This window comes from Dendrobates tinctorius, unplaced genomic scaffold (assembly GCF_039654945.1).
Source record: "Dendrobates tinctorius isolate UK_male_01 unplaced genomic scaffold, ASM3965494v1 ptg000054l, whole genome shotgun sequence".
Lineage (NCBI taxonomy): Eukaryota > Metazoa > Chordata > Amphibia > Anura > Dendrobatidae > Dendrobates > Dendrobates tinctorius.
In genome coordinates, this window is record NW_027361722.1 from 18,036,736 (window position 1) to 18,325,093 (window position 288,358).

Here is a 288,358-nt window from a genome sequence, read left to right on the forward strand (position 1 = left end):
TTGTCACCAGGAGAACAAGTCCTCAAGAGGAAAAGAAGACTGCATAAATTGGATGATCAATGGGAAGCTGAACCTTACACCATTCTACCCTCAAACTTTGACAATACCAAGGTGTGCCTTATTAGCAAGGATGGAGGAGAAACCTCAGCAGCAGTATCAAGGGATCATTTGAAATTATGCCCTGAACAGTTAAAGGAAAGAATTGAAGAACAAGATAACATCCAACCCATTGAAGAAGAAGCAAAGGTCAGCACCACACTTGGAGAGTTCCCTGCCAATTGGACTAAAGTAAATGATGCTATAGTGGTGCCAGTGTTGACATTTCCCCAACTGGTAGTACAAGAAGACGTGACTCAAGAGAACTCTGAGAATCAGGAAGTTCAGGTAGCAGATGCCATACCAGCAGTGGACCCAGAGAACCTTCGCCCTGCCAGTGGTGAATCTGTCATACCCATGTTGAGTCTAAGAGTCCGTAGGAGGATACTACCCAGTTTACCCACACCAGAGTTACGCAGATCTACTCGTACTACACAAGGTATACCACCCATTAGATTCCCCATATAACCAAATTAAAGTAATGTAAACCTGTACATGTACATATGTAGCTGTTCAAGTTTTGTGCCTCCAGATAGTCTGTAAGAACTTTCCTTACTTTTACCTTGTTTTCATAGACACTGAGCCACAGGACTGTGTGTGGTTATCAATCTTGTAAATAGTTCACCATTTGCCCAGGAATGGACCATGGACGTTGATGCTTGGACTTATCATCACAGGACTAATTATGGAGCTTTTGGTTTTTGTTATTTTTCCTTTTTCAAATCTTGTAACCTTCATAATTGTTTATTTGTTTATATATCTTTATGTTTTTCATCAGCCCAGGAGTGCTGACTTGCACTAGGGGGAAATGTGGCGCCCCCAGGAGTATGGTCGCCACAATGGCATTGCCTTCCTCCAGGGAGGGTGATGTCATGCTTGGAAGCAATGAAGGGTCGCTCTAGCAGTTGATCATTTACATGCAACACGTTCCCACTCCAGGCCAGCAGAGGGAGCTCTGAACCAGGATTGGGGAGGAGCGCGCCCTGAGGGCCAGGAAGGGAAATAGTTAGTGTGAGGAGGGCAACGTGTGTACTCGCGTGGAGAGAAGCTGGAGGTTGAGCTGAGGACAGAGAGCTCCCTCCCAGTGATAGTGCATGATCTGGAGCCTGGTCTCCACGGTTGTATGGATACTGAAGGTCCTGCAACAGAAACCAGAGGAGTGGGAAGCTGTAAATGCTCTATTCCCACCTAAGACTCGGAGGCACAACAGCGACTGGTGAGCCAAGAGAGATAGAGGGCTACAGCTGTCTGCCATACGAGGTAGTTCTAAGAGAAGATAAGACGGAGGAACTTCAGTGTAACACTGTACTGCATGTACCTCAAGCCAGCGCTAGGAAGGAGACTACACAACCTATCTGATAGAGAGATCCCTGAGTTGCTTCGAGGCTAGCCTGCTCCTGTGCCATCTGTAACCAGGACCCTGGACTGCGTTTGCCAAGTAAAGGTAAAGAAACTGCACCCCGCTGTGTCTTGTCTCCTTCCTACAACATCCTCAGCACTGCTACATCTCTGTGCCAAACACTGCACCCTCTTCCTAACCCTTTATCTACACTGCCCTGGGACTACAGCCCTGCCTGTGGAGGGATACAACATCATAGCTGCACTACACCATCAGTCCCAGAGGATCTGCATGCAGCGTCGGCTTAACATCTCCCTTCCCAACTCAACCCCTTTTACATGGGCACCCAGGGCCACGGACCGGGTCACCGCTGCTGTGACAATCCCCTCTGAAGGACCGGCCCGGTACCGAGTACCCCACAGCCCTGGGAGGGAGGCCCACATGGCTCTGTTCAGATCACTATATTGTGGTCATCACGGGGTTAAACAGCATTTTGGGGGGGGACAAAACTTCAGCTTTTGAGCCAAACCCAGAAATGGATCCGAGATGGAGAAGGGTCCTTTCCTTCTGTCCGTCCATCTGTCCTTCCTTCTCTCCCTCCTTCCTTTTCTAAGTTGGTCAAACGTCATTGTGCAGGGAGGGACGGAAGGTGAGCTGTGACATCACCTATTGTGAATGGTGGATCCTGTGTTTACTGTATATAGAGGTGTTATCAATCTTGTACAGGAGAGGGAGGTGGAGAGCTGTGACATCACCTATTGGATCCTATGGTATCTGCTGTATATAGAGGTGTTATCAGTTATTGTACAGGAGGAGGAGCTGAGCTGTGACATCAGCTATTGTGAATGGTGGATCCTGTGTTATCTACTGTATATAGAGGTGTTATCATTGTACAGGAGGAGGTGAGCTGTGACATCACCTACTGTGAATGGTGAATCCTGTGTTATCTACTGTATATAGAAGTGTTATCAGTCATTGTACAGGAGAGGGAGGTGGAGAGCTGTGACATCACCTATTGGATCCTGTGGTATCTGCTGTATATAGAGGTGTTATCAGTCATTGTACAGGAGGAGGAGGTGAGCTGTGACATCACCTATTGTGAATGGTGGATCCTGTGTTATCTACTGTATATAGAAGTGCTATCAGTCATTGTACAGGAGAGGGAGGTGGAGAGCTGTGACATCACCTATTGGATCCTGTGGTATCTGCTGTATATAGAGGTGTTATCAGTCATTGTACAGGAGGAGGAGGTGAGCTGTGACATCACCTATTGTGAATGGTGGATCCTGTGTTATCTACTGTATATAGAAGTGTTATCAGTCATTGTACAGGAGAAGGAGGTGGAGAGCTGTGACATCACCTATTGGATCCTGTGGTATCTGCTGTATATAGAGGTGTTATCAGTTATTGTACAGGAGGAGGAGCTGAGCTGTGACATCACCTATTGTGAGTGGTGGATCCTGGGTTATTTACTGTATATAGAGGTGTTATCAGTCATTGTACAGTAGGAGGAGGTGAGCTGTGACATCACATATTGTGAATGGTGAGATATCTATACAGGTGTTTCCTGTAATTATAATGATGACTGTGATGATAATGAAACTGGTGAAAAGTCATCTTTACAGAACAGAAAGTATGAGTCTAATATTAAAACCTAGTGATTTTGTGAATTGCAAGATTTATTTTATATATACACATATATATATATATACACTACTGTTCAAAAGTTTAGGGTCATTTTCCTTATTTTTGAAAGAAAAGCACAGTTTTTTCCAATGAAGCCAACGTTAAATGATCCAGATATACACTCCATACATTGTCAATGTGGTAAATGACTATTCTAGCTGCAAACGTCTGGTTTGTAATGCAATATCTTCATAGGTGTATAGAGGTCCGTATTCAACAACCATCACTCCAGTGTTCTTATGGTGCTTTGTGTTTGCTGATTGTAAGAAGGCTAAAGGATGGTTAGAATACCCTTGAAAACCCTTGTGCAAGTATGTTAGCACAGCTGGAAAGAGTTTGGCTGATTAGAGAAGCTATAAACCTGACCTTCCTTTGAGCTAGTTGAGAATCTGGAGCATTACATTTGTTGGTTCCATTAAACTCTCAAAATGGCCAGAAAAAAAGAACTTTCATGTGAAACCCGACAGTCTATCCTTGTTCTTAGAAATGAAGGCTATTCCAGGCGAGAAACTGCCAAGAAACTGAAGATTTCATACAACAGTGTGTATTACTCCATTCAGAGGAGAGCACAAACAGGCTCTAACCAGAGTAGAAAGAGAAGTGGGAGGCCGCGCTGCACGACTGAGCAACAAGACAAGTACTTTAGAGTCTGGAGTTTGAGAAATCGACGCCTCACAGGTTCTCAACTGGCAGCTTCATTAAATAGTACACGCAAAACGCCAGTGTCAACGTCTACAGTGTAGAGACGACTCCGGAATGCTGGCCTTCAGGGCAGAGTGGCAAAGAAAAAGTCATATCTAAGACTGGCTAATAAAGGAAAAGATTAATATGGGCAAAAGAACACAGACATTGGACAGAGGAAGATTGGAAAAAAGTGTTATGGACAGACGAATCCAAGTTTGAGGTGTTTGGATCACACAGAAGAACACTTGTGAGACGCAGAACAACTGAAAAGATGCTGGAAGAGAGCCTGATGCCATCTGTCAAGCATGGTGGAAGTAATGTGATGGTCTGGGGATGCTTTGGTGCTGGTAAAATGGGAATTTGTACAAGGTAAAAGGGATTTTGAATAAGGAAGGCTATCACTCCATTTTGCAATGCCATGCCATACCCTGTGGATAGCGCTTGATTGGAGCCAATTTCATCCTACAACAGGACAATAACCCAAAGCACACCCCAAATTATGCAAGAACTATTTAGGGAAGAAGCAGGCAGCTGGTATTGGGTCGCCCTCCCAGGGCTGTGGGGTACTCGGTACAGGGCCCGATGAGCTTCAGTGGGAGATGTCACGACAGCTGGGACCCGGCCCGTGGCCCTGGGCACCCATTGTAAAAGGGGGTTGTGGCAGTGTGCTTATGGTGATGAAAGTTTATAAATGTTTCGTGACGCCACCTGTGGTGTTCGGCAAGGGAGGTGTAAGCCGACGCTGCAGGCAGATCCTCTGGGACAGATGGTGTGGTGCAGCAATGATGTTATAGCCCTCCACAGGCAGGGCTGTAGTCCCAGGGCAGGATAGGTGAGGTGACACTTGGATGGTGTAGTGTCAGGCGCAAGGGATGTAGCAGTGCTGGGCTGGTTGGTGCAGGAATGAGTGGAGGACACCAGGGCATGTAGTTCCAAAGCTTTACTCACAGTCTGTTGCTCTCTCTCTCTTCCTTTCCTGTGCCAGCAGACCCAGGCCACTGGGATCTGCTGCAGCACTTCCATCCATCTCTCCCTCTCTCCGGGGATCTTCTCTCCAACTCACTAACCAACTGACCTCAAATCCTAAACTCTTCCCGCTCTTTGTAATGTAAACTAACTCCACCCACCACCCAGCACGTTTCGTGTTCCAAGCAGGGAGCCACTGAAGGTGCTTTGCTACACTACTTTGTGGTGTGGGATGCAGGTGTTGGAGCGTGGTCAGGAGTCTCCACCTTACCTGGATGGTGGGATACCACACCTCAGAAGGAGGTGCAGTACCTCTGTGGCGACTGAAGCCTCAGGGGCGCCACAGTATTCTATCTGTAATGGAGTGGCCAGCGCAGTCACCAGATCTCAACCCCATTGAGCTGTTGTGGGAGCAGCTTGACCGTATGGTATGCAAAAAGTGCCCATCAAGCCAAACCAACTTGTGGGAGGGGCTTCTGGAAGCATGGGGTGAAATGTCTCCAGATTACCTCAGCAAATTATCTGCTAGAATGCCAAAGGTCTGCAATGCTGGAATTGCTGCAAAGGAGCATTCTGTGACGAAAGCAAAGTTTGAAGGAGAAAATTATTTAAAAAAAAAAATCTTTTTTTCGACCCTTATCAATGTCTGGACTAGATTTTATATTCATTTGCCAACTCATCTGATTAATAAAAGTATGAGTATTCATGGAAAGCACAAAATTGGGTGACCCCAAACTTTTGAATGGTAGTGTATATATATATACTAGCTATGAACCCGTTCTATGCCTGGGTGGGGAGCATTTTTATTGTTATATGGTCTCCCATCCTGGTATGTGCTGCCCCCTGACTATCCTGTTATGCATGCCCCCCTCATCCCTTTCCTGGTATGTATGGTCCTCTCACCCCCCAATCCTGGTATACATGGTCCTTTCACCCCTCTGTCCTGGTATGCATGGTCCTCTCACCCCCCCAATCCTGGTATGCATGGTACCCCCTTATCTCTACCCTGGTATGCATGGTACCCCTCACCTCCCTATCCTGGTATGCATGGTACCCCTCACCTCCCTATCCTGGTATGCATGGTCCCTCTCACCCCCCCAATCCTGGTATGCATGGAGCCGCTGATCCAGCAGTCATGTAATGTTAGCCCCCTCTACCTCACATCTGGGGGCAGCGCTGCCCGGGAACCACAAAATGCAGGCAGCACAGCGGCGGGCCCTGCCATGTCTCCTGCCTCGCAGTCCGGCCAGACAGTCCCCAGGTCTACTGCTCCCATTGAGGAGGGAGGAGGATTTGGAGCAGCTCCCCTCCCCGGTGTGCAGTGGTGACACAGGCTCTCGCACAGTCTACCTGACAGGCCGCGCGCACTCGTGCTCCGGAGCCTGGCACCGCGCCACCCCCGGCAACTGACAGAAACCCTGACAGGTCAGTGCAGACACTAATGTGCAGGTCTCCGATGCGAGTGCGGCTGGAGCATCGCTTCCGGCACCTGTTAGTGAGGTGTGCGGGTCACTGACGTCATTGGAGAGTTCCCCGTGAACCACACCACCATGATGGCACCAGAGGTGATTCTATAATATAACGCTTGGAGCGTCACTCTGCACTGCGCAGGCGCATCACGCTTGCGCAGTCTATAGAGGCTTCAGATAGAGTGACGCTCCCACCGTTATATCATAGATTCTGTATATATACTTATATATATAAACTATATATAAACTAGCTGAAGAGCTCGGCGCTGCCCGGGCATAGTAACTAACTGTGGTTAGTTATAACAAATTATAATTATCCACCATCCCATAGTCCCGTGCCCATATACCCATCATACATATTCTCCATCCCATAGTCCCATGCCCATATACCCATCATACATATTCTCCATCCCATAGTCCCATGCCCATATACCCATCATATATATTCGACATCCCATAGTCGAGTGCCCATATACCCATCATATATATTCGACATCCCATAGTCGAGTGCCCATATACCCATCACACATCCTTCATCTCATAGTCCCATGCCCATATACCCATCATACATATCCTCCATCCCATAGTCCCATGCCCATATACCCATCATACATATTCGCCATCTCATAGTCCCATGCCCATATACCCATCATACTTATCCTCCATCCCATAGTCCCATGCCCATATACCCATCATACATATCCGCCATCCCATAGTCCCATGCCCATATACCCATCATACATATCCGCCATCCCATAGTCCCGTGCCCATATACCCATCCCACAACCTCCATCCCATAGTCCTGTGCCCATATACCCATCATACATATCCGCCATCCCATAGTCCCATGCCCATATACCCATCATACTTATCCTCCATCCCATAGTCCCATGCCCATATAACCATCATACATATCCGCCATCCCATAGTCCCATGCCCATATACCCATCATACATATCCGCCATCCCATAGTCCCGTGCCCATATACCCATCACACATCCTCCATCCCATAGTCCCGTGCCCATATACCCATCATACATATCCGCCATCCCATAGTCCCATGCCCATATACCCATCATACTTATCCTCCATCCCATAGTCCCATGCCCATATAACCATCATACATATCCGCCATCCCATAGTCCCATGCCCATATACCCATCATACATATCCGCCATCCCATAGTCCCGTGCCCATATACCCATCACACATCCTCCATCCCATAGTCCCATGCCCATATACCCATCACACATATTCTCCATCTTATAGTCCCATGCCCATATACCCATCATACATATCCTCCATCCCATAGTCCAGTGCCCATATACCCATCATACATATTCTCCATCTTATAGTCCCATGCCCATATACCCATCATACATATCCGCCATCCCATAGTCCCATGCCCATATACCCATCATACATATCCGCCATCCCATAGTCCCGTGCCCATATACCCATCCCACATCCTCCATCCCATAGTCCTGTGCCCATATACCCATCATACATATCCGCCATCCCATAGTCCCATGCCCATATACCCATCATACTTATCCTCCATCCCATAGTCCCATGCCCATATAACCATCATACATATCCGCCATCCCATAGTCCCATGCCCATATACCCATCATATATATCCGCCATCCCATAGTCCCGTGCCCATATACCCATCACACATCCTCCATCCCATAGTCCCATGCCCATATACCCATCACACATATTCTCCATCTTATAGTCCCATGCCCATATACCCATCATACATATCCTCCATCCCATAGTCCAGTGCCCATATACCCATCATACATATTCTCCATCTTATAGTCCCGTGCCCATATACCCATCATACATATCCTCCATCCCATAGTCCAGTGCCCATATACCCATCATACATATCCTCCATCCCATAGTCCAGTGCCCATATACCCATCATACATATTCTCCATCTTATAGTCCTGTGCCCATATACCCATCATACATATCCTCCATCCCATAGTCCCATGCCCATATACCCATCATACATATTCTCCATCTTATAGTCCTGTGCCCATATACCCATCATACATATCCTCCATCCCATAGTCCCATGCCCATATACCCATCATACATATCCTCCATCCCATAGTCCAGTGCCCATATACCCATCATACATATTCTCCATCTTATAGTCCCGTGCCCATATACCCATCATACATATCCTCCATCCCATAGTCCAGTGCCCATATACCCATCATACATATTCTCCATCTTATAGTCCCATGCCCATATACCCATCATACATATTCTCCATCTTATAGTCCTGTGCCCATATACCCATCATACATATTCTCCATCTTATAGTCCCGTGCCCATATACCCATCATACATATCCTCCATCCCATAGTCCAGTGCCCATATACCCATCACACATCCTTCATCTCATAGTCCCATGCCCATATACCCATCATACATATTCTCCATCTTATAGTCCTGTGCCCATATACCCATCATACATATCCTCCATCCCATAGTCCCATGCCCATATACCCATCATACATATTCTCCATCTTATAGTCCCATGCCCATATACCCATCATACATATTCTCCATCTTATAGGCCCGTGCCCATATACCCATCACACATCCTCCATCCCATAGTCCCGTGCCCATATACCCATCACACATCCTCCATCCCATAGTCCCGTGCCCATATACCCATCACACATCCTCCATCCCATAGTCCCGTGCCCATATACCCATCACACATCCTCCATCCCATAGTCCCGTGCCCATATACCCATCACACATCCTCCATCCCATAGTCCCGTGCCCATATACCCATCACACATCCTCCATCCCATAGTCCAGTGCCCATATACCCATCATACATATCCTCCATCCCATAGTCCCGTGCCCATATACCCATCACACATCCTCCATCCCATAGTCCAGTGCCCATATACCCATCACACATCCTCCATCCCATAGTCCCATGCCCATATACCCATCATACATATCCTCCATCCCATAGTCCTGTGCCCATATACCCGTCATACATCCTCCATCCCATGGAGCGTGACACGCACACACTTTTACCCCATTATGTAGATAGGGGCAAAATTGTTTGGTGAATTGAAACGCGCGGGGTTAAAATTTCGCCTCACAACATAGCTTAGGACGCTCTCGGGGTCCAGACGTGTGACTGTGCCAAATTTTGTGGCTGTAGCTGCGACGGTGCGGATGCCTATCCCGGACACACACACATACACTTTGAGCTTTATATATTAGATTTGAAAAAAAAAACCCATATTTGGCATAAAACATGGCAAGTCTCATAAATTGTCATCTATACTTCTGTAAAAATTGGAAATAAACCTTCCTGACAGAATTTCTCCTGAAAGATTTCTTACGTGTGTCTCAGGGACGCTCTGCCATCAAACACCCTCATAGGGTCACAAGTGCCATATAATAAAGCTTAGAATGGGTGTCACCTAGGAAAAGGGTCTCTGCTCAGAACCCCCCAGACGCCAGTCCCTGAAAGTTTACAAGTATGGGCTAAATGCGTTTTCACAGATCCCAAAACTTTTTAAGTTGCCAATTAATATTCATAGTATTGGGTAAAGGAGGGTAATTCTGCCTGATACTTCATGCCTCCTGCTGCTGCAGAACCTCTTTTGAAGAGGAAGAGAGTTCTATATGTCAATTACTGATTGACATGAAGGTCCATTACTCTTTTCATGTAGCATCAGGCAGGTTCTAGAGCAACTGTCTAATAATATGCTGTACAGTATATATCCCAGCTGCTGCAGAACATCTTTTATTGGAGAAAGGGCTTCATGTCAATCTTTACAAGACTGATAAGAAAAAAAAGGAAGGAATAGGTGTAGGCATTGTGGAGAAACAGGCAGCCTAGCAGGGTGAAGTGTGGGAAATTGGGCTTGGCTCACCCCAATGGGTGACGGCCGTCCAGTTCCACATGCCTGTATACATGGTGACTTCTGACATCACTACACAACCATTGCATGGGTGTCATGTAGAATATCAGTACTTGCAGAATGATGTAGCCCCTTTAGTGCAGCAAACTGGCTCTGATATTCTAGTTGTGTCAGATGATCACCCTGGACTTGTGGCAATTCCAGGATGGACAGACGTGTTACTGATCTGCAAATGAAGAAAAACTCAAAACATCTCAGATGCTGAGGGTGTTGCTGGCGCTACTGTGTGCAGCCTGTGTGGCCTAAACCTGCTCCTATGGCCGCAGCGTCTCCGGACTTGTCTCCTATCGAGCACATCTGGGACGTGATTGGCCGGTGATTACTCAGGAGCTGCCAGCAGAGGATCTTGATGATCTGACTGAGTGCATTCAGCGGCTGAACCTTCCTCAGACGACCATTAATAACCTCAGTGATAGCAGTCAAGGCGGGACGTGCCGGGATTTCTGCACATGACGCCCATACTCCCAGAATGAAGAAATCCAGAGGTTCTGAAAATTGTTTCCATTTTTTCAGAATTTATAGATCTGTATTTGTCCTGTGATTTCCAGAATTCCATTTTACATGTTCACTGTTGAGAAATACATACAGTACATATATACAGTGGGGAAAAAAGTATTTAGTCAGCCACCAATTGTGCAAGTTCTCCCACTTAAAAAGATGAGAGAGGCCTGTAATTGACATCATAGGTAGACCACAACTATGAGAGTCACAATGAGAAAACAAATGCAGACCTGTAACTTCTTCTTTAAGAGGCTCCTCTGTCCTCCACTCATTATCTGTAGTAATGGCTCCTGTTTGAACTTGTTATCAGTATAAAAGACACCTGTCCACAACCTCAAACAGTCACACTCCAAACACTATGGTGAAGACCAAAGAGCTGTCGAAACAAAATTGTAGCCCTGCACCAGGCTGGGAAGACCGAATCTGCAATAGGCAAGTAGCTTGGTGTGATGAAATCAATTGTGGGAGCAATAATAAGAAAATGGAAGACAGACAAGACCACTGATAATGTCCCTCGATCTGGGACTCCATGCAAGATCTCACCTTGTGGGGTCAAAATGATCACAAAAACGGTGAGCAAAAATCCCAGAACCAGATGGAGGACCTAGTCAATGACCTGCATAGAGCTGGGACCACCGTAACATAGGCTACCATCAGTAACACACTACGCCACCAGGGACTCAAATCCTGCAGTGCCATACGTGTCCCCCTGCTTAAGCCAGTACATGTCCGGGCCCGTCTAAAGTTTGCTAGAGAGCATTTGGATTATCCAGAAGAGTATTGGGAGAATGTCATATGGTCTCTGATGAAACCAAAGTAGAACTGTTTGGTGGAAACAAAACTCGTCGTGTTTGGAGGAGACTGAATGCTGAGTTGCATCCAAAGAACACCATACCTACTGTGAAGCATGGGGGTGGCAACATCATGCTGTGGGGCTGTTTCTCTGTAAAGGGATCAGGACAACTGATCCGTGTACATGAAAGAATGAATGGGGCCATGTATCGTGAGATTTTAAGTGCAAACCTCCTTCCATCAGCAAGGGTATTGAAGATGAAACGTGGTTGTGGTCTACCTATGATGTCAATTACAGGCCTCTCTCATCTTTTTAAGTGGGAGAACTTGCACAATTGGTGGCTGACTAAATACTTTCTTTCCCCACTGTATATATTTATGTGAAAAAAATTATATATATATATATATATATATGAAAAAAATAAGAGCATAAATATATAAAATAAATACATAAATGTATCAAATATAAAGTTAAAACAAATTATCCAAAGTAAATAAGTAAAATACAAAAAAAAATGATAAATATAACATTATATAATAATGTCTAGGTCTCTACGCAAAGAAAAAGAAGTTGCATCTCCCAACGGCAATGATTATGAACCCCAGGGCATAAATGGCGCTTTTACCACCTAAAGACATCTTTTCTCTTATTTCCTGGTGGCGTACATAGAGTTTACATTTCTGAACAATTCTGGAGCTGCCTTTTTTGACTAGATCTTCCTTCTGTTTGCCCCTCCGCACGGCGCTCACAGGCGGTGTACCGGCGACCTCCGGAGGCGGCAGCCTCTACCGTGATGTGTGATACATTCAGCAAAGAATTTCTACAAATATATATTCCGGCAGCAACAAAGACAAGTCGCCCTTTATTCTGCTGAAGATCTTCCTTTTTTGGATACATTTTATTGTCGCAGAGTTTTATAGATTCCTTTATGTCGGCGGATCCCCCGGGATATCATTTGTAGCTTACAGAGGAGATGTGATCACAGAACGAGCTCCAGATAGTAAAATTGGAAAAACTTATATTGGATGACTATAATTCTTAAAGGGGAATGTACGGGGATGTCTTTTTTTTTTCAATTACATTTCTAAACTTTTGCAAGATCTCAGCATGCCACAGGTGAAATAACGAATTCTTTTTTACGCCCAAAGCCTTAAAGGGATAGTGACAGTAAGGTATTTGACATACTGTATATACTTGTCATAGGTGCGAGCCCAACCTTTGGGGCAAATCACTGAAAGAGCAGTGAGCTGTTGATCACCTACAGGAGACAGTCAGCAGGCAGGGAGTATATGGCCGTAATCAGCATTTCAGTGCCAATACACAGATGTCATTAGTTTAGTTTGGGGTAGAAAGCCTAATGACGAGTTCTCTTTAAGATATGTCTTGAAGTCACTGATACCATGCAGCAGTGTACACCTTTAATTTCAATAGTTAGAACTCTGAACCATTTAGACAAATGTGCAGCTCTGATATCATCACTGTACGGTGGTAATAATTAGGCACTGTACGGTGGTGGTAATAATTAATGACTGTATAGAGGTAATTGGGCACTGTGTGATGGTAATTAGGCACTGTATGGTAGTAATAATTAGGCACTGTATGGTGGTAATAATTAGGCACTGTATGGTGGTAATTAGGCACTGTATGGTGGTAATAATTAGGCACTGTATGGTAGTAGTAATAATAGTAATAATTAATCACTGTATAGAGGTAATTGAGCACTTTGTGGTGGTAATTACGCACTGTATGGTGGTAATAATAAGGCACTGTATAGAGTATAGAGGTAATTGGGCACTGTGTGATGGTAATTAGGCACTGTATGGTAGTAATAATTAGGCACTGTATGGTGGTAATAATTAATCACTGTGTAGAGGTAATTGGGCACTGTGTGGTGGTAATTAAACACCGTATGGTGATGATAGGCACTGTATGGTGGTGATAATTAGGCACTGTATGGTGGTAATAATTAATGACTATATAGAGTATAGAGGTAATTGGGCACTGTGTGGTGGTAATTAGGCTCTGTATGGTGATGATAGGCACTGTATGGTGGTGATAATTAGGCACTGTATGGTGGTAATAATTAATCACTGTATAGAGTATAGAGGTAATTGGGCACTGTGTGGTGGTAATTAGGCACTGTATGGTAGTAATAATTGGGCACTGTATGGTGGTAATTAGGCATTGTATGGTGGTAATTAGGCACTGTATGATGGTAATAACTAATCACTGTATAGAGGTAATTGGGCACTGTGTGGTGGTAATTAGGCACTGTATGGTGGTAATTAGGCACTGTATGGTGGTAATTAGGCTCTGTATGGTGATAATAATTAGGCACTGTATGGTGGTGTTAATTAGGCACTGTATGGTGGTGATAATTAGGCACTGTATGGTGGTGGTAATTAGGCACTGTATGGGGGTAATTAGGCACTGTATGGTGGTGACAATTAGGCACTGTATGGTGGTGGTAATTAGGCACTGTATGGGGGTAATTAGGCACTGTATGGTGGTGACAATTAGGCACTGTATGGTGGTGATAATTAGGCACTGTATGCTAGTGGTAATTAGGCACTGTATGGTGGTAATAACTTCACCTGTACAGTGGTTATCATCTATTGGATCCTTAAATTTGGTCACCTCTACTGACAACGAATTGTTAATCATATGAATTACGGTATATCGGCAAAATGCTTTTTATTGTTCTTTAGCACAATGTTTTAAGGCATAAAATACAGTACAAAATGAGATTCCGGGATTACATCCAGAAGTCAAAATGTTTTCTATTGTTATATAAATACGAAATTAATACATACAAAAAAAAAAGATTGCTAAAAAAAATCTCCATAGTAGTTCACACCGCCAGGTCGTCTGACCGAGCCTTGCTACTCGTACGGCTTGTTTTACTCAAGCGGCGTCCACTGTGGCAATACCCGTTGGGCATTTGGTGGGGCGTTGAATGGTTGTTCACTGGAGCACTTTGCGCATAGTTAATGTGGATGAACTGCCCTTGGCAAATGTCGTCTTCATTTTGGACTCTTTCGGTGGCGAAGTTGGCCGTGTTTTGCTGAGATGCCAGACTGTTGTTGAAAGGGTTATTAAACTTACCCTTTGTGTTCAAGCATTGGTTAAAATCTGGCGGTGGGGTGCAATTTTGTGACCGGTGTTCCGGTTCTATGGTGGCCACTCTAGGTGGGCTGGGACCGTTCTCGGACCGAGTAGATAATCTCTGCCTGAGTTTTTTCCACAACAGATAGTACAGCTCCACAAAGCTAAGTAAAAGCGAGAGGGTGGCAACGGCCAACATAAAGACGATGAAGATGTTCTTCTCAGTTGGCCGGGACACATAGCAGTTGACGGGATGGGGGCATGGTTTCCTTTTACATATGTAGAGTGTATCCAAAAAGACCCCGTAGAGCATGTATTGTCCAACAATAAAAGCCACTTCCATCACCGTGCGGATGAGAATGCTGCACACGTAAGTGTTCAGTAGACTTCCTTGAAGCCTAATCTTCCCGCTCACCTCATCCCGATATGGAAGTTCAATTTTTTCGGCGGGATACTCTTTTTGGTGATACGTGGAGTCTTCATTTATCTCCTGTTTGGATTTGGTTTCTTCTTCCCTGAGCTTTTTTTTTTCCTCCATCCGAACGGTGTGCATAGCGTGTCCCATGTAGAGAAGTGACGGAGTGGAGACAAAAATAATCTGTAGAACCCAGAACCGAATGTGAGAAATGGGGAATGCTTTATCATAACAGACATTCTCACAACCGGGTTGGGTGGTGTCACACATAAAGTCAGATTTCTCATCTCCCCATGAAGATTCGGCTGCAGTGCCCAGAACCAACATTCGGAAAATGAAGAGGATGGTTAGCCATACTTTTCCTACCACTGTGGAATGTTTTTGTACTTCCTCTAGGAATTCTCCAAGGAACGTCCAGTCCCCCATGGCTCCTTATGACACTAGATCACTCTGTGGAAGTAAGGAATGAAAACAGTATTAGATTATTAGAGCTTTTTCATCTATGCTGGTATTTTTGCTATATATATATATATATATATATATATATATATATATATATATATTTTTTTTTTTTTATATATATATATTTACATAAAACTAAATTAGATTATCACATAAGACCTAAGAGTAGATGAAGAACCAAATCAAATAAATGTTTAAAAAACATTACACTTTGTCATATTTTTATTGAGGAAAATAATCCAATATCAAATGTCTGTGAGCTGCAAAAGTATGTGAACCTTTAGGATATGCAGATAATTTGAAGGTGCAGTCAGAGTCTGGTGCTTTCAATCAGGATGACAATAAGAGGTGAGTGGGTGACCTGTTTTATTTTTTTTTATAAAGAACAGGGATATATCAAATTTTAATCTTTATAACACAAGATTGGAAGTCTATCATGACACGAACATAGGAGATTTTTGATTTCCTCAGAAGAAGAGTTGTTGATGCTCATCAGTCTTAACCCCTTAGTGACAGAGCCATTTTGCAGCTTAATGACCAGGCCAATTTTTACAATTCTGACCACTGTCACTTTATGAGGTCATAACCCTGGAACGCTTTAATGGATCCTGCTGATTCTGAGACTGTTTTTTCGTGACATATTGTACTTCATGTTAGTGGTAAAATTTCTTCGATAAGTCATGTGTTTATTTATGAAAAAATGGAAATATGGCGAAAATTTTGAAAATTTTGCAATTTTAAAACTTTACATTTTTATGCCCTTAAATCAGAGAGATGTATCACATAAATTTCTTAATAAATAACATTTCCCACATGTCTCCTTTACATCAGCACAATTTTGGAAGCAAAATTTTTTTTTGTTAGGAAGTTATAAGGGTTCAAAGTTAACCAGCGATTTCTCATTTTTACAACAAAATTTACAAAACCATTTTTTTTAGGGACCACATCACATTTAAAGTCATTTTGAGGGGTGTACATGGCAGAAAATACCCAAAAGTGACACCATTCTAAAAACTAGACCCCTCAAGGTGCTCAAAAGCTCATTCAAGAAGTTTATTAACCCTTTATGTGCTTCACAGGAACTAAAGCAATGTGGAAGAAAAAATTAACATTTAACTTTTTTTTGCAAAAAATTTACTTCAGAACCAAATTTTTTATTTTCACAAGAGTTAAAAGAGAAAATCAACCACAAAATTTGTTGTACAATTTCTCTTGAATACACCGATACCCCATATGTGGGGGTAAACCACTTTTTCAGCACACGGCCGAGCAAGCAAGGGATGGAGCGCCGTTTGACTTTTTCAACGCAGAATTGGCTGGAATTGAGATCGGATGCCATGTTGCGTTCGGAGAGCCCTTAATGTGCCTAAACAGTGGAAACCTCCAACAAGTGACCCCATTTTGGAAACTAGACCCATTAAGGAACTTATCTAGATGTGTGGTGAGCACTTTGAACCTTCAAGTGCTTCACAGAAGTTTATAACGTAGAGACGTGAAAATAAAAAATCATTTTCTTTCCAAAAAAATGATCTTTTCGCCCCCAAATTTTTATTTTTACAAGGATAACAGGAGAAATCATACCACCACAGGTGTTGTGCGATTTGTCCTGATTACACTGATACCCCATATGTGGGGGGCAACCACTGTTTGGGTGCATGGGAGAGCTTAGAAGGGAAGGAGTGCCATTTTGGAATGCAGACTTTGATGGAATGGTCTGCGGCGTCATGTTGCATTTGCAGAGCCCCTGATGGGCCTAAACAGTGGAAACCCCCCATAAGTAACCCCATTTTGGAAATTAGACCCCCCCAAGGAACTTATCTAGATGTGTGGTGAGCACTTTGAACCCCCAAGTGTTTCACAGAAGTTTATAAATGCAGAGCTGTGAAAATAAAGTCTTTTTTATTTCCACAAAAGTGATTTTTTAGACCCCCAAAGTTGGTAAATAATGGAAACCCCTCAATTCTTGCTCCAACCCTAACCCCAACACACCCCTAACCCTAATCCCAACCCTAACCCTAATCCCAACCCTAATCCCTAATCATAATTCTAACCCTAATCCTAGTTCGCCCTAACCCTAATTCTAACCCTAACCCTAACCCTAGCCCTAACCCTAGCCCTAGCACTAACCCTAGCTCTAACCCTAGCCCCAACCCTAGCCCTAACCCTGGCCCTAACCCTGGCCCTAACCCTAGCCCTAACCCTAACCCTAATGGAAAACTGAAAAAAAAAATATTTTCTTTATTTCGTTATGTTGGCTGTTGTGAGTTCATTCTCTGGTTCACCAGTTGTGAGTTCTCCTTCCAGACTCCCTCTGGTGGTAACAGGAGGTAGAGAGGCTGATTTGATCGGTGGAGATCTGCCACCTGAGAATGAGGATGACGATTGGATCTCAGGAGTCTCAGATTGGATTTAAGACAGCCGACGCCCTATTCAGTTGCTGGTGATTCCTTCTGGCTTGTCAGCTCTTGGTTTTCAGCTCTGTTCCAGTCATCTAAAGCTACGTTTTTCTGCTAATGTTCACACTTGATTTTGTTGGTCTATTCAGTTTTTTGGTGTGGTCAGTCAGCCCCTGCTGGGGCCTGTGCTGAATTTCCACTCTTATTTATCAGTCTTTTGCCAATTGGCTTTTTGTCCCTTACTAGGTCGGTGTCTTTTTGCTCTGCCTCAGAATATTTCAGAGTGCTGATATAGTGGGAGAAGTCTAGTGACTTCAAGGTTAATTTTGCTATCAGAAGTAACATAGTAACATAGTTATTAAGGTTGAAGGGAGACTTTAAGTCCATCTAGTTCAACCCATATCCTATCCTAACCTGCCCTAACATGTTGGTCATGATTTTTGTAGGGTTTTTTGCAGGTTGCAGACAGTGTCTCTCCTTTCCTTTCCTGTCTAGTTAGTTTGAGCCCCATCATTTGCTCAGCCTATTTTCCTGCCTGTGTTTGTGCCTTCATCTTGTTTCACCGTCAATACATGTGTGCATGTGTGGGGGCTATCTATTCCTTTGGGGTCTGCTCTGGGGCAGTTAGTTTTCCCTTTTCTTGCTTTAGGCTTAATTAGTCCTCAGGCCATGACGAGGCGTCTAGGAAGATCGTAGGCACGCTCCACGGCTACTGCTAGTTGTGTGGTGAGATCAGGGATCTGCAATCTGCATAGTTACCAACCTCTCTGGTTTTCTGTGACTTAGCTTGCTTTGTTTTTTTCTCCTCGGTGACCCATTCATAACAGTTGGCCTAACTAAGGGGGTGATAAACGGGGGGGTTATGTACTATTTTTTTTATTTTGATCACTATGATAGCGCATGTGCCCGCCATTTTCTTCCAGATCTAAGATGGCGGCGCCCACCGGAGGTTTGGGCCTGTTTTGCTGCATCTAGGCCAGGACAGCTGCCATCATTGATAGAACAATGAATTCTGAATTTAAAATGTCAGGATATCTGTTCATGGGCTGAATCTCAAGAGAACATGAGACATGCAGTAAGAGAATGACCCAAAGCACGAAAGTCAATCTACAATGGTTAAAGAAGAAGAAAGTTAAAGTTTTGTAATGGACAAGTCACAATCCTGACCTTAGTCCTATAGAAATGTTGTGGAAGGACCTAAAGCGAAAAGGTCATGGGAGAAACCCACCAACCTGACATAGGGGAAACTGGTTTGTAGGGAGAATTGGGCTCAAATTGATCCATCCGACGTGCAGGACTAATCAATAGTTTCCGGAAATGTTTAGATGCACATTGTGGTCACACCTGACACTGAAAGCAAAGGTTCACATACTTTTGTCACTCACAGACTTGTGAAATTGGATTATTTTCTTCAATAAAAAATGTCTAATATTTTTGACTCGCTTGGTTGATTTAGTTCTCTGTGTATAATTTTAGTATGAATACTCTAGACTAATGGTAGCGATATTTTATACACATCCACATATGTTCCTAGGTATCAGGGGTTACATGTCACACTGGACACGAGCGACTACAGAATACTATGATGATAAGACATTTATTACATTACTCTTATCCCGTGGTTTCATCAGTCACGAGGGAAGATGCCGGTCAGCCGCTCACTAATGGCCAAGACACAAGTCAGTCATTGTTCTCAATGGTCATCTTGTGGTCCGGGCATCGGTGATGAGATCGGCACCTGGATCACCTTAGAATGTAGGCAGTGAACCTGGAAACAAGAGAAGAAAAAGTAATAACACCCTTCAGGTTTTAATAATATCTTGTTATACATGTATAGTTGCAATCAATATTACTCAACCCCCCGATTGCAAATTGGACCATTTGATCCAAATTTACAAATTTTATGCTGTTTGGATAAAATCATTCAGATATGGACAATGACAATAGCGAAAAACAAGTAATGTAACAAGTAATTTCTACAAATTCACCACAAAATGCTACTACTGCGGTCTCAGAATTATTCACGCCCCAAAAACAAGTCTCTTTTAGGAGCACATTGGTCTCTAGCACTGGATGTAATATTCAAGGGCTGCATTACTTCAGGTCTTCTTCATATAAAATACATCAAATACTTGGACGGGCAAGGGGTTAATTGATTGAGATGTTTGATCGGATGTTAGAAGTATGGCCACTTAATAGAGTGGTCCAAAAAGTTACGAGAAGAGATCAATGCTTTGCACAAACAGCAAAAAGGATACAAAGGCTTTGCAGAGATAGAGATACAGATGGAAGTGGAGTTTCTCGGTGACGCCTACAGTGAAACATGGAGGTGGCTTGGTGATGCCTACAGTGAAGAATGGCTGTGGCTCAGTGATGTCTACAGTAAAGCATGGTGGTAGCTCAGTGATGGCTACAGTGAAGAGTAGCGGGGATTTGGTGATATCTACAGTGGAGCATGGAGGAGACTCATTGATGTCTAGAGGAAAGCATGGTGGGGGCTCGGTGATGCCTAAAGTGAAGCATGGTGGTGACTCAGTGATGCCTAAAGTGGTGGTGGCTTGTAATGCAAACAGTGAAGTAATGCAATGGCTGTGTGATGCCTACAGTTAAGTATAGCCGATACCTTCAGTGAAGGACTCAGTGATACTTACAGTGAAGCATGGTGGGGGTTTGGTGTTGTCTACAGTGAAGCATGATGGTGGCTCAGTGATGCCTACAGTGAACCATGGCAGTGGCTCTGGGTTGATACCTCCCGATGATCCACATTTGGTGAAACACGTAGAGGTCACTAAACAACCAACCATAAGTACCCCCTTTATACTGTGATGTGTTTTATGCATCATTGGTATATTCTATAGGACCAATGATCTGGTTAAGGTCTGTTATTATTCCTACACTGCTTCCAGAGAAACTGCTCCTGGGAGATGCAAGTATATATATTTATCCTAGGGACTCCCAGGGTCAGCCGGCGTGGAGCGGGGGTGCCATATTCTCTGAAAAGTAGGGTGCCAACCTCCACTGGCAGGTAGGATTTGATCTAGCAGGGAACAGCCTAGTGAGGTACTGACAAAGATATTATCTACTATCTATAGGCCATTCTATTGGTGTTGAGCAGTTCACATTTCTCTGTCCATATCCTACTTCTGCCAAAGCACCCTGTTGTCCGGGTCCCCTGTGTCTGGAGAGCTTGTTGTTTGCCTGACTCAGCAGCATAGGGACATCTAGAACACTCGAGGTCAGCCATCGAGGAGCGGGGGCGCCATCACTCGCTTATCTGTTTAGGGTGCCAACCTCCGCTGACGGGCAGGTACGGAGTTTAGGGAGTTTATCGCAGATCGTACTTAGAGAGCACGGTTATATGTGCACAGTGCTTGTTGTTTGTCTTTTGTCTTTTAATTAGGTATATTAAAAGTTATTTTTTATCCTTCATATCTACAGTTCCTGGACTTTTCCTAGTTAGTCCTAGTTGTCACTTTTGGAAATTCAGCATTTTTTACGCCAAAAAAACCTCAAAAACTGCTGGAACTAAGTATTATGAACTGTCCAGAACTAGGAAAACACAATTGCTTCCTTCCAATTCACAGCGCCACTTCTGTCTTCAGATTGTGGGTGGTACTGCAGCTCAGCTTAGTGCAATAATAAAGTTACAGCTTTATTATTTTATTTCTGGTGATCAGTGATCAGGTATTCCCTACAGTAATTGTGTGAGGACAGAAATTTCTGTAAGGTCTACACCTAGGGACACCAGCGTACTCCCAGACGAATGTACAAGTAATAAGGCAAGAATGTAAATGTCTCATGTTTATAAGAAATCTCATCAAGTAATTCATGTGCCAAGAGCGAGGAAACCGGAGAGAGACATGTCTGCGAGGAAACGGCAAGAAATCTACCCACCATAATTGATAAGTCATAGAACATAGAATGGTAGAGTTGGAAGGGACCTCCAGGGTCATCATGTCCAACCCCCTGCTCAATGCAGAATTCACTAAACCATCCCAGACAGATAGAATCATAGAATGGTAGAGTTGGAAGGGACCACCTGGGCCATCTGGTCCAACCCCCTGCTCAAAGCAGGATTCGCTAAATCATCCCAGTCAGATGTCTGTCCAGCCTCTGTTTGAAGACTTCCATTGAAGGAGAACTCACCACTTCTCGTGGCAGCTTGTTCCACTCATTGATCACTCTAACTGTCAAAAAGTTTTTTCTAATATCTAATCTGTGTCTCCTCCCATTCAGTTTCATCCCATTGCTTCTAGTCTTTCCTTGTGCAAATGAGAATAAAGTTGATCCTTCTACAATGTGACAGCCCTTTAGATATTTGTAGACAGCTATTAAGTCTCCTCTCAGTCTTCTCTTTTGCAAACTAAACATTCCCAAATCCTGCAACCTTTCCTCATAAGACAGGGTTTGCAGACCGGTCACCATTCTGGTCGCTCTTTTCTGAACTTGCTCCAGTTTGTTGATGTCTTTTTTAAAATGTGGTGCCCAAAACTGGACACAATATTCCAGATGAGGTCTGACCAAAGAGGAGTAGAGGGAAATAATGACTTCACGTGATCTAGACTGTATGCTTCTGTTAATACATCCTAGAATTGCATTTGCCTTTTTTGCTGCTGCGTCACACTGTTGACTCATATTCAGTCTGTGATCTATTAGTATACCCAAGTCTTTTTCACGTGTGCTGTCACTTAGCCCTATTCCTCCCATTCTATATATGCTTTTTTCATTTTTATTGCCCAGATGTAGTACTTTGCATTTCTCCCTGTTAAAAACCATTCTGTTAGTTGCTGCCCAGTTTATTTATATCTCTTTGAATCCTCTCTCTCTCTTCTCTAGTATTAGCTATCCCTCCTAGTTTTGTGTCATCAGCAAATTTAATCAGTTTACCCTCAATTCCTTCATCTAAATCGTTGATAAAGATGTTGAACAATACAGGGCCCAGGACAGAGCCCTGTGGTACCCCACTTGAGACATTCTTCCAACTGGATGTGCAGCCATTTACGACCACTCTTTGGGTCCGATCACTAAGCCAGCTATGAATCCACCTAACAGTTGCCTTGTCCATTCCATACTTAGTCATTTTTTCAATAAGGATTGTATGAGAGACTTTGTCAAATGCTTTGCTGAAGTCAAGATATACTATATCTACAGCATTTCCTTGATCCACCCAATCAGTGATACCGTCATAGAAGGAAATTAAGTTAGTCTGACATGACTTATTAGTTACAAACCCATGCTGATTCTGTTTAATCACTTCATTCTTATCCAGGTATTGACATACATGTTGTTTAATAATTTGTTCAAAGATCTTTCCTGATCAAACAGATGTCTGTCCGGCCTCTGTTTGAAGACTTCCATTGAAGGAGTCATCTATCTATCAATCATCTATCCTATCTATCTATCTATCTATCTATCTATCTATCTATCTATCTATCATCTATCTATCATCTATCTATCATCCATCTATCTACATTTTCTACATATTTTTCTGCTGGAATCCTGTGTCCCTATGAGAACATAATGACCCACCAGCCAGCAGCCTCCAAACTCCTGTCACTTACCTCATACTTTGGACTTACTCAGTGGTCCTCCACAGCCACCCACACAGATGGACATACATTAGACCTCATCTTCACCCGCCTCTGTTCCATATCTAATCTCACAACCTCTCCCTTCCCCCTATCTGACCACCATCTACTCACCTTCTCATCCTTGTCCTTCTCACCTGCCCCCTATGTCCAGCCACTAGCACATCCTCGCAGAAACCTCGCACACCTAGGCACTCACAGACTCTCAGACTCTCTTCTACCTCTGTCCTCCATATCTTCACTCCACAACATGGACAGTGCCACCGCTTTCTACAACGCCACCCTCACATCAGCCATAGACTCAGTTGCTCCTCTCATGCATGGCAAAGTGCGACAAAACAATAGGCAACCCTGGCACAACAACCTCACCAAAAAACTTCGACAAGCATCCAGGGTCGCAGAGCATCGTTGGAAGTAAACACGCCTGCCAGACGACTTCACTGCTTTCAAACAAGCTACACTTGCATTTAAATCAGCCGTCACCTCTGCTAAACAGACCTATTTCACAAACCTTGCATCTTCATTATCCCACAACCCAAAACAACTCCTCCGCCCACCACTGCCACCTCCAACTCCCTTCATCTCTGCTGAGGACTTTGCCACCTACTTCAAAAACAAGATCGACCAAATAAGGCAAACCTTTACAGTTCCATCACCCCAACCGCTCCACATACCAGACCTCTGCCCTTCCCTAATAACCTCCATCTCCAACATCACTGAAGGACAGCTTACTCATCTCCTCTCCAAATCACGCCTCACCACTAGTGTTGAGCATTCCGATACTGCAAATATCGGGTATCGGCCGATATTCCTGGTATCGGAATTCCGATACTGAGTTCCGATACTTTTAGCATATCGAATACCGGAATCGGAAGTTCCCATAATGCTATGAGCCAGTTTGATTTGATTCAGCCAATGAGGAATACTAAGAAGTGTGGGCACATCCTGAAAGGCATGTAGGCATGTTAACTAATGGCTTGGCTGTGATTGGCTGCTGAAATGATGTCACGATGCACTATAAAAGCCGCCGCCGCCATTTTGGGTTCACTCTGCTGTGAACTCAGTTAGGGACAGGACGCTGCTCTTCTGACTCTGGGGGACAGTTAGAGATAGCGATTTGCTATATTGTGCTTTACCCAGGCTACTTTAGCAACCCCTGTGAGAAGCTTTCTTTTGCCTTACAGCGCTGTTCACAGCTGTCTGCAAGGTCTGTGTGAGTGCAGCTCACGGTGTAGTGTGTCGTGCAACCACCTCTGGTTGTAGTCCGCTCAGTGTGCGTCACTGCCTCATACATATTTATTTTTGTTTTATTGCTGCTCATTTTTCATTAATTCTCCTATTAGTGTGCATCCATCTGTATCCATCTACTTTGGTTGCAAACACTATATAGGAGTAGACAGCGGAGCCTTTCTGCAGCCTTTCAGTGCTAGTGCACAGTTCTCTACACTGTTCACGGCTGTCTGTGAGGTCTCTGTGTGTGAGTGCAGCTCACGCTGTAGTGTGTTCTGCAGCCACCTCTGGTTGTTGTCCGCTCAGCGTGCGTCACTGCCTCATACATTGTCCTTTTTTGCTGTAGTGCTGCTTATTTTTCCTGAATTTCTCCTATTAGTGTGCTTCCATCCGTATCCAGCTAGATTGGTTGCAAACACTATATAGGAGTAGATGGAGGAGCCTTTTTGCTGGCTTGTGCCCTGCAGCCGCAGCCAGATTAGTATTAGCCTATTTTTTGGAGCTTCATCTATTGCATTGTAGGTTACCTTCCTGCATTGTAATAGCTCCAAAAAGTTTGTGATACTATCGCTTTCACATCTTTGGTCATATCCTTTTTGTTTTTTTGAAAAAAAACACGTAAATAAAGTTCACCAAACACTCCACTTGACAGTTGTGTAGGCCACATTAGCTCATATTAAAGTGTAGTCCACACACTTTATAAAATTAGTGTTTCTTATACCTGTTAGCAGCTGTTCAGGAATAAGCACACTAAGCCGTTAGTACTTTTCTGCCTATCTTTATCAGTCTACCAAGATGAAGAAGGCAGGGAGTAAGGCACATGGTCGTGGGCGTGGAGTTTCAGCAGGGAGAGGATATGGGGATTCTGTGCCTGCTGCGGGCACCAGTGAGTCAGCATCCCCCAGTTTTAACAGGGAACAGTCCTTTATGCGCAGCTTTGTAGGAGCTCGCCATACCCCACTGCTGCGGGAGGAACAAATTGAAGCCGTTGTCGGATGGATGGCAGCTAATGCATCGACTTCAATTACTTCCACATCCTCTCAGGTCCAGAGCACTGAAGAGCAACCATCTGTCTCTTCACCACCTCCCAAATTGCCCAGGCAGTCAGAGAGCCCTGGACAGGAGCCATCTCATTCTCTACTTCTGTTCTCTGAATCTCTTGGCTTGGAAAGAGGGGGCCAGCCAAGCAGCATTCTAGAATGTGAAGAAGAGGGAGTACGCAGTGATGCGCAACTGCTTTGTCCCTCTGAATCTGAAGAGGCGGGTGGGCCAGTGCCTATGGTCAGCACACCTCAGTACGCATCAGATGATGAGACTCAGGTGCCACTTTCTGGTGCGTACGGTGCTGGCGAGACTACCCAGGAGAAGCAGGTGTTTGAAGAGGGTAGTGTAGATGATGAGGTCTTTGACCCATCATGGCGTGAGGTACAGGAAGGTGGTGGGAGCAGCTCTGTGGAAGAGATTCCCCGAACGGCCAAGACAGGAGGGAGAGGGAGGGGGCAGACTCAGTTGCCTGTAGCCTCCACTTCGGCACCCGTTAGGAGCATTCCTCTTCCAAAACCCAAAACGAGCGCTCCCAGAACTTACAGTGCGTGGTCCTTTTTTGACACAGTTGCAGATGACATTTTCTTTGTCAAGCAAGTGCAAGCTGTGTAATCAGAAAGTGAAAAGAGGGAAAAGTGTCAGCAACCTCAATACCACAAATATGTGGAAACATGTGCGGACCAAGCACGTGGTGGAGTTACAAAGACACACTGAAGACGTAGGCCAACCGACAGCATCACCTACCACCTCTTCAGCTCGTGTTGTAGCCTCTTCCTCCAGCTCACACACAGCTGGTTCGGCTTCCTCACAGGATCGCCATGGAAGAACCTCTGGCACTGTTGTACAGAGACCCAGTGTAATTACACCCACAGCACCACGTTCCCTGTCATCCTCACACTCCCAGGCCACTCTACAGCCATCGGTAGCACAGGCATGGGAGAAAAGGCGGCCAAACTCGGCAAACCACCCCCGAGCACAGGCTCTGAATGCTGGCATTGCAAAACTACTGTCCCTTGAAATGCTCTCATTCAGGCTGGTGGAGACTGACACCTTCCATAACTTCATGGCATTGGCAGTCCCACAATACAATGTGCCCAGCAGCTTTTATTTCAGCAGGCAAGCAGTCCCTGCCCTGCAAAAGCATGTGGAGGGAAAAATTAAACATGCGCTACTAAACGCTGTCAGTAGCAAGGTCCACCTGACCACCGATGCGTGGACCAGTAATTATGGACAGGGACGATACCTTTCCCTCACTGCCCATTGGGTTAATGTTGTAGAGCCGGGTACAGATCTTGCGAGTGGTGCTGTACGTGTTCTGCCAACTCCAAGGATTGCAGGAATCCAGTCTGTACACATTGACTCCTCCTCATACTCCAGTTCCTCAGAATCAGCGCTGCAGTCACGGTCTACCTTCACATGGACCCGTAAACGCTTACCTGTTATGACCGATATTAGCACAGCCGTGGCCAAACGTCAACAGGCCGTACTGAAATTAATTTCTTTGGGGAATCGAAGCCACGCAGCGCAGGAGCTCTGGAATGCCATCAAGCAGGAGAGCGGCGTGTGGTTTGTGCCAGCGAATCTCCAGCCAGGCTTGGTAGTGTGTGACAATGGCCGAAATCTGGTGGCAGCTCTGGGCCTAGGCACCCTCACTCACATCCCATGTCTGGCACATGTGCTCAACTTGGTCGTGCAGAGTTTTTTGAGGGACTATCCGGATCTTGATGCACTGCTGCACAAGGTCTGCATAGAGTGCGCTCACTTGCGGCGTTCCAGCATGGCAAGATCGCGCATTGCAGCTCTGCAGCGCCGATTCAGCCTTCCGGAACATCGCATCATATGTGACCTACCAACCAGGTGGAATTCAACGTTACATATGTTGGAGTGGTTGTGTGAGCAGCAGGCAGCAGTAATGGAGTACCAGCTGCATCAGGCGCAAACAAGTTGCACTGCGCGCCGTTCACACTTCACCACCACTGAGTGGGCCTCTATGAAGGACATCTGCCACGTTTTGCGTGCCTTCGATGATTCCATGCGGATCGCAAGTGCAGATGATGCACTAATCAGCATGACTGTCCCCTTATCTGCCTGCTTCAAAAAACACTGCAAGCACTAAGGGAGGAGGTTTTGGGAGAGGTGGAGGATGAGGAGTCACAAATGCAATCTGCTTCTGGACAGTCTGCGCAACATGGTTCCTCACAAAGGCCTAGGCAGGGGACACTTTGTGAGGAGGATGAGGAGTCAATGGAGGAGGAAGACATTTCTCCAGAGGAGGGAGGTACACAATGCTCTAGTAGTCAGTATGTAGAGCCAGGGTGGGGTGATGCAGAGCAGGCAGAGATGACCCAGAGGACAAACATGAAGACAACCACCAAGATACAGAACAACAAGAGACAGAAGACCAAGAAGCAGAAGAACAAAAAGCAGAAGAACATTAAGCATAAGACTAAAAATCAGAGCAAAAGATATTATCTAAATTATAAGCAGAAGAAGACTAAGCAGTGTATGGGGGTGAGTCTGTTCCTCCTCGTGGTGCCCCTGGAAAATGCCTGCTGCTGCAGGCCAAACTGAACGCAGACAAATCCTGTTGTAAATCTTTTGTGACAGGCAGAACGGAAGGTGTAATTTTCAAACTTTTATAGATAACAACTACAGGAATGCCTGTCACAAATAAGAATATGATGAAGAAGAAGAATAGGAAGAAGATGAAGAAGTAGAATATGAAGAAGAATAATAGTTGAATAAGAAGAATATGAAGAATGTAAAAAAAAAAGAATAATAGGAAGAAGGTGAAGAAGAAGTTGATGAAAAAGATGCTGCTGCTGCTGAGGATCATGAAGGAGAAAGTGTGGGAGAAGTAAAAAAGAAGGTGAAGTGCATGGAAGTAGTGAAACATACATATCTGACAAAATATAGAAAAGGTTAACATAGTCAATATCTTTGTAACTACGAACGTCTTAAAAAAGAAAAAAAACTCCTGCTATTCCATTTGATTGGGCTAAACCTCTATGCCTTTAATGTTTCCTCCACCTCCCCCAATACATTCTACATTATTCTTAGCTGTTTTTCTTCATGTAGAATTAACCTACAAGGAAAGAAAGGGTTTATTTTAATTCCGATATTTCTGTCCCATTGACTTGCATTGGTTTCCTGTATTGGAATCGGCGATATCCGAAATTTTTTGGGTATCGGTCCGATCCAATCCGATCCGATATTTCACGATATCGGAAGGTATCGCTCAACACTACTCACCACCTGTGCACTTGACCCCATCCCTTCCCACCTGCTCCCCAACCTCACTAAAATGATCATTCCAGCCCTAACCCATCTCTTCAACCTATCCCTAACTTCTGGTACCTTCCCCTCTGCCCTCAAACATGCCACCATAACACCCATCCTCAAAAAATCAAACCTTGACCCAACTGCTATGCCCAGCTATCGCCCCATATCACTGCTCCCATTTGCTCCCAAACTCCTTGAACAGCATGTCCCACCTCTCATCTAACTCCCTCCTTGACATCCTGCAATCTGGCTTCCGCCCCCACCACTCCACTGAAACTGCTCTGACCAAAATTATTAATGACTTACAGCCAAAGCTAACAGACAGTTCTCCATCCTCCTCCTTCTTGACCTGTCCTCTGCCTTTGGCACAGTTGACCACTGCCTACTGCTACAGATTCTTTCTTCCCTTGGCATAAAAGACCATGCCCTGTCCTGGATTTCTGACCGCACATTCAGCGTTTCCCACTCCCACACTACCTCCTCATCCCACCCCCTCTCTGTTGGAGTCCCCCAAGGCTCTGTCCTGGGGCCCCTACATTTTCCATCTATACTCTTGGCCTAGGACAACTCATAAAGTCCCATGGCTTCCAGTACCACCTATATGCAGATGACACTCAGATCAACCTCTCTGGCCCAGAGGTCACCTCTTTGCTGTCCAGAATCCCGGAGTGTCTATTAGCCATATCCTCCTTTTTCACCTCTCGCTTCCTAAAACTCAGCGTAGACAAAACTGAACTCATCATCTTTCCTCCATTTCACGTATCTTCCCTACCCGATCTATCTATTATGGTAAACGGCATCACGCTCTCTCCCGCACCTGAAATCCGCTGCCTTGGAGTAACTCTCGACTCTGCCCTGTCCTTCAAACCACACAAAACTCTTGTCACCTGTCGCCTCCAACTCAAAAATATTTCCAGAATCCGTCCCTTCCTCAGTCCTCAATCTACTAAAACTCTTGTACACGCCCTCAACACTCTCCTCTGTGGCCTCCCTGCTAACTCTCTTGCACCACTCCAGTCTGTCCTCAATTCTGCTACCCGACTAATCCACCTCTCTCCTCTCTACTCCCCTGTCTCTCCCCTCTGCAAATCCCTCCATTGGCTCCCAATTCCTCAAAGAATCCAGTTCAAACCACTAACACTGACCTACAAAGCCATCCACAACCTGTCCCCTCCCTATATCTCTGAACTAATCTCCCAATATCTTTCCTCACGTAATCTTCGATCCTCCCAAGACCTCTTACTCTCCTCTACACTTATTCGTTCCTCACACAACCGCCTCCAAGATTTCTCCCGAATATCCCCTATCCTCTGGAATGCCATGCCTCAACACGTCCGATTATCCACCACCCTCGGATCCTTCAAACGGAACCTGAAAACCCATCTTTTCAGGAAAGTTTACAGCCTGCAATAACCATTCTGCTGCCTCACCACCGCCTGAGCTGCCGCCTCATCACCACCAGAGCTGCTGCACCCCCGACCTTCTGTCTCTTCCCCACTATCCCGTAGAATGTAAGTCCGCAAGGACAGGGTCCTCTCCCCTCTGCACCAGTCTGTCATTGTAAATTTGTTTACTGTTAGTGATATCTATAACTTTGTATGTAACTCCCGCTTCTCATGTACAGCACCGTGGAATTAATGGCGCCATATAAATAAATAATAATAATAATGACAAGTTCAGATGAATACGTTTTTACAACTTTTGAATACAGCGATTATTAAAGAATACCTCATTGAGGTCGTGGCGGGGGCCCTGCATGTTATTTAAAGCTGCAGAACAGGACCCCGCCGAGCTGATTACCCTACTGTGCCCATAAACAAGGAGAACAATGTTATTCTATGGGGGCTCAGCAGTCGGGCTGGAAGGTTCATCAGGCTCCATGATGGAGTGTGGACATGTAACATCAGACCATGGGGCCATCTCTGTGGTCACCTCAATCAGCATATTCCACTGCATCATCATACGGGCTCCTTTAGCTTAGACCTTCGTGACCTACCAGACAGGACTCAGTAGACACCCCTTGTGTCCATTATAGTAAGCCCAGCCAGTGGCATACATAAGCTGGATCGTTGCAAATAATGTGAAGCGCACTTACTAAAATTCTAAAATCTCCCTTACCACGCCTGGGAACAACCTCAAACCAAGTGACACCACGCACCTCACTCTTTTTAGCACAAGAAAGACCCAAATTTTTGAGGAATGGTCTTGAAAAATCAGGATCATAAAGACTGTTGGCTATTATGCATGAAGCTTGAATCTTATGGTTTTGGTCCAGTACATGAAGGGCCGGTGCTTTTTAGCCTTACACCCCACTGGCCCATTCTTCTTCCCTTCGCCAGAAGAGATTAGCTAAAATAGTTACCCAACACCCTGTTCCCCCCGAACCGTGAACCCTTTATCTGCTAAATGGACTAGACCCATGGACTCAAAGTGCCGATTTAGAGTTGCCATATATGCCATAACGCTTCCAGGAAAATGGGGGACTTGCAAACTTCAGAAAACCTTGGAAAATCTCTTGGGCACCACAGGAACCTCCTGGAAAGTGGCGCTACGGAAAGGCTTTTATTTGTACGTGGCGCCCCAGGATTCAGAATTTCAAGAGCATGTGGCGTCTTGTGTGAAAGCACAGAAATTATGATCATTCTGGAGGTCGAATTTGGAAACATCTACAGGAAAAGCCTAGAGTGCTGCTTCCATGATTCGGTCATCCGAGCAGCCGCCTGTGCATGGTGCAGCGGATACAGGCTGCATTCTGGGTTTCCGGGGGCCTCTCCGCACTATTACAGGATGGTTTCCTCTGATAAAGGACATTTTTGATTTTAGGACGTTTGTAGGGATTTGCTGCGCTCACTGCAACGAGTTTCCGTGGACTCTATCGTTATTCTTACGGCTTTAGATGGCATCCTGCCCATACGTCGGTGGGACTTTGTGCGCCGCGCACATCTGTGCTCGGGTGTGGGCCTTATGATACCAGAACAAAAAATATGTACAGGATTGGGAATGTCAAAATATTGGCTCCACATGTGATCTCTTACAGAAAGTGTACATGTGAAGCTTGCGTAAGGGTTGTCATGGGGAATATGAACTCCACTGACATGAATCAAATTCTATAAACTCTCCACAGTGAAGAAAAACTCTTCTGTATTATTGTCTGGGGCCCAGCGGTCGGCTGGAGGGTTCATCAGTATCTATGATGATGTAAACAGGCCTGTAAAATTTACTGAGCCCACTTTAATTCAACAGGGGTGTCTCCACCTCTTACAGTGCATGGATAAACACTAAAGGGGTGGCCCATGGCTGGGACCCTCAGTGATCAGCTGTTGCCGGTGAGGAACCTGGCAGCAAGAATTCAATTCCCCTACAGCTCCACCATAGGAAAAATAAAGTATTAAAGCTGATAATCAATGCACTGTACATGAAGCGAGTGGGTGTGCCGGGCCGTCCACAGCGATATATGGATGAGTGAATCCTGTGAAGTGTCCAGCCACTGGTGCCCATTATAAGTGTCCAGCCTCAGCTGCCTCCTCATAACCATCCAGCCACATATGGACCTATTGGGAGGAATAGGGCTAAGTGACAGCACATGTAAAAAAGACTTGGGTATACTAATAGATCACAGACTGAATATGAGTCAACAGTGTGATGCAGCAGCAAAAAAGGCAAATGCAATTCTAGGATGTATTAACAGAAGCATACAGTCTAGATCACGTGAAGTCATTATTTCCCTCTACTCCTCTTTGGTCAGACCTCATCTGGAATATTGTGTCCAGTTTTGGGCACCACATTTTAAAAAAGACATCAACAAACTGGAGCAAGTTCAGAAAAGAGCGACCAGAATGGTGACCGGTCTGCAAACCCTGTCTTATGAGGAAAGGTTGCAGGATTTGGGAATGTTTAGTTTGCAAAAGAGAAGACTGAGAGGAGACTTAATAGCTGTCTACAAATATCTAAAGGGCTGTCACATTGTAGAAGGATCAACTTTATTCTCATTTGCACAAGGAAAGACTAGAAGCAATGGGATGAAACTGAATGGGAGGAGACACAGATTAGATATTAGAAAAAACTTTTTGACAGTTAGAGTGATCAATGAGTGGAACAAGCTGCCACGAGTAGTGGTGAGTTCTCCTTCAATGGAAGCCTTCAAACAGAGGCTGGACAGACATCTGACTGGGATGATTTAGCGAATCCTGCTTTGAGCAGGGGGTTGGACCAGATGGCCCAGGAGGTCCCTTCCAACTCTACGATTCTATGATTCTATGACCCTCATAAGTGTCCAGCCACATATGGACCCTCATAAGTGTCCAGCCACAGATGCCTCCTCATAACCATCCAGCCACAGATGGACCCTCATAAGTGTCCAGCCACAGATGCCCCCTCATAACCGTCCAGCCACAGATGCCCCCTCATAACCGTCCAGCCACAGATGCCCCTTCTTAACCGTCCAGCCACAGATGCCCCCTCATAACCATCAAGCCACAGATGCCCCCTCATAACCGTCCAGCCACAGATGCCCCTTCATAACCGTCCAGTCACAGATGCCCCTTCTTAACCGTCCAGCCACAGATGCCCCCTCATAACCATCAAGCCACAGATGCCCCCTCATAATCGTCCAGCCACAGATGCCCCCTCATAACCGTCCAGTCACAGATGCCCCCTCATAACCGTCCAGCCACAGATATCCCCTCATAACCGTCCAGTCACAGATGCCCCTTCTTAACCGTCCAGCCACAGGTGCCCCCTCATAACCGTCCAGTCACAGATGCCCCTTCTTAACGTCCAGCCACAGATGCCCCCTCATAACCGTCCAGCCACAGATGCCCCCCTCATAACTGTCCAGCTACAGATGCCCCCTCATAACCGTTCAGCCACAGATGCCCCCTCATAACCTTCCAGGCACAGATGCCCCCTCATAACCATCCAGCCACAGATGCCCCCTCATAACCGTCCAGCCACAGATGCCCCCTCATAACCGTCCAGCCACAGATGCCCCCTCATAACCGTCCAGCCACAGATGCCCCCTCATAACCGTCCAGCCACAGATGCCCCTTCTTAACCGTCCAGCCACAGATGCCCCCTCATAACCGTCCAGCCACAGATGCCCCTTCTTAACCGCCCAGCCACAGATGCCCCCTCATAACCTTCCAGGCACAGATGCCCCCTCATAACCATCCAGCCACAGATGCCCCCTCATAACTGTCCAGCCACAGATGCCCCCTCATAACCATCCAGCCACAGATTCCCCCTCATAACCGTCCAGCCACAGATGCCCCCTCATAACCGTCCAGCCACTGATTCCCCCTCATAACCGTCCAGCCACAGATGCCCCCTCATAACTGTCCAGTCATAGATGCCCCTTCTTAACCGTCCAGCCACAGAACCCCCCTCATAACCGTCCAGTCAAAGATGCCCCCTCATAACCATCCAGGCACAGATGCCCCCTCATAACCATCCAGGCACAGATGCCCCCTCATAACCATCCAGGCACAGATGCCCCCTCATAACCATCCAGGCACAGATGCCCCCTCATAACCATCCAGGCACAGATGCCCCCTCATAACCATCCAGACACAGATGCCCCCTCATAACCATCCAGGCACAGATGCCCCCTCATAACCATCCAGCCACAGATGCCCCCTCATAACCGTCCAGCCACAGATGCCCCCTCATACCCGTCCAGCCACTGATTCCCCCTCATAACCGTCCAGCCACAGATGCCCCCTCATAACCGTCCAGTCACAGATGCCCCTTCTTAACCGTCCAGTCAAAGATGCCCCCTCATAACCATCCAGCCACAGATGCCCCCTCATAACCATCCAGGCACAGATGCCCCCTCATAACCATCCAGGCACAGATGCCCCCTCATAACCATCCAGGCACAGATGCCCCCTTATAACCGTCCAGCCACAGATGCCCCCTCATAACCGTCCAGTCACAGATGCCCCCTCATAACCGTCCAGCCACAGATGCCCCCTCATAACAATCCAGTCACAGATGCCCCCTCATAACCATCAAGCCACAGATGCCCCCTCATAACCATCCAGGCACAGATGCCCCCTCATAACCGTCCAGTCACAGATGCCCCCTCATAACCTTCCAGTCACAGATGCCCCCTCATAACCATCCAGCCACAGATGCCCCCTCATAACCATCAAGCCACAGATGCCCCCTCATAACCATCCAGCCACAGATGCCCCCTCATAACCGTCCAGTCACAGATGCCCCCTCATAACCATCCAGCCACAGATGCCCCCTCATAACCATCCAGGCACAGATGCCCCCTCATAACCGTCCAGCCACAGATGCCCCCTCATAACCGTCCAGTCACAGATGCCCCCTCATAACCGTCCAGCCACAGATGCCCCCTCATAACAATCCAGTCACAGATGCCCCCTCATAACCATCAAGCCACAGATGCCCCCTCATAACCATCCAGGCACAGATGCCCCCTCATAACCGTCCAGTCACAGATGCCCCCTCATAACCATCCAGCCACAGATGCCCCCTCATAACCATCCAGCCACAGATGCCCCCTCATAACCGTCCAGTCACAGATGTCCCCTCATAACCATCCAGCCACAGTTGCCCCCTCATAACCATCCAGGCACAGATGCCCCCTCATAACCTTCCAGGCACAGATGCCCCCTCATAACCATCCAGCCACAGATGCCCCCTCATAACCATCCAGGCACAGATGCCCCCTCATAACCATCCAGCCACAGATGCCCCCTCATAACCATCCAGACACAGATGCCCCCTCATAACCGTCCAGCCACAGATGCCCCCTCATAACCGTTCAGCCACAGATGCCCCCTCATAACCGTCCAGTCACAGATGCCCCCTCATAACCATCCAGCCACAGATGCCCCCTCATAACCATCCAGGCACAGATGCCCCCTCATAACCGTCCAGCCACAGATGCCCCCTCATAACCGTCCAGCCACAGATGCCCCCTCATAACCGTCCAGCCACAGATGCCCCCTCATAACCGTCCAGCCACAGATGCCCCCTCATAACCGTCCAGCCACAGATGCCCCCTCATAACAATCCAGCCACAGATTCCCCCTCATAACCGTCCAGCCACAGATGCCCCCTCATAACCGTCCAGCCACAGATGCCCCCTCATAACCGTCCAGCCACAGATGCCCCCTCATAACCGTTCAGCCACAGATGCCCCCTCATAACCGTCCAGTCACAGATGCCCCCTCATAACCATCCAGCCACAGATGCCCCCTCATAACCATCCAGGCACAGATGCCCCCTCATAACCGTCCAGCCACAGATGCCCCCTCATAACCGTCCAGCCACAGATGCCCCCTCATAACCGTCCAGCCACAGATGCCCCCTCATAACCGTCCAGCCACAGATGCCCCCTCATAACCGTCCAGCCACAGATGCCCCCTCATAACAATCCAGCCACAGATTCCCCCTCATAACCGTCCAGCCACAGATGCCCCCTCATAACCGTCCAGCCACAGATGCCCCCTCATAACCATCCAGCCACAGATGCCCCCTCATAACCATCCAGGCACAGATGCCCCCTCATAACCATCCAGCCACAGATGCCCCCTCATAACCGTCCAGCCACAGATGCCCCCTCATAACCGTCCAGCCACAGATGCCCCCTCATAACCGTCCAGCCACAGATGCCCCCTCATAACCGTCCAGCCACAGATGCCCCCTCATAACCGTCCAGTCACAGATGCCCCCTCATAACAATCCAGCCACAGATTCCCCCTCATAACCGTCCAGCCACAGATGCCCCCTCATAACCGTCCAGCCACAGATGCCCCCTCATAACCGTCCAGCCACAGATGCCCCCTCATAACCGTTCAGCCACAGATGCCCCCTCATAACCGTCCAGTCACAGATGCCCCCTCATAACCATCCAGCCACAGATGCCCCCTCATAACCATCCAGGCACAGATGCCCCCTCATAACCGTCCAGCCACAGATGCCCCCTCATAACCGTCCAGCCACAGATGCCCCCTCATAACCGTCCAGCCACAGATGCCCCCTCATAACCGTCCAGCCACAGATGCCCCCTCATAACCGTCCAGCCACAGATGCCCCCTCATAACCATCCAGGCACAGATGCCCCCTCATAACCGTCCAGCCACAGATGCCCCCTCATAACCGTCCAGCCACAGATGCCCCCTCATAACCATCCAGGCACAGATGCCCCCTCATAACCGTCCAGCCACAGATGCCCCCTCATAACCGTCCAGCCACAGATGCCCCCTCATAACCGTCCAGCCACAGATGCCCCCTCATAACCGTCCAGCCACAGATGCCCCCTCATAACCGTCCAGCCACAGATGCCCCCTCATAACAATCCAGCCACAGATTCCCCCTCATAACCGTCCAGCCACAGATGCCCCCTCATAACCATCCAGGCACAGATGCCCCCTCATAACAATCCAGCCACAGATGCCCCCTCATAACCATCCAGGCACAGATGCCCCCTCATAACCGTCCAGCCACAGATGCCCCCTCATAACCATCCAGGCACAGATGCCCCCTCATAACCGTCCAGCCACAGATGCCCCCTCATAACCGTCCAGCCACAGATGCCCCCTCATAACCGTCCAGCCACAGATGCCCCCTCATAACCGTCCAGCCACAGATGCCCCCTCATAACTGTCATATGATTGAGCTGTTAAAGGCAACAGGTTTTCTAGACAAAAAAGAGCAGCAAAAAATGCAGCATTTGCGCTACATGGGAACACGGCATAAGGGTGTGTGCACACGCTGCGGATTGGGGTGCGGATTCATCCGCACGGATTTTGTAAAATCCGCAGGTCAAAATACCTGCGGTTTTACCTGCGGATTGCTCTGCGGTTTTGCCCTGCGGTTTTTCATCTCCACAATAGAGGAGATGGCAAACTGCAGCAGAATCCGCAGAAAGAATTGACATGTCAATTCTTTCTGCGGATTGAAAACCGCAGATAATCCGCACTGAAAATTCCGCACCGTCTGCACTGCGGTTTTTGATTCCCATAGGGAATCATGGTACTGTACACGCAGCAAAATCCGCAGCGTGTGCACACAGCCTAAAGGTTCAGAATGTCCTTGGGGACCTCAATAGGATATTTTCGCCATCATTAGCATTAGTTATCAGCTTTTTTTTTTTCTTTGTTACAGAAGAGTTTTGCTTTCTCCAATATTCTTCCCAGCAAATTATGGGGCCTTAAGAAGGTCTATCAAAACCCATAAGACTTTCCTTAGGCTTGGAGCAAAGTCTTGCGTCCAAATTTTTGTAGGACATCTCAATAATAATTTCCACCTTCGAATTTTTCTCATACAACCTCTTTTATTCTGAAGGAGCAGAAACGACGTTGTAGCCATGGAGCCGCGAGTGTAATAAATCTTTCCCTTCATTTATTTTATAAAACAGGTTCCTGAAGTTTCGGGAGTTCAAGGTCTTGGCAGAGTTTCTCTTCAGACTTAGGAAACCCAAAGGAACAACCTAAAAAGGCCAACTTCAAAAGTGCAGCATAATCTCTGCAGGCAGCGACCCAAAGCTTTGCTACAACTATCTCTTACCTCATCGGACACAGCTTGTGGCTACAACCTATGATATATCACAGACCTAATAGATAAAGAGGAACATCATCCAATAATGAAAAAATGGGTCAAGAACTCCCTCAGAGAAAAAATATCATGTTCCTCTCACGTATCATAAAAATATGGAGTCAACGGCCGTTGATTAGCTGCATTGCCCTTATGGCAAAACAATGTCACGTGAGTGCTGATAGATTCGTCACCGACCGTGCTGCAGGTCGGGAGACCGCCGGCCCAGTGTATTGCAGTCCATACTCGGACCATGTTTAATGGACGTTTGCATTAGACCTAAATCTGAGGAAAAATTCCATGATTGTTTTCCTGAGGTGACTTTGCCGATAGTTTTGCCCTCGTTCTTGCGGCGGAGATTTTCACCTTACACTGTTAAAGAGGTTTTCTAGGGTTTTATTATTTTTACGCATGGGGCTAAGACTCCTGTTCTGCATGGAGTCGATTTCTGCCGGCAAAGTTGGCTTCATTTCACCTCTCGTCAACAGAGTAGCTCTTCCTTTACCTCAACGCGCCATCACTGCAGGCATCAAACTGATTGACTGTTGGTTCCCCGCAGTTAGGAAGTGGGGAGCTGGCAGTCAATCGGTGGAACAGAAGTCGTTGCTCTCAGAAGCCGACGTATCGCTGGCAGGAGTGATCCGTGACTGTTGTGAGCTGGCAGAGATCGGGGCCAGGCAGGTATTCAGCAAATATCTACCTGTAAGTTCCTAGCCCCATGCACAAAAATAGTAAAAGTCCTGGATAAGCCCTTTAAGGCCTCTTTCACACATCAGTTTTTCGCCGTCACGCTTTTTTTTTGTAAAACCGGATCCGGCGAAATGCAATGCCGGGTCCAGTTTTTCCCCATTGACTTGCATTAGCGCCAGATCGCGCCGGATGGCATTGCGTTTCATCCGTTTTTTGCCGGATCCGGCTACTTGTCTCATTCCGGCATCTGGAAAAAACGGCTACTGTAACGCTTTTTGTCTCCGGTGAAAAAGCCGGAAGCGCCGGATCCGACGCTTCTGGCTTTTTGCCACAATGAAAGTCTATGGGCGCCGGAATGCGCCGGATCCAGAAAAAGACGGATCCAGCCACCGTATCCGTTTTTTTAAGTCTGCGCATGCTCAGATCCAATTGGCCAGCCCCCAGGAAACAGATATAACCTGCTAGACGGATCCGGCAGAAAAACTGATCCGTTTCTACAGTTCTCCAAAATTTATGCCGGATCCGTTTTTTCTAAAAATAGCCGGATCCTGCCTGACGGCAAAAAACTGATGTGTGAAAGTAGCCTAAGTCAATGAAGAATTCAGAATTAAGTCAGTTTCTGAACCCTCAAGTGGTTAAAAGACGGGATATTACGGTGCCGTTTTTACGTTGCTCTGTTATGTTCATTTTCTGGGATTTTTTTTGAGATGGATTCTGGGCAGAATCTGCCTGAAAAAGACGTGGTGGGTACATTCCCCAACACGGAAGCTTGTGGCCCTTCACCACATTTTATTTTGTAGTGTCCGTGATCAATTCTGGTGATACCCTAGTGTTGTCTTCTGGAAGAGTGATTACATAAAAACACGAGATAAAAAACCTCGGAGAATGTTTCCTGAGAAAGTCTGAGACAATCCAGCCTGGCCCGGTCACCCCCCGCTGAAACTGCGCCGGATCCTCCGAGAGGACCAGATAGGAAGATCTAGAGCCTTGAGCACACACCGGCATAATAAATAAGGATACGAGTAGTTTAAATGACAAAATTCAGATCTAAGAAGGTGATTGAAAGTTTGTGAATTCTCCATATTGCCACCATAAATTTGACCTTAAACTACATCAGATTCTCACACAAGTCCTAAAAGTAAAGAAAAACAAAGAAACACAGGAGTCGGAAATATTAGATTTTGTCACCAGGCACTAAGAGCAAAGGGTTCACATACTTTTGCCACTCGCAGATGTGTGATTTTAGATCATTTTCATCAATAAAAAATTTACCTAATTCCAATATTTTGGAATAAACTTCTTTGATTTGGTTCTTTATCTACATGTCGGACAATCTGTTGCAGTTTTAGTTTTTAGAGGATGACTCTCTCCCCATGGGGCCTCATTTATCAAAGTGATAAGAAAGACCGACTTTTTTGTTCAATGCGACCAATGAGAGCACAGCTTTCATTTTTTTTAACTCCTTCCTGACACGCGATATACATGTCGAGTGTTGCTGTGTGAAGCGGGCACAGGAGCTGAGCTTCGGTATAACTAAATGCCCCAATCACTGCCATCTTTGTACTCCCATACTCCCTGGGTTTCATAGGAGATCACCATTTCTTCCATATACAGGATTATTGGAAGGAGTATTGCAGCATATATTATATTTAAGTCCTCTAAGGGGTGTGAAAATTATATAACTAATAAATGAAAAAATAAATAAAAATTATATATTGTATACATATAAATATAGTATAAATAATTATAGTATAAATATATATATACTATATATTCAGTATATATAAAAAATTTAATTATCAACTTTTTCCCATATAATAAATAAAGTAATAAAAAAGACAATGTGTTTAAAGGAGAAAAAAGAAAAAAAAAAACAGCACCATTCATAACTCACACGACTTGAAAGGATAGCGGCACACACCTCGCAATTATACAGGAACTCGTAAGACTTCGAAGAGAGGAAAGGCGTCACTTTCTGTCCCATAAAAACATATTTAATTGCAAAATCATTAAACAATGGATGTGAGAGAATGCAGGTGCAAGAGATGGACGACCACCGTTTCGCACACAATGCTGCTTCAGTGGTTCCCGAGTGTTTGAACCCATTGAAGCACCATTGTATGCGAAACGGCCGTCGGTCGTCTCTTGCACCTGCATTCTCCTGCATCCATTTTTTTAATGATTTTGCAATTAAATATGTTATTATGGTACAGAGAGTGACGCCTTTCCTCTCTTCAGATTCCTATTTAAAAAAAGCAAAAAAAAACGCAGTTTGGTATCACCACGCTCAAAAGCGTTCAAACTACTAAAATATCAAATTAATTAACCCATAAGGTTAAATGCTGTAAGGAAAAAAAAATAGCTAGAATTGCCATTTTTTTAATTCAAAAATTCAATAAAAAGAGAGCAGAACGTCGTATGTACCCCAAATAGTATAAATAATAACCACAGCTGAAAAAAAATAATACAAGTTAGGCACTGCCATAATTGCACTGATCTGGAGAAGCGCGTCGTCTTTTTTTTCTGCACAATCAATGCTATGAAAATAAAACCCAAAAAACAATGGTGAACTTACATTTTTTTTCAGCACACTTGGAGGTTTTTTTTTCAATTGCTGTAAAGTATATAGGAGAAAGTAAGTTGGTATACAGAACTATAACTTGTCCCATAAAAATGAACAAAATTACCATATACTGTATACTCAAGTATAAGCCAACCCGATTATAAGCCAAGGCACCTCATTTTACCACAAAAAACTGGGAAAACTTATTGCCTCAAATATAAGACAGGTATGCATGGCCCCCTCATCCCTATCCTGGTATGCATGCCCCTCTCATCCCTATCCTGGTATGCATGGCCCCCTCATCCCTATCCTGGTATGCATGCCACTCTCATCCCTATCCTGGTATGCATGTCACTCTCATCCCTATCCTGGTATGCACGGCCCCCTCATCCCTATCCTGGTATGCATGCCCCTCTCATCCCTATCCTGGTATGCATGCCCCTCTCATCCCTATCCTGGTATGCATGGCCCCCTCATCCCTATCCTGATATGCATGCCCCTCTCATCCCTATCCTGGTATGCATGCCCATCTCATGCCTATCCTGATATGCATGCCCCTCTCATCCCTATCCTGGTATGCATGCCCCTCTCATCCCTATCCTGGTATGCATGGCCTTCTTATCCCTATCCTGGTATGCATGGCCCCCTCATCCCTATCCTGATATGCATGCCCCTCTCATCCCTATCCTGGTATGCATGGCCCCCTCATCCCTATCCTGATATGCATGCCCCTCTCATCCCTATCCTGGTATGCATGCCCATCTCATGCCTATCCTGATATGCATGCCCCTCTCATCCCTATCCTGGTATGCATGCCCCTCTCATCCCTATCCTGGTATGCATGGCCCTCTTATCCCTATCCTGGTATGCATGGCCCCCTCATCCCTATCCTGGTATGCATGCCCCTCTCGTCCCTATCCTGATATGCATGCCCCTCTCATCCCTATCATGTTATGCATGCCCCTCTCATCCCTATCCTGTTATGCATGCCCCTCTCATCCCTATCCTGATATGCATGCCCCTCTCATCCCTATCCTGGTATGCATGGCCCCCTCATCCCTATCCTGGTATGCATGGCCCCCTCATCCCTATCCTTGTATGCATGCCCCTCTCATCCCTATCCTGGTATGCATGGCCCCCTCATCCCTATCCTAATATGCATGCCCCTCTCATCCCTATCCTGGTATGCATGCCCCTCTCATCCCTATCCTGCTATGCATGGCCCTCTCATCCCTATCCTGATATGCATGCCTCTCTCATCCCTATCCTGGTATACATGACCACCTCATCTCCATACTGGTATGCATGGCCCCCTAATCTCCATCCTGGTATGCATGGCCCTCTCATCCCTGTCCTGGTATACATGGCCCCCTTCATCCCTGTCCTGGTATACATGACCCCCTCATCTCCATCCTGGTATGCATGGCCCTCTCATCCCTATCCTGGTATACATGACCCCCTCATCTCCATCCTGGTATGCATGGCCCCCTCATCCCTATCCTGATATGCATGGCCCTCTCATCCCTATCCTGGTATACATGCCTCCCTCATCTCCATCCTGGTATGCACGGCCCCCTCATCCCTATCCTGGTATGCATGACCCCCTCATCTCCATCCTGGTATGCATGGCCCCCTCATCCCTATCCTGATATGCATGGCCCTCTCATCCCTATCCTGGTATACATGCCTCCCTCATCTCCATCCTGGTATGCATGGCCCCCTCATCCCTATCCTGGTATGCATGACCCCCTCATCTCCATCCTGGTATGCATGGCCCCCTCATCCCTATCCTGATATGCATGGCCCTCTCATCCCTATCCTGGTATACATGCCTCCCTCATCTCCATCCTGGTATGCATGGCCCCCTCATCCCTGTCCTGGTATACATGACCCCCTCATCTCCATCCTGGTATGCATGGCCCTCTCATCCCTATCCTGGTATACATGCCTCCCTCATCTCCATCCTGGTATGCATGGCCCCCTCATCCCTATCCTGGTATGCATGACCCCTTCATCTCCATCCTGGTATGCATGGCCCCCTCATCCCTATCCTGATATGCATGGCCCTCTCATCCCTATCCTGGTATACATGCCTCCCTCATCTCCATCCTGGTATGCATGGCCCCCTCATCCCTGTCCTGGTATATATGACCCCCTCATCTCCATCCTGGTATGCATGACCCCCTCATCCCTATCCTGGTATGCATGGCCCCCTCATCTCCATCCTGGTAAGCATGGCACCCATCATAAAAACATTAAAAATAAACCATCCTACTTACTCCCTTGCAGCGTCTTGTTCCGATGCCAGCAGCTGATTTATGCTTGTAAGCAGCGCATGGCAGGGACGCTACGCGGCGCTTACAAGCCGAAGACAGCTGCTGGAATATTAACTGCTCTCCACGCCGGAACTATGTGCATGGAGCGGTGAGTATTCATTAAATTAAGTAGCGGGCACACGTGATCGCCTGGCAGCTGCAGGAAGCCGGTGGCTGCAACTACTGTACCCGCTATTAAGGAGAAATGAATATTGACTGCGAGCGCAGTGAATAGTCATTTCTCTATAGCAGAGGGCACAGGAGTTATCCGCAGCAGCCGGCTCCTGCCTCCTGCTCCCCCTCCATCTTGTGGGACCCTCATTCGAGTATAAGCTGAGGGGGGCTTTTTCAGCATAAAAAAATGTGCTGAAAAACTCAGCTTATGCTCAAGTATATATGGTATCATATGGCTATAGGCATGGAAAATAAAAATGTTATGGCTTTTGGAAGAAGAGGAGGAAAAGATGTATGTTCAAAAATGAAAGATCAATTGGTCAGGATGCGGGTAAACAGCTCTGCTAGATGCAGTCGTATCATTATGTAGATCTGGTTTAGGCCTCTTTCACACATCAGGTTTTCGCCGTTAGGCGCGATCCGGCGCTTTTGACAGAAACCGGATCCGGCGAAATGCAATGCCGGATCCGGTTTCCCCCCCATTGACTTGCATTTGCGCCGGATCGCGCCGGATGGCCATGCGTTTCATCCGATTTTCGCCGGATCCGGCAATGTGACGCGATCCGGCGTCTGGAAAAAACGGAGACTGTAACGTTTTTTGTCTCCGGCGTAAAAGCCGGACACGCCGGATCCGGCGCGTCCGGCTTTTTCACACAATGAAAGCCTACGAGCGCCGCAATGCGCCGGATCCGGTTTTTTGGGTCTGAGCATGCTCAGTAGCTCTGCCCACAAGACATATATAAAAGCAAGACAGTGGGACCCACAGCCGCACCCAACATGCCACCCAAGAAAGCAACCAAGTGCAGCAGGAGAAGGCAGGAGACCACTGCAGCACCATCAGCACCACCACCACCCCAAATGGAGCAGCAAATGGAACATGCTGAGGAGGGGAGGCCAGCAGCAGATGAGAGACGGTAATTATCAAATCCCCCATTCCTCCAAACTAGGGCTATTGAATATCAAGATATTCATTGGCCCTTTGTTTCTCTTTATTCAACAGCCGCCCAATAGATGCAGCAGCAGCAGCAGCAGCAATGGCAGCAGGTGGAACACCACCCACAGGCATGGAGTGTGGCCACCAGGAAGACAGCACATCTTCTGGGAGCCCTCCCTCTCATCGTCAGCGTTTGACGGTAAGTTTTTATTTCCAAAATCCATCATCTCTGTAATATATGTGTATTCATTGCCTTTTATTTCAAAACAGGATTCACAAGATGAAGAGGAGCTCCCAGAAGAAGAAGGAAGGGGTGGACAGACACCTGGAGTGGGCTCACAATTGGTAAGTTTTTTGCATCAAACGCAGAAACACAACATCACACTACACACAACACATAGAAAACAATGTTCTGCAGACCACACACAGCAAACAAATGCCTACATCCAAAGACATAACATTTTTTGTTTTCTTCTCTAGTCTTCCCAATCTGGTGCTCGGCCAAGAGGTCCTCGCAGTGCCTGCCAGGGTCGTCGGCGACAGCAACGCGGCGGTCACCAGCGTGTAAGTATAAATATTTTTGCTTTGTTTTTTTGCACTTTTTATTTCATTTCTTTTGTGGAGGCTAATTATGTTATTTTTGTCTTTTTCTTTAACAGCCTTCACAGCGTGCTCCCGACTCTGACGGTGAGGATGGAGGACTCGATGTGGACCACCTCATCGATCTCGTCAGAGAAAGGGAGCCGCTCTGGAATATGGCTGACCGCCGCCACACTGACCTTATCGTTACCAGACGACTCTGGGAGGAAATCTGTTCGCTCCATGTGGGCCGCTGGGAGGACCTCGATGTTCGGGCCCAGATTAAAGAGCGTAAGTATATACAGTACCGGTTGCTTGATGTAAACCAGTGTTTCCCGAACTCCAGTCCTCGTGGGCCCCACGGATCATGTGTTCAGGATTTCTATTTACTATGGAAATCCTGAAAACATGACCCCTGGGGACCATGAGGACTGGAGTTTGGGAAACACTGATGTTGTATACTAACCACTTTGTCCTTTCTCGTTTCAGGGAACAGAATTGTGAATCGGTGGCGGTCTGTGAGGGATCGTTTCAAGAAGGAGTTCAATAAAGAGATGCGGGCCCCGAGTGGATCTGGAGGACGCAGGAGCAAGTACAAGTACGCAGAAGCCCTGTCGTTCCTCCGGGAAACAATGGTCACTAGAAGGTAAATATTACACACCACATGTGAAAAAAAATGTTAGATGTAAATTTTTTTTTTCAGCCAGGGCCATACCATGTCAGTATTTTAATTGTTTTTTTTTCTCTTTATTCCACAGCACGGTGAGCAGCACTCGGGAGCCTGCACGATTGGACCCTTCTGAGGCGATCCCTGAGGAGACCGGCACCGAGGGACACTTCGACCGCCCCGGTACATCTGCACCTTCCCAGCCTTCCCACACATTCGACCCATCTGTCCCATCCACCAGCACAGGAGCATCGTGGCCGCCTACATTACATGAAGCTGCTGGTGAGGAGATCGCTTTCCCTTTACCCCACCCTTCTGCCCCTGCCACCTCTAGTACACCTGCGGGTACTGGGCGGCAGCGGCAGAGGGGTCAGGAAAAGACTTATGCGCCAGAGTTCTTGCATCTGAATGCATCTTTCCAGAACTGTCTAAAAGTCTTGTCAGAGCAAATCTCCGCAGGCTATCAGCAGATCAACTCCAGCATTCTGGAGGTGAAGACACTTCTGCAAACCATGCATTCAGAAGCAAGATCTTCGCCAAACCACACCTTTTTCAGGTCTGTTGTGGAGCGCATGGAAACGCTCTCTCCTGCCCAGCAGATGCATGTAATGCATTCATGCCACGCTGCTCTCCAGCAAGTTACCTCCCAACCTCCTCCTCCCACCACAGTAGTTCCTCCACCTGCACCCCCTCCAGCCACTTTCCATCCTCCCCCTCCTATTACATCTACACCCCCTCCAGCCACTTTCCATCCTCCCCCTCCTATTACATCTACACCCCCTCCAGCCACTTTCCATCCTCCCCCTCCTATTACATACATCCACCTCCCCAGCACCATCCACCTCCCCAGCACCATCCACCTCCCCAGCACCATCCACCTCCCCAGCACCATCAACCTCCCCAGTACCAGCAACCTCCCCAGTACCAGACATCTCCCCACTTCCAGCAACCTGCCCCGTACCAGACATCTCCCCACTTCCAGCAACCTGCCCCGTACCAGACATCTCCCCACTTCCAGCAACCTGCCCCGTACCAAACTCCTTCCCCATACAACTTGCCATCAACATCATCTGCTCCTACAGTCCCTGCCCAACCCTCCACTCCACCACCCACCACCTCTTCTGCTTCCCACATGTCCACCCATTCTGTAGTTTTTTCCACACCTTCACCTCTAACTGTTCCTTCCCCACCACGATCCCAGTCCTCTCTCCACACTCCCAGTGTCGAAGTGTCCCGCAGCCCATCCAGCAGTATTTCCACCACACACTACACTGATTTATAATGTGTGTATTTAAATAAAAATGACCAGTTTTATGGTTTCAAAGCTTTATTAAACAAGTTTATTAAAATTTTAAAAAAGTTTACTAAAAAAAACATTTTTCAATAAAAGTTAAATTATTTTACACTGGTTGTCTGTCATTTCTTTCTGCGGCGAAAAAGGTTAAATACAGGGTATTTAAAAGGTGAAATGGTATTCAAAACTAGGTATATAACTGTGGGTAAATTTTAGCTTTTTGCCACAGTTGTGTTCCTGGTTGTGTTTGAAGCAAAGTATTTCACCTAAAAAGTTGTGTTTATTGTTGGTGATTTCCTAACAATGTACACAACTTTTGTTAAAAGGTGAAATACTTTGCATAAAACACAACCAGGTACACACCTGTGGCCTAAAGCTAAAAATAGAGACCATGACAAGATAGCCAACTTTGGTTGGCAAAGGTATATACTGTTGGTCCAGAAGGTACACAAGTTTGGTTAGGGCACAAATCTTTCACACTCTGTCATCCTGCCAGTGTACTCTGCCTTGAGGTGACATAAAGTATAGTGCAAAATTGTCCCTCATTACTGAAACCGTCACAGAACTTCTAGTGGTAATGTCATGGTAATCTTGCAAGGTGGTTTCTTCAGAGGTGTCCTCAATGGAAATGGGTTCCTTGCAGATAACAAAATTGTGGAGTACCACGCACGCTTTGATCACCTCGTCCACAGTTTCTGTCTTGAGGTTGATCGCAGTCAATAGGACCCGCCATTTGGCTGTCAGAATACCAAAGGTACATTCAACCATTCTTCTTGCTCTTGTGAGGCGGTAATTAAAAATGCGTTTTGGTCTTGTCAATCCTCTGCTAGAGTACGGTTTCAAAAGGTGTTCTGACAGCTGGAAGGCTTCATCCCCTACACAGACAAATGGCATAGGTGGACCAGATGTTTGCGGCAGCGGTCTAGGTGGTGGGAACTGGAAGGTGTTTCCATACAGTTTACGCCCCATGGCAGACAGTTTGAAAACTTGAGAGTCATTGGAGCGGCCATAGGCCCCAATATCAACCGCAATAAATTTGTATTCCGCGTCAGCGATGGCCATGAGGACAATTGAAAAATATTTCTTGTAATTGAAATATTCCGATCCCGATCCAGCTGGCTTTACAATGCGGATATGTTTCCCGTCCACAGCGCCCAAGCAGTTGGGAAACTGACATATCTGTTGAAACTTGTCAGCAATTTCAATCCACCTCTCTGTTGTGGGCTCTGGTAAAAACTCTTCAGCTAAGGAGTCCCACAGTGCACGGCATGTGTACTTCACAATTCCAGATATGGTGGAAATCCCGAGTCTGTACTGGAAATGCAGTGATGAAAGGGATTCTCCAGTTGCAAGAAATCTGTGGGGAATTAAAAAACAATAAATTAGTTTTAAATCACAGCATTACATACCAAAACTGACCTATAACACTTGGAGATACAAATTACCACCAACAAGATTGCAGTGAAAGTGTGCTCTGATGCGATCACATCCAATAAATGTGGCTTACCTTAAAGTCACCATCAGACGCTCTGCGGGTGAAACAGAGAAGCGGCAATAGGTGTCCGCTTTTCTTATGAGGTGTGCAATGCGCTCCACCAAGTAATCAAAATTCTCCATTTTCATCCTGACATATCCAAAAAATTTATCCGGGTTTCGTCGAAGGTCCATGCAGAGTGTAGAATAGACCCCACGCGTCATTCTCTTGGCTGTGATGGGGTGGATCCACAAACGTCGTCTACGATGCCTGATGCGCTGCTGTCTCGCTCTCTCCTTCTCCAGAACAATCACCCTCAAACGATTCGCCTCCGCTATACAATCCGCCAAATTCTTCAAAATATTTCCAATGACAACATCCATCTTCGCCAGTACTTGCTCTTCTCTCCAACCTGCACTTTCTCCTCTACAACCTGTCAAAGAAGGGCTGTAGGAACATGCTATATATAGTTTTCCAATGCCAATCCCGTTCGGAAGGCCACAAGGGTCAATTTTAAAAACCGGATCCGGCGTAATCCGTCGAAAAACGGATGAACCGGATGAGACGGATCCGGTTTTGTCTGTCAAGAAAAAGACGGATCCGGCAGAAAACCGGATCCGTCACATCCGGTTTTACGAAACATTTGCCGGATCCGGCGTTCCGGCACGACGCCGGATCGCGCCTGACGCCGAAAACCTGATGTGTGAAAGTAGCCTAAGGGTCAGGATTGTTCCATATGACCTGATAGGGTGTACAGTCATCATATCTGGGGGGTCCCCTGCTTGGGCTCCCCACTATTAGTCAGGGAGGGAAAAAAGATCTCTTAAGTGAACTGTGAAAACTGCCCCCATCCCATCATCATGCATCTCATCCTTAGTAACTTCATCACACAAGTGGACAGGTCCACACAAGTCTCTCCTCAATCACTCTGTGCTGCTGTTATCATTTCCATGAACCATCCCAAAGTGAGTACAACAGGCACAACAGTCATTGGATCCCTGATTTAGTTTACGGAGTACGTGTAATCCAGCACCGGACACGTTCCTTAATTTTCCATTGGAGGTGGCAGCTGTAATGTCTGAGAATGTCAGAAATGTATAGATGAGGGAAATAGGACGGGAGAAACATGTAGGATATTTAGATTTCTTTATTTTTGGAGCAAAATGACAGACATCTTACTATTAGTATTTTTGGTTTGGACTTGTCATTTCATTTATCTAAAAATCTTACACCAGATATAAGTCCAAAATGAAAATATCTACACGGATGTTTGGCATAAAGTGGTGACTAGTGATGAGCGACTTTGCCTTTTTTAGGGTCGAGTTGGGTTTCATGAAACCCGACTTTGTCAAAGGTCGAGTCGAACGAAATCGGCCGACTATAGGGAAAAGTCGGGGTCCGACTGAAACACAAACCCAATGCAAGTCAATGGGGAAGCAAAGTCGGCAGGGAGTGGAGGACAGTAAACACACCTACAGTGCCCATTTCAATGCCAACAACATCAATTCTTATCACTGAAGCTTGTCAACCTTAATTTATTTTATAATAATAGTTACGCACTGAAAACTGGGGGTTATTTGGCTAAAGTTGTGAGGGGGTAGGGCTGGCTCCAGGTTTTCATGTGCCCTGGCCAAAGAGCGTCAGTGCGCCCCTTTAACACATACCACAACTCATGATGCTCCGATACGGCAGAGAAATAGCGGTATAGTACAATGACAAATACTTCACTTCTTACATCTCATGACTGATATCCATCTTAAATTCTACAATAGTTCAAAAAACAGACAGTATATTACTCCATTAAAAACACATGTGAAGTGCACAAATGTGAACACGTCGGTCAGACAGTGTTCACACCACCCATTAACTAAGATATAACAAGAGAACATAGAATGGCAGATTTGCAAATATTCTCTGCAGCCAAAAATATGGCAGTAATCAGCAAGTGCTGAACAACAAATACAGGGTATTTAGTCGATATGTTTTTTTGCAAAAAAATGTATACCAAGCTGCCTCACCAACGTCAAGGTAACCCGTGTCGAAGCAGTCCCTATCTAATGTATTTAATACCTGAACATCTGAACAGTGTCTTGACATGAACAGGATTCAGACAGGCTGCTCCACAGTGTGGGCTTATGGTCTGAGACAGCTCTTTTGTAACAAGAGAACATATCGACTAAATACCCTGTATTTGTTGTTCAGCACTTGCTGATTACTGCCATATTTTTGGCTGCAGAGAATTTTTGCAAATTTTTGCAAATCTGCCATTCTATGTTCTCTTGTTATATCTTAGTTAATGGGTGGTGTGAACACTGTCTGACCGACGTGTTCACATTTGTGCACTTCACATGTGTTTTTAATCCATTTTTTCCTTGCTTAGCATGGTTTGGGAGACCCCACCCCTCTCCTGTGTGAGGTGTACAAAAGAGCTGTCTCAGACCATAAGCCCACACTGTGGAGCAGCCTGTCTGAATCCTGTTCATGTCAAGACACTGTTCAGATGTTCAGGTATTAAATACATTAGATAGGGACTGCTTCGACACGGGTTACCTTGACGTTGGTGAGGCAGCTTGGTATACGTTTTTTTGCAAAAAAACATATCGACTAAATACCCTGTATTTGTTGTTCAGCACTTGCTGATTACTGCCATATTTTTGGCTGCAGAGAATTTTTGCAAATTTTTGCAAATCTGCCATTCTATGTTCTCTTGTTATATCTTAGTATATTACTCCATACAGTATTATGGCCACCACATTGTGCGCCATACAGAATAATGAGCCCCATATATTTCTCCATACAGAATAATTGGTCCTATATAATTTTCCATATAGTATATGATGAGCTCCACATAATGCTACAGTATATGTTGGTCCCCATGGATGATACTCCACTCTCTTATGGGCTCAAATAATGCTCCATATATAATGGGCCCCATTTAGAATGCTCTAGTGTATAATAGACCCCATTGATGCTGCTCCAGTGTCTGATCTGCCCCATTTAGAATGCTCCAGTATATGATGGGCCCCATGGATGATGCTCCATTGTCTTATGGGCCCAAATAATGCTCCATATATAATGAGCCCCATTTCTAATGCTCCAGTGTATAATGGGCCCTGTAAATGCTGCTCCAGTGTCTGATGTCCCCCATTTGGAATGCTCCAGTATATGATGGGCTCATGGATGATGCTCCAGTGTCTTATGGGCCCAAATAATGCTCCATATATAATCTGCCCCATTTAGAATGCTCCCGTATATGATGGGCCCCATTTAGAATGAACTCAGGCATGGTATGTGAAAAGAGCTCCATGGAGTGATCTGAAGTGTGGGCTGCCGCATCCTTCACTTTTGGTGTTTTTGGTGAAGGACCCAAGGAAAGGGGTTGATCCTGGCCAGAAACCTGCACTGATGACTCAGTGCTTGCATTTTTTGAAACTTCAGAAGAGGTGAAAGAGCTGGAGGCTGTTTCAGCAATGTAAGCCAAAAGCAGTTCCTTGTCATGATCCAGGCTGGATCTGACAGGTTAAATGTACAAAATAAGTTTTTTTTCCTTTGGCTTGGTGCCAAAGTGGTGTGATTGCCCCCGGTGGCCATTAGAATTATTGGTGTCGTTCATTCTAAGTTGCCCCGGTGGTGGTGAGCGGTAGTGCACCTTAGTTTCTTTGGTTTAATGTGCAGGTAATTATAAATCAGGTGTGTGGCTCTATAAAAGAGAGTCAGGTGTGTTTGATCACTGTTGGTGATATTGTGTGTTCATTTGGCAAGTAAGCCTGGGGTGAGGAAGGAGCTGAACATGAGTCCTGCGCAGCCCAGCCAGAGGGGACGAGTGGCAGCTATGTGGTCTGCAAGAAGGGCTGGCATGACGTGGTGGAGTCACAGTTTATGTTGTCGGCAGGAAGTGCTTGCATGGCTTGGTGAAGTGGCGACTATGGAGAGAGTTGCACTCAGCATGCGGGACTTGGTTGCTGAGAGCTGGACTCAAGCATGCTTGACTTTTTGGGCAGGAGCTGAACTCATCTTTGGGACTCTGTTACTGGACTTCTGCAATTGGTGGTGGACTCTGCTCCAAGGCTGCACTATGGTGAAGGATCCAATTATGGTGATGGATCCGGGTGGAGGAGAAGATGCACGCAGGTGGTGGGCTCTCTTGCTAGGAGCGTACGCAACAGAGCAAAGCTAAGTGGTGTTTCCCCTATTTTGTCATCTTTCCTCATGTGTGTTTTAGTGCAGTGGTGGGATTAGTTTCCACACCGACCAATTCCCTAGTGAGGGTTTAGGTCAGGGCGAGCTAGGGTTTTTAGGTTCCTGTGCGCGCCCGGTGCGGAACCGGCATAGGGAGCGTTAGGAGTGCAGGGACACTGGCTCAGGGGAGCTCAGGAGGTCTCCACTTCCCTATTCCCTATCGCAGGGCCCACCATTGTTAATGTTTCCCAGGTTTCCCTTATTGTTTAAATTCGCCTTACTGGAGGCGGGGTTTCCAGACTTGTATATACGTGTAATGTCTAAATTCGCCAGTTGGAGGCGGTGTATCCAGCTTCACGTGTTTATTATTTAAATTCGCCCCACTGGAGGCGGTGGGTCACGTGTGTCATATGGGTTCGCCTTGCGGTTCTCGCTGCGTCCAGACACACGTGACCGTGACATTCCTGTTGCTCCGGCTTTAAAAGCAGTTTACCTACTCCCAGAAAAGGGAGCCTTACAGGCCTTCCAGAGCCAGACCATGATGCAGGCTCAACACCTCCTGCCTTAGCTGCTATGGTGCTTTTGGCACTACCAGCAGATCCACCACCACCACCATTAGTACCAGGTGGCCCCCCATGCGGCCTCTTCCACCATACTTGCTTATTTTTTGTGAAAATGGACCCAAAATACCAGCAGATATATGGTACTGTATCAGAAGCTTACAGCTCTATACAGTCTAGGGATAATAGTAAATCTCCGTATCGTATATATTTCATGAGTCATACACAGACGCTCACTCAGTATGGATTTGACCATAATACAAAATGTGGAAAAAAAGGTACTGGATAACAAGATAGCAAGTATATATATTAAAGGGTAAAATTTAAATCTCTGTATAGATAGTCCCGTAGTCACTCTCAGACGCTCACTCAGTATGGATTTGACCGTAATACTAAATGTCGAACAAAGGTACTGTATAACCAGATGCAAGCTGTATATAGTTTGGTGTAAAAATTGTTATCTCCGTAGATATAGAAGGAGTAAACCACACACGCTCACTCAGTATGGATGAGACTGTAATAAAAAATTTAGAACAAAGGTACTGTATCAGCAGATAACAGGTGTATCCAGTCTAGGGGTAATTGTAAATTTCCGTCTATAGTTCCAGAGTCAGACACAGACACTCACAGGCTCAGTATGTATTACACCAGAATTTAAAAAGTAGAAAAAGGGAAATGTATTCGAAGCGTACACCAGTATACAGTGTTGTGGTACTTTTAAATCTTCGTATATACTTCAGTCTCAGTAAGCCAGTCCAGACTCTCTGCTACTGGAAACTACATGGATACAAGTACAGACGGAAAGTCGAGTGTTTGCAGAAATTTGGGAATTAGTAATCACAGGAAAACCTCCCGGTAGATTTGGCAGAGGCGATGCTGACCCTCAACAACTTTGTCTGTGGAGACAGCGAAAACGGTTCTTTGTCAAGAAAGGATTGCTGTATCGCAGTAGTGTGGATCCCATCACCATTACTCGTCTCCATCAAATTGTGATCACAGGGAGAGATGTAGACATGGTCCTCACTGCCTATCATGATCTGTCTGGTCACTTTGGAGTGCAAAAGACAGAAGCCACAGGCCGTATGCGATTCTATTGGATTGGCATGAGAGGACACATTGAAAAATTGTGGCAGAAATGTCACACGTCTGTGACTATGAAAACTGTGAAAAGTGATCATAAAGCACCACTGCATCCGATTGTGAGTTGACGTCCATTACAAATGGTAGTCATTGATCATCTGAAGGTAGAGGACAGCAGGACAGGCCATAGCTACATCTTAACCATCATCGATCAGTACACCAAATTTGTAGTGGCCGTCCCTGTGAAGGATTTAACTGCCCAGACTACACAGCGGTGGAGCACGGAGAGTTAAGTATTGCAACTTGCAAGTGCTGTGGCTATGAGCAAGCAGGGGGGGCACACTCGTGGGCGACGGTACTGGCACAGGGCCCCTCATAGTATGCTGGTGTGTTTGATGGCGAGTGGGCCCCCCCACCGTCAGAGACACTGTGTTGTACTATGAGGGGCCCTGTGCCAGTGCAGTCGGCCATCAGTGGGCCCATCCACCTGTTCAGAGCAACGGCACTTGCCCGGGTGCGCCAGGTGTTGACCCCAGCCCTTGGGAGGGGGGGTGGGCAGCCCAGTTAGGGAGGTTTAAAAAATGGCATATGTTGATGTGTAGGTTGGACATTCAGCAGCTGCAAATGGCGGAATTGGGCAAGTCCGAGGAAGAGGAGGACAAAAGCGAGCCAATTTTCTGTCACCCTATGTGTCATCAGGGGAAGGTGGGACAAAATCCTTTGAAACCCATGCATGGTTCATTTTAATGAAGGTTAGATCATCAACATTTTGGGTCGACAGGCGGGTCCATTTTTCTGTCAGGATTGATCCAGCAACACTGAAGACTCTTTCAGATAACACACTAGCAGCAGGGCAAGCGAGCTCCTGTAAGGCATATTGTACCAATTCAGGCCAGGTGTCCAGTTTAGCGGCCCAATAGTCAAAGCGGAATGACCTGTGAGGAAGAACATCGATATGGGTGGAGAAGTAGTTTGTAACCATAGTTGACAACTGCTGTCTCCTGTCACTTGCAATCGATGCAGTATTACCAGTCGTGTGAGCGGTACTTGAGAAATCAGTCCACAACATTGTCATGAAACCCCTGTCTCCAACGCCACTTCGGCTGTGTGCACCACGAACACCTCTTCCATTGTGCCCACTACGGCTCGTAGGAGAACCAGCTCCGCCGCTGTGTGCTGGGAATGCCTCTAACAAACGGTTTACCAGAGTTGCTTGTTTGTTATCCAATGTTATCTCTAGGTTCTCCTGTGGCATGATGTTGTGTAATTTGCCTTTGTAGCGTGGATCGAGGATGCTGGCCAACCAGTAGTCGTCATCCTTTATCATTTTGGCAATGCGGGGGTCCCTTTTTAGGATCCGCAAGGCATAATCACACATGTGGGCCAATGTTCCAGGTGTCAATGATGCACTGGCAGTGGTGGGTGGAGGAGCACTTTCTGGCAAATCCACATACCTACAGTCACGCACAAACCCTGTACCTGACTTCGGCACGCCAACATTTTCTCTTGCTCCCTGAGAAGCATCCTTCTCCCCAAAATAATCATCCCCCTCATCCTCCTCTTCCTCTTCTTCCTCCACCTCGTCCAGGACAGTTTCCTTACCAGACAATGGCTGACTGTCATCAAGGGTTCCCTCCTCCTCCTCCTCCTCCTGTTCCTCCTCCGCTGCAGACGCCTGATCCTTAATGTGTGTCAAACTTTGTGTGACACCCCAAAGTCCGGTTGTCACAGTGACATCGCCTCCCTCTAATGGGTAAAGTCATGCTTGGAGGCAGAAAGGGACCCCCATGTCAGTGAGCATAGATTTAATCACAATTTCCTGCTGCAGGTCAGAAAAGGGAGATGCCTTATAAATTCTGGCCAGCAGGGGGGGTTGGTGAGTCAGCTAGAAATCAGCTGAGGGGGTTGTCATGGAAACAAAACAGCTGTGAGCTGTGAGGAGAAATAATGACAGTTACAACGTGAGGACGTGAGGTAAAGAGATCTTTCTGGAAGATCCTGTGAGATGAAGACAGGGAGCTGATCTGTGAAGAGGGAAAGGACAAGAGCAGAGACAGAGACTCTAAGGAAGCTAAAATACAGCATACAGCAGACCCCTGAGTGAAGCGCTAATAAAGAGAAAAGGGACATCAGAGTCCTAGGCTGACAGGAGCTGTACGCCCTGATAGCCGAATCTGAAAGTACAGGGGATTGTAAATTCCTGTGCACATTGATCATCTGAGGGCATGGCAGCGGATAAGGAGCCCGGGGCCGACGGTGAAGAGAACGGTAACCGTGGAATAGGCTCACGCTGACACCCGTACAGGTTAGTGAAACCATCACGAATAGAGGGTCGCAGCATAGTTATATACAGCGGAGACCCACACAGAAAGCGCAGAAAGGAAAGTCCTAAATCCCCACCTGGCAAGGTGGATCCCCTGAATGCCTCCAGGCGAGCCGGACTCATTCCATCACCTTTACGTGGTACTCCGGACTACAACCTATTACCAGTAAAAGGTAAAGAAACTGCACCTCTCTGTTTCTTTCTCTCATTTATCTGCACCCCAACGTTCACAGCCACTTTTACTATTTATTTAACATCTTTGCCCTGGGACTACAGCCCTACCTGAGGAGGGCTACAACATCATAGCTGCGCCCAACATCCATCCCAGAGAAGCAACACCGCAGCGCTGGTCACCTCTGACTAGAATACCACAGGTGGTGTCACGTATTTCACCATCTAATAACTTTATTTTTATTTTTACCACAAAAATACCACACAACTTTCCCGTTTTATTACTGGATGCCTCTGGGCCATGGACCGGGTTGCCGCCGCCGTGACACCGTCCCGCATGGTAGTCGACGGGCCCGGTACCGAGTACCCCCTGGCCCCGCGGGGCGCTCCAACTGTATGAGCAGACACATAAGTGGGATGTTCATGCTTATGATGGCGTCGTCTGCGCTTACCAGCCGTGTGCATTCCTCAAAACACTGAAGGACTTTACAGATGTCTTTCAGCTTCGACCACTGCACACCAGACAATTCCATGTCTTCCCTCAAACTGCCTGCCCGTGTATCCTCCCACAAATGCATTACAGCCTGCCTCTGTTCGCACAGCCTCTCAACCATGTGCAGGGTGGAGTTCCACCTTGTTGCAACGTCTATGATTAGGCGGTGCTTGGGGAGGTGGAGCAGTCGCTGCAGCTTCCGCATACGACTGGAGTGTACGGGCAAGCGACGGATGTGCGAGCACAGTCTTCGCACCTTATGGAGCAGGGCTGTTAATTCCGGATAATTATTGAGGAAGCACTGCACCACCAGGTTCAAAGTGTGAGCCAGGCAAGGTATGTGTGTGAGTTTTGCAAGGGCTATGACTGCCACAAAATTCCGTCCGTTATCACTGACTACCTTGCCTGGCTCAAGATGTAGACTGCCCAGCCATGACTCAGTTTGTCGCTGCAAGTAGTCAGCCAGTACCTTCGCGGTGTGCAGGTGCGGACTGGGACTGGAATTCAGCCCTGGCATTTAAATTTACACAGGCCCATGTTATTCCCGTCCCCAAGCACCAGATGAAATATATTACTAATATTACCTTGGATGAAGGAAAGCAAGATTTACTACATTACCAATATTATTGATTCCCGTGACCTGCTGGGATAAGTGATGGATTTTTGGTGATTTTGTGCTCTGTCACAATTCATAACAGTATGGGTGTCTTGAGCACACCAATTCTGTTAACACGGTAGCAGCCAAAGACCAGACAGGCCCTTCTGGCACAAATGGCCAGTCCGGCCCTGGCGGTGTGTCTGTTGTCGCCCAAAGACTTCATCTTTAACATAGCCTGCTGATGCTTACCACTAGCTGTTCGATAGTGGGACACCTCATGTGCAACACTAGCAGCTGCGGATGGAGTGCTCGTGCGACTGCGCTCTGTGGACAAGCTTTCGCTTATGGAGAAGGAGGAGGAGGGTCGAACGCCTACAGCCAACTGTTTCCAAACCGTGGGCTAGGCAGCACTGTTCCTCCGCCGCTGTCCCCTGTGGAGCCTGCATCCACCACATTAACCCAGTGCGCAGTGATGGACATGTAACGGCCCTGGCCATGCCTAATGGACCATGCATCTGTTGTGAGGTGCACCTTTCCACTCACTGATTGTTTGAGTGCATGGACAATGCAGTCTTTCACATGCAGGTTGAGGGCAGTGATGGCTTTTCTAGAAAAGAAGTGCCGACTGGGTAGGTCATAGCGTGGGACAGCGTAGGTCATGAGCTCCCGGAAAGCTTCACTTTCAACCAAACGGTAGGGCATCATCTCTAATGAGATCAGTTTGGCAATGTAGGCGTTCAAAGCCAGTGTACGCGGATGAGACGATGAGTGCTTTCTTGCCCTACTCAGAGTGTATGCTAGGGTGAGCTGGACTTGAGAGCTGCATATGGGGGAACTAGCGGTGGATCGGACGGAGTGAGAGGGGGTTGGTGATGGTGATGATATTGGTGGTGATAGCCTAGATTCTGTGTTTAGTTGCAAAACCATTGTGATTCCTTGAGTGATTTGGCCTTGTGACGACACCTCAACATTTATTGCTGGTGTGCTTACCGGTGGCGGTGGTCTTACAGTGGGGGTAGCGATGGAGCGTTGCTGGCTACCTTCAGTTGGAGCAGGTGCACATATGCTACCTGAGGTTTTGTAGTCCGTCCACACTTGCAAGTGCATGGTGGTTAAATGTCTAAGCATGCAACTGGTATTCAAATTTCGGAGATTTTTCCCTCGGCTAAAGGTCCTTCTGCACTTCTTACAGGTAACCTTTGCCTCATCAGTAGGATTTTGGACAAAGAAGTGCCACACTGCACTCTTCCTACTATGGTATACATTTTCTGGGCTTGCACGCTGTGCTAATTTGACCGTCTGGCCAAGCTGTCCTGCAACTCTTTTGGTTTTTGGTCCACGTTTTTGGACAGCTACGGGCCTGACAGATAACCGCTGCTGCGATGTCAATGTCTGCTGCGGATCCTTCTCCTTATCTGAACTATTGCCAGCGGCACCCTCTTCCCCCAATGGATGCCAATCCGGGTCAACAACTGGGTCATCCATCACCTCCTCTTCAATTTCATCTGCACCTTCCTCTGTGTCACCGTGTAAGGTGGTATAGTGTGCGGGAAGGGGCACCTGAGTTTCATCAGGGTCAGATTCTGGCTCAGTAGACTGAGAGGGCAATGTAGTGCTCTGGGTCAATGTACCAGCAGAATCATCTAGCAGTGGCTGTGCATCAGTGCACTCCATGTCAGATTCATCTTGGACTGGGGAATTCAGGATTTGACTGGATAACCCAGGCATGGCATGTGAAAAGAGCTCCATAGAGTAATCTGAAGTGTGGCCTGCCGCATCCTTCACTTTTGGTGGGGGTGAAGGACACAAGGAAAGGTGTTTTTCCTGACCAGAACCCTGCACTGACGACTCCGTGCTCGCAGGTTTGGAACGTTCAGAAGAGGAGGCAATAGAGCTGGTGGCTGTTTCGGCAATGTACGTCAAAACCTGTTCCTAATGCTCCGGCTCAGAGGCGTATCTAGGCTTCCTGGCACCCGGGGCAAGAATTTGGTTCGGCGCCCCCCCCCCCAAGTACATATGCGACTTGCACACAGCCATGTACCCACAAGCTGCTCTCTCTAATGCTCTCAATGTTCAGTAAAAAACTGAAAGCAGGAAGAGAAGCTCGTTGTCAAGTATGAAAATCGCATATGAGTGAAGTGTCCATGTGATGACTACTGGAACCTGCAGAGCTGAATCCTGACATTGCAGCTTCTGAATTCTCACAACGAATGCACTGCACACTTTTAGGATTCTCCCTTGCCGATGTACAGTCATGTCAGCACAAGTATGTGATTTGTATACTTCTGGCCACATTCCGACTAGACGTGCCCGGCCTCGCTCTGTTCATTTTCATTGAGTGAGGCCACACATGTCTAGTCAGCATGTGACCGTATGTATGTAAATTACCGGCACGAGAGAATCCTGACAGCGTTCAGTGAGCACTGTGAGAATTCAGAAGTCTGCAGTCACATAGAATGACTCCAGACTCTCCACAGACCTGGACAACCCCTTTAATGTTCCTAACAAATAAAAACATGAGAATAAGTCAGTAGCACAAATAACATTTACATCCAGGTACCTTATAGATGATGTCGTCTCTGGAGTCGGTCTCCTTTTCTTCTTGTCCAGACCCCATGATGAGTTTTCTCATCCACAGCCGTCTCTGTAGACTTCCATCTTCTCCGGTCTTCTGCAGCAAATCTCCACACGATGCCCTTAAAGATAGAAGTGTCATTATAATGCTCCTGAATAAAAATGTCTGCAATATACTGTCGCCTCACACTATTCCCCTCCCTCCTCTAACATCCCTCTGTTCACCATACTGTCTCATCATATATTTACCCCCTCACTCTCTATACCGTCTGCTCACACATACCCCCGACTCCCCATACTGTGTCTGCACACATCCCATCACCCTCACTACCCATACTGTGTCCACATACATTAACCCGTTCGCTCCCCATACTGTCTGCACCCAACCCCCATACTGTTTCCTCATACATACTCTGTGTCCTGAAATCTCCCCACACACATTAAATCCCCCCATCCCCACTCCAAATCCCTCACACACATTAAATAACCCCCCATCCCCACTCCCAAATCCCCCCCACACATTATGTACCCCCCACTCCAAATCCCCCCACACATTAACCCCATCCCTACTCATTAACCCCCATCCCCACTCATTAACCCCCATCCATACTCCCAAATCCCCCAACACATTATGTACCCCCCACTCCAAATCTCCCACACATTAACCCCCATCCCAACTCATTAACCCTCCACAAATTAATTCCATCCCCACTCATTAACCCTCCACTCAATAACCCCCATCCCCACTCATTAACCCCCCACTCAATAACCCCCATCCCCACTCATTAACCCCCCACACATTAACCCCCATCCCCACATTAACCCCCCACACAGTAACCCCCATCCCCACTCTTTAACCCCCCACACAGTAACCCCCATCCCCACTCTTTAACCCCCCCACACATTAACCCCATCCCCACTCTTTAACCCCCCCACACAGTAACCCCATCACACACATTAACCCCCCCACACAGTAACCCGCATCCCCACTCTTTAACCACCCACTCAATAACCCCCATCCCCACTCATTAACCCCCCACACATTAACCCCCATCCATTAACCCCATCCCCACATTAATCCCCATCCCCACATTAACCTCATCTCCACTCATTAGCCCCCACACGCATTAACCCCATCCCCACTCATTAACCCCATCGCCACACATTAACACCCCCCATCTTCGGTGGTTTCTTCAGCTCCACATTGGAGCACACTTACCACCAGCGCTGCGCATTCACTGAGCACTCTGGGCGCCGGGGAGTGACGTCAGCAGCGTGATCACATGACATGTCACGCTGCTGACGTCGCTCTGGCCCGGTGGTCAGAGCTGCAATTGTACTGGCGTCTATACAGACGCCAGTACAATTGTTCCCTGGGAGCCGGCACGCGCACCTTCTCTGCGCTAGCTGTCAGCTTGACAGCTGACACAGAGAACAGCCGACTCTCAGGCCAGGGGGGGCGGCAGAACGCAGCCGCTAGGGAGGACACTGTGGACCGCTGCATTGCGGCCCGGACTGCGCCCCCTGCCGGCGGTGCCCGGGGCAACTGCCCCGGCTGCCCCCCCCTAGATACGCCCCTGCTCCGGCTTTAAAAGCGGTTTTCCTACTCCAAAAAAAGGGAACCTTACAGGCCTTCTTGTGCCAGATGATGACGCAGGCTCAACACCTCCTGCCTTAGCTGTTATCGTGCTTTTGGCATAACCAGCAGATGCACCACCACCACCATTAGTACCGGATGCCCCCCCACCCATGTTCACGTCCTCTTCCAGCATACTTCCTCATGTTTGTGAAAATGTAACAAAAATACCAGCAGATATAATGTACTGTATGAGGAGCATACAGCTGTATAAGGTGTAGGTAAAAATTTAAATCTCCGTATATATTTCCATAGTCAGAGACGCTCTCCCAGTATGTATTTGAACGTAATTCAACCAGCCGATATACGGTACTGTATCAGAAGCGGGCAGCTCTATACGGTGTATGTATGGAGAAATTAAAATATCCGTCTATCTTTTTACGGAGTCACCCACAGATAGCATATATTTGTCCGTGATACCAGCCGGTACACATTAGTGTGTGAGGAGCGTACACCGCTATACGGTGTATGTATGGAAAGTTTTAAATGTCCGTCTTTTTTTTTTTCCGTAGTCACACACAGATGCTGTCTCTGTATAGATTTGACCGTTATGAAACAGCAGATGTAGGATACTGTTTGACAAGCGGACAGCTCTAGACAGTGTATGGAAAAATTTAAATTTCCGTATATGTATTTACGGAGTCTCACACACACGCTGTCTCTCTATAGATTTGACCGCATACAAACAGCAGATATACAATACTGTTTGATAAGCGGACAGCTCTATACGGTGTATGTATTGAAAAATGAAAATATCCGTCTATCTTTTTACGGAGTCACACACAGATAGCATATATTTGTTCGTGATACCAGCCGGTACATGGTAGTGTGTGAGGAGCGTACACCTCTATACGGTGTGTGCAAAAATGAATGCTCGCTAACTGTGCAGACAAAAGGAATAAAAGTATTTTTGGTTTGAAAAAAGCAGTTTGCACAGCAGTGTGCACACAGCAGTGCAGCTATCAGGGGGCCTTATAAGGCAGCCTAATCACCACCAGAGCTGCTGCACACAAAAATATCCTCCCCTGTCACTGCACACTAACTGTTGTGTTGCACAGTGAAAATCGCTATCAGCAGAAGCATTTTTTTTTTTTTCCCTGCCTAAACACTCTCCCTATTGAGAACGACCAGCAGCAACCTCTACCTATGCTAAGATCGGCAGAAGTAAGATGGCGGTCGGAGTTCAGGGCTTTAATAGCCACTGTGACGCCACACAAAGCCAGCCAATCACTGCAATGCCCTTCTCTAAGATGGTGGTGGCCGCTGTCAATGTCATTACGTTGTCCACAGTGTGCGTCCTTGATCATTGGCTGAGAAAAGGCGCTGAAAGCATTATGGGAAACGCGACTTTGGCGCTCGAGTCGGCGACCTCATGGCCGACCTCACGCTATGGTCGGGTTTCAATCGGTGAAACCCGACTTCAGCGAAAGTCGGCGACTTATGAATTTGACCGACCCGTGTCGCTCAACTCTAGTGATGATAATAGGACCAAGGATTATCTACAATAAGACATTGAGGATTTTCCCAGATTAATATAGTGAACAACAGGGTGTATTTCTTTTCTACAAGAAAAAAAGGAAAGTTAAACTGAAACTTCAGTGATCATTTAAAAAAGCTCTTTCGGTCATGGTTGTTAACAAAACTACAGGAATCTTTTAATTTTGATATAACTACTATAATACTGCCCCCTATGTACAAGAATGTAACTACTATAATACTGCTCCTATGTACAAGAATATATCTACTATAATACTGCCCCTATGTACAAGAATATAACTACTATAATACTGCCCCCTATGTACAAGAATATAACTACTATAATACTGCCCCTATGTACAAGAATGTAACTACTATAATACTGCCCCTATGTACAAGAATATAACTACTATAATACTGCCCCCTATGTACAAGAATATAACTACTATAATACTGCTCCCTATGTACAAGAATATAACTACTATAATACTGCCCCCTATGTACAAGAATATAACTACTATAATACTGCTCCCTATGTACAAGAATATAACTACTATAATACTGCCCCTATGTACAAGAATGTAACTACTATAATACTGCCCCTATGTACAAGAATGTAACTACTATAATACTGCCCCCTATGTACAAGAATATAACTACTATAATACTGCTCCCTATGTACAAGAATATAACTACTATAATACTGCCCCCTATGTACAAGAATATAACTACTATAATACTGCTCCCTATGTACAAGAATATAACTACTATAATACTGCTCCCTATGTACAAGAATATAACTACTATAATACTGCTCCCTATGTACAAGAATATAACTACTATAATACTGCCCCCTATGTACAAGAATATAACTACTATAATACTGCTCCCTATGTACAAGAATATAACTACTATAATACTGCCCCCTATGTACAAGAATATAACTACTATAATACTGCTCCCTATGTACAAGAATATAACTACTATAATACTGCCCCTATGTATAAGAATATAACTACTATAATACTGCCCCCATGTACAAGAATATAACTACTATAATACTGCTCCCTATGTACAAGAATATAACTACTATAATACTGCCCCTATGTATAAGAATATAACTACTATAATACTGCCCCCTATGTACAAGAATATAACTACTATAATACTGCTCCCTATGTACAAGAATGAAACTACTATAATACTGCTCCTATGTACAAGAATGTAACTACTATAATACTGCCCCCTATGTACAAGAATGTAACTACTATAATACTGCTCCTATGTACAAGAATATAACTACTATAATACTGCCCCCTATGTACAAGAATGAAACTACTATAATACTGCTCCTATGTACAAGAATATAACTACTATAATACTGCCCCTATGTACAAGAATATAACTACTATAATACTGCTCCTATGTACAAGAATATAACTACTATAGCGTCTCCCATTCGCACACCACCTCCTCACTGCGCCCCCTATCCGTCGGAGTCCCGCAAGGTTCAGTCCTAGGACCCCTGCTCTTCTCCATTTACACCTTCGTCTCGGACAGCTCATAGAATCTCATGGCTTTCAGTATCATCTCTATGCTGATGACACACAGATCTACATCTCTGGACCAGATATCACCTCCCTACTAAACAGAATCCGTCAATGTCTGTCTGCTATTTCATCCTTCTTCTCCGCTAGATTTCTAAAACTTAATATGGCCAAAACAGAATTAATCATCTTTCGCCCATCTCTCGTGACCCCCCAACAGACCTATCCATTAAAGTAAACGGCTGCCCACTCTCCCCAGTCCCACAAGCTCGCTGCCTCGGGGTTATCCTTGACACTGATCTCTCCTTCAAACCACATATCCAAGCCCTTTCCGCTTCCTGCCGACTTCAACTCAAAAATATTTCACGGATCCGTACATTCCTCAACCAAGAATCTGCAAAAACCATAGTCCATGCCCTCATCATCTCCCGCCTTGACTACTGCAACCTCCTGCTCTGTGGCCTCCCCTCTAACACTCTCGCACCCCTCCAATCTATTCTTAACTCTGCTGCCCGACTAATCCACCTGTCCCCCTGCTATTCCTCGGCCTCTCCCCTCTGTCAATCCCTGCACTGGCTCCCCATTGCCCAGAGATTCCAGTACAAAACCCTAACCATGACATACAAAGCCATCCACAACCTGAGTCCTCCGTACATCTGTGACCTAGTCTCCCGGTACTTACCTGCTCGAAACCTCCGATCCTCACAAGATCTCCTTCTGTACTCCCCTCTTATCTCCTCTTCCCACAATCGCATACAAGATTTCTCCTGCGCATCCCCCCTACTCTGGAACGCTCTACCACAACATATCAGACTCTCACCTACCATGGAAACCTTCAAAAAGAACTTGAAGACCTACCTCTTCCGACAAGCCTATAACCTGCAGTAACCACCGATCGACCAAACCGCTGCACGACCAGCTCTACCCTCGCCTACTGTATCCTCACCCATCCCGTTGTAGATTGTGAGCCCTCGCGGGCAGGGTCCTCTCTTCTCATGTACCAGTTATGACTTGTATTGTTTAAGATTACTGTACTTGTATGTATTATGTATACCCCTCCTCACATGTAAAGCGCCATGGAATAAATGGCGCTATAATAATAATAATAATAATAATAATAATAATAATAATAATAATATAATACTGCTCCTATGTACAAGAATATAACTACTATAATACTGCTCCTTATGTTCAAGAATATAACTACTATAATACTGCCCCAATATACAAGAATATAACTACTATAATACAGCTCCCTATGTACAAGAATATAACTACTATAATACTGACCCTATGTACAAGAATATAACTACTATAATACTGCTCCTATGTACAAGAATATAACTACTATAATACTGACCCTATGTACAAGAATATAACTACTATAATACTGCCCCTATGTACAAGAATATAACTACTATAATACTGCCCCTATATACAAGAATATAACTACTATAATACTGCCCCTATGTACAAGAATATAACTACTATAATACTGCTCCTATGTACAAGAATATAACTACTATAATACTTCCCTCCTATGTACAAGAATATAAATACTATAATACTGACCCTATGTACAAGAATATAACTACTATAATACTGCCCCTATGTACAAGAATATAACTACTATAATACTGCCCCCTATGTACAAGAATATAACTACTATAATACTGCCCCCTATGTACAAGAATATAACTACTATAATACTGCCCCATATACAAGAATATAACTAATATAATACTGCCCCTATATACAAGAATATAACTGCTATAATACTGCTCCTATGTACAAGAATATATCTACTATAATACTGCCCCCTATGTACAAGAATATAACTACTATAATACTGCTCCTATGTACAAGAATATAACTACTATAATACTGCCCCCTATGTACAAGAATATAACTACTATAATACTGCCCCTATGTACAAGAATATAACTACTATAATACTGCCCCTATATACAAGAATATAACTACTATAATACTGACCCTATGTACAAGAATATAACTACTATAATACTGCCCGTATGTTCAAGAATATAACTACTATAATACTGCCCTCTATGTACAAGAATATAACTACTATAATACTGCCCCTATGTACAAGAATATAACTACTATAATACTGCCCGTATGTTCAAGAATATAACTACTATAATACTGCCCTCTATGTACAAGAATATAACTACTATAATACTGCCCCTATGTACAAGAATATAACTACTATAATACTACCCCCTATGTACAAGAATATAACTACTATAATACTGCCCCATATACAAGAATATAACTAATATAATACTGCCCCTATATACAAGAATATAACTGCTATAATACTGCTCCTATGTACAAGAATATATCTACTATAATACTGCCCCCTATGTACAAGAATATAACTACTATAATACTGCTCCTATGTACAAGAATATAACTACTATAATACTGCTCCCTATATACAAGAATATAACTACTATAATACTGCTCCCTATATACAAGAATATAACTACTATAATACTGCTCCTATGTACAAGAATATAGCTACTATAATACTGCTCCCTATATACAAGAATATATCTACTATAATACTGCCCCCTATGTACAAGAATATAACTGCTATAATACTGCTCCTATGTACAAGAATATAACTACTATAATACTGCCCCCTATGTACAAGAATATAACTACTATAATACTGCCCCTATATACAAGAATATAACTGTTATAATACTGCCCCCTATGTTCAAGAATATAACTACTATAATACTGCCCCTATATACAAGAATATAACTACTATAATACTGCTCCTATGTACAAGAATATAACTACTATAATACTGTCCCCTATGTACAAGAATATAACTACTATAATACTGCTCCTATGTACAAGAATATAGCTACTATAATACTGCTCCCTATATACAAGAATATATCTACTATAATACTGCCCCCTATGTACAAGAATATAACTGCTATAATACTGCTCCTATGTACAAGAATATAACTACTATAATACTGTCCCCTATGTACAAGAATATAACTACTATAATACTGCTCCTATGTACAAGAATATAGCTACTATAATACTGCTCCCTATATACAAGAATATATCTACTATAATACTGCCCCCTATGTACAAGAATATAACTGCTATAATACTGCTCCTATGTACAAGAATATAACTACTATAATACTGCCCCCTATGTACAAGAATATAACTACTATAATACTGCCCCTATATACAAGAATATAACTGCTATAATACTGCCCCCTATGTTCAAGAATATAACTACTATAATACTGCCCCTATATACAAGAATATAGCTACTATAATACTGCCCCTATGTACAAGAATATAACTACTATAATACTGCCCCCTATGTACAAGAATATAACTACTATAATACTGCTCCTATGTACAAGAATATAACTACTATAATACTGCCCCTATGTACAAGTATATAACTGCTATAATACTGGCCTTATGCACAATAATGTATACAATGGCGACTACTTTTTCATGGTGTTAGACGTTTGCATCTTCCCGAGACTTGATCTGCTTTCCTTCATTGCGGCCTACATCCCGGTTCTGCTGATGTTGCTGCCTATTTGTGTAAGCCTTGCCCGGCCTTTTTCTTATATCATATAAATATTAAGGTTTTCTAAAAATAAATATAATAAATGAGCTGTGATAATATTCCTTAAGGCCGTCTCCAGTTTCAAGGAAATCAAACAAACTTTTTTTGTGAGAGTCTGATATGACACGTTCCGAGTTCAGTATTTATCGGATGGAATATTAATTTATTTTCAGTACTTGTAGTTTTCTCTTCACATGCCGGAAATAGGGAATTCATAACAAGAGATCTATTGTTTCACTCCGAGCTCTGGGAGGAAAGATTATCTCATCAATTAAAAAAAAAAAACTCCCATCCCGTGCTAACACGTGAGAAAGTCAATTTTTGGGTTTAGGATCTCTTTATGTTGAGGACAGGGTCATTTTATGATATCGTGTGACAAACTGGACCAATGCCCCGGGTCTCTCTTTTGTAGGGTACCCAAAAAGAGAAAAAGAGACTGAGTACTTTTAGATGTGTGTATTGGTATTATTTGAGTTGGGGTATTATGTGTCGACTGTATTTTGGCGTTGGTTGTATTATGTAAACCTTATGACTTTATTATTTGGGCTGTATGTGCAGTAATATCAGTGAACCAGTGATGGTATTACTTGGATAATGCATTTTATCTGACCATTTTATGACGGTATTGTGTGTGGACTATATAGCAGTATTATTTAAGAACTATATGACAGTATTACTTGCATATATGTTGGAGATACTATATGGCTAATACATATTCTAATATTTTTTTAAGGCGATTTTATATGGAATCCATATGGCACTATTAATTAAAGGGAATTTGTCAGCAGGATTTCACCCTCCAAACTCTTTATATACACGTGTAGCACATTCAAAGACAAGTCCAGCCATACCTTTACTTGCTCAGTCCGTTACTTCGTTACTGAGATATCAGCATTTGACTTGATATGCAAATGAAGCTGAAGAGCTATGATAGATCTGAAGCCTCCACCACTCCAGGTCTATTCCCCGCCACCACCTCCTGCTTGACTGATGGCTCCTTTGCCTTAAGTCACACAGTCACTTGTTAGTCAATTACGAGGAGGCCGAGCTGAGTGGGGGAATAGAGCTGGAGTGACAGAGGTTTCAGATGTACCATAGCTCTTCTGCCTAATTAGCATATTAATTCAAACACTAAGTTCTCTGTAACGGAGAAACGGATTGGCCATGTAAAGGTATTGCTGGACTTATCTTTGGAAGAGCTACATCTGCGTATAAATAATTTGGGGGGTTAATACCGACTGACAGATTCCCTTTAAGAACTGTATAGCTGTATTTGTTGGAATTTATATGCAGTATTATGTGTGAAGTATATGACAGTATTATTTGGATAATACATATTATTTAACGATTTCATGATGGTATTATGTGGTAGCTGCTGTATATGGCAGTATTATTTAACAATTATATAGGACTTTTATTGGGATATTATTATTATGTGTAGGTAACATATAATAAATTGGAGGAATCATTATAACTATTATTTTTATCATTATTATTATTTTTTTCAACCATTGTATTTATTTGTGTGTATTTTATTGGTCTTCCTTGTAAATCCAGTCCAGAGTTTTATACTAGTCCTAAAAGAGATTTATAAGGAATTGCTATTGTTTAAGAAACCTGGGTGGTTTCGAAACGCGTCTAGTGAGGCAGAGGACCCGTATGTTCTGACAATAATAACATACGGACTATTCATGCTACACGCTCTAACCAGATACTATTCCTTTCGATCACGTGAAGACGAGCTAAAACTCCCGGAGATTCACAGTGTAAGGGCTCTTACTCACTTGCAAGAGACTCGCACGATTCCTGACCGTGGTTTTGTTTTTACAGGGCCCCTGATTTTCTATTTGTTAATCACAGTTTGAGCGTTGCTGACTGGCATTATCAATTCCTTGGATATCTTTTTGTATCTCTTTCCTGTTTTATACAGTTCAACTATCTTTTCCCATAGATCTGCTGACAATTCTTTTGCTTTCCCCCATGACTCACAATCCAGAAATGTCAGTGGCTGGATGAAATATGCAAGAGTCTATCTGGATCCCAGAAAATCACTCAGCTTTTATGCACACACACTGATTAGAAGCAAACAGGTCACAGGTGAGGATATTACCTTTAGTAGCCATTCAAACCCATTTGTGTCAACGTCTGTGCATGTTATCAGGCCAAAATCACCAGGGTATGTAAACTTTTGATCAGGGTCATTTGGATGTTTTGGGTTGTCATTATGATGTTACAAGAGAAAACACAGTAGTTTGACAATAAATGGCTTCACCCAACCACTAACCATGAGTGGAGAAAAAGTTTTGGTGTTGTCATTCATATTCTCTGAAAAAAAGGCCAAGAAAGCAAAAATTCTGCCGGGGTATGTAAACTTTTGAGCACAACTGGATATACAGTATATATGTGTGTGCGCACATTTTATCCTATGTTGGATGCACAATTAGAAAATTAAAAAGCAGAATGGCTGAACCTATTGCAGATATCAATAAAAGAGTGATTATTAACACCTGAGGCGCTGCCAACCATTTTTTTTTTAGAAACATGCAGGCAGTCTGGATTCTTTTGTTTTGTGGAATAGAAAGGGTTAACAAGCCTAAATGTGTGGATGATTGGAGAAAACGCCTTTTAAAAAAGAAAAGAGGCATTACGGATAATTAAATTAAAGAACCGATTCTCATTTAAACATTTTTTTTTTTTAATTAAGAAAAAAAAAATGCTGGAATGGTGTTTTAAATGGGTAAGAATAATATGCAATATCCAAATAATACCGCCATATAGTGTCTACATAATAAATGCAATATATTTACTTAAAGAGCTTGGGCACCCTTTGGAGATTTTTTTTTGTTTGTTTTTACACAAATACATGTATTTTGCGCTAAAATAAATGCATTTTTTTTTTATAATTGGGTGTTAGTAAAATTTTTGCACCATTTGGCTTCTTTGTTCTTTGTTTCTTGCACATTCAACTTTAATACTTTCTGAGATCATAAGTCATCTGAGAGGAGCCCAGAGAAGATCTGTCATAGAGTTACAAACTTTCCAATTAGATGTCAGAATGAGCTCACTGACAGACTCTCAGTTAGAGCTCGGCCACTCTCTCTTGTTGCTCCAGCTTTCCTCACACACTGAAGAGCTCTTCTGGCCATACATCGGCTACAGGAAAGTGTGTAACTCTCTTATCTGTGCATTTCTGAGCTTTTCTCAGCTGACTTATGACCACAGCACACATCATCAAATGTGAACATTTCTTTAGCCATGGACCTGTAAAAAAAGCCAAACCGTGCACAAATTGTAATGAAATTCTAATTGCAAATTTTTTTTTTATCCCAAATAATTTTTTTTTTTCATTTGGATATTACATTTTATTTGAGCATTATATGATGGTGTTATGTTTTGAATTATTTCCATATTGCATATTATCTGTGCACTATATGGCGGTAATACGTAGGCGCTGCATGGAACCTTTTTTTTTTTTATCATTTGGATATTACATTTTATTTGAGCATTATATGATGGTGTTATGTTTACACTAAATGGCAGTATTATTTCCATATTGCATATTATCTGTGCACTATATGGCGGTAGTACGTAGGCGCTGCACGGAACCTTTTTTTTTAATCATTTGGATATTACATTTTATTTGAGCATTATATGATGGTGTTATGTTTACACTAAATGGCAGTATTATTTCCATATTGCATATTATCTGTGCACTATATGGCGGTAGTACGTAGGCGCTGCACGGAACCTTTTTTTTTAATCATTTGGATATTACATTTTATTTGAGCATTATATGATGGTGTTATGTTTACACTAAATGGCAGTATTATTTCCATATTGCATATTATCTGTGCACTATATGGCGGCAGTACGTAGGCGCTGCACGGAACCTTTTTTTTTTAAATTTGCAAGAAAAAGGGGGAGCCTGCTTTTGTTGTTTATGGCCCCATTTTTGTAAAAGTGGTCCCATTTGGGGGGTGTTACAGAGAAGCAAAGCAGCCCGCAGCTGCAGCACCTCTTGGGAACAGACGTAAACGCCGCTCCCTCTTGAGAAACGTTCATGGCTGCAGGTGACTAAATAAACGTGGCAATGGTGGAAGCTTTGTGGGCCCCGATACGTGACCAGGCTCAGCTGCAAAATAACTGCTTCCCATCCAATGGTGGGAGTTAGAATCCACAGGAAACTACCCCTACTCTGCTCCTCCGATCAGACCCTTAGCAGGGGGGTGGGTGGGCTCATAAATCTACCGTCCACAGCCACCAATCACAGCTTTTCACTTTTTTGATCTACTCTACAACCACAATTGCAGGAATCTGATTGGCAGTTACGGCACCGCCGCCATTTTTTTTTTCACTTGCTTTCAACATATCATTTTTTTTGCCCGGGGTTCAAGTTGTGTCATGCTGTTCCCCTGTGTGCAAGGAGTAGTCCTGCTAACCTATAAACAGTAGACATAGGTCTGTACAGGAGCTGTATACACAAAACGGCAGTATATTGTAAATCAGAACTACAAGGAAAGCGGCATCACATTTTTATTTGACACATCTTGGAACCATAAAATGAATGTTGCCACAGTATACAAACTATTTATCAGTATGATTATTTAAAAAAACCCAAAACAAAACAAAAAAAAACATGGGCAATTGCATTAAATGTAAAAAAAAAGAAAAGTGTAAGAAGATTTACAGTGAATATTTTGCTTTATTGCCTTTTTTTATCTGTGCCCTCTTACACTGTTATCATTATCACATTGGTGCAGGGCCGGCCCGAACGTATAGGCGAACTAGGCAGCCGCCTAGGGCGCCGACCCAAAGGGGCACCAGAGAAAAAATAGAAAAAATTATAAAGAATCTTTTCAAAAGGCAAAAAGTTTTAGGGATGGAAAGAAAAGTGTACATATTTAAGGGCAAATATGACGCAAGAGAGGTTGGTTGGGTTGGCAACAATTTCGATAGAATCTGAAGTTGCTAAACAAATTAATCTCGGTGACTTCGTGTCATCCTTTTAAAAAAAAAAAGGCAAGGAAACCAAAATTTTAATTACCTATGGTCGTTTTTGTTTTGTGTTATTGATTACTTTGTATATATTTGTCCTATACAACTTCTCAGAAGATGAAAGAGTTAGGAGAGAGTTATTTAATCATTGTTGTTGTGGTTTATTTTGCTCCTAAATTTATATCCCAAGTTTTCATCTACTGCCAAGAATAGTAGGGGCGCAACAAAATAGTTTCGCCTAGGGCGCCGTAATCTCTCGGGCCGGCCCTGCATTGGTGTAAAGAGCTGTTTAGCTTCTGGCTCTGCGACGTGTAAATATACAGGTTATAGACACGTCTGGAGAAGATACAGCCGACAGCGGATGGGGGTGACATCCATGGAAGCGGCAGTACAGATTACACAAAATGTATGCGCGGTAGTACCCCTCAGGAATTCAACAGACCTGGGGAGCAGCACTCCTGGAGACTCAGCGGGTTATCCTGCCAGTCTAGATGTAGGTAGGAGACAATGCAGGGAGGACACTGCAGGAGAGACAATGCAGGGAGGACACTGCAGGAGAGACAATGCAGGGAGGACACTGCAGGAGAGACAATGCAGGGAGGACACTGCAGGAGAGACAATGACGAGAAGACAATGGAAGAGAGAATACAGGGGAGACAATACAGGGAAGACAATGCAAGAAAGAATGCAGGGAGTACACTGCAGGAGAGACAATGCAGGGAGGACACTGCAGGAGAGACAATTCAGAGAAGACAATGTAAGGGAGACAATATAGGGAAGAAACTGCAGGGGAGACAATGGAGAGAAGACAATGCAAGAGAGAGAATACAGGTGAGACAATGCAGGAAAGATACTACAGGGGAGACAATGAAAACAAGACAAAGCAAGGGAGACAATACAGGGAATACAATCCAGGGGAGACAATTAAGACAAAACAAGGGTGACAATCCAGGGAGACCATGCAGGAGAGACAATGCATGGAAGACAATTAAAAGAAGACAATGTAAGGGACACGATATAGGGAAGAAACTGCAGGGGAGACAATGAAAAGAAGACAAAGCAAGGGAGACAATACAGGGAAAACAATGCAAGGGAGACAATACAGGGGAGACCATGCAGAAAAGACAATGTAGGGGAGACAATACGAGGAAGACAATGCAGGGGAGACTGCAGGGAAAATAATGCAGGGGAGATAATGCTTGGAAAACAATATAGGGAAAACAATGCAGGGGAGACAATGCAGGAAAGACAATACAGGGAAGACAATGCAGTGGAGACACTCAATAGTGAGTGTAGCTCTGGAATATAATACAGGATGTAACTCAGGATCAGTAATGTAATGTATGTACACAGTGACTGCACCAGCAGAATAGTGAGTGCAGCTCTGGAGTAAAATACAGGATGTAACTCAGGATCAGTAATGTATGTACACAGTGACTGCACCAGCAGAATAGTGAGTGCAGCTCTGGAGTATAATACAGGAGGTAATGCAGGATCAGTAATGTAATGTATGCACACAGTGACTGCACCAGCAGAATAGTGAGTGCAGCTCTGGAGTATAATACAGGATGCAACTCAGGATCAGTAATGTAATGTATGTACACAGTGACTGCACCAGCAGAATAGTGAGTGCTGCTCTGTAGTACAATACAGGATGTAACTCAGGATCAGTAATGTAATGTATGCACACAGTGACTGCACGAGCAGCATAGTGAGTGCAGCTCTGGAGTATAATACAGGATGTAACTCAGGATCAGTAATGTAATGTATGCACACAGTGACTGCACCAGCAGCATAGTGAGTGCAGCTCTGGAGTATAATACAGGATGTAACTCAGGATCAGTAATGTATGTACATAGTGACTGCACCAGCAGAATAGTGAGTGCAGCTCTGGAGTATAATACAGGAGGTAATGCAGGATCAGTAATGTAATGTATGTACACAGTGACTGCACCAGCAGAATAGTGAGTGCAGCTCTGGAGTATAATACAGGATGTAACTCAGGATCAGTAATGTATGTACACAGTGACTGCACCAGCAGAATAGTGAGTGCAGCTCTGGGGTATAATACAGGATGTAACTCAGAATCAGTAATGTATGTGTGGCGCCCCTGAGGGTTCAGTCGCCACAGAGAAACTGCACCTCCTCCTGAGGTGTGGTGCCCCACCATCCAGGTAAGGTGGAGACACCTGACCATACTCCAACACCTGCATCCCACACAACATAGTAGAGTAGCAAAGCACCTTTGGTGGCTCCCTGCTTGGAACACGAAGAGTGCTGGGAGGTGGGTGGAGCTTAGTCTGCACAAGAGAGTGGGAGAACATTAGGATTGGGGTCAGAGAGTTTGAGAGATCCCCAGGAGAGGGATGGATTGATGGAAGTGCTGCGGCAGACCTCAGTGACCTGTGTCTGCTGGCGCAGGAAAGAGACATTTTAGAAAGCCTGACTCTCCATAAGGCTATGTGCACACGGTGCCGATTCTGCTGAGTTTCCGCAGCGGTTTTGGCCCTGCGGAAACGCAGCATTTCCGCAGACCAAGTACAGTACAATGAGACCCTATGGGTTTTCAAAAATGCTGTGCTGACGCTGCGTTTTTTCGGCGCGGTTTTGCTGCGGTTTACAAACCGCAGCATGTCAATTGTTTGGGCAGTTTCCGCAGCGGTTTCACACCTTTAACATAGTAGAGGTGTGAAACCGCAGGGGAAAACCTCAGGAAAAAACGCAGGTCACTTTACCTGCGGTTTTACCTGAGGTTCCGCGCGGAAAATACCGCAGGTGAATCTGCAGCGTGTGCACATAACCTAAGAAAGAAAGGATTGATACGGAACGTGAGGAGAATAAGAGAGCAAGGATCAGGGTTAGAGGAGAACCCTTCCCAAGTTCTAAGTGCAAGGCCGGGGTCCGGTCCCCGAGGTTGTATGGATACTAATGGTCCTGCAGCAGACACCGGAGGAATAGAAGTAGTGACCTCTTTATTCCCACACAAGACTTGGGGGCACAACAGCAACTGGATAGTGAGCTGGGACTTAGTAGCAAGGAGACCCCGAAGCAGGCTACAGCTGTCTGCTGTACAAGTAGAGTTCATAGGAACATCTGACAGGAGGAACTCCAGTGTAACTCAGTACTGTGAGTACTTCACTAAAGGCGCAAAAGGGAGACGTTCAGAAAAGGCACATATGTTGGCGGAGTGTTGGAAAGGAGTACTTTATCTTGCCTGGAGGTTGGCTGAGCCCCTGACCCGGAGGACACGGCACCGAGGCGGGCACCTGTACCACAACAGACTGCGAGTAAAGCTTTGGAACTACATGTTCTGGTGTCCTCCACTTATTCCTGTGCCAACCCGCCCAGCACTGGTACATCCCTCCTGCGCCCGACACTACACCATCCAAGTGTCACCTCACCTACTCTGCCCTGGGACTACAGCCCTGCCTGTGGAGGGTTATAACATCTCTGCTGCACCACACCATCTGTCCCAGAGGATCTGTCTGCAGCGTCGGCTTAACACCTCCCTTGCCGAACACCACAGGTGGCGTCACAAATCACTTATAAACTTTCACCACCATTAACACACTGAAACAACCCCCCTTTGTAATGGAGCCCCTGGGCCACGGACCGGGTCACTGCCGCCGTGACAACTCCCGTTGAGAAGACCAACCGGCCCGGTACCGAGTACCCCACAGCCCTGGCGAGTGAGGGAGCTCCATATGTACACAGTGACTGCACCAGCAGAATAGTGAGTGCAGCTCTGGGGTATAATACAGGATGTAACTCGGGATCAGTAATGTAATGTATGTACACAGTGACTGCACCAGCAGAATAGTGAGTGCAGCTCTGGAGTATAATACAGGATGTAACTCAGGATAACTAATGTAATGTATGTACACAGTGACTGCACCAGAAGAATAGTGAGTGCAGCTCTGGAGTATAATACAGGATGTAACTCAGGATCATTAATGTAATGTATGTACACAGTGACTGCACCAGCAGAATATTGAGTGCAGCTCTGGAGTATAATACAGGATGTAACTCAGGATCAGTAATGTACACAGTGACTGCACCAGCAGAATAGTGAGTGCAGCTCTGGAGTATAATACACGAGGTAACTCAGGATCATTAATGTAATGTGTGTACACAGAGACTGCACCAGCAGAATAGTGAGTGCAGCTCTGGAGTATAATACACGAGGTAACTCAGGATCATTAATGTAATGTGTGTACACAGAGACTGCACCAGCAGAATAGTGAGTGCAGCTCTGGAGTATAATACACGAGGTAACTCAGGATCATTAATGTAATGTGTGTACACAGAGACTGCACCAGCAGAATAGTGAGTGCAGCTCTGGAGTATAATACACGAGGTAACTCAGGATCATTAATGTAATGTATGTACACAGAGACTGCACCAGCAGAATAGTGAGCGCAGCTCAGGGTTATAATGCAGGATGTAACTCAGGATCAGTAATGTAATGTATGTACACAGTGACTGCACCAGCAGAATAGTGAGTGCAGCTCTGGAGTATAATACACGAGGTAACTCAGGATCATTAATGTAATGTGTGTACACAGAGACTGCACCAGCAGAATAGTGAGTGCAGCTCTGGAGTATAATACACGAGGTAACTCAGGATCATTAATGTAATGTATGTACACAGAGACTGTACCAGCAGAATAGTGAGTGCAGCTCTGGAGTATAATACACGAGGTAACTCAGGATCATTAATGTAATGTATGTACACAGTGACTGCACCAGCAGAATAGTGAGTGCAGCTCTGGAGTATAATACAGGATGTAACTCAGGATCAGTAACGTATGTACACAGTGACTGCACCAGCAGAATAGTGAGTGCAGCTCTGGGGTATAATACAGGATGTAACTCAGGATCAGTAATGTATGTACACAGTGACTGCACCAGCAGAATAGTGAGTGCAGCTCTGGGGTATAATACAGGATGTAACTCGGGATCAGTAATGTAATGTATGTACACAGTGACTGCACCAGCAGAATAGTGAGTGCAGCTCTGGAGTATAATACAGGATGTAACTCAGGATCAGTAATGTAATGTATGTACACAGTGACTGCACCAGAAGAATAGTGAGTGCAGCTCTGGAGTATAATACAGGATGTAACTCAGGATCATTAATGTAATGTATGTACACAGTGACTGCACCAGCAGAATATTGAGTGCAGCTCTGGAGTATAATACAGGATGTAACTCAGGATCAGTAATGTACACAGTGACTGCACCAGCAGAATAGTGAGTGCAGCTCTGGAGTATAATACACGAGGTAACTCAGGATCATTAATGTAATGTGTGTACACAGAGACTGCACCAGCAGAATAGTGAGTGCAGCTCTGGAGTATAATACACGAGGTAACTCAGGATCAGTAATGTAATGTGTGTACACAGTGACTGCACCAGCAGAATAGTGAGTGCAGCTCTGGAGTATAATACACGAGGTAACTCAGGATCATTAATGTAATGTGTGTACACAGAGACTGCACCAGCAGAATAGTGAGTGCAGCTCTGGAGTATAATACATGAGGTAACTCAGGATCATTAATGTAATGTATGTACACAGAGACTTCACCAGCAGAACAGTGAGCGCAGCTCAGGGTTATAATGCAGGATGTAACTCAGGATCAGTAATGTAATGTATGTACACAGTGACTGCACCAGCAGAATAGTGAGTGCAGCTCTGGAGTATAATACACGAGGTAACTCGGGATCAGTAATGTAATGTATGTACACAGTGACTGCACCAGCAGAATAGTGAGTGCAGCTCTGGAGTATAATACAGGATGTAACTCAGGATCAGTAATGTAATGTATGTACACAGAGACTGTACCAGCAGAATAGTGAGTGCAGCTCTGGAGTATAATACAGGATGTAACTCAGGATCATTAATGTAATGTATGTACACAGTGACTGCACCAGCAGAATATTGAGTGCAGCTCTGGAGTATAATACAGGATGTAACTCAGGATCAGTAACGTATGTACACAGTGACTGCACCAGCAGAATAGTGAGTGCAGCTCTGGGGTATAATACAGGATGTAACTCAGGATCAGTAATGTATGTACACAGTGACTGCACCAGCAGAATAGTGACTGCAGCTCTGGGGTATAATACAGGATGTAACTCAGGATCAGTAATGTATGTACACAGTGACTGCACCAGCAGAATAGTGAGTGCAGCTCTGGAGTATAATACAGGATGTAACTCAGGATCAGTAATGTAATGTATGTACACAGTGACTGCACCAGCACAATAGTGAGTGCAGCTCTGGAGTATAATACAGGATGTAACTCGGGATCAGTAATGTAATGTATGTACACAGTGACTGCACCAGCAGAATAGTGAGTGCAGCTCTGGAGTATAATACAGGATGTAACTCAGGATCAGTAATGTAATGTATGTACACAGTGACTGCACCAGAAGAATAGTGAGTGCAGCTCTGGAGTATAATACAGGATGTAACTCAGGATCATTAATGTAATGTATGTACACAGTGACTGCACCAGCAGAATATTGAGTGCAGCTCTGGAGTATAATACAGGATGTAACTCAGGATCAGTAATGTACACAGTGACTGCACCAGCAGAATAGTGAGTGCAGCTCTGGAGTATAATACACGCGGTAACTCAGGATCATTAATGTAATGTGTGTACACAGAGACTGCACCAGCAGAATAGTGAGTGCAGCTCTGGAGTATAATACACGAGGTAACTCAGGATCATTAATGTAATGTGTGTACACAGAGACTGCACCAGCAGAATAGTGAGTGCAGCTCTGGAGTATAATACACGAGGTAACTCAGGATCATTAATGTAATGTATGTACACAGAGACTGCATCAGCAGAATAGTGAGCGCAGCTTAGGGTTATAATGCAGGATGTAACTCAGGATCAGTAATGTAATGTATGTACACAGTGACTGCACCAGCAGAATAGTGAGTGCAGCTCTGGAGTATAATACACGAGGTAACTCAGGATCATTAATGTAATGTGTGTACACAGAGACTGCACCAGCAGAATAGTGAGTGCAGCTCTGGAGTATAATACACGAGGTAACTCAGGATCAATAATGTAATGTATGTACACAGAGACTGTACCAGCAGAATAGTGAGTGCAGCTCTGGAGTATAATACACGAGGTAACTCAGGATCATTAATGTAATGTATGTACACAGTGACTGCACCAGCAGAATAGTGAGTGCAGCTCTGGAGTATAATACAGGATGTAACTCAGGATCAGTAACGTATGTACACAGTGACTGCACCAGTAGAATAGTGAGTGCAGCTCTGGGGTATAATACAGGATGTAACTCAGGATCAGTAATGTATGTACACAGTGACTGCACCAGCAGAATAGTGACTGCAGCTCTGGGGTATAATACAGGATGTAACTCAGGATCAGTAATGTATGTACACAGTGACTGCACCAGCAGAATAGTGAGTGCAGCTCTGGAGTATAATACAGGATGTAACTCAGGATCAGTAATGTAATGTATGTACACAGTGACTGCACCAGCAGAATAGTGAGTGCAGCTCTGGAGTATAATACAGGATGTAACTCAGGATCAGTAATGCAATGTATGTACACAGTGACTGCACCAGCAGAATAGTGACTGCAGCTCTGGGGTATAATATAGGATGTAACTCAGGATCAGTAATGTATGTACACAGTGACTGCACCAGCAGAATAGTGAGTGCAGCTCTGGAGTATAATACAGGATGTAACTCAGGATCAGTAATGTAATGTATGTACACAGTGACTGCACCAGCAGAATATTGAGTGCAGCTCTGGAGTATAATACAGGATGTAACTCAGGATCAGTAATGTACACAGTGACTGCACCAGCAGAATAGTGAGCGCAGCTCAGGGTTATAATGCAGGATGTAACTCAGGATCAGTAATGTAATGTGTGTACACAGTGACTGCACCAGCAGAATAGTGAGTGCAGCTCTGGAGTATAATACACGAGGTAACTCAGGATCATTAATGTAATGTATGTACACAGAGACTGTACCAGCAGAATAGTGAGTGCAGCTCTGGAGTATAATACAGGATGTAACTCAGGATCAGTAACGTATGTACACAGTGACTGCACCAGCAGAATAGTGAGTGCAGCTCTGGAGTATAATACAGGATGTAACTCAGGATCAGTAATGTACACAGTGACTGCACCAGCAGAATAGTGAGCGCAGCTCAGGGTTATAATGCAGGATGTAACTCAGGATCAGTAATGTAATGTGTGTACACAGAGACTGCACCAGCAGAATAGTGAGCGCAGCTCTGGAGTATAATACACGAGGTAACTCAGGATCATTAATGTAATGTGTGTACACAGAGACTGCACCAGCAGAATAGTGAGTGCAGCTCTGGAGTATAATACAGGATGTAACTCAGGATCAGTAACGTATGTACACAGTGACTGCACCAGCAGAATAGTGAGTGCAGCTCTGGAGTATAATACAGGATGTAACTCAGGATCAGTAATGTAATGTATGTACACAGAGACTGCACCAGCAGAATAGTGAGTGCAGCTCTGGAGTATAATACACGAGGTAACTCAGGATCATTAATGTAATGTATGTACACAGTGACTGCACCATGCACTATCTGGGGTTTCGGCAGTGAGTGTCTGTGCAGTATTTGCAGGTCTTTTTATAACACTTTTGCCCACGTGGAGCCGACCTCTGTCCTGACATTTCTTGTGCCGCACACATTCCACAGCTAATCCACTTACAGTTGTCAGCAATTGTCGCCTCTTGCCCTGCTATGAATCTCCGATACCTTGCCCTGTCATTCCACCCGGGGCTGGCGGCTCTCCAGTAATATATTTCCATATTACAAACCACAGGAGAGAGCTGCGCCCGGTTCTTGTGCTAACAACTAGCTGAGTTGTCACAAGTGAGCGCCCGTGTTTCTACACTTACACTTTCAGTCTTTGGAGTGGTGGGCGGCTCAGTGGTTAGGAGACCTTCGGTGTATGTTCACCAATCAGCCATAACATTATTACCTCTGCTAATATTGTACAATTCTCCCCTCATTGTCCATCGTGGGATGGACTCCACAAGACCTGTGAAGGCTTTCTATGCTATCTGGCACCAAGAAGTTACCGGCACAACCTATATGTTGCTTGGTGCGGCCGCCACGGATCAGAATTGTTTTTCCACCATGTCCCACAGCAGATCCCGCGATGTGGAGAATACAGCAGCCATATCAACACTCTGAACTCTTTATGATGTTCCTCAAAACATTCTTGAGCAGCTTTATGAAGGGTCGCCAGGACATCATCCTCCGCAAATAGGGATAAATAATAGATAATATAGAAGATGCAATAAAAATATTAATTATTATTATGAATCAGTTTGTCCCACATGGAAAGTTCTGAAACTTATTTGGGGTACAAATGATTGCGGATAAATTGTCAGCCTGTGCCTGGGCTTCATAGGAGAATGATGATTGTACAATACATGACAATATTACAGTATTACAGTGTATTTAGGTTCAAACCCCCAAAATGAACCAAAAAAAATAATATGAATGTTCAAATCACTTCACTTCCCTTTGTTACTGATGAATAACATCCTGAGAGTCAATTTTCAGCTAAGTCGCCTGACTGTGTAAAGTTCATGTTAGAGAGGCAGAGTCTCTCAGAAGTAAAGATAGTTAGATGTCACCGATCTGTGTACAGCTTGGTTTAAATTTTCCAGAACAAGTTCAGAAAAAATGTTTCTCAATGTAAAATTGCAAAGACATTGAATATCACACCAAATTCAGCATATAATGTCATCAGGAGATTCAGAGATTCTGGAGAAATCCATGTGCACTTGGGACCAGGCCAATGGTCAATACTGGAGGCTCGTGAAGGACGACTCTCAGGTGACGATGCAATAAACTCAAGCAAAATTCAGTCATGCAAATCACTGCACCGGCTCTGGAATAATCCAGAAATCATCGTCTGTGAACTCAGTTCCACAAAAGCAAGTGACAACTTCATCATGCAAAGAAGAAGTGAAATACCAACACAATCCAGAAGCGCTGCTGTCTTCTCTGGACCAGAGATAACTTATAATGAGCTGAGGCAAAATAGAAAACTCTTCTGTGGTCAGAGGAATCAAAATGTGAAATTGTTGGCAGTGAATTATTCAGGGTACTCTTCAAGCCTGTGACAACAGAGCTTCTTTATTCAGGAACAATCAGGAACAATATATGATAAGCTTAATAGATCAGGAATAAATCATTTGTGTGTCTCTATCTGTGCAGCATCTACCTCAGGCTGCTTCTCTCATACACAAACACAGGAAAAACAGGAAATACAGTCACATGCTCTCCCTGTGTGAGCCTCTGGGAGTTTTTTCCTTGTTCTAACTTTATGAACAGCATACAAATCTATCAACTAATCACACATAGACAGGAATGGAGTTGTTGCATCAAACATATTCCAACACTCCCACTAAACGACTACTTATCCTGTTAGTCCCATTGCGGTTCTGAAGTCCACAAACTTGGCTCTTGATAATGGCTTTATCATATTTGTTTTTGAAGACCCACTTACATCTGCTTGATCTTTTTTCTTGTGGTAGCTCAGTAAGCTCCCATGTCTGGAGTTGGTGAAGGGACTCCATCTCCTCATTAGCAGCATTTATCCACTTCTACTTCTCGTGGACAGGCAGTTTTTACATCTCTTGCCATGACTGTAGCTCTAGTTCAGGAAGTGTTCTGACCATATAAGAAAGGCGTCTAGCTGGGATACCTTTGGCCTTTCTGATCTCCCGACTGGAGGTTGACTTGGATATTCTGTGTCTTCCTTGGTGGTTCAGAGCTTATCCACACTTCAGTGTTTTCCTTTTCGGTGTCTGGGTTTGGAGATTCTTGCTCTTGCTTCTTAGGTTGAATAACTGGTGTATAGTGTTGAGCTTTCCGATACCGCAAGTATCGGGTATCGGCCGATATTTGCCGTATCGGAATTCCGATACCGAGTACCGATACTTTTTTCGTATCGGATACCGGAATCGGAAGTCCAAAATGCAATGAGCCACTTTTGTGGCTCTGATTGGCTGCCGAAATGACGTCATCATGATGCGCTGTCTGTGCGCATCATGATGCGCCGTCAGTTCGGGCCTTCGGGGGGGCTGTGCCGACTGTCCGGGGGTCTGTGCCGGCCTGCCGGTGGTCTGTGCAGGCTCCGGGGGTCTGTGCCGGCCTGCCGGGGGGCTGTGCCGGCCTGCCAGTGGTCTGTGCAGGCTCCGGGGGTCTGTGCCGGCCCGCCGGGGGGGCTGTGCCGGCCTGCCGGTGGTCTGTGCAGGCTCCGGGGGGCTGTGCCGGCCTGCCGGGGGGCTGTGCCGGCCTGCCGGTGGTCTGTGCAGGCTCCGGTGGTCTGTGCCGGCCTGCCGGGGGGGCTGTGCCGGCCTGCCGGTGGTCTGTGCAGGCTCCGGGGGGCTGTGCAGGCATCGTCCGATGGGACTACAAGTCCCATCGGGCGATGCCTGCTACCATGACAGTGATTGACACATTAGCCAATGATGGGACAGTAGTAGTCCCATCATCCGGCTAATGTGTTGAATGTAAAAAAAATAAATAAAAAATTACATGCTACATACATGCTACATACATGCTACATACATACTACATGCATACTACATATATACTACATGTAACATACATACTACATGCAACATGCATACTACATACATGCTACATACTACATGCATGCTACATACATGCTACATACTACATACATGCTACATACATAATACATATATACTACATGCATGCAACATACATACAACATATATACTACATACATACTACATATATACTATATACAGTGGGGAAAAAAAGTATTTAGTCAGTCAACAATAGTGCAAGTTCCACCACTTAAAAAGATGAGAGGCATCTGTAATTTACATCATAGGTAGACCTCAACTATGGGAGACAAACTGAGAAAAAAAAATCCAGAAAATCACATTGTCTGTTTTTTTTTCATTTTATTTGCATATTATGGTGGAAAATAAGTATTTGGTCAGAAACAAAATTTCATCTCAATACTTTGTGATATATCCTTTGTTGGCAATGACAGAGGTCAAACGTTTTCTGTAAGTCTTCACAAGGTTGCCACACACTGTTGTTGGTATGTTGGCCCATTCCTCCATGCAGATCTCCTCTAGAGCAGTGATGTTTTTGGCTTTTCGCTTGGCAACACGGACTTTCAACTCCCTCCAAAGGTTTTCTATAGGGTTGAGATCTGGAGACTGGCTAGGCCACTCCAGGACCTTGAAATGCTTCTTACGAAGCCACTCCTTCGTTGCCCTGGCGGTGTGCTTTGGATCATTGTCATGTTGAAAGACCCAGCCACGTTTCATCTTCAATGCCCTTGCTGATGGAAGGAGGTTTGCACTCAAAATCTCATGATACATGGCCCCATTCATTCTTTCATGTACCCAGATCAGTCGTCCTGGCCCCTTTGCAGAGAAACAGCCCCAAAGCATGATGTTTCCACCACCATGCTTTACAGTAGGTATGGTGTTTGATGGATGCAACTCAGTATTCTTTTTCCTCCAAACACGACAAGTTGTGTTTCTACCAAACAGTTCCAGTTTGGTTTCATCAGACCATAGGACATTCTCCCAAAACTCCTCTGGATCATCCAAATGCTCTCTAGCAAACTTCAGACGGGCCCGGACATGTACAGGCTTAAGCAGTGGGACACGTCTGGCACTACAGGATCTGAGTCCATGGTGGCGTAGTGTGTTACTTATGGTAAGCCTTGTTACATTGGTCCCAGCTCTCTGCAGTTCATTCACTAGGTCCCCCCGCGTGGTTCTGGGATTTTTGCTCACCGTTCTTGTGATCATTCTGACCCCACGGGGTGGGATTTTGCGTGGAGCACCAGATCGAGGGAGAATATCAGTGGTCTTGTATGTCTTCCATTTTCTAATTATTGCTCCGACAGTTGATTTCTTCACTCCAAGCTGGTTGGCTATTGCAGATTCAGTCTTCCCAGCCTGGTGCAGGGCTACAATTTTGTTTCTGGTGTCCTTTGACAGCTCTTTGGTCTTCACCATAGTGGAGGTTGGAGTCAGACTGTTTGAGGGTGTGCACAGGTGTCTTTTTATACTGATAACAAGTTTAAACAGGTGCCATTACTACAGGTAATGAGTGGAGGAAAGAGGAGACTCTTAAAGAAGAAGTTACAGGTCTGTGAGAGCCAGAAATCTTGATTGCTTGTTTCTGACCAAATACTTATTTTCCACCATAATATGCAAATAAAATGAAAAAAAAACAGACAATGTGATTTTCTGGATTTTTTTTTCTCAGTTTGTCTCCCATAGTTGAGGTCTACCTATGATGTAAATTACAGACGCCTCTCATCTTTTTAAGTGGTGGAACTTGCACTATTGCTGACTGACTAAATACTTTTTTGCCCCACTGTATACTACATGCAACATACATACAACATATATACTACATGCATGCAACATGCATACTACATATATACTATATATACTACATGTAACATGCATACTACATATATACTACATGCTACATACATGCAACATACACACTACATGCTACATACATGCAACATACATACTACATACATGCTACATACATACACACTACATGCTACATACATGCAACATACATACTACATACATGCTACATACTACATACATGCTACATACCACATGCATGCAACATGCATTCTACATATATACTGCATATATACTACATGCATGCAACATACATATATACTACATACAATACATACATATAGACATACAGTACATATAACATAGAGTACATACTCACCGTCACTTGTCACTTTGATCCCCGAAGCCATTGTCCCCTTGAGGAATAAATATCAAAATAAAAAAACACCAATATACTTACCCCGATCCGCAGAAGTCCACGAGGGTCCCACGTCCATCTTGCGTGGAGAACAGCAGCATCAGCTGATGCTACCGTTCTCTACCAGCTCCAGGAATACAATGACGGAAGGTAGGTATCCTTCTGCACTGTATTCCTCCACCACTTTAAAAAAAAAAAAGTCCCTAGTTTCACTTTATGCCATTGCTGCGTGGGAATTTCCCACGCAGCAATGGCATAAAGTGAGACTAGGGACTTTTTTTTTTTTCTTAAAGTGGTGGAGGAATACAGTGCGGAAGGATACCTACCTTCCGTCATTGTATTCCTGGAGCTGGTAGAGAACGGTAGCATCAGCTGATGCTGCTGTTCTCCACGCAAGATGGACGTAGGACCCTCGTGGACTTCTGCGGATCGGGGTAAGTATATTGGTGTTTTTTTATTTTGATATTTATTCCTCAAGGGGACAATGGCTTCGGGGATCAAAGTGACAAGTGACGGTGAGTATGTACTCTATGTTATATGTACTGTATGTCTATATGTATGTATTGTATGTAGTATATATGTATGTTGCATGCATGTAGTATATATGCAGTATATATGTAGTATGCATGTTGCATGCATGTGGTATATATGTAGTATGTATGTAGAATGTATGTAGTATGTAGCATGTATGTAGTATGTATGTTGCATGTATGTAGCATGTAGTGTTTATGTATGTAGCATGTATGTAGTATGTATGTAGCATGTAGGTAGCATGTAGTGTGTATGTTGCATGTATGTAGCATGTAGTATATATGTAGTATGTATGTTACATGTAGTATATATAGTATATATGTAGTATGCATGTTGCATGCATGTAGTATATATGTTGTATGTATGTTGCATGCATGTAGTATATATGTATTATGTATGTAGTATGTATGTAGCATGTATGTAGTATGTATGTTGCATGTATGTAGCATGTAGTATATATGTAGTAAGTATGTTACATGTAGTATATATGTAGTATGCATGTTGCATGCATGTAGTATATATGTTGTATGTATGTTGCATGCATGTAGTATATATGTATTATGTATGTAGTATGTATGTAGTATGTAGCATGTATGTAGCATGTATGTAGCATGTATGTAGTATGCATGTTGCATGTAGTATATATGTAGTATGTATGTTACATGTAGTATATATGTAGTATGCATGTTGTATGTATGTAGCATGTAATTTTTTTTTTTTTTTTTTTTTTTTACATTCAACACATTAGCCGGATGATGGGACTACTACTGTCCCATCATTGGCTAATGTGTCAATCACTGTCATGGTAGCAGGCATCGCCCGATGGGACTTGTAGTCCCATCGGACTATGCCTGCACAGACCCCCGGAGCCTGCACAGCCCACCGGCAGGCCGGCACAGCCCCCCGGCAGGCCGGCACAGACCACCGGAGCCTGCACAGCTCCCCGGCAGGCCGGCACAGCTCCCCGGCAGGCCGGCACAGACCCCCGGAGCCTGCACAGACCAGCGGCAGGCCGGCACAGCCCCCCGGCATCCCGGCACAGACCACCGGAGCCTGCAGAGACCACCGGCAGGCCGGCACAGCCCCCCCGGCAGGCCGGCACAGACCACCGAAGCCTGCACAGACCACCGGCAGGCCTGCACAGACCACCGGAGCCTGCACAGACCCCCCGGCAGGCCGGCACAGCCCCCCGAAAGGCCCGTACAGACCCCAGAGAGGCTGTACAAGGCAAAAATAGGGTTTTTCTTATTCCGATACCGGAAGTCCCATAGACTTGAATGGGACTTCCGGTATCGGAATCGGCGATACCCGATATTTTTTTTAGATCGGCCGATACCATCCGATACGATACTTTTAAGTATCGGACGGTATCGCTCAACACTACTGGTGTAACTTCATGGAATCTGAGCGATACAGAGTTTTCATCAATCACTACATCTCTGCTGATTGTTGCTGTGTTGGTCTCTGGGTGCAGGATTCTGTATCCCTTTCGAGTTTCGCTATAGCCCACCAAGACTCCTTTGCTTTGCATGTGATTCCCACTTGATCCCACTTGGAACGTTTTTCTTTGAGAACATACACAAATGTTTTGCTTCCAAATATCCTGAGGTGCTTCAGGTTAGGCTTCTCGCAGTTCCATAGCTCATATGGAGTTTTATTTGTGGCCTTACCAGGCTCTCTGTTTTGAAGATTTTGAAGATAGCAAGCTGTCATGATAGCTCCTACGTTGTAGGTATCAAACAACATACTTCTTCCAGTTTCACAGAGTATGGTCCTTACTCTCTGCAATGCCATTTTGTTCTGGGTTACATGGAATGGTAGTCTGGAACATGATTCCATCCTTTTTCAAAATGGTTTGCACCTTACCACTCGTATATTCGGTTCCATTATCTGCACGCAGGGCTTTTGGCATTCTTCCAAATTTGTTAAACACTACAGCAAGATATTCTTCAAGTTTCTGTGTAGCTCCATCCTTACTGTGAAGCAGGTAGGCGACTGTATATCTGGAGTAGTCAATCAATAAATGTGAGAAAATATCTCGAACACTCTCGCACCCCTCCAATCTATTCTAAACTCTGCTGCCCGACTCATCCACCTGTCCCCCCGCTATTCCCCAGCTTCTCCCCTCTGTCAATTCCTGCACTGGCTCCCCATTGCCCAGAGACTCCAGTACAAAACCCTAACCATGACATACAAAGCCATCCACAACCTGAGTCCTCGATACATTTGTGACCTCGTCTCCCGATACTTTCCTGCACGCAACCTCCGATCCTCACAAGATCTCCTTCTCTACTCCCCTCTTATCTCCTCTTCCCACAATCGCATACAAGATTTCTCTCGCGCATCTCCCCTACTCTTGAACTCTCTACCACAACATATCAGACTCTCACCTACCATCGAAACCTTCAAAAAGAGCCTGAAGACCTACCTCTTCCGACAAGCCTACAACCTGCAGTAACCACCAATCGACCAAACCGCTGCATGACCAACTTTACCCTCGCCTACTTTTTTCTCACCCGTCCCTTGTAGATTGTGAGACTTCGCGGGCAGGGTCCTCTCCCCTCCTGTACCAGTTATGACTTGTATTGTTTAACATTATTGTACAGCTTGTGCACTTCATCATTTGACTACACTGGTTGATTTCAATGCCATTTGAAAGTTAAGCTAGCTTCCTTACTGCTTCTTTGATTCTGTGCCCAAGACGTCTGTGCCATACATAGATACAGTTCTTATGTAGATCTTGTCTAGCACTGTACACTCTTTCTTTGCATTTTAGCTGATAAAGTTCATCTTGGATTTTTCCTTCTGCAAGAATGCGACCCTTCTTCGAGATGATGCAGCTGTTATCTTTAAAAATAACTACATTCCCCTTTTGCGTGAGCTCTACTGACAGAAGATTGCTTTCAAGGCTGGGAACATAGAGAGCATCCTTTATTGGGATCTTTCTGCTTTGTGCTGAGGAAACTGGACAGTGGAGGTAGCCGTCTCCTACTCCTTATGAAGTCATATAGTGACCATTAGCTAAGATGACCTTTTCTGACTTGCTTTCATTAAAGTCAGTGAAGAAATCCTTGTTATTTGTCATATGACTGCTTGCACCAGAATCTCTACACCATATATGCTTTACAGATGGGCCTGTACTGGCATTAAATGCAGCTTCAACACATGAGGAATCTTACTTTACAGCTGTTTTAACCCTTTGATGACTGTTCTGCTTTTAAAGCTGACTCATTTTTACTTTCCAAATTCTGCAGTCTGCTTTAACTTGGCCGGGCTTTTTACAGACAAAACATTCACGAGTGTCTCTTAGATTGCTCTTATATTTAGGGAAATCCTGTGTCTTTAATGCTGTTTCTGCTCCGAATTCATTACTGCTGCTTACATGCTGTGTTTTTCTCTTGAATTAATCCACAAGTTTACTTTTAACATACTCTAGTGTCAGCTCATCATCTGGCCGTGCATCTAGTGCAGTCATAAGTGTGTCATAACTTTTTGTGGAAGACCACTTAATAGAAGTGCAGCAACATGAAAATCTTTAATTTCTTCTCCAATACCCCTGAGACACCCACAATCTCTAAGGTATTTCTTATATAGTCCTGCATATTCTGTCCATCACTTTGCTTAGACTGATACAGATTTCTCATGAGATAATGCTTATTGCTGAGATTTGGTCTTTCATGCACTTTCTGTAACTCATCCCACATCTGCTTTGCGGTTGCACACTTGCATATATGCACTGAGGGAGATTGTGCTTTGTGCTTTCTGATCCTTCTTTAGTCAATCATCTGGTAATGGATGAGGCACTTGTTCCTGGGTATATTTCCACATACCTTCTCTTATGAGCAGCATCTTCACCTTGAATTTCCAGGACTGGTAGTTCTGGTTAGTGAGGCTTGGCACTGAGAACTTAACAGGATTGCTGCTAGTGGACATCTTCTCTGTTGCTCTGTTGGGCTTCTGTTGCTGTCCTACTCTGGGGTTCTGTGTCACTCTGGGCCCATAACCTGTTGGCAGCGGATTATTCAGGATTCTCTCCAAGCATGTGACAACAGAGCTTCTTTATTCAGGAACAATATATGATAAGCTTAATAGATCAGGAATAAGTCATTTGTGTTTCTCTATCTGTGCATCATCTACATCAGGCTGCTTCTCTCATACACACACAGGAAACAGGAAATACAGTCACATGCTATCCCTGTGTGAGCCTCTGGGAGTTTTTTTAGCTCCAACTTTAAGAACAGCATACAAATTTAGCAACTAAACACTCATAGACAGGAATGGAGTTGTTGCACCAAACATATTCCAACAGAAATCATTTAAGGAAACTACAGACTATGTGTCCTGCGGACTCAAGAGCAGAGGGACCCTCCAGCTTGTTGTCCAGGAGAAGGACCATCCATTTTGTTATCGATGAGAGGGACCATCCAGATTGTTATCCAGGAGAGGGACCATCCAGCTTGTTATTGAGGAGAGGGAACATTCTGTTTGTTATCCAGGAGAGGAACTGTCCAGCTTCTCATCAAGGAATGCGACCATCCTGCTTGTTATGTAGGAGAGGAGCCATCTAGATTGTTATCCCGGAGAGGGATCATCCAGCTTGTTACTGAGGAGAGGGACCATCCAGCTTGTTAACCAGGAGAGGGACCATCCAACTTGTTATGCGTAAGAGGGCCCATCCAGCTTGTTATTCAGCAGAAGAACCATCCAGATTGTTATTAGCTCACAATTTCTCCGTCTCTGATGGTAGGGGCTGCATTAGTATCTATGGCAGCTTACACATGAAGGACACCATCAATGCTGAGCGCTATGAAGAGTTTTTTAGAACAACATCTGCTCCATTCAGACAATATCTATTTCAGGGAAGACATTGTATATTTAAGCAAGGCATACTGCCTCAACAGCATGGTCTCACAGAAGAAGAGTCCAGGTGCTGGACTGGCCACTTACAGCCCAGATCTTTCACCAATAGAAAAAATTACATTATGAAATGAAAAATGTGGCAAAGACCCGAACTGCGGCAGAAAAAGAACTCTACATTCAACAAGAATGCGACAACCTTCCCCTTCCAAAACTCCAGCAATTGTTTCGTCTCATCCAGACGTTTATAGGCTGGTGTAAGAAGAAGAGGGGATGCTTCACAACGGTAGACGGCAGATTCATCAATTACTAATTTTTAAAAAGTTGCTCATTTTTTTAACAAATGTTCCACAGCCTCCTCTCCTTTCCACGCTGTGGAGTAATTTTCTGCATGCGTGGAATTTTTGTACATATTTTGCAGTATATTAACAGAACATGCAAATTATAAAAAAGAGAGAGAGCATTTTTAATTGTTTGCAAAATTCATGAACCTTGTTTGGAACAACAACAACAACAAAAAAAAACTCTAGCAAAACCAAAAGACAGATAAAGAAAAGTGACTTAAGAAAAACTGCAAGTGATGAATCATGCTCGACGGGTCAACCGCCTGCCACCGCCTGCCACTTCTGATTACCATACTCTCTATTAGTTGTTCAACAGTTACCAAACAGTTCTAAATACAACATTTCTATAAAAAAATACAATAAAAAATAGGTTTAAAGAAAAAATGTGGCCTCAATTTTATTTTTATTTTATCTTTTTAATTTTTTTTTTAATTTTATTTTTATTTATTTTTTTATTTTTATTTTAAAGATGGTCAATATTTTTACATCACAATTCTCACCCCAAAAATATACTGTCTTAGTTCAGTAACGTTGAGGAACGTGAGTAAGATAGAGAGAGAAAAAGTACTATAAGGAGTAACAGCTACAGGGAGGTTTGTCATGAGATCCCTTGTGGATTTAATCATTGGCTTGATGGGACTCAACTTTTTTCTTGCCAACTAGTTTCCTACTGGAGCATCTAGGAGGCTACCAGAAAAATTACAGACCGCCTGGACTCCCAGATATAATGGCAAATCTCCTAGGTCACACCTGCATACAAATAAAAAAGGATAGGACATGTTAAATTTCAATATGCCTGATCCTGTGATCTTATGAGTCATTAGCCACAACGAGAAGTAATAGTCAGGAGCTTATTCCTTTTTCCTCATTGAGAACAGGAGTATGGATTTGACCAAAGTGCATGTAATGGACAGATTTAGGGCCACCATATCTTGCCTTTATGTTGGGAATTACATGGGAAGTTGTCCTTTAACACAGCGGGTCGTTCATTCATTAGCCAAAGAGCTTCTCTTTTTTTTCTGGCACATAATTTCACTGGGCACCATGTAATACTTCATTTCCCCTGTGGCAGTGCTGTAGGGAAATTGAACACTTCGCAGAGTCAAGCTGATCCTGCGATCTGCTTATTTTCAAGGGTTTCTTCCAAAAAATAAAAAAAATGAATAAACATAGACAACACTTATGCCCCCTCCTAAAAACAGAAAATAACTGAACGTTAGAGATCTATAAAATGTCTTTGTCTTTAAGAAGCTTTAACCAAGGGTCTTTTGAGCAGCGCTCTGGAGGAGGTGCAGCGCCAATGATATTGTTTAATTTATTAAGTCAGTGACACTTGTTACAGTGAAACATGGTGACTTCAGGGCTAAATCCCCCTGGCGTTCCGCCTGTCACTGCTCGCGGTGCGCTCACAGACAATGTCCATTACCAGGAACCTCACACGGGGCCGTACGGGAGGCAAATTTGCTTCTCGGGGAGGAGTGTGAATATATAAATTAGACGTTCATGTGTGTTTTCTGTCAAGTATCCGCGGCAGAAATAGTTTCCATCTTTCTCCTGCACAACCTGCACCATGAAACCCGAGAGATCACCGTAAAGAAGGGAATACGGGCGCCCCGCCGGGGGGACGATTAGATCATAATGATTTCCCGATTTCTCTTTTTGGAATATTTTTGGATGTTCATGACAATTTTAACAGTTAAATGTTACTCTTTGTTTCATAAAAAAAAAGTTTCGAAAGTTTTGATTAACTTTCTGTATGAAATTCTTCACCGTATTCTGGATCTCTGCTTTGCGGTTATTTTAACTTTTTAGTGACCGATGACTTATCTTTTGATGTCGCCGCCTTAGCTCTTGTGCCCATGTAATCAATCAGTCTCTTAAAGACGTGGTCATTGGCAGAGAAGATAGAAACAGTCTAACACTAGGGATGAGCGAGTATACTCGTTAGGATTCGGTACTCGGTGAGTAATGAGGTACTCGAATCCTGCCGAGTAAATTTCACTACCCGCCTCGCAATATTCGGATCTCCCGCCGGCATGTGTTAGCCAATAACAGAAAAACCGCGACCACCTTCGTTGTGGCATTACTGTGATTGGCTGGCCGTGCAGCGTCACTGTATCGCTGGAGCCCCTGGAGAGCTGCTCTCCACAGGAGATCGACGTGGGACCATCGTTATTAACTGGATTACGGCGGAAAGGTGAGTATAGGTTGCTTTATTATTTTAATTTTTTACAGGTGATCAATGGCTTTGAGGAATTAGGTGTGTGCGGTGAGTATGTACTCTGTTATGTGTTGTATGTACTTTATGTCTTTTTTTTTTTTTTTTTTTACATTCACCACATTAGCCATATGATGGGAATACTACTTTCCCATCATCTGCTAATGCTGTCACTGTAGCGGACATAGCCGGATGGGACAAGTAGTCCCATCTGACGATGCCCGCACAGCCTGGCATGGCCCGGCACAGCCCTGCACACACACACACAGCCCCCCGCACACATTCTCCACGCACACATAGTCTCCGCCCACACACATTCTCTGCCCATTACTCACATTTCCCATAGACTTACATTGGACTCGCTACTCGTTACGAGTACCCGATTATTAGGAGCTACTCGTAATGAGTACAACGAGTCTGAGTATTTCACTACTCGCTCATTCCTATCTATCACCGCTGGTTTTTTTCTTTTCCAGGCTCAAGAAAGGGTCAGTGAATGCTATGTAGTAGATGGCAATGCCGATACTTGTATGGATCGTGGCAATCACATGATCACTAGTTACTTCACAAGCAAAATAGGGCTGACGGATCATAGCTGATTCATATCAGCTCTGCCAGTGACTTACATACAAGGGCTATGGTCCCCGTAACTGGGGCTTCTGTTAATGCCACAGTTACAGTAAAAATCTCCACAATAAAGAAATTCCCCCTGACCTGCTGAAGGACTTAATATGTAAAAAAAATCACGAGTTTGTATGTTCTCCCTGCGTTTGCGTGGGCTTCCTCCAGGTTCTCCGGTTTCTTCCCAGACTCCAAAGACATACTGATAGGTTCTTTTAGGTACTCGTCACTTGTACACAGGTTATGAAGGATTTTGGCAGGAGGTTGTTCCGATTGTAGAGTTCTCTCCTGTTCTTCACTTTGCGTTTTGTTAATTGATAAAAGTTTATTCTTTAATTATTTTATTTTTGAAAGCTTCTTATTGTGCAGCATTTTGTTTTCTACACCTGCCTAAAACTTTCGCACAGTGCTGTATATATAGGTGGCTTTTGTCCCCTTAGATTATTAACCCTTCGTATGGTCGCTGCTGTTTATCCACTTAACAACACTGTAAATCTCTGACAGAAGCAGTTAAATGATATGACGATCGCGGAGTCCTGACGCTGAAGGCCGCCATAGTGGCCATCTTTGTGCTCATTCATTTCCCTATATACTGTAATACTAAGTATTATAATATATTGCACAAGTGGTCAAAGGTTCAATCACACTAAAAAATAAAGGGAAATGTAACATTAAAAAAAGTGAAAACATGTTAAAAGTTATAAAATAAGAGAGAGAAATTAAATTAAATCCTTTTACCCAATGCAAAAATTAATGACACTAAAAAAAAATAAATTACTGTTTCGGTCAGTGCACCGCCACTAAAAATGCAATGAAAAGAATCAAAGGGTCATATGTACCCCCCAATTGTATCTATAAAAGATGCATCTCAGCACAAAAAAGACCTCAAGTCATTCAATGGATCCATCAATAAAAAAAAATAAAAAAATAAAAATGGTTTGGTCTCAAAGCGACACAAACTACATATTCTATGACAGAGTTCTGAATTTTTGCGAACACTAAAATATAAGGAAAAAAACTCTATAAGTTTGGCATCGTTGTAATTGTAGTGACCTGGAGAATCCGGTTATCATTTTTACTCATCATCAATGAACATTGCAAAAATAAAATTGAAAAAACTTGATGGAATTGCATTTTTTTTTGCACAGTTACACTGCACTTTGAATTTTTTCACCACACAGTATGATGGCCCCACGCAACCCTTCAAACAGAATAATGGCCCCCACATAGACCTCCAAACAGTATATTGGCCAACACAAAGCCCTCCACATAGTATAATGGCCCCCACATAGCCCTCCAAACAGTATAATGCGCACCCCTTCTGAGGAAGATCTTTAATCATATGCTAAATAGCTGCAAGTCAAATTTATGTATGAGATAGCCAAGATGATTGTCTGTTAAATGATGGTAGTCTCATATACGAAGCAGAAGTGGATAATGAGATATGGAGCCTGAAGGGCAAAAGTTCAAAACATTGTTACCATTTTGCTCATCAGTATAAATCTATATGTAGTGAGCTCCCCCTAGTGGTGGCTGTATAGATCTGTATGTAGTGAGCTCCATCTGGTGGTGGCTGTATAGATCTGTATGTAGTGAGCTCCATCTGGTGGTGACTGTATAGATCTGTATGTAATGAGTTCCCCCTAGTGGTGGCTGTATAAATCTGTATGTAGTGAGCTCCATCTGGTGGTGGCTGTATAGATCTGTATGTAATGAGTTCCCCCTAGTGGTGGCTGTTTAGATCTGTATGCAGTGAGCTCCCCCTAGTGGTGCTGTATAAATCTGTATGTAGTGAGCGGCTCCTAGTGGTGACTGTATAGATCTGTATGTAATGAGTTCCCCCTAGCAGTGGCTGCAGACAGGATCTTATCATGTATCTCTGTATACAGGGAGCTCCCCCTAGCGGTGGCTGCAGACAGGATCTTATCATGTATCTCTGTATATAGGGAGCTCCCCCTAGTGGTGGCTGCAGACAGAATCTTATCATGTATCTCTGTATACAGGGAGCTCCCCCTAGTGGAGACTGCAGACAGGATCTTATCATGTATCTCTGTATACAAGGAGCTCCCCCTAGTGGTGGCTGCAGACAGGATCTTATCATGTATCTCTGTATACAGGGAGCTCCCCCTAGTGGAGACTGCAGACAGGATCTTATCATGTTTCTCTATATACAGGGAGCTCCCCCTAGTGGTGGCTGCAGATATACCGAACATAATCACGTGTCTCTGTATACAGGGAGCTCCCCCTAGTGGTGGCTGCAGACAGGATCTTATCATGTATCTCTGTATACAGGTAGCTCCCCCTAGTGGTGGCTGCAGGTAGATTGAACATAATCATGTATATGTGTATGCATGGAGTTCTCCATATTGGTGACTATAGTCAAAATCTTACTATGTATCTCTGTATTCCGTTACCTATCCTTTTGGTGTCTTCAGGCAGGTAGAATATTATCATATGGCTTTGTGAAGAGTTGAAGAGGATTTTGAGCCCTTTATCAGAGTTCTGACTCTTACAAATTCTGGACTTATTGCAGCTATACAATAACACAATATCCTCTCTGCACAATTTCCTATCCGAGACCAACTCCACCATCCCAAACTGTAAAATAATAAACGACATATTATATAACAATTTATGTAATATTAAGTATTATCCTCTTAGTTACTCCAGACCTCCGGGGATATTGGATCTTAACCAAAACCCATTCTGAAATGTAAATATTAAATATTCACCCCTTTATCTTCTTACCCCGTCCTGGATTATAGATATTAAATCCTTCATCTTCTTATCCTACTATAGATACTCTATTATAAGCTCCTCCAGACCCCCAGGGATATTATAGGAATTTTTATTGCTTACTCCTCAATCAGCCTATGTAAAAATGTATCATGCAGAAAGTGAATATAATCTGAGGATGGAACAGGAGGTGAATTTTGCAAAGTCTTGGGGGGCCAATATTCTTGGAACCCCCTTTAGAAACGCTGCTTATTATTTTGCTAAAAATATTTAACAAGCAATTTAGCACAAGGGTTATCCGGTAAAAGAAGATTCTATGCATGCACCAATATATTTCCTAATATTATATTTAAGACAACATTGGGTCCTAAAGGACAAACATGGAGAATATCCACCCCTGGCACAAGCTATTATTAACTTTCAATTAACCAAATTACAAAAAACAAAACAGCTTGAGAAAGTAAAGGCAACAATGTGCCGGCTATTGGGCCCTTAGAGGGCGAGGGCCCAGCTCCGGTTTGACCCATTCTCATTGTTTTAGGAGCGTCACTCCTTTACATGCAAAGTACAGTAAGCAAAGAAAAAGGTGGATAATTGTCCAACTGGTCATGGGACCGGTGTGGAGGGGAAAAATAGTCACCTCCCACTGCAGCAAAATCCAGGACCTCAATGGGGGGTCCAGTATAAATCCAACTGGTTCTGAAGAGGATCAGGCACTCTACTGTGGAACTGTCACATTCATTTTGGAAGTGTTGGAGGTCTAAGCTCATGAATCCTCATCGATAACATCTTTGACATCACATAATTTTATAGTGTGCTTCCCCTTTAATTTTTCTTCTGACCAGTCAAAGAAAGTACCATTGATGGGGGAGTCCAAGTATGTAGACTTTCCCAATTTTCAATATAAAGAGATTTACTGTTCCAACTTCCCCCTTTCAGGACTGGTCACAATTTCACCCACATAAAATTTTTTACCAAAATGTGTCCAGGTGCACAGGAGCCCTGACATTTTTGGGAATCAGTGGGGATCCCTGCTAGTGGACCCCCGCCATTGTAACTTTCTGACATGTTGCTATGGATTTTAAAGTGGAAATCGCAAAAAAAAAAGTTTTCTTGAATAAAGTGTAAAGCCATCGAAAACATGAAATAAATGGCTGAAATAAGCAAATTCAACCACATCTAGAGCTGAAACCATCGCAGTGCAGGATGGAAAACCAAATATCGTCTATTTTTGAAAACTAATACATGAGATAGATAAATGACAAAAAAAAGGGAAGTATGTAGAGAGCATCTAAAAACCATAAAAAAAACACTAAATAAAACAAAATTATTAAACCATCAAAAGTAAAAAAAAAAAAAATTATTGGTATATGAAACAAGCGGATCAGGAAATAAATGCATAAAAAGTAAAAGCAAATACTGTAATATGAAAGGTAAATGAAAAAACTAAGAAAAGAGGTCAAATAATGTAAGAATTCTAAAAGGAATTCAAATGTAAAGTAAGCGAGAAGAAAGAGAATTACTATAAAAGCCGACACACAATCACTTGCCTTCACAGCCAACAGATAAGGAGGCGGAATCACAAGATCCACAAGTAATGAGAAAGTAATGACTATGGTGGCGGATGCAAGAATGAGCAACCTAAATAAAGCAAATATTGCCTTCTGGAGGAGGAGGGGGCAGGAACGAAATCTCTGATGGGTGGGGATATGCAAAAAGTGCACAAAGGTTTCTGAAAGAGATGAGATAGATAGATAGATGATAGATAGATGATAGATAGATAGATAATAGATTATAGGTAATAGATTGATAGATAATAGATGATAGATAATAGATAGATGATAGATAGATAATAGATAGATAGATAGATAATAGATGATAGATAGATGAGAGAATAGAGGATTGATAGATGATAGATAGATAGATAGATAGGTGATAGATAGATAGATGATAGATAGATAGATAATAGATAGATAGATAATAGATGATAGATAGATAATAGATTATAGGTAATAGATTGATAGATAATAGATGATAGATAATAGATAGATGATATATAGATAGATAATAGATAGATAGATAGATAACAGATGATAGATCGATGATAGATAATCGATAGATACATAATAGATAGCTAATTAGATAGATAATAGATAATAGATGAGAGAGAATAGAGGATTGATAGATGATAGATAGATAGATAGGTGATAGATAGATAGATAATAGATAGATAGATAATAGATGATAGATAGATAGATAATAGATAGATAATAGATGATAGATAGGTAATAGATTATAGATAATAGATAGATAATAGATGACAGAGCGATAGATAATAGATGACAGATAGATAGATAATAGATAGATAGATAATAGATGATTGATAGATAATAAATAGATAATATATTATAGATAATAGATAGATATATGATAGATAGATAGATAGATAGATAATAGATAGATAATAGATAATAGATAGATGATAGATAAGATAGATAGAGAGATAATAGATAGATAATAGATAGAGAATAGATGATAGATAGATAGATTATAGATAGATAGATAATATATAGATAGATACAGTGGGGGAAATAAGTATTTGGTCCCTTGCTGATTTTGTAAGTTTTCCCAGTAACAGAGACATGAACAGTCTATAATGTTAAGGGTAGGTTAATTTTAACATTGAGAGATAGAATATCAAAAATAAAATCCAGAAAATCTCATTGTATAAATTATAGCTCTGGCAAAAATTAAGAGACCACTTCCAAATTTTCACTTTGTCTGATTTTTCTCTTTATATTTTTGAGTAAAATGTAAATTGTTCTTTTATTTTATAAACTACTGACAACAAGTCTCCAAATTCCTAAGCAATAAATTTAGTTTTTTTTTCTGAAAATGAGAAATGGTCAAAATTAAAACCCCCAGTGCTTTCAGACCTCAAATAATGCAAAGAAATCAAGTTCATAATCATTTAGAAACAACAATACTAATGTTTTACCTCAGGAAGAGTTCAGAAATCAATATTATGTGGAATCCCCATGATTGTTAATCCCAGCTTTCATGCGTCTTGGCTGCTTTTCTCCAGTCTGTCACACGGCTTTTGGGGCAAAAACTTAAGCAGTTCTTCTTTGTGTGATGGCTTGTGACTATACATCATCTTCTTCATTACATTCCAGAGGTTTTCAATGGGGTTCAGGTCTGGAAAATGGGCTACCCATGACAGGGATTTGATGTGGTGGTCTCTTAATTTTTGCCAGAGCTGTATATAAATTTATTAGCATTTTGCAGTGATAAATAAGTATTTGATCCCCTACCAACCTTTAAGAGTTCTGGCTCCTACAGGCCAGTTAGATGCTCCTAAACAACTCATTACCTGCATTAAAGACAGCTGTCTTACATAGTCACCTTTATAAAAGACTCCTGTCCACAGACTCAATCAGTCAGACTCTAACCTCTACAACATGGGCAAGACCAAAGAGCTTTCTAAGGATAACAGGGACAAGATCATAGACCTGCACAAAGCTAGAATGGGCTACAAAACCATAAGTAAGATGCTGAACAAGAAGGAGACAACTGTTGGTGCAATAGTAAGAAAATAGAAGAAGTACAAAATGACTGTCAATCAACATCGATCTGGAGCACCATGCAAAATCTCACCTCATGGGGTATCATTGATCATGAGGAAAGAGAGAAATCAGCCTAAAACTACACGTGGGGAACTTGCTAATGATCTCAAGGCAGCTGGGACCACAGACACCAAGAAAATCATTGGTAACACATTACACCATAAAAGGTACAATCCTGCAGTGCCCGCAAGGTCGCCCTGCTCAAGAAAGCACATGTGCAGGCCCCTCTGAAGTTTGCAAATGAACACCTGGATGACCCTGTGAGTGATTTGGAGAAGGTGCTGCAGTCAGATGAGATAAAAATGTAGCTCTTTGGCATTAACTCAACTCACTGAATTGGGTGGAAGAGAAATGCTGCCTATGACCCAACAAACACCATCCTACTGTCAAGCATGGAGGTGGAAACATTATGCTTTGGGGGTGTTTCTCTGCTAAGGGCGCAAGACTACTTCACTGCATCAATGGGAGAATGGATGGAGCCATGTACCGTAAAATCCTGAGTGACAACCTCCTTCCCTCTGCCAGGTCATGGGTTGTGGCTGGGTCTTCCAGCAAGACAATGTCCCAAAACATACAGCCAAGCAACAGAGGAGTGGCTCAAAAAGAAGCACATTAAGGTCATGGAGTGACCTAGCCAGTCTCCAGACCTTAATCCCTTACCTCATCATCAACTACAAAAAACATCTGACTGCTGTGCATGCCAACAAGGGTTTTGCCACCAAGTATTAAGTCTTGTTTGCCAGAGGGATCAAATACTTATTTCTGTCTGCAAAATGCAAATAAATTTAAATAATTTATCCAGTGTGATTTTCTGGATTTTAATTTTGATATTCTATCTCTCAATGTTAAAATTAACCTACCCTTAAAATGATATATTTCTAGCTCTCACAGACCTGTGACTTCTTCTTTAAGAGGCTCCTCTGTCCTCCACTCATTTCCTGTAGTAATGGCACCTGTTTGATCTTGTTATCAGTATAAAAGACACCTGTCCACAACCTCAAACAGTCACACTCCAAACTCCACTATGGTGAAGACCAAAGAGCTGTCGAAGGACACCAGAAACAAAATTGTAGCCCTGCACCAGGCTGGGAAGACTGAATCTGCAATAGTCAAGCAGCTTGGTGTGATGAAATCAACTGTGGGAGCAATAATAAGAAAATGTAAGACATACAAGACCACTGATAATCTACCTCGATCTGGGGCTCCCCACAAGATCTTACCCTATGGGGTCAAAATGATCACAAGAATGGTGAGCAAAAGTCCCAGAACCACATGGGGGGACCTAGTGAATGACATTCATAGAGCTGGGACCACCACAATAAAGACTACCATCAGTAACACACTATGCCACCAGGGACTCAGATCCTGCAGTGCCAGACATGCCCGACTGCTTAAGCCAGTACATGTCCGGGCCCGTCTGAAGTTTGCTAGAGAGCATTTGGATTATCCAAAAGTGTATTGGGAGAATGTCATATGGTCTGATGAAGCCAAAGTAGAACTGTTTGGTAGAAGCAAAACTTGTCACGTTTGGAGGAGACAGAATGCTGAGTTGCATCCAAAGAACACCATACCTACTGTGAAGCATGGGAGTGGCAACATCATGCTTTGGGGCTGTTTCTCTGCAAATGGATCAGGACGTCTGATCTGTGTACATGAAAGAATGAATGGGGCCATGTATTGTGAGATGAGATTTTGAGTGCAAACCTCCTCCTATCAGCAAGGGCATTGAAGATGAAATGTGGATGGGTCTTTCAGCATGATAATGATCCCAAGCACACCGCCAGAACAATGAAGGAGTGGCTTCGTAAGAAGCATATGAAGGTCCTCGGCTGCCCTAGCCAGTCTCCTGATCTCAACCCCATAGAAAACCTTTGGAGGAATTTGAAAGTCCGTGCTGCCCAGCGACAGGCCCCAAACATCACTGCTCTAGAGGAGATCTGCATGGAGGAATGGGCCAACATACCACCAACAGTGCGTGCCAACCTTGAGAAGACTTACAGAAAACGTTTGATCTCTGTCATTGCCAACAAAGGATATATAACAAAATATTGAGATGAACTTTTGTTAATGACCAAATACTTATTTTCCACCATAATTTGCAAAATAAATCTTACCAAATCAGACAAGGTGATTCTCTGTATTTGTTTTCTCCTTTTGACTCTCATAGTTGTGGTCTACCTATGATGTCAGTTGCAGGCCGCTCTCATCTTTATAAGTGGGAGAACTTGCACAATTGGTGGCCGACTAAAGACTTTTTCCCCACTGTAGATAGATAATAGATAGATAAAAGAAGATATGGGATGAGTTCTGTCATGGAACTGTGACATCGCCACACGGGCTAATAAAAAGTCCTCATTTTTTCTCCTTATTAGGAGCTTATTTTCCTTATATATGACGGTATCCTTTGCCCCCGTATTGTTGTGTTTTTGTCTCTGTCTCATTATACTTCTTCTAGATCTGGGATAGATAGATTCAATGTCAGACTGAAGAACATTGGGCCCACCAGAGGATTTGATTCTGAGGGCCCACCTTTCTCCCCAACGCAGGAGCCCCACAGCTGCTGCAAGGTTTGCACTGAAGGAGAAGACAGGGCCCACCTGAAGATTCTCCGGTTCTCCGGTGGGCCAGTCCAAACCTGGATAGATTCATAGATAAAAAATTGTGATGGGGTCTGACGGCCGCCGGATTATCAGAATTTCAGATCTTTGTAGGTTCATCAGACTTTCTGGATTATCACATGCTGGATTTAAGGAATTATTTCACGGTACTGGCCAATGTAAGAATTCCAATAATTCCAGAAAAGCAGGATTCCTTCCTGGATGAAGATGAAGCTTTAGTTGAGCACATGGCAGACGTGGTGTCTGGACTCTGGGCCGAGCGCAGGGTGATGCGTGCCCCCCGGGGCCGATCCGCTGACATATTGCCGGCTGCCCTGTGTGTACATTCCCCTGACTGCTGTGTACAGAAGTGGAATTGAAGAGCGCACCTACAATGTTTGGACAATCTCGCGCCTGTGAATCTGCTGTAAACATTCCTCTGACTGATCACAAACTGGAATCCTATGCCCTGCTGCCGCCGCCGGGGCCAAAAACAAGGCCGAAAATAGCATTATGTTCAATATTCGCCCACGTAGGGGCTGTCATTGCTCTGCTTGATATAAGAAAACAATTTGGATCAGGTGCAGTAAAGCATGTCGCAGGAAGTGCTGCAAATCATGGTAAAAATGGCTGTCAATAACATTTTAATGTAATATTTTTTTTCTATTTCATTGTAAACCTTTTATTCTCAAATTTAATATACAAAAATTAAACTATTTTTATCTTGATCAGAAGTCAGAAGCCAGAGAAATGTCATTTTTGAAGTCTCTTTAATCATATTATCATCAATAATTTTTGTATTATTATTATTATTATTATTATTACATTATTATTATTATTATTATTATTATTATTCCATTGTTATTATTATTATTATTATTATTATTATTATTATTATTCCATTATTATTATTATTATTATTATTATTATTATTATTATTATTATTATTTCATCATCATCATCATCATCATCATCATCATCATCATCATTATTATTATTTCATTATTATTATTTGTATTATTATTATTTGTTTTATTGTTCCATTATTATTATTTTACATTTTTTTGGGTTGATTTGGTAATAAACCAATTAAAATATAAATTTTTTAATTTTTCAGCTGTCATGTTTTTACTTGTTTTATTATTTGACTTTTTATTTTAGCGATTTTATTTTGTACTTTTTTAGCTTATTTTTTATTAGAATGGAACAACTTAATGTTGATGTAATCAGAAATATATTATTTTTATAACATGATATAGTCAGAAATATGTTTCTTAAAGAAAAAGAATGTTATTAAATAGGGCAATCAATGAATCTTTGAAATATGCCCATATAGCTGGCCCGGGGGTCGGCTGCTGCAGGATGGAGCTGTATTTCTTTATATAACGGCAAACAGTTATCAATTTGGACTAATTACTGTAGTCCTTTTTAGATGTAGCAGAGCTGAGTTTGTCACGTGGTTCAGGCTATACTCAGGGTTGTAAGGAGTCCACAAGGAGTGGCTCAGCGACACATTCAGCTCTGCTACAAATGAGTGGTCTTATATTTAGTAATAAATGTATTTTCTTATATTCTTATTTTTTTTCATTTTATGTATTTTTTTTATAATTTACGCTTCAGAATAAAGGTAAAAAAAAACACCTAAAAACCTGAAACAGTGTCAGGCGGAAGGCTACAAAGATGTTTATGACTGGAGCAGAAGTTTGGATTTCTTACTTCATGTTTATTATTGTATAGTATAATGTTACTGTATATTATGTAACGCGAGGTGTCCGCACAGAGATAGCAGAGGGCCGGGCCGTGTGCGGCCACAGAAGATCCTACAGGTAGAAGAGCACAGAAAAACACAGGGGTAATATGGAACTATGGACTGCGGAACATTAGAGTGGTCTTATAGGATTCCATCAGGGTGTAGCAGAGCTGACAACAAAGACCACTCAGATAGAGAATAGATAGAAAATAGAGAGATAATAGATAGATGATTGATAGATAATAGATAGATAATAGAGAATAGATAGAAGATAGATAATAGATAGATAGATAATGGATAGATAGATAGATAGATAGATAGAGAGATAATGGATATATAACAGACTGATGATTGATAGATAAATAAATAGATTTGATAGATAGATAGATAATAGATAGATAGATAATAGATAGCTATAGATAGATAAATAGATAGATAATAGAGAATAGATAGATAATAGATAGATAGATAATAGATAATAGAGAATAGATATATAATAGATAGATAGATAATAGATAGATAGATACTAGAGAATAGATAGATAGATAGATAGATAGATAGATAATAGATAGATAGATAATAGATGGATGAGAGATAGGTCGGTGTCTCTGATGGTGCCCCCCGCACGGTGCAGCGTCCTCGGCTCCTTCTCCTCCTCTCTTCCTCGTCTCTCTGTATTGGGAACATGTGATTTGCTCCCTTGTCACATGTATCTGTATACTCCGCCATCACTTTTTAGTTCTGCTGCTTTGTTTTAAGATGATGGAGATGCAGCAGATACATTTGTCTCTCATCCCTATAGGATACAGTAATGGCTTTACCTGCAGTCCCATGTAACTCATTACGCCGTCCTGTACATTGTGCCTGATGACAACCTCGGATCTGCTACTTCCGTATTATACAGTCGGTGCAGGGATCGCAGTTGCTCCCGGGCTCCGGACCATCAGGGGCCCAAAGGTCTCTTTGGCCAATATTAAAAGACCGCTGCTATTACACGGTGATCCTCAGGGGTCCTATTGTAGATTTTGCATTGGGATCCACGAGCTTCAAGTTACACCAACATTATATTTTTCCTTGTCATATGCATAGATATAGCAGAGCTGAGTTTATCATGTCGCTCGCTAGTCATGTTGATGACTAAGAGACGATGTGTAGTGGGACCAGCTGCAGTCCTATGTAAATCTCTAAACAACAGGTCAGTAAACTCAGCTCTGCTACATCCTTAGGTCAACCAGTATTTGTAACAAAATGGCTATAAGAAGTCAGTTACCTCCTGGTTTAGTGTCGTCTTGTAGGATCATGAGATGAAGCAGATTCCCTTTGTGACAAGTTTGAGTCCCACCAGCGGCCGGTGTCATACTGAGAGTCCTCCGCATGTTCCTCACTCCTCCATAATCAGTGCAGTGGTCAGGTAGGGGTACAGTGAGTGCCCGTGGGTGCAGCACTCCAGGATGTGTCCTGATCGCTCCTGAGTGTGTTGCTGGCTCAGACCCCTCCTGACACTGAGCTGCAGATCACCGCCTGCCCTCCCTACAAAGAGTATAAATATGATGCTGCACAGACAGCGGGGGACGCCGGCTCTTGGCCCCGGATCAGGACGTCCTTCACTTTCGGCCACTTGATATTTAATAAAAAGTTTCTCAAAAAGGAAGTCAGAAAGACAATTGTATCACTGATGACAGACGAGGAGCTGCCCCATATGTGGCCGCTCCCCATACAGTAAGTATTTCTGAGTGATAGTTTTGTAATGTTTCTGTTATCAAAGCTCTGAGGTATAATACAGGAGGTACAGTGGGGCTCAAAAGTTTACATACACAGCCACAATTTTTGCTTTCTTGGCCTTTTTTTCAGAGAATATGAATGACAACACCAAAACTTTTTCTCCACTCATGGTTAGTGGTTGGGTGAAGCCATTTATTGTCAAACTACTGTGCTTTCTGTTTTTAAATCATAATAACAACTCAAAACATCTAATTGACCTTGATCAAAAGTTCTCATACCCTGGTGATTTTGGCCTGATAACATGCACCGAAGTTGAAACAAATGGGTTTGTATGGCTACTAAAGGGAACATCCTCACCTGTCACCTGTTTGCTTGTAATCAGTGTGTGTGCATAAAAACTGAATGAGTTTCTGGGATCCAGACAGACTCTTGCATCTTTCATCCAGCCACTGACGTTTCTGGATTGTGAGTCATGGGGAAAGCAACAGAATTGTCAATGGATCTACAGGAAAAGGTAGGTGAACTGTATAAAACAGGAAAGGGATACAAAAAGATATCCAAGGAATTGATAATGCCAGTCAGCAGCGTTCAAACTGTGATTAACAAATGGAAAATCAGGGGCTGTGTAAAAACAAAGCCACGGTCAGGTAGACCAGCAAAATTTTCATTCACAACCAGGAAAATTGTTTGAGATGCAAAGAAAAACCCACAAAAAACATCAGCTGAAGTACTAAACTCTCTGAAAACTAGCAGTGTCGCTGTTTCAAGATGCAAAATAAGGAGGCACTAGAAGAAAAATGGGCTGCATGGTCTTGTCACCAGAAGAAAGACATTACTGCGCAAATGCCACAAAGCATCTCCCCTACAATACCCAAAAGAGCACAGAGACAAGTCTCAAAATTTCTGAAGGAAGGTAATTTGGAGTGATGAGACCAAAATCAAACTTTTTGGCCACAACTATAAACGTTACATTTGGAGGGAGGTCAGCAAGACCTATAATGAAAGGAACACCATTCCGACTGTAAAGCATGGAGGTGGATCACTGATGTTTTGGGGATGTGTGAGCTACAAAGACACAGGAAACTTAGTCAAAGTTGAAGGAAAGATGAATGCAGCACATTATCAGCAAATACTGGAGGAAAATTTGCAATCACCTGCCCGAAAGCTGCGCATGGGACGGACTTGGACGTTCCAACATGACAACGATCCAAGTTGACCTGTCATTGGCTACAGCAAAACAAAGTGAAGGTTCTGGAGTGGCCATCTCAGTCTCCTGACCTCAATATCATTGAGCCACTCTGGGGAGATCTCAAGCGCGCAGTTCATGGTAGACAGCCCAGGAATTTACAGGAACTGGAGGCTTTTGGCCAAGAAGAGTGGGCAGCTTTACCATTTGAGAAAATAAGGGACCTCATCCACAACTGCCACAAAAGACTTCAAGCTGTCATTCATGCTAGAGGGGGCAATACACGGTATTAAGAAATGGGGTATGTGAACTTTTGATCAGGGTCATTTGGATATTTTCGGTTGTCATTATGATTTAAAAAGAGAAAACACAGTAGTTTGACAATAAATGGCTTCACACTTAACATTATGGCTGGTCCATACAATCAGGGCAACTGTTACCACCCATCTTTTGTGTCTCCCTTTTTCCTCATAGATTGTAAGCTTGCGAGCAGGGCCCTCATTCCTCTTGGTATCTGTTATGATCTATGTGATTATTGTTATGCTGTAATGTCTATTGTCTGTACAAGTCCCCTCTGAAATGTAAAGTGCTGCGGAATATGTCAGCGCTATAGAAATAAAATTTATTATTATTATTATTATTATTATTATTATTATTATTCACCCAACCACTAACCATGAGTGGAGAAAAAGGTTTGGTGTTATTCATATTCTCTGAAAAAAGGCCAAGCAAGCAAACATTCTGCTGGGGTATGTAAACTTTTGAGCACAACTAACTACTATAATACTGCCCCTATGTACAAGAATATAACTACTATAATACTGCCCCAATGTACAAGAATATAGCTACTATAATACTGCTCCTATGTACAAGAATATAACTACTATAATACTACCCCTATGTACAAGAATATGACTACTATAATACTGCCCCTATGTACAAGAATATAACTACTATAATGCTGCCTCTATGTACAAGAATATAACTACTATAATGCTGCCCCTATGCACAAGAATATAACTACTATAATACTGCCTCTATGTACAAGAATATAACTACTATAATACTGCCCCTATGTACAAGAATATAACTACTATAATGCTGCCTCTATGTACAAGAATATAACTACTATAATGCTGCCCCTATGCACAAGAATATAACTACTATAATACTGCCCCCTATGCACAACAATGTAACTACTATAATACTGCCCCTATGTACAAGAATATAACTACTATAATACTGCTTCTATGTACAAGAATATAACTACTATAATGCTGCCCCTATGCACAAGAATATAACTACTATAATACTGCCTCTATGTACAAGAATATAACTACTATAATACTGCCTCTATATACAAGAATATAACTACTATAATACTGCTTCTATGTACAAGAATATAACTACTATAATACTGCCTCTATGTACAAGAATATAACTACTATAATACTGCCCCTATATACAAGAATATAACTACTATAATGCTGCCCCTATGTACAAGAATATAACTACTATAATACTGCCTCTATGTACAAGAATATAACTACTATAATACTGCCCCATGTACAATCATATAACTACTATAATACTGCCCCCTATGCACAAGAATGTAACTACTATAATACTGCCCCTATGTACAAGAATATAACTACTATAATACTGCCTCTATGTACAAGAATATAACTACTATAATGCTGCCCCTATGCACAAGAATATAACTACTATAATACTGCCTCTATGTACAAGAATATAACTACTATAATACTGCCTCTATGTACAAGAATATAACTACTATAATACTGCCCCTATATACAAGAATATAACTACTATAATGCTGCCCCTATATACAAGAATAAAACTACTATAATACTGCCTCTATGTACAAGAATATAACTACTATAATGCTGCCCCTATGCACAAGAATATAACTACTATAATACTGGCCCCTATGTACAAGAATATAACTACTATAATACTGCCTCTATGTACAAGAATATAACTACTATAATGCTGCCCCTATGTACAAGAATATAACTACTATAATACTGCCCCTATGCACAAGAATATAACTACTATAATACTGCCTCTATGTACAAGAATATAACTACTATAATACTGCCCCTATATACAAGAATATAACTACTATAATACTGCCCCCTATGTGCAAGAATATAACTACTATAATACTGCCTCTATGTACAAGAATATAACTACTATAATACTGCCTCTATATACAAGAATATAACTACTATAATACTGCTTCTATGTACAAGAATATAACTACTATAATACTGCCTCTATGTACAAGAATATAACTACTATAATACTGCCCCTATATACAAGAATATAACTACTATAATGCTGCCCCTATGTACAAGAATATAACTACTATAATACTGCCTCTATGTACAAGAATATAACTACTATAATACTGCCCCATGTACAATCATATAACTACTATAATACTGCCCCTATGCACAAGAATGTAACTACTATAATACTGCCCCTATGTACAAGAATATAACTACTATAATACTGCCTCTATGTACAAGAATATAACTACTATAATACTGCCCCTATGCACAAGAATATAACTACTATAATACTGCCTCTATGTACAAGAATATAACTACTATAATACTGCCTCTATGTACAAGAATATAACTACTATAATACTGCCCCTATATACAAGAATATAACTACTATAATGCTGCCCCTATATACAAGAATAAAGCTACTATAATACTGCCTCTATGTACAAGAATATAACTACTATAATGCTGCCCCTATGCACAAGAATATAACTTCTATAATACTGCCCCCTATGTACAAGAATATAACTACTATAATACTGCCTCTATGTACAAGAATATAACTACTATAATGCTGCCCCTATGTACAAGAATATAACTACTATAATACTGCCCCTATGCACAAGAATATAACTACTATAATACTGCCTCTATGTACAAGAATATAACTACTATAATACTGCCCCTATATACAAGAATATAACTACTATAATACTGCCCCCTATGTGCAAGAATATAACTACTATAATACTGCCCCTATGTACAAGAATATAACTACTATAATACTGCCCCTATGCACAAGAATATAACTACTATAATACTGCCTCTATGTACAAGAATATAACTACTATAATACTGCCCCTATATACAAGAATATAACTACTATAATACTGCCCCCTATGTACAAGAATATAACTACTATAATACTGCCCCTATGTACAAGAATATAACTACTATAATACTGCCCCTATGTACAGGAATATATCTACTATAATACTGCTACTATGTACAAGAATATAACTACTATAATACTGCCCCTATGTATAAGAATATAACTACTATAATACTGCTCCTATATATAAGAATATAACTACTATAATACTGCCCCTATATACAAGAATATAACTACTATAATGCTGCCCCTATGTACAAGAATATAACTACTATAATACTGCCTCTATGTACAAGAATATAACTACTATAATACTGCCCCATGTACAATCATATAACTACTATAATACTGCCCCCTATGCACAAGAATGTAACTACTATAATACTGCCCCTATGTACAAGAATATAACTACTATAATACTGCCTCTATGTACAAGAATATAACTACTATAATGCTGCCCCTATGCACAAGAATATAACTACTATAATACTGCCTCTATGTACAAGAATATAACTACTATAATACTGCCTCTATGTACAAGAATATAACTACTATAATACTGCCCCTATATACAAGAATATAACTACTATAATGCTGCCCCTATATACAAGAATAAAACTACTATAATACTGCCTCTATGTACAAGAATATAACTACTATAATGCTGCCCCTATGCACAAGAATATAACTACTATAATACTGCCCCCTATGTACAAGAATATAACTACTATAATACTGCCTCTATGTACAAGAATATAACTACTATAATACTGCCCCATGTACAATCATATAACTACTATAATACTGCTTCTATGTACAAGAATATAACTACTATAATACTGCCCCTATGTATAAGAATATAACTACTATAATACTGCCCCTATATACAAGAATATAACTACTATAATGCTGCCCCTATGTACAAGAATATAACTACTATAATACTGCCTCTATGTACAAGAATATAACTACTATAATACTGCCCCATGTACAATCATATAACTACTATAATACTGCCCCCTATGCACAAGAATGTAACTACTATAATACTGCCCCTATGTACAAGAATATAACTACTATAATACTGCCTCTATGTACAAGAATATAACTACTATAATGCTGCCCCTATGCACAAGAATATAACTACTATAATACTGCCTCTATGTACAAGAATATAACTACTATAATACTGCCTCTATGTACAAGAATATAACTACTATAATGCTGCCCCTATGCACAAGAATATAACTACTATAATACTGCCTCTATGTACAAGAATATAACTACTATAATACTGCCTCTATGTACAAGAATATAACTACTATAATACTGCCCCTATATACAAGAATATAACTACTATAATGCTGCCCCTATATACAAGAATAAAACTACTATAATACTGCCTCTATGTACAAGAATATAACTACTATAATGCTGCCCCTATGCACAAGAATATAACTACTATAATACTGCCCCCTATGTACAAGAATATAACTACTATAATACTGCCTCTATGTACAAGAATATAACTACTATAATGCTGCCCCTTTGTACAAGAATATAACTACAATAATACTGCCCCTATGCACAAGAATATAACTACTATAATACTGCCTCTATGTACAAGAATATAACTACTATAATACTGCCCCTATATACAAGAATATAACTACTATAATACTGCCCCCTATGTGCAAGAATATAACTACTATAATACTGCCCCTATGTACAAGAATATAACTACTATAATACTGCCCCTATGCACAAGAATATAACTACTATAATACTGCCTCTATGTACAAGAATATAACTACTATAATACTGCCCCTATATACAAGAATATAACTACTATAATACTGCCCCCTATGTACAAGAATATAACTACTATAATACTGCCCCTATGTACAAGAATATAACTACTATAATACTGCCCCTATGTACAGGAATATATCTACTATAATACTGCTTACTTTGGAGACATTGGAATACTTTGGTAAATATATGTCTAAGGCCACTTTCATATGTCAGTATTTGATAATTTTTTTCCTGCAAAATATTTAAGCCAAAATCAGAAGTTGAACATAGAAATAAATAATTTTAAGGGAAATTCCGCTCAAAATCCTTTTGAAAAAGCGCCTGTCAAAATGAGCATAATGTGTAGTAGTGACAAAACAGCCTTGCTGTGCACTAGTGGTGAGCTAGCATTCTCGTCACTGCTTGTTACTCGCTCGGCATCAGTGTGCTCGAGATGCTCGGTACTCGGCAAGTTTTTTTGGATGCTAGCGCACAAGCTCGGGTTCCCGCACCGCATGTTTGGTGCTTGTTAGAAAGCCAATAAACATGCGGAGATTGCCTGCCAGTTACTGTAATGCTGCAGCCATCTTGGTTGTGGCATTTCTGTGATTGGCAGGCCGTATAGCATCATCGGGTCTTATAAGACCCGGGACGCCATGCTCGACACAGTGTGCCAACCGAAACAGGCAACGTAGGGAGCGGTACTGCTGGCCTAGGTACAGATACAAACCAGACAGGCCTAAATGCATCTGCACTAATACAGGGTGCAGGGGACCCAAGTAAAATGGCAGCTGCACAGGTGCATAAATACCAAATGAAACAGCCAGCCTACAATCAGGGATTGGCCGAGTGGTACACCAGTGCAGAAGAAATAATCTGCCTGTGGCCTCTGTTCACACGGGATGCATTCTAGTTGGCACTGGGCAGCCCCCCTATATGGTGTTACTAAGAGGTTGTTAGCCAGAAGCCCTGCATTCCCTGTGTGAACACTGCCACATGCGGATTATTTCTTCTGCACTGGTGTGCCACACGGCCAATCCCTGATTGTAGGCTGGCTGCTTCATTTGGTATTTATGCACCTGTGCAGCTGCCATTTTACTTGGGTCTGCTGCTCCCTGGATTAGTGCAGATGCATTTAGGCCTGTCTGGTTTGTATCTGAATTTTTTGGAGGATTTTTTCCTCTTTTTGAGGTTTTCATAGCCTAGGTACAGAGTTGTAGCTGGTATAGGCAGGGATTCGACATCATTAATATTTATTTCAACTGCAACAACAGCACTTATTATTATTATAATGAATATTCATACTGCTGATAGCAGCACTTATCTGGAGATTGTGCCAATGGGATAGTGTAGGACAGGATAGGGTTATTTGTAAGTCCTTTGTACTGCAGCACATACCAAAATCCCTTCTCAGGCTAATAATATTCTTTTTGTTTTTAATCCTGCAAATTGTTCTTAGTAGGGAAATATTGTACACCACTCATTCTGTGCCAGTTGTGCATCAAAAGCATAGAGCCAGACTTGGTTGGATAGAAATAGCATTGTTATATTGCTACTGCAGTGTAAGAAGTCCATCTGAGGTGGGCAAATTTTCCTACCAATACTAATCAAGCAAAAATTTCTCCAAAGGGATATATCATCTGAAATTTATAATGGACAAGGTGTTTGGTAGAGGAGGGGGAAGTGGGCGTGATGCTGATGGTGAGCGCAGCTGCCAAGGATGTGGGCAAGGTGAAACTGTGCCTGCTACGGGAGCACAACAAACACACACATGTCGATTTAGCTTCCTGCCCCACTTTATAGGGGGGGCACGGAACAACACTCTTGAAGCCAGGCCAGTGTGAAAAGGTTGTTGGATTGATGGCAAATAATGCTTCCAGTCAGTTTGCCAGCACCACCATGTCTTCCACACGGTTCAGTCTCAGTAGCCGTGATTCTGGACCACATAATCCTCACCCTGATCCTCCTTCCTCCCACCATCCCAAGTGCCTGGAGACAAGTGTTTCCACACTGGGACACTCCAAAGAGCTGTTCACATTTCCATTTATTGATTCTGGCCTCTCACCCTTCCCCTTTCAAGCGGTAAATGAGGAGATCATATGTAGTGATACTCAAATATTTGAGTAGCCACTGTCACAAGAAGACGACTGTGGGAAACAGCAATTACTGTCACAAGAGGTGGATGATGATGAGACACAATTGCCAGCAAGTGGTGTTGTTACATCAGCAACTCGAAAGGAGGATCAGGGTTGCAGAACTGGAAGAAGAGATGGTGGATGATTAAGTCACTGACTCAACCTGGGAAGGTGACATGCAGAGGAACGACAGCAGCGCACAGGGGGAGGGATTCACAGCACCAAAACAGGCAGGAAGAGGCAGTGAGGTGGCCAGAGACACAAGGTGGGCAGCTACTCCCCAGAGCACCAACACAGGTGAAGTTGCCAGGTCAAGAGTTAGGTGTTCCCGAGTGTGGCGCTTTTTTGAAGATACACAAACAAATTAGGACTTACATAAAAGTAGTCAAAAGAAGAGAACCATATATAATGTTAATAACATAAAAAATAATTATTGTAAAGCCAATTAAAATACAGATAGAAGAAAAGTGTTAAAACATGAATACCAAAGTGTCCAGTAGGAGGAGACATATCCTATCCAGAAAAGTAAAAGGGAATAGACTAATCTATAGATATCAGTATTAACAGCACGGGTTATATATAAAATACACAGGGTTAATTGACCATATATCCCATGTGCTGTGGAGTATATCACAGTAAAGCAAACAGGGTAGAGTGCAAATAAGCATAAAATTGCAAATAATGTGCAGAGGATGGATAGGTCATTGAATTCAATATACCAAATAGTAATACAATGTAATGCACTTTACCTAAGCATGATGGGCCACTGGAAAAGATGATCTGGACAGGTTAGCCTCCCCCCTCAGCCCAACGTACGTTTCTCCCGTTGCTGCTTCTGGGGGTGATGTACTGCTCAGCCATGACTCTCTCGGCGGGGGCAGTGTGTGTGCTGATGTTAATACCAGAGGAGTAACGTTACGGGGTCTTCATTTCATGAATGAAGTTGCCGCTGTTCCTTCCACTTCTCAATAATATCACTCACAGGTGATAGGGGAAGATTCAGGAGGATGAAATGTCATGAACGGACTTGTTACCCCGGTGGTTGAGGGGGAGAGAGGACGGATGATATACACCGTGGGCACTGGGGCCAGATGAAAAGACATGAGGATCAATACTTTCCTCCATATAGTATACTAGCTGAAGAGCCCGGCGCTGCCCGGGCATAGTAACTAACTGTGGTTAGTTATAGCAAATTATAATTATCCTCCATCCCATAGTCCCGTGCCCATATACCCATCATACATATCCTACATCCCATAGTCCCGTGCCCATATACCCATCATACATATCCTACATCCCATAGGCGCGTGCCCATATACCCATCATACATATCCTCGATCCCATAGGCGCGTGCCCATATACCCATCATACATATCCTCCATCCCATAGTCGAGTGCTCATATACCCATCACACATCCTCCATCCCATAGTCCCATGCCCATACACCCATCATACATATTCTCCATCCCATAGTCCCATGCCCATATACCCATCATACATATTCGCCATCCCATAGTCGAGTGCCCATATACCCATCATACATATCCTCCATCCCATAGACCGGTGCCCATATACCCATCACACATCCTCCATCCCATAGTCAACCATTATGACATTATAATGAGCGGCGGCAGGGCTTGCAACCTTTGATGACATCAGCGTCGCCATGGCAACCATTGTGACATCATAACGAGGGGCGGGGCTTGATACGCACACACTGCTACCCCAGTATGCAAATAGGGGCATTGTGACATCATAATGAGGGGCGGGGCTTGATATGCACACACTGCTTCCCCAGTATGCAAATAGGGGCATTATGACATCATAATGAGGGGCGGGGCTTGACGCGCACACACTTTTTCCCCAGTATGTAGACGGGGGCAAAATTGTTTGGTGAATTGGAACGCGCGGGGTTAAAATTTCGCCTCACAACATAGCTTAGGACGCTCTCGGGGTCCAGACGTGTGACTGTGCCAAATTTTGTGGCTGTAGCTGCGACGGTGCGGATGCCTATCCCGGACATACACACATACATACATACACACATACATACACACTTTGAGCTTTATATATTAGATTACATAGATATTAGATAGGCCGATATATAGGAAAGCAGACATACTGTCTAGAAAGTATTTTATTCCTATTTCCTATCTATCTAATCTTTTAGTCGGGAACACCCGAGTGTAGACGAGTGACTACTAATTACCCTGCTGTGAGTCACCGGTCGCCTTCAGCCTCAGCATCCACAGTGAGCTCTTACTGGCGATTCCTACGGATGACAGTAGATATGTAATTTCTCAATCTCCATATTCTTAGAAGGACGTGACAAAATAGAAACCACAAGAAGCCAGATGGCCAAGTACCGGGCCTGATAAGCAGCTGAGCTGTGAGGAACCTGTTTATGTCAGGCATACATTTCATATTACTAACTGGACTGGCACTGGCTATGATGTCTGTGGGGCTGAAGTCGTTAATCTGTCCTGAATCATTTACCGGCAGAGGAATTTATAAACTCAGAAGAACATATTGAGGTTGAGTACACTTTTCAACCTGAACCCCCATAGATGTTACCTCTGGTGCTGACTAGACAAATGGCAGGTGACTGGCTCTTCCAAAAAGTCATCTCTAAAGAGAGCTGTTTTCTTCTGGACTCTACAGGTCTGTTATAGAGGATCCATTGGTAATTTAGTGGGCCAGTATGACCAGAGACCTACAGAACCAACTTGGACCTGACAGGTTTTACTTCCTCATGCACTGCTTGCCAACAGTCTTGATTTTGCTTGGCTGCCATTGAGGAAAGGCACTGGTGAGTGCATCTGGCTCGGCTGCCGTTGAGAAAAGCACTGGTGGGTGCAATAGACTCGGCTACCATTAAAGAAAGCACTGGCGGGTGCAGCAGGCTGTGATGCAAGTACTGGGACCTGAGAACTGACAATGGTGTTAGGAACAAACTCACAACATTGCACAGGCACCTCCATGTTGGAGGAGGCGCTTTAAAGAGTAAGAGATCTCCAGCTATTGGCTGAGGACAATTTAGAGGAACACGCGCGGCCCCTTTAAGAAAGAGGAAGTGTGCGTGCGTGCCCCCTCTAAGCACAGTGCCTGAAGACCTGCTAGGAGTGCATGCACCTTGGGCAGCAGCAGACCGTGAAGGAGCAAAACGGGAGCCTCGGCGATGAGTATGATGTCTCTGCAGTGAGAGAGGGACTGCAGGCAGAAATGCAGGCGCTACAAAATGTTTATGGGGGCAACTGAGGCTAACATTAATGCACTCGCTTACTGACGCTGTGTTGGGTACAATGTATGGCTCTAATATATTTTATGTTGCCACTTTACTTCTGACACTGATTATGGAGGTTCTCTCTTTTTATAGGTCCACCTTTGGACTTTTAATGAAAGTGGTCTGGTAGTGAATATGAAGATGTGATCATTATTTGAGCAACAGACTTTGGAGCAAATAAAATGTCCTCAAAGGCAGGTCTTCAACATTGCATAGAATATGGCACCTAGTCATGGACATGACCTGGTATCGCATGAAACAAGATACATAGACATGGAAATGACTTTGTATTGTAGGGAGCATGGCACATAGACATGGGCATGATCTAGTATTGCAGGGAACATGGCACGTAGACATGGGCTTGACCTAGTATTGCGGGTAACATGGCACGTAGACATGGGCTTGACCTAGTATTGCGGGTAACATGGCACGTAGACATGGGCATGACCTCGTATTGCGGGGAACATGGCACGTAGACATGGGCATGACCTCGTATTGCGGGGAACATGGCACGTAGACATGGGCATGATCTAGTATTGCAGGGAACATGGCACGTAGACATGGGCTTGACCTAGTATTGCGGGTAACATGGCACGTAGACATGGGCTTGACCTAGTATTGCAGGTAACATGGCACGTAGACATGGGCATGACCTCGTATTGCAGGAAGCATGGCATATAGACATGGTCATGACCTAATATTGCAGTTAACATGGCACGTAGACATGGGCATGATCTACTATTGGAGGGAACAAGGCATGTAGACATGGAAATGACCTGGTATTGCAGGGAACATGGCATGTAGGTGTAAGATGAACCGAGACATTGTCAGCGGTTTCTGGTGCTCTTTAAGGCAGGAACTATCGGGACTGTCACCACTATTGCCGGGGGAAGCATCTTCTAGGAGGGAGGGACCTTCCCACTGGAAAGCAGGGGGCGTGGGGTATATAAGGAGGACTGAGCGTAGGAACGGGGCAGACTTGGCGGGAAAGCGACAGGAGAAGGTTGACCCCCTCTCCACTGCTCAGGCTGACAACTCCTAATCACCTGCCCATCCCAGTCGCAGGGGTGGTATGGGTGCAGGTATCCCTGTGTGGGAAGGATCTTGGACGGAAGGGTATTGTGCTGACCCAGGGAGATACTGGCCACGGTCATATTGTTACGCTGGGGATGAATATCATGAAAGAATTCTGAAAATTGCTGAGTGATGAGCCATTTCACTTGTCTTTAAACCAGTGGAGTCCGCACACCCCCAGTGGCGGGTGTTCCAACAGTTAATTTGTACAGTCCGGGTGCAGGAAGTCTCCAGTCAAGGGGAAACGTTAGGAAAAGTGACTGTGCCGGCCTCCACTCAACTCATCTTACCTGATCATCTTACCTCATCTTACCTCTTCACTGCATCCAACGAACCTCTTTCGTTTATGTAGACATGGGCGTGACTTAGTATTGCAGGGAACATGGCATGTAGACATGGGCATGATGTGGTGTGGAGACACGAAGGTCAGTGGGTGCTCTGGTCTGCTGGCCTGGCTGTATTTAGAAAGACCGCATTGATCAGGGGTCATCCCACTGAATGCCTGCACTCCTTTCACATGGGCATATTACTCAGACAACACAGGGTGAGGTTAAACAAGTGGGGCAACACTTTATTGAACCACCAACAAACAATAACATAGAGGACAGTCCCAGCAAATGCAGATGGTGCAAATTGCAGTGTTATCCGTCCGCTGTCTCGCCGAGATTAGAGCAGCTGTGACTGGGGGGCTTCCAGGGCCGACTACCCACACCAGGGGCACCTTGCTTTTGGTGGGCACCCACAGAGAGGAGGTAGCAACAACATTAAGAAGTTGACAGTCCATTGGCCAGTCCATGGCCAGGTGTCCTGATTGCCCCAACCTGTCTTCTCCGAATGTCTCCATGGGGCTAGGTGACCGGATGGTCCCAAACTGGCTTCTCCAAACATCTCTATTTGGCCAGGTGACTGGATGGTCCCAACTTGGCTTCTCCAAACGTCTCCATGGGGCCAGGTGACCTGATGGTCCCAAGCTGGCTTTTTCAAACATCTCCATGGGTTTAGTAATATTCAATGGAGCAGATCTGTATTCGTACAGCTAGGGTTGTGGTCCCTTAATCTGGCATCTTGTAGAATGTCTCAAATCTGTATTCCTCTTGATGGAGCTATTGTTCCTTGGCTGTTATTCTGTAGAGTCTTTTTGCAGAATGGGATGGGATGAGATCAACTGTCATTGTTTGAGTATTTAATCAATCTGCATAGTTTGTCCTTCATCGTTTGCAGGTCATCAAGCTATATGGACTTGTACAATGGGTAATCAACGTATTGGCAAACATTGATTGTTCAATTACCCTGCGTCCCTGTCCTCCAAGGATATTAACACAAAAATCAATTCAAGGGTCAATGTTTAAGCTCATATGAACTATGGCCTACTCTCTTGACCCACCAAAGAAAAACACATAATTTCAAGAGTCAACGTTTAGGCTCATATGAACAATAGCCTATGTCTCTTGACCCACTGAACAAAACACATCAAATCAAAAATCAACTTTCAGACTTGAATTGACAATAGTCTATGTCTCCTGGGCTATTGAAAATAGTTGTCTGGCATAACTAAGATTAAATGCTGTGTTGTGACACCTAGTATTTCAGGTATGTTGGCAAGTAGATATAAGCATGACATATTATTACTGGTAACTATCACACTGCCGCAATGCAGGTAGGTGCAGGCTCCACTAGATGGCAGTAGAGTGGAAGCAGGACTGCACCTAAACAGAGCTGGCCTGTAGTGCAGCAGTGAGGCTACGACAGGTGCCAGCAGAATAGTTGAACAAGCCGGGTCAGATCCTAGACTGTAGTGCAGTACCAAAGGAATAAGCAAACTCATGGTCAGAGACAAGCCAGGGGATCAGTAATGGTCAGGAGCAGATAAGACAAAAGACAGAAGCAGGTCAGGATACAAGCCAAGTCAAAACCAGGGAGTCATCACACTAAAGGGAAACACTGGGTAAAGACGGGAATAGGGGAAAACAGACTCACGGGTTCAGACAGCAAACGCAGCAGGACAAATCAGAGCAATCAGAGCCAGCTACTGCAGCCCTAGGCAATAACTATAACCGACATTGCCTGCAGGAAGCAGCGGCGATAAATAGCCAACTTGAACTCAGACTGAGGCTGGGAAAGGTTAACTCTTTACATCACCAGATCGGGAAAAAGGGAAAACAGGGCTCAAAACCCGTTCTGGATCATGAGAGTAACATAGCACAAAGACAAGGGCATGACCTAGTATTGCAAGGAATATAGCACATAGACGTACGCTTAACCTAGTATTGCATGGAGCAAGGCACGTAGACATGCGCATGACCTAGTATTGCTAGGAACAAGGCATGTAAACATGGGCATGATCTAGTATTGCAGAGAACAAGGCATGTAGACAAGGGCATGACCTAGTATTGCATGGAACAAGGATTGTAGATATGGGCATGACCTAGTATTGCATGGATCAAGACATGCAGACATGAGCATGATCTAGTACTGCATGGAACAAGGCACGTAGACATGGGCATGACCTAGTACTGTATGGAATAAGGCATATAGACATGGGCATGACTTTGTATTGCAGAGAACAAGGCACAAAGACATGGGCATGACCCTGTATTGCAGATAACAAGGCATGTAGATATGAGCATGACCTTGTATTGCAAGGAACTTGGCACATAGAATTGGGCATGACCTTGTATTGCAAGGAACTTGGCACGTAGACTTGGGCATGACCAAGTATCAGAAGGAACATGACATGCAGACTTGGGCATGACCTGGTATTGCACAGTTTTCTCTTGTCTGGAGTGAATAGACTTCAGTCACCGTGCTCAGGTTCGTTAACGTTGCATAAGGCTGTTCTTATCTCTGCGGTTCACGCTTCTTCACGTCTCTATGATTCTTAGAACACAGCTCAGCTGTGTTGGAAACAATCGGAACGTCTTTGATGGTGTTATAATCATTAAAGAGGATGGATGATTAATGATGACCATTGTTGATTCCTCCTCCTGGGATGATTCTAATGCCAGGACATGTGATCCTCATGTGAATTTTCAAATGGACTTCTCACAAATACATCTTATCCCCATTAGCAAATCGCTGCTACACAGAGACATTAAAGGCGAGCCTGATAGCCAGGAACAATCGGATCAGTGTCTGCCAAGGAACAACGGCCACACTTAAAACGATCCAGCGTCCAGCTCTTCTGCCCCACACATATAACCAGTTCATAGTTTTCATCCAGGTTAGGATTCTGCTGCAATTTTCTGGGTCACACAAGCAAAAATCTCAGGACTCAGCCATCAATGTAAATTGCATGTGCGGTAAGTAGGAAGATGGTATTGTGAAAATGTCAGCCACCTGAACCCCATCATAAAATTGGGAGCCTTGTCCCTTGCAATACTAGGTCATGCCCATGTCTAAGTGCAATGGGGCTTTTTTTCCATTGGCTTCTACCTGCCCACTATTAATTTGTTCTCCAGCTATAGAGAAAGGCTCGTCAGCTGGGCAGGGAGAAGCCTGCGAGAAACCACTCCACTGACTTTTCGTCCCCATTCTTGGATCATCTTTACATTATGTTTTTTTCTCTGTAACACTGCAGCATTTCAAAGTAGAGCAGATGATAACCTATGGTGTCTTGTACTGTCCTTATTTTTGGCAGCATGAACCCAAAAAGGTTCAATTTAAAGTCAGTGGGAGCGCCTAATAAACAGTGCCAAAGTACTGACATTTCTAGGGAGCCAGAAAGTGGTATCTCAAATAATTCAATAGTTTCCCCATCAACAGGGACAGAAAAGCTCAGTGTCAGCACCAAAGTGTACTCTAAGGCCATGTTCATACATTCAATTCGGTCAGTATTTTACACCAGTGTATGTAAGTCAAAAAGAGGAGTGGGTGATAAATGCAGAAGAGGTGACGTGTTTCTATTATACTTTTCCTCTGATTGTTTCACTCCTGATTTTGGCTTACAAATACTGATGTTTAACATGTGAATGTTGCTTAAGAAGCAATGCCAAGGTCCTGCATGTAACGTGAGCTGTAACAGAGTGCATCTCCAAAACAATGCCAAAGAGCCCCATGAGCAGTGCTAGGGAGTGCTCCTATTAACAGTGCCATGGAGCACTCCTATAATCAGTGCTAGGGAGTGCTCCTGTAACAAGGTGGCACGGGGTGGTAGTTGTGGGCGAGTCCATTAAGCAACAGTCAGTGAGCACCCCGGCACCTTGTACATGAAAGATAAATAAAGTCCTGGTACTGCTATACAGTTGGTTTCCTCTGTTATTCCAGCTTCTGGTTCCCAGGTTCCTTGAAACACCACAAAGTCACAGTTCTTTTCCAACAGTTGAACTTTACTAAACAGCAAGGCATCCATCACATCAGCAACACAGTTCACACAGGTCAACATTTCCTGTACTTTCCCTTCCTCTGCCATCTGGGCAGTCCCTTTGGACAGTCCATGTCCCATCTGTACCTTCAGCATCACCAGCTCCCTGTCAGCTCCTTGTCCGGTTCCAATAGGGAAAGGTGCCAGGAACGTCATCTCAGCTGCTTCTGCCCTGGTTTAGACCCCAAATCCTTCCTGGGGATGATCCTGTTGAGCTGGTGCCATTTACACTGTTCTTCAGCTGGGGGGCCCCTTAGGGTATGTGCACACTTTGCGGTTTCTGCTGCGTTTCCGCAGCGTTTTTGGCTCTGCAGAAACGTAGCAGATTTTGCTGCGTTGTACAGTACCTTTATTTCCTATGGAAATCAAAAAAAGCTGTGCACATGCTGCGTTTTTTTCCGCGCGGTTTTGCTGCGGTTTACAATCCGCAGCATGTCAATTGTTTGGTGCAGAAACGCTGCGGTTTTACACCTCATCCATTATGAGGTGTAAAACCGCAGGGCAAAACCGCAGAAAAAACGCAGATAATCCGCAGATAAACCGCAGAAAAACCGCAGCACTTTGTCCTGCGGATTTCCTGCGGTTTTCTCTACAAAATCCGCAGAGACAAAAAACTATGTGTGCACATACCCTTACTGCTATCGACAGCCTGTAACTGCCTCACTGTATGCTTTCTCCCCTTGGGCAGACTGCCCGGGAGTCTGACAGAACCAGGAAGTATCTGTCCTATATCTCCCTGCTCTGTGCTGTTCTGCTCTGTGCCTCTCCCATCTACTTATCTCCTATGCTGTCAATACCTTACTACTCTTACATCTATCCTATGCTCTATCTCTAATGTGCCACCCTCTATTCTAGTCCCCCTACAGTCCTATACTACTTCCTAATCTATCACTAATGCAAAATAAATAACAAATACATTTGCATTACAGTACCCACATTAGTAAAACATTAATAAAACATCAGGGTGCCACATGTGACATAGGTGAACAGTAAGGAGGTACATGAGGGTCGCCGCCACCTACTTACAATCCCATAAATAGTCCCATGGACTGCTCCCATAAACAGTGCCAGGAAGTGACCTACAACCAGTTCCAGGGAGTGCTCCCATAAACAGTGCCAGGGATTGCTGAGTGATTGAGAACACAGCCCAATCACAGGCTGTAAATACACACCTGTTCACCCCTGTGCTATAACAGCAGGGTCCCACTTAAGGATCCCCTTCATGTTATTTAATACTCAATAAGGACTATGGGTTCTTTTCTCTCACTACCATATTCTACGTCAACCCTTAGTGTCATGGAGCCGCTCAGTGTTTTTGGAAGTAACATAAAAGTAATAACTACATGATACAGACTATTGCAGTAATATGTCCGATCCCAGGATTAAAAGGGTCAGAGAGTCATAAGCTGATAAAACACACCTGGCTGCAGCCTGTAGGGAACTTGTGAGGAATAATAAAGTGTTGACTTCCAGGAATTAGCTGCCAGCAGACAAAACTTTATAATTTAGCTTTGTCCGTGGGACAAGCCAAGATGTCTATGTATACAGTGATGAGGACATTAAAGTCCACGGACAAGAATGCTTCTGTTTCCATGCTTTTCTAATCTCATAAACTCCTTTAAGATTTCTATTAGCTTGCGAGATTTTGATTTTTTTCGGATCAGGTGATGGGCCTGGGCCATACTACTCATAAAAGTTTGACATCCCTAATGACATCTGCCATTTAGCTGAATTCAAACTCCTACCTCCTTCATCCTCTCACAGTGGTCCACAAATCGTATCCTGCGTCTCCATCATGACCTTCTTTCCAAATGCTACCTCACCACCTGAACATTTGCTATCACTTTGTCGAGCTCCATCTGATTTCTCCTTTTGCCTATCTATAGCTCTTGAACAAAATGTCCACCTTAAACTGTTCTCCCACATCACATCCGATTCACTTTCTGACCAGCTGCATCTTTTCTACCAACTCCACCAGTCTTCTAAAACTGCATTATCTGAGATCAATAACAATCTACTATCTCATGACATTATTCTGTGGTCCTCCATGACTTGTCCTCTGCCATCGACACAGTTGATCATTGCCTCCTTTTCAAATTTCTCACATCCATTGTCATCACAGACTTTAACACAACATCAAATTCTCTAGCCCTGAAGTTTTCTCTATGGTTTCCGGATAAAGTTTATTCTTTTCTTCTTCTCTAACTTCTGAATATGAACATGTAGAAAAATAAATTCATTATCCTACCACCTTCTTGGTCAACCTCCCCACCAAACCTCTTGATAATTGATAATGGCTCCACACTTTCCCGTTTCACCCTTGAGTCAACAAGAATAGTGGGGCATGCCATCATGTCATCATCTCCCTCCTAGACTACTGCAACATCCTTCTTTTTCTCTTTGATCTCCCATTCAGCACTTTTCCGCTCCTCCAATCCATGCTCCATTCTTCTGCCCAAGAAATTCATCTCACCACTCATTACTATTTTGCTGCTCCCATAAACCAATCACTTCAATTGCTAAACATTGCCCATAGAATACCGTCCACTTGTAATCTCTAGTCCATAACCTATCCCCTCCATACATCTCTGCCCTAATCTCCCGATACCTTCTTACACGTTGTCTCCGGTGTTAGCAAAACCTTCTTCTCAGGTTCTCCTCACATAATTGTCTTCAAGATTTCTCCCATCCTTCCCCCATACTCTAGAACTCACTACCCCAACTGGTCAGACTCTCTCTCACATTTAAAACCTTCAACGTCCAAGCGTAACATAGATGATAACATGGAATGTGACACTGTGTTAGATCACCGAAGATATTATCAACCAAAATCTCATATTTATGTGCTTTTTTCCAGAATTGGATCATAGTCTGGAAACACCCAATGCAAAATTTTCATGTCTCAATGAATTGGCGCAATGTCCCTATGTCCTATGTCCCTTCCTGCCCATGTAAATGATCAATCTCGGGACATTTGACAACTTAAACTCACATCTAGCATTTCCTGTCCATAGTGGATGTCAATCTCCTGACTATAATGCAACAGCCTCATACAATACATGTCAATGAGACTTTTGAGTTTGGGACAGGAGACCCTTGGTTGCAGTGGATTTTGCAGTCCTTGCTTGGACCATGAATTTTGGACATGTGAAACTGGCTTTATTCACCGTCTTTGATGTTAAAACAGTGAATCTACCTGCCACCCTGACTGCTCACCCCGATACTGTAGAAATATTAAGGATTAGCGTTGCATTCACAAGTCCACAAACCCAGGATGACCCATTATGTCAGTTCAATGCGGAGGACACACAATATGTGTGTTTTCTGCATGTTCCTGAATATAGATCACTGGTATCACAAATCTACAGTGATTTGCATGCATGTTCCTGCAGAGAAGAAGCAGATCACATGTTCCCTGCCAACCTGAACACCCATAGTATAAAACACATTATATACAATAAATAGAAACTGCAATAAAACCAATAAAAATGAATTTTTCTATCCTATGGGAAAAAAATTCATATAGTATACAACGTTCATTGCAACAAGCGTAGATGGAATGAAGGACTTATTATGGAGTGTCAAGATGGAAAGCTTGAATATGGGACTCCTGGTACAACCAGGTATGACCGGGACACATTTGAGATGGACGGAGATGAACTGGAAATTGTAAAGGACTTCACCCTACTCGGATCGATGATTACTCAAGATGCAGTGATGACACCGGAAGGCAATAGGAGCAAATCAACAATCCAAGAACATTTCACTGGCAACGAAGACACGGCTCGTACATAGTCTGGTCTTTTCTGTAGTAACATATGAATGCGAAACATGGACAATAAAGAAACAAGACAGAAGAACAATCAACGACTTTGAAATGTGGTAATGGAGAAGGATGTTATCGATATCATGGATGGCAAGAAGAACAAACAAGTCATTCATAGAACAAATCAAGTCAAACATGACACTCGAAGCAAGGATCACCAACTCGACTTGCCTACTTTGGACACATCATACGAGTAGAGCAATCACTGGAGAAGGACATAATGGTTGGAAAAATAGAAGGAACAAGGCAAAGAGGAAGACCAGCAGCCCGATGGCTTGATAAAATCAAGATAACAGTGGAGAAGACCCTGGTGGACCTACCTAGGTTGGCACATGCTTGATCTTCCTTGTTCATCCATCAAGTCGCCTTGGCTCGAGATCTACCTGAAGGCCTTTAAATAATAAAACAATAATTTTTCTTTAGAAAGAATCCAAAAAAGTTCTTTAGAAAAAAGGTTCCCTAAAATTACATTTTGTCTTGGGCATAAAAGGGGTTGGTATCTCAAATCCTGTAACAATCTTCGATTAATCAGTTTTTGGTCTCCGACATGATTGGTGGAAACTACTAATGGCCACCATTACCTTCCCTTAGCATATATCATTTTCACACATATGGAATGGTCTAAGACTTTTCATGGATTGTATCATACTTAAGTCCAGTCTGCGAAAAAACACAAGATGCAAGCATATCATACATACCTGAGGTGTAGGCACTGTCAGGGGATGAGCTCTGCCATGGCAGCACATGATCCTGCGGAGAGTGTGACTCTGAGCACTCTCGTCAATGGCACCTCCTTGACTTTTAACACATTGTTATCACATCTTCCTACGCCTCATGGTGGCTCAGATAAAATACTTTCCCCATGTAATCTGCCCACTTTACATCTCGCATAGTGTTGTCGAACATGAGAGGCTTATGCAGGGCATGTCGGGAGTCCTGACGGCTACAGACACAACTGGAAAGTTAACCAGCAACTATGAGATTTCGGCTCCTATAGGAAATAATTTTTTTAACATGTTTTCTGTAAAGCAAACCTCATACATAATATGTAACATACAGTATACCATAAAAAGTGAGTACACCCCTCACATTTTTGTAAATATTTTATTATATTATAGGACTGAAGATTTGACACTTTGGTACAATGTACAGTATTCAGTGGGCAGCTTGTATAACAGTGTAAATTTTTATGCCCTTTAAATAACTCACAAACAGCCATTAATGTCTAAACCACCGTCAACAAAAGTGAGTACACCCCTAAGTGAAAATGGCCTTAACTCTCTTGGTCATGGAGGTCACTAGAGCTTCACTGATGGCCACTGGAATCCTCTTCCATTCCTCAGTGACGACATCACGGAGCTGGTGGATGTTAGAGGCCTTGCGCTCCTGCTCCTTCTGTTTGAGGATGCCCAACAGATGTTCATTAAGGTTTAGGTCTGAAGACATGCTTGTCCAGCACCTTTACCTTCTGTTTCTTTAGCAAGGCAATGGTCATTTTAGAAATGTGTTTTGGGTCGTTATCATGTTGGAATACTGCCTGTGGCCCCATTTCCAAAGGGAATATTGTCATAACTCTGTTGCTGAATGTCCCAGGACCAGGGACTCTTTCCCTGTCCCTAACACTAGGGGAGCCTTAGCTCGCCAAGTTCCCTAGATTACTTCTGATGGTGAAAATGCCAGGGCCACATACCTTGCCTTAGCTTCTGAATCCCCCCTCAGTCTGTACACTTCCCCCACCCAGGGAAAAGGGGAGTAGTAGTGTACCGTAATACACCAAACAGACTAACCAGGTAATATGAACAGGGGTATAGGATACTACCAATCATACAAATATACTTACACAAAGAACAGAGGTATACACTGGGACGTGAAGGATGGGGTAAAGCCAAAGTAGGAGAAGAAGGGGAATTATGACACACTCAAAACCTATCAAAAGTCACAGATAAATCCTCCAAATGCGTTCTCAAATAACCACCAACAACCTCCAGCCATGCAGCATAAGCTTGCTCTGTTAATGAGTGTTTGCCAGGGCCCAGATTATATAGGAGAAGGGAGTGGCTAACAGTGAACAACTGAGTCTTAATGCAGGAAAGCTTCAAGGAGCTTTCAACTGAGCAGATTAACCCCTGCTCAGCTAAAAGAATCCTGCACCATTTAATGTGAAGGTGAAGTGCTTCTAGTCGGTGCAGGAGTAGGAGAAATCAGACAATGTGGTCTTCTGGCTCCTCTCTGTCGCGCTGCACCCGTGACAGTTATACTCTGCTTCAGTATGCGATAGTACATGTTGGCATTCAGGTTTATCCACCGAACTGTAGCTCCCCACCGTCAGCAGCACTCATGCAGCTCAAACTATGACAATCCCACCACCATGCTTGACTGTAGGCAAGACACATTTGTTTTTGAACTCCTCAACTGGTTACCAAACACACGCTTGACACCATCTGACCCAAATAAGTTTATCTTGGCCTCATCAGACCACAGGAAATGGTTCAATTAATCCATCTCCTTAGTCTGCTTGTCTTCAGGAATTTGTGGGCTTTCTTGTGCATCATCTTCAAAAGAGGCTTCCTTCTGGGGTGACAGCCAAGCAGACCAATTTGATGCAGTGTGCGGCATATGGTCTGAGCACTGACAGGCGGACCTCCCCATCGCTTTTCCTCTGTAGCAATGCTGGCAGCAATCATGCGTCTATTTTGAAAAGACAACCTCCAGATATGATGCTGAGCTCATGCACTCAGCTCCTTTGGCCGGCCATGGCAAGGTCAGTTCTGAGAGGAACCTGTCTTGCTACACCGCTGTCTGGTCTTGGCCATCGGGCTGCAGCTCAGTGTCAAGGTGTTGGCAATCGTCTTATATCCTCGGCCATCTTTATGTAGAGCAAAAATTATTTTTTTCAGATCCTCAGAGGCTTCTTTGCCATTAGGCACCATGCTGGACTTCCAGAGATCGGTATGAAAGAGTGTGAGAGCGATAACGCCAAATGTTACACACCTGCTCCCCATTCACACCTGAGACCTTGTAACGCTAACGAGTCACATGACACCGGGGAGCGAAAATAGCTATTTAGGCACAATTTCACTTAGGGGTGTACTCACTTTTGTTGCCAGTGGTTTAGACATTAATGGGCTGTACATTGTATCACAGTGTCAGATTTTCAGTGTTGTCCCACAAAAAGATATAATAAAATATTTACTAAAATGTGAGAGGTGTACTCACTTTTATGATATACTGTACCTTCCTCTGAGTGGAAGGGATCTATAATAAGTCTGTGTGTCACTGAGCGGCAGTCTACCATATACCAACAAAAATTTGCTATGATTACCTATACTGGCCAAATATTAGTATTTAATATCTCTACGGCATGGTCAGCTTTATTCTGTACCTATACATTTCTAAGACAGGAGAAACTTTCTTCTTTCCCAATGTAGGGGACGGAGAGCGCTACCACTGTCTAGCCTTGGCATCATTTCCACCCAAAAATACTGGCTAGAATGAAAGGAAGGAAACTTAAAATTAATGAGGGAATTAATCAAGACAGACGTTTTATATTTCAGTCATGAATGATCATGGTTGGCTAGAGTAAGATGCGACAAAGTCATTATGAGGGCCACCACTCTTAAATAACGTGGCGCATATTTCAGCTGCCGTGGTGTCACGGACTAGTGTCTGCTATAATTTTTGGACCATGATAATTTAATACGAAAGAGATATAAGAGCTTAGTAAGTGAAATGGTTGTTCCAACATCCAACCATTGTTGGACATTTTGGGTTCATTTCTCAGGACCGGTGAACATTTTTATAGCCTCGGGTCAGTGCAAATATTTTTGGTGGTCTAGGGAATTTAAAATGTAAATACCAATATCCTGGTGGTTTAGGGCAGGGACTAATGCCATCATCCTAGGTGGTCTTAGGAAATAAATACCTAATATGAGTAGTGTTGGATCAGGGATGGTCATAGTTAGCTATCAAGTGGGGGTGAGTGATGGTCATAGTTAACTATCAAGTGAGGGTGAGTAATGGTCATAGTTAGCTATCAAGTGGGGTGAGTAAGCACTTGCTAATAAGGTGTACCAACCTAGGATTTGGTGAGGAACACAAAGGAGCAAGATAGAAACTCCAGTCTGAGAAGCACTCAGTGTCTCAGGTGGGAAGACCAGCTTACTTACACGAGAGAACCTCCATTACAGTAGTGAGGATTGCTGCAGCATTTTTCTGCCATTCCTGAGTGGGGTAGAAATGCACCATCAAGGCCAACCACATCCGACATGAGGTGACTCCTCAACTGGAACCAAACCAATCTTTTTGCTCCCTATTTACCTTCACCCTCTCATCAACACTTTTCAGCGCAGGGGCAGGGCCAACTCGTTTTTTAAGCTCAAAGCTATAGATATGGGATGTAGATGTGGCCAAAGGTCCCTCTAACAAATTTATTAAAAATAGTTGATGGTAGGTAGGACACGGTGGCAGAGTCCCAAGGAGTCCCATGTTATGCTTATACCATACACATCTGCATACGCTCTCTTGTTAGCTGTAGCTTAGCAAGATCAGACGCTGTTTTCTTTCTTGAGTCTTGACAGGCCTCCTGAATATTAGAATGAGCTCTTTCCTTCTGACCCCATTACCATGAATAGATGCACTTGCTGTCAGCGGTCACTGGATAATTTATTGAAGAGTAGGCAGTGGCATCCTAATAAATATATTTCATGGAAAATGATGTAATGTCATTGCTTTGGCTTTATTATAGATGGGACAGAGGAGATGTTTGGCTGCATGATGATTCTCTGGGTCTCTTCAAGTGACGCGTCCTAAAGTCAGGTCTGTCAATTTGTAATGATAAAAATAGAAGCGCGTTGTAGCCGCATATAAATATTATATTTAATGTTCCATACCTTGTGTTGAAACTGCTGATTTATACTTGTTCTGCCCTCAGTTACTGTTTTCTTCTGGCTTTAAAGTTGCCTTGGTTCTATCTGGGTGACCACCATGACTACTTGTAAGGTTTACGTAAGTCATGGAATTTCTATATCCTGTGTACTTATATTTCTCAAGTCTCCCCAAATGTCTAGGAGATAGCCATAAAACAGGAAGACCCAATAGGTTCCCAAAAGATTGGTGTTCTGGGCACAAACAATGAACCCAAACATCCAGATGCACATTTAGGGGACAAGAATGGGGTGTGGATGAGGTACAAGCAGCATGAGGTCAAAAAGAAGGTTCCCTGGACTATGCAGGAAGGACTACATGAGCTCATACCCTTGGAAAACCAATCAATGATACGGACAGTTACAGTGACTAATTTTGAGGGATTACCTGCAAAATGTAATGACTATGTAGTGAAAGTTGCAGGGATGGCATCTAAAAGCAAAGGTAGAAGGAGATAAACTGGTCTATGAAGCTTGGGAAGTAGAAAAAGTTTCACGTAAATCTCATTCCTAGTGAGAGGTAGCAAAATTAACTTGGAACTGGTGAGAGGACAATGGATTCTTTCTGCTCTTTGCACCAGGTACTCTAAAGCACAGCACAGTGGATCTAGATCTTGTGGGTTGGTCAAATCATCTCATAAAATGGATCAAATAGCCAGAGACTGAAGGAATCAATCATTCTCTGTGAGGAGCAACAAAAATACTGGTGGCACATTTCTGAAGAGGACTAAAGCAAATAGCTGGGGGCACCTGGTGTACCAACAGTCTGAGTTACTAACACACTATGTAAGGACTTCCAGAGACCAGTATAGAGCTACACTTGTGTTCTACCTGTGTTTCTGATAAAAGTGACTAAGGGAACAGAAGAAAGTTCAACCAACATTATCTATGTTATGCACATGGCCTGGTCTGTAAGATTTTTTTTGCTCCAGGTTGGGCTTTGCGTGTTCCCATGTGTGGTGTTTCCTAGGTCTATATAGGTGTCGCAAGAGACAGACCTTTGTCTTGGTATTATATGAAGACCTGCTTGTAACTCTTTTAGTTTGTCTGTGCACAGTTCTTGTCCACAGGCTCCAAGCTGTCTCCTGGTCACCTGTGGTTTCCAGTTCCTGAGTAACTTTTTTGTGGCTTCCAATGACACTGCTGCCTGTCAGTGGTTGTCAGGACTTTACCTATTTGTCTGCGGCTTCCAATAAGCCTACTACCTGTCAGTGGTCTTCCAGACTTCACCTGTTTGTCTGCCAACTTCAATAACCCTGCTAACTGTCGTAATCACTAGGACCACTTTAAGACTTTTAGTTTGCATCTACGTGTTTGTGCGCTGATTCAAGGATGTCCCCTATCCACTTGCAGCTTCCAGGACCATTTTGAGACTCTTTTTGCTTCTCCTTGTCTGCCTCTGGCCTGTCTAGTGGTCTTCAGGACTTCATCTGTTTCTCTCCAGGAAACATACTTCCTGCCAGTGGCCTTGAGTACTTCATCTATTTGTCTGCGGCTTCTAGTAAACCTACTACCTGTCAGTAGTCTTCAGGATTTCACTGGTTTGTCTGTGACTTACAGTAACCCTGCTGCCCGACAGTGCTCTCCAGGACCCCTTTAAGACTTGCTGACTTGCTTGCGGCTTCTAGGACCCATTTAAGACTTTGAACTTGCCTCTAGGTGTCCCCCTGCGCCTTTCAAGACATCACCTACCCACTTGCGGCTACCAGGACCCTTTTAAGTCTTTCAGTTTGACTCGACGCATCTACCTATGGCTTCCAGGACGTCTCCTGTCTGCTTGTGGCTTCCAGATCCCCTTTAAAACTTTCTGTTTGTCTCTATACGTATCTGCCTGCAGTTTCCAGGATATCATCTTTCTGCTTACAGCTTCTAGGAACCCTTTAAGACTTTCAGTTTGCCTTTGTGTGTCTGCCTGCGTCTTCCAGGACGTCTGCTGTGTGCTTGTGGCTTACAGGATCATTTTAAGACTTAATTTGCCACCAGTAACTATGCTACCTGTTTCCTGCATGCATAACCCAATGCCCATGGCCTGTTTGCCCACCCGGATCTTGAGCTCAAATGACCCACCTCAGGCAGTGAACCTGTGTTATGGAACAACCTGTTTCTAGTTGTCCTCTATCAATACACCTAATACCTGTACATGATCACTATTATTTTCAATAAGTAGTTTGATTGCGGATAGCAACCTTGACTTTATTTCAATACAAGCTTTTACTTAAATATGGCTACCACAATTATTTGGTCACTTTCGTCTTATTGATTTCCCCTCAGTTTACTTTGAAGTCTGGTATCTGCAGTCATCAATCTGTCATCAACATTTCTGTTCATTGTTGACCTAAGACTTCCCATATTTTGAAGGTTTCAAATCCCATGAAGTTACAATTGGGTTCTTGGGTTAAAGTCAACCTATGGCACTTATCTCAAGAAGCAGAAGAATGAAGTCTTCTGAGCGAGGAACTGGGAGGGAAGTTGTTCATGTAAAGAACAATGCACATCCTTAGTTTGCCTTCAATAAAATAAATCCTGGCGCACTTGGCTCCCACTTCACCATGTCATAGATGTAAATACAGATCACAAAAATGTTCCCATAACTTCTCAGTTTCAGGTCATAAAAGCACAGAATTTACAGTCTACATTTAAAAAATCCCATGAGATCATCAGTTCATCTGTGTCTATGGCCAATTGTTCTCAGTTTGTTCTCCACCATGGACCCACTATGAAATCTTCACAGATATCCAGAAACCAGTTTATTGGCTTCTGCAAGAATTTGAACCCATATGAGGCCACATAATTGTGTAGGACACCATTCCAACCCCTGACTAGGATCTCCGATTTCAGGTTGGTCTAGTAGAACAAGAGTGTCCAAGACATAGTAGTGATAATGTGACCATATAACAGGGGTCTTCAAACTACGGCCCGCAAAGGACATTTATCCAGCCCTTGGGCCCGGACAATATTGAACTTCACTGCAGTTCAACGACGAGGCGGCGAGGAAAGGCGATGGGCGGCCCTCCGTATGCAACACAGACCACGTGATTGTCATCATGCCGCCTGCGCGGCTTGATGACGTCATGCCGCCTGTGCCAGAAGAAGACGGAGTCAAGCGGGTGCTTCTTCAGAGCAGTGGGGGACATAGGTAAGTACTGGTGTTTTTTGTTTCTTTTAATGCCGGGTCCAGTCTATCATGCCAATTGGGGACATTTACCTGCCTTTTGGGGACATTTACTTGCCTATTAAGGACTATGCTGCCTATTGGGGACATTTACCTGCCTATTGGGGACATTTACCTGCCTATTGGGGACCTACAGTTAGGTCCATATATATTTGGACAGAGACAACACTTTTCTAATGTTGGTTCTAGACATTACCACAATGAATTTTAAACAAAACAATTCAGATGCAGTTGAAGTTCAGACTTTCAGCTTTCATTTGAGGGTATCCACATTAAAATTGGATGAAGGGTTTAGGAGTTTCACCTCCTTAACATGTGCCACCCTGTTTTTATAGGGACAAAAAGTAATTGGACAGATTAAATAATTGTAAATAAAATGTTCATTTCTAGTACTTGGTTGAAAACCCTTTGTTGGCAATGACTGCCTGAAGTCTTGAACTCATGGACATCACCAGACGCTGTGTTTCCTCCTTTTTGATGCTCTGCCAGGCCTTCACTGCGGTGGTTTTCAGTTGCTGTTTGTTTGTGGGCCTTTCTGTCTGAAGTTTAGTCTTTAACAAGTGAAATGCGTGCTCCATTGGGTTGAGATCAGGTGACTGACTTGGCCATTCAAGAATATTCCACTTCTTTGGTTTAATAAACTCCTGAGTTGCTTTGGCTTTATGTTTTGGGTCATTGTCCATCTGTAGTATGAAACGACGACCAATCGGTTTGGCTGCATTTGGCTGGATCTGAGCACACAGTATGGCTCTGAATACCTCAGAATTCATTCGGCTGCTTCTGTCCTGTGTCACATCATCAATAAACACTAGTGACCCAGTGCCACTGGCAGCCATGCATGCCCAAGCCATCACACTGCCTCCGCCGTGTTTTACAGATGATGTGGTATGCTTTGGATCATGAGCTGTACCACGCCTTTGCCATAATTTTCTCTTTCCATCATTCTGGTAGAGGTTGATCTTGGTTTCATCTGTCCAAAGAATGTTCTTCCAGAACTGTGCTGGCTTTTTTAGATGTTTTTTGGCAAAGTCCAGTCTAGCCTTTTGATTCTTGATGCTTATGAGTGGCTTGCACCGTGCAGTGAACCCTCTGTATTTACTTTCATGCAGTCTTCTCTTTATGGTAGATTTGGATATTGATACGCCTACCTCCTGGAGAGTGTTGGTCACTTGGTTGGCTGTTGTGAAGAGGTTTCTCTTCACCATGGAGATTATTCTGCGATCATCCTCCACTGTTGTCTTCCGTGGGCGCCCAGGTCTTTTTGCATTGATGAGTTCACCAGTGCTTTCTTTCTTTCTCAGGATGTACCAAACTGTAGATTTTGCCACTCCTAATGTTGTAGCAATTTCTCGGATGGGTTTTTTCTGTTTTTGCAGCTTAAGGATGGCCTGTATCACCTGCGTGGAGAGCTCCTTTGACCGCATGTTTCCTTCACAGCAAAACCTTCCAAATGCAAGCACCACACCTCAAATCAACTCCAGGCCTTTTATCTGCTTAATTGAGAATGACATAACGAAGGGATTGCCCACACCTGTCCATGAAATAGCCTTGGAGTCAAGTGTCCAATTACTTTTGGTCCCTTTAAAAACAGGGTGGCACATGTTAAGGAGCTGAAACTCCTAAACCCTTCATCCAATTTTAATGTGGATGCCCTCAAATGAAAGCTGAAAGTCTGAACTTCAACTGCATCTGAATTGTTTTGTTTAAAATTCATTGTGGTAATGTCTAGAACCAAAAGTAGAAAAATGTTGTCTCTGTCCAAATATATATGGACCTAACTGTATACTGCCTATTGGGGACATTTACCTGCCTATTGAGGACTATGGTGCCTATTGGAGACATTTACCTGCCTATTGGGACATTTACCTGCCTATTGGCTACAATACTGCCTATTGGGGACCTATACTACCTATTGGGGACTCTCGCATCACACCAGTCTGAGCCTAAGGTTAAAGCGGAGTTCCACCAATATGGGCACTGGTGAGGCTGAAATGATATAGACTGGCAAGGCTGCATTGATGGGCTCTGATCAGACTGCATTGATGGGCAGTGCAGTCTGTATGTGTTAGGTGTCGGATTCCTGCAGCGACACAACAGAAATCCAGAGCCTCACATGGTGCTCTGCAGCAAGCCATTCCTGAGGCTAAGTCCCTCTGCTGCTCCACTGAGCATGCTCACGAGATGATCTCCCATTGGAGGTCAGGAGTCACGTGCTCAGGTCCTTCTCCAGATCTGATTGGTCCATCTCAGAGATCTGGAAGGTCCTGGCAGCGCATGGCTATAAAAGGCCTGCATGGCCGCTCGGCCATGCGCTAGTATAGACTCTTCTTGCTAGATGTGTGAATGGTGATGGGTGTATGATTCTGGTGACTGACTTATTAAAATCCCCCTCCCTCTGATATTACGCATGTGGATAGGGAACTATAGAAAGAGTTAGCGCCAGTCAAGTGGCAAACCTTAGGCCACTGTGCACACCGCACCTCTACACTAGCGTCCGATCGTGCCATGCCTCACGGCACTATCGTATAGCGGCTGTGTTTGCCGCTGCACTGCAGTCAGCAGCACTTACCGGCGGTAGCGACGCCGCACGCATGGTAGGTCTAGACGAACACCGACCTCAGCCTTGGGCCCGTATCCTGTGACCGTATACCGCGCATGCAATTTAGCTGAGACCTGTGAGTCTAACAGGCTCGGCGTTTATGGTTATATTACAGCGCCTCTGTGAGCTTACAGAGTCCGCTCAGCGCACATCGGGTGGCGTTTAACCCGTGCGCGTTATACCGCCATATAGCGCGTCTGCCATTACTCAGCAGCAGTGATAACACCTTCTGCACGGTGGACCCCGAGCGGCGAACGCACTTTATTATTTATTTATTTAGTGCGTTCCGCCATTCCTAACAGTATTTCTCTGTAAGGGCAATTTTATTGCTGGTATATTGTTTTTGTAGCACTGTATATGTTGGTATTTTACTAATAGCAATTTGGAATTCCTATGAAACCATGAAATCAAGAAAGAGAGCAATTGCTTCACTTGTTACAACTAGCAGTGACAAATATGGAACCGAACATTGACCATCTCATTAGCCAAAAGCAGGCCCATAGTTCCCATTGAAATACCGGTAAGTTTGTTGATTTATCTTTATTTATTCTTCATTTTATATATTGTATTTCTTCCTGTTTTGTTTTTCACTTCAAAATAAGATATGTGCTGTGTGCATAGGAATTTGTTCATGGTTTTTTTTTTTTAAACTATATTCCGGCCCTCCACTGGTCTGAGGGACCGTGAACTGGCCCTCTGTTTAAAAATTTTGAGGACCCCTGCCATATAGTCATACCTTACCAATGTGTCGGTGGAAAGCTATAATTTCAAGATTTTGATGGTTCCAGATCTCAGTGGAGTACCTGGTTGCAAAGCTGGGTTGCAAAGCCTCATTTGGATGTTTTGGGTTATCATCATGATTTAAAAAAAGAAAACACAGTAGCCTGACAATAAATGGCTTTACCCAACCACTAACCATGAGTGGAGAAAAAGTTTTGGTGCTATCATTCATATTGTCTGAAAAAAGGCCAAGAAAGCAAAAATGCTGTCGGGGAATGTAAACTTTTGAGTGCAACTGCATATGAGACCAAAATATGCCATCAGTGTCTGGGACGCAATTATTTCTTGAACTCATATTTCCGGCTTGACTGTGAGTGGGACGCCCTCACACCCAGGGCTGTGAGGTACTCGGTACCGGGCCCGATGAGCTTCGATGGGAGATGTCACGGCAGCTGGGACCCGGCCCGTGGCCCTGGGTGCCCATTGTAAAAGGAGAATGTTCAGTGTGCTTAGGATAAGTGATTCGTGACGCCACCTGTGGTGTTCGGCAATAGAGATGTAAGCCGATGCTGCAGACAGATCCTCTGGGACAGATGGTGTGGTGCAGCAGTGATGTTATAGCCCTCCACAGGTAGGGCTGTAGTCCCAGGGCAGAGTAGGTGAGATGACACTTAGATGGTGTAGTGTCAGGCGCGAGGGTTGTAGCAGTACTGGGCAGGTTGGCGCAGGAATAAGTGGAGGACACCAGGGCGTGTAGTTCCAAAGCTTTACTCACAGTCTGTTGTACAAACAGGTGCCTGCCTCCGTGCCGTGTCCTCCGGGTTAGGGACTCAGTCAACCTCCATGCCAGATGGAATACTCCCTTCCAACATCCGCCAACATGTGCCTTTCTGAACGTCTCCTCTTTTAGCGCCATTAAGTGAAGTACTCCTAGTACTGAGTTACACTGGAGTTCCTCCTGTCCGATGTTCTTATGAACTCTACTTGTACGGCAGACAGCTGTAGCCTGCTTCGGGGACTCCTTGCTATTAAGTCCCAGATCACTATCCAGTTGCTGTTATGTCCCCAAGTCTTGTGTGAACAAAGCGGTCACTACTTCTATTCCTCCGGTGTCTGCTGCAGGACCATTAGTATCCATACAACCTCGGGGACCGGGCCCCGGCCGTGCGCTTAGAACTTCTAGGAAGGATTCTCTTCTAACCCAGGTCCTCTGTTCTCTTTTACTCCTCATGTTCCGTACTAATCTTTCTTTCTATGGAAAATCAGGCTTTCAGTCTATGTCGCTCTCTCTCTCTTCCTTTCCTCTGCCAGCAGACCCAGGTCACTGGGATCTGCTGCAGCACCTCCATTTATCAATCACTCTCTCTAGGGATGTTTTTCTCTCTCCAACTCAACAACAACTCTGACTCAGTCAGACTGACTAAATCCTAAACTCTTCCCGCTCTCTTTAATGTAACTAAGCTCCACCCACCACCCAGCATGTTTCGTGTTCCAAGCAGGAAGCCACCAATGGGTGCTTTGCTACACTCCAAGCAGGGAGCCGCCGAAGGTGCTTTGCTACACTACTTTGTTGTGTGGGATGCAGGTGTTGGAGTGTGGTCAGGAGTCTCCACCTTACCTGGATGGTGGGGTACCACACCTCAGGAGGAGGTGCAGTACCTCTGTGGCGACCGAGCCTCAGGGGCGCCACATACCCCCCCGTTAAACACAGCACGTCCACGGGCTGCAAGGAAACAAAGTTGACAATACAGGAGCATACAAATTTTTATATTGTATAATGAACATGTCTAATACTAAACTTCCCAATGTGGGAGGCACTGTTTCTTGAACGTTACAAACAATTTAACTGTCTATCTATATTTAAAGTTATGTTACCTAATTTAAAGTGCTATCGAAGCAAATTCACTATCAGCTCGCATAACACATTTTCTAGCAACACATTTCTTTTCTGTTATCTTTCACATTTTCTACTCTCTTCTTTCCTTTTGTCATCGGAGTGACAACCGTTATTGCCTGATTCGTCATCTGCATATTTTTATTCAATTCTCACATCTTTATTCAAACATTGTAAAACATTCACTGTATTTCATTCTTAATTAAACCCTATGAAATCTGTCATTAATACTTTCACTTCACACTATCACTTTCTAGTTTCTTGTTCAAAAATACTAAGCATTATTAATAAGTGCAAAGAGTAGACATTGGACCGGCCATCATGTCTGGAAATGTCCTTATCACGAGGTAGTCCTTGTTCCAAGGGCAGGTTCCTATATAAAACCAAGAGAAAGCACCTAAAGAGGTGCAAACTATGTACATTAGCAGTTCTGGATCACTCAGCATCCATGATCTCCACAGTTCAAGTGTAAAGGCTGCCAACCAAACTGGGCAGAAAACGAGAAAACAAAAACATGATAACAACAAAAAATAGAAAACAAGAGCAAAGGTGCAAATACCCTCCTGGGCAACAAAAGTTAGTTTAAATCAACATTATGGCTAGTTATCCCCTCCTAGGGTTCCAGAAGCTGGTTGCTTGGGCTACTTCCAGGGGAGATGCTCTGGGTGTCCAGATGGGTTGAGGAATCGCTGATCCTCAGAAGAAATTCTGGAAACAGCTGCTGCCTGAGGTACAGCTGGGGTACTGATTTGTACCAAGGGACGCTGGATTGGTACAGACGTAGCTTGGTTTACGGGCGTGGGTACCAACACAGTTTTGGTGATCACGATGGGAGGTACCGGGGAAGCGCAGGCCTTTTCCTTCTTAAAGGTGGCGAGGAAATCCTCTGGTATCCAGCGTACGTTTAAAGCGTACCAGCCACGGAGCCCTTCATGCCGTGTGAAGGTCACGTATTCCCTTGGTTGTAGGTCTCGAGCAGGGTGTCCTTTTCGGAGATGAGACTCCACATCTCTCCGGCTAAAGAACAGGTCAGAGATCCGTGTAGGGTCGGTGATGAAACCGAACCCTCTCTCGTGGTTCGCATTAAGGACCTGGCCCCATCCTGCCGAGTCCTGGGACGCATAGTGACCAGCACAGGCTTTCTCCTTGCGGTCCAGATCAGGGCCCAGCACAGCCAACCTCCGCTGTACTCTCTCCCGCTGCTCGGCTGCCAGCTGGCAGAGGGTCTCCTGGCAGAGGGCTCTTGTTTCCTCCTCCTCTTCCCGGGACCGGCCCCTGCCCACTGTGGACCACGGCACCACTGTCAGGGGTTCAGGTGTTTCCCCCCGGAGACTGATATCCCGGTCCCAAACCAAGTCCAGCACCAACTGTCCGGCCGCTGTAGCCGGCGGGCACCCAGTGGCTTCCCTAACTTCAGGGCCAACAGGCATACCTGGCGCTTCCCGGTGGTGTTGCGGTTTCGGTGCAGGCCTAAGACAGTGGGCAGCTGCAGGGGTATCCACAGGGGTAGCGGGCCCAGATGCCGGCGGTGGTGGAGCAGATGGCGGCTCCGGGTCCGCGGGGGTCTCTGGTGGGACCTGCGCAGCCGCATCAGGTCCAGGCGGGAGCTCCTCTTCCTCCGCTTCAGCTCCCAATGCCTCACACAGCGGCGGTGGTAGCGGAGAGATTGCAGGGGACGCTGCCGGCGGTACTGCAGCGGTCGCAGGCTGTACAGGGTTTGCCTGGGGGAGATCCGGTACAGTGATGGCGGGTACCGGTAACTGGGGTACCACGGGTGTAGGCCCCTCCAGGGCGGGCTGACACTTCTTCCTCCAGAGCGCCTCCTGCTTCAGCCGCAGTTGACAAGTCAACAAGGCAATCTCCTCCTCCAGCTGTTGACAGTCCATCCTGGAAGCCGGGTCGGAGCCTTCAGCCATTGCGCCGGGGAGATTCAGCTCAACCTCCTCACGCTCCGCAGGCCTCCTCCCTTCTCCTTCCAATATGGCGTTCTGGCATTCTTCTTCCTGCCTGGGCTCTTTTCCCGCCACTGGCTTCCGCTTCTCCTTCTGGGGGCGGCGTCTTCTTCCCACTCCTCCATACCAAGCCAGTATACGAACCCCTCGGGGGGTTGGCCATGTCGCTGTTGCATAGAAGTTCAGACAGGGGAAGCCCAGGACAGTTCGCGGTCTTTTCTTAGGACCACCCATGTTGTCATGCCCTTCTTCACCGCGCTGGTGGCCATTTTTAGCATTCATTTTACAGTCTATTAAATTAGGTCTTCTGCACATTTCCAAAAGTTTTAAGTCCAACAGATCTCAGGCACACAGAACCGATGGCATCGGGTCTCGTCATCCTGTTCGTGACGCCAAAATGGGACGCCCTCACACCCAGGGCTGTGGGGTACTCGGTACCGGTCCCGATGAGCTTCGATTGGGAGATGTCACGGCAGCTGGGACCCGGCCCATGGCCCTGGGCACCCATTGTAAAAGGAGACTGTTCAGTGTGCTTAGGATAAGTGATTTGTGACGCCACCTGTGATGTTCGGCAATAGAGATGTAAGCCGACGCTGCAGACAGATCCTCTGGGACAGATGGTGTGGTGCAGCAGTGATGTTATAGCCCTCCGCAGGCAGGGCTGTAGTCCCAGGGCAGTGTAGGTGAGGTGACACTTAGATGGTGTAGTGTCAGGCGCGAGGGATGTAGCAGTGCTGGGCAGGTTGGCGCAGGAATAAGTGGAGGACACCAGGGCGTGTAGTTCCAAAGCTTTACTCACAGTCTGTTGTACAAACAGGTGCCTGCATCCGTGCCGTGTCCTCCGGGTCAGGGACTCAGTCAACCTCCATGCCAGATGGAATACTCCCTTCCAACACTCCGCCAACATGTGCCTTTCTGAACGTCTCCTCTTATAGCGCCTTTAAATGAAGTACTCCTAGTACTGAGTTACACTGGAGTTCCTCCTGTCCGATGTTCTTATGAACTCTACTTGTACGGCAGACAGCTGTAGCCTGCTTCGGGGACTCCTTGCCACTAAGTCCCGGCTCACTATCCAGTTGCTGTTGTGCCCCCAAGTCTTGTGTGGGAATAAAGCGGTCACTACTTCTATACCTCCGGTGTCTGCTGCAGGACCATTAGTATCCATACAACCTCGGGGACTGGGCCCCGGTCTTGCGCTTAGAACTTCTAGGAAGGGTTCTCCTCCAACCCAAGTCCTCTGTTCTCTTTTACTTCTCACGTTCCGTACCAATCTTTCATTCTATGGAAAATCAGGCTTTCAGTCTGTTGCTCTCTCTCTCTTCCTTTCCTGTGCCAGCAGACCCAGGTCACTGGGATCTGCTGCAGCACTTCCATCCATCTTCTTCTCTCTCCAAGTCAACAACAACTCTGACTCCGTCAGATTGACTAAATCCTAAACTCTTCCCGCTCTCTTTAATGTAACTAAGCTCCACCCACGACCCAGCACGTTTCGTTTTCCAAGCAGGGAGCCACCAATGGGTGCTTTGCTACACTCCAAGCAGGGAGCCGCCGAAGGTGCTTTGCTACACTACTTTGTTGTGTGGGATGCAGGTGTTGGAGTCTGGTCAGGAGTCTCCACCTTACCTAGATGGTGGGGCACCACACCTCAGGAGGAGGTGCAGTACCTCTGTGGCGACCGAGCCTCAGGGGCGCCACATGAGCATTTACTGTAAGGAGGAATTGCACTTTCATTCATGCTTTTGCCAGAAATCATTTCTCGCTTGTCTCAGTAGCTCCTGAATTTCAGATTGATTGGGTAGAGTAAGCTGGCTCATAGCTTAGTTGTGATGGTTGTTTGATGGCATTTCAAGAACAACTGTCATCATTTTGTCTTGTATGTTGTCTCACATTGGTCCTAACTTTTGGTTGACTGGAATGTCATAACTTCCAGGCTCAGCTGAAATCTAATTTCAGTTTGGATCAAAAAAAATAATATGGCAAATTTAAACAGGAACTTTCACTAGTATTTTTTTTATTTAAACCAAGTACTTCTTCTAATTGATGCTCCTCCACTGATTCTGGAACAGTTTTTCTTTTTCTTCTGTGCCCCTCCATTCCAAAGTTATGGCTCCCTGTTGTGAGTTCATTCTCTGGTTCGGGAGGTGGTGCGGCTGGTTTGATTGGTGGAGATCTGCCACCTGAGAATGAGGATGACGATTGGATCTCAGGATTCTCAGATTGGATTTAAGTCAGCTGACGCCCTATTCAGTTGCTGGTGATTCCTTCTGGCTTGTCAGCTCTTGGTTTTCAGCTCTGTTCCAGTCATCTAAAGCTAAGTTTTTCTGCTAATGTTCCCACTTGATTTTGTTGGTCTATTCAGTTTTTTGTGTGGTCTGCCAGCCCCGGCTGGGGGTTGAGCTGAATTTCCACTCTTATTTATCAGTATTTTGCCAATTTGCTTTTTGTCCCTTACTAGTTTGGTCTCTTTTTGCTCTGTCTCGGAATATTTCAGAGTGCTGATATAGTGGGAGAAGTCTAGTGACTTCAGGGTTAATTTTGCTATCAGAAGTGTTGGACATTATTTTTGTAGGGTTTTTTGCAGGTTGCAGACAGTGTCTTACTTTTCCTTTCCTGTCTAGTTAGTTTGGGCCCCATCATTTGCTCAGCCTGTGTTTGTGCCTTCATCTTGTTTCACCGTCATTACATGTGTGGGGGCTATCTATTCCTTTGGGGTCTGCTCTGGGGCAGTTAGTTTTCCCTTGTCTTGCTTTAGGCTTATGTAGTCCTACGGCCGTGACGAGGCATCTAGGTTCATCGTAGGCACGCTCCACGGCTACTGCTAGTTGTGTGGTAAGATCAGGGATCTGCAATCTGCATAGTTACCAACCACTCTGGTTTTCTGTGGCTTAGCTTGTTTTGCTTTTTTCTCCTCGGTGACCCATTCATAACAGCTCCCTGATCATAAAATAATAAATTCACTTGAAACAACTGGGCACATAACAAAGACCTTCTATGTGGGCGTGGCCATGTTTTGATTGGCCAGTGTCAGAGTAGAAAGAGCAAATACCTACAAAGAAGTTCTGTGGTACACACCCAGTTATTTTAAGGGAACTTCAGGAGGGCGTAACTTTGGAATGGAGAAACTCAAAAGAAAAAAATAAACTTTTTCAGTGGCTATTTTAGGAGGTAGTAAATTAAAAAAAAATCCAATGAAATGTCCTTTTTAATAATAATGGCGCTAGTCATACTTTTTTGTTGGTGGGAAAGTTGCAGCATCCAGACCTGGCAAGTTAAACCGGAAGATTAACTTGGCCCAAGACCTAGCCATTAGTTTGCATTCTTAGAACAACAGTTCTCATTTTCTGTTAGAAGTTGTCACTTATTAGACATACCTTTGTGTTGGAAGGAAAATAATGATTTCCATATGTGGGTCAGGTTCCCAGACTTATGGTTGGAGCTGTCGAATAAGTGGCCAAGTGACATTTTTAGAGAGATCACGGCATTATTCCATATGACATGGTCCCATATTAGACCACACCTTTTTGTTGCTGGAAAAGTTTTTGTAGAGTAACAAAGACCTAGGGATGATGGCTCTCACTTCTGTACCATTACTGACCCACCAAGAGATACTGTAGGTATATTAATGTGGTCTTCAACCATTATTTACAGGTCATGAAATTCTGTTCTAGCTTTATAGGTGGCAAGCTAATTTTGATCTGGATATGTACAGTTGTGGCCAAAGGTATTGAATGAAGATAATAATACCAAAGAATTTGTGTTTGCAATCATTTTCAGGAAGAAACTGAGTATTATCTGACAGAATTGCAGGGGTGTCAATACTTTTGGCCACAACTGTATATACTGTACATTGGTTGGATTTGGAAGCCTTATTGTCCCAAGAGCCATAAAGAATAAACATTACCTCTCAAAAAAGAGGGGAACTTGAGGAACTCTGGAATGGCTTTTCCAGAGATGTACAGAACGATCTACCAAGACTGAGTACTTGGACATTAAACGCATAAACAATCTAAGATAATGCAAGGTGAATAGGTCATTTGTGGTTCTAGATGTAAAAGCCACCTCTAAAATGCAAACTTTGAGAATTTTGGAGGTGATTCTTCTAAATGTTTTATTACTAGGTGCCATAAACAGCTTATACGAACGGACCACCACCACTTAATGAAGCAGTGGGTATCACGGTTGTTGACATTGGCAATGTTTTCATGATATATGTCCTCTTGCTTCACATTCCAGACTTGGCGTGTTTCTGCGCATTTGTCGTATTAACATTCATCGGAGTAGATTAAATTCAGCAGCAAAATATATAATGAGTATATGTGCGTGCAAACACCTACATCAAACATCGGTCGCGGGTATTAATCGCTGGATGCGCAAGCACATACCAATGGATGGATAATTTCATAACAAACCTAAGCAGAAATATAAACTATGCCATCGGTGTGGACGCCATTCCTCATCTGAACTTGCGTTGTTCTCCTTATACACAAACAAAAATCCACAGCAGTGAGGCAATGGTGACCATAATGGGGCTGGTGAACTAACTGCAGTGTGAATGTGAATTTTAAGTGCCTAATAACTAAGTGAATCAGTCCAGGGTGCGTTGTGGCTAAGTGCCCTTTACCTGGTGTCTAGTTTAGTTACACAATCTCTGATGTCCATTAGTTAAATTTCCCAGTCCCTGTTGTTTAAAGATTTTTAGTCCCAATTTTTGTTTAGTTTCCTATTCCCTGGTGTCTAGTGTTTGGTGCACCAGTCCCTGGTGTCTAGTGTTTGGTGCACCAGTCCCTGGTTTCTTGTGTTTTGTGCACTAGTCTCTGGTGTCTACTGTTTGGTGCAACAGTCCCTGGTTTCTAGTGTTTGGTGCACCAGTCCCTCTTGTCTAGTGTTTGGTGCACTAGTCCCTGGTGTGTAATGTTTGTTGCACCAGTCCTTGGTGTCTAGTGTTTGATGCACCAGTCCCTGTTGTTTAAAGATTTTTAGTCCCAATTTTTGTTTAGTTTCCTATTCCCTGGTGTCTAGTGTTTGGTGCACCAGTCCCTGGTGTCTAGTGTTTGGTGCACCAGTCCCTGGTTTCTTGTGTTTGGTGCACCAGTCTCTGGTGTTTACTGTTTGGTGCACCAGTCCCTGGTGTCTAGTGTTTGGTGCACCAGTCCCTGGTTTCTTGTGTTTGGTGCACTAGTCTCTGGTCTCTACTGTTTGGTGCACCAGTCACTGGTGTCTAGTATTTTGTGCACCAGTCCCTGGTTTCTAGTGTTTGGAGCACCAGTCCCTCTTGTCTAGTGTTTGGTGCACTAGTCCCTGGTGTGTAATGTTTGCTGCACCAGTCCTTGGTGTCTAGTGTTTGGTGCACCAGTCCCTGGTGTCTAGTTTTTGATTCACCAGTCCATGTAGTCTCTAAAGGTTTGCTACACCAGTCCATGGTGTCTAGCAGTTTAGTGCACCAGTCTCTGGTGTTTAGTGTTTGGTGCAGCGCTTCCTGGTGTCTAGCTGCTAGGTGCACCAGTGCATTGTGTCTACTGGTTTCATGCTTCTGTCCCTGGTGTCTACTTGGTTGATGCTTTAGTCTCTGGTGTGTAGTGTTTTAGTGCAATAGTCCTTGGTGTCTAGTGGTATTTTCTTTAGGTATATGGTGTCTAGTTGGTTGATGACCAATGCCTAGTGTCTAGTGTTTGGTGCACCAGTCCCTGGTGTCTAGAGATGTAGAGCACCAGTCCCTGGTGTCTGGCGGTTTTCTGCTTCACTCTGGTGTTTAGCAGTTTAGTGCATCATCTCCTGGTGTCTAGTGCTCTGGTGTTGCAGTTCATGGGGTCTAATGGCTTAATACATGTCCCTGGTGAATAGCGGTTTGGTGCACTAATCCCGGTTGTCTAGCAGTTTGTTGCTCCAGTCACTGATGTCTACTGGTTTCATGCTCGAGTCTCTGATGTATAGTGTTTTGGTGCACCATTCCCTGGTGTATAATGGTTTGGTGCACCAGATCCTGATGTCATGCAGCTTGCTGCACCATTGCTTGGTGTCTACTGGTTTTATGCTCCCTCCCCTGGTGTCTACGGGTTTCATGCTCTAGTCTCTGATGTGTATTGCTTTGGTGCACCAGTCCATGGTGTCTAATGGTGCACCGGTCCCATGTGTCTAGTGTTTTCATAACCATGACCATAGTGTCTTGCTCTTTATTTTTGTGCTGTTTTGTATTCATTGGTTTAGTGTCATAGTCCCTGCCATCCAGTGTGTTACAGTCCCTGTGCCTTGTGTCCAGTGGTTTGGGTACACTATAGTGTGGGTGTGGGTTGTTGTGAATTCGCTTTCTGGTCTCCCTCTGGTTATTACTGAAGGTGGTGGAAATGGTCAGATTGACATAGGGGTTGCGAGCTCTCTTTCTGGGCTCCCTCTGGTGGTTACTGGAGGTAATGGAGCTGATCTGATTAACAGAGGCTTACCACCTGATAATGAGGATGATGATTGGGGATCTGGGGTTTCAGATTGGGATTTAAGACAGCCGACTCCCTCTATCCCTGCTGGTGATTTTCTTCTTGCCTCCTGAGGTCTGATGTTTCCAGCTCAGTCGCTGCATGCTCAGCTAAGTGTTCATTTACTATTCTGTTTGCATTTGATCTGGTTTTGTCTATCTCAGTTTTGTGTGGGTCAGACAGCTCCGGCTGGGGCTGTGCTGACTCACCGTCCATATGTTACTGCTTGGGCCAGTTTGTTTTTGTCACTTATTAGATTGTCCTCTTTTTGCTCTGCTTTCAGAATATACCAGAGTGCTGATATAGTGGGGGGTGAAGTCGTGTGACTTCAGTGTTTTTTGCATCAGACGTGTTGGACTTTTTGCAGGGTTTTGTGTGATTGCAGACAGCGTCTTTCCTTTCCTGTCCTGTCTAGTCAGTGTGGGCCCCATCATTTGCTCAGTCTATTTTCCTGCCTGTGTTTGTGTTTTCATCTTGTCTCACCAACAATATATGTTTGGGGGCTATCTATTCCTTTGGGGTCTGCTCTGGGGCAGTTTAGATTTCCCCTCTCTTGCTTTAGGCTTAGTTAGCTCTCCGGCTGTGCCGAGGCATCTAGGATCATCGTAGGTACGCTCCACGGCTACTGCTAGTTGTGTGGATAGGATCAGGGGTCTGCAATCTGCTTAGTTACCAACCTCTCTGGTTTTCTGTGGCTTAGCTTGGGCTTGCTGTCCTCCTCGGTGACCCAATCAGAACAGAATCACCAGCCTAACTGTAGACTCTAGGGTACTCTACAGTAGGAAAGAATTAAAAAAAAAAAAAAAGTGTCAGAATTTTTTTTCTTGTATATTTTTTCCTCTTTTTTCTTTCTGGGGCTGCAGGAGGAGATTTTTCCTTTTCTTTTTCTAAATGGAGACTAAGCAATTGTCTGATCGTGTTGAGCAGCTCGCTGCTGAAATGCGGGGAAATTCGGCCTATCTTGCTCAATCATCTGCTGTTGAACCAAAAATCCCTACTCCTGATGTGTTTTCTGGGGATCGGTCTAAATTTTTGAATTTTAAAAATAATTGTAAACTATTTTTTGCTTTGAAACCTAACTCATTGGGGAGCTCTGTGCAGCAGGTTAAAATTGTCATCTCCCTGCTGAGCGGCGATCCCCAGGATTGGGCCTTTTCTTTGACACCCGGAGATCCTATTCTGGCTAATGTGGACGCATTTTTTCAAGCCTTGGGGTTGTTGTATGATGAACCTAATGCTATTGATCAAGCTGAGAAAACCTTATTGGCATTGAACCAGGGTCAGGTTTCTGCAGTTATATTGTCAAAAATTCATCCGGAAGGGTTTGGCAGAAACCGTAAAAGATGTTATGGTGGGATTTCCTGTCCCCTCTGGTCTTGATGATTCTATGTCATTGGCCATTCAAGTTGATCGGCGTTTATGTGAACGTAAAACTACACGAGAGGCGTTGCCGCCTTTCAAACGAATGTCTGAACCCATGCAATGTGATATGGTTTTGTCTAGGGCGCAACGTCAGGAGTTTAGAAGGCGTAATAAGCTGTGTTTTTTCTGTGGAGACGCCTCTCATACTATTTTTGTCTGCCCTAAACGAGAGAAACGTTTTGCACACACATTTGCGGTGGGCAGTGTACAGCCTAAGTTCCTTTTGGCAATTACCCTGATCTGCTCCTTGTCTACATTTTCCGCTAAGGCTTTTGTAGATTCAGGAGCAGCTTTGAATCTGATGGATTTAGACTTTGCGAAACGTTGTGGCTTTCCTATGATACCCCTGCAGACTCCTATCCCTTTGAGGGGTATTGATGCTACTCCTTTGCCGGAGAATAAACCCCAGTTTTGGACCCAGGTGATAATGCGGGTTGCCCCGGACCACCAAGAAAATTGTAAATTTTTGGTGTTGCACAATTTGCATGATACTATTGTTCTGGGTTTTCCTTGGTTGCAGACTTATAATCCTGTTTTGGATTGGAAATCTGTGTCTGTGGTGAGTTGGGGTTGTCAATGTGTTCTTAATGACACTCCTGTTTTCTCTACCTCTCCCCAGTCTCGTGATATTTCTGACTATTTGGCTGGTTATTCTGATGTATTTAGTGAGAGCAAGTCTGCGTCTTTGCCTCCTCATAGGAGTTATGACTGTGCAATTGAGTTAATGCCTGGGTGTAAATTTCCCAAGGGTCGGCTTTTCAACTTATCGGTACCCGAACATGATACTATGTGATCTTATATCAAGGAGTCTCTGGAGAAGGGTCATATTAGACCATCCTCGTCACCCTTAGGTGCTGGGGTTTTTTTTTGTGACAAAGAAAGATGGTTCATTAAAGCCTTGTACTGATTATCGTTCCCTTAACAAAATCACTGTTAAATATCAGTACCCGTTACTCCTGATTTCTGATTTATTTTCCAGAGTTAAAAGTGCCTGCATGTTTACCAAGCTTGACCTCAAGGGGGCGTATAATCTTATTCGCATCAAGCACGGGGATGAATGGAAGACGGCGTTTAATACTCCGGAGGGACATTTTGAGTACCTGGTGATGCCTTTTGGGCTCACTAATGCCCCTTCTGTCTTCCAATCTTTTATGAACGATATTTTCCGGGACTTTGTGGATAAGTTTTTGATCATTTATCTGGATGATATTTTGATCTTTTCCAGTGATTGGGATTCTCATGTGGAACATGTCCGGACTGTGTTCCGGATTTTGAGGGAAAATTCTCTGTATGCTAAGGGATCGAAGTGTCTCTTTGGTGTACAGAGGATTTCATTTTTGGGATTAATTTTGTCCCCGTCTGCTATTGAAATGGACAAGATACAGGTCATATATGATTGGGTTCAGCCCACTTCTTTGAAGGCTCTCCAGAAGTTTTTGGATTTTGCTAATTTCTACCGTAAATTTAAAAGTAATTTTTCTGGTATTGTTAAACCACTGACTGATCTGACTAAAAAGGGGGCTGATGTGGTGAATTGGTCTCCAGAGGAAGTGTCGGCATTTCAGGAGCTTAAACGGAGATTCACTTCTGCTCCGATTCTACGGCAACTTGATGTCTCACTCCAATTTCAGGTGGAGGTAGATGCTTCTGAGATTGGTGCAGGAGCCGTTTTGTCCCAAAAAGATCCGGTGACTTCTAAAATGAATCCCTGTGCCTTCTTTTCTCGAAAATTCTCCCCATCTGAACGTAACTATGACGTGGGGAATTGGGAATTGTTGGCTATGAAATGGGCATTTGAAGAGTGGAGACATTGGTTGGAGGGAGCTAGACATCAAGTTGTGGTCCTCACTGACCACAAGAATTTGATTTATCTTGAATCAGCCAAACGCTTGAATCCTGGACAGGCTAGGTGGGCCTTGTTTTTCACGTGTTTTAATTTTTTGGTCTCTTTTCTTCCGGGCACTAAGAATGTTAAGGCGGACGCCCTTTCTAGGAGTTTCGTTGCGGATTCTCTTAATGTGACCGAGCCTACTACCATTCTAAATGAGGGTGTAGTTCTTTCCATCTCACCCGATTTGAGACGTGCCCTGGAGGAATTTCAGGAGGATAAACCTGAACGTTGCCCTATGGGAAAATTGTATGTCCCTGACCAGTGGAAGAAGAGAGTAATGTCTGAAATTCATTGCTCCGCGTTGGCTGGTCATCCAGGTATTTTTGGTACCAGAGATTTGGTGAGTCGGTCTTTTTGGTGGCCTGCCTTATTTCGTGATGTCAAGAATTTTGTACTGTCATGTGGGACTTGTTCTCAGTCCAAGCCCTGTTCTCGTTCTAGTGGGTTGTTGATGCCCCTGCCGGTGCCCAGGAGGCTATGGACCCATATCTCAATGGATTTTATTTCCAATCTTCCTGTCTCTCAGAGAATGACTGTTTTCTGGGTGATTTGTGATAGATTTTCTAAGATGATCCATCTTGTACCACTCCCAAAGTTGCCATCTTCTTCTAAGTTGGTGCCCTTGTTTTTACAACAGGTGGTTCGGTTACACGGGATTCCTGAGAACATTGTGTCGGACAGAGGAGTTCAGTTTGTTTCCAGATTTTGGAGAGCTTTTTGTTCCAAACTGGGAATTCAGTTATCTTTCTCCTCTGCATTTCATCCTCAGACTGAGAAAACAAACTAGACTTTGGAGTCCTATTTGAGATGTTTCATATCTGCTGATCAGGATGACTGGGTCTCATTTTTGCCCTTGGCCGAATTCACGCTAAACAATAGAGCTAATTCTGGATCTTTTATGTCGCCCTATTTCTGTAACTTTGGGTTTCATCCTCGATTTTCTTCAGGGCAGGTGGTATCTTCGACCTGCCCAAGTGTGGACACTGTGGTAGAGAGAATGCAGCAGATTTGGGACCAAGTGGTGGATAAGTTGTCCCACTCTCAGGAAAAAGCCCAACGGTTTTCCAGCTGGCATAGGACCATTGGTTCCCAGTTTAAAGTGGGTGATATGGTTTGGTTGTCTTCAAAGAATATTCCTATGAAGGTTGCGTCTCCAAAATTCAAGTCAAGATTCATTGGACCTTATGAGATTTTGGAGATCCTTAATCCCGTTTCTTTCCGATTGGCTCTTCCAGTTAGGTTTAAGATCCATAACGCGTTTCATAAATCTTTGTTGAAGAGGTTTGTGGAGCCAGTAGTTCCTATGGCGGCGCCTCCTGACCCTGTATTGGTTAAAGGCAATTTGGAATATGAGGTAGAGAAAATATTGCATTCTCGTTTGGCTAGACGGAGACTCCAGTACTTGGTCAAATGGAAAGGTTATGGCCAGGAGGATAGTTCTTGGGTCTCTGCTTCTGACATTCATGCTGAAAGATTGGTTCGTGCTTTTCACCGGGCCCAACCTGATCGGCCTGGTGGCGTGGATGAGAGTTCGGTAACCCCTCCTCAAAGGGGGGTACTGTTGTGAATTCGCTTTCTGGCCTCCCTCTGGTTATTACTGAAGGTGGTGGAGCTGGTCAGATTGACAGACGGGTTGCAAGTTATCTTTCTGGGCTCCCTCTGGTAGGTACTGGAGGTAATGGAGCTGATCTGATTAACAGAGGCTTACCACCTGATAATGAGGATGATGATTGGAGATCTGGGGTTTCAGATTGGGATTTAAGACAGCCGACTCCCTCTATCCCTGCTGGTGATTTTCTTCTTGCCTCCTGAGGTCTGATGTTTCCAGCTCAGTTCCTGCATGGTCAGCTAAGTGTTCATGTGCTATTCTGTTTGCATTTGATCTGGTTTTGTCTATCTCAGTTTTGTGTGGGTCAGACAGCTCCGGCTGGGGCTGTGCTGAATCACCATCCATATGTTACTGCTTGTGCCAGTTTGTTTTTGTCCCTTATTAGATTGTCCTCTTTTGGCTCTGCTTTCAGAATATACCAGAGTGCTGATATAGTGGGGGGCGAAGTCGTGTGACTTCAGTGTTTTTTGCATCAGACGTGTTGGACTTTTTGCAGGGTTTTTTGCGTGATTGCAGACAGCGTCTTTCCTTTCCTGTCCTGTCTAGTCAGTGTGGGCCTCATGATTTGCTCAGTCTATTTTCCTGCCTGCGTTTGTGTTTTCATCTTGTCTCACCGACAATATATGTTCGGGGGCTATCTATTCCTTTGGGGTCTGCTCTGGGGCAGTTTAGATTTCCCCTTTCTTGCTTTAGGCTTAGTTAGCTCTCCGGCTGTGCTGAGGTGTCTAGGTTCATCGTAGGTACGCTCCACGGCTACTGCTAGTTGTGTGGATAGGATCAGGGGTCTGCAATCCGCTTATTTACCAACCTCTCTGGTTTTCTGTGGCTTAGCTTGGGCTTGCTCTCCTCCTCGGTGACCCACATAACAGTGGGTCCTTGGAGGCAGCCCACGTGGTATTTAGAAAATATGTCACTCTGCAACGGTCTTAGGTAGGGGAGGGGGGGCCTTAAACTGTTCCTGGAACTGGGATCCTAACTATCTCTGTCCCGGAGGTACTCTTGATGGTATAGAGGCCCAAGTCTCCAACCGCACTGTGCTCCTGTTAATCCCTGATCTGTCCCTTCCCCCACTCCATGGAGCTTGAGACAGAAATGTAATGTGAACAAGATACACAAGACAAAACAGGGATAACAGAAACCCTCTATCATACAAAAGCACCAACCAACAATAGTGAGGAGGATAGGGACTGGGAGGAATAAACTAAACGGGAATAGGGATCAGGTGATAAACACACACGTACAACAGAACACCTGTACAACAACTTATTTCCAAACACACCACAGAGGAAGATGAATCTACAATAGCAGCAACAAACTTGTCTTCAGAACTGCATCTCTTAAAAGCAAGGAAGCAGAGCTTTCACTGGCAGAACAGAGGGTCTGCCCAGGTTTTATAGGAAGAGTTAATGACCAGATCAGAAGCAGTTGAAATGGAGCTGCATGTTTCTGACCAGCATAGAAAGGGTTGTTAACCTATTCAGCATGAAAGGAAATAAAATTCATTTACGCAATGAGTCTTTTACAATGCTCTGGAGAAATTTTGGCCCACTCATCTTTGCATTATTGTTGTAATTCAGGCACATTGGAGGGTTTTCGAGCATGAACCGCCTTTTTAAGGTCATGCCACAGCATCTCAATCAGATTAAGGTCAGGACTTTGACTAGGCCACTCCAAAGTCTTAATTTTGTTTTTCTTAAGCCATTCTCAGGTGGACTTGCTGGTGTGTTTTGGATCATAACCTAAGTGAACTTCAGCTTGAGGTCAAGAAAAGATGGCTGGACATTCTCGTTCAGGATTATTTTCTAGACAGCAGAATTTATGGGTCCATTTACCACATGCAAGTATTCCAGGTCCTGAAGCAGTAAAACAGCCCCAGAACATCACACTACCACCACCATATTTTACTGTTGGTATGGTGCTCCTTTTCTGAAATGCTGTGTTACTTCTAAACCAGATATAATGGGACATACACCTTCCAAAAAGTTCAACTGTTGTCTCGTCAGTAAACAGAGTATTCCCCCAAAAGTCTTGGGGATCATCTAGATGTTTTCTGGGAAAAACTGAGATGAGTCTTTATGTTCTTATTGCTCAGCAGTGGTTTTTGTCTTGAAACTCTGCCATGCAGGCCATTTTAGCCCAGTCTCTTTCTTATGTTGGAATCATGAACACTGACATTAACTGAGGGAAGTGACACATGCAGTTCTTTGGATGTTTTTGTTGGGTTTTTTGTGACCTTTTGGATGAGTAGTCGCAGTGCTCTTTGGGTAATTTTGTAATTTTAGTGTGCTGGCCACTCCTGGGAAAGGTTCACCACTGTTCCATGTTTTCACCGTTTGTAGATAATGACTCTCACTGTGGTTTGTTGGAGTCCCTAAGCTTGAAAAATGGCTTTATAACCTTTTCCAGACTGATAGATCTCAATTATTTTGTTTCTCTTTTTTTACAGAATTTCTTTGGATCACGACATGATGTCTAGCTTTTGAGGATCTTTTGGTCTATGTCAGTTTGTAAGGCGGGACTTATTTAAGTGATTTCTTGATTGAGAACAGATGTGGCAGTAATTAGGCCTGAGTGTGGCTAGGGAATTTGAACCCAGCTTCTGAAAGATGTGATAAAACACAGTTAATTTATGTTTTAAGTGGGGGCAATCCCTTTTTCACACTGGGCCCTGTAGGATTGGATTTCTTTTTCCCTTAATAATAAAGACCTTCATTTAAAGGGAATATGTCACCTCATTTTTGGCCTATAAGATGCGGCCACAGCCATCAGGGGCTTAGCTACAGCATTCTGTAATGCTGTAGATAAACCCCCGATGTAATCTGAAAGAGAAGAAAAAGGAGTTAGATTATACTCACCCGGGGGGCGCGGTCCGGTGCGATGGGTGTCGTGGTCCGGTCCGGCGCCTCCCATCTTCTAGCGATGACGTCCTCCTCCTTACTTCTGCCACGGCTCCTGCACAGGCGTACTTTATCTGCCCTGTTGAGGGTAGAGTAAAGTACTGCAGTGCACAGGCGCTGGACCTCTCTGACCTTTCCCGGCGCCTGCGCACTGCAGTACTTTACTCTACCCCTTAGGTGTCTATGCATATGGCCAGAGCCATGGCGGCCTCCAACGACTCAGGAGTCTCATAAACCACTAGCATGTCTTTTAGTCTTTCAGACAGGCCCTGACAATACTGACTCCTAAGAACAGGATCGTTCCACCAGGTGTCAGTGGCCCATCTACGGAACTCTGAGCAGAATTTCTCTGTCAGTTGGTCTCCCTGCTTACATAGCTTAGACTCAGCAAGGGATACACAATCTGATTCATTAAACGCTAAGCCTAGAGCCTGAAAAATAACATCAACCGACCGGAGAGACAGTGAGTCCACTGGAAGTGAAAAGGCCCAGGATTTAGCCCGCCCCCTGTGAGACCCACCTGAGGTTCCAGTTCAGCCTGACTGCCTACCAGACCAACATTCTGCTGCTGAGAGACCCTAAATTGTAGGTCTGACCCTTCAAGCGACATGCCCTGCAATTGTTTGGTAAGGACTACAATGGGATCCAAACCAACATACAAAATGTTTGGGCCAGTGAAAATGTTACAGTGTGACAGTCTTAGGCAGGAGAGGGGGCCTCAAACTGTGCCTGGAACTCTGACTCTTAACTATCCCTGTCCCGGGGGTACTCTTGATGGTAGAGAGGCCCGAGTTTCCGATCGCACTACGCTTCTGTTAATTCCTAGTCTGTCCCCTCCCCGACCGCATGGAGCCTGGGATATCAATGTTATGTGAACAAGATGCACTCGACAAAACAGGGATAACAGAAACCCTCTATCTTACAAAAAGCACTAACCAACAAAAGGGATGAGGATGGGAACAGGGAGGAATAAACTTAATAGGAACAGGGACCAGGAGATAAACACACACGTACAACAGAACACCTCTACAACAACTTATTTTCAAAACATTTAGTCTAAGCACACAGCACAGGAAGATGAATCTCCAAAAGCAACAAAGAATTCTTATTCAGCACAGTCTCCTAAGAGCAATCAAGGAGAGTTTTCACCAACAGGACAGAGAGGGTCTGGCCAGGTTTTATAGGAAGAGTTAATGACCAGATCAGAAGCAGCTGAAATGGAGCTGCATGTTTCTGATCAGCATAAAATGAATGTTTTACACTGGTGATTTTTTTCCAATGTGACCAGTCGCTGCCCTCACCGTCCCCAGACATGGCTACCACTTACACATTTCTCAGCCTTTCCTCCCACAGCAGATTCTCGCCATTGGCAGGTAATAATACAGCGATCCCCTCTTCCCACCCACTCTCCAGCTGTCCCCTCTGGTGCCCTGTTGGGAAACATGAGCCGTGTATGTGCATCATGCGGAGCTTTGATATATAAATACTCTGATATCATGAGGACAGACGCTTTAATCCACATTTACAGGATGGGAAATGCAAAACTAAAAAACACAGTTAAATATATTTAATGTCTCTCATTGAATTGTTTGTAAACTGCATTTCTGCTCATGAGACATTTAGTTAATAACCATATACTGACAAATGAATCCTCCATAAGGACAGATGCTTCGGGGTCTGGGGTGAGAGAGGGTCCCAGACTAAACTGCTAACCCTGCACTGTCACAGTGTTTGTCTGCAGCCACCACTAGGGGCAGTGTAGATCTATTTTCTCTGTATGGTGAGCTCCCCCTATTGGTGGCTCCAGGCAAAACAATTTTTTTTTTAATTTTATGACTTTAAGGCCGGCGTCACACTAGAGAGGAATCAGACGAGTGAGAGGCGATAAAAAAACGCATTGCCCACGGACCAATGATTCTCTATGGGGCAGCTCCCATCAGCCGTATTTTTCTTGCGTATTTTCTACGGTCCGTGCCAATCGCAGCATGCTGCGATTGTCAGCGTATTCCGACCGTAGTACGCCAATGCAAGTCTATGGGTGAGCAACAAAATCGCATTACACACGGACCACACATGTGACTTGCGAGAAATACGCAAGACTTTTCCTGGTGACAGGAAATGGGCCAATCCATTATCAGGAAGCTTAGACATGCAAATTAGCTCAGAAAGCGCTCCAGACATCCAGGAAGTACGCCTCCACGGAGTACATCAGCGTCATGGCACCCTACCAGAATCTGAATGTGGAGCTGCTAATTGTTCTTGTGCATGATGGGACCAACGGGATGCACATTTTGCCGACCGGGCAAGAAAGGAGGCTGCATGGAGGCGCATATGTCGCAAAATGTTCCCTGATTTTGGTGATCGGCCACGTGAGGAGCAGCAGCACATAAGCACGTGCACATAAATTATGTATGTCAAATTACCTGCCATCTCAAAAAAATGTAACAAGTAGGCCCCCCACATCCTGTGCTTCTGATATTGGGCTCTTGTGGCTTGTAAATTATTTTTGGACCCATTGTTTGACCCTGAGAGAATGCTACCCTGTCCCCAAGCTCCTCATAATGCCTAGCAAAAACAGTTTAAAGAGTTGCTAATTGCCACATGAGCTACTGTGACCCTGTGCATCTGGCCTGGTTGCACCAATGCTATATGCCACCATGGGTAGAACTCACACCCTAGTAGGCCACATGATTTTGATACTAGTTCAAAAACTTGTTTTCGGCAAATTGTAAGTTTTCATTCTTTTATGTCACATTGCAGTCGAAGATGTGATGAGATGCTGGCGCAGCATCCGTGACCAGTATCGCCAGCAGCGGGCAAGAAGTGGTTCAGGGGCCCACCCAAAGAGGAAATATGTTTATTTCGACCGCCTCTCGTTCCTCGCTCAAATTATGGATCTCAGACCGTAAGTATAATAAAAACACCACATGCTTTATAGGGCCTGATCAAAAAATTTCCTTTTTCTACATTTTATATTTAATCACAGAACTCAGTCTAACATCACTGAAAGGGAGACAGGGTCTGAATCAGAGGCCATCATCGATCCTGTAGGTGGAGGGGTTGCGGTGTCTGGCCCATCTTGTGACCTTCCAAGGAGCCAGGCCCAAGTGACTTCTCCGGCTCGACCTGATCCTGCCCTAAGAACCTGGGCCGCCACCGAAACACCACCACCAGGAACAGAGCCACAACAAGGACCATCAGCTGCATCACCACCCGACATCCAGAATGAACAGGGCAACAGCAGCAGCCCAACTGTTCGGCTAGAGGACTCCCCCCAGCCTGCTGTGCCATCCAGGTGACGTAGACGAAGGCGCCATATCCCTGCCACTGATACCAGGACCAATGTGGATACAGGGGACCAAAATTCTCGTAACAGAGTTGCCACTGATGATGGGGAGCAGGAGTACTCACACAGCCTTGCCCATTATCTTCGTTCCCTTCCCCGTGAGGTGCGGCTACGTGTGCGAGGATCCATTCAGATCCTAATTGACGCAAGCACACCCCCCAATACCCCTTATGAGCTGTTTGAGTTTCTGGAGAGGTAGCAGCTGTCACCCAGGAATCTCATGCGTCTTAACCCACACCCCCAAGTGCTTGCTCAATCAGGATCTGAGGATCCTCCTACACGTGGGCCTACACCTCGCACCCTTCCCCCCTACCCAACATTGGCAACATCATTCCCAAATGTCAGGGTATAACCCAGCACACCAATATGGCCACTTGTTCCCAGCCAATGTTGGAGGCTGGTCCCAATCTGGTTGGGGATGACATGGCCATTTTGGTGGTTTAGACTCACGGCCCTACCAGCCTCAACAGGAGAGTCGTCTCCAATATAGTGTCCAATATCCACCTCAAGCCCATGAGCCGGCCCACTACCTCCATCATGGGCAAGAGTATGCCCCCACACAGGCTGAGGGCCAAGGTGGCCAAACTAGCCATCACGCAACACAGGCTGGGCTGCCGCCTTCTCCCCCCCTATATACTACAATGTATAACTTTGTGTGTGTTTTTGTGGTTAATGCTGTATTGTAACATTATAAAAATTTGTTTGTGTTCTAAGCCCAATTATGGCCATTTTGCTAAATAACATAAGGCTTCACAAGGCCTTTAAAAAAAGGATACTTAAAAAGTTTTAACTTTCAATTGTTGTTGTCTTTAACAATGATGCACTTACATCACGACATGCTGCCATATGCTTACACATTGATTTCTAAACAGAGAAAAGACATAAGGGGTGCAATATATATAGTTTCCCAAAGCCCAAAAAGAAACATTTACAACATAGACACAGCATGCTCTTGCCAAGAAGTTTCCCCCTCAGGTGACATAAAGTAATTTGTGAAAATATCACGCACTTTGAGCCCAGAGAGCGGTCTACGTTGAGGGTTGATAGGTGGTCTCGCCCCACGTACATTGTCTGACCCACGCACAACACCAGCAGAGGAGGAACAATCATGTATCCTGGTGAAGTTATGGCGAACGCCACATGATTTAATTACTTCATTTACATTTTGTTCACTCAGCTGAATGGCAGACTGGAGAACCAGCCATTTGGCACAATGAATGCCAAAGGAACACTCCACCAGTCGCCGAGCACGTGATAGACGCAAGTTAAAAATTCAGCGCCGGTGGTCCAGGTTGCGCCGGGGATATGGCCTCATGACATTGCGCGTTAACTGAAACGCCTCATCTGCCACAAGGACATAAGGGACTGATTCTTGAGTGGAGCCTGGTAGCTGGCGTGGTGGTGGTAGATCCAACTGGTTGGTGCGTATCCGCCGACCCATAATGGAAGTATTGAAGACTCTAGAGTCTCCCGTCCTTTCATAGGCCCCAATGTCAACAATTATAAACTTGTTTTGAGGGTCGGCCAGAGCCAACAATACAACAGAAAAGTATTGTTTATAATTGAAGAATTGTGAGTCAGAGTTCGGCAGCTTACGCACCTGGATATGTTTGCCATCAAGGGCCCCAATACAATTAGGAAACTGGTAGTCCTCCTCAAAGTCCCTTGACATCCTCAACCAGTCTTCCATCCTGGGCTGGGGCATGACGAGTTGATGTAGTCTTTACCATATTTGACTACATGTCGACCAGACTGTTATGAATGGGTCACCGAGAAGGAAAAAACCTAAACATGCTAAGCCCAGAAAAACCAGAGAGGTTGGCAACTATGCAGATTGTAGATCCCTGATCCTACCACACAACTAGCAGCAGCCGTGGAGCGTGCCTACGATGAACCTAGACGCCTCGTCACGGCCGGAGGACTAAATAAGCCTAAAGCAAGAAAAGGGAAAACTAACTGCCCCAGAGCAGACCCCAAATGAATAGACGGCCCACACACATGTATTGACGATGAAACAAGATGAAAACACAAACACAGGTAGGAAAATAGGCTGAGCAAACGATGGGGCCCAAACTAACTAGAAAGGAGAGGAAAGGAAAGACACTGTCTGCAATCTGCAAAAACCCTACAAAAATAATGTCCAACACTTCTGATAGCAAAATTAACCCTGAAGTCACTAGACTTCTCCCTGTTATGAACGAGTCACCGTAGGAGGCAAAAACAGAAATGCTAGCTAAGTCTAGAAAACCAGAGAACTTGGCAGCTATCGGATTGCAGACCCCTGAACCTATAAACAACAACTAGCAGTAGCCGTGGGGGGTTCCTACGGTGCCCTAGACCCCTCGATCACAGCCAGAGAACTACATAGCCTAAAGATAGAAAGGGAAATCTAAACTGCCCCAGAGCAGACCCCAAAGCAATAGGCAGCCCCCAACATATAATGACGGTGAAGCAAGAAGAAAAAACACTAACACAGATAGAAAGATAGACTGAGCAAATGATGGGGCCCAAGCTAACTAGATAGGACAGGATAGAAAAGCTGCTGTCTGCAATCCACCAAAAACCCTATCAAAACAAGAGCCAACAGACTGACAGGGAAAAAGGCCCTGAAGACGCTAGGCTTCAAAAAGACTATGTCAGTACTCAGGTATTTTCTGAAGACAGAGCAAAAAGACACAAAGGAATTCAGCTCACCCCAGCAGGGAATGGCAGAATTCAGAAAAGCAAGGCAAAATAAAACCAAAACACAAATGCAAAAAGCAAGGCAGAAAACTTAGCTTTTGAGGAGCAGGAATCAGACTGGTCTCCTAGAATCCCTCAGAGAAATCACCAGCGAGGCAGAAGGGTGTCGGCTGCCTTATATCCAGTCAGCAATTCCCGTCACCCAGTCATCCTCTACCGGCTCAGGTGTTTGGTAATCAGCCTCACTACCTTCCTTCACCAGAAGAGGGAGTTCATCAGACCTCAATGGTGAAGGGGAAAATAAACTCAAAACATCTCCTACTATATCTGCACTCTGAAATATTCTGAGACAGAGCAAAAAGAGGCCAATCTAATAAGGGACAAAAAGCAAATTGGCAAACACAGATAAATAAGAGTGGAAATTCAGCACAGCCCCAGCCGGGGCTGGCTGACTACACAAAAAACTGAATAGACCAACAAAATCAAGTGTGAACATTAACAGAGTAACTTAGCTTGAGCTGACTGGAACAGAGCTGAGAACCAAGACCCGACAAGCAGAAGGAATCACCAGCAACTGAATAGGGCGTCAGCTGTCTTAAATCCAGTCTGAGACTCCTGAAGTCCAATCGTCATCCTCATTCTCAGGTGGCAGATCTCTACCGATCAAATCAGCTTCACTACCTCCTGTTACCACCAGAGGGAGTCTGGAAGGAGAACTCACAACTGGTTAACCAGAGAATGAACTCACACCACCTGACTATGCCAGAAATGGTAGATCTCTCAATGAGAAAATCATGGTGGAGGGCGACATAAGACAGGCCAGTGGACAGGAAGCTGAAGAACAACAGAAATGGAACATTTTAGAATGCACAAATTAACAAAACACCAGGTACATACATACCAAACTTGTTAGTGATTCATATCTACTAACACACATATATTTGGTCGCACAATCACTACGTGATATTCAGTACATATTACACATAACATTCTGCTCTGGAAGTTTATATATATCTGGAATAAGATGAGGGCATTAAAGTTAGGACAAAATAAAAAACATACTTTGGGCAACATATCATGAACACAGAGAATGTGGTTGTGTAGTACATACCGTATTGTGAGTAGAAGTCGCTCCTCTGCAGATATGGCTTTGCGCATCCTTGTGTCCTGAAAGGTTATCCCAGGGCGCACTGTCTCCAAGAGTCGATCAAATGTTGCAAGGCTCATGCGACAGTATTGGTAGAATTTTTCCGGATGATCCCGCAGAGAAGAATAGAGGCGGTGAAAATGACCTCTTGTGAGTCGTTGCCTCAAAAGTGGATGGACCCACATGCGTCTCCTCCTCCTCGGATCCACAATCACTGGGTATGGCTGGCCAAAGCGCCTGGACAAAACCCAGTTGAAGAGAACACGGTCAGTTGGGGTGAACTGAAGTTTGTCAGACATGTTTGCTAGCAACCAGCAAGACCCCCACACAAGCACAGCACCAAAATGGGCAGATTGGAGGCTGCCACCTGATGTAGAGGCAATATATAGGGTTGGTGCTGATGATTTAAATTATGTGCAGGCCTCAAAACCGTTAAGGCTGTGTGCCCATGTAGCGATTTTTAAGCATTTTTGCCGCGATTTTCGGCGCGAAAACGCTTAAAAATCGTGTACAGAACGCCCCCCATGCATTCCTATGGCATTCCGCACATGCTGTGCTAATGCTGCGCTTTTTTCCACGGCGGAATCGCATCGCGGAAAAAATCGCAGCATGCTCATTCTTTTGTGCGGAATCGCAAAGAATTGCCGCGATTCCGCACCCATAGGAATGCATGAGAATCGCTTACTTCCCGCATGTGGCTATGCCCACCATGCGGGAAGTTAAGCGTCTCATGTGCGGTTGGTACCCACGGTGTGGAGGAGACTGTCCTCCAGGCCCTGGGTACCATACCCCTGTAAAAAAAAAGAAAAATAAAAAAAATCGGGGTATATTTACCTTCCGGTGTCCCGCGCTGCCATCCCGGCCTAAGCGTTCCCAGTAATGCCTTGCGGCAAGGCCCTGTGATGACGTAGTCTCGTGAGATCGCTATAGCAACGCGAGACTACGTCATCACAGGTCTCGCAAGGCATTACTGGGAACGCTGTGGCCGGGATGGCAGCGCGGGACGCCGGAAGGTAAATATACACCGATTTTTTTATTTTTTTTAGCATTTTAACATTCTATCTTTTACTATTGATGCCGCATAGGCGGCCTCAATAGTAAAAAGCTGCTCACACTTGTCAAACACTATGTTTGACGAGTGTGACCAACCTGTCAGTCACTTTCCAAGCGATGCTTCAAATCGCTTGGAAAGTGCTTGAATATCGCACGCGAAAATTGCAGCAAAATCGCGATAAAATTGCGGTGAAATCGCGCGGGGAAAAAACGCGCGATTTCTGGGAAGGAGTCCGGTTTTTGGTGTGCGTTTTAACACGCACCGTGGGCACATAGCCTAAATGTCCATTTTGCAAGGTTGCGAGAAAAAAAACAGTATTCGGATGCCATACGGATTACATACGGATGCTTACATGAGAAAAATACGCGGCCACTCCCTGACAACGGATGACATACGGAGCACTATTTAGGGACCATTTATGCGTATTAAGGGCGTAAAATACGGTCCATATTTTTCTACCTTGTGTGTGACTCCAGCCTAATAGCTCATTAGGGGTGTTACGGCGGCGAAACACGATTAAAAAAAATATAAATAAACGTGTTCGCCGCCCGGGGTCCACCGTGCGGCAGGTGATATGACCGCTGCTAGAGAGGCAGAGCACTGTAGCGGTAATGTGCACGGGGTTCACTGCACCCAGTGCACTAAAGCAAGCTCTGTTAAGGTCACAGAGCTGCACGCTTAAAGCATACAAAACCGCTGAGTCTGTTCTAGGTCACAGACTCCAGCGGAGCAGACACGGTATAAATAGTCACAGGAGTAGCCTTAGACGTCAGGACAACTCCGACTAGACCTACCGTGAGAGAGAGGTGCGAGACGTCGCAACTGCGAACGCTCGAGGAACTGCAAACGCAGCGCGGTGAGAACGGAGCCTCAGCGGAGACACCGCGATATCGCTGGCGCGATGCAGGACGCTGGCTGCTGAGACAGAAATAGCTGGAGCGCGCTGACGCTAGCGCTGCTACTGGCGGCTGCCCAATCACTCACACAGTCATAAAATCAGAGGGAAGGGGTTTCATAATAAGTCAGCCACCAGTCCAAGCATCCATCACCATACATACAGCAGCAGTATGAAAATACTAGCGCATGGGCCATGCGCACTTTTTATAGTGTACGGGACCTGCCAGAAATCTCCAGAGCCCTGAGCTAAGCCAATGAAATCAGGAGCAGGACCTGAGCACCTGACTCCTGAACTCCAATGGGAGCTCATTCCAGGAGCATGCTCAGAAGCTGGCTGAAAGGACTTAGCCTCTGAAGACAAATGTGAGGATCTGGATCTCTGCATAAGTATGGCAGGACACAGATTCCTAACAAGGGGTCTGGGGTCCAGTCGCAGTTTTGCTATGAGACTATATGATATCTGTGTAGACCTCTGATAGCCTGTATCTATAGTTTTCACATCGCTCCATTTTCCTCCCTTTCCTTCTGAGCTTTGATGTTGTGACCAATATAGTTGAGAAAACGGCCCCAACTTCATCAAAACTTGGACCGACTTTTTGCAGTCAAGTCCTGATCATTTTAACCAAAAACAAGAATTATTTGTTTCTAGTGTTAATCCCTTAGGAAACAGGCCTAGACTCAATGGGTGATGATTCGCCATTTTTTCATATTTGCCTCTCCTTATTTCAACAGCTATATACAAGTGCCTACAAGTAGTATTCAACCCCCTGCAGATTTAGCAGGTTTGATAAGATGCAAATAAGTTAGAGCCTTCAAACTTCACACAAGAGCAGGATTTATTAACAGATGCATAAATCTTACAAACCAAAAAGTTATGTTGCTCAGTTAAATTTTAATAAATTTTAAACATACAAGTGTGGGTCAATTATTATTCAACCCCTAGGTTTAATATTTTGTGGAATAACCCTTGTTTGCAATTACAGCTAATAATAGTCTTTTATAAGACCTGATCAGGCCGGCACAGGTCTCTGGAGTTATCTTGGCCCACTCCTCCATGCAGATCTTCTCCAAGTTATCTAGGTTCTTTGGGTGTCTCATGTGGACTTTAATCTTGAGCTCCTTCCACAAGTTTTCAATTGGGTTAAGGTCAGGAGACTGACTAGGCCACTCCAACACCTTGATTTTTTGCCTCTTGAACCAGGCCTTGGTTTTCTTGGCTGTGTGCTTTGGGTCGTTGTCTTGTTGGAAGATGAAATGACGACCCATCTTAAGATCCTTGATGGAGGAGCGGAGGTTCTTGGCCAAAATCTCCAGGTAGGCCGTGCTATCCATCTTCCCATGGATGCGGACCAGATGGCCAGGCCCCTTGGCTGAGAAACAGCCCCACAGCATGATGCTGCCACCACCATGCTTGACTGTAGGGATGGTATTCTTGGGGTCGTATGCAGTGCCATCCAGTCTCCAAACATCACATGTGTGGTTTTTCACCAAAGATCTCGATCTTGGTCTCATCAGACCAGAGAACCTTGAACCAGTCTGTCTCAGAGTCCTCCAAGTGATCATGAGCAAACTGTAGACGAGCCTTGACATGACGCTTTGAAAGTAAAGGTACCTTACGGGCTCGTCTGGAACGGAGACCATTGCGGTGGAGTACATTACTTATGGTATTGACTGAAACCAATGTCCCCACTGCCATGAGATCTTCCCAGAGCTCCTTCCTTGTTGTCTTTGGGTTAGCCTTGACTCTTCGGACAAGCCTGGCCTCGGCACGGGAGGAAACTTTCAAAGGCTGTCCAGGCCGTGGAAGGCTAACAGTAGTTCCATAAGCCTTCCACTTCCGGATGATGCTCCCAACAGTGGAGACAGGTAGGCCCAACTCCTTGGAAAGGGTTTTGTACCCCTTGCCAGCCTTGTGACCCTCCACGATCTTGTCTCTGATGGCCTTGGAATGCTCCTTTGTCTTTCCCATGTTGACCATGTATGAGTGCTGTTCACAAGTTTGGGGAGGGTCTTAAATAGTCAGAAAAGGCTGGAAAATGAGATAATTAATCCAAACATGTGAAGCTCATTGTTCTTTGTGCCTGAAATACTTCTTAATACTTTAGGGGAACCAAACAGAATTCTGGTGGTTTGAGGGGTTGAATAATAAATGACCCTCTGAATAAACTTTTCACAATTTAAAAAAAAATTAAACAAAGAAATAACATTCTTTTTTGCTGCAGTGCATTTCACACTTCCAGGCTGATCTACAGTCCAAATGTCACAATGCCAAGTTAATTCTGAATGTGTAAACCTGCTAAATCTGCAGGGGGTTGAATACTACTTGTAGGCACTATATATATATATATATATATATATATATATATATATTTTAAATGAGGCTTTGTTTTATGCAAGAAAAATGGTTTTATTTTTAGTGCTGCTTTGGAGTATGCATATAATACATTGGATATAGAATGTCTACATACCCCCCGATAAAATGCCAGGTTTTTGTCATGTAAAAAAATCCTTCCAAGAAGAATCATTTCAGAAATTTTTTTCCTCCTTTAATGACACCTATAATCTGATAAATCGATTGAAAAACTGTAAAATATTTTTTGAAAGGGAAAATAAAAATAACAGAACTAAAATAATGTGTTTGCATAAGTGTGAACACCCACTAATAATTTGGGTAATGGTCACCTTCATTGAAATTGGTTTTGATTAGCCCACATAAATTTTTCGCTGTTCTAAGAGGATTTCCCTGACTTTTTTTAGTTGAGTCTTAAAGCAAAAGCTGTAAACAGCTGACAATACAGCAAAGGCATCTAATTGTTGACAGTTATCAGTCAGGAGAAGGGTACAACATATTTTCCAAGGCACTGGCTCTACCATGGAACAGTGTGAAGACATCATCAAGAACTTATTACATTTTCCAAAACAGTGACATTACCTAGGACTGAACGTCCCTCAAATACTGATGAAAAGACAGGAAGAAAATTTGTTCCAAGATGCCTACAGCAACATTAAAAGAGCTGTAGGAATTTCTGGCAAGTACTGGCTGTTTACTGAATTTCCACAACAAACTTACACATTTTTCATATGTCTGGCCTGTGGGATAGGTTGGCAAGACTGAAGCCCTTTCTTACAAAAAAATCCAAAATTGGCTATGTAGGGTCAAAATCTACATCATATCTGCCAAAGGCATGTGGTAAAATATGTTGTCTCTGAGGAGACCAAGGTTGATCTTTTTGTCCATCATTCCAAAAGGTATGTTTGACATAAAGCTAATGCTGCTGTTTACCAAAAGAACACCATATCCACAGTGAAGCATGGTGGAGGCAGCATTATGCTTTTGAGCTGTTTTTCGCCAGCTGGAACTGGTGCTATAGCTAAAATTGAGGGAATTATGAATAAATTGTCCTCCAAATCAACAAAAGAATGCCTTCACCAGAAGAAGATCGAAGTTTTGAAATGGCCAAACCTGAGCCCAGGCCTGAATCCAACAGAAGATCTATTGGGTGACCTGAAGTCTCAAAATGACCTATATATATATATATATATATATATATATATACATATATACATACAGTATGTATATATATAATATATAAAGCTGAATGTGTGTGTGTGTGTATGTTTATATGTATGTATGTGTGTAAGTCCGGGATTGGCATCCGCACTGTCGCAGCTACAGCCACAAAATTTGGCACAGTCACACGTCTGGACCTCGAGAGCATCATAGGCTATGTTGTGAGGCCAAATTTTAACCCCGCGCGTTCCAATTCACCAAACAATTTTGCCACTATCTACATAATAGGGGAAAAAGTGAAAGGAAAAGTGTTGGAGGCAAATTGACAGCTGTCAGATGTGAACAAGGGGGACTGAAAGAATGAGAGCGATGGCGCCAAACAGTATATACCGTACAGTTGCTAAGGTGGAGCCCTGACATGGGATACTCACCACACACGGGGGTATGAACACACACACAAAATGCGCCACTCACTACCACATGCTTCAACACATATACCACCCTCAGCACACATTTCACCACACAATGGCGGCTGGAGAGCGGGGTTGCAGAGGGAAAGTGCGGAACATGGGTGGAGACCAGAGCTGTAAGGGAGAGAGCGGGCACGGAGAGCAGGGCTGCAGAGGGATAGAGCGGGATGGCACGTGGAGAGCGAGGCTGTGGAGGGACAGCGGGACACAGATGGAGAGCGGGGCTGCGGAAGGAGAGAGCGGGACACGGGTGGAGAGCTGAGCTGCTGAGGGAGAGAGCGGGCTGGCCAGTGGAGACAGGGGCTGCGGACGGAGAAATTGGGATGGTCAGTGGAGAGTGGAGCTGCGGAGGGAGAGAGTGGAACGGCCAGTGGAGACAGGCTGCTGAGGGAGAGAGCGGATTGAGGAGGTAGAGTGTGGGGCGGCGATTGGAGAGTGGGGCTGCATAAGGAGAGAGCGTGATGGTGGAGGGAGACAACGGGGCTGCGGAGGGAGAGAGCAGGATGGTGAGTGGAGAGCGGGGCTGCGGAGGGAGACGGGAACGGCAGTTAGTTACTATGCCTGGGTAACGCCGGGCTCTGCAGCTAGTAAATATATATACACAGTATATATAAGCGAGTCTAGAGAGAAATAGATCTTTGGTTTAGTTTCAGTTATTTAGATTTTCTTACTGTTCACAGTTCACATAAAGTAACCTGTTGAAAGAATTCTCCAGGTTATTAAGGCCATGTAGTTACCTAATATGTGTAGGTTTTTATATGTATGTAATAAAATACATGTTACATATAAAAAAGGGATGATTTTTTTGGTATTTTTTGTAGTGGAGACTTTTTATATTTTCATTACTTTTTTAATTATTTTTTGCAGATGTTTACACTTATTTTTTACATAATAAGATCATAGAAGGTCTCTGGGAAACATATTTGTCTTGCTTATTGTTAATTATTTTCCCCACTGTAACTTGTGCATTAATTGGAGCTCAAGTTACAGGGGAAAACAGCCCTCTTGCAGAACTGATCTGAGTCTGCTATGACCCAGCAGCTCTCCAACCTGGCAGAGACCTGGCGAACAAATGATCACCAGATCCTGCAGAACCATTGGTGGTCCTGACGCTTTCATTCGCTGCACTGTGCCTGTTGTGCACTAGGCAGTTGGCAAAAGAGAAGACAAAAATAATAATAAACCACTTCTGTCTTCTTCTCGAGGTCCAGGTGTGTCTTTTAGCTGTGGACTGGACCTGCAGGAGCTGGTGCTTGAATCTAACACCATAAATTTAAATTTGCTGTTCTTGGTCGTTATCTGGTTACTTATGGATTCTATTGGCCATGTGCATCCAATACATAACGCCATGTGTAGTCATGAGATACTTCTATGTGAGTTTCCTCGTTCATGATCCTGACGGCCGGTTGTTGATGACTTCAGCAAATTTCTAACTTCATTCTTGGAAATGTAGGTTTTTTGAGAAAAATGTATTCTGACTTTTCTCAAGATGTTACTGAATTTTTAATTGTACCTAAGCACAATGGTACCTGGTGTCTTCATCTGGAAAGTCCATCACCCTGGTCAATGGATCAAAAAGCATAAGATGGAGAAGTGGAAAAAGATCTAGAAAAATAGTAAATACACTGTCCAGGTACATATAGAGTGCTCACCCCAAATAATAAAGTGCAATTTCCAACAAAATTAAAAGGGATCTTTGTAAAAAACTCCTTTTGTGTGTGAAAAACAATGATATATTTTATTCCTGTGATTAAAAACCTTTCACTTGTCATCAAGATCTATTTTTTCTACTGTGTTTTAAATGCCGCTGATGTTCTCAATCTCATATTGTTTTCCTTTTTGACCATCTATCAGTATAAAGCCATGGCCGAAAGTGTTGGCACCCTTGAATTTGTTCCAGAAAATGGAGTATTTCTCCCAGAAATTATTGCAATTACACATTAAAATTAGTAATTGCGACACAGGTGTCACCTGACCTGGCGTCTTCTTCAGTCTCTTCCCCGAGAACATGCACTTCCATTCTTGGGGTTCCTACTACTATAATTTGTTCTTTACTTTCGCCTTTGACCAGCAGATTGTGGTGTTCTCTTGTAGTTATTCAGCTAAGCATCAACCATACTCATCTTGTCCTTCTCCTTACACATTCACCAAACCCAGACTCGTCCATCAGAGACCACGTAGAGAAGTGTGATGCGTCACTCCACAGAATTCGTCTCCTCCAGAGTCCAGTGGTGGTGGCATTACATCACTCCATCCGACGTTCATGCTTGGTGATGTACGGCTGCATTCATCTGCTCGGCCATGAATCTCCCGGCGGGGGCGTAGTATTTGTGGTGACATTATACCAGAGGAGGTCTGGATTCAGGAGTTATTGGGTCAGCAGAGCGTTGGTGACTTTTCTGCCTCTGCTTCTCAGCTCTCGTCCCCCTGTTCTGTAACATTACGGGGTCTCTACTTTGTGGCTGAGTTGTTGAGGTTCCTTCCACTTCTCAATAATATCACTCACAGGTGATAGGGGCCGATCTATCAAATGGTAGTAAGGGTGGATGGCAGGTGGGGGACGGAGGTTATACACTGGGGGTGGGAAGGATGTTAAACACTGGGGGACAATAGGGCCGGGTGTTATACACCAAGACAATGGGGCGGATGTTATACACCGGTGAGCAATGGGGTAGGATATTATACACCGGGGGCGAGGGGACGGATGTTATATACCGGTAGGCAATGGGGCTGGATGTTATACACCAGGGGCGAGGGGCCGGATGTTATACACCGGGGGCGAGGGGACGGATATTATACACCGGTGGGCAATGGAGCCGTATGTTATACACCGGTAGGCAATGGGGCTGGATGTTATACACCGGGGGCGAGGGGCTGGATGTTATACACTGGGGGACAATGGAGCTGGATGTTGTACACAGGTAGGCAATGTGGCCAGAGGATATTCACCGGGGGCAATGGTGCCGGATGAGAAGCCTAAATTCAATGATGACAATGTGGGGACCAATTCTTTTCTTCATATATGCTATTTTAGAAGAAGCATTGGGTGACGATGCATTTCTCCAGATCCCCAAATTAAACGGCTATGAGCATTGACTTTTGGGGGAGATTTCCCATCATGTAAATCTAAGTTGGAGCCCAGAGCAGTTTTGTTGCTTCTCATTAGTTTTGGGGTAGTTGGAGTTGGACTTGTGTCCTGATCCCATGTTGCTATATCTGGATTTCCCCTGTAAGTTTACATCCGGATTATCCCGGCTTTACTATTTCTGGTCCATCAGCTCCTGTTTATGTCTTGTCACAGATGTTTCAGGAGATCCTCTATCTATGGGAGATTTATATTATAGACTTGCTATACCGTCAGATGTGTCCTAGCGCACATACACCCATATGTACAGTATATATATCACTCCTTAAGCTGTTCTGTATCCCACAGTCAAACACGTGTCTACATTTTGGAATTCCATGTAATCCATCCGGGAGGAGGACAGGTGGACGCCGGGTCCGTCCGATGATTGCTGATGGCCAACATTTTCTTTGCCTGTAATGTCAGACAGATGATAATGGACTGGCACGCAGCGGGGCGTGAGGAGGGATATCCGCCATCCCAGAATTATTTACTGCCTAATTTAGGTAGCACTAATCCCTTTTATACAGCTGAGCTAATAAAGACTTTAGCAAGCGAGATTATCAAAGCTGGGCCAAGAAAAAAAATCAGGCTTAAAAAATGTTGTATCAATTGACTAATAGTATGTGAACCCCCGGGATTGGGAAATGAACGTGTTTTGTAGGAGTGTGATAACATTGTGCCTTAGAGAACTGCACACGCCGCAGGTGAAATAGTCCTGAAACATTTCCTTTGCATATGAAAAAGCATTTACTTCTGCCCTTTACTTCCTCTGTGCAGTGCAAAGTACACGGAGATCGTAAGTACAGAACCATTTCCGTGCATTGCTCAATATGTACGGAGATAAGGAGACATTCTCCTCTAGAGGAATCAGTCTATGCCCCAAATACACCATATAGTACCCAATGTAGCATGAAGGGGAACCATACCAAGTGTGTAACACCAGGAGGCGACATACCAAGTGTGTAATATCAAGGGGCACTGTAACAAGTATGTAACACCAGGGGGCGCCATAACAAGCATGTAACACCAGGAGGCACCATACCAAGTGTGTAACACCAGGAGATGCTATAACAAGTGTGTAACACCAGGAGGCGACATACCAAGTGTGTAAAACCAGGAGACGCCATACCAAGAATGTAACACCAGGAGGCGCTCTACCAAGTGTGTAATATCAAGGGGCACTGTAACAAGTATGGAACACCAGGGGGCGCCATAACAAGCATGTAACACCAGGAGGCGCCATACCAAGTGTGTAACACCAGGAGATGCTATAACAAGTGTGTTACACCAGGAGGCGCTATAACAAGTGTGTAACAGCAGGAGGTGCCATAACAAGTATGTTACACTGTAAGGCGCCAGGGTGGTAGTTGTGGCAACAGGCTGTACGGTTCCCACACCCTGGCGCCCCACAGAGAAAATGCAGTGTCCCTCCTGCTGCATGTGCAGCATGCGCAGCAGAACACTTAAGGTCACTGTCACACCGGCTCCGTGTTTCCAGGTTCCATAAAACACTTCAGAGTCACATTCCATTTCAAACAGTTCAACTTTACTTATAAAAAGGGCACTCATCACTTTGACAGCACAATTCACACAGAGCCACGTATCCTGCGCTTTCCCTGCCTTCTGGGCAGACTCTATTCTTTCTGTGATCTCTCTCTCTTTCCTCCCGGCATTCGCTGCCGTACCTCTAGTCAAACTCTGTTCTGTCCCTTTTCCCGGCAATCCCTGCCGCATCTCTGGACAGTCCATGTCCCATCTGTGCCTTCCACATCACCAGCTCCCTGGCAGCCCCTCGTCTGCTTCCAATTGGGAAAGGTGCCGGAAACACCATCTCAGCTGCTCCTGCCCCGGTCTTAGACCCTGGATCCTTCTTGGGGATGATCCCTTTGAGCTGGTGCCCGACTGCACTATTCCCCTGTAACACCAGGATGCGCCATAACAAGTGCGTAACACTAGGGGGAGCTATAAAAAGTATGAAACACCAGGGGGCTCCATAACAAGTATGTAACACCAGGGGAGCCATAACAAGAAAGTAACACCAGGTGGTTCTACAACAAGTATGTAACACCAGGGGCGCCATAACAAGTATGTAACACCAGGGGGCACCATAACAAGTATAGATCACCAGGGGGCACCATAACAAGTATAGAACACCAGGGGGCACCATAACAAGTATTTAACACCAGGGGCTTCCATAACTAGTATGTAACACCAGGGGAGCCATAACAAGAAAGTAACACCAGGTGGTGCTACAACAAGTATGTAACACCAGGGGGCGCCATAACAAGTATGTAACACCAGGGGGCACCATAACAAGTATAGAACACCAGGGGGCACCATAACAAGAAAGTAACACCAGGTGGTGCTATAACAAGTATGTAACACCAGGGGGCACCATAACAAGTATGTAACACCAGGTGGGGCTATAACAAGTATGTAACATGAGGGGGCGACATAACAAGCATGTAACACCAGAGGGCACCATAACAAGTATGTAACACCAGGGGACGCCATAACAAGTATGTAACACCAGGTGGTGCTATAAAAAGTATGTAACATGAGGGGGCGACATAACAAGCATGTAACACCACGGGGTGCCATAACAAGTATGTAACACCAGGGGGAGCCATAACAAGTATGTAACACCAGGTGGTGCTATAACAAGTATGTAACATGAGGGGGCGACATAACAAGCATGTTACACCACGGGGTGCCATAACAAGTATGTAACACCAGAGGGAGCCATAACAAGTATGTAACACCAGGGGGCGCCATAACAAGTATGTAACTCAAGGGGGCGCCATAACAAGTATGTAACACCAGGGGACGCCATAACAAGTATGTAACACCAGGGGGCACCATAACAAGAATGTAACTCCTCTGTATAATGTCACTGGTGATCATTGTATTACCTGTGCACTATACACTATATACAGAGCTCCTGTGTATAATGTCACTGATGATCCCTGTATTACCTGTACACTATACACTATATATAGGGAACCTGTGTATAATGTCACTGGTGATCATTGTATTACCTGTACATTATGCACTATATACAGAGCTCCTGTGTATAATGTCACCGGTGATCCCTGTATTACCTGTACACTGACACTATATACAGAGCTCCTGTGTATAATGTCACTGATGATCCCTGTATTACCTGTACACTATACACTATATGTAGGGAACCTGTGTATAATGTCACTGGTGATCATTGTATTACCTGTACATCATGCACTATATACAGAGCTCCTGTGTATAATGTCACTGGTGATCACTGTATTACCTGTACACTATATGCTATATACAGAGCTCCAGTGTATAATGTCACTGGTGATCCCTGTATTACCTGTACACTGACACTATATACAGAACTCCTGTGTATAATGTCACTGGTGATCCCTGTATTACCTGTACACTGACACTATATACAGAGCTCCTGTGTATAATGTCACTGATGATTCCTGTATTACCTGTACACTGACACAATATAGAGAGCTCCTGTGTATAATGTCACTGGTGATCACTGTATTACCTGTACACTATACACTATATACAGAGCTCCTGTGTATAATGTCACCGGTGATCACTGTACTACCTGTACGCTGACACTATATACAGAACTCCTGTGTATAATGTCACTGGTGATCCCTGTATTACCTGTACACTGACACTATATACAGAGCTCCTGTGTATAATGTCACTGATGATCCCTGTATTACCTGTACACTATATACTTTATATAGGGAACCTGTGTATAATGTCACTGGTGATCCCTGTATTACCTGTACACTGACACTATATACAGAGCTCCTATGTATAATGTCACCGGTGATCACTACTACCTGTATGCTGACACTATATACAGAACTCCTGTGTATAATGTCACTGGTGATCCCTGTATTACCTGTACACTGACACTATATACAGAGCTCCTGTGTATAATGTCACTGATGATCCCTGTATTACCTGTACACTATATACTTTATATAGGGAACCTGTGTATAATGTCACTGGTGATCATTGTATTACCTGTACATTATGCACTATATACAGAGCTCCTGTGTATAATGCCACTGGTGATCACTGTATTACCTGTACACTATAAGATATATACAGATCTCCTATGTATAATGTCACTGGTGATCACTGTATTACCTGTACACTATATAGAGAGCTACTGTGTATAATGTCACTGGTGATCCCTGTATTACCTGTACACTGACACTATATACAGAGCTCCTATGTATAATGTCACTGGTGATCACTGTATTACCTGTACCCTATATAGAGAGCTCCTGTGTATAATGTCACTGATGATTCCTGTATTATGTGTACACTGACACAGTGTAGAGAGCTCCTGTGTATAATGTCACTGGTGATCCCTGTATTACCTGTACACTGACACTATATACAGAGCTCCGGTGTATAATGTCACTGATGATCCCTGTATTACCTGTACACTATATACTTTATATAGGGAACCTGCGTATAATGTCACTGGTGATCATTGTATTACCTGTACATTATGCACTATATACAGAGCTCCTGTGTATAATGTCACCGGTGATCACTACTACCTGTATGCTGACAGTATATACAGAACTCCTGTGTATAATGTCACTGGTGATCCCTGTATTACCTGTACACTGACACTATATACAGAGCTCCTGTGTATAATGTCACTGATGATCCCTGTATTACCTGTACACTATATACTTTATATAGGGAACCTGTGTATAATGTCACTGGTGATCATTGTATTACCTGTACATTATGCACTATATACAGAGCTCATGTGTATAATGTCACTGGTGATCACTGTATTACCTGTACACTATATGATATATACAGATCTCCTATGTATAATGTCACTGGTGATCACTGTATTACCTGTACACTGACACTATATACAGAGCTCCTATGTATAATGTCACTGGTGATCACTGTATTACCTGTACCCTATATAGAGAGCTCCTGTGTATAATGTCACTGATGATTCCTGTATTACGTGTACACTGACACAGTATAGAGAGCTCCTGTGTATAATGTCACTGGTGATCCCTGTATTACCTGTACACTGACACTATATACAGAGCTCCGGTGTATAATGTCACTGGTGATCCCTGTATTACCTGTACACTGACACTATATACAGAGCTCCTGTGTATAATGTCACTGATGATTCCTGTATTACCTGTACACTGACACAATATACAGAGCTCCTGTGTATAATGTCACTGGTGATCACTGTACTACCTGTACGCTGACACTATATACAGAGCTCCTGTGTATAATGTCACTGGTGATCACTGTATTACCTGTACACTAACACTATATACAGAGTTCCTGTGTATAATGTCACTGGTGATCACTGTATTACCTGTACACTATACACTATATACAGGGTTCCTGTGTATAATGTCACTGGTGATCACTGTATTACCTGTACACTGACACTATATACAGAGCTCCTGTGTATAATGTCACTGATGATTCCTGTATTACCTGTACACTGACACAATATACAGAGCTCCTGTGTATAATGTCACCGGTGATCACTGTACTACCTGTACGCTGACACTATATACAGAGCTCCTGTGTATAATGTCACTGGTGATCACTGTATTACCTGTACACTATACACTATATACAGAGCTCCTGTGTATAATGTCACTGATGATTCCTGTATTACCTGTACACTGACACAATATACAGAGCTCCTGTGTATAATGTCACCGGTGATCACTGTACTACCTGTAAGCTGACACTATATACAGAGCTCCTGTGTATAATGTCACTGGTGATCACTGTATTACCTGTACACTGACACTATATACAGAGCTCCTGTGTATAATGTCACTGGTGATCACTGTATTACCTGTACACTGACACTATATACAGAGCTCCTGTGTATAATGTCACTGGTGATCACTGTATTACCTGTACACTGACACTATATACAGAGCTCCTGTGTATAATGTCACTGGTGATCACTGTATTACCTGTACACTAACACTATATACAGAGCTCATGTGTATAATGTAATTGGTGATCCCTGTATTACCTGTACACTGACACTATATGCAGAGCTCCTGTGTATATTGTCACTGGTGATCACTGTACTACCTGTACACTAACACTATACACAGAGCTCATGTGTATAATGTAATTGGTGATCCCTGTATTACCTGTACACTGACACTATATACAGAGCTCCTGTGTATATTGTCACCGGTGATCGCTATATTATCTGTACACTGACACTATATACTGTACACTATATACAGAGCTCCTGTGTATTATGTCACTGATGGTAATAACAGTGTTGTTAGTATTGTTTTTTTATTCATGATCAGTATTGTAGCATTTGGTCACTATGTTGTAATATGTGGTCTGTTCATGAGGTAGTGATGTTTCTCCCTTGTATGTGGTATTATTCAGTCACTATGTTGTCTGGTTATGGTGTGATGGTGCTTGTTCTTACTATGTGCTATCATTGGTCTTTTTTTTTACCTAAATAGAGTATTGGATATTTTAAGAAATGTTTAATAGGTTAGAGTAGAGCTCGGCCAGAAGAGTCTACTTTGTCATGGTGGTGGAGGTTTAAGAAAATCTTTTGGCCAAAACAAAAGCTGCTGGCTATATGTATGATCTGGTGATGGGAACTGTTAATGTGTGATTGGTGAGGAAATGGTGCAGAAGTGGAGTTTTTCCCAGAGTAGGCGGTGTGACTGTGGAAGGTCCAAGGGGTGGAGGTGGAGCTGGGGTTGAGCCTGGGCGGACTTTCATGGGGGCTAGAAAATTTTGCCAGTATGGGGCCCTGAAATTCCTGGTGACAGGGGGCGCCATAACTAGTATGTAACGCCAGGAGGCGCCATAACTAGTATGTAACACAAGGAGGTGCCATAGCAAGTGTGTAACACAAGGCTATAACCTTGGCAAAGAGTAATTTTACTGAATGCCAAGATGGCTTGTTGGCTCCGTCCCACTGACACATAGCACTTGGGACAAAAGGCTCTTCCTCCACTTCTGGCCATAAAGACTGACATGATCATACATGGTGGCATGTGACAGTCACATTGGAGCCAGATATAGAATATATTTGGGCGCTATCTCTATATTTGTATATGAAGGTTTCTTCTAATACATCCTTCTGACCTCAGCTATGTTCACTGATGTTCCCGCGATAAGAATCTCATTACTCTGCGACTTCCTGAATGAGTTTATGCTGGTTATTGAAAGTCATAATTATGTCTATTAGGGCCAAATATTGGGCGAGGTGGATTTCCTTCCATTCTTAAAACAATACGTCTTCTTAGCCTCTGCCACTTGTTTTGTTGGAGAAATTTTATTGACTATTTTTTTCGCTTTCACCTTAAAGTAAAAGACTTATGGAACTTCAGCAACCTGTGGCTTGCTCCTTGTTGCAAAACTGTAACCCCCCCAGCGTCCCCAATGCACCTCTGAGGTATTTAGTTTATAAAGAGGATGGGGGACCAATACTTCTGCACTGTTGCTTGGGGTCTATGGTTGCACTGTTACTGGAGGTCTGTGGCTGCACTGTTACTGTCAGCGCAGTTTTCCAAAACATCGACGTCCCTTGTATGGCCATCTGCGTGGCACTTATCCTGCTGGATTTCTTCCTTCGTGGGGGCCCCTTCTTTGGTCAGCCTCTCCAGCTCACTCACCTTTATTGCGATCAGATCGGGAGAGTGCAACAGTTCGATTTCCCGGTCATCTGTGGATTTCTGGAGCTGGGCATTAGCCTCCTTCTCTACCTTGAGCTCTTGGAGAACTTTATCCCACTCCTCTGCCAGGCAGCAACGCTCATCCTTTCTCCAGAGAAGCTCCTGCTGATGCTTCTCTTGGGCCTGTCTGAGCACCTCCATATCTTTCAATATGGCCTTGTTCAAAGTTTGACACGCTGACAGGTGACCTCTGAGCTCAGACACTTCCTTCTCCAGCTCATCCACTCTGTGCTCAGCTGCTTGGCTTAGGACCCTTTCTCGTTCAACATGCACTTTTACAGTCTCTATCTCATCATGGTCCTGCTCACTTTTGGCCTGCACGTGTCGCAATATCAGTTCTTTAATCGGATTTTCAGATGGGCTCTCTTGCCTACCCATACTCTGCCTTTTCAGAGCTCCACCTGTTCCTGCATCCGCCTCTATGGTTTCTGCGGGTCTACTACCGGTCTGTTTTAATTCCAGCCCATCACCAACTCCCTCTGTGCTGGGGTTTGTCAGAGATAAAGTGATCTCCTTACTACACACTCATTCCCTTGCATTCAAGTCACAATCTGAATTGGAGTCATCCCCACTCCCCACTCACCCTCTCATCCTGGAACAGCAAGTCCCCATCAAACAGGTGTTGTACCCGTTTCCTGGAGGTACCCCGTTTCCCACGGTTACATGTTTGGCCACCCCAGCTAAGTCTCCAAGTTGGTTAGACCCACACTTTCTCCTGGTCACCCGGAACTCTGGACTATAGACCTTAGGTGGTGCTACCTCCTCCTTTTAGCCACCCCACACTTCATCAACTTCCCATGCATCTTCAAACAACACAAAGTCCCGGTCCCTCTCAAAGGACTACAATAAGTTTAGTTTTATACCGCTGTCTTGGCACTCAACACTTTTGGTCATATCCATGACCACTCTGTCCACAGTATAGTCCACAGTGACCCCGTGGATGCAACGAACCTTGACCTTTTTCTTGGACAGACAGAGAACGAGAGAAGTTCCCATCAAAGTCACCTGACTCTTTGAGTCCAGCCAGCCAGAGACTCCTTCACGGTGTAACATCACGGTATACACCTGGGTCGCCCCTCACACCCAGGGCAGCAGGGTACTCGGTACCGGGCCGGTGTCAGGGGGATGTGTCACAGCAGCGGTGACCCGGTCCGTGGCCCTGGGCGCCCAATATCAATGGCGGTGATGTCAATAGTGTTATAGCTTAGTTGAATAGTTCGTGACGCCACCCGTGGTGTTTGGCAAGTAAGGTGTTGAGCCAACGCTGCATGCAGATCCATTGGGACTGATGGTGTGGTGCAGCAAAGATGGTGTAGCTCCCCACAGGTGGAGCTGTAGTCCCAGGGCAGTGTGGGTGCAATGGATGAGGAGAGGCGCAGAATGGTATAGATGCTGGTACCCAGATGTAGCGGTGCTGAAGGTGTTAGCGACGAATGAATGGAGGACACCAGGGCTTGTAGTTTCAAAGCTTTACTCACAGTTCATGGTACCCACTGGTGCCCGCCTCCGTGCCGTGTCCTCCGGGGTAGAGACTCAATCAACCTCCCGGGCAAGTCAGGGTTCTCCTCTCCAACACTCCGCCAACATGTGCCTTTCCTGAACGACTCCTCTATTGCGCCTTTTAATGTGAAGAGCTCCAGTACCGTAGTTCTCTGGAATTCCTCCTGTCAGATGTTCCTAGAACCTTACTTGTATGACAGACAGCTGTAGCCTCTATCGGGGACTCCACTCAGAGTCCTGGCTCGCAAATCGGTTGCTGTTGTGTCCCAAGTCTTGGATGGGAGTAGTGCATTTACAGTCAACTACTCCACCGCTGTCTGCTGCAGAACCATAAGTGTCCATACAACCTCGTGGACCGGGCCCCGGCCTTGCGCTGAACCTATAGGCAGGGTTCCTCTTCCAACCCACAACTCCTCTCTGTTCTCCTACTCCTTCAGTCTGCGCTGTTCCTTCTCCCTCTTATGGAAGCTTAGGTTGCAGGTCTACGTCTTTCTCCTTCTCTTCTCTTTCCCGTGCCAGCTGGCTCAGATCACTGAGGCAGCTGCAGCACTTTTTCTAAACTGAACTCAAAACTAACTTCAGAACTGAACTCCTCTCGCCTGACCTCCCGTCATACTGACCTACTATTCTCAACTTTCCCTCTCTTTTATACTAACTCCACCCACCTCCCAGCACATCTCGTGTTATGAAGCAGGGTTCCACGAAGGGTGCTCTGCTACCCCCAGCCTGAAGCTGCTAGGCGGACCTACTGAACTATCCTGTGTGTGGGATGCAGGTGTTGGAGTGTGGAAAGGAGTTCCCAACCTACCTAGTTGGTGGGGCACTACACCTTAGGAGAAGGTGCAGTACCTCTGTGGTGACTGAGCCTCAGGGGCGCCACACACCTGTGGCCTGTCATCATACGGAAAGTCTATGCCGCACTCAGAATAGGTAAGACACAAACACCGCTGTCCCCAGACATGTACAATGAGGTAACCAGTGCCGCCCCTTTTGAAAGGTCCGCCACCTTTTTGGGCCACTATCCCCTTTTGGGACTCCGCCTCCCTCTGGGACTCCACCCCTTTTTGAGCCACCACCCCTGTTTGGGTCACCGCCCCCTTTCAGGACCCCACCCCTTTTTAAGGTGCACGCCGTGGACCCCCATGTCCCTCTGCAGTTCCTCACAGCGAGGCTCCTGTGGTTGCTACTGCAGCTCCTCCTGCTGCAGAACCTCTTGCTGCAACTGTGGCCGCATCGGCTCTGCACGGTTCTGCAAACCTCCAGACAACTCTGCGCTGAGGATGTTGACCACCTTCATAACCCCACCTAGTTACCGCCAGATGCTTTCAGTTTTTGTGTCCCCACCGTGCCACAGCAAGCTGACTTGGGAAAAAAAAATTCGTTATGACCCCGCCGAGCCACAGCAATCACCTCCACACATGCTTAGTGGACCATTGCAACTGGGTTTGTAGACCTCGTCCGTTGCCCCTAGCAACAAGGCTACAAAAGTGCCCGCATTCTCCAATTGTGACGTAGTGGTCGCTAGCGGGTTGGGGTGTACTTGCTCGGCAGCGATATAACATGCAGGAGAACTCTATTGTTCTTAAAAGTTCACCTGGGTTTATTTGCTTCATAAACGATCAAGTCAGCAGCAAAAAGGTAAACAGACTTTACATCCAGCAAAACAAAATAACAGTGTCCACAAACAGGGCTTTATTCCCTGAGACCTGTGGGCACACAGGCTGTGCATGTCCAGGACGCAAGCCCTATAGCCTAAACACAGTCTTTCTGACCCCGGTCAGCATACCACGGATCCCTGTCCATTACCTGTTGGTGTCAGCCACACAGGTTCTCGAATGCCTCTTTTTCTTCGCGGTATCCCACAATGTCTCTCACTGACCCCGGTATCAGTCACAGTTATCAGACCGTCCACTCCAGAGGTATCTCACAGACCTCCTTCCTCTGGCTCAGACTAGCCAGCACTGCCACATGTGCCCCACACACAGGTTCCATTAGGTAGCCTCTAACCACTCCCACAGGTGAGGTAGCATCACATGCACTGGTCACGTGATCATGACATCACCGCAGGTCCTTAAACATACACAACCACATACAGGCTTCATCTTGGGTATTCAGACACACACCCCTTAGGTGGGTATGTAGGTGACTGGACCCACCCGTCTCTCCAAGTCACCTGAAAGCCTCCCAATGTATAGCAAAACCCTCAGCAGTAGATTTGCTGAGCAAAACACACCCAGACTTCCATCACAGGGCCACCCACCTCTGCCATACATGCCACCCATCCATCACATGACCAGTCGCCATGCCACAGGGCATTCATGTTATTGTGACCTTCAAAGATGAACAGGGGGCATTACTACTTTCTAGGGGTGCAAAATGTGGGCACTGTTTTTTAGGGCACTTGCACAGGGCATTAATATTTTCGAGGGGGCAATTTTACCATCTAGAGGGCACAAAGGAGGCATTATTACTATGTGCGGGGCACAGTGGTGGCATTACTATGTGGGGCAGTAATAGGGAAACAGGCGGCAGCAGCCTCTCAGTATTGAGGTATCAGCATGATGAGGAGTTTGTGCTTGTTGGGGATAGATGGAGACGGTGCAGGAAATGTGAGAAGTGAAATGTGTCTTTGTTGTAATCTCTGCAGCCGAGTCCTGGCTGGAGAAGGTGTCATGCTGGTCTGGGCCTGATGGAAAAGAAGGGAAAGTGAGTGACTCCATTTGAAAGAAGGTCTGTAAGTCACTATCTATAACTGTGCTGTAATCTATTAATCTATTCTATGTTCTGCAGGACTGATATCTATCTATGGTCACCATATGGCAGTAACATCAGTGTTGGCCTTTGTATAGAGATTATTTTCAGTAACAGCGCGGTCATCTGCTGAGGTTCTCCTCCACTATTAGGGTGCGTCACCGTAGTTGTAATCAGGGTTACCAGGTTAGGGGTCCACTCCGATGTTTCACCTTCCTGAGCTGAATCCCAGACGCTGGAATTAAAGGCCGAATAAAAACATTTTCTGGATTTTTAAGGGTCAGATCACAGGAATTTCCATGTAACTTTTGCGGTTGACTTCACATCTGCAATTTTGCACCATTTTTGAATAGGTCGCTGCTTTGTGAACTTGATATGGAGAAAAATCTCCCTGAGACCACGATGACAGCGATGACGGATGACACGGAGGGACAAGAGTCACCTTACATCGTCTATAGGGCGGCGGAGGAATTCTCTGAGCGCCTTCCCTCTACCTTATCAGGGAAGGAATTGGTCTGAACTGCAGAGGAAGAATAACAACCCCGGGCTTTGAGGAGCGGACCTGCATTTGTAGGATATTTTCTATTTCCTCGTTATGTTGGCAACTTGAGTTTCTTGCCTGGTGGAGAACAATGATATCTGAGTCAGGAAGATGAATTGCTGAGCGAGAAGGAAACAGGAATCGTCCGCGGGGTTAAACGCTCGTGAAATCGGTCTTGTGGGAAAGAGGAAGTCACAGGGGACCTTGTTCCCACGGCACATAAGCAGATCTGTCACGTTATGGTGGCTGGAGTTACATGTCACCTATGGCCTATGTAATGGCAAACACCTACTTCATCCATCTTCCTTCCCATTGATCACATATGGACATCACCCACTTTCCTAAGCTCCCGAATAGCAAATATGTCCCAATATAATAACACCTCCATTACTTTAATCTGGGAGATTTTGGCATCTGGGGCTGTGAGAAATCTTGCAATCACTGGTGGCTATATTCGTTGTCACCCCCCTTCCCGAACGGAACAATTTGAGCTTTTTGCACATTTTTTCCTCCTCTTCTTCCAAGAGCCATACATTTTTTATTGCTCCTTTGACATAGACACACGAAAGTTTTTTTATTTTTGCGTCATATCACTATATCCTGTACTGAAAAATGGTAAAAAAAAAAATTGCAAGTGGGTGAAATGGCGAAAAAGAAAACTGAAATTCCACCTTACCTTTTTAGGTTTTGCTTTTATGGTGGTGATAGTGCAGTAAAAAAATGACCTTTTAATATGATTCTCGATGTCCGTACAATTACGGAGAAAACAAATTTTATTTATAGTTTTAATATTTTACCGCTTTAAAAAATAAAATCCAAATTTTGCAAAAAAAAAAAAAAAAAAACAACAAAAACAATAATTTACTCTGTGTTGAGATTTTTTTTAAAAGCTTTTTTATTATTTCAGTCAATGAAACCTTGTGAGTTAGTGAAGTTTTTATTGGTACCATTTTGGGGAACATTTGATTTTTTGATATATTTTTATTCCATTTATTAGACGGAGGTGCGATGACCGTGAACTGCAATTTTCTTTTTCCTCTTAAGGCTCTTTACCATATAGATTAAATAATTGATATTTTAAAAGATTGGACTTTCACAGATATAATAATACCAAATATGCTTATTGTTTTATTATTATTTTTTTTAACTTTTGGAGGTCTGATCAAGGCACTAGTGTTTTTGGTTGCGCTATGTATCTTTAGTATTTTGAGGACTCTTGTGTATGACCCTATTATTTGGGGGGCAGTGAGTGTGATACTATTCTTTCAGAGACATTTTAGTTATGGCATTTTATATTTTTAGGGTCACTTTAATTGCTTTAGATGATAGGGATTGATGCACATTTGAAGGCAGTCAACAGGAGACGTTGTGGTGGAGGTCTGGGCCAGTCAGTAATGTGTATGTATTCAGCCTGTGATTGTATCAGTGCTCTGTTCTCCTGTTTTGTCTGCAACATCATAATACTCTGCATTCTGCCTGTGTAGCACTGGTTTATGATGGTCACTGTATGGCAGTATTATTAGCTTACTGGTCTTTTCTGCATTGTATAGTCCCAGAGTAACTTACATGTTAAGGGAGTAGGGTATTTTTTGACGAGTGAATCCTACAATACATGGGAACAAATTTTTTAGTGGTAGGGGATTGCCTTTGGGCATTCAAGGATATTTTATTTCGTTGACCAAAAGGTTGATACACGCGAAGCTTCATATAGGATCAATAGAGAACATTTTCCCATGGGGGGCGTGTTAAAATCTCAAAGAAGAAATCCATGAAGGGACATTTCATTAAAAGTAAGCAATGAAACAATGGTCTGATTGAAAGGATATAAAGAAAATAATACACAGACTGTTGCCTCATTTGCTATTTCACTTGATCATAGTCAAAGCCATTGTGAAAAATGAGGATGAATGAACTCATGGAGATCAACATCCAACACGGCAGTGACACCATCACATGTTTCTCAACGCAGTGATTCTAGAGCAATGTCCCCATCCCTTATGGGAAATATGCAAAAACATGCAAAACACAAGCCGCGGAGACACCATCACATGTTTCTCAACGAAAGCAATGACATTGTCCTCCATATGTATGGGTCGCTGTTGTGAGTTCATTCTCTGGTTCACCAGTTGTGAGTTCCCCTTCTGGACTCCCTCTGGTGGTGACGGGAGGTGGTGCGGCTGGCTTGATCGGTGCAGATCTGCCACCTGAGAATGAGGATGACGATTGGATCTCAGGATTCTCAGATTGGATTTAAGACAGCCGACGCCCTATTCAGTTGCTGGTGATTCCTTCTGGCTTGTCAGCTCTTGGTTTTCTGCTCTGTTCCAGTCATCTAAAGCTAAGTTTTTCTGCTAATGTTCACACTTGATTTTGTTGGTCTATTCAGTTTTTTGTGTTGTCTGCCAGCCCCGGCTGGGGGCTGAGCTGAATTTCCACTCTTATTTATCAGTATTTTGCCAATTGGCTTTTTGTCCCTTACTAGTTCGGTCTCTTTTTGCTCCATCTCAGAATATTTCAGAGTGCTGATATAGTGGGAGAAGTCTAGTGACTTCAGGGTTAATTTTGCTATCAGAAGTGTTGGACATTATTTTTGTAGGGTTTTTTGCAGGTTGCAGACAGTGTCTTCTCTTTCCTTTCCTGTCTAGTTTGGGCCCCATCATTTGCTCAGCCTATTTTCCTGCCTGTGTTTGTGCCTTCATCTTGTTTCACCGTCAATACATGCGTGGGGGCTATCTATTCCTTTGGGGTCTGCTCCGGGGCTGTTAGTTTTCCCTTTTCTTGCTTTAGGCTTATGTAGTCCTCCAGCCGTGACGAGGCGTCTAGGTTTATCGTAGGCACGCTCCACGGCTACTGCTAGTTGTGTGGTAAGATCAGGGATCTGCAATCTGCATAGTTACCAACCACTCTGGTATTCTGTGGCTTAGCTTGTTTTGCTTTTTCCTCCTCGGTGACCCATTCATAATAGGTTGCCCTCCCAGGGCTGTGGGGTACTCGGTACTGGGCCGATGTCAGCGGGATGTGTCACAGCGGCAGTGACCCGGTCCGTGGCCCTGGGCGCCCAGGTAATAGGGGAGATTGAATGGTGGAAATACAATAGATTAGATGAATAGCTCGTGACGCCACCTGTGGTGTTCGGCAATTGAGATATTAAGCCGACGCTGCATGCAGATCCTCTGGGACTGGTGGTGTGGTGCAGCAAAGATGTTGAAGCTCCCCACAGGTGGAGCTGTGGTCCCAGGGCAGTGTAAAAGGGATGATAGTGGGGAGACGTGGACAGTGCAGAAATGTAGCGGTGCTGAGGGTGTTGGCGCCGGAATGAGTGGAGGACACCAGGGCTTGTAGTTCCAAAGCTTTACTCACAGTCTGTAGTACATACAGGTGCCTGCCTCCGTGCTGTGTCCTCCGGGTCAGGGACTCGGTCAACCTCCAGGCAAGATGGAATGCTCCCTTCCAACACTCCGCCAACATGTGCCTTTCTGAACGTCTCTTCTGAAGTACTCCCAGTGCTGAATTACACTGGAGTTCCACCTGACAGATGTTCCCAAGAACTCTATTTGTATGGCAGACAGCTGTAGCCTGCTTTGGGGACTTCTTGCTCCTAAGTCCCGGCTCACTCTCAATGTTGCTGTTGTGCCCCCAAGTCTTAGATGGGAGTAGTGCATTTACAGCCCACTACTCCTCTGGTGTCTGCTGTAGGATCATTACTATCCATACAACCTCGGGGACCGGGCCCCGGCCTTGCGCTTAGAACTTCTAGGCAGGGTTCTCCTCTAACCCACGTCCTCTGTTCCCTTTTACTCCTCACGTTCCGTACTAGTCTCTCCTTGTTATGGAAAATCAGGTTTCTCTTCAATGTCTTTCTCTTTCTTTCCTTTCCCGTGCCAGCAGACCCAGATCACTGTGATCTGCTGCAGCACTTCCTTCTTCCATCCCTCTCTCAGGGATCTTCTCTCCTCCAAACTCACACACTCTACTCAACTGAACACTGAACTGAACTCCTAAACTTTCCTGCTCTTTTATGTATTCTAACTCCACCCGCATCCCAGCACATTTCGTGTTCCAAGCAGGGAGCCACCAAAGGTGCTCTGCTACACTCCAAGCAGGGAGCCGCAATGTGGCTTTGCTACACTACTTTGTGATGATGGGTGCAGGTGTTGGAGCGTGGTCAGGAGCCTCCAACTTACCTGGATGGTGGGGTACCACACCTCAGGAGGAGGTGCAGTACCTCTGTGGCAACCGAACCCTCAGGGGTGCCACACTCCCCCCCGTTAAACACAGCACGTCCGCGGGCTGCAAGTTAAACACAGACAAACAATCCTGGAACATACAAAAATTTTATAATGCTAAATAAACAATTCTTATCTAAACTTCCCAATGTGGGAGGCACGGTTTCTTGAATGTTGCAAACAGTTTTAACTAGCTATCTATATTTAAAATTACGCTACCTAATTTAAAGTGCTATGGAAGCAAACTCAATATCCAACATCAATTCACATTTTCTAGCAACACATCTCCTTTCTGTTACTTTACACATTTTTCTACTTTCTTCCTTACATGAAAACCTCTGGTGTCTGGTTCATCACCTGTAACTTCAATTCTCTATTCACATTCAAGGCATATTTATATTTTATATTTTCTTTTTTTTTCTTTCAACACTTTTGGTATACCATTTACTATATTTCTTTCTCATTATAATGCTATAAAATCTGTCATTAGTACTCTCAATACACACTATCACTTCCTAGTTCCTATTCAAGAATAACTTTAAACATTATCAGTAAGTGCAATTGTAGACACTGGTCCGGCCAACATGTCTGTAAATGTCCTTATGGCGAGGTAGTTCTTCTTTCACGATGAGATTCCTATGTAAAACCAAGAAAGAGCACCTAAAGAGGTGCAAACTATATACAAAAACAGTTCTGGACCATTCAGCGTTCATGATCTCTGCAGTTCAATATGAAAGCTGCCAATATAACTGGGCAACACTGGAAAAACAAAACTAGAACATGATGATCAAAAAATAGAAAACAGATACAAAAATGGAAAACAGAAGGAACAATGGTGCAAATACCCTCCTGGGTAACGAGAGTTATTTTACTGCAGGTTACTAGTAGTGGTGGTCCCCTCCTGGGGTTCTGGAAGCTGGTTGCTGGGGCTGCTTCCAGGGGAGATGATTTGGGTGTCTTGATTCTGCTGCTGACGGTTTACCAATGGTTCAGCAGAAGTAGCAACCGGTACCAAGGGATACTGTTCCTCATTGGCGGGTGGTCCTGCTGCTCTGGTAAGGGGCCTGACATCTGGGGAGGCCGCAGTCTGTTGGCGCTGATAGGCGACTACACGGGGACTCGGTAGCCAAGGGATCTCGACATCTCGAAGTGACCTAGACTCGTCCCAGCCCTCAAGGCGCCGAATTATGCGTGCCTGTTCCAGCCGTACCCTCCTCAGTAGGGACCTCCTCCACCTCCCCATCTCCGACAGTCTAGTGACCCCTGACGGCTCGTCCAACATCCCCATTTCAAGCTCCAGCAGACCAGCCTCTGACAATGTGAATTCAGGGGGCAACCCGTTAGGAGGGCCGGGATATATACCTGGTACCTTCTGGCGGTGTAACCTCAGGTCCGGTACTGGCACAGTGCGGTTCCTGGTAGCAGCGGTGGTAGCAGATGGCGAATCCCGGTCCGCGGGGGTCTCAGGTGGGACCTGCGCGGCCGCGTCAGGTCCAGATGGAAGCTCCTCTTCCTCCGCTTCAGCTCCCAGGGCCTCATACAACCCCTCTGGCGGTGACGGCAGAGAGGGGGCGATGGGGGCTGCCGGTGGTATGGCAGCGGTCTCAGGCTCCACAGAGTCTGCCTGGAAGAGATTCTGTGCAGCAGCGACAGGTACCGGTGTTGCGGGTACCGCAGGTGTAGGTTCCTCCGGGGCGCGCTGCAGGTTTAAGGTCCATAGCGCCTTCTGCCTTAGTTGCAGACGGCGCGTCAGCTGGGCTATTTCATCCTCCAGCTGCTGGCGGTTCATCTTGGAAACTAGGTTGGAGCCTTCAGCCATGGCGCCGAGGTTTAGCTTTACCTCCCCGCGCTCCGCAGGCCTCCTTCCTTCTCCTTCCATGATGGCGTTTTCACGTTCTTCTTCCTGTCTGGGCTCTTTTCCCGCCACTAGCTTCCGCTCCTCCTTCTGGGGGCGGCGTCTTCTTCCAACTCCTCCATACCAAGCCAGTATACGAACCCCTCGGGGGGTGGGCCATGTTGCTGTCGCATAGTAATTCAGGCAGGGGAGGCCCAGGACAGTTCGTGGTTTTTTCTTAGGACCTCCCATGTTATCACGCCCTTCTTCACTGCGCCAGCGGCCATTTTTAGCATTCATTTTACAGTCTATTAAATTGGGTCTTCGGCACATTATCAAAAACTTTGAGTCTTAGGCACACAGAACCCGTTGGCATCGGGTCTCGTCATCCTGTTCGTGACGCCAAGTTGGGTCGCCCTCCCAGGGCTGTGGGGTACTTGGTATCGGGCCGGTGTCAGCGGGATGTGTCACAGCGGCAGTGACCCGGTCCGAGGCCCTGGGCGCCCAAGTAATAGGGGAGATTGAATGGTGGAAATACAATAGATTAGATGAATAATTCGTGACCCCACCTGTGGTGTTCGGCAATTGAGATGTTAAGCCGACGCTGCATGCAGATCCTCTGGGACTGGTGGTGTGGTGCAGCAAAGATGTTGAAGCTCCCCACAGGTGGAGCTGTGGTCCCAGGGCAGTGTAAAAAGGAGATGATAGTGGGGAGACGTGGACGGTGCAGAAATGTAGCGGTGCTGAGGGTGTTGGCGCCGGAATGAGTGGAGGACACCAGGGCTTGTAGTTCCAAAGCTTTACTCACAGTCTGTAGTACATACAGGTGCCTGCCTCCGTGCTGTGTCCTCCGGGTCAGGGACTCGGTCAACCTCCAGGCAAGATGGAATGCTCCCTTCCAACACTCCGCCAACATGTGCCTTTCTGAACATCTCCTCTATAGCGCCTTTGAATGAAGTACTCCCAGTACTGAGTTACACTGGAGTTCCTCCTGACAGATGTTCCTAAGAACTCTACTTGTATGGCAGACAACTGTAGCCTGCTTTGGGGACTCCTTGCTCCTAAGTCCCGGCTCACTCTCAATGTTGCTGTTGTGCCCCCAAGTCTTAGATGGGAGTAGTGCATTTACAGCCCACTACTCCTCCGGTGTCTGCTGCAGGACCATTAGTATCCATACAACCTCGGGGACCGGGCCCTGGCCTTGCGCTTAGAACTTCTAGGCAGGGTTCTCCTCTAACCCACGTCCTCTGTTCCCTTTTACTCCTCACGTTCCATACTAGTCTTTCCTTGTTATGGAAAATCAGGTTTCTCTTCAATGTCTTTCTCTTTCTTTCCTTTCCCGTGCCAGCAGACCCAGGTCACTGAGATCTGCTGCAGCACCTCCTTCCTCCATTCCTCTCCCAGGGATCTTCTCTCCTCCGACTCTGAACTGAACTGCAACTCAACTGAACTGTCCACCTAAACCTTCCCGCTCTTTTATGTATTCTAACTCCACCCGCCTCCCAGCACGTTTCGTGTTCCAAGCAGGGAGCCACCAAAGGTGATCTGCTACACTCCAAGCAGGGAGCCGCAATGTGGCTTTGCTACACTACTTTGTGATGATGGGTGCAGGTGTTGGAGCGTGGTCAGGAGCCTCCAACTTACCTGGATGGTGGGGTACCACACCTCAGGAGGAGGTGCAGTACCTCTGTGGCAAAAGAACCCTCAGGGGCACCACATGTAAGCAACACAATGGCTAAATTCATACAATGGGAAATTCCTCAGATTTACATATGGTAAATAGGGAACATGTTGGTAAAGTGGTAAAAGATGGACTAAAATCAGGAGGACATGCAGGTAACATGGTCAGAGGTAAGCAGAGATCAGGAGGACATGCAGGTAACATGGTCAGAGATAAGCAGAGATCAGGAGGACATGCAGGTAACATGGTCAGAGATAAGCAGAGATCAGGAGGATGTGCAGGTAACATGGTCAAAGATATGCTGAGATGAAGACATGTGAAAGTAACATGATCAGAGATTAATTTAGGAAGATATGTAGGAAACACGATCAGAGATGCAAATCTTCCCTGGGCATTGCTAGAGATGGACTGAGATCAGGAGAACATGCAGGGAGCATGTTTATAGATGAGCTGAGATGAGCACAAGCAGGTAACATGATCAGAGATGAGCTGAGATGAGGAGGATGTGGAAGTAACATGGTCAGAGATGAAATTAAGAAGATAAAGTAGTAGGTATTTGACACACTGGCACAAATACACTTGAGATGGGGGGTCAAGTTATTCCAGATGCAGCAGGTGAAGAACAGGCTCTGTGCCGACGCCTGTTAGAAAATATATATCAGAGATGAGCTGAGATGAGGAGGATGTGGAAGTAACATGGTCAGAGATGAAATTAAGAAGATACTGTATGTAGGCAATATGATCAGAGATGGACTGAGATCAGGAGAACATGCAGGTAACGTGGTCAGAGATGAGCTGAGATCTAGAAAACAAGCAAGGAACATGGATGGAGATAAGCTGAGATCAAGAAGCCATGCAGGTAACATGGTCAGAGATGAGCTGAGATAAGGAGGACATACAGGTAACATGGTCATATATGAGATCAGGAGAACATGTGGGTCGCCCTCCTAGGGCTGTGGGGCACTCGGTACCGGGCCGGTGTCAGTGGGATGTGTCACAGCAGCAGTGACCTGATCCGTGGCCCTGGGCGCCCAAGTAATGGGGGAAAGGAAATGGTGGATTATAGTTAATGGAATAGTTTGTGACGCCACCTGTGGTGTTTGGCAAGTGAGATGTTAAGCCGACGCTGCATGCAGATCCACTGGGACTGATAGTATGGTGCAGCAAAGATGTAAAAGCTCCCCACAGGTGAAGCTGTAGTCCCAGGGCAGTGTAGATGTGGTTGGCATGGGGATGTAGCAGTGTCGGAAGGGTAGGAAGCAGACAAAGACACAGCGGGGTGCAGTGTCTGTACCTTTACTTGATAAATGCAGTCCAGGGTCCTGATTACAGATGGAACTGGAGCAGGCTAGCCTGGAAGCAGCTCAGGGATTCTCTCTCAGCAGATGGGCTGTGCAGTCTCCTTCCTAGCGCTTATTTGAGTGAAGTACTCCTAGTACTGAATTACACTGAAGTTCCTCTCAATTCTCTTCTATTCTCACTCCTCGTATGGCAGACAGCTGTAGCCTCTATTCCTCACTTGGCTCACTCAGTGCTGTTGTGCCTCCGAGTCTTAGATGGGAGTAGGGCATTTACAGCCTCCCACTCCCCTGGTGTCTGTTGCAGGGCCGTTAGTATCCACACAACCGTGGAGACCAGGCTCCAGTTCATGCGCTCTCACTGTGAGGGAGCTCTCTTTTCTCAGCTCAACCCCCAGCTTCTCTCCACACGTCTGCACACGTTGACCTCTTTTCCACGCATTCTTGAACTCTTCTGTACTGTTGTTGTCTTTCTGTATCCCAGTCAGCATCTGGTGACGTTACTTCAGGCGTAAGGACTCCCATGTCCAAATCAATAGGCAGTTTACCAGGTCTTGCTCTCATTAAGTAGGCTGGGGTACAGTTGGTGGAATTCACTGGAATATGGTTGTAGAGGTCCACCAGATCTGGCAACTTCTCTGGCCACAGATTTCTCTCCTCCAAAGGCAATGTCTTCAGTAGGTCAATCACTACCTGGTTCATCTTTTCACACATGCCATTGGTCTGTGGGTGATACGGTGTTGTCCGGATCTTCTTACAACCATACAAGTTACAGAATTCCTGGAACACTTCTGCCTCAAAGGTGGGACCTTGATCTGTAAGCACTCGCTCAGGATACCAATGTGGTCTACAGAAGTGCTCTTGGAATGCTCTGGCTGCTGTCCTGGCTGTTTGATCTTTGACAGGCACAACTACCAGGAATCTTGAGTAGTGGTCCATGATGGTAAGGGGAATAGATGTAGCCTGACCGGCTTGGAACCAGCTTCACATGGTCCAGGGCTACCAACTCAAGTGGCTGTTTGGTGATGATTGGCTGTAGAGGAGCTCTCTGGCTGTTTCGATCCTTTCTGCGCAGGTTACATTGTCCACACTCCCGTCACCACTTTTCAATGGCTTTCCTCATACCAGCCCAGTAGAACCTCTCTCGGAGCAAAGCTTCCAACTTCTTCCATCCGAAATGTCCAGCTCCATTGTGGTATGCTTCTAGGACCATTGATGACTCTCTCTTCGGGACTATCACCTGCCAGACCAGCTCATGAGTACGGGCATTGATACTCCTCCGACACAGCTTTCCTTCATAGATGAACAGCCGGCCTCTCTCCTTCCACAACTGCTGGGTTTTTTCAGGAGCATCCGACTCTAGGCGTGAGTCAGCTTGTGACAGCATCTCCTTCACCAGGCGGACTGCAGGGTCACTATCTTGCGTTTCTGCCCAGTCATGATGGGGCAATGGATTCAGGGTGACCTCTTTCAAGCCAGACCGTCGGTTTCTCACTCCTTGGGCACGTTGGGCCGCAATTGGCTGGTGGAAGGGAGGTAGCTCTATTTCTTCAAGAGCCTCAGGGTCTTATCCTGCATCAGGCAGATTAGGCATCCTGGACAGCGCGTCAGCATTGGCATTCTTGTGCCCTGCTCGGTACTTGATGGTGAATTCATAGTTAGATAGCCGAGCCATCCATCACTGCTCCAGTGCACCTAGTTTTGCAGTTTCCAAGTGGGTCAACGGATTGTTGTCCGTGAAGATAGTAAACTTGACGGAGGCTAGGTAATGTTTGAACCTTTCGGTGACAGCTCATACTATGGCACGGAACTCCAGCTTGAAAGAACTGTAGTTGTCAGGGTTCCTCTCAGTGGGACGCAGCTTCCTGCTGGCGTAGGAGATCACTCTTTCTTTTCCATTCTGTACCTGCCACAGTACTGCTCCTTGTCCCACATTGCTGGCATCAGTGTACAGCACAAAGGGTTTGTCATAATCTGGATAGGCCAGAACTTCGTCACCTGTGAGAGCCATCTTCAGCCAAGTGAAGGATCTCTCCAACTCTTCAGTCCATTCAAAGGTGGAATTTTTCTGTTTGATCTTCTTGGACTGCCCCACCAGAAGATTTTGAATAGGAGTGGCTATTTCAGTAAAGCCTTTGATGAATCTTCGGTAGTAGCCTACCGGTCCAAGGAATTGGCATACTTCATGGAGGTTGCTGTGCTTCATCCAGTCCCTGATGACTGTGACCTTGTCAGGATCTGGTGCCACACCTTCTGCATTGACCACATGACCGAGGTACTGTACCTTGGGTTTCAGGAGGTGGCATTTGGAAGGCTTCACCTTCAGGCCAAAATTGGGCAAAGCTTCAAACACTTCAGCCAGGTGTTCCAGATGATCTTCATAGGTTTTGGAGAAAACAATGACATCATCCAGGTATAACAGGACCGTCTCAAAGTTCATGTGTCCCAGGCAGCACTTCATCAACCGTTGAAATGTTCCTGGAGCGGTGCAGAGCCCGAATGGCATATAGTTGAACTCACAGAGACCCATTGGAGTGGTAAATGCTGTTTTATCCTTGTCTGCCTCTGCCACAGGAACCTGCCAATACCCACTAGTGAGATCTAAGGTGGAAAAGTAGTTAGCAGTTTTAAGTGCAGCTAATGATTCCTCGATTCTAGGTAATGGGTAGGCGTCTTTATGTCTTTATGTTAATTTTCCTGTAATCAACACACATTCTCATGGTACCATCTTTTTTCTTTACAAAAACTATGGGAGCTGCCCATGGGCTACAACTGTCTCTGATAACCCCAGCCTCCTTCATCTCTCTCAACATACTCTTAGCACATTGGTATTGTGTTGGGGGTATAGGTCTGTACCTCTTGTTTATGGATGGATGGTCTCCAGTGGGGATATGATGTTGAACCCCTTTTGCCTGCCCAAAATCTAGTGGGTGTTTGCTGAATACCCTCTCATACTCTTGTGTCACTCTGTAAACCCCATTTTTTCTGGTAGGAGGGCGTAGAGTCAGTTCCCACCTGCAGTTGCTGACACCACTCCTCTAGCTGCTTTCCAGAGCCATTGTCCTCCACCTGGTCAGATGAGACCAAGGGCTCTGCTGCCTGCAATGCGTTGTTACTAACAGTGAGCAGCTTAGAAACTGTGGCGTACCGAGGTATTGTGGCCTCCTCCTCCTCATAATTCAAGAGGCGTACAGGCACTCTCCCTTAACGTACATCAACCACCCGTCTGGCTGTCAGGACAGTGGGCCTGCTATCGGAGTATACTGGTTCTACCAATGCCTGGTAATCTCTCCCTCTAAGACCTATAGCTGCCCGACACCAAATCAACATTTCACATCTGGGGGGGTATTGCAATGGGGAAAGCATCACTCACTCTGACGCTGCCAATTTCTCCACCAGAGAGTTCTACCTGTTGTCTTTGCATCAGGGCTCTGAGCTCCTTCTGCAGGACTCGTTGTTCACTGGAACCAGCAGTCTCAGCCACTTGTTGCAACAAGACAATAACCTCGGACAGACAGTTTTCAATTACATTTGTACCAAGAGTCATCATGGAATTACATTCACGTCGATCAATATCCACAACTATCAGACCTTGAGATTTTAGCTCTACCCGACCCACTTTAACAGTAATCTCTTTACATCCAATCTGCGGCAAAGACTGACCATTACTGGCAACTACTGTCAGTTCATCAGTTGGGCCACGGGTAAGTTCAGAATCAGCCCAATACCTCTTGTAAAGAATGTACGGCATGGTGGTCACCTGAGAGCCAGTGTCCAGCTGAGCGTTCATGGGGATACCGTCAATCACCACAGGAAGGATTGGTCTCCCTCCAACATACTTGGCTCTCCAGTTCTTTGGGCTTGGGGATCCTATTCCTGGGGGTTGGCCCTCTGCCCCAGGGGTTGCTCGTTTTAAGGGCCGGATTCTTGCAAGATGACCTGCCTTATAACAGCGACGACAGATGGGACGTATGTCCTGGTCATAGCGATCGTTGTTCCTCCCTCGGAGTGGTAGAGCTCTCCTCTTCCGGAGCCACGGGACATCCTCTGGACTGGAAGCCAGCTGGATCTTTTCTTTGGAGGACACTTGCAGAGACTGCACAGTTTTAGTAAGTGCAGCCATTCCTTTGGTCAACTCCTGGACCTGAAGACGCAGCTCTTCAGTTGGATCTTTAACCAGAGTCTGTGCATCAGCCTCCACAGGGATGGAAGGGAAAGACGTTGCTTCCTGATTGTAGGTGATCGCTGGGCGCCTAGGGGGTGCTGGACAGCTGTCAGTGGGTTCCTGCAGTACCCGTATAGCCCTGTCCTTAAAATCAGCAAAGTCCAGATCAGGGTCTTGCACGGTTATGATGCGCAACTGTCCTCCGTGTGTACTGGATAGAAGTCCTTCAATGAATTGCTCCTTTAACAGTTTATCTTCCTCCTTCACAATGTCAGGATCAACTTGCTTAACTGCTCGCAGCGCCTCCTGCAGGTTGAGAGCATAGTCCCTGATACTGTCCTGCGTTCTCTGCTTACATCCAAAGAAGCACATCTTGATTTCAGCTGCAGTGCGGGTGTCAAAGGTGCTCCTCAGCTTGGCTAGAATCATTTTAACAGTCTCTTTGTCAGTGTCCTGCCAGGCTTTCACCTCTCTCTGTGCTGCACCTGTTAGCTGTCCAATGAGAATGTTCACTTTCTGGCTTTCAGACAGAGGATATACTTTAAATAAACTGCACAGTCTCTCTTTAAATTCACTCAGGGTATGTGACTCACCCGAGTACTGCGGTAGCCAGGCCGCTCCCGGAAGGTAGGGCATAGATAGCGGCATTATGGGGACCGCTACGGCGGGCGCTACTCCTTGCGGCTCCAGTTCATGCGCTCTCACTGTGTGGGAGCTCTCTTTTCTCAGCTCAACCTCCAGCTTCTCTACACATGTCTGCACACGTTGACCTCCTCACACTAACTGACCACTCCTTCCTCTTGGCCCTCAGAGAGCACTCCTCCCCTTAATCCCGGTTCAGAGTCCCCCCTGCTGGCCTGGAGTGGAACTGTGTTGCATGTATAGGTTTACATGCGAGAGAGACCCTTCACTGCTTCCAAGCCTGGCATTACCCTCCCTGGAGGAAGGCAAAGCCACTGTGGCAGCCATACTCCTGGGGGTGCCACATTCCCACTAGTGCAAGTCAGCACTCCTGGGTTGATAAAAGAAAACATGAATAACATATAACAAATATAATTGTACATGATTTTGAAAAAATGAAAAATGTACAAAATCCAAGAGCTCCAAAAACAGTCCTATGATGACAAGTCCAAGCATCAATGTCCATGGTCCATTCCTGGGCAAATGGTGAACTAATTACAAGTTGGCGACCACACAAGTCCTGTGGTACAATGTCCATAAAACAAAACTGGCAAATTCCAAAAGAAACTCTTACAGATTACCTGTAGGCACAAAACTTGAAAACAGTTACATCTATACACAATTTCAATATTTACATTTGCTTAGCTATATACAATATCTGATGGGTGGTATACCTTGTGTAGTAGGGGTAGACCTGCGTAATACTGGTGTAGTGTGTAATGTACTGGATACACTACTGGTGGTTCTACATGGCACAGGGATACTAGATTGTCTAGGAACTCTTAGACTCACCATGGGCATAACAAGTTCACCACTGGCAGGGCGAGGGTTCTCTGGCTCCACTGCTGGTGTGGAATCTACTGCCTGATTTTCCAGATCTTCAGGATTTTCTTGAGTCACATCTTCCTGTGCTACCAGTTGGGGAAATGTCAACACTGGCACCACTATGGCATCATTTACTTTAGTCCAATTGGCAGGAAACTCTCCAAGTATGGTGCTGACCTTTTCTTCTTCTAGGGCTTGGATGTGATCTTGTTCTTCCATTCTTTCTCTTAACTGGTCAGGGCACAATTTCAAATGATCCCTTGATACGGCTGCTGAGGTTTCTCCTCCATCTTTACTAATAAGGCACACCTTGGTATTATCAAAATTTGGACAGCATTACAGGTCATGTATTTTTTACACTATTGTTCATCCTATCTACTGATTATAGGTACTCTGAATGTGATTTTTTACTCCAGCTCCTGTTTCTATACAGCATGCTGCTATAAACACTCATGCACTTTACTAGAAATCCACGCATTTCTTCTTGTGTAGAGCAAGACAGGGAGGGGGAGGCAGTTGAATAAGCCCCGCCCATCGGACCGGACCGTGGCAGTTTACATACATCTGAACCGATCTAAAAAAGGTGCATGAAAGGTGCGGGGTCAGGGGGAAGCAAAAGTACTAAGAAAATCCTTATGTGACACACAATTGAATGATATCATTATATGATATGGCAAGACAAGACATAAAGTGATATGTGCAAATTAGAGTACCTAACTTTCCGTCCCCTATACTGAACACCTTCCTGTCTGCGGAGGTAGGCACTCTACTGGTCAGCGGAATGGCGCCCCCGCTCCATGACGGCTCACCCTAAAATTCGCCCTATTGTGGCTAATAATCAGATAAGGGTTATGACAATGATATATAAGGAAGGCAAATCTAATAAATATTAGATAAAATGCAAATGCCAATAACAATTTGTTGATAACAAAAAGAGGGTACTCATATTTAGATGATGGATGAAAAAAACCTCAACGCGTTTCTCATAACCGGATCATCAGGAGGTGGATAGTTAGATGCCAGGTCTTGTCTTTTTCACTATTTTTGCACTTTTTCTATTGTTGCCTATCCAACTACCTGTTTGGCAACGCCTGTACACTCCTTTTCTTAGTGAGTGAGTGACTAAAAGTGTGGCACTTACTCAGGGTCATCTAGGAGCTTCAGGGTACAGCCGTCTCGTTTTTGTGTATGGTGCCAACCTCCGTTGTCAGGTAGCTGGTGATATCAGGATCCTATTGTAGTATTTAGTAGGTGACACGGTTGTTTGTTTTGTGTTCCGTGTGGACGTATTTGTCTTTTATCATGATTGCATTAAAGGTTAAGTTTTATGCATATCTATATCCATTGCTGTAAGGGTCCCTGTTGATATACTAGTTGAATTATTGACCTTACTGGTCAATTTTTAGAGGGTACCCTGTGCACAAAAGTGCTTATTTTATTGTGACCATTGAGTCATATAATTTTATTTTGTATTGTTCCCTCCCTCTTTTTTAATTCTGACCTGTTTTAAGCAGCATATTTTGCATATGTACCTCCGTTAATAATTGCTTTAATGTGATTAACTAATAAAGATGAATTGTTTTTCTTTCCTAATATTTGGTATATGCTTCCAATCTTTGTAGGATTTTTTGTATTTAGGAAGTGCCACAGCTAGGCCTGTTTTTTCATAGTTTTCTTTAACCCTGTGTGTCCTAGTTTGTAATATACAGACGACATCCCGCTGCAACGGCCAAATATCGGAAAAAAAACTTGAGCCTGACCATTTTAGATCTTACATGCCTTGGCCAATAACAATGGTGGCTCTTGTGTCCCTCTGTCCTCACATTGGCATTTTCTTGACACGAGTGATGACGAGGCAGTTCGGGATCTGGGAAAGCCGTAGAAGTAAAATACATAAAAAGACAGAACGGGCTAAAACATTTGTGGAGAAACGGGGGCGCGGCGGGGGCCCAAATCTGCTAGCCGAAACTGCATGGACTAGGGATAGTCCCGCCTAGACTAGGGATAGTCCCGCCTATCGCCCACTCTCCCGTTAAACGTGGGCATAGTGCTACTCAGACACCACAGGGTGAGGGTAAAACAGTGTGGCAATGCTTTATTGAACCACAAAACAGGCAGATAACACACAGAACAGTCCCAGCACAGTACCGAAGATGGTACATATTACAGAGTCTCACCCTTCTTTTGACTCGCTGGGATAATGCCGGATGTGACGTCAGAGCTCCCAGGGTCGCTACCCCACCTGTGATACATACGCAGAGAGGAGCCAGGCGACCAGCGGGTCCCACTCATGGCCTTCTCCAAACGCATCCATGGTTCAGCGATGGTCAATGGAGCAGATCGGTACCCTTCCAATCGGAGCTGAAAACCCCTAAGTTGCTTCCTATAGAATCATAGATCCGTGTCCCTCGTGATGGTGCCATGATGAATTGGCTGCAGTTCTGTCTCTGGTCCATTGGGTGTTTTGCAGAATCTCTGGCTGTGTCACTCTGTCTGTCTCTGAGTCTCTTTATACAAGAGGCATGTAATGTATTTTTTTAGATTTACCCAGTGTCCTTCAGTCCAGCATCAAGATAAGGGAAAACAATGGTGATGAGGTCAAGTAGCATTACTTGACCATTCAATCTATTTGCACAGTCATGCCCTCTCTGCTTTCGAAGTCAAAAAACTGCTTCCATAATACAATGCACAGTTAGCATATCAGCAGACATCAATAGTCAAAGATAAGTGTACACTGTGTTATATGAAATATCAGCTTACAAGTCACTATTACAGGCTTACCCAAACAAGAGTCTGTTTTTGTGACTATGAAGAAATCAACACTTAAATCCAAAAGCGAACATACAGATAAAAAGTCAATTCTTCTTGGTTTGCAAAACATAGTCGTCTGGGTAATTAAGAATTAATCTGGTTTCTTCACAACATTTATTTCTTTTGTCCTGCAAGATGCATTTATGGCTTTACATACAAATCATTGGAACTATAACAACTCGCTGAATATACTCGTAGATAATATATTCATTATTATTACTGTGTCCAGGTCATCAGACTGACATCCAGTTGCACAGCTCTACAACTGTACTGTAGCTGTACCAGGTTCTGCATCTGTGTGCTCATACCATGACCAGGACAGCATAGCTTCATCATGATGATATATGACCATTGTATATTGTACTGTGTATTGGTTATGGGACATTAGTTGGCGGTATTCTACTGATTCTGTTCATTTGTGATATTTGTGCATGAAGACAGCCCCTGATAATACCATTGTTTCTCAGTTTGGATTTACCCTTAACCTCCATGGTTGTTGGGAACTTGTACATCGCTCCACTTTTCCACGGTCATGGGATAGCACATAGTTGCCAATATGTCAGAATTTTTAATCACCACCCAGCCCTTCTGGCAAAGCCCCCATACTTCCTGATAACCCCCAGCTCATCCCACACACCCATTCTTTGGTGGAAGATTATATAAACAGCATCCCCTTTTGACTCAGGAAATTTGAGAACGGTTGGGCACAATGTGTTGTCACCACTAGTCTTTGCGTGGACTCATGAAGTCACTGATGATGTCATATTCAACTATGTGGTCACTTCTCTGGTCTCCAACTCCTCCCAGGTACACCCCGAAAACAGACTGAACTGCTCACGTTTAGTCGAAGTTTGAAAAAGCTCCAAACATCCTTAGAGAGCCCAAAATTTGCCAGAACTGTACCCAAAGAAATGAGGACAGTCTGCCAAGTTCAGGCCTGTTATTAACTATGTACACACTGGTCATCTTCTGTGAAAGGACCACTTCTATAGAAGACCACATGTCAATGCAATTTTGGGTGGTCATGTCAGAGAAGCTTCGTAACTATGTACATACAGAGGATGTTCACGTATGGCTGATAACGTTATGTCTATAGGACGGATGGAGAGAGCCTTCATTCAAAGTGGCTTGCCTCTCTATTCCATCTCATGATAGAGAAGGGTAACAGTATTTCATCTTAACAGTATCCTAGCCCTCCAGGGAAACTGTAATTAATCCTTAGGCTATGTGCACATGCTGCGGTTTTTGCTGCGGTTCCGCTGCGGTTTTGGCCGCAGCAGAACTGCAGCAGTTCTGCAGACAGTGTACAGTAACATGTTATCCTATGGGATTTACATTCTGCTCTGCACATGCTGCGGATTTTTAACTGCGGAAAAGCTGCGGTTTTGAATCCGCAAAAAGAAATTACATGTCAATTCTTTTCTGCGGATTCTGCTGCGGTTTACCATCTCCTCCATTGTAGAGATGATAAACCGCAGGGCAAAACCGCAGCCTAATCCGCAGGTAAAACCGCAGGTCATTTTACCTGCGGTTTTACCTGCGGTTCTGCAGATAAAAAATCTGCAGACCAATCCGCAGCGTGTGCACATAGCCTTAAACTAACCTGGACCATTAGGGAAACCATAATTAATCTGCCAGAGAAAATGGGGATGGTTGTAAGCCTCAATTCTATTGGGTGTTGTAGTCTCCTATATGGAATATGACAGAATTGCACCTGACTGCTGCAACCTATTATAGAGCACAGTAACAGCTCTTAAGGGCTATTATCCTATTATAACGTCACCATATTTATGTGACTTCAGTCCACAATCCCTGACCCGTCTGTGGGTCTTATGTGTCCTGAACCTGCACCTATGCCTCTGATGCTGTCATCTCAGGCCGTGAGACCCACATTAAGGTCCGGAATCAAAGCTTGTTCCATCCATAACTCGTTACTGTAAAATGTAACACAGAGATGTGGCACCCCTGAGGGTTCAGTCACCAAAGAGGTACTGCACCTCCTCCTGAGGTGTGGTGCCCCACCATCCAGGTAAGGTGGAGACACCTGACCACACTCCAACACCTGCATTCCACACAACATAGTAGTGTAGCAAAGCACCCTTTGGTGGCTCCCTGCTTGGAACACGAAGCGTGCTGGGAGGCGGGTGGAGTTTAGTTTGCACCAAAAGAGCGGGAAGAGTTTAGGATTGGGTCAGTCTGCCAGAGAAGCTCCCCTGAGAGGGATGGATTGAAGGAAGTGCTGCAGCGGACCTCAGTGACCTGGGTCTGCTGGCACAGGAAAGCGATATTCAGAAAGCCTAATTCTCCATAAGAAGGAAAGGATTTGTACGGAACGTGAGGAGAAGAAGGGAACTAGGGACTAGGGTTAGAGCAGAACTCTTACCAAGTTCTCAGCTCAAGGCGGGGGTCCGGTCCCCGAGGTTGTATGGATACTAATGGTCCTGCAGCAGACACCGGAGGAATAGAAGTTGTCACCACTTTATTCCCACACCAGACTTGGGGGCACAACAGCATCATGAGTGAGCCGGGACTAGGTAGCAAGGAGTCCCCGAAGCAGGCTACAGTTGTCTGCCGTACAAGTAGAGTTCATAGGAACATCTGACAGGAGGAACTCCAGTGTAACTCAGTACTGTGAGTACTTCACTTTAGGCGCTAAGACGGAGACGTTCAGAAAAGGCACATGTTGGCGGAGTGTTGGAAAGGAAGACTTCATCTTGCCTGGAAGTTTGGCTGAGCTCCTGACCTGGAGGACACAGCACCAAGGCGGGCACCTGTATCCACAACAGACTGTGAGTAAAGCTTTGGAATTACATGCCCTGGTGTCCTCCACTTATTCCTGCGTCAACCCACTCGGCACTGCTACGTCCCCCCCGCGCCTGACACTGCACCATCTACGTGTCACTTCACCTACACTGCCCTGGGACTACAGCCCTGCCTGTGGAGGGCTATAACATCCTTGCTGCACCACACCATCTGTCCCAGAGAATCTGTCCGCAGCGTCAGCTTAACATCTTCATTGCCGAACACCACAGGTGGTGTCACGAATCATTCATAAACTTTCCCCTTTTACAATGGGCGCCCAGGGCCACGGGCCTGGTCCCAGCTACCGTGACATCTCCCATTGAAGCTCATCGGGCCCGGTACCGAGTACCCCGCCAGCCCTGGGAGGGTGACCCAATTTTGGCGTCACGAACAGGATGACGAAGCCCGGTGCCACCGGGTTCTGTGTGCCTAAGATTTATTGGACTTAAATATTGCTGACAATGTGCAGAGTAACCAAATTGATAGACTGTAAAATGGACTCTAAAAATGGCTGCCGGCGCGGAGAAGAAGGGCGTGACAACATGGGTGGTCCTAAAATAAGACCGCGAACTGTCCTGGGCCTCCCCTGCCTTAACTTCTATGCAACTGCAACATGGCCCACCCCCCTGAGTGGTTCATATACTGGCTTGGTATGGAGGAGTAGGAAGAAGACGCCGCCCTCAGAAGGAGGAGCGAGAGCCGGTGGTGGGAAAAGAGTCCAGACAGGAAGAAGGAGAGAACGCCATGATGGAAGAAGGAGGGAGGCCCGAAAAGCGCAAGGAAGTTGAGCTGAACCACCCCGGCGCATTGGCTGAAGGCTCCGATCCGACTACCAAGATGGACCGCCAGCAGCTGGAGGCCAAGATCACCCAGCTGACACACCGTCTACGGCTGAGGCAGGAGGCGCTCTGGATAATGAACTGGCAGCAAGCCCGGGAGGGGCCTACACCATCGGTACCTCCATGCCCGGTGCCCTCGGCATTGGTACCCGCTGTCGCTGCTGCCGCACCAGTACCTTCACCCGCGGTACCGGCCGCCGCTGCACAAGACTTCTCCCAGGCAGCACCTGTGGAACCTACGGCCGCTGCTATGACACCGGCAGCGCCTGTCTCCACCTGCACGCTACCATCACCGCAGAGCGCAGCCTGTTGGGAGGAGTTCTCTGAGGACCTGGGAGCCAGAGCGGAGGAAGTTGAGCTCCTGCCCGGACCCGACGCGGCTGCGCCAGTCCCACCGGAGAACCCTGCGGACCCGGAGCAGCCGTCTGCCCCTCCTTCGTCTCCGATCTTGGGCCAGGCAACCCGAAGAAACGTCATGCACCATCGGGATGCTCCAGGTATGACCACCACCCCTGCCAACGGGTTACCCCTGAGTTTTCATGCACTGCGGCCAGCATGCTCGAACTCCACATGGGACAAATGGAAGGACTGTGCTCTTAATTCAAAAGCACTAAGCTGACTGCGATAGGGAAATGGAAGAAGTCCCTGTTGAATAGAGTCAGGCTGGAACAAACGCGTCCCATTCGACATCTTCTGATCTCAGCAGAAGAGTCTGAGCAGCTGGTGGGTGTCACTATACATCATGGGTTTCCCCTTCCACAACTTCAGAACCCCCGCATTTCACCCTACAAGCTCCCACAGACCCCGGTACCACTAGATGTCAGGCCAAAAACCAAGGTAGTAGTGCCGTTAGCTGCAGTGCCACCTGAAATTGAGGAACAACATTCATTGGTACCAACTGCAACTCCTGCAGAATCACCGGCAGCAGAGATACCACCAGCAGCAGTTGACGTGTTACCCTCACAGGCAGCAGTTACTCCCGCTGCCATTCCATCTACACAGACAGATGCCCACCTCACTCCTTGGGAGGAAGAATACCTGCAATTTGCGGCCAGTAAGCAGGAAGGGGATGTCCACAAGTTCTTCCCTGGAAACAGCCCAAGTCATCAGGTTCCAGCACCCCAGGAGGGGACCAGCAACACTAACAATGCACAATAACTAACTCTGTTACCCAGGAGGGTATTCGCACCGTTGTGCCTCAAAGTTATTTTTGTTTTTTTTGGTTGTTGTTCATCATGGTTTTTCCAGTTTGCCCAGCTTTATTGGCAGCCTTTAAAATTGAACTGCAGTGATGATGAACTTGGAGTGTATCACAAACTTTCTTGTATATAGTTGCACCTCTTTAGGTGCCCTTTCTTGGTTTTACATAGGAATAAGGACTACCTCAATAATTGGCATTTTTGCTCTTAAAATAAGGACATTTCAAGGCAACTTGGCTGGACCAGTGTCTAACTTACATAATTGCACTTAAAAATAATGTTTAGCATTTTTGATAGAACAGATTTTATAGTTGGCAGTGAGATTTAGAAATCTGATAAATATTAAATGTTTTATAGGGTTTAGACTCATGCTAATATTTGAATAAAGATTTAAAATTTGCAGGTGACGAACCAGGCATCAGCGGTTGTCACTTAAGGTTCAAAAGTAATAGTACAATGTGAAGGAAAAGAAGAAGTGATGAAGAAATGTGTTAAGGATAATACTTGAATTGATAGTGAGTTTACTGCTAATAGCACTTTGAATTAGGTACTGTATTAAGACATAGATAGCTAGTTAAAATTGTTTGCAACGTTCAAAAGTCAGTGCCTCCCACATTGGGAAGTTTAGATAAGAATTGTTTGTTTAGCATTGCAAAAATTTTTGTATGTTCCTGTAATTGTCCATCTTTGTTTCTTTTGCAGCCCGCGGACGTGCTGTGTTTAACGGGGGGGTTTGTGGCGCCCCTGAGGGTTCTGTCACCACAGAGGTACTGCACCTCCTCCTGAGGTGTGGTGCCCCGCCATCCAGGTAAGGTGGAGACACCTGACCACACTCCAACACCTGCATTCCACACAACATAGTAGTGTAGCAAAGCACCCTTTAGTGGCTCCCTGCTTGGAACATGAAGCGTGCTTGGACCCAGAGACATCTTTGGCTTACCGCTTTTCCATCTTCCTCCCTTCATTTCCCACCTCTACATTAACCATACAGTGCAATCCATTGTGTCGTAGACAGAGCTAATGCCCGTGTGCCCTGCACAGTAATAGTACCTTCTTTTCGTACCCCAAGCTGCTGGACCAGCCTTCCGAGATTTGCCAGAATTGCCAGATGGCCAGTCCTGTCCTGTTGGGAGTTGTGGTGGTGTTCTATGTAGGAAGAATAATAGTCAGGTCTATTGTATGTAATATTTTCATGTCTACTGGTGTTTCGCATTGCGGGTTGTAGTGCTGTACAGTATGTACGGCAGTATAAGAGAATTGTATTACAGTCATGTTGAGGGTTGTAGTGCTCTTTGTAGGGAGTATAAAACAATTGTCTTCTAATCTCGTCCAGTGGTCCGGTCATACTAAAGACAGACACCCAAAGCCAGGTCCTGTGGCGTCCATCTCTCGGTCGGCACACCATCTTCCCTCTTATGATAGATCAGTCACACATCGTGAGTTCTTACCTACATCACCGGTTGTGAACAGCGAGCGGGAACAGGACTAGCGCTAAGGCTGGGATAGACAGTAGAGCCGTATTCATTGCACTCTTGTATCCACAGTATGAAGAGCACATAGACCTGGGTGAAATGATAGTGTATAATGTGTCTCACTATTTACACAGCTCAGATATTGCTTTCATATGAGATGGAGATTGGAGACATGTGATCGCTGCTGGTTCACTAAATCCGATAGTTAGAAGTAACAGAAGCAGAAATATGTGTAACCTGAAGATTCCGGGTCATTTTGCGGGAAGTTCTTTCTTCCTGGAAGAGTTGATTTGGCGTCTACATTGGATTAACTGGGCCTTTTTTTTTTTTAGCTTTTGGGACCTTCTCCTATTTGCCCTGTTTTTCTTTACCACAAGACACTTATTTTACATCTTTAAAGGGGATCTGTCACCAGATCATAAGTGTTCAGTGTCTGGTCCTATTTTATTCCCACTACTCCCTTGAATATTTCATTGTTTGTTTTTTTAAAATTCACCATACGGTTCCAGAGATATTGGAACCGTCTGACGTATTTAAAACAAACAAACCAGTAAATGCTCAGGGGGGACAGCGGGAATACAAAAAGGGTAAAAAGTGGCCAATTTAAGTAAGTGACATGCCCCCATCAAGTGGTTCATCATGTGATATATGTACACAGTGACCTGGATTATTTGAACGGATGCCATGACATGCTCACACTGATCATCTACACCTTGTTTTAATGGTAAATTCCGTGTGATGACACATTTGACTATTATGGGTGCAATTCTAGCAGTTGCACCTGGATATTGGTGCCTGAGGAGGCTCAAAGTCCCTCTTCTGCTTAAAAAAAATACCTCTATTATAAAAATGGCACATGGAGACCCTGTACAATGTTTTGTGCTAAGGGTCATCCTAATCATAATATAAAGTTAGGGGTTCGTCCGAATAAAAATGAGGCCATGAGCAGAACTCTTTGTGGAACCCTTTTTTCATTCTGATCCTGGAGCCTATAATACCTGATTACTGTATAACTGACCCCATATAGTGGTGCGCACATATTAATGCCGCTATAACCGTGACAGAAGAAGCAATTTTCAACCCGAGTCAACCCGAGTCATCAAACAAATAAAGGGAACCCCATACCTACCAGTTTTTATAAATTGATCTTAATCTTAACCATTTATTTTTTCATTTTGCAAAAATACGCCCCTTTTTGCAGGTGAGCCACCCTTTGAAAGTAACACCCTGTCCTTGCAGAAAAAAATAAAAAAATAGCATATTTGGTTCACCAAATCCAAACAATCAAAATTTACCTTTGTATTAATCATATGGTAAACACCAGAGAAAAGATGAATCGAAATGCGAAAATTCCTGTTGAATGGTGTTAAAAAAAACCCTTCATGCTTAAAAAACCATCATTTTATTTTTTATTTTTACCATAAATAGATTATAGATTAAATGGTAAAGTCAATGGTGTCATTCAGAACTAACATTAGGTCTATTGGGAAAGGGTTAATCATCTTTCAGATCTAATTCCAGAGACTGTATTAACTATTTGATCTAATTGTGAATGTCCAGTAACCTAGGATTTATATATATATATATATATATATATATATATATATATATACTTTGCTATTACTGTTATACTGCTATATGCTGTGCTGTCTGTTTGCTTTGTCTGATCAGTTCCAGTCTTCCCATAGTCAGGTTCTGATGTAGTCAGCTCCTCCCTGTAGTCAGCTCCTATCTGTAGTCAGCTACATCCTTTAGTCAGCTCCTCCTTGTAGACAGCTCCTCTCTTTAGCCAGTGCCGCCTTGTAGTCAGCTCCTCCCTGTTGTCATCTCCATCCTGTAGACAGCTCCACCTTGTAGTCAGCTCCTACCTGTAGTCAGTTACATCCTTTAGTCAGCTCCTCCTTGTAGTCAGCACCTCCCTGTAGTCAGCTCCTCTGTGTAGTTAGCTCCTGTAAAAAAAAAAGTCCCTAGTCTCACTTTATGGCATTGCTGTGTGAGAAATTTCCCACGCAGCTTTTGCCATAAAGGGAGACTAGGGACTTTTTTTTTTTACAGTGGCGGAGGAATACAGTGCGGAAGGATACCTACCTCCCGTCATTGGATTCCTGGAGCCCGTAGAGAATGGTAGCATCAGCTGATGCTGCTGTTCTCCACGCAAGATCGTCGTGGAACACTCGTGGACTTCTGCGGATCAGGGGTAAGTATATTGGTGGCTTGTTATTTTAATATTTATTCCACAGATGACAATGGCTTCGGAGAACAAAGTGACAAGTGATGGTGAGTATGTACTCTATGTCATGTGTACTGTATGTCTATATGTATGTACTGTATGAATGTATTGTATGTAGTATATATGTATGTTGCATGCATGTAGTATATATGTAGGATATATGTATGTAGTATGCATGTTGCATGCATGTGGTATATATATGTGGTATATATGTAGTATGCATGTTGCATGCATGTGGTATAAATGTAGTATGTATGTTGCATGCATGTAGTATGCATGTTGCATGTAGTATATATGTATGTTGCATGCATGTAGTATATATGTGGTATATATGTAGTATGCATGTTGCATGCATGTGGTATATATGTAGTATGTATGTATGTTGCATGCATGTAGTATATATGTAGTATATATGTAGTATGTATGTAGCATGTAGTATATATGTAGTACATATGCATGTTGCATGCATGCAGTATATATGTTGTATATATGTATGTTGCATGCATGTGGTATATATGTAGTATGTATGTTGCATGTAGTATATATGTATTATATATGTTTGTTGCATGCATGTGGTATATATGTAGTATGCATGTAGTATATATGTTGTATATATGTATGTTGCATGCATGTGGTATATATGTTGTATGTTGCATGCATGTAGTATATATGTAGTATGCATGTTGCATGTAGTATATATGTTGCATACATGTAGTATATATGTGGTATATATGTAGTATGCATGTAGTATATATGTGGTATATATGTAGTATGCATATTGCATGCATGTGGTATATATGTAGTATGTATGTATGTTGCATGCATGTAGTATATATGTAGTATGCATGTTGCATGTAGTATATATGTAGTACATATGCATGTTGCATGCATGCAGTATATATGTTGTATATATGTATGTTGCATGCATGTAGTATATATGTAGTATGTATGTTGCATGTAGTATATATGTATTATATATGTTTGTTGCATGCATGTGGTATATATGTAGTATGCATGTAGTATATATGTTGTATATATGTATGTTGCATGCATGTGGTATATATGTTGTATGTTGCATGCATGTAGTATATATGTAGTATGCATGTTGCATGTAGTATATATGTTGCATACATGTAGTATATATGTGGTATATATGTAGTATGCATGTAGTATATATGTGGTATATATGTAGTATGCATATTGCATGCATGTGGTATATATGTAGTATATATGTAGCATGTTGCATGTATGTAGCATGTATGTAGTATGTATGTAGTATTTTTTTTTTGTTTTTTTTTACATTCAACACATTAGCCGGATGATGGGACTACTACTGTCCCATCATTGGCTAATGTGTCAATCACTGTCATGGTAGCAGGCATCGCCCGATGGGACTTGTAGTCCCATCAGACGATGCCTGCACAGACCCCCGCAGCCTGCACAGACCCCCGGACAGTCGGCACAGACCACCGGACAGTCGGCACAGACCACCGGCAGGCCGGCACAGACCCCCGGACAGTCAGCACAGACCACCGGCAGGCCGGCACAGCCCCCCGGCAGTCCGCACAGACCCCCGGGCAGTCCGCACAGACCCCCGGGCAGTCGGCACAGACCCCCGGCAGGCCGGCACAGACCCCCGGCAGGCCGGTACAGACACCCGGGCAGGCCGGCACAGACCCCCCAGAAGGCCCGAACTGACGGCGCATCATGATGACGTCATTTCGGCAGCCAATCAGAGCCACATCAGTGCCTCATTGCATTATGGGGACTTCCGATTCCGATATCCGATATTTGCAGTATCGGAATGCTCAACACTAGCAAAGACTCATCCCCTCTTTCTATAGGGAGACAAAGACCCAGCTCCACTTCTGGTACAGAGGAAAAGAATCATCTTCAATGCCTATGGGAAGATAAAGACCCACCTGCTCTTCTGGTAGAGAAGCAAAGACCTGCCCCCACGTACTTTAGGAAGACAAAGACTCATCCTTACTTTCTACAGTCCATCTTAGCATATCTGCAGCTACAGATGGATTACACTTGCCAACAGGCAGTGACTTGCAAGTTACGCAAAAGGGACAATCTAGTGGCCGGATCTTTGGAGTGATTATTTAGGGGTAAGACAACATTATATACACATATACAGTAAGTTACTTGAAAGGAAATATTGATTATAATATGACAAAAGGGTGAAAACAATAAGGAGATGAAAAAGAAATGAACGTTAGTGACCAGACTGAACCCGGTGTAAACACGGCAGCATGAGACGGTAGGATCCGGTTTGATTATCATATGGGCCAACAATACTATGAGATTATTACTTGGAAATTGGCTCTTGGCAATCTACCAAGACAGAACACAAAATGTGCTAAAACCAACATGGCAGAATTAATATTGTGTTTGTCGTGTGAGACCCATGCCAACAACTCAGATTGTATTTATTGTGTTGTTAGTCCCTTAAAGGGGTATTTTCGTGCATTGAATGTATTGTACGCCACAAGGGTATGCCAAGAATGTGTGATAAGTGGAGGTCCAACTACAGTACTGAAGTCACCACTGAGACGCTGATCCCTACTGATGATACATTTATGGTATATTATTAGTTTATACCATAAATATTACACTTAGCAACATTCACAATCCCAAATTTGGGACTCATAAATCCTACTCTTAGTATGGCCTGAGAACGTCCCCAAACCTTCACCCTGGACCATGGTAAATTACGTCTGGCTTTTTATGGTCCATTTAAGGGAAACGCTCTGCAAAATTGGGACTATTGGCACGTACGTAAATATATATAATGAGCAGACTATGCCTTAAAGGAAAACTCCAGTCACCATCCTCTGCTAGAGCTTTGCCTTATGTAGGGCCTGAGAGAGGAGCACAAGACCACCAGGATCCCTGTACTCGCTGCCTTGGGTGCTGCACTTGGTTTTGCTCAGAGTGGTTTTTTCTTAACTCATGAAGGACCCTGGCTGGCACTGTTATGGTGGCACTCTAGTTGTCCCTGTTATATGGGCATTCTAGCTGACCTTGTTGGGTGGGCGGTACCTGGCTCTATGAGGCACTATAGCTGGCTCTGTTATAGTGCACTTTTTCTACTAATGCTATAAAAGTACTTTACACTCTGACTGGCGCTGTTGTGGGGGTACTCGGGTTGCCTTCTTAGGGATTCTGTGGCGACTTGTAAACAGGCCCGGATTCCATAGTGTCAGAGCTGGGTCACCGAAGGAAAGAGAAGGTGAGAATTGTATATTTTTTTGTTTTGTTTTATACCCTTACAGCTGTTTTCACATATTCGTTACCCCATGGATACTACATTTTCATGACTTGCTGCTCCTAGTTTTATTAGTAACTAGCTGAAAAGCCTGGCGCTGCCCGGGCATAGTAACTAACTACGGTTAGATATACCAAATTACAATAATTATATCTATATATATATAAAGTGGAGTGTACAGCCACGCCCACTCCGTATAGCCACATTCACTATAATATCTCACATCATCCCGTCAGCCAGAGCCACCGGACTACTACCCCTAATATCCCACATCATCCCATCAGCCAGAGCCACCGGACTACTACCCCTAATATCCCACATCATGCCATCAGCCAGAGTCACCGGACTACTACCCCTAATATCCCACATCATCCCGTCAGCCAGAGTCACTGGACTACTACCCCTAATATCCCACATCATCCCATCAGCCAGAGCCACCGGACTACTACCCCTAATATCCCACATCATCCCATCAGCCAGAGCCACCGGACTACTACCCCTAATATCCCACATCATACCGTCAGCCAGAGTCACCGGACTACTACCCCTAATATCCCACATCATCCCGTCAGCCAGAGCCACTGGACTACTACCCCTAATATCCCACATCATCCCGTCAGCCAGAGCCACCGGACTACTACCCCTAATATCCCACATCATACCGTCAGCCAGAGTCACCGGACTACTACCCCTAATATCCCACATCATACCGTCAGCCAGAGTCACCGGACTACTACCCCTAATATCCCACATCATCCCGTCAGCCAGAGCCACCGAACTACTACCCCTAATATCCCACATCATCCCGTCAGCCAGAGCCACCGGACTACTACCTCTAATATCCCACATCATACCGTCAGCCACAGTCACCGGACTACTACCCCTAATATCCCACATCATCTCATCAGCCAGAGCCACCGGACTACTACTCCTAATTTCCCACATCATCCCGTCAGCCAGAGCCATCGGACTCCTACCCCTAATATCTCACATCATCCCATCAGCCAGAGCCACCGGACTCCTACCCCTAATATCCCACATCATCCCGTCAGCCAGAGCCACCGAACTACTACCCCTAATATCCCACATTATCCCGTCAGCCAGAGCCACCGAACTACTACCCCTAATATCCCACATTATCCCGTCAGCCAGAGCCACCGAACTACTACCCCTAATATCCCACATCATCCCGTCAGCCAGAGGTACCGGACTACTACCCCTAATATCCCACATCATCCCGTCAGCCAGAGCCACCGAACTACTACCCCTAATATCCCACATCATCCCGTCAGCCAGAGGTACCGGACTACTACCCCTAATATCTCACATCATCCCGTCAGCCAGAGGTACCGGACTACTACCCCTAATATCCCACATCATCCCGTCAGCCAGAGCCACCGAACTACTACCCCTAATATCCCACATTATCCCGTCAGCCAGAGCCACCGAACTACTACCCCTAATATCCCACATTATCCCGTCAGCCAGAGCCACCGAACTACTACCCCTAATATCCCACATTATCCCGTCAGCCAGAGCCACCGAACTACTACCCCTAATATCCCACATCATCCCGTCAGCCAGAGTCACCGGACTACTACCTCTAATATCCCACATCATACCGTCAGCCACAGTCACCGGACTACTACCCCTAATATCCCACATCATCTCATCAGCCAGAGCCACCGGACTACTACCTCTAATATCCCACATCATCCCGTCAGTCAGAGGTACCGGACTACTACCCCTAATATCCCACATTATCCCGTCAGCCAGAGCCACCAGACTACTACCCCTAATATCCCACATCATCCCGTCAGCCACAGTCACCGGACTACTACTCCTAATTTCCCACATCATCCCGTCAGCCAGAGCCATCGGACTCCTACCCCTAATATCTCACATCATCCCGTCAGCCAGAGGTACCGGACTACTACCCCTAATATCCCACATTATCCCATCAGCCAGAGCCACCGGACTACTACCCCTAATATCCCACATTATCCCATCAGCCAGAGCCACCGAACTACTACCCCTAATATCCCACATCATCCCGTCAGCCAGAGCCACCGGACTACTACCTCTAATATCCCACATCATACCGTCAGCCACAGTCACCGGACTACTACCCCTAATATCCCACATCATCTCATCAGCCAGAGCCACCGGACTACTACCTCTAATATCCCACATCATCCCGTCAGTCAGAGGTACCGGACTACTACCCCTAATATCCCACATTATCCCGTCAGCCAGAGCCACCGGACTACTACCTCTAATATCCCACATCATCCCGTCAGCCACAGTCACCGGACTACTACCCCTAATATCCCACATCATCCCGTCAGCCAGAGCCATCGGACTCCTACCCCTAATATCTCACATCATCCCGTCAGCCAGAGGTACCGGACTACTACCCCTAATATCTCACATCATCCCATCAGCCAGAGCCACCGAACTACTACCCCTAATATCCCACATTATCCCGTCAGCCAGAGCCACCGAACTACTACCCCTAATATCTCACATCATCCCATCAGCCATAGCCACCGAACTACTACCCCTAATATCCCACATTATCCCGTCAGCCAGAGCCACCGAACTACTACCCCTAATATCACACATCATCCCGTCAGCCAGAGCCACCGGACTACTACCCATAATATCCCACATCATTTCGTCAGCCAGAGCCACCGGACTACTACCCCTAATATCCCACATCATCCCGTCAGCCAGAGCCACCGAACTACTACCCCTAATATCCCACATCATCCCATCAGCCAGAGCCACCGGACTACTACCCCTAATATCCCACATCATTTCGTCAGCCAGAGCCACCGGACTACTACCCGTAATATCCCACATCATCCCGTCAGCCAGAGCCACCGGACTACTACCCCTAATATCCCACATCATCCCGTCAGCCAGAGCTACCGGACTACTACCCCTAATATCCCACATCATCCCGTCAGCCAGAGCTACCGGACTACTACCCCTAATATCCCACATCATCCCATCAGCCAGAGCCACCGGACTACTACCCCTAATATCCCACATCATCCCGTCAGCCAGAGCTACCCGACTACTACCCCTAATATCCCACATAATTTCATCAGCCAGAGCCACCGGACTACTACCCCTAATATCCCACATCATCCTGTCAGCCAGAGTCACCGGACTACTACCCCTAATATCTCACATCATCCCGTCAGCCAGAGCCACCAGACTATTACCCCTAATATCCCACATCATCCCGTCAGCCAGAGCTACCGGACTACTACCCCTAATATCCCACATCGTCCCGTCAGCCAGAGCCACCGGACTACTACCCCTAATATCCCACATCATTCCGTCAGCCAGAGCCACCGGACTACTACCCCTAATATCCCACATCATCCCTTCAGCCAGAGCTACCGGACTACTACCCCTAATATCCCACAACGTCCCGTCAGCCAGAGCCACCGGACTACTACCCCTAATATCCCACATCATCCCGTCAGCCAGAGCTACCTGACTACTACCACTAATATCCCACATCCCGTCAGCCAGAGCCACCGGACTACTACCCCTAATATCCCACATCATCCCGTCAGCCAGAGCTACCTGACTACTACCCCTAATATCCCACATCATTCCGCCAGCCAAAGCCATCGGACTACTACCCCTAATATCCCACATCCTAACTTCCATACCGGGTATCCATTTAAGGGGGAAGATGTGCCTAAGGGATGGAGGATGTGTGATGGGTAGTGTTGAGCGATACCATGCGATATTGAGAAATATCGGATCGGATTGGATCAGCTGATACCCAAAAAGTATCGGGTATCGCCGATTCCGATACCGGAAGTCTCATTCAAGTCAATGGGACAGAAATATTGAAATAAAAAAAACCCCTTTCTGTACTTGCACATCCTGTTCGGGAGGGGGGAAGAGTGGGGTGGTGCGTGGGCGGACACTATGCATGTCTGTGTGTGCGGGCAGGGTCTGTGCGGGCCTACCGGGGGTCTGTACAGGCCTGCCGGGGGTCTGTGCCGGCAGCCGGGGGTCTATGCCGGCTGCCGGGGGTCTGTATGGGCCTGCCGGGAGTCTGTGCCGGCTGCCGGGGGTCTGTGCGGACTGCTGGGGGTCTGTGTGGCCCTGCCGGGGGTCTGTGCGGGCCTGCCGGGGGTCTGTGCCGGCTGCCGGGGGTCTGTGCGGACTGCTGGGGGTCTGTGCGGGCCTGCCGGGGGTCTGTGCAGGCTGCCGGGGGTCTGTGCGGACTGCCGGGGGTCTGTGCGGGCCTGCCGTGGGTCTGTGCGGGCTGCCGGGGGTCTGTGCGGGCCTGCCGGGGGTTGTGTGTGTGTGCAGGCATCGTCCGGTGGGACTACAAGTCCCATCGGGCTATGCCTGCTACAATGACAGTGATTAACACATTAGCCAATAATGGGATGGTAGTAGTCCCATCATCCGGCTACTGTGTTGAATGTAAATAAAAAATATATATATATATACATACTACATACATACTACATATATACTACATTCATACAACATACATACATACTACATACATACTACATACAGTGGGGAAAAAAAGTATTTAGTCAGTCAGCAATAGTGCAAGTTCCACCACTTAAACAGATGAGAGGCGTCTGTAATTTACATCATAGGTAGACCTCAACTATGGGAGACAAACTGAGAAAAAAAAATCCAGTAAATCACATTGTCTGTTTTTTTTTCATTTTATTTGCATATTATGGTGGAAAATAAGTATTTGGTCAGAAACAAAATTTCATCTCAATACTTTGTGATATATCCTTTGTTGGCAATGACAGAGGTCAAACTTTTTCTGTAAGTCTTCACAAGGTTGCCACACACTGTTGTTGGTATGTTGGCCCATTCCTCCATGCAGATCTCCTCTAGAGCAGTGATGTTTTTGGCTTTTCGCTTGGCAACACGGACTTTCAACTCCCTCCAAAGGTTTTCTATAGGGTTGAGATCTGGAGACTGGCTAGGCCACTCCAGGACCTTGAAATGCTTCTTACGAAGCCACTCCTTCGTTGCCCTGGCGGTGTGCTTTGGATCATTGTCATGTTGAAAGACCCAGCCACGTTTCATCTTCAATGCCCTTGCTGATGGAAGGAGGTTTGCACTCAAAATCTCACGATACATGGCCCCATTCATTCTTTCATGTACCCGGATCAGTCGTCCTGGCCCCTTTGCAGAGAAACAACCCCAAAGCATGATGTTTCCACCACCATGCTTTACAGTAGGTATGGTGTTTGATGGATGCAACTCAGTATTCTTTTTCCTCCAAACACGACAAGTTGTGTTTCTACCAAACAGTTCCAGTTTGGTTTCATCAGACCATAGGACATTCTCCCAAAACTCCTCTGGATCATCCAAATGCTCTCTAGCAAACTTCAGACGGGCCCGGACATGTACAGGCTTAAGCAGTGGGACACGTCTGGCACTGCAGGATCTGAGTCCATGGTGGCGTAGTGTGTTACTTATGGTAGGCCTTGTTACATTGGTCCCAGCTCTCTGCAGTTCATTCACTAGGTCCCCCTGCGTGGTTCTGGGATTTTTGCTCACCGTTCTTGTGATCATTCTGACCCCACGGGGTGGGATGTTGCGTGGAGCACCAGATCGAGGGAGATTATCAGTGGTCTTGTATGTCTTCCATTTCTAATTATTGCTCCCACAGTTGATTTCTTCACTCCAAGCTGGTTGGCTATTGCAGATTCAGTCTTCCCAGACTGGTGCAGGGCTACAATTTTGTTTCTGGTGTCCTTTGACAGCTCTTTGGTCTTCACCATAGTGGAGTTTGGAGTCAGACTGTTTGAGGGTGTGCACAGGTGTCTTTTTATACTGATAACAAGTTTAAACAGGTGCCATTACTACAGGTAATGAGTGGAGGAAAGAGGAGACTCTTAAAGAAGAAGTTACAGGTCTGTGAGAGCCAGAAATCTTGATTGCTTGTTTCTGACCAAATACTTATTTTCCACCATAATATGCAAATAAAATGAAAAAAAAACAGACAATGTGATTTTCTGGATTTTTTTTTCTCAGTTTGTCTCCCAAAGTTGAGGTCTACCTATGATGTAAATTACAGACGCCTCTCATCTTTTTAAGTGGTGGAACTTGCACTATTGCTGACTGACTAAATACTTTTTTTCCCCACTGTATATACTACATTCATACAACATACTGTACATACATATATACATACTACATACATACTATATTCATACACTCTCTTGTGTGACGTGCACATAAGAGCTGTCTCAGACCACAAGCCCATACTAGGGAGCGGCCTGTCTGAATCCTGTTCATATTAGACACTGTTCACATGTTCAGGTTTTTAATACATTGGATAGGGACTGCTTCGATAAGGGTTACCTTGACGTGGTGGAGCAGCTTGGTGTACATTTTTTTGCGCAAAAAAGCATATCGACCACATACCCTGTATTTGTTATCCAGCACTTGCGGATTACTGCCATTTTTTATTGCAGAGTATTTTTGCAAATCTGTCATTCTGTGTTTCCTTGTTGTATCTCAGTTAGTGGGTGGTGTGAACATTGTCTGATCGACGTGGCCACATTTGTGCATGTCACATGTGTGTTTTTAATGTTGGGACAGTAGTAGTCCCATCATCCGGCTAATGTGTTGAATGTAAAAAAAATATATATATATACATACTACATACATACTACATATATACAACATTCATACAACATACATAAATACAACATACATACATACTACATAAATACTTCATATATACTACATTCATACAACATACATACATACTACATATATACAACATTCATACAACATACATACTACATATATACAACATTCATACAACATACATACATACTACATATATACCATACTACATTCATACATACTACTTACTACATACTTCATATATACTACATTCATACAACATACATACTACATATATACAACATTCATGCAACATACATACATACTACATACATATTACATATATACTACATTCATACAACATATATACATGCATGCTACATACTACATACATACTACATATATACTACATTCATACAACATACATACATACATAGTACATACTACTTACATACAACATACATATTACATGCTACAGACATATTACATACATACTACATACATACTACAGACATACAACATACAATACATTCATACAATACATACATACATTTTGGCATTGCTGTGTGAGAAAGTTCCCACGCAGCTTTTGCCATAAAGTGAGACCAGTGAACAATAGTAACCTCTCAGTGATGCAGTGCAGCAGATCGTCGTGGGACACTTGTGGATTTCTGCGGATCAGGGAGTATATTGCTTGTTTGTTTTTTTCATATTTTTTTAGATGACACTGGCTGCGGATCAAAGTGACAAGTGATGGTGAGTATGTACTCTATGTTACATGTACTGTATGTCTATATGTATGTATTGTATGAATGTATTGTATGTAGTATGTATGTAGTATGTATTTTGTATGTCTGTAGCATGTTGTATGTATGTTGTATGTATGTAGTATGTAGTATGCATGTATGTATGTTGTATGAATGTAGTATATATGTAGTATGTATATATGTAGTATGTATGTATGTTGTATGAATGTAGTATATATGTAGTATGTATGTAGTATGTAGTATGTATGTATGTTGTAAGAATGTAGTATGCATGTATGTATGTTGTATGTATGTAGTAAGTATGTAGTATGTATTTTGTATGTCTGTAGCATGTTGTATGTATGCTGTATGTATGTAGTATGTAGTATGCATTTATGTATGTTGTATGAATGTAGTATATATGAAGTATGTATGTAGTATGTATGTATGTTGTATGAATGTAGTATATATGTAGTATGTATGTAGTATGTATGTATGAATGTTGTATGAATGTAGTATATATGAAGTATGTATGTAGTATGTAGTATGTATGTATGTTGTATGAATGTAGTATATATGTAGTATGTAGTATGTATGTATGTTGTATGAATGTAGTATATATGTAGTATGTACTATTTATGTATGTATGTTGTATGAATGTAGTATATATGTAGTATGTATGGTAGTATGCATGAATGTTGTATGAATGTAGTATATATGTAGTATGTATGTAGTATGTATGTATGTTGTATGAATGTTGTATATATGTAGTATGTATGTAGTATGTATGTAGTATGTATGTATGTTGTATGAATGTAGTATATATGTAGTATGTACTATTTATGTATGTATGTTGTATGAATGTAGTATATATGTAGTATGTATGGTAGTATGCATGAATGTTGTATGAATGTAGTATATATGTAGTATGTATGTAGTATGCATGTATGTTGTATGAATGTTGTATATATGTAGTATGTATGTAGTATGTATGTAGTATGTATGTATGTTGTATGAATGTAGTATATATGTAGTATGTATGTAGTATGTATGTATGTTGTATGAATGTAGTATATATGTAGTATGTAGTATGCATGTATGAATGTTGTATGAATGTAGTATATATGTAGTATGTATGTAGTATATATGTATGTTGTATGAATGTAGTATATATGAAGTATGTATGTAGCATTAGTATATATGAAGTATGTATGTTGTATGTAGTATGTATGTATGTTGTATGAATGTAGTATATATGTAGTATGTACTATTTATGTATGTATGTTGTATGAATGTAGTATATATGTAGTATGTATGTAGTATGTATGTATGTTGTATGAATGTAGTATATATGTAGTATGTATGTAGTATGTATGTTGTATGAATGTAGTATATATGTAGTATGTATGTAGTATGCATGTATGTTGTATGAATGTAGTATATATGTAGTATGTAGTATGCATGTATGAATGTTGTATGAATGTAGTATATATGTAGTATGTATGTAGTATATATGTATGTTGTATGAATGTAGTATATATGTAGTATGTACTATTTATGTATGTATGTTGTATGAATGTAGTATATATGTAGTATGTATGTAGCATATATGTATGTTGTATGAATGTAGTATATATGTAGTATGTATGTAGTATGTATGTTGTATGAATGTAGTATATATGTAGTATGTATGTAGTATGTATGTATGTTGTATGAATGTTGTATATATGTAGCATGTATGTAGTATGTATGTAGCATGTATATATATATATATATATATATATATATATATATATATATATATATTTTACATTCAACACATTAGCCGGATGATGGGACTACTACTGTCCCATCATTGGCTAATGTGTCAATCACCGTCATGGTAGCAGGCATCGCCCGATGGGACTTGTAGTCCCATCGGACGATGCCTGCAAACAGACACAAAGACCCCCGGCAGCCTGCACAGACCCCGGCAGGCCCGCACAGACCCCTCGGCAGTCCACACAGACCCCCGGCAGGCCCGCACAGACCCCCGGCAGCCGGCACAGACCCCTGGCAGGCCCGCACAGACCGCCGGCAGCCGGCACAGACCCCCGGCAGTCCGCACAGACCCCCGGCAGCCGGCACAGACCCCCGGCAGGCCCGTACAGACCCCCGGCAGGCTCGCACAGACCGCGCATCATGATGACATCATTTCAGCAGCCAATCACAGCCACAACAGTGGCTCATTGCATTATGGGAACTTCCGATTCCGGTATCCGATATTGTAAAAATATCGGTACTCGGTATCGGAATTCCGATACAGCGAATATCGGCCGATACCCGATATTTGCAGTATCGGAATGCTCAACACTAGTGATGGGGATATGGGCAGGGAGAGGGGATGTGCTCTCTGCTCCTTTCTAGGGGCAGACAATGGCTGGGAGCTTATGTTCCCGGGGATATTAGATCTCTCCCACCATGGTAGTGTCTGCTGAGGTGTTGTCGTGGAGTGAGAAAACTATTGTTCATAGCAACTAAACAGCTCTGGTGAAATGAAAGATGCTTTGTGACTGGTTGGTGGTACACACACACATACATACATTCACTTTTATATATATATAGATGATTTTCAACCTTATGCTTTATGATTACAGATGATTTTGTACCCTGTCGAGTAGAACAGATATTGTTCATGTGTGACAAGTAGAAGCTGCACTGTTGTTTTAGAATAATGTAGCAACTATAGGGGTTAAAATGGTTAAAGCAGACAGAGAGTGAATAGTTCAGCCACAGGGGATACTGGGAAAGTTATTATTAAGTCCTGGACAACCAAGAGGAAAGTGTGTCCTATCAGACTGAAATCAGGAAAGTTGTATAGACCAGTTCTTCCTGGGAAGCGATTGCTGTAATAATAAAATCAGTCAAGGCAGCCAGGAGCATCTTTATTACATCAAGATAGAAGTGAGAGCGCTACAGCACCGGACTCATCCCCCTCCCAACACCTCATTGTATGAGCAAGATACATATCTGTTTAGGTTGAGACACTGTGTGTGAAGAGAAGTTATCTGTGAAGAGACATTCATATATGTTAATGAAGCATTACATGAAGAGAAGTGATTCTGTGTGATGAAAAGAAGCTTCAATTAAACCCTTGTGATCAACTTCAGCTCAGAACTGTGTCACAGCTGTGTGCCTGTAAACCGTTACCTCCCATCTACTGTTAAGAATTATAATTAATGGTCGCACTCAGTAAGATTTTCCCAGAATTCCAACAAGAACTCATGATTCCTTTGAATCGTTCTCATATCCTGAGTGGTGTGCATGCTACACAAGTCTTTTATCACTGTATCAGAAGGTGGCATCAAAGTCCAGGTTTTTTTTTGGCTCCATCATTCGAAAGGCAGTGACTCTCAAGATTCTTTGAGATCCAATTGGAGAGTTTCATTTTTTACTATGACTTACTACATATTCTAAGGTTTCTCCAGTTCTGGCCGTCGCCAGCAGTTCTGCACTAAAGGAGATCAGTCCCAAGGCAGACCTAAATAGGGAACCCCTGTCCATATGGTCTATTACTACATATGGACCTCATAAAGGGGACCCCCCATTGTGCATGTGTGGCTCCTGTTCTGGCAAATTGCAGGGTCCCTTGTAATTCATAGGCGACCAATCGTTCATTTAAATGGCCACTGTGCAATTCTAAATTTTCAGATGGGTCTAGAGATGAGCGGATGTATTCACGGGTCTCAGGTCCAGTACAATGGTACTTGTATGGTAGGCCGTGAATCTCTAACCTTCCAGCGTCCCCTGCGCGGCTTTTGATCACCAAGGGCTGGTGCGACATCATCTGTGCGTCCTGCTCATCTCTAGTTGGGACCTGGGGATTATTTTTAGTTCCATCATTCACAGTCGGAGCCACCAGAGCTTTCTCATCTTGATGTAGCTTCACTATATGACATCCGGCCTTTTTGTGTCTGTAAGGCCGTGTTCACACGTAGCATAAATACCGCGTTTTCTGCAGGATCCGCACCAAACTGCACAATAACAATCTTCTCAGCCTTATTTGATGTGTTTTTGGTGCAGATGTAAAGTTGCGTTTTTAATGTGTTTTTTATCGCACATAAAAGCTTTGATTCTCCTGCAGCTTTTCACATGTGTTTTTTTTAGGCTCCACATAGAAGACAAAAGAGAAAAAAAAAACACTAAACCCGCACAGATCAGCAGCGTCCTTGGAAGCACAGCGGGGGGGTTTTTTTTGTTAAATTTGTTTTTATTAACAATTTCTTGCATAAATGGAGTAAAAAAAAAAAGGGGGGAGACATATTATAAGTTCACAGTAATATAGACGCCAACAAGAACCAAATAAAAGCAAAAAAAGCAAAATTTAAAGGGATGAAAGATATAGGCAAAATACTGGGTGGAAAGGGTTAAAAATGAGAAGAAGGAAGGAAAATATGGTTTATTGAGGAAAATGGGAAAAAGGAAAAATTAAAGGGATAGAAGGAAAATGAAAAAGATTGGGAAAGGGGAAACCATACACATATAAGATACCTTATATATAAAACATTTAAGAGATAGGAAGGGAAGAAAATCAAAACATCCGAGAAGTGAGTATAGAAGCCGGGAGAACAGCAGAGATGTAACGGGACGCCGGACAGTTCCGTCAAATCCGGGACGGTTTTGGAGCTATGCATACGGTTACATCCAATGTTGACCTCAGGGCTTGAACTACCAACACAGGGAGGCCCAATCAGAGCTCAGCTTTGATTTTACCAGAGCTTTTTATGAAATGCAAGCTGTGCTCTGATTGGTCGCTATGGGCAACAGAGACAGTTGTACTTTTAGACTATACAGATAAATGAGGAGGCCTAGTTGTATTTATAATGTAAGGTCAGAGGTGTCCATTATCACAAATGTGAACATAAAGTTTCATATTTAACATGAAAACATTGGTAGCTCAGTGGCTGGTGTTCCTGTAAAACGCAAAACTGATCGGTGCAGACTGCTTCCATCTTTAAACCCTTTATGAGCAACAAAGTACATATATATATTAACCACTTGTTACTACAAAGAAAACCACAAAACACACAAATGTTCGGTCAACGAAGGCCACAGCTTTAATTATTAATCTTACAAACATCTTGCGTAATCTTTTATGGACCCTCTTTTAGCCAACCAAATCTCCTTCTCCCATGCCGAGTCACAGCGCGAAGCAGGGAACATGTGACTACCTCAGGGTCAAACAATCACCAAGAGAGGAGGTTCGAAACACCTATTCAACCTTCCGAACACCACCACCCAACAACACTAAAGCACTTTCAATTTCATCCTGTAAGGATTCAAATGAGCTCCATCTGCCAACAATTGTGTCACGACTTTGTTGTTGGGTATTCCAAGACCAGGGGCTCCTTCCCCAGATTACGTATGGTGGTGAAGACAATGGGACCACATACCTGTCACACCAAGGTTGAACCCAAAGAACTGGCAGGACAAGGTTGTCAGATAAATTGCAATGTTTTATTTGAAGTACAAGCAGGATCACCTACTGGGAGGACCCCCCGGACCGAAACACCAAATACCTCCGAGAGAGTGCCAGCGAGCGGACCCCTATACAGGGATTATCCCAGCACAGCCCGGGAGGCTCTAGTGGAGTGGTTCCAAGACCAGAAGGTTCGACCCAGGAGAAATAGCAAAACAAAATGGGAAAGAACTAGGTGATCCAAGAACCCGGAGGAGAGCAACCCGATGGTCCGGAGGATACCGCTGGAGTCCGCAGGCAGGGGTAAGCAGGAAGAACAACCCACTGGAAAGAAAACAATGAGCATTAACTCCAAGGAAAACAAGACAGAGCAGAAAAGCGTTAATCTGGGACCTGAGAATGGCAACTCTGAATAAAGCACAAAATTGCCCAGTCCAACCTACGGACTCTCTCTAAGGCTGCTAAGTTCTGCGCCCCTTTCCACACCCGCCTCGGCACGATCTATGACCAAAATACACTTCTGATGAAACAAACACCTGCATCTCATCAAGCCGGATTTAATTGTACCAATAAGATCAGCTAGTTAAATTTTGCCCAAATCATTTCCTTTTGCATGTATCACCAACACCACTGGTTGTCCCCATAACTTACTACTAGCCATCACCTTGGGTAAAAGCTGAACCCACCGCAAACCTCTGAATCCTAGCCAACATACCTGTTGTTGACCCAAATTTATGCTGAAACTCCGCTCTCTTCTTAGTCCAAAATAAGTCCCAGAATCCAAATTTGTAGGACCGGTAGATCTAAAAAGATATAACCAAATAAATCCTGAAAACTTTTATCTGATAAAATTACACTCAACCTTACAAGAGATCCAGACTGACATATGTTCAAAACCAGGACCTCCATCTGCCCAACTGCTTAATTGCCTCATCACCTAAACCCAATCTGCCTTTATCGCAGACACGATTCTAAATGAATGTGTCCTGAATTGCAACGCTTCATCGCTGATAAAATGCAACAATAATTAACAACTCGATTAAAATTCATAACTTGTTAGCGAAACGCCTGATTCATGCACCAAAAACTGTGGAACACATGGACATATTACCATAAATCTTTTACCAATTGGACGAGGCCAAATGGACCTCCCAAAATTTTTACCTTTAGCCAGCAACCCTGGCCCCTTTAATCCATTTTGGATTTACAAACACAAATTTTCAGCCCACCGTCAACTGCTACCACATCATTGATAAACTGCAAACGCCATCTGCGTTTTGCACTAGGTGTGACTGATTTGCTGACGTGCAATGCTGTGAAAAATACAAGTGAAAATGTAAGAGGGTGTGCCGTAGAAGATGATATTCCCCAGTGCTGTGTGGCTTTTGGGTTCAAAGACTGCCACCTGCTGCCCAACCAGAAGCCTGCAGAACCAACAGGAAAGGGAAGAGTTCTAGGAAGTAAGAGTCTAGATGAGGGTTCCCCAACTCCAAGCCTCAAGGCCCACCAACAGATCATGTTTTCTGGATTTCTTTAGTATTGTTCAGGTGATAATTGCATCACCTGTGCAATACAAAGGAAATCTTGATCTGTTGGTGGGCCTTGAGGACTGGAGTTGGGGAACTTTGGTCTAGATGAAGCACCAGGTAAGGTGACCTTGACGATGCAGTTCTCCGCTATAAGAAGCTGGAGAGGCAAGGTGGAAGAGGACGAGATCTCGATGCCGAGTTCTCAATCTGTGTATGCGCCGCCTCTGGCGGCCATTCTCCCGGAGGCCACAGCTTTGAGGCAATAGAAGTGCGGGGATTTCGGGCTTTCACAATATGTCATCGGAGCCCCTTGCACCACCGAGCACAGCCGAACCTTCCGCACCAGGCTGGGATTAGAGCAAAATCATCACCCTGCATCGTCGAACCACCAGAAGAATTGCCCTGCTCCTGCTGACACCAGCACTGCAGATTCCCCCAGGTAAGCTGAATTCAGGACTGTAAGACAGACCCCCATTTGACACATTAATTTTTTCCCCCCATTTTACTTCTGAAAATTTGGGGTGCGTCTTATGGTCCGGTGTGTCTTACAGTCCAAATAATACGGTAATTTTGGTCTGGGCAGTTTGAGTGGAGTGATGGGGACGGAAGCCAAATGTAGGTTGTCGAAGAGCGAGTTAGATGAGAAGTGGGTGGAAAGTTCAAAATGAATATGCTGCTCAAAGAGTTTGGAAGCGAATGGTAGCAGCGATATGGGTTGATAGCTGGAAAAAGCGGTCGGGTCAAGGGATGACTTTGGAGGATAGGTGTGATTGTGGCATGCTTGAAAACTGAAGGGAAGATACCAAAATTTTATGATAGGTTGGGTTAGGGATGGGATAAGTGTGGTGGTAAGGTTGGTGAGATGATGGGATGAGATATGGTCAAGTGCACCAGTGGTGAGGTGTGATTTGGAGAGTAGACGAGTAAGCTCCTCTTCAGTGATGTTGGATAGGGAGGTTATGGGGTTTGGGCATTGGTCTGGTATACTAAGGGGTTGTGGTGGTTGAACAATAAAGACTTGCCTTGTCTGGTTGATCTTATTTTTGAAGTGTGTGGCAAAGTCCTCAGAAGAGATGAGGGAGGTCGGAGGGGGCAGTGGAGGGCAGAGGGAGTTAAAAGTATTGAATAACTGTATGGGGTTGTAGGATAAGGAAAATGCAAGAGATGTAAAGTAGGCCTGTTTAGCAGAGGTGAAGGCTGATTTTAATGCAAGTGTTGCTTGTTTGAAAGCAGTGAAGTGGGTAAAGGTTCCCTTTAAGGCTGTATTTTCTTTACCATTTGGTTAGAGTGATGGAGATTTATCTTGTTTAGACATTGGTGTTCGCGATTCCTCTAATCTGGTACTCTTATTTGGTATTTTGAAGTCAAAATTTGTTTCTACAATGGTGGATGTCTTTATGACCACCAATTCTATACCAAAGGGATGAAATCAGTAGAGATATGATGATGCCCTTTATTGTTATTCCTCTATTTTACCACTGCAAATTAGCTCTGGGCAGCTCTAAGTAAAATACTAGTCTACTTTAGGTTTATGCCAAGTGTGTAGAGGTTTTTTACACAGATTAAATTAACTGAACTCATTTGAGTAATTAAAGGGTGGAGTTCACCAGCAACTTTCTGTTTGACCACAGAGCTAGCTTGAACACTCAGTGTATATGCTGTCCCTATATTTCTTAAATATTTGTTATAAAATCTTTTTATCACATACCGTATTTATTAAAAGTTATATTTTATTATATCCCATCTTTTTCTATATCTACTTCAAAATAACTACTTGTCACCGAAGCCAATGCACTTTTTCATCCAGAAGGTGAAAGACCTTAGAGAGCGTTTCAAGCCCAATACTCAAGAACGAGAGCTTTTTCATTGGACTTCCTGTGACGAACAGCCCACCGCCGTTCGTCCACTTACGGGCGACTAACGGGGGTCCCGCTGCCACCAAAACGCGACGGACAGCGGACCCTGTGTCACCACTATGTCACAGTCCCACCACTGACACGGGTGTATCAGCGGACGGAGGGACGAGACACACTGCCGGCACACGGCTATCACAGGCACAGTTGGGGCTTATCTTAGTTATCCCACCACTGGCACCATGTGACCAAAATATCCAGCAAGCTACTCTCACTCTACAATTTGCCGCAGGGGGAGTTTAATTTGGATGCCCCGCCACTGCTATCAATCTTCCAAGTACTGCGGGGATTTATGTATATCCCACTTTCTCAGTTCCACTTTGGAACTCGCAGCTCTCCAGCACCCCCCTTACCCTCAGGTCAGTCAGGGAACTGCACCTAGGATAATTAGTCGCCGGACGGACTGCCTGTTGTGAACCGGCAATTGGGCTTCTGCAGTAAGGGAATTATCAATGCTGTGGCCGCAGCCCCTTATTCAGCAATATAAGACCCTTCTGTACTGCCAACAAGCCGCAATAGCCGTACACAACGCGCTGCCACCAGTCACGGTTACTTAATTCACAGTGTTAAATTAAGAGGGTCCGTGGCAAACCCCTTGAATTAGTAGCGATTATCTATCAAAGGCGTATAGTTCGATTCTTAGAGCATGGAGACAGGCTAAATATTAAATCATTTATTTTCCGAAAGAGGACAGTGATTACAGATAAAAGTTGCTATAAAATTGAGACATAAGATATGTACATTAGACAAGTATAAAACAAAGTGGATGAAAGAAGAAGGTACACTCACATTCAGTCAGTTGTTGTTAGGCATCCCATGTGGCTTTAAGGGGGGTGGAGGCGGAGCTGCACGTCTCCACTCATCTGGGTTCTGCTCAGCACGAGGATTGGAGCTCTTCTGAGCTGGTTTTGCCAGGGAATGCCTTATAGACTTTCCTATGTGACATCACGGAGAGGTGCATTCTGGGTTGATCCCACCTCTCTCATCCAAGTTATATTTTGGCTACAAAACTTAGATTAGCTATAACTTTATGGGAGAAGCTGGTATGGACTCATCAGTGGTATCATGTTTCCCAGCGTAATGAGCCTATCAAGAAAACATCAAACATCTATGCGATATGACCGTCCATTTGGGCGCAAATCATATCTCAGGTTCTCGACATGTTAGGACTTCGGAAGTGACACTGTAGCGGGGCTGGGACCGCTCGGATCACAGAGATATGGTTATTATATCTCTATGTTATAGGGCTTTCGCAGGGCAGGCTCTTAAAGGTTTACTTCTAACTCCTGATTTCAAACAAAGAGTTTTCCTTTCCCGCACTTTTTTTTCCTCTTTCAGCTGAGGCTGAGAGAAGCCAAATGGTGTGGCAGGAAGTTGATTTATAACACCTGGGGGGGAAGGGAAGCTGCTGCAGTGTGCAATGTAACTGAGACACTGGCAGGCAGCTTCTTACAAAATGGAGGATTTTTAGCACATTGCAACAGAAAACATATCTTGCAGACATTGTACATCACACCTCCCCCCTTAAGAGGGTGCTAAGGAGGCATTACCTCTCAGTAATCGGCCATGCGCACCTCAGCGGGTTCGCCCCGGCGGGACAACCCATCGGCATTGCCATTTTCACTGCCCTTCCTGTGTTTTACAGTAAAGTCATACTGCTGAAGGGCAAGGCTCCAGCGGAGCAATCTTCCATTGGTTCCGGACACTGTGTGCAACCAGCTCAGAGGGTTGTGGTCAGTTACCACCGTGAAGGCGCGCCCGTACAGGTAGGGCTGCAAACGCTGCAGTGCCCACACCATGGCCAGACACTCCTTCTCGATGGTCGAGTATGCCACTTCCCTCAGCAAAAGTTTCCGGCTCAGATACAACACGGGGTGCTCTTGGTCCCCCGAATCGACCTGGCTAAGCACAGCACCGAGGCCAAACTCGCTGGCGTCGGTCTTTACCAGAAACGGGCGACTGCTGTCGACTGGTCTTAAACCCTTTGGTTTTGCACAGGGCTGCTTTCGGAGCTTGGAAAGCCGCCTCACAGTCATCTGTCCAGTTGACTGTTTGGGGTAGCCTCTGCTTGGTGAGGTCAGTCAAGGGTTTGGCAAGGGCGCTATAGTCCTGTACGAACCGCCTATAGTACCCTGCAGTGCCCAAGAAGGACTTCACCTGTTTCTTGGTCCTGGGGGTGGGCCAGGACACGATTGCATCCACTTTTTCTGGCTCCGGACTCATGGAACCCCCGCCTACCCGGTGCCCCAGGTAGTGGACCTTGCGCATGCCTATCTGGCACTTCCCCGGATTGATGGTCAGGCCTGCCTGGTGAAGACGCTTGAGCACCTCCTGGAGGTGCTGAAGGTGTTCCTCCCAGGTGGAACTGAAGACGTCAATGTCGTCTAAGTACGCCACCGCGTACTCCTCCAGTCCCCGAAGCAGGTGGTTGACCATCCGCTGGAAAGTGGCAGGGGCATTCTTCATGCCGAAGGGCATGACCGTGGACTCGTACAGTCCAAAGGGGGTGATAAAGGCGGATTTCTCCTGCGCCTCAGGGCTCAGGGAAATCTGCCAGTATCCCCGACTCAAATCCATGATGGATATGTAGTTGGCATTTGTCAACCGCTCGAGCAGATCCTCGATGCGTGGCATCGGGTGGGCATCAGAGGTTGTGATGGCGTTGAGCCCCCTGTAGTCCACGCAGAACCGGGTGGTTCGATCCTTTTTAGGCACGAGGACTACAGGTGAAGCCCACGCGCTTTTTGACCGTCGAATCACCCCCAGCCTTAACATCTCATCGATCTCTTGGCGCATGACTTGTTGCACCGTTTCAGAGATCCGATAAGGTGTTCGCCGTAATGGGGCGTGATTCCCGGTGTCCACCTCATGAACCGCTAACTCCGTCCTCCCCGGTTGGTTGGTGAACACGGGCCGGAAGAGTTCCAGGGTGGCCATCAACTGCAACCGCTGGGACACGGTGAGCGAACCACTTATCTCCATGTCCTCAATGGACCCATTGGCCTTGGCCTGGGCCAGCATGTCCAGGAGGGGATCTTCCTCCCTATCCTCTGGCAGATTGCAGACCGGTAGGACGCAAGCTTCACGTTCGTAGTGCGCCTTCAGCATGTTGACGTGAAAGGCCTTGCGCCTACCCCGAGCATGGTCAAGCGTGACCACGTAGGTGACCGGGTTGAGCTGTTGGTGGATGACGTACGGGCCTTCCCAGGATGCCTGAAGCTTATCCGTTGGTACAGGGACCAGCGCCCACACCTTTTGACCCACCTGGTAGGTCCGCTCCCGGGCGTTCTGGTCGTACCAGTGCTTCTGGTCAGCCTGAGCCTGCGTCATGTTGTCATGCACCAACTGCGTCAAGGTCTGCATCTTGTCACGGAAGCGCATGACATAATCCACGATGGACACTTCTGTGGGGTTTGGCTCATCTTCCCAGGATTCTCTTATCAACCCAAGGGGTCCCCGGACTCGCCTGCCATACAGGAGCTCGAAGGGGGAGAACCCGGTCGAGGCCTGCGGAACTTCTCTGTAAGCGAACAGCAGGTGTGGGAGGTACCGCTCCCAGTCGCGCCCTTGGGTCTCAACCAGTATGCGGAGCATTTGTTTGAGGGTACCGTTGAAGCGTTCACACAAACCATTAGTCTGTGGGTGATACGGACTCGATACCAGGTGCATCACCTGCATTTTCTCACAGAGAGCCTCCATTAGGCGAGACATGAATTGGGGCCCTTGATCGGTAAGCATCTCCCTGGGAAATCCTACCCTTGAAAAGATGGTCACCAGTGCGTCAGCCACCTTATCTGCCCTGGTTGAAGACAGAGCTACTGCCTCTGGGTACCGGGTAGCGTAGTCTACCACGGTGAGAATGTATCGCTTTCCGGAGCTGCTGGGGACGGACAGCGGTCCTACAATGTCCACCGCGATTCTCTGGAAAGGCTCCTCTATCACCGGCAAAGGAATAAGGGGAGCCTTAAGAGCAGGCCCCGCCTTACCCACTTTTTGACAGGTGGCGCAGGAGCGGCAGTAGTGTGTTACATCTGTCCCCATCTTGGGCCAATAGAAGTGTTGAGACAGCCGTGCCTTTGTTTTGCTGATCCCCAAGTGTCCAGCGAGTGGAATCTCATGGGCAATCCACAACAACTCAGTTCTGAACTGATAGGGGACGACCAGCTGTCTTTCCCTCAACCACTCCTTTTTAGGATCTCCGGGTACTGTCTCCCGGTACAACCTTCCTCGTTCCCAGAACACCTTCTCCTTATCAGACTCGGAGGTGGGCGTCTTGGCGAGACCTCTCAATTTCTCCAGGCTGGCATCTGAGTGCAGAGCAGCCTGGAACTCCATGCTGGAGGCTGCCAGAAGTGACGTCAGGGTCCCCTCTTTACTGGGACCCTCTGGAACCGGCTCGGGGTTCACCTCTGATTCAGTCTCTCCTGTAGCAGCAGAGGGTCCAGAAGACAGTGCGTTACCTGCGATCTGGGCACTCTGACTGCGCGTGACAGCTGCTATGTATGCTGCCTCCCTGGGGATTTCTACAGACCCACCAGCCGGTGCTGCCCTGGGCTCTACCTCCCCATCCACCCCCAACACTTCAGGAGCAGTGCTACTTATGGGCCAGTTACCTTCCTCGGTGGCACTGGTCAGCTGCATGGCATTACCTTCCTCATTGTCCCCATGCACCTCCCCATTTCCTTGAGCACTGTTGCTTATTCCTGCCCGGGGTTCCTCAGCCATCTCACTCCGCAGAGTGACGGGGCTGAGCACTTCGGTACCTGTGGACACATCTACCGCTTCAAAGAAAGGGTTAACGGGTTCAGTCGGCACAGATACATCAACATCATCATCATCCTTCCTAGGAAAAGAATGGTTGTTAGTTGCATCATTACTCATCAAGGCATTAGCAGGTAACACCTTCAGTTTCCCCTCATCAACATCATCAGGGGTAACGTTACCCTTATTATCAGTTTGGGGAAGGGTGTCAGGGACATAGTATGCAACCATCCGCCCCAAGTCAGTCCCCAATAAAACATCAGTGGGCAGGTTTTCAGACACTCCCACCTCCCTCAACCCGCTCCCAGCACCCCAGTCAAGAAAAACTCGTGCCACTGGCAAGGGACAACGGGTGCCTCCAATCCCGGTGACAGTCAGGGTTTTCCCCTCAACAAACTCTTCAGGGGCCGCCAGTCCAGGACGGATGAGGGTTCGTTCAGCCCCGGTGTCCTTGAGGCCTGTAGCAAGACGGGCCCCCACCTGAACAGGTTGAACGTCGTCGTCAGCCCTCCCAACCACACCTCCCACCAAAAGAACAGAGGCGTTGGGCCCGGGGCCTTGGCTGGGGGGTTCTTCGGCCTATTCGGACAGGCGTAAAAGAAGTGACCAGGCCGCTGGCAGTGGTGACACAGGCGACTGTCAGTAGCCGGCCTGTTGTTGGCAACAGGGACAGGGCCTCCGGAGGGACGGCTAGCTGGGGCACTGGGGTTGGTTGCAGGCTTACCCCCTTTCCAGCTGGTGGCGACTGGCCTCCGCGTCTCGGGCTTCCGGTTGGCCTCGTAGTTGTCCGCGATCTGCGCCGCTTTGTCCGCGTTCGTTGGTTCGCGGTCCAGGATGAACTGTCAGACCTCAGCTGGGCAGAGATGCAGGAACTGGTCTTGATCATCAGGTCCCGTAGCTGCTCAAAGGATTCAACGGACAGTCCATGGATCCACTGGTCAAAGTGGGTCCTGAGTCCTTGCACCACATCACTGTAGCTATCGTGTGGGCCACGTTGGAGGTGCCGGAACTTCTTTCGGTATACCTCAGGTGTCAGCCGGTATTTGGCGATCAGCGCCTGCTTTATGGCGTCATAGTCGTCATCGGCTTCTGGCGGAAGAGAAGCAAATGCCTCCAGGGCTTTGCCTTTTAGCCCTGGGGTCAAGCACCTTGCCCATTGGTCTCTAGGCAGCTGGTACTGTCTGCAGGCTTTCTCAAAGGCTCGCAGAAACGTGTCCAAGTCCCCATCCTTTTCCATCACGGGAAAATGCTCTGGCCGGGGTTTAGGAGTCTGGACGCTGCTGGGCTCACGGCTTCGGGCTGTGGGGGCATTCCCACCCCGCTGGAGTACCTCCAGTTCATGGGCCCTCTGCGCCTGGTGCTCGGCTCTCTCAGCCTCAGCTTGGCGCTCAGCTCTCTCCGCCTGGGCTTGACGCTCACGTTCGGCTCGCTGCTCTGCTCTCTCTCGAGCTTGCTGGATTAGCGCCAGACGTCCATCACGGTCTTCGGCAGGGAGTGCGTCCAAGGCCATTTGCAGATAGGGGTCCACCCCGTTCTGGTTGAATGTGTTACTTGGGCCAATGTCTGCGCCCGCTGGATTCTGGTCGTTGTCCAGCTGCACTAGAGCCGCGATCATTTGATCTTTGGTTCCGCCTGCGGCTTCTATGCCTCGGTACGTGCATAACCTAGCAAGGGTGTCCTTTTTCTGCTGCTGATACCACTCCACTCTCATCGCCGCCATGGTTGCCAAATAAAAGATAGAAAAAGAAAAACGAAGAAACGGGAGGGGGATACTTGCAAGTACACACTAATGTCTCAGGACTAGTAACCACTGAGTCTGTTCTCCAAAACCTATGATGCAGGATTCCCGCAGGAACCGTGCAGGTCTTTAGTGAGAGGAATGATTGCTCAAACCAAATCACTAATGCTCTAGGATTATCCCACCGCTCTGCCACCAATATGTGACGAACAGCCCACCGCCGTTCGTCCACTTACGGGCGACTAACGGGGGTCCCGCTGCCACCAAAACGCGACGGACAGCGGACCCTGTGTCACCACTATGTCACAGTCCCACCTGACACGGGTGTATCAGCGGATGGAGGGACGAGACACACTGCCGGCACACGGCTATCACAGGCACAGTTGGGGCTTATCTTAGTTATCCCACCACTGGCACCATGTGACCAAAATATCCAGCAAGCTACTCTCGCTCTACAATTTGCCGCAGGGGGAGTTTAATTTGGATGCCCCGCCACTGCTATCAATCTTCCAAGTACTGTGGGGATTTATGTATATCCCACTTTCTCAGTTCCACTTTGGAACTCGCAGCTCTCCGGCGCCCCCCTTACCCTCAGGTCAGTCAGGGAACTGCACCTAGGATAATTAGTCGCCGGACGGACTGCCTGTTGTGAACCGGCAATTGGGCTTCTGCAGTAAGGGAATTATCAATGCTGTGGCCGCAGCCCCTTATTCAGCAATATAAGACCCTTCTGTACTGCCAGCAAGCCGCAATAGCTGTACACAACGCGCTGCCACCAGTCACGGTTACTTAATTCACAGTGTTAAATTAAGAGGGTCCGTGGCAAACCCCTTGAATTAGTAGCGATTATCTATCAAAGGCGTATAGTTCGATTCTTAGAGCATGGAGACAGGCTAAATATTAAATCATTTATTTTCCGAAAGAGGACAGTGATTACAGATAAAAGTTGCTATAAAATTGAGACATAAGATATGTACATTAGACAAGTATAAAACAAAGTGGATGAAAGAAGAAGGTACACTCACATTCAGTCAGTTGTTGTTAGGCATCCCATGTGGCTTTAAGGGGGGTGGAGGCAGAGCTGCACGTCTCCACTCATCTGGGTTCTGCTCAGCACGAGGATTGGAGCTCTTCTGAGCTGGTTTTGCCAGGGAATGCCTTATAGACTTTCCTATGTGACATCACGGAGAGGTGCATTCTGGGTTGATCCCACCTCTCTCATCCAAGTTATATTTTGGCTACAAAACTTAGATTAGCTATAACTTTATGGGAGAAGCTGGTATGGACTCATCAGTGGTATCATGTTTCCCAGCGTAATGAGCCTATCAAGAAAACATCAAACATCTATGCGATATGACCGTCCATTTGGGCGCAAATCATATCTCAGGTTCTCGACATGTTAGGACTTCGGAAGTGACACTGTAGCGGAGCTGGGACCGCTCGGATCACAGAGATATGGTTATTATATCTCTATGTTATAGGGCTTTCGCAGGGCAGGCTCTTAAAGGTTTACTTCTAACTCCTGATTTCAAACAAAGAGTTTTCCTTTCCCGCACTTTTTTTTCCTCTTTCAGCTGAGGCTGAGAGAAGCCAAATGGTGTGGCAGGAAGTTGATTTATAACACCTGGGGGGGAAGGGAAGCTGCTGCAGTGTGCAATATAACTGAGACACTGGCAGGCAGCTTCTTACAAAATGGAGGATTTTTAGCACATTGCAACAGAAAACATATCTTGCAGACATTGTACATCACACTTCCATTTTTATAATCGGCGATAGGAACAACAATGTGACCCATTAAGCAGCTATATACATGTTAAAGATATGCACATGAGTTGTCATTACTATGACCAATGAATAAGAGCCAAACAACAGCGGAATTAATCATCATAGCGCCACCAAGCCAAACCTTCGTGCAGCTTGTGAGCTCCAAAAATTGTATCTGTATTAAGAAACATTTCCACAACCTTCCCGGGAAAACGCTTACAGGATATAGGCCAGGACATAAAAACCCTGGATTCAATTCCCAAACTTTTTCACCACCTTTGTGTCTTCCTATCTGAGCTACACTCATATAACCAATTCTTTATCAAACGTCACGTGATCCACAGGAACGTGGGACGAAATATCCCCAAACTCTTGTTTTATAATTTTGTCCCTCGATTCCGCCGACACATGAGTGTCCATTGGAGCTACCACACAAAACATAGAGTCCTTAAAAGCTATGTGATGACTTTTGATGTGACTTGGTCTTCTGCTATGACTGGAAGATGACGACTTGTCCGATGAAGAAGTAGTAAGGCCTGAAGAAATCCTTTACGTCTTCTCTCTTTAAGCCCCCGTTTCGTGAATCGGCTGTAGCTTGACTGGTATCTTTGACTGTGATGGCAATGATGGTGTCTCTGTCGCCACTGAGGAGACCCGTTGCGGAACCAGAGTTCCCTTCCCCAACTCGCCTTATTGGTGTATTCCACAGTCACAACTCGAGCTCTTCTCCTCAGTCATTTTCATTTGCTGTTTGTCTGCTTCTTTGTTCTCCTTTGCCATGCACACACACTCTCCGGTGAAGGTCACCTTGACCAGGAGGTTGTCCTGACTTCTTTCATTGTGTGACCTAACTCTTAGAATGAACTAACTTCTTCCTGTTCTTAAAACTACCCAGAGATTCCCAAAGCACCCACCCACTATGGGCTGTGTCCTTACACTTAGATAACTCCCACATAACTGCCTCTGTTCAACTGCTGCTGGTAAAACTTAACCTTTCATCTAGTTCTAGACAGTGACATATCAGGAACAAAACATTCACATTCTATACCACAACAGCATTGGTGTCTTCAATGGGAAACATGGAACCTGGTCCTCCTTCAAACATGTGAAAAATGTCTTAATAAATGTGCTGGGTTATTCCAGTATATAGACATTTTAGAGGCATATAGGAATTTTGGTGGCAATTCTTGGTTATTGTACGACGAATTATTCTATCAGAAGTTGTCAGTTCATAGAAATTTGAGGTGGGACGAAAAAGATATAGGGATTTGGCTCAGTTTGATGATCCCACATAGATGTTTTTAAACCTCCTGTTGTTAACACTAATTCTAATTTTCACAAGGGAGTAGGCTTTGCATTTAATGAATCTCAATGCAAATGGTTTACCAATTGCCGCTACTGGCACAAATTTGCCGGTTGCGGTGGTTCACATCCAATCTCTAGATGTTTTAAAAGAGGTCAATCCTTGCAACAACTCTTGGCTAAGGAATAAGTTTCAAAAGGCGTGACGCCAGTGAAAATGGGAAACATGGTTCCATGACTAGAAATTTTCCCAGATCGTCAGAAGGCAGAGTTAACAATGAAAGGTTTTAGTGATGGTTTTTTTTGTCCGTGCTTTTAATGGCCTCCAATGCTACAGGTTGGCAATTTAAAAACCCAGGGAAGAAAAAAAAAGATCAGACTTCAAAAAAGAGAAGAATAAGTGCGTTAAATGTATAATGTAAATAGTAAGTACAGAGATGCCAGCCCCCCCCCTACCCAGAGGAGGATGAACTACTGAGCAATGTACTCAGTAATGCAAGAAATAAGACATTGCAGAGAGTGAGTGAAAGTGGGGACGTAACCCTGACCTTCCAGGACATCTCCCCAAAATCAGGACTGTCCAAATAGATCCGTGAATATTGGGAGATAATGCAGAGAGCCTGGGTAGTGAGCAAGAGGCTTGTTACTGAGTAGTGACTAGCAGATTAGTAGTGGAAATATCTTGAAGTGTGTGCTGCACCAGGTTACAGGGGGAAGTTTGTCCCAGCATAGGAGACCGCCTATCTTTAAAAGAGAGTAGGAAGAGACGGCCCAGACAGAGTGTCCCTGTGAGAAGAAATAAGGACTGGGAAAAAATGGCAGATGCACGTGTGTGCCATGGAAAGTAGCTGTGACAGTCAAAGCCAAGTGGAAAAGACTGTAGCCCAGTAGAGGAACGTACTCAAGTGAGGAGAAAACCACAGCAAGGACGAGGGCCTTAGGGGCCGGGTAGAATCTGGGTGGGGCTGTTCTATTTGTACAAGTGGGCACAGTGAAGGTGGGTGTCATGTCCCATGATTTAGAATCATACAGACAGTACTGCAATTAATAATGTTGTTTTTTATTGCTTTGTATAGATCTGTCCCTTTTAGAGATTGTCTCCTCCCCCTCGCATGTGACTCTTATTTCTGTAACCCCTCCCTTCTCCATTTTTGAGTCTTCTCCATCTTGGAGACACACGTTTATACAGCTCTGTACAAGGAAAGTCTCTTTTTACCTACTGTAATTGTGCATTATGCAAGGATTCAGCTGAGAATAAACCTTCGACTGGACCCTTCAAACGTGCTCTTTTCCAGTTGAGTTTAAGCTCTCTGCGGACATCACTAAACGTGAGAAATGGTAAACAGACGCCATGGGATGGCAGTCTAAGCGCCCAACACTTACAATTTGGCCATGGAGGCAGAATAGTGGGCCTCATTGGAACAGGAGAGGAGTGATTGCCTATGACAGAGTGGGTAAAATGCTCAGTGGCCAGGGACGACCATGCCAGTCAATATTTTTGGAAATGTTCTGCTATTTCTTTACATTAGAGCTACATTTGCCTTTATAATGGATGACTGTAAATACTGTAAATCCATGTTGGACTTGGTTTCTTGTCAGTAAGCAAGTACACACAACTAGGGGCGCCGTGACATCTGATGTGGCCTGCTCCTCTTACATCTGTACTGTTTACAGAGCAAGTTCTGATATGGTACCTTCCACCTGCTGGCCTTGTCTACCCTGCCTGAAGCTATCTTGTCCCTAGTCTGTTCCTTGGTCTTTTCAGTGCCTGCATCTCTGCCTGCAGTCCCTCTCTCCCTGCAGAGACATCAGCGTACTCACCGCCAAGGCTCCCGTCCTGCTCCTGTAAGAAGATGAGTCGAGACGGAGTCAGCGGTGTGCGATGCCCTTTAAGGCCAGAACTATCGGGGCTGTCACCACTGTTGGCAGGGGAGGTTTCCTCTGACAGGGAGAGACCTCTTTGTCAGACAGCAGGGGGCGCGGGGTACATAAGGAGACCTGAGCTCGGGAACGGGGCAAACTTGGCGGGAAGGTGAAAGGAGACGCCCTCTTTGCAGTTGACTCTGACAACGACACTTCCCGCTGACCCCTGTGTGCTGACATTGAGACTTCTCGTGATGCTATTAAGTTACCGTCTGTTCCTGTACTGTTGGATATCCCTGTTTTACCCGAGACACTGGATAAACTGCCTAGAGACTACTGTGGAAGACCACGGGCTGTTGTCGCATGTACACGTCCTCACAACCCATGTCCAGCGCCATCTCTGTGGAATCCACATAGAGGACTGTTTCCATGTTCTGGCGCACCCAAGTCAAGCAGGACTGAATCCATCAGCACTGTCGGGTGGCAGTGTTACTCGTTTCTCCGTAGCAGAGCCAGAGACTTTGTGCATCATTTGAGACGCCGCCGGGAGATTTTCCAGCCTTTCCCTTGCCAGAACTGCAACCGATAAGTTGTCCCGTTTCTTTGTATATTCTTTTGCTGATGGTCTTTACCTCCCTGCGTGGAGTATCGCTTATTATTGATTGTTCAGTAAATCCTTGTTAACCCCTTCTCTATCTCTGATTACTCACTACATCCCACGAACTGTTCGCTTCTTTACACTCCTTCCGGGTCTGCTGCTGCCGGGGATGCATGCACTCCTAGCAGGTGTCCAGACACTGTACTTAGAGGGCGTTCGCACTTCCTCTTTCTTAAAGGGAGCCGCGTGCATTCCTCTAAAGTGTCCCCAGACAATAGCTGGAGGTCCCTAACTATTTAATCCGCCTCCTCCAACATGGAGGTGTCTGTGCAATATTGTGAGTTTGTTCCTAACACACTTGTCAGTTCTCAGGTCTCTGTACTAGCATCTCAGTCTGCTGTATCTGACAGTGCTCACCTCAATGGTAGCAGAGCTAGCTGCAGCTGCCAGTCCTCACCTCAGCATCAACAGAGCCAGCTGCCCCCCAGTGCTCTTCTCACCATCAGATATTCTGCACTTGCGGTTCCTGTCATTTTCTCTACCTGCTTGAATTTGTTGGACATTACCCTGGACCATTCCACCTATCCATTCCTAGGGGACAGCCGCCATCTACCAAGGTCAGTCCTGGAGTAACACCTGCATCACCTCCCTTGTCTCTCCACGGACTGTGATGTCTTCCTTGGGCTTTAGCACAGTGGTTTCACCACTCAGCCCATTACAGTCTCCTTGTCCCTGGTGCCTGAATGTTAGCTACAGCATAGTGCAGTTCTTGATACTTTCCCATCTGCCTGCTGGTCCTGTGGATACTCATTTCACATTGTTCCGGGTCTCCTAATATTTGTAATACTATTACTGAACCTGGTTCCCAGTGATTACTGACTGAGCTCCTCTGTGGACTTTTGGCTACCACATGTAATCGCTAGTTCTATAGTTGGTCCTGACTCCTAGCTACTCTTGGCTACATTCCTGTCTAGACCTGTGACCATGTGCTTACATTCCAGGTTGTCCTATGTCCTTGTACCATCCTGTCCTGTGACCACTTACTTACATTTCAGGCTTTCCAAAGACTTGTTCCACCATCTCATGTGACCATGTGCCTTACGTTCCAGCCTGTCGTGTGTCCTTGTGCCGCCCTGACCTGTAACCATGTGCTTTACATTCCAGCCTGCCCTTTTATCCTCTTCCGGCATGCAATGTGACTATCTTTCTATTCTGTGACCATGGTGCTTTTAATTCCTCCTCTTCCCTGTCTCATGGACAGATTCCTGTTCCACTCTCCTATCCTGGCTCTCTGATCATGTCCCATGCTCCATGTCTGGTATTGTTCCTGTCTTCTCGTCACTGACCTCATTCATCTGCCAACTGGCGACTATAGACATATTTAACACCTACAAAACACTGTGACCAATGCCACCGGTTTTATTTCTGCTTTATCTCACCTCACGGGAACCGTTCTTACAATTACCAAGTAATTTATGTTGACATACGGCTTCATCACAGACATATTTCTTCTTCTGCTCTACAAATAATAAATAATGGCCTGATTGGCATTCACAGGTGATGATACATTTTTGCTAATCTGTTAACTTAATGCAAGGTTCACTGCTATACCTCCATAATCCAAGGAAACATTATTATGAAAATAACATTCTGAGCAAATACACTAAGCAAACAGCTAATTAACTAACACCAGCAGCTTACTGTCACTAGTAGGTTGATATCTTGACTTGGCCTCAACACAAAGAATCAGCCCAACCACTGTTGGAGTGAACGTTGGGGTGGTCACCTATCAGTTGAGTTGTTTGTCTTAAATTATAAATTCCAATTTTGATGGTCATGAATAGTTTGTATGGATATGAAAACCTCAGTCAAGATAAGTCACCAATGAAAAAGTACTGTTAATAGACAAGGTGAGCAATACAGTATGTCACTCCTGAGAGATCTTCGCTGCTTTGAAGAGAGGTCAACAAGGTCAACAAAACTTCAGCCAACAAGTATAAAAGTGCTTCAGCCAAGAGTTCATTCCTGACATATGATGGCGGTGGTATACAGCCATCATCTGACTGTAACAGCAGTGAGTGGAACTAAGCTCTTCCCACTGTTGTTAACCATTTAGATGCCACTCTCAATATCTGACAGTGGCACTTAAGTCACATGGTCCGTGTACACGCCATTCCATGCCTCCGTAGAACCCCTCCCACCTCGTTACATGATAGTGGGGTGCCAATTTGTTGCCATCGCACTTGGGAGCCTGCTAAAGACTCTTGTGTCTGCCATGATGGTGGATTGGTGAAACATAACCTGTGGTTGGTATTCATAGGAAACTGACAATTTTGCTATACTGTAAGGACAAGCCTTCAGACAATTGTAGGTTCAAATCTCCTACTGGGACTAACAAAATAGTAAAAAAAAAAAAAGCTTTTAAAAAATAAAATAAAATTTAGTATCGCAGTCTCAGTAAAAGTCTGAGGTATCAAAATCTAAATTAAATACCGTAGTCCAAGCATTAAACACTATAATGAGAAGAAAATTCAAAACGCCAAAATTGCCTGGGTTTCTTGGTCATTGGAAAAGCAAAGAAAAAGAAATGAAGTAATGAAAACACTCTTTCTATTCCAAAACAAAATGGTATCAATAAAAATGTTACCGTACCCCATAAAAATTCAAGCCCACACACAACTCAACAAATGAAAAAATGAAAAGGTTACAGGTCTCAGAACGCAAACTAAAAATGCTTTTTTTTAATCAAAAATATCACAATTTTTTCACCACTAAAAATAAAAAAAATCTGGACAAATTTGATATCTCTGTATTTATACTGACCGGAAAAATCATGTTGCCTGGTCATTTATACCACACAATATACGTTGTAAAAATTAAATACAAAATAGAATGTTGGAATTGCAATGTTTTTTTAGGGGGGCGGGGGTTGCAACTTCCCCGCTGTTTGCATTTTTTTTCAGATTTTCCAGTAGTGTGGTAAAATGAATGATGTCATTCAAAACTACAACTTGTCCCAGAAATAAAAGACCTCATATGGCTATGTGGATGCCAAAATAAAAAAGTCTTGGCCTTTGGAAGAATGGGAGGAAAAAACGGGAATGCAAAAATTAAGATTGGCTGCATTGGGAAGAGGGTTAATAGACAAGGCAAGGTGAGTAATACTTCAATTTTGAGAGGTCCATGCTGTTATTAAGAGAAAGAACCTGTACTTCAAGGATAACAGCAATTATAGGACTTTATCCAAAAGGGTCAAGAATGTAAATGTGAAAAAATTAAGAAATGAGGACAAGAAGGAAAACTACGCTGAGAGTAAAAGTCAAGACACAAAGTCACCATGGATAACAATACTAAAGTAAACACATTCAGAAAGTGCAATTCTTGTTAAGACGTCAAGACACAAAGTCAAGAAGGACAACAACACTTGATTGAAGAAGTCAAGACGCAAAGTCAAGAGGTAAAGACACAAGTTCAAGAGAGGCATTACTACTTAATTGAAGAATTAAGAACATGTGACATGAGTAAAGGGATCGGTCCAACCGCTATTTGGTGATAGCTTGCCTGTGAGTTTGGTTATAGGTCTGAAGTTATGAATGTGAAGTCCAGGAGGCTTTTGTCTTCTATTGGATAAACCAATAGACTAATTTTGATGCCACGTGAGTAACATTTGGTATTACCAATTTGGCTTTTAATTTTGTATGCAGTATATTATCAACTGTGTATCAAAAACTATAGCATTGTTTTTATCTGTGGAGGTGGTTCAGTATCTTGGTCACAACTAGTCAACATTGACAATTCACCTTGGTCAAGATAGGTCACCATAGACAACAGTATTATAATAAATAGGCTAGGTGAGCTATGCTTTTCTCCTAAGAGGTCTATGCTGCTATTAAAGAAGGTTGGTTGCTTAAAAAATAGCTCAGATGTTAGAATTCAACAAAAATGCTGTGTCACAGCTCAACTCTGGGGTTGTTCCGGCAACCTCTGGCTGTGTGTTTGGTTTCCCTCTCTGTTGGACCACAGCCTGTGTTGTCTCTGTCCAACTGCTGATAATGTTCTTGTCTCTGCTTTGCTTTGTTGTGTTGCTTCTACGCAGGTGTTTTCACTTCCTTGCTTTGGTTTGTTCTAGCACATTTTGGGAAGGGCTATTTACACTCTATGGGCAGTCTTTGCTGGCTATATTCCAAATTAGATGGATGTTTGGAGTCTCCGCTCCCCAATCAAGGAATATCTTGATGATGTTTTCTTTATTCCTTCTCCTGCGGACTGTTTGCGTGTTCCCCTTCCCAGCACTCTTCCCACTTTGTTACATTTAGGGTCTGGTGGTTTCTACATATATGAAGGTCTTTTTCGCTTCCTTTCTGTTTTTCCATCTTTTTTTTATGACTGTGTGAACAAGTCCTTAGCCCTGAGTCTCACCCTCTGTCTGTGTGCACTGCATTCTGTTCAAAGGTGCTGGAATGGTATGAGTTCACCTGCGCTGCCATCAATAAATGATAAGAAGACAGGAATCCAAAGATCAATTGCTGCGGTTTATTGATCAATGCATTTCGAGGTTTCAAACTTCTTCATCAGGACAAAACTACGATAATCATTACTGTGGTTTTGTCCTGATGAAGACGTTTGAAACTTCTAAATGCATTTAATAAACCGCAATAGTTTTTTGGATGCCTTTCTTCTTATCATCTATTGACGGTAACACAGGTGAACCCTTGCATGAAGAATTCAAGACAAAAAGTCAAGAAGGACAACAGTACATAAGTTGATAAAAAGCCATGTCCAAATGACCTACTAGGTCATATGATAATCATATATTAGCATACAGTTGTAAGGACCCCTCTCTATATGCTAGAATGGAGAGGTCAAACATTACATGAATGACTACCGTGTAATGCTACATCTTCCTTGAGTAAAAATGTGTACCTAGATGAGTCTTCCCAAGCCAATCAGAGCTGATTGCCATAAGGTCTGGAAATATTGTAGCCAAAGAATTCAACATGGTCAAAAATATCTCAACAGCAAAAGTTCATCAGGGTAAACCTCAGCCAATAGAAGCCAACAGAAAAACATAACTTAAGTGAAGAGTGGTAAAAAAGGCTAACAAACCTATGTCATAAAAGATTAATGAGGTCAACAAAACATCCATCAAGAGGTATCTGAGTAGAATATCTGTCACGGGTGTGTCAGATGCTACAGACAGTCGCTCTGTACCTTGCTTCAGAAGGATTCTGTGTTTGGCATTGCAGACTCCTTCTTAATGCTTCTGACTTTTGGACCCAGTGGCAACCTCCCTCCGGCTCTAATTGACACACCGGGAATTGGGTGTTTATAGACTCTCAGTCTGCTTCAGGAAGTTGCCAGTGATATTCACATTTTCCCTTGTGACGACTTAGAGCTATACCAGTAGGCTTACTTCCTCTCTGGTTCTGTTTGAGGACATTTGGTGTCACCTCTCTGAGTCTGCTCAAGCTAAATTTCTTCCCCTCATTTGTCTTCGTTTTTCTCTTTAGAGTACAGTGGGGACCAGTGCTCACATCCCCTTCCCTATTCAGGGCCTAGCAATAGGGATATTCAGGGCTTAGGTTCCTATTCGGCGATTGGTGTGGAACCAATATAGGGATGGTAGGGGAGGCAGGGTGCTATTACACCTGTCGAGGGGTCTCCACTCCCCCTTTATCTAGCGTTTGGGCTTTCTTTCCCTCTTCCTCGCGTGTTGCACTTATTCTTTCCACACTGCGTGACAATATCACTATCAAGAGGGATCATCAAGATCATTACAACATACTGTAAGTCAAGAGAAATGACCAAAGATAATCATCCCTCTCCCTCCCTCAACCTCTCCCTTCCCTCTATCTGACCACCAGCTACTCACCTTCTCATCCTTGTCCTTCTCACCTGCCCCCCATGTCCAGCCACTAGCACATCCTCACAGAAACCTTGCACACCTAGACATCCACAGACTCTCAGACTCTCTTCTACCTCTGTCCTCCATATCTTCACTCCACAACACGGACAGTGCCACCGCTTTCTACAATGCCACCCTCACATCAGCCATAGACTCAGTCGCTCCATGCATGGCAAAGTGCGACAAACCAATAGGCAACCCTGGCACAACAACCTCACCAAAAAACTTTGACAAGCATCCAGGGTCGCGGAGCGGTGTTGGAAGAAAACACGCCTGCCAGATGACTTCACTGCTTTCAAACAAGCTACACTTGCCTTTAACCCCTTCCTGCCATCCGACGTACTATCCCGTCCATGGGACCTGGGCTCCTATGCCCATGGACGGGATAGTACGTCTCAGCGATCAGCGCCGCCCACGTGGTGTGCGCCGCTGATCGCGGCCGGGTGTCAGCTGATTATCACAGCTGACACCCGACACAATGTGTCAGGGGCGGTCACGGACCGCCCCCGACACGTTAACCCCTTGCACACCGCGATCAAACATGATCACGGTGTACCGGGAGTTAAAGGGAAGCATCGGCAGGGAGGGGGCTCCCTCCGTGCTTCCCTGAGCCCCCCACGGCAGCGCAATGTGCAGCGCTGCTGCGGGGGGCTCCTTTCCTGCAGGCCCCCGAATCCAAGATGGCGACGGGGGCCTTCGGGGGCCTGCAGGAAGCTGGCTTCCTCAGTGCCTGCAAAGCGCAGGCATGAGGAAGCCTTCGGCACTGCCTGTGACAGATCGCTGATCTGTCACAGTGATCTGTGATGTGACAGATCAGCGATCTGTCACAGGACAGTGATGTCCCACCTGGGACTATGTAATAAAGTAAAAAAAATAAAAAAAAGTGTAAAAATAATTTTAAAAAAATCGCCAAATAAATTAGTAAAAAAAAAAAAAATATTCCCCAATAAATTCATTTTTTGAAAATAAAAAAAAACAAAACGATAAAAGTACACATATTAGGTATCGCCGCGTCCGTAACGACCCGCCCTATAAAACTGTCCCATTAGTTAACCCCTTTAATGAACCCCTTAAAAAATATAAATAAAAAACGAAGAAAAAAATAATGATTTATAATCATACCGCCAAACAAAAAGTGTAATAACGCGCGATCAAAAAGACGCATATAAATATCCATGGTACCGCTGAAAACGTCATCTTGTCCCGCAAAAAACGAGCTGGCAAACAGCATCATCAGCGAAAAAATAAAAAAGTTATAGCTCGCAGAATAAAGTGATGCAAAAATAATTATTTTTTATATAAAATAGTTTTCATTGCATAAAACCGACAAAACATAAAAAAACGACCTAAATGAGGTATCGCTGTAACCGTACTAACCCGAAGAATAAAACCGCTTTATCAATTTTACCGCACGCAGAACGGTGTAAACGCACTCCCCCAAAAGAAATTCATGAAACGCTGGTTTTTGTTCATTCTGCGTCCCAAAAATCGGAATAAAAAGCGATCAAAAAATGTCACGTGCCCGAAAATGGTACCAATAAAAATGTCAACTTGTCCCGCAAAAAATAAGACCTCACATGACTCAGTGGGTCAAAATACGGAAAAATTATAGCTCTCAATATGTGGTGATGCAAAAACTATTTTTACAATAAAAAGCGTCTTTTAGCGTGCGACAGCTGCCAAACATAAAAACCGCCATAAATAGTAAATCAAACCCCCCGTTATCACCCCCTTAGTTAGGGAAAAATAATAAAATAAAAAAAATGTATTTATTTCCATTTTTCCGTTAGGGTTAGGGCTAGGGTTAGGGCTAGGGTTAGGGCTGAGATTAGGGTTAGAGGTGTGTTGGGGTTCGGGTTGGAGTTAGAATTGGGGGTTTCCACGGTTTGGGCACATCAGGTGCTCTCCAAATGCAACATTGCGTCTGATCTCAATTCCAGCCAATTCTGAGTTGAAAAAGTCATATGGTGCTCCTTCCCTTCCAAGCTCTGCCATGCGCCCAAACAGTGTTTTACCCCCACATATGGGGTATCAGCCTACTCAGGACAAATTGCAAAACAATTTTTGGGGTCCACTTTCTCCTGTTACCCTTAGGAAAATAAAAAATTGGGGGCAAAAATATCATTTTTGTGGAAAAAAATGATTTTTTTATTTTCACGTCCGAGCGTTATAAACTTCTGTGAAGCACTTGGGGGTTCAAAGTGCTCACCACACATATAGATAAGTTCCGTGGGGGGGTCTAGTGTCCAAAATGGGGTCACTTGTGGGGAGTTTCAATAGCTTAGGTACATCGGGGCTCTCCAAACGCACATGACACCCGCAGACCATTCCATCAAAGTCTGCATTCCAAAACGTCACTGCTTCCCTTCCGAGCACCGACGTGTGTCCATACAGTAGTTTTCTCCCACATATGGGGTGTCAGCGTACTCATGACAAATTAGACAACAACTTTTGGGGTCCAATTTCTCCTGTTACCCTTGGGAAAATGAAAAATTGGGGACTAATTGATCATGTTTGTGGAAAAAATACGATTTTTTTATTTTTATGCCCGGGCATTATAAACTTCTGTGAAGCCCTTGGGGGTTCAAAGTGCTCACCACACTTCTAGATAAGTTCCTTAGGGGTTCTCGTTTCCAAAATGGGGTCATTTGTGGGTGTTTCCACTGTTTAGGTACAATAGGGGCTCTCCAAAGGCAACATGACACCCGCAGACCATTCCATCAAAGTCTGCATTCCAAAACGTCACTACTTCCCTTCCGAGCCCTGACGTGTGTCCATACAGTAGTTTTCTCCCACATATGGGGTGTCAGCGTACTCAGGACAAATTGGACAACAACTTTTGGGGTTCAATTTCTCCTGTTACCCTTGGGAAAATAAAAAAATTGGGGACTAATTGATCATGTTTGTGGAAAAAATACGATTTTTTTATTTTCATGCCCTGGCATTATAAACTTCTGTGAAGCCCTTGGGGGTTCAAAGTGCTCACCTCACATCTAGATAAGTTCCTTAGGGGGTCTAGTTTTCAAAATGGGGTCATTTGTGGGGGGTTTCCACTGTTTAGGTACATTAGGGGCTCTCCAAAGGAAACATGACACCCGCAGACCAATCCATCAATGTCTGCATTCCAAAACGTCACTACTTCCCTTCCGAGCCCCTACGTGTGCCCATACAGTAGTTTTCTCCCACATATGGGGTATCAGCATACTCAGGACAAATTGGACAACAACTTTTGGGGTCCAATTTCTCCTGTTACCCTTGGGAAAATAAAAAAAATGGTGACTAAAAGATCATGTTTGTGGAAAAAATACGAATTTTTTATTTTCACGCCCGGGCGTTATAAACTTCTGTGAAGCACTGGGGGGTTCAAAGTGCTCACCACACATCTAGATAAGTTCCTTAGGGGGTCTAGTTTCCAAAATGGTGTCATTTGTGGGGGGTTTCCACTGTTTAGGTACATCAGGGGTTTTCCAATCGCGACATGGTGTCCGATCTCAATTCCAGCCAAAAACGTCAAATGGCGCTGCTTCCCTTCTGAGCTTTGCCATGCGCCCAAATAGTGGTTTACCCCCACATGTGGGGTATCAGCGTACTCAGGACAAATTGCACAATAACTTTTAGGGTGCTCTTACCCTTGGAAAAATAAGAATTGAGGGTGAAAAGATCATTTTTGTGGAAAAAATATGATTTTTTAATTGTACGGCTTTATGTTATAAACTTCTGTGAAGCCCTTGGGGGTTCAAAGTTCTCACCACACATCTAGATAAGTTCCTTAGGGGGTCTAGTTTCCAAAATGGTGTCATTTGTGGGGGGTTTCCACTGTTTTGCTACATCAGGGGTTTTCCAATCGCGACATGATGTCCGATCTCAATTCCAGCCAAAAACGTCAAATGGCGCTGCTTCCCTTCCGAGCTCTGCCATGCGCCCAAATAGTGGTTTACCCCCACATGTGGGGTATCAGCATACTCAGAACAAATTGCACAATAACTTTTAGGGTCCTATTACCCTTGGGAAAATAAAAATTGGGGTGAAAAGATCATTTTTGTGGAAAAAATATGATTTTTTAATTGTACCGCTGTACGTTATAAACTTCTGTAAAGCCCTTGTGGGTTCAAAGTTCTCACCACATAACTAGATAAGTTCCTTGGGGGGTCTAGTTTCCAAAATGGGGTCATGGGGTCACTTGTAGGGGGTTTCCACTGTTTAGGTACATCAGGGACGCTCCAAACGTGACATGGCGTCCGATCTGAATTCCAGCCAATTTTGCATTGAAAAAGTCAAACGGCGCTCCTTCCATTCTGAGCTCTGCCATGCGCCGAAACAGTCGTTCCCCCCCACAAATCAGGTATCAGCGTACTCAGGACAAATTGCACAATAACTTTTGCAGTCCAATTTCTCCTGTTACCCTTGGTAAAATAAAAAAAATTGAACCTGAAGTATTTTTGTGAAAAAAAGTTAGATGTTCATTTCTTTTTAAATATTCAAAAAAATTCCTGTGACGCACCTAATGGGTTAATAAACTTCTTGAATGTTGTTTTGAGCACCTTAAGGGGTGCAGTTTTTAGAATGGTGTCACTTTTGGGTATTTTCTATCATATAGACCCCTCAAAGTGGCTTCAAATGTGATGTGGTCCTAAAAATAAAATGGTGTTGTAAAAATGAGAAATCGCTGGTCAACTTTTAACCCTTATAACTTCCTAACAAAAAAAATTTTGGTTCCAAAATTGTGCTGATGTAAAGTAAACATGTGGGAAATGTTAGTTATCAAGTTTTTTGTGTGCCGTATCGCTGTGATTTAAGGGCATAAAAATTCAAAGTTGGAAAATTGCGAAATTTTCAAAATTTTTGCCAAATTTCCGTTTTTTTCACAAATAAACACAAGTTATATAAATGAAATTTTACCACTAACATGAAGTACAATATGTCACGAGAAAACAATGTCAGAATCACTGGGATCCATGTAAGCGTTCCAGAGTTATGACCTCATAAAGGTACAGTGGTCAGAATTGTAAAAATTGGCCCGGTCATGAACGTGCAAACCACCCTTGGGGGTGAAGGGGTTAAACCAGCCCTCACCTCTGCTAAACAGACCTATTTCAGAAACCTTGTATCTTCATTATCCCACAACCCAAAACAACTGTTCAGCACATTCAACTCTCTCCTCCGCCCACCACTACCACCTCCAACTCCACTCATCTCTGCTGAGGACTTTGCCACCTACTTCAAAAACAAGATCGACCGAACAACGCAAACCTTTACAGTTCCACCACCCCAACCGCTCCACATACCAGACCTCTGCCCTTCCCTAATAACCTCCCTCTCCAACTTCACTGAAGGAGAGCTTACTCATCTCCTTTCCAAATCACGCCTCAAGACCTGTGCACTTGACCCCATCCCTTCCCACCTGCTCCCCAACCTCACTAATATGATCATTCCAGCCCTAACCCATCTTTTCAACCTATCTTCTGGTACCTTCCCCTCTGCCTTCAAAAATGCCACCTTAACACCCATCCTCAAAAAATCAAACCTTGACCCAACTGCTATGCCCAGCTATCGCCCCATATCACTGCTCCCGTTTGCTTCCAAACTCCTCGAACAGCATGTCCATGCTCAACTTTCCTCCCACCTCTCATCTAACTCCCTCCTTGACATCCTGCAATCTGGCTTCCGCCCCCACCACTCCACTGAAACTGCCCTAACCATAATTACTAATGACTTACTCACAGCCAAAGCTAACAGACAGTTCTCCATCCTCCTCCTTCTTGACCTGTCCTCTGCCTTTGACACAGTTGACCACTGCCTACTGCTACAGATTCTTTTTTCCTTTGGCATAAAAGACCTTGCCCTGTCCTGGATTTCCTCATACCTTTCTGACCGCACATTCAACGTTTCCCACTCCCACACTACCTCCTCATCCCGCCCTCTCTCTGTTGGAGTCCCCCAAGGCTCTGTCCTGGGGCCCCTACTTTTTTCCATCTATACTCTTGACCTAGGACAACTGATAAAGTCCCATGGCTACCAGTACCATCTGTATGCAGATGACACTCAGATCTACCTCTCTGTCCCAGATGTCACCTCTCTTCTGTCTAGAATCCCAGATTGTCTATCAGCCTATCCTCCTTTTTCACCTCTCGCTTCCTAAAACTCAACGTAGACAAAACTGAACTCATTATCTTTCTTCCATCTCACGTATCTTCTCTACCCAATCTATCTATCATGGTAAACGGCATCACGCTCTCTCCCGCACATGAAATCCGCTGCCTCTGAGTAACTCTCGACTCTGCCCTGTCCTTCAAACCACACGTCCAAACTCTTGCCACCTCCTGACGCCTCCAACTCAAAAATATTTCCAGAATCCGTCCCTTCCTCAGTCCTCAATCTAAAACTTTTGTACATGCCCTCATCATCTCCCGCCTTGACTACTGCAACACTCTCCTCTGTGGCTTCCCTGCTAACTCTCTTGCACCACTCCAGTGTGTCCTCAATTCTGCTGCCTGACTAATCCACTTCTCTCCTCGCTACTCCCCTGTATCTCCCCGCTGCAAATCCCTACATTGGCTCCCAATTCCCCAACGAATCCAGTTCAAACTACTAACACTGACCTACAAAGCCATCCACAACCTTTCCCCTCCCATATCTCTGAACTAATCTCCCAATATCTTCCCTCACGTAATCTTTGATCCACCCAAGACCCCCTACTCTCCTCCACACTTATTCGTTCATCACACAACCGCCTCCAAGATTTCTCCCGAATATCCCCTATCCTCTGGAATGCCATGCCTCAACACATCCGATTATCCACCACCCTCGGATCCTTCAAATGGAACCTGAAAACCCATCTTTTCAGGAAAGCTTACAGCCTGCAATAACCATTCTGCCGCCTCACCACCGCCCGATCCGCCGCCTCATCACCACCAGAGCTGCTGCACCCCTGACCTTCTGTCTCTTCCCCACTATCCTGTAGAATTTAAGTCCGCAAGGACAGGGTCCTCTCCCCTCTGTACCAGTCTCTCATTGTACATTTGCTTACTGTTAACGATATCTATATCTTTGTATGTAACCCCCCTTCTCATGTACAGCACCATGGAATTAATGGCGCTATATAAATAAATAATAATAATAATAATCCCTTGATCCAGAGGTGTCAACAAAATTCAATATTTGGAAATCTAACCAATTATAAACATATATTCCAAAGACATACTGATAGGGAATTTAGATTGTGAGCCCCATCGGGGACTGTGCCAATAATGTCTGTAAAGCGCTGCGGAATTAATGGCGCTATATAAATGAGTAAAATAAATAAATATATGAAGAAATTAATTAGCACTTTTTCAGACTTAACAACTACATGGAGTTAAAAAGTAGCTATTCACATTTAGGATCACATACCGAATATTAACCCTTGCTTTAGTGATATTTACAGAATATATATTTACTCTTGTCCCTTTATCTATCAATGATTATTTATATCCCATGGATTTGTAGACTTTTAAGTCATTCCATATCTGGCTCCATTTATGTAAAGCACTTTAGGTCCAGCTACAAGGCTTGATAAGATGAAGTATAAACTTTGTTTTGGCTGCAGTCATAGACCATTCACAATTATGATCAACATCCTAAAGAAAGTCCTGGAAAGGAAATATGTGAATTTTCAGGAGTTTATTATATGATGTTGGATCAAAATAGTGCATCTATAAGTTATTAAAATGATATATTTAGCAATACACAGTACAGTGATCCATGAATTAGAAAAAGAGCATCTTCTGATATGTCAGAGATTCCCTAGTTTGTATCTGGAAACTTCTCTTACGTTATAAACAAGTAGGTCCTGATAATTATTTTGAATTTGGATATGTGGGAAAATTCCACATTTTCCAGGATCAGATTGGCCTACCAGAATGCCAGAAGTTCCCAGTCATTTTATGCCTCCTGAAGGAGGCATCATCTGTCACAAAGTGACTGGCCCTGTGGGACACGACCCAGCAATCGGTCGGTCACTAAACGGTAAACAAACAAGGGAACACCGGGGACACAATTACAACGATGTGCCCTGCGATAGGGAACGGTGAAATGGACACCTCCTGCACTCTCCTGAGGCTGTGCCCTGGACTATCCTGACATCCCTATATGGCTTCTTTCAAACCGTCGCCGAGCAGGATACCTTAGCCCTCACTTGCCCTGCACCTATCCCTCAGTAGGGAATTGGCAAGTGCGGACACTGGTCCCACCGCTGCACCAATACAACACTAAGGGAAAATGTAACAGACAAGGTAAGACAAACAACACTTAGCTTTCTCTGCTGCAATGCACCGCACAGCAGAGTAAGGCACCCGATCACAGCATTCAGCTGAAGCACCACTGCACCAGAAAGCTCCTTTCTTCAGCACGGTTGGTTTCCAAAGAACCTGTATAACCATCAGTCAGCTGATGCACCAGGTGACCTTTTAAAGGGATGTGGGAGTGGTCCCCACCTGCATCAGCAAACTCACCTAGCAATGCAATTACACCAGCGGCCACCGGGGGGAAAAACTGATATTAACCCTCGATGGCCTGAAAGGAAAAAAATTTATATGTGAGAATGCAGATCTGCCACAGATCCAAAATTGGATTGTGACTAGTGTTGAGCATTCCGATACCGCAAGTATCGGGTATCGGCCGATACTTGCTGTATCGGAATTCCGATACCGACTTCCGATATTTTTTCAATATCGGAATTCGGCATCGGAATCGGAAGTTCAGTTGATTGACGGCCTGACGTCATCATGATGCGCGGTGTGTGCGCATCATGATGCGCCGTCATTTCGGGCCTTCCGGGGGTCTCTGCCGGCCTGCCGGGGGGCTGTGTGGACTGCCGGGGGGCTGTGTGGACTGCCCGGGGTCTCTGCCGGCCTGCCGGGGGGCTGTGCCGGCCTGCCGGTGGTCTGTGCACCCTGTGGGGGTCTGTACCGGCCTGCCGGGGGGCTGTGCCGGCCTGCCGGGGGGCTGTGCTGATGTCCGGGGGTCTGTGCAAGCATCGTCCGATGGGACTACAAGTCCCATCGGGCGATGCCTGCTACCATGACAGTGATTGACACATTAGCCAATGATGGGACAGTAGTAGTCCCATCATCCGGCTAATGTGTTAAATGTTAAAAAAAAAAAAAAAAAAAAAAAAAAAAAATACTACATACATACTACATGCATGCTACATACATACTACATGCTACATACATACTACATATATACTACATGCATGCTACATACATACTACATGCTACATACATACTACATATATACTACATACATACTACATACATGCTACATGCATGCTACATGCATGCTACATGCTACATACATACTACATGCATGCTACATACATACTACATATATACTACATACATGCTACATACATACTGCATGCTACATACATACTACATACATACTACATACATACTACATGCATGCTACATACATACTACATGCTACATACATACCACATACATACTACATGCATGCTACATATATACTACATGCATGCTACATACATACTGCATACTACATACATACCACATACATACTACATACATGCTACATATATACTACATGCATGCTACATACATACTACATATATACTACATGCATGCTACATACATACTACATACATACTACATACATACAATACATACATAGACATACAGTACATATAACATAGAGTAACATACTTACCAATACTTGTCACATTGTTCCCCGAAGCCATTGTCTTTCCGGAATAAATATTAACATAACAAACCACAAAAATACTCACCCACGATCCGAAGCAGTCCACGAGTGTGTCCCACGACGATCTTGGGTAGAGAACTGCAGCATCAGATGATGCTGCCGTTCTCTACGGGCTGCAGGAATCCAATGACGGAAGGTAGGTATCCTTCCGCACTGTATTCCTCCGCCACTTAAAAAAAAAAAAGTCCCTAGTCTCACTTTATGCCATTGCTGCGTGGGAATTTCCCACACAGCAATGGCATAAAGTGAGACTAGGGACTTTTTTTTTTTAAGTGGCGGAGGAATACAGTGCGGAAGGATACCTACCTTCCGTCATTGGATTCCTGCAGCCAGTAGAGAACGGCAGCAACAGCTGATGCTGCAGTTCTCTACCCAAGATCGTCGTGGGACACACTCGTGGACTGCTTCGGATCGTGGGTGAGTATTTTTGTGGTTTGTTATGTTAATATTTATTCCGGAAAGACAATGGCTTCGGGGAACAATGTGACAAGTATTGGTAAGTATGTTACTCTATGTTATATGTACTGTATGTCTATGTATGTATTGTATGAATGTATTGTATGTATGTAGTATATATGTGGTATGTATGTAGCATGCATGTAGTATATATGTAGTATGTATGTAGCATGCATGTAGTATATATGTAGTATGTATGTAGCATGCATGTAGTATATATGTAGTATGTATGTAGCATGTAGTATGTATGTAGCATGCATGTAGTATATATGTAGTATGTATGTAGCATGTAGTATGTATGTAGCATGCATGTAGTATATATGTAGCATGCATGTAGTATGTATGTAGCATGCATGTAGTATGTATATGGTATGTATGTAGCATGTAGTATGTATGTAGCATGCATGTAGTATATATGTGTTATGTATGTGGTATGTATGTAGCATGCATGTAGTATGTATGTAGCATGCATGTAGTATGTATGTAGTATGTATGTAGTATATATGTAGTATGTATGTAGCATGTAGTATGTATGTAGTATGTATGTAGTATATATGTAGTATGTATGTAGCATGTAGTATGTATGTAGTATGTATGTAGCATGCATGTAGCATGCAGTATGTATGTAGCATGCATGTAGTATATATGTAGTATGTATGTAGCATGTAGTATGTAGCATGCATGTAGTATATATGTAGTATGTAGCATGTAGTATGTATGTAGCATGCATGTAGTATATATGTGTTATGTATGATGCATGTAGCATGCATGTAGTATGTATGTAGTATATATGTAGTATGTATGTAGCATGCAGTATGTATGTAGCATGCATGTAGTATATATGTAGTATGTATGTTGCATGTAGTATGAATGTAGCATGTATGTAGTATGCATGTTGTATGTATGTAGCATGTAATTTTTTTTTTTTTTTTTTTTTTTTTTACATTTAACACATTAGCCGGATGATGGGACTACTACTGTCCCATCATTGGCTAATGTGTCAATCACTGTCATGGTAGCAGGCATCGCCCGATGGGACTTGTAGTCCCATCGGACGATGCCTGCACAGACCCCCGGAGCCTGCACAGACCCCCGGAGCCTGCACAGACCACCGGCAGGCCGGCACAGCCCCCCGGCAGGCCGGCACAGCCCCCCGGAGCCTGCACAGCCCCCCGGCAGGCCGGCACAGCCCCCCGGAGCCTGCACAGACCACCGGCAGGCCGGCACAGACCACCGGAGCCTGCACAGACCCCCTGGCAGGCCGGCACAGCCCCCCGAAAGGCCCGTACAGACCCCAGAGAGGCTGTACAAGGGCAGGAAAGGGTTTTTCTTATTCCGATACCGGAAGTCCCATAGACTTGAATGGGACTTCCGGTATCGGAATCGGCGATACCGATACTTTTTTTAAAGATCGGCCGATACCATCCGATACGATACTTTGAAGTATCGGACGGTATCGCTCAACTCTAATTGTGACATCATCAATGTCTTGGCTCACGATGCAGCCACAGGCTTAGTCCACTGTTCATGGCGTGGATTGTAACAGCACTCTGCCCAATCATTGATATAATAGTGCAGCTTTGAAATTGCAGCCAATACAGTCCTTTCTTTCTCCTCCCTGGCACTAATCTCAAAATAATTACTGCAAATATTGTGGACAAATTGGAACTGGACTAAATGAAACCTCTTACGTTATTGAGTCTCTCAACAAATGCCACAACCTTTATTTGGTCTTACGCTGCATTCCACAAACTTTTGTCTTCTGACTCCACCGGTATATCCCAAAAATACCATTTGATTTTCTCCCGTGATGCATTTTAATGAGGATTGTCCAGTCTGATGGGCGTCATCACTGCAGCATGTGTGCCTCCTCTTAGCTCCTAGCAGCCGTCCTGCATCATCCACATTGGTCAACGAAATCTCACGCCTGCGCAGTAGCATCGCCGGGCTGCGCAGGTGCACTTTTTCCTCTGCCCTACAGCCTGTGAATGGTAAATGAAGACTTATGGTTTGATCTACAGGATTTAGTGTGGACTCATCAATTTGCTTTTTTTGTTATATTGTCAAGTCGCTTGTCCATTGAATAAAATGGGTGAATTGAATAACCCATTTATATCAGAAATTCTCCTAAACAGATTCACAAACAGGAAGATGAGCGATGTCAGCGTCCAAAATGGAATACATAGAATCATAGAATCATAGAATCGTAGAGTTGGAAGGGACCTCCTGGGCCATCTGGTCCATCCCCCTGCTCAAAGCAGGATTCGCTAAATCATCCCTGTCAGATGTCTGTCCAGCCTCTGTTTGAAGACTTCCATTGAAGGAGAACTCACCACTTCTCGTGGCAGCTTGTTCCACTCATTGATCACTCTAACTGTCAAAAAGTTTTTTCTAATATCTAATCTGTGTCTCCTCCCATTCAGTTTCATCCCATTGCTTCTAGTCTTTCCTTGTGCAAATGAGAATAAAGTTGATCCTTCTACAATGTGACAGCCCTTTAGATATTTGTAGACAGCTATTAAGTCTCCTCTCAGTCTTCTCTTTTGCAAACTAAACAATCCCAAATCCTGCAACCTTTCCTCATAAGACAGGGTTTGCAGACCAGTCACCATTCTGGTTGCTCTTTTCTAAACTTGCTCCAGTTTGTTGATGTCTTTTTTAAAATGTGGTGCCCACAACTGGACACAATATTCCAGATGAGGTCTGACCAAAGAGGAGTAGAGGGAAATAATGACTTCACGTGATCTAGACTGTATGCTTCTGTTAATACATCCTAGAATTGCATTTGCCTTTTTTGCTGCTGCATCACACTGTTGACTCATATTCAGTCTGTGATCTATTAGTATACCCAAGTCTTTTTCACATGTGCTGTTGCTTAGCCCTATTCCTCCCATTCTGTATATGTTTTTTTCATTTTTATTGCCCAGATGTAGTACTTTGCATTTTTCCCTGTTAAAAACCATTCTGTTAGTTGCTGCCCACTTCTCCAGTTTATTTATAGCTTTTTGAATCCTCTCTCTCTCTTCTCTAGTATTAGCGGTTACGCGTTTTATAAGTCCGCGGAACTTTTGGCTGTATGCCTCTGGTGTCAGCGCATATCGGGCCAAGATCACTTCTTTGATCCGCTCATAGTCCATACAGTCCTCATCAGGTACCGTGCGATAGGCGTCCGCTGCCCGGCCTGTCAGTTTGCTGGCCAGAATCTGAACCCGTTCCTCCGGCTTCACTTGATGAAGGACACACTGCCGCTCAAAGTCCTACAGAAAGCCATCAATGTCTTCCTCTGCCTCCCCCAACTGTCGGAAGGCAATATACTGGATCTTTTTGTGGCTTACTGTTGAAGGTACCTGGTCGAAGGCCAGAGCTCCCCCTGCTCGCTGACTCTCCTATCTCCCCTCTGCCATCTCCATCTTGGCCAGCTCCACTTTGGTCCGCTCTGCCATCTCCATCTTGGCTAGCTCTATCCTGGTCCGCTCGGCCATCTATTCCTTCAGATCAGTAAGCACATCAGCCATCACCTCTCGTATGATCTCTACTGCAGGGTTTGGGCCATAGAACACCACTCTGTTCTTTACCTCCCTCTGGAATTCGGTCTCCTCCACATTCACATTGGGGGCTGCTGCACTGTCATGTTCCATGATGGCTGCTATCGAATCCGCTTTTGTTTTGTTGCTGGCGATCAACCCTCGGGCTTCCACCAGATCTTTTAATGTAGTCTTCTTTAACTTCTGGTAGTTATTTTCCATTCATTCCTTTCCTCCTGTAGAAGGGGTATCATATCCCGCTGTCTGCCACCAGTGTAATGGGGTCTACCAAGCTGGGGTACCTCTTTCAGTACCACCCCGTGTTTTCGGAGGTCCGCTCTGCGTTGGCTGGAGTCTGAATGAATGACGTTGGCTGGAATTCCTTGGTTACATGGGCGCATATAAAAGATCACTGCTTCTCCACGTATTTCCAGTCTGACAACCCTTTACTCACAGGACACAGAATATATCAATGATGTTTATTTAAATCTTCAATAAGCCATATAAAACATGGAGGACAAAAAGAGAACCATCTAATTACGTGTTTTGAGCCATTGTAACCCTTGAAAACCTTGAAAACATTCCTACTTTCATGCAGAAGTCTGAACTTTACTCGTTACTGACTGTTGTTATTTATCATACATGTAATAAGATGTCCTCAGTATTCGAGGACATAGCTGTTTACACAAGGTTAATCTGCTAATAGGAGGACACAGCTGCTTGTAAAGGGTTCATCTGAGTCTCTAACTATATACTGTGCACAGAGATGGCTGTAGGATTTACCTGCACTGCTACTCCTATCCTCCACCTCCTGCTCCATAATATACAGGCATCAATCTTATATTGTCACATACAGTATATAACTACACTCAGTTTGCGGAAACTCTCCTATGTTGTTTACATGCTGCACTTTCTCAGGTTCCCTCTATGCAAGGGTATCTTCAAGCTTAGAAACAGGAGCCTGTCAAATTGTGAGATTCCCGACTTGAGACTCTTTCGCTTAAAAGGTCAAAGCTTATATCACTATATTAGTGAGGATATGTTTTTTTTCTAATTATATATATCTGAGAAAGGTTTATAATTGGTTTTATTTTACTTTAAGAGGTTTCCAAGGATTTGATAGTTTGTCTTTAATTTCCAATAACCATGAGCTGAGGTAGTCTATTTGGGTCGAATATGTGCTTCATGAATAAGGTGGACAAATAAGTTACTGAAGGAAGGCTGGAAAAAGGAATACAGTAGGCCATTTCGGAGTTTAAACTACCCGGATGACTGTGCAATCTGAAAAATTTGGAAAACTGGTTCTAAAGTCCATGGAGATGTGTTCCTGATGAAGAGTCTCAATCTTCAGGATCAAAAAAATGGTGGAGTAGTGGACAACTTCAGGCAAGGTTTTAAGTCAGGCTTTTGCCTACTGTTTTTCCAGTTGAGCCACTGGAATCTGGTGCCGAATAATCAAGGATTGATGTATACAAATAGCAGATGCGCACCTTCTGGCTAACAGGTGCCTTAATGACCCTATTGTCCAGACCAATGGCATAAGGGCCAACGGAACAGTGACACGGTCAGAAAGAGGTTGCCGAATAGAAGAAGAAGGAGCAAGGGGTCAGCCAGATAGGGGATGTAGGGGATGACCCAAAGAAGAACACCATGTGGTAAGCAAGCACGGCCCTATAAGAAGAAGCAGAATTTGATTTATTTGACTTTTCTGCATTTCATCCAACTAAACCATCAGGAAAAAAATCCTCTCTTCACAACCCAAGACCACCAGAAAGAATAACTGCTTCAGCAAAGAAGTCCACCAGATAGTTTTCCTTGTCCACCAGATAACCTTCTTTGAAACTTCATGGTAAAAAATCTGAGCCAAAAATACATATTAAATTGCAGACAATCAAGGTTTTTAGTTGTTGAATTCTAAGACAACCAGGAATATTAAACCCAAAATTCTAGAAACCACTAGGAATATTATAAACCTGTAGACTACATTGGATTTTTATCACTATATAGCAGTAGTGATTTAGACATTTGGTGGCACTGCTGCTTGGTTGCTGTATATCACTTTGTCAGGGGCTCTGTATATGAACTTGTGATATTGGGGGTGCACAGTTTTAATAGTGGGCCAGAATAGAAGTATATTTTTTTAATTTTATTAAATTAATTCAAATGAAAAATTAATTTTGCTTCGGCCTTCTTTCTTCAGTATAACCTTTCTTAACAAGATATTTAAAAAGAAATTGCTTTGTGGACATACGGGTAGAAAATCAGTGACGGTGCATCTGGAAATCTCGCAATCTTGCCAGGAGTGAGTCGATGAATTAACCTATGAGGTTCTCAATCTAATGGATACAAATGACTGGCACGTTGTGATAAGTGGCTACGTAGGAAGCCATTGTTTGACTGGACAAACCTTCTGGGTCATAGATTAGATATAGACGTAATCAGCTTGGAAACTGCCCAATGAGTCACTTATGATAACCGTTATTAATAGTTTCACTATCCCTAATAGTACACAATAATAATGACATAAACCCACGATAGAAAAGAATTCAATCTGATCGAGATTGTTCATGTCAGGTCAGTGGTTGCATGCGAGAGTGCATGTACCACACCATAGAGACCAACGAGGCAGCCGGTCTAAATGGTGAGAAGCTGAGTCGTAATTGTGTGTATATTACGCACCCAGTGGAGTAGCTATGGGTTCAGCTCAGGAGGGCGAAATGTGGTGCCCCTGAGGCTCAGTCGCCACAGAGGTACTGCACCTTCTCCTAAGGTGTAGTGCCCCACCATCCAGGTAAGGTGGGAACTCCTTTCCATGCTCCAACACTCACACCACACACACCAGGGTAGTTCTGCACAACCACATTGCGGCTCAGTGCTTAGAGAGTAGCAGAGCACCTTTCGTGGTTCCCTGCTTAGAACACTGGACGTGCTGGGAGGTGGGTAGAGTTAGAATACATAAAAGACTGAGAAGGTTTAGAATTAGAGGTCAGTCTGCAGGGGCAATCCCCTAGGAAAGTAGGAGAAGGAAGCCACTCGGAGAGGAGTGGGGATCCCTGGAAAAAGGAATGGAGGAAGGAGTGCTGCAGCTGCCTCAGAGACCTGAGCCAGCTGGTACGGGAAAGGAAGGAAGGAAGAAGGACACTGATCTGTAACGTAAGCATCCATAAGAAAGAGAGAATAGTACGGAACAAAGGAGAATAGAACAGAGAGGACGTGGGTTGGAAGGAAGCACCCTGCCTATAGGTTCTAAGTGCAAGGCCGGGGCCCTGTCCCCGAGGTTGTATGGACACTTATGGTTCTGCAGCAGACACCGATGGAGTAGTTGGCTGTAAATGCACTACTCCCTTCTAAGACTTGGGGCACAGCAGCATTTGGATAGAGAGCCGGGACTCAGGAGAAGGGAGTCCCCGAAGCAGGCCACAGCTGTCTGCCGTACAAGGAGAGTTCTTGGGAACATCTGATGAGAGGAACTCCAGTGTAACTCAGTACTAGGAGATCTTCATACTTTAAGGCGCTATAGAGGAGACGTTCAGAAAGGCACATGTTGGCGGAGTGTTGGAGGGGAGCCTACCATCTTGCCTGGAGGTTGACTGAGTCTCTGACCCGGAGGACACGGCCCGGAGGTAGGCACCTGTGTGCACTACAGACTGTGAGTAAAGCTTTGGAACTACAAGCCCCGGTGTCCTCCATTCATTATTTTTGCGCCTACATCCTCAGCACCACTACATCTGGGTACCAGCTCCTACACTGCCTGCGCTTCTCCTCATCCATTACATCTACACTGCCCTGGGGCTACAGCTCCACCTGTGGGGAGCTTCACCATCTTGGCTGCCACACACCACCAGCCCCAGAGGATCTGCAAGCAGCGTCGGCTTAACACCTCACTTGCCGAACACCACAGGTGGCGTCACGAACTATTCATTCAAACTAACTACAATACGAATTTCCCCCATTACTTGGGCGCCCAGGGCCACGGACCAGGTCACCGCCGCTGTAACACATCCCGCTGACCCTGGCCCGGAACCGAGTACCCCACAGCCCTGGGAGGGCGACCCAGAAACATCTGAGTGAGCCCATATCCAGGTAACCATGTTTACAACTACGGTGTCAGACCCTAATCATGGGTATAGGGGAACCTCAGCAGATGACCGCGCTGTGACTGAGACTAAATCTCTTTACAAGGACCAACATTGATGTTACTGCCATAAGGTGACCATATAGTGGTACATATCAGTCCTGCAGAACATATAAGAGATCACAGCACAGTTACAGATAATGACTTACCGCTGACGTTCTTTCTGATGGAATCGTTCACTTTTCCCGTCTGTATGCTATTGTGTGTTGTTGGGTCAATAAATTTTTGCCACATTGTCTTACCCTCACCCTGTGTTGTCTGAGTAGTGTTCTGCCCACGGGGAAAGAGAGCGGGCATTAAGTGGTAGGGGCCCTGGTCTATGCGGTCTTTCTAAAGACAGCTGAGTCAGCGGACGAGAGCACCCACTGACCCCCGTGTCTCCACACCTGCTCCCCATACTGTTTTCTCACACTCACCCCATCGCTTCTCATACTGCTTCCTCACATACTGCTTTCTCCTCAAATGATCCCCCTCCATACTGTCCCCTTGCTATAAATTACATTAATTAAATTACATAGTAACATAGTTAGCAAGACTGAAAAAACCAATGTGTCCATCCAGTTCAACCTACATTCCGACAGAATAAATCTCTAGATCTACGTCCTTCTAAAGAACCTAACAATCACTGTAGGATACAATATTGTTATGCTCCAGGAAGACATCCAGGCCTCTCTTGAACCCTTCGACTGAGTTCGCCGTCACCACCTCCTCAGGCAGGGAATTCCAGATTCTCACTGCCCTAACAGTAAAGAATCCTCTTCTATGTTGGTGGAAAAACCTTCTCTCCTCCAGATGCAGAGAATGCCCCCTTGTGACCGTCACCTTCCTTGGTATAAACAGATCCTCGGAGAGATATTTGTATTGTCCCCTTATATATTTATACATGGTTATTAGATCGCCCCTCAGTCACCTTTTTTCTAGACTAAATAATCCTAATTTTGATAATCTCTCTGGGTATTGTAGTTCCCCCATCCACTTTATTAACTTTGTTGCCCTGCTTTGTACTCGCTCTAGTTCCATTATATCCTTGCTGAACACCGGTGCCTAAAACTGTACACAGTACTCCATGTGCGGTCTAACCAGGGATTTGTACAGAGACAGTATAATGCTCTCGTCATGTGTATCCAGACCTCTTTTAATGCACCCCATGATCCTGTTTGCCTTGGCAGCCGCTGCCTGGCACTGGCTGCTCCAGGTAAGTTTATCATTAACTAGGATCCCCAAGTCCTTCTCAATGTCAGATTTACCCAGTGGTTTCCCGTTCAGTGTGTAATGGTGATATTGATTCCTTCTTCCCATGTGTATAACCTTACATTTATCAATGTTAAACCGCATCTTCCACCTTTCGGCCCAAGTTCCCAACTCATCCAGATCCATCTGTAGCAGAATACTATCTTCTCTTGTACTGACTGCTTTACATAGTTTTTTATCATCTGCAAATACCTTCTACCAGATTGTTAATAAATATGTTGAAGAGAATTGGTCCCAACACCGACCCCTGCGGTCCCCACTGGTCTCAGCGACCCAGTTAGAGAATATACCATTTTAGAGTTGAGCGACTTTAGTCAGATCGGGTTTCATGAAACAAAATTTGTTTCAGATGAAACTGGTCCGACTTGGGCAAAAAAAGTCGGAGTTTCGTCCGAAATCCGACCCCAATGCATGTCAATGGGGAATAAAAGTCGGCATTGAGTGGATGAATGTGACAGGAGCGATTCCTCATAAACCAATGCTGATATGGCGTTAAACAGTTATTCTCATGGAGATAATCCAGAATAACATCCCTCAGAAACCCTTCACATATTTTACCAACAATAGAGGTTAGACTTACTGGCCTATAATTTCCAGGTTCACTTTTAGAGCCCTCTTTGAATATTGGTACCACATTTGTTATGCGCCAGTCCTGTGGAACAGACCCCGTCGCTATAGAGTCCCTAAATATAAGATATAAGGGTTTGTCTATTACATTACTTAGTTCTCTTAGTACTCGTGGGTGTATGCATTTTGGACCTGGAGATTTATCTATTTTAATCTTATTTAGCCTGTTCCACACCTCTTCTTGGGTTAGATTGATGACCCTTAATATAGGGTTTTCTTTGTCTCTCAGCATTTCACCTAGCATTTCATTTTCCACAGTGAATATCGTGGAGAAGAAGGCGTATAATATATTAGCTTTTTCCCCGTCATCTACAACCATTCTTTCCTCACAATTTTTTAAGGGGCCTACACTTTCACTTTTGATTCTTTCACTATTGATATAGTTGAAGAACAGTTTTGGATTAGTGTTACTCTCGTCAGCAATGTGGTTCTGTTTCCTTTTTGTCAGCTTTAATTAGTTTTTTAAATAAAGTATTTTTCACCCTATAGTTTTTTTAGAGCTTCAATAAGATTACAATAAGACTTCAGTTAAAAATGCCCAGTCTGCCCCCCATTGATACACCTCTGCATATAATGGTAAATGCCAGTTGTACACCAATGTTCTGCAGAAGATATATGTGTATACTATACAGTCAAGGCAAAAAGTTTTGATTCTGACATAAATTTTGGTTTTCACACAGTTGATGCTTCAGTATTTTAGTGGCAAATCGCATTAGCTCTAGATTGTTATGAAGAGTGATCAGATGAATTGCAAAAAATTGCAAAATCATTTCTTGCCATGAAAATGAACTTAATCACAAAAACACAATTTCCACTTGAGTTCTGACCTGCCACAAAATTACCTTCTTACATCACTTGTGTGATCTTCTGGTTATCTCATGAAAAAGTGTAAACAAGGACAAGGCAGCTGAAACACTCTCTCATTGAATTATAAGAGCAGGCCGTTTGCTCTAAAATGAGGTTGATGCTTGAAATCATTATCTTCTTTTGTCAATCATGGTTACCTCCAATAAAAAGTGCTTTACAGTCAATGACATTGTTGCTTGGAAGAATGCCCCTAAATCAACCTTTTATCAGGTCCTCAAGACCTTCAAAGAAGGAAGTTCAATTGCTGTAAAGAAGGATATAGGGCACCCAAGAAAGTCCAGCAAGTGCCTACACAATCTCCTAAAGAGGATTCAGCTATAGGATTAGTTCAGGATTAGTTCAAAACCAGTGCAGAGCTTGCTCTGGATTGGCAGCAGGTGGTGTATCTGCAAACAATGCTCACAGACTATAGCCAATATACGGAATATGAAATATATCTATAATATACGGAATGCGCAGCCATCTTCTATTACATCAGTTCCAGTCACTCAAGCGCATATTAAACCCGCATGTTCCAAGGTGGAAAGCAGGCTGTTGTGAGTTCATTTTGCCCTTCGTCACTGAGGTCTGGTGAACTCCCTATTCTGGTGAAGGAAGGTAATGAGCCTGATTATCAGGCACCTGAGCCTGATGAGGATGACTGGCTGAGTGGAGTCACGGACTGGATATAAGGCTGCCGACGCCCTTCTGCCCTGCGGGTGATTTCTCTGTGGACTTCTAGGACACCAGTCTGATTCCTGCTCCTCTAAGCTAAGTTTTTCTGCTTTGCCTGTTTGCATTAGTGTTTAGTTTTTGTTTTCCTTGCTTTTCTGGATTCTGCCATTCCCTGCTGGGGTGAGCTGAATCTCCTTTTGCCTGTAGCTCTGTCTTCAGAATATTCCTGAGTACTGACATAGCTTTTTTGAAGCCTAGCGTCTTCAGGGCCTTTTTCACTGTCAGTCTGCTGGCTCTTATTTTCATAGGGTTTTTCACGGATTGCAGACAGCAGCCTTCCTGTCCTTTTCTATCTAGCTAGATTGGGCCCCGTCTTTGCTCAGTCTTTCTTTTTGCCTGTGTTAGTGTTTTCATCTTGCTTCACCGTCATTATATGTTGGGGGCTGCCTATTGCTTTGGGGTCTGCTCTGGGGCAGTTTAGTTTTCCCCTTTCTTTCTTTAGGCCTAGTTATTTCTCCAGCTGTGATCGAGGGGTCTAGGGCATCGTAGGAACCCCCCACGGCTACTGCTAGTTGTGTTGATAGGTTCAGGGGTCTGCAATCCCATAGCTGCCAACTTCTCTGGTTTTCTGGACTTAGCTAGCATTTCTGTTTTTGCCTCCTACGGTGACTCAATCATAACAGCAGGCGTCACTTCGGGCTGCAGGGAGTCCAAAAATAGATTGCTGAATAGTTTGCTGTGTGAACAAGGGGAAAACATATATATAGAGGGGGAATATGGCATTAAGTCCTCGCACACTTTGACAACAGAACGGCACAAATGGGGTACACACCTCTGATGGAGCTGTTTCACCCCAGAGAATATTCTTGATTTACACCTCTATGGGGACACCATATCTCTTTGCACTTATACTGATGGGATTAAGCTAAGTACTTTTTTTTGCGTTTGTATTTATATTTATTTTCTGCAGATTTGTTAATGTATTCACACCTGAAGAACCTCTGATGAAGGAGGGGAAAAGTGTTGAGTGATAAGTCATTTTGAGTTATCTGTACCAGGGGCGGACACTGACAGCTTGGGGCCCCTGTGCAAGAAATGGGTCTGGGCTCCCCTCCTTTTATTTCAACAAAGCTACATATATACAGTGCCTTGCGAAAATGTTAGGCCCCCTGGAACTTTTCAACCTTTTCCCACATGTCATGCTTCAAACATAATGAATCCAAAGGGAGTTTGTAGCTATATTCCGCGCTGCCGCTTTAGACAAATTCCAGGAGAATGCTGTATGATTGCAGTGGTTTTATTCTACGCGTTTCAGGGGTCTCATGCCCCCTTCATCAGGAAATACCACCTGGAACTTTTCAACCTTTTCCCACATGTCATGCTTCAAACATAAAGATACCAAATGTAATTTTTTGGTGAAGAATCAACAACAAGTGGGACACAATTGTGAAGTTGAATGAAATTTATTGGTTATTTTACATTTTTGTGGAAATTCAAAAACTGAAAAGTGGGGTGTGCAATATTATTCAGCCCCTTTAACTTAATACTTTGTTGCGCCACCTTTTGCTGCGGTTACAGCTGCAGTCGCTTGGGGTATGTCTCTATCAGTTTTGTACATCGAGAGACTGAAATTCTTGCCCATTCTTCCTTGGCAAACAGCTCGAGCCCAGTGAGGTTTGATGGAGATCGTTTGTGAACAGCAGTTTTCAGCTCTTTCCACAGATTCTCGATTGGATTCAGGTCTGGACTTTGACTTGGCCATTCTAACACCTGGATACGTTTATTTGTGAACCATTCCACTGTAGAATTGCTTCATTGCTATCAGGCATCACGCTCCTGCGCAAGCGTACTTGTCTGCCCTGTTGAGGGCAGAACAAAGTACTGCAGTGAGTAGGCGCTAGGAAAGGTCAGAGAGGCCCAGTGCCTGTGCACTGCAGTACTTTGCTCTGTCCTCGCCAGGGCAAAGACGTATGCCTGCGCCGGAGCGTGATGCCAGGGAGCCATGAACCAAGCAGGAGGGCGGCATCGCAAGAAGATGGGAGGCGCTGGACCCGGACCTACCACACCCATGTGTTCAGACCCCCGCCCCGGAGAGTATAATAAAACTTATTTTTATTCACTTGCAGATCAGTTTGGGGGCTTATCTACGGTATTATAGAATGCGGTAGGTAAGCCCTGAAAGGCAGTGGCCGCATCTTATAGCGGCCATAATAGCTGACGTGTTCCCTTTAAAGGGGACCTGTCACCACTTTTTTTGCCTACCAGCTAAAAACATCAGTTAATTCGGTGTCAGCTATGCATTCCACAACCACTTCTGAAACCCCATTACTCCCCATGTATCACCCATAAAAACCTTTTTTATTGCTTCCACGCTGTCTGGTCCGGTACGATGGCCGTTGTCTCTGTTTCCTTACTCCACCCCTCCTCGGCTTGCTGTACACATTTTTTGTCGTGAATATCAGAGAACGCGTACAGATTTTGTGCGTGCGCATTGAAATTGTATCTCGCGCGTGCGCTGTATGCTTTGCCCAATGGTGGGCAAAGCTGAAAAGCAGTAGTGTGCATGCGTGTCCTATGCCTTCTGTGGTGCCATGTCTAATCATTGATGGCAGTGTGCTGGATATGAGGGGGGAAGGAAAGAGACCGCGCGTAGTAAAGCAGCCAAAATGAGAATTGAGACGCTGGGGTAGTAGCGCACGTGCAGAAATGCCTATGTGAATAGGGTTCGGGCGCGTACACCATGCGAGTGTTCAGGAAAAAAAAGTAGTGACAGGTTCCCTTTAAACATAATAAGCGATAATAACGTTTTCGTCCAGCTCCCCCTATTCCTAAATCCATTATAAATCCCCCTTCACCCCTTCCCCATCCCACACCCCTCATTGTCCTCCCCCCTGCATCCCATTATTGTCCTCTACCCCACCCCCATCATTGCCTTCTTCCCCAGCACCCCCATCATTGCCCTTTCCACAACATCTATCATTGCTTTCTCCCCCACCACCCCATCATTGCCCATTCCACCACCTCCATCATTTCCTCCTCCCCTATCACCCCATCATTGCCCATTCCACCACCTCCATCATTTCCTCTTCCTCTATCACCCCATCATTGCCTTTTCCACCATCATTGTCCATTCCACTACCACCATCATTGCCTTTTCCCCACCACCTCATCATTGCTCATTCCACTACCTACATCATTGCTTTATCCCCCACCCCAGCATTGCCCATTCCACCACCTCCATCATTTCCTCCCCCCACCCAATTATTGCCTTCTCCGCAATAACCCCCATCATTCCCCTCTCCTATACAAACACACTCACTCACCGCACACTCTCCCGCAGCATCACCTTCGCCTGCAGCTACACACACACACTCACACTCACTCACCTCACGCTCTCTCGCAGCATCACTTTCGCCTGCACTGCAGCTTCCTCTCTCTGGCACAGCCGTCATCCGCGTTGCTGGATGACTTCATCCAGCCATGTCGCTGACTGCTGTGACAGAGACAGGAAGTGCGGCAGGGCAGGGAGTAGGATGGATCGCTGCATCTCCACTGCCATTTTCTCTTGTAGGCAGCGGAGCTGCAGGGATTCTCTCCCTGCCCGCTGCATATGAGGGCAATCTGGCCAGGGGCCCCCCGGAGCCTCGGGCCCGGAGAAACCAGCCAGATTGCCCTCATCATTAGCCGCCTGCATTGGCCCCCTGCAGCCACACCGGCTGCACATGCGGTGTATCCGCCCATGGTCTGTACTGTTTTTACGCAGTGACTGGGGTGCTATGCTATTGAGGATATTTGACACTGTATATAACAGTATGTTTTTCAATTTTAGGATTTGCACAACATCATTTCATTTACCTTTGTATTCATTTGTATTAAGTCAATAAGTGACACTTTTTTGTTGCATTTTTTGCCACTTTTACCTGTAAGTCTACCTATGTGAGTAATTTGACTAAGCATAAATACGACCCCTATGGCTAATGTCTGCATCAACGGCCTAAATAAAATAGGTCTGACAGTTTAGTCATATGGTCTTTTCTTCATTGGGACCGATTAGGACTACTAGGGTCAGCCGTCATTGAGTGGGCACGTATTCTAGAGTGCCAACCTTCGCGGTCAGGAAGGGTATCAACTAGGGTCTGATCTTCATCCCATAGTGTTAGACAGGAATAGTAGTTTACCGTAGGGTTTGTAACCCATCCCCCAGGAGCAATTTGTTGTCTACTGTAGTATTAATCTCTTTTTAGTAGATATCTAATAAATAATCATTTTTATGGTATAATTTTTTCTCAGAGTTTTGTATCTGCAAACACTTAGTGATGTGAAGGCTTTTTTAGGTTGGCCTGGTGTCATGAAGGGCAGCAAAAAGCAAAAAAGCCACTTGTCTCCGGTAAAAATATCAAGGGCACACTGACATTCTGCAGGACGTACAGGGAGCGGACTGGAGGGGTCTAGGGTCAATTTAAAGCCCCTTTCAGACTATTTGGGACATCTGGAAGAATGATTGTCCAGAGAAGAAAAGGTGAATGCTACCATGAGTCCTGTGTCATGGAAGCAGTAAAGCCTCCTGACACCATTCATGTGTGGTGTTGCTTTTCATCCAAGGGAGTTGGCTCACTCACAATTTTGCCTTAAAACAGTTCCATCAATGAAGATCGGTATCTAAGAGCAACTTCTGAATGCTACCAACAAGAGTAACTCCTCCAGACCATCGGGGAGTCATTTGGTGGTGGACAACGCTTTTTTAGCAGCATGATGAAGACCATGACAAAAGGCAACAAAACAAAAACACAGAAATTGTGAAAAACTCCAAGAATAGACAAGAATGGACCAGAAGCCGATATCCAGCAGCCGGGGCGAAAGGCAGAAGTCTGGGGAAATAAGACTCGGCACGAGAAATATTGAGTCTTTTCATAAATTCCATGAATTTGCCATCAAAAGTTCAACTTCTTCAGCACCAAAGTTTTCACCTCCCTGACCGGGCCAAATTTTACAATTCTGACCAATTTCACTTTATGTGGTAATATCTCTGGATCCCAGAGATTCTGAGATTGTTTTCTATATTGTATCTCGTTATAGTGGGAACATTTATTCGATATAACTTGCATTTATTTGTAGAAAAAAAAAAGGAAATTTGATGACAATTAGAAAAATGTTGACATTTTCAAACATTTAATTTTTATACGCCTTAAACCAGAGAGTGATATCACAAAAAATAGTTAATGCATAACATTTCCCATATGTTTGCTTTACATCAGCACAATTTTTGAAACATAATTTTTTTTTGTTAGGCAGTTAGAAGGGTTAAAAAGTTGACCAGCGATTTCTAATTTTTATATCGAAATTTACAAAACCATTTTTTTAGGACCACATCACATTTGAAGTGACTTTGAGGGGTCTATATGACAGAAAATAGGCAAAAGTGACACCATTCTAAAAACTGCACCCTGCAAAGTGCTCAAAACCACATTCAAGAAGTTTTTTTTAACCCTTCAGGTGCTTAACAGGAATTAATAGCATGTGGAAGTAAAAATGAACATTTAACTTTTTTCACAAAAATGTTTTCTTTAGATTTTTTTTATTTTCACAAAGGTAACAGGAGAAAACCGACCCCAATATTTCTTGTGCAATTTCTACCGAGATCGCCAATTCCCCATATGTGGGGGACACATGCCAGGGCTCCGTAGGGAAGGAGCACTGTTTCACTTTTTGAACACAAAATTGGCTGGAATTGAGAGCGGACACTATGTCACATTTGGAGAGCCCCTGATGTGCCTAAACAATGGAAATTCCACACAAGTGAACCCATTTTGGAAACTCAAGGAGCTTATCTAGATGTGTAATGAGCACCTTGTGCTTTACACAATTTTATAATGTTGAACCGTCAAAATTAAAAAATCACATTATTTCCACAAAAATGTTTTTCAACCCCCAATTTTTTTTCACAAGGCTGACAAGAGAAAATGGATGACAAAATTTGTTGTGCAATTTCTCCTGAGCATGCTGATACCCCATATGTGGGGGAAAACTACTGTTTGGATGCATGGCAGGGCTCGAAAAAGAAGGAGCTTCATTTAACTTTTTGAACGCAAAATTGGCTGGAATCATTAGCGGATGCCATGTTGCGTTTGGAGAGCACTTGATGTGCCTAAACAGTGTAAACCCCCAAATAGTTAAAAGCCCCAACAATTTTTTGTCAAAAAAAATATTCATTAATGTGTGCAATATATTTTTATTTATTCTTTTATTATTATTTTGTGATTTTTTTTTAAACGTATTTTTACAAATTTTTTTAAACTTATTTACTTAGTCCCTTTTTGGGTCTTTCACTTTTTTAACTCTGCTTCTGATCGCTAATAAAGCATAGCAATAAAGACCCATTGCTATGCTTTATAAACTGCCTGTGCTGCAATAACACACAAGCTTGATACACCAAGGCTTGGGCATGGTGTAACAAGCTCCTCAGCTCTAATGACCTGGGTCACCATGTCAATGATCCAACGAATGCAACAGTCGGAGAGCAGAGGGAGCCCCCTGCCTTAGCCTGCCTTCTAAACACTGCAGTTGTTATTGTTTGCAGCATTTAGCGGGTTAAACAGCCGAGTGTCAGGTGTCGTATCACCTGAACACCCGGCAGCAATCGCGTGCACACAGCTCGGGTGCCCGCAAAATCATATGGACGTATCCATACGTCAAAGGTCGGTAAGTGACCTACTGGCATGGATGTATGGATACATCCAAGGATGGGAGGGGGTTAAAAACTTATGAAATGTTTATAATTGTAATTCAGTAACCATAAAAACAAGTAATTAAAACATTTAAAAAACCCTGAAACAGCAAAATGTAAAAAATGTTATTTGTGTCACTTTCAAAACATTTGGCCTTGACTGGACAGATAAATCCAAGGACTCACTGCTGACATTCTCACTGATCGACATTATTTACTTTCTCTTCCAGACCGCCATGACTACTTCTCCTATCCTAAACCTGTTCTTACAAAATGTAGCACAGAGATATATTTGGCTTATCGTTTTTCTAGCATATTCCTCACATTCCCTCTCCTGTAAAAAAAAAAAATAGTGCTAGTGCCCTATTGAGTAATAACATCTCATCTGTGCCCTACTCAGTAGTAGCACCTTCCTTCTGTGCCCTACACAGTCTATGCCCTCTCTGTGCCTCCACATAGTAATTTTGCCCCTTCTGTGCTCCCACATTGTAATTGTGACCCCTCTGTGCCTCCACATTGTGATTGTGCCTACTTTGCACCACCACAAAGTAATTGTACCACCTCTGTGCCTCCACATAGTAATATTACCCCCTCTGTGCCTCTATATAGTAATTCTGCCCCCTCTGTGCGTCCACATTGTAATTGTGTCCTCTCTGTGCTCCCATATTGTAATTGTGTCCTCTCTGTGCTCCCATATTGTAACTGTGCACCCTCTGTGCCTCCACATAATAATTGTACCTCATCTGTGCCTCCACATAGGAATTATGCCCCCTCTGTGCTCCCACATTGTAATTGTGCACCCTCTTTGTGCCTCCACATAATAACTGTGCTTAGCCATGCTTCACTATATTTAGGCAGCACCTTACAGCCCCTTTTATAATATTGTCCCCTGTACCTCCTTAAAAAATAACAGCCTCGTGTTTTCTTATAATAATAATGCCCCGCACAGCAGCAACATTGTAATAAGGCTGAGTGCAGACGGAGTTTTGAGCCCTGCGGATTTTTTCGTGCAGAATGGAAGAAAACCGCAGGTCAAATGACCTGCATTTTTCCTGCGGATTTCTTCCATTTTTCACGCGGTTTTCATGCGGTTTTTGTGCGGTTTTCCATTGCGGTCTTCCCCCTGCGGATTGGGAGACAGGGGAGATAGAAAACCGCACAAAAGAAGTAACATGCTGCGGATTTTGTACCGCAGGAAAACCGCGCGGAAAAATCCGCAGCGTCTGCACAGCGTTTTTTTTTTCCATTTATTTTAAAGGTACTGTACATCACAATGCGGATATGCAACGTTTCTGCGCGGTAAAATCCGCTGCGGAAACGCTGCATATCTGCATCGTGTGCACATGGCCTTAGAAGGCAGACTGGAGGGCATTATTAGAAGCCACAATAGGGGGACATTATTACAATAACGAGGCACAGGGGAGCATTATTAGGCTATGTGCACACGTTGCGGATTCTCCTGCAGGTTTTTCCGCGCGGAAACGCAGGTAAAACGGCAGGTAAAATGACCTGCGGTTTTCCTGCGGTTTTGCCCTGCGGTTTCACACCTCTACTATGTTAAAGGTGTGAAACCGCTGCGGAAACCGCCCAAACAGTTGACATGCTGCGGTTTACAAACCGCGTGGAAAAAACCGCAGCGTGAGCACAGCATTTTTGAAAACCCATAGGCTTTCATTGTACTGTACCATGTCTGCGGAAATGCTGCGTTTCCGCAGGGCCAAAACCGCTGCGGAAACGCAGCAGAATCCGCAATGTGTGCACATAGCCTTATAAGAACGTACAATGGGCTCTTTATTATAATTGCCCATTTGCCTCCTTAATAAAAGCCCCCTTATTGTGCCTCCTAATATTAATAATAATGCCTCCTTGTGCTAGAAAAAGTATGAAAGAAAATTAATATTTACGTCTCACTCCACTCCCACCGCAGACTAGCGATGAGCTCCTCACTACAGTCTAAGGGCCGGCGTAGGTGGCGCGATGCAGTGATGTCATCGAGCCACCTGACTTCCCATGCGTGGCGACAGAGGCGTATCTAGGCTTTCTGGCATCCGGGGCAAGAATTTGGTTCGGCGCCCCCCCCCCCCCCCAAGTACATATGCGACTTGCACACTTAGCCATGTACCCACGAGCTGCTCTTCCTAATGCTCTCAATATTCAGTAAAAAACTGAGAGAAGCAGGAAGAGAAGCTCATTGTCAAGTATGAAAATCGCATATGAGTGAAGTGTCCGTGTGATGACTACTGGAACCTGCAGCGCTGAATCCTGACATTGCAGCTTCTGAATTCTCACAATGAATGCACTGCACACTTTTAGGATTCTCCCTTGCCGATGTACAGTCAGCACAAGTATGTGATTTATATACTTCTGGCCACATTCCGACTAGACGTGCCCGGCCTCTCTCCGTTCATATTCATTGAGTGAGGCCACACATGTCTAGTCAGCATGTGACCATATGTATGTAAATTACCTGCATGAGAGAATCCTGACAGCGTTCAGTGAGCACTGTGAGAATTCAGGTCTGCAGTCACATAGAATGTCTGCAGACTCCGTACAAACCTGGACAATCCCTTTAATGTTCCTAACAAATAAAAACATGAGAATTAGTCAGTAGCACAAATAACATTTACATCCAGGTACCTTATAGATGACGTCGTCTCTGCAGTCAGTCACCTTTTCTTCTAGACCCCATGATGAGTTTTCTCATCCACAGCCATCTCTGTAGACTTCCATCTTCTCCGGTCTTCTGCAGCAAATCCCCACACGACGCCCTTAAAGATAGAAGTGTCATTATAATGCTCCTAAATAAAAATATCTGCAATATACTGTCACCACACACTATTCCCCTCCTTCCTCATACTGTCTCCTCTAACATCCCACCTGTTCACCATACTGTCTCCTCATATATTTACCCCCTCACTCTCTATACTGTCTGCTCACACATATCCCAGACTCCCCATACTGTGTTTGCACACATCCCATCACCCTCACTCCCCATACTGTCTGCACCCATTCCCCATACTGTTTCCTCATACATACTCTTCATTTTGTGTCCTCAAATCTCCCCACACACATTAAATCCCCCCATCCCTACTCCCAAATCCCCCCACACATTATTTACCCCCCACTCCAAATCCCCCCACACATTAACCCCATCCCCACTTCAAATCCCCCCACACATTAAGTATCCCCCATCCCCACTCATTAACCCCCTACACATTAACCCCCATCCCCACTCATTAACCCCCCCACACATTAACCCCCATACCCACTCATTAACCCCCATCTCCACTCATTAACCCCCACACATTAACCCCCATCCCCACTCATTAACCCCCCACACATTAACCACCATGCCCACTCATTAACCCCCACACACACACATTAACCCTCCCACACATTAAACCCCATCCCCACTCATTAACCTCCATCCCCATTCATTAACCTCCCCACACTTTAACCCCCATCCCAACTCATTAACCCCCCACACATTAACCCCCATCCCCACTCATTAACCCCCCACACACATTAACCCCCATCCCAACTCATTAACCCCCCACACATTAACCCCCATCCCCACTCATTAACACCCCCCCACTCATTAACCTCCTTCCCCACATTAACACCCCCCATCTTTGGTGTCTTCAGCTCCACAGTGGGGCACTTACCACCAGCGTTCGCTCTGGGCGCCGGGGAGTGACGTCAGCAGCGTGATCACATGACCTGATCACGCTGCTGACGTCGCTCTGGCCCGGCGGTCAGAGGTCTGTATAGACACCAGTGCAATTTTTCCCTGGGAGCCGGCACACGCTCCTTCTCTGCGCCGGCTGTCAGCTTAACAGCTGACACAGAGAACCACCGACTCTCAACTGCCCCGACTGCCTCCCCTAGATACGCCCCTGCGTGGCGGCATATCTTACCGGGCATAAGTTTTCAGCTGCCTGCCGCTGTACCTGTGCTCTCTGAGGAGACCATGGCAAAAAAGATATACTGACATGAAACACTCTGAAGGATTGCAAAAGGACACTCTTTTGTCATCCATGATGTGAATAGAGCCCTATGGATATTATGGGCACATGCCTCATGAGGTTTTTTTACAACCTTTTCAATCATGACAAAGAATTTTAGAACAGTGTTTTCCAGATGAGCTGCATATCCATCAAGTTCACAGGACAATGCCATTGCCAAGTGTAGATGGTGCGGCAACAGTTCTCCTTAGGAGGTTGCTCTGATGATCGGAGTCAGTCAAGCTTACATGGTTCCTCCATGAAGATCAAGAGACCTTTCTCCATTGATAGAACTTAAAGGTTTGGTCAGACCTGCAAACATAAATGCCTTGAGAGTTAATGAATACCTTGAGGTTTTCTTGGTGACTATATTAAGATTTGTGAACATTCTTTCCTTTGGTTTCGGGACTTACAGAGATTGTCTCTGAACAGGTAAGACTTTTTGGGGTTATGGATCAGATAACCTTAGCAAAATTGTTGTAAAAGTTACTCCGGGTATTCAAGGAGTATACTGCTGAATATAACAGTGCCGACTAGGACCAGTGACTGATGTAATTATAATCTATGTACCATGTCATGGCCTTACTGTAAGTGACCATGTTCAAAAAGTTGCCCACTGTCACCTATCATCTTTTACCTGCTGCCCTTGTTATATCATGAGGATTATACTCTTTCCCTTATATAAGTCTTATGTTTTCCACTTCCCCAGTGACCCACCAAAAATGTGACATGTGCACTATGTGTGGGAAGGAGAATGAATCATCATAGTCCATGAGCCAAGAGCCAATTTTGACGATATCGGTACCACCCGGAGTGACTAATTCTCTTTGGTGTTTTTAGGTAGATGCATGTCTGTAGTTTATGTTTTGATATGATAGCCCTTGCACATCAGTAGCTTAACCCCTTCAGGCCTATTTGTACCCAAATGCCTAGGCCATTTTTTGTAAATCTGACCTGTCACTTCATGCGGTAATAACTTTGGGACGCTATCACCTACCCACGCCATTCTGAGATTGTTTTCTCATGACATATTGTACTTCATGGTAGTGCTAATTGTGAGTCAATAGATTTTACCTTTCTGCATAAAAAATTACAAAATACACGAAAATTTGGGAAAAATTCGCTATTTTTGAACTTTGAAATTCTCTACTTTTTACAAAAATGCTGATACCCCCCATAACAGTTATTAGTTTACATTCTCCACATGTCTACTTCACATTGGCATCATTTTGGAAATGAAATTTTATATTTTTCGGATGTGATAAGGCTCATAGTTTTATACGCAATTTTTAAAGTTTACGACTAAATTTCCAAAACCCATTTTTCCAAGGACCAAGTCAGTTCGGACGTAACTTTATGGGTCTTGTATAACAGAACCCACCCATACATTACCCCATTTTGCAAACTACACCCCTCAAGGTGTCCAAAACGGATTTTCAAAACTTTGTTAACCCCTTAGGTGTTGCATAGGAATTCAAGCAAAATGACAGTGAAATATCAAAATTTCAATTTTTTGGCAGATATTCCATTGTAATCCAATTTTACCTGCAACCCAGCAAGGGTTAACAGCAAACCCAAACCCAAAATTGGTTACCCCAATTCCGCAGTTTATAGAAACACCCCACATGTACACGTAAACTAAATTATGGGCGCGCAAGAGGGCTCAGCACAGAAGGAGAGCTAGGCGGTTTTTGGGATAATAGATTACACTGGAAGAAATCCAGTGGGCCATGTCGTATTGGAGAGACCCTGAGGTACCCCCAGAGTGGAAACCCCCAAAAGGTTACCGCATTTTGGAAACTACACCCCCTAAGTAATGTTTTAGGGGGTATAGTAACCACTTTGACCCAACAAGCGCTCCATTGGAGTTTCATGCACTTGGTTGAGGAAATTGAAAAGTACGTTTTTTACCGAAAAATGTCGCTTTAGGCCCACATTTTTCATTTTGAAAAGGGGGACCAGGAAAAAGTACACCCCACTTTTTATTCCCCATTGTCTCCCGAACACGGCAATACCACAAGTGTTGTCTAAAACCACAGTATTGACACACGGCAGGCTTCGTAAGCGAAGCTGCGGCAAAATTCACTGTAAGAAATCTATGGGGCCATGTCACATTTGGAGACACCCTGAGGTCCCGCACAGTGGAAACCCCAAAAAAGTGACCCCATTTTTGAAACTACACCCCCTAAGGAATGTTTTAGGAGGTACAGTAACCACTTTGCACAGGGAACCGGCTCCCGACCCGCGGCGATCGGCCGGCATATGATCCGGGTACGATTCGCCGTACCGCTACGGCGGCTGGCGCGAAGGGGTTAATGGTATTTTTCACCTTTTGAATAGATCCTACCTATATTTCCAAAAAATAATGATTAAAGGTCGATTTAGGGGAAATGCCAAAATGTCAATACAATGCATGTAGTATTTGTAACAAAATGTAATCCAAGTTATGTAAATACACACTGAACATGTCATGGGCTTGTCCATACTAGTGTGTGTGTGTGTGTGTGTGTGTGTGTATATATATATATATATATTGTGTGTGTATGTATAATTATATAACGTTACTCCATAATATCTTCAACATCAGACTCTGAATCTGACTGTTGTTCTACTGGCTCGTCTTCAATACCCTTGTTCTGGCATGTCTGTAACCTGCACATGTCTGTGCACTTCAGGCCATTGCTGAGGCAAGTACACTGAGGAAGTTCGCATGACCGCACACACTTGCAGGACAGTAGCTGGATAATAGCTTCTGGTGCTGGTGCCCCTCGCATCCACTTGACAACAAGCTTTCCGTCATTATCTATCATCCAACCGCAGTCTGTTGGGTTTGCAACAAATGGCTGGCTCTGCAGACTTCTCCTCCAGATCGCAGCCTGGTAGTTTGCACGCAGTGCGCAGTGCATGCATGAAAAGGCAGTCTTGGCAAGGAGGGAGTTGACTTGACTCTACCACTCCACGTCTGGCACAGAACAGCTGATACCGGAGCCTGTTTACCTCAGTTGTTTGGGTAGTTGGCAGGTACATGTGGCAGGTGATTTCCTGTAACTTCTCAAAGAGTTCGGGAGACACTTCCCATGAACGACCAACTTCCTGAAAGGCAGCCTGGTATGTCTTGTTCATCTTCAACTGCTTGAGTGTCGTCATCTTCCCACGGCCAGCGAATGCACTGACTGTGTCACAGCCTGTAAATGCATGCATACCAATCAATGAATCACACACGATGCCTCCCAATGTTCTGCTCAGAGTGGTGATATCCAGGAATCTTGTCCGGTTCTGTGTACCGCATTTCTGGAACAGGTGGGATGGGATTTTGTGGCACATGCCCAGACACAGGACCATGACATCAGTATCCTCTGAAGTGATGATGACAGACTTGTAACCAGATTCTGCTGCATGAAGAGCATGGAGAAGGAGGCGTGTGTCTGCTTCTTCTTGACTTGACTTAAGGTCAGCAGCCTCTTCCCACTGTTCTTTGGTGATCTTAAAGCAGAGCTGCTCACATGTGACATACATCTCCTTCTCCTCAAGCTTCTCCCTGTGGTGTTTCGCCTTCCATTCTTCTACCAGAAACTTTATGAGACTTTCCTTGTTGGAGGAATTACTTAGTAGCTTTCTCCACTGCTGGATGTTGTGCCCATGTTGAATGTTCTTGAAATGGATCCCTGTGCCTTCATATCTGTTGATTCTTTCTGTATCTTTGATGGATGTCTCCTTGTAGACGTCAAAGACAATATTAATGCGCTTGCTCTTAGCACCCTCATGGATAGCGCGACTCATTGCTGTGCCTGCTAGCTGGGCAAAGGTTGCATCGTTTCCCTTCAGTTTCTGAACCAGGCTCATCCCATCAATGATGGTTGCAGAGGGCTCAGGGATCACCTCTGCAGGAGGAGCATTCCTCTCCAACTCCCTTGCTAGGGCAGCCTTGTTGGTCTTGCGGATAGACCCATCACCGTTGGCAAGTGCCCATGGCAATGGCCCCAGGGGATGAGTCAAGACATCACTCATTTGTAGCTTTCTGTTCTCAGCTACAAGTATCATCTGGCCAAATAGGTTCCTGTCAGCCTTCAAAATTACCTCCTTGCCAAGGCCTTGTCTGTGTGTCTTCATTCTGATGTTAGAGAACGTTTTAAGATTGTTCTTCGTCATCTTGTCATGAAACAGTGTAGTTGGCGTATC

The 288,358-nt window shown here is 44.7% G+C and overlaps 1 protein-coding gene across 4 annotated transcripts; it reads right to left on the bottom strand.

Moving 5' to 3' along the window:
* Positions 1–14,185: 14,185 nt before the first annotated feature.
* Positions 14,186–130,628, bottom strand: GJA5 (gap junction protein alpha 5). 4 transcript variants are annotated; one of them, XM_073577198.1, is made up of 4 exons: positions 108,972–109,307; positions 105,469–105,616; positions 19,491–19,654; positions 14,186–15,478 (listed from the first exon to the last, which is right to left on the bottom strand). In XM_073577198.1, exon 4 carries the CDS (start codon positions 15,452–15,454, stop codon positions 14,360–14,362), a length of 1,095 nt encoding a protein of 364 aa, XP_073433299.1. In that variant the 5' UTR covers positions 15,455–15,478; positions 19,491–19,654; positions 105,469–105,616; positions 108,972–109,307; the 3' UTR covers positions 14,186–14,359. The 4 variants fall into 4 exon arrangements, with proteins under 4 accessions (XP_073433299.1, XP_073433300.1, XP_073433302.1 ...); XM_073577199.1 differs by lacking the exons at positions 105,469–105,616; positions 108,972–109,307 and adding an exon at positions 130,609–130,628; XM_073577201.1 differs by lacking the exon at positions 105,469–105,616 and having other exon boundaries at positions 19,496–19,654.
* Positions 130,629–288,358: the final 157,730 nt, after the last annotated feature.

Coding starts and splice junctions, on each gene's coding strand:
- GJA5 (XM_073577199.1), bottom strand. CDS start 15,454: ATGGGGGACTGGACGTTCCTTGGAGAATTCCTAGAGGAAGTACAAAAA.